This window comes from Cheilinus undulatus, linkage group 11, assembly GCF_018320785.1.
Source record: "Cheilinus undulatus linkage group 11, ASM1832078v1, whole genome shotgun sequence".
Lineage (NCBI taxonomy): Eukaryota > Metazoa > Chordata > Actinopteri > Labriformes > Labridae > Cheilinus > Cheilinus undulatus.
In genome coordinates, this window is record NC_054875.1 from 30,736,000 (window position 1) to 30,960,112 (window position 224,113).

The window sequence follows — 224,113 nt, forward strand, 5'->3', positions numbered from 1 at the left end:
TATAAGATAAAGGCCAATACAGCCTGACCTGATGAGACATGAATTCTGTTAGACTTTTGGGGCTGAGGGCACCAGCTAGGCATAAAGAAAACAGGTCTTATCTCTTACATCTGACTTAGTTACAGCTCACTTCTTGACTTGATTTCACAGAGTGCATCAGGCCTAGATGAGATCAGCCATTGCTGTGCCAGATGTTATCATGTGTGTCCTTGAGAACAGTCACGGTACAGTGAATGCTGCCAAGTCACACATTGTCTTTCTGTGTATTTGCTTAATCAAACTATCAACAGAACACTGATAACACGAACCAAAAGAAAATAAATTAGAACTGTACGGTGGTGAAATAAGGAAACTCTTGGGAGCAGCTTGTTGAACATAACAGCATTCCCACTGCAAAACTGAACAACACAAGTCCCATCAGTGCCTTCAACAAAATTTAAAGAAATCCAGAGTTAAGCAGCCGGCCCTCTTCGTCCTTGCTGCCTGCTCAGTTGTTGTAATGTAAGTGAAGCACTAGCTTTGTATAACTAAGTGTATGTAGAGTGTTTATGACTCCGTCTGACACATCCAACAGGGCCAGCCTCCAAAGCTTTTCAGTTAGTTTGTTTGAATAAAATTTTATCAGCATTTACTGTGTGATCACTGATGACTCCCTCTTGCACTGTTGCCTTTCCATTTGTTATCATGCAAACAATATGCACTGTCATTGTGTTTACTCTAAGGTTTTGTATGCATTTTCAATATTTCCATATTACCTCTGACTTTCTAAATTAATGCCAGCTCCACTCTAGGTGTAGAGGATACACCCAGGTGCAACACAAACAGGGCTCAAGTTCAGCTGGCACACAGGCCTCAACTTTAAGTTGGTCATATTTTTGAGCTTTGAGTCAGATGTAACATTACACCTAGCTCCTGAAGATGTATGTATTACCGTGTCCTACCTTACAGATGTTAGCAGCAGATCGTTAAGCCCTGCAAAGGTGCAAGGATAGCCTGAGATCCAGAATTTTGAGGCTGAGCCAAAACTTTGAACTCCTTGTTGTGTTTTTCCAGGCAACCCTCTGCCATTGCTCAGTGTCTCTGTTTTAAAGCTTTAGTGCCCATTGTAGGTGCTTCTGGCAGTGGACAGGGGTTATCCTGGCAGGTCTGCGGTTTTGCAGTGCCATACAAAACATACCCTAACTGTGTGTTTTCCCAAAGATTATAGAATCAATTGGATGAAGCCTGAGTGATATCAGCCATTTGGTTGCTGAGGGGAACTCTTACAGCTGTATTGCAAACCCAGACTCAAACTAACTTCAGATTAACCAGAAAACAAAGACGTGGAGCTGAGACCGGTCTTAATCCTCCTGACAAACAGCTACACCAGGCTGGCTTGCAGTTATATCAGGTGGCTCTGCAGGCTGCCTCAAGTGGATATTAGAGGAACTGCAGTTTTTTGCTCATCCAATTAGAATGGGCTCTATGCACGGGGCAGGGGGTGGCGTATTTCCGGTGGAAAATAAGGCCGCTTCACAACTTCCGCCTAACGATACGTGCTAAGCCAAAATGGAATCTAAACCCTCCTGTACTGCCTTAATTTGTCTGTTTCTTGTTTTTTTTGTTTTGATTGTTGTTTGTTAGTGTTTACTCTATCATCATCGCTTGGCATCCAAACATGCTAAAATGATGTTTCAAAAAAAGGTTAAAAGCACCTCTGGATATCGTTGCTGCGTGCTGCAATGTACATCTTCAGCTAAATTTAACTCATCATTGACAGTCAGCTCAGGTAACTCATGCACACAGCGAGTAAACCGCAACGAATATGCCATCATACCCCTTTCTCTTCTCCCGACTGGAAGTGTGGGAGCGGTCTAATGCCAAATGCGGAAGCAGTTCATGCATAGAGCCCATTCAAACATTTCAACCATGGAAGTTACTGCTTGATTCTGACACCTTTAAAAAAAAAATCATAGTTCAACTTTATTCATAAAAAAGTTTGGCAGTTATATTTATGAATAACCACATTGCAAACATGATAGACTTGGCAACATTTCATAATTGAGACAAAAAGGTCTAATCTGGGATTAAATAATGCATAGACCCATTTTAGAGGTAGTTACATGAATGGTGGCTCACTTTAGCTTTATTAGTTTTAGCTTAAGCTTACATAGCTGTGCTAGCTATGTAATCGATGTAGCTGAGAGAGCTTGAGAAACATGAGCTTAAGCAAACATAGCTAAAGCTAACGCAGAAAATGTTCCTACCTAGGCAATATGGCTGATTTGTGAGTTTAGCTTTAGCTATGTAGCTCTATTTTCTATAGCAAAGTTAGCTTTAGCAATGTGAGCTTTAGCAAATGTAGCTGAAGCTAACTTTGCAACACAGATAACATAGATATGTAGCTTACATAGCTGCTTTGTGCGCTTTGCTTTAGCTACGTTAGCTATGTAGCTTTGTTATTTGAATTGTTTACACTGCTAACAGAGCTATGTGAGCTAGCTGGCTGTTAGAATGTTTTCATAGAGGGGGAGCTTTTTTCTGTGAACAGACTTTGTATTTGGACTAATTTCATGTTTTGTAATCAGGTTTTGCAGGTCAGGATGTTGACTTTTAACTTTTGGTATCCTAACCTTTAGTTCAGTCTTACCTTACCCCTAAACAGAAGTTATTTCTGATTTTACTTCATGAGTTATAGCATGTGTGAGAGTGTAAATCAGCATGAATGGCTGCAGCCAGACTGTCTTGGATGAAGTACACTTCATTCTCTAACTTCATATGATTCATTGTCACAGTATTCCTTTTACCCTGGGTATATTTTTTAACAATTTTTCTATGTTAGAGCAGAGTAAATTTCAATAAAATCCCAAATAAATCCACATTTGAATGCTTTTTTGTGGAGGGTTATGAACCGAATGTCTGAGTGCATTGTGTAGCTGCAAGAAGTGTGATTGGTTGTGGCTTTGGAATGTGGGGCTTAGTGATGGGTCAATTCCTACAAAACCCAAGTTTCAAAACAATATGATTGCAAATTTAGCTCCAGAGACAGCCATTAGTTGCTTCTTCCTTTATCCAGTGACTGATGTTGCTAAAATAACTAGCTATTGACACCGGAATCATTTTTCTTCTACATGAGATTGGAACTTTCAGAGAGGAGAAAACAAAGTTACTCCTGGAATCTCAACCAATCCCAGTAAATGTTAACCTGACAAGCCAGTTGGATTTGTTTCACAAATCCATCTGGGAAACCATCAATGGGAAACGTTTGAGAAAAGGCAGATGCTTTGAAAAAACTCGGAGTGTGATTGGATGAACGTTCTGTCTGTCACATCTCTACAGGCCAATCAGAGCAACAAAACACGTGACGTAGCAGCTATCGAGCTGCGTGTGCTCAGCTACGGGGAACAACGTGAAACATGGTGACTATAGACGTGTAAGTCCTCGACTCTTGTTGTTTTTAAATAGAAAACAACTTACTGTTGTTCTTTGTTCTTCTTTTAATGAAGAATTGTTGTCAAGTTCTGATTAAACTTACGCTTTAGCAGCATCCACGCAAAGCTCTTCAGAATTGTTCCCCCTCTTGCCGCTGCTTGTTTACGTCACGACTCTTCCGTGCCTGAAAGTACCGCTCCTCGTCGCTGATTGGTCCTTTCACTTTCTAACCGGGCCCAAATGGTTCAGATGAGAGCTTTGCAAGATGGATTTGCCAGTGAAAAACAAGGAAATGGGCGTATCCATCTGCTGTGCAAGGTTAAGTAAATATGTGAATGATCAGTGAGTCCTTTCATTCCAAAGCAGAAACTATCTTTCATCAGATATTAGGAGTATATTTTTTTACTGCCTGAGAAAATGATGTACTGATAATAAATGCATGTTATTCAGCTGGCCTACCACAGAAGCAGTGAATTTAAGGATAGATGGAGTGAACTCGGAGATGCTGCTGCCAGTCACTGATCCATCAGACACACCACGTCATCATGCTGAGAGGATTTCACTGCTAAAAAAGGATTACACCATTTGACATTTTCCCCCAGCAAAACTGCTTAAACACTTTGATTAGAGACCAGAAAAGTTATGACAAAAAATCAGATCAATTCAGAGTATTTTGCTGCTAGCTGTGTGCTCATGTGATTGATGTGGTAAGATCATAGAGAGACTGAAGATTTTTCGAGGATACAGATGTACCACAGCTGCAGAACATCATCAAGTACTGTGTTTTATCTTGTAGATGATTTAAACAGCTAAGTCTATAGAAGTGACAGTTGTATACCACTGAACTGCATTCCACACTAAGTTTGGTGGCAGCTAAATGACTGCTTGGGTTACATTATGGACAGAAATTATTACAGAAAATGAAGCAATACACTCATGTACCACAGTGGAGATGCATGAAGGCCTTGGGTGGGGGGCTGACATCAAATGGGCGTGCTGTCACAAAAGAGTCCACAGTGTTCTGCCTGTAATTAATTTAGTTTGTTTCTGGTTTATGCTTCAAAAGATCATTGTAGTTAGGACAGAGGAAATATTTATACTTTAATTAAGGATCAGTTCCCCTGGTAGGAATGTTCCTGTGATGTGAAGCACAGATCAATCATACTGTTATATTCCAGGTTGTTTATGATGTGGGAATGAGGTTTCTTGTAACATTTTGTGGTTAATAATTGTCTGATGGAAAGGCAACAACAAAATCAATTGATACTGAAATCCTGAGAGAGATTGGGCCACATTTCAAATTAAAAACACATTTTTCATGCATTAGCTACCATCAGATTAATACTACCAATAAAACTGAGCCACTAGTTATCACGTATGTTTGCTGATATGATAGAAAAGCCTTGTATTAATAAAATATATTAATATTCATTTATTTAAGCCTGGGGGAAGAGACTTTGGATGTTTGCTCTCACAATGTAAAGTTACCTGTGTAGCTCTATCTTCAAGCACCACTGCTATTTTCATGTTAATGTGTCATTGATACAGACATTGGTTAAACTTCTACAAAGTAAAGTTAATTGCATAAAAAAGTATGTAATGTAAAATAAATGACAGTGACAAATAAATGAAAGTGACTGACCCAGTTCAGCAAAGATCCAGCCAATTGGTGCTAGTAGTCTCACAATTAGTGAAATAGGGATCACCTGAGTGCAGTGAATGTGTCTCAAGTGACTGTAGTGTAAAGACCAAAGATGCACACAAGTCATTTTTTGCAAGTCAAGTCTCAAGTCTTTGGTCATGAGTCCAAGTCAAGTCTCAAGTCTCTGATGGTTGTAATGAGCATTCGGTGATCATAACCAATTTAAGATGTCCAGTCTGCTTAGACCACTGCATTGTTCTACCTAAGGAATTTAAATCCTGTACTGTATTATCGCTATCAGTAGGGTGGGGGTCTGTGGCTGGCTCACCGTGGTGTGGGCATGTGTACGCTTACATATGAACAGGGCTTGACATTAACTTTTTTCACACCAGCCACTGTGACTAGCAACTCAGTGTTTCCACTAGCCACAGTTCTGTTGCTGGACCAAGGACCAATCAGCAACTAGGGACAGTAATCGGTGGAGTCATGACGTAAGCAAGCAGCAACAAGAAGCCGGTGCAGTCATGGTGGAAGAGATTAGTGTAGATGTTGCGAAAGCACCAGTTTTATCAGAACTTGACATTTCTTAGTTAAAAGAAGAACAAAGAACAGCACTGAGTTGTTTTCTTTTCAAAAATGACATAAGACGTATACTGGCATGTCTATAGTCGCCATGGTTCGCATTATGCTGTTCTATATGGAGTTTATTCCTCAGCAGCGGTGCACACACACCTCGTAGCGGCTACGAAGTTACATGTTTTGTTGCTCTGATTAGCCTGTAAAGATGTGACAGTACATTCATCCAATCACCCTCTGAGTTTTTTTCCAAAGGCTCTGCCCTTTCCCAAACGCTGTCTATCAGTGGTTTTCGTGTCAGGTTAGTTATTAAGTAGTTTATACAAAGTTTTTTGTTTTTTTTTTTTCGTTTTTTTTTATAAGAAAAGCATGCATAGGCCTTTTTTGAGGATTTTGTCAGTGAAACAATCAAAATCTATGTTGATTATTGGCAGCAGTGTGTCACTTTTTCTTCTCTCTTGGGTCCTGGGGGGGCTTCAATTTTCTTAGGTACATGTAGGGGGGGCTCTAAGGAAAAATGTTTGGGAAACACTAACCTAGACAAAGACCTAAAGCATGCAGCAAAAGCTACACAATAATTCATGTTTCTGCAATGGTTAATACACCAATATGTAGAAGCTCTTTAACCAAAATTATATTTTTTAATGCTAAAATATAATAATTATTGTTATCCATGAATTTTCAAATTTACTGATTTACAAAAAAAGCTGAAAAAATAGTAAAGCACATTATTATTTCTGGATTAATGTGTCAAATTATAGTTATTTACTTGCATTCCTGAAGAGAAAAATGAGTTTTAGTGCTTGAATGTTATGCTTGATTAATTTCTGACTTCTCAGAGAAGCCCAGTGAGCCAGTTTAAATTTGGGTTTAAAAAGGTGAATTCAGTTTGAAATTCCTCATTCCTGTTCAAAATGATAAAACGTGGAGAGCTCACTGAAAATGAAAGAGTCCGCATTAAAGCAGGCGCCCACAAACTTTTTTGATTGCTCTTGTTTGCTTTTGAAGCTCAAATTAAGGAATTGATTTTAATTTTGGTACTTTTTTACTATCTTTTTGGCCAAGTTTTAAATTCAGTCTAATAATGAAAAGCTCCTCATAAAGTCAACACAACTTGTTGAACATTGTAGATGTAGATAGTTTGTTGCTCAAGCCCTTTTAATGAGTAAAAACAAATAAAAAGCAAGTCCAGAAAACAATCTAATTATGCACCTATTTTCTTTAAGACAATTAACATATCCTGTTTGTGTAACAAGATCCTTGAATTCATGATGGTGTTATCCTTAAAGACAAGGGGTGTGTGTTGCAGGTCATTTCCAGGAGGATGGATTCACTATCCTTGATACACGGTAAAAAGAAGGCATACTTGATTAATCCCTGAAGGAAAATTCACACTTTACACTCTATTGTTGAACATGCTACACACGCAGAGGCTGAATTACATGTAAACACATGGAAATGCACTTATGAAGAGATGGCCTTGCTACTCTTGTTGAAGCACTTCTGGGGTGCCCTGCTCAAGAGCACCTCAACAGTACCTCTCCAGGACAAAGTCCAGATATGGTCCGACTGAGGACTTTCCGATTCCTAGCCCAGGTCCTTACAGACTGAGCCGCCCCCATAGATGCATTGGTAAGGAAAGGTAAATTAAGACAATATTTTTCCCCCCTTTCATTTACATGTCCTTTTTCATGTGCATTCATTAATAAATCAAACTGAAATGGCATCAAATATTAGCATGTCTTTGCTGTCTTCTGGGATATAAACACTTTTTGTTTTATTTTCACTTGGTTTCAATATGGCTTTGAAAATTCAAGCTCGGACAGAAAGTGTTCCACTTTTTTATTAAGAACATAAAAATCTTCCTTTTTATTGTGATGCACTAAATGCATTCATAAAAAGAAAACTCCTCCTACAATGTGTTTGTACTTTACTTTTATATCTATTTAAATTTTATTTCACTTTGAGATTTAAAGTCTACCATGTGTTTCGCCCTGTTTTCACTTTTCAATTGCCAGTAAAACTTTAACATGGAGCTTATTAAAACATAAAGAATCAGTATTAAAATTTTTATATCCAGGTTCGTTGGTCTAGATTATAAAACAGTTTCCTGATAACAAGGCAGACATCACACATATCCCTGTGCAGTATTCCTGAAAATCTTCAGATAGAATTGTTTAATATAATTGTACCCATGTTCAGCTCTCAGAGTGCGAGTTCATACACTGATTTGCTACAGATGTTGCCAACTTACTGTCTTCCATCAAGTGTCTCTTCCTGTCTAACTCCTACTCTAATAAGCTTAGGAGAATCTCCAATGGATTTCTTATCGCTGACAGAACACCATAATGTTTGCGTTACTAGTGCTGAATGTAGTTTTTGTTTTTTCAACTTCAAGCAACCATATCTGCACATTTTTTGTTATCACATTCCTTCCCAGACAGCTGGGATGAAAGATGATGTACTAAAATGTTGAGAGTCTGATCATACGAACACAAAGCTATCAGTCAAATGTAGCACATGTCGAAGTCAAAGCAGTTCAAACATTGAGCTGGAAGAAGAAACATCTGTTTCAGTGAAGCTATCATCATAATGTGAATTATTTACTTTTTCTAAGAGAGCCTATCCAACGTAACACTAATACTAATGTAATTACTTTCTTGTGACAGTGACAGCAACAAAACACAGCTCTCTTTTTAAAGGGGATTCCAGGGAGGCTTTCTTGGTGCCTACTTTATGCTTTTATGTGTAATCCATACAGTCAATACAGTCATCCCAGACTTTATTGAACCCCTCTAGCAGGTCTTATAAAATCCCATTGGTAGGGATCCCACTGAGGTCAATGAGGGGACAAAACCATTAAAATATAAAGGCTTAAGACAATGACACACAAAAAGGTTGTGAGAGCTTTGCTGTCCATGTAATATGGCATCAATTCAGCTGAATAGATTTGATGGCAAAGGCTCAGACTAAACTGCAGCTGGAAGATTCAAACACAGGATGCGTGACTATGTATGTGTCTGGCCAATATGCAGATTTGAAGTGCTGCAAGATATTTGACCAATAGTTTGTCTTCCTCACATCCATAAATGTTAGAGCTTACATGACAGCAGGAAAAGAAAGAGGCATAAAAATGTCTTTTTTTGTTGTTGCCTTGTAAGTCTTTACTAGGGTCTGGCCATTCTACCAAGACACTTTTAAAAGCTGTCTTCAGATTGAGAAATTTATGTACTATAAAAAACATGTGAGACGATGTCTCACAACATCAGGGCAGCTGCCCGTATTCTGTGTTTTGGAAGGGCAGTAGCTTAAAAGGAATCTGCATGATCATACAGTCTCTTGAGGACTTTGCACACCAGGCGCAACATTTCGTTCAATTCTTATTTTTCGAACCTGCAGCAAGTAAGTGCAAGCTTCCACCGAGCGAAATTAAAAAATTTTTTTTTAAGTTTTGCTCCACACATCTGGCCAATCAAAACCCTTATTGTTGCCAAATTTCAAGGAAGAGGAGGAAAAACGTCCTCCTTTCCTACAGCAAGGGCTTGACATTTACATCCGCCAACTAGCCAAATGCGGGTGGATTTCGGCTATGGCGGGTAGCAGCATGACTCGAACTAGCCAAGATGGCGGGTTGAATTTATCAGTGTCACAACTAATGCTTCACTCTGACCGTGCTTGTCTGTTAGCCGTTATGATTTAGGCTTGTTACGGAGAGGCCATTCAGCACATAAAGGCTCAAATTTCACTCCAAAATAACTGGAAAGTGGCTGGTCTCCTCATCCTTTCGTGTGTTTTTACACAGCACCAAGGGCTTTGATGCTGTATGACACACACAAACGTGACACTCACACACATTTTCTGACACACACACTAACATGCTGGTAATGTACACTGAAGGTTTCTTTCTGTTTAGGAAAAATGTTTCAGAATGTTGAGGATAAACTTAGACCTGAACTTTCTCCTTCTGCTTTAAAGTGCCTCGCTGTCCATGGAGGATCTGTGCTGTTTGTGTGTGCGCTCCAGCTGTGTGTCTCTGTCGCTTGTGCGAGCCAGGGCAGGCAGTGTGTCAGAATATTGTTCGATTAATACTCCATTTATATTCTTTCTTTGTTGAGGGCGAGAATTCAACTTAACAGGGATTTTTTTGCTTCAAATATTAAACACCAGACATCACAGCTGTTGAATGTTCTCCAAATGTGAGCTTCATGCACCAAATACATGTCATCTGTTATTTAAACAGATATTTTGATTAATTTTAGAAACATTTATGAAGACATTTCCACCACACAGTTTAAAGGAGAATAGAGCAGAGGACAGGAGGTTTGACACTTAATATTCTCTGGTGGAGATTTGTCAGAGTGAAAATTAGAAATGTTCTTGTAATCTGCTGTAGTTTTTTCTGCAAAACAGCAATCAACAGTATTTAATTAATAGCATAAACTTAATATCCATTGAAGGAAATAAAAATCTAGACTCTTAGATGACTGTCTTTAACATTGAAGTATGACATATCTCTGTAGTGTGCGGTGTAGGAAGAAGTGCTTTATTAAGAGGAGAGCTGATATTGATCATATTGATGAGGGAAGGTAAAGCATGTGTGTCAATATCATACCCTTTTTACCAAATTTGGCATATAGCTCATAGTTTCCAAACACCAAAACTGTGGCTAGTGGAAATACTGAGTGGCTAGTAAGTTTGCAAAACCACTAGCCACTGTGGCTTGTCAGCAAAAAAGTTAATGTCAAGCTCTTTTCATATCTGTCTGTAGCCAGCGCTTGCTGTTTTTACCTTAAGTAGCAATGTAAGAGAGGGGGACAGACAGCATGCACCCCGACATGTCCATGGCTCACCATAAGTATTTATGAAGCTTTGCGGTTTAAGGCTGTAAAATTAGGGGTGTAACGGTACAGAAAAGTTTCGGTTCAGAACATACCTTGGTTTTGAAGTTACGGTTCAGTACATTTGTCAGTATGGTAATTAAAGAGAATAAGTAACAGAATTTATTATTATTTTTTAAATTGTATTAAATTGTATTAAGGCAAATAGGCTGAATAAATTACATTTAATTATTAAGAATGCTGCAACCTCCTTCCAAAAGTTCTTCAATTCATAAAAATAATAAATACATTTTTGAATTACTAGGTTATTTTAATTGATATATTGACATATTTATACCCATTTTTAAACACTAAAATTTCCCAGCCAACTTGAACATATCATCATACAACAGTAAGTTAGCTTGTCAAGTATGCTAATTAGCATCTATCCTGCTGATTTCAAAACTGGCTTTTCTAACCAATGGGACCTACAACAAAGTTTGGGAGAACTTTTTACAGCCCATCTTGGCAGATAAAGATGTTAGAGCTGTGTGAAATCTGAGGATAGGATTGTGCTGATATTGATATATTGCGATATATTACGATACTATGAGCAGGGTGATATATTGCAGTATTTCTATATATTTGTATGTATATGTGTGTTTTCCAGATTTGGCCTGTCAGGTTATTACACCCCTATGCAAAATAGCAATCTATTTTTATGATATCAGTTCTGACACATGGTTTATTTCACCTGGGATCAGTGCATTAAAGGAGACATATTATGCAAGAATCACTTTTTCAGGCTTTTCTAAAAAAAGAAAAAAAAAAAAGAAAAAAAAAAGATATATGCCCCTGGCCTGTCCACAATCCCCTCAAGTACCAGAAAAATCCCCAGCTTCTGTCTCTTACAGAGCCAGTCAGCTGTGCTCCGATCAGAAATATTTGAGAGGATCATATTTCTTGTGAGTGGGTGTGGCTTTGGTTCATTCAACTGACACGCCCACACCATCCTTGAGCAGATATTACAGCCTCATTTTTCATGATTTGGAAGCTTATTTTATAAACTTAGAGATGTTTTTCCCGATTGAAATTTTGCCAGGTGGTTCATAACACTATAGCCTGTCACACAACAAACCTAAAATAAAGATTTTTATATTACTTTACAGGGGCTTTAAGATTTTTTTGAAAGGTTCAGCCCTTCCCAAACACAGATTATGGGCTGTTTCCCAGATGTGTGTGAAATAGATCCCATACAATGGATGTATGAAATGGTCTACGTGGCATGTCAGTCTACTACACTGAGTAGAGCAGTTATAAAAAATCCATAACAAGAAGGCAGAACCTAGGTAATATAGCTCTCAAAGGATCTTTTCAGCCATAGAAGGTTGCTGTTGTTGGAACTTAGCTGTAGCTCCTCTTACCAGAAACAATGAGTGGACAGGCAAAGTAAGACAGATAGCGTTAGCTGAATGTACAGTACCTAAAAGGAGCATAATCGAGCTGTATGACAGCACATCAATGCTGCTGCCATCATGTGTCTGCAGTATGTGTAAAAATGTTAACAAATTGAAGATATCCACTAAAATGGTGATAATATGTCAGCTTGTTAGTTGAGTGGCCAAATAAAGCTTTTGAAGGATTAAATACACATTTTCCAGAAGCTTTAGGAATGTTAAGCTGTATTAAAGTCTTATGCCATATTAATCATACATGTCCTCAAATAAATCAAAGACTGTGTGGTATGAGTTGTAAGTTATTCTAATATTGTCAGTCTTCTGTAATTTGAGTTCCACAAACCACATGACACACTTTGGTCTCAGAGAAATCTTCAAAGTCACAGACTCCAAACCCTCATCCTGCCTCTCTAACGTTTTCATTATGTCAAGCTCAGCTCATTACAACTGTGAAAAATGACTCCCAGAATCAACCAGAATCAAAAGTGTGCTGTTTCGTGCCTTTCTTCCCCCAACTTTAGCAGGGCTTAATTTGGTTTGCACACGTGACTGACATCACAGTGTATTAATTCCATATGCACAATCTGTCTATATTTTCTACTTGAAAGAGAACACATGATTTTAATATAAAATTATTAAAGGGTATGAAGTGAAACACTTTTAAGTCATGAGCTGATGAAAGGAGAAAATACAACAGAGAAGGTGATATGGTTTCTCCAACACTCCAGAGCGTGAGTGTCCTGCTTTCACCCTGAAATCCTTTGATTGAGACAATATTTATAGCTGTAGATGCTGCCAGTGTATCTTTATTTACTCTGATAAAGCCGATTAAAGTCCCAGCCAGTAATAATACTGCTGTATCACAGTCTTTTTTGCCCTATCTATACACAAGACACTTAGTGAAGTGGCAATGATTATATAAACTGAACTACATTGTGTAACATTTAATGCAACACTTTCACATTTTGGCTGCTCCATTGTTAAAGAATAGTTCCTGAATTGAAGGAATTAAATTCCTGAAATTGCCAGACAGGAAACGACACGTTTAACCCCCCAGAGCCGAGCTTTTGTTTGGAATGCATTTTTATTTTCTCTCACTTATTTGGGATCAGAAGGGCCCGATAAGTTTAAACCTCAGCCTTGTCTTTGATCAGGAATTAGTTCTGACCAAAATGATGTCCACAATCTCTTAAAGGTCCTGTTTCTGCAGAAAATACAGCACCAGATCCGTTTTAGAGCAGATGTTTTGGCTGTGTGCTGGCCAGTTGGTAGGGGACTTCAGTTAGTCAGAAATGGCGTCAGTCATAGAGAGAGGTATGGTCTGAGTTGTTTTTCTTGTTATATTGATAATGGACCATGAGGACTTCTTAAGAACAAAACATTTCCACTCATAGTTCAAAGTTTCTTGGAATATTTCCTTTCCAAAATCCACAGAAATTTTTGTAAAAAGTTCATAAAAAGTAACTTAAGTTTTAGTAAAAATTTTAAGATATTTTAAAAGCAACCCATAAAATAGCACCCTAAAATTTCTTCTAATATCTCAGAAATGTTTTAGTGAAGTTTTATCATAAAGCCTAAACATTCAAATAACAGAAGCCCCCAAAACTCAATTTAACCCTTTAAAGCTTTATACCTCAAATAATAGCCAGAAAGTTCTCATATTTTGGAAATAAGAATTTTTTTTTAACCTCCTACTTAAATCCAAAACCAGGAATACATGCCATCAAATTTCCCTTTTTTGTGTGCATTACACATGTCTTTCAATTGATAATCCACTGGACAGCATTTTATAGTCTATCAGACTGTATTTGAAAGGTTTTTAGGTAATTTATTGATCATGTTGGTTAAAGAGGTCTGTGCGCATCACATATGACACAATGGGCTTTAAAGGGTTAAATACCTGAAAGTTCAGGCAAATTCCCCAAATTTTAAAAGCAAAGCTGCCCAAAAATGTCTTATCAAGTTCCCCAAATTTACAAATTTGCCAAATTTCCATGAGAATATCTTCAAAATTCAATTTGAATACCCAAAAATTTCACAAAAATTTCACAAAATTTTCAAAGCAAATCCACCCAAAAATGTCTTATCAAATTTCCCAAAATTTACAAATACATTCTTAAAAAAGCCATAACAATTTTAGAAAATTTCTCCAAACGTCCAAATAAACTGGCCAAATTTCCATGAAAATATCTTCAAAATTCAATTTAAATACCCCAAAAAAACTTCAAGAAAATTCCCCAAATTTCAAGAAAATTCACCTTAAATTTCTTATTAGATTCCTCAAAATTTACAAAGACATTCTTAAAAAATCCATAACAATTTCAGAAAATTCCTCTAACATCCAATGCCAATCCAATTTCCCAATGCCCCCAAACATTCAAACAAATTACCCAATTTCCTATGAAAATGCCAATACACGTAGTGCATCCATCCATTTTCTACACCGCTTATTCCGTTCCGAGTCGTGGGTTGTCATCGGGCGAGAGGCTGGGTACACCCTGGACTAGTTGCCAGTCAATCGCAGGGCTGACATATAGAGACAGACAATCAGGCATGCTCACATTCACACCTACGGGCAATTTAGAGTCACCAGTTAACCTAATGAGCATGTTTTTGGTGGTGGGAGGAAGCCGGAGTACCCGGAGAGAACCCACGTGTGCACAGGGAGAACATGCAAACTCCACACAGAAGGGCCCTGGGCCTGACCAGGAAGCGAACCATCGACCTTTTTGCTGTGGGGTAACGGCGCTAACCCCTGCGCCGCCGCTGCCATATTGTGGGTTACCCTGTTGCTCCCACCAAAATTATGTTAATTCCTATGTTTAAATTTTGCCTTTGGGTGGATTAAAGAGACAGATTACATGTCTCTCCCATTTCAAGTCTTCATGCTAATCTAAAGCCCAGTTTAGACCAAAGATGAATAACAGAACAAGTTCATATTTGTAATTGCTTACAGGCCGCTCTACAACATTCTGAAAGTCTGTCAGATCACACTATTGCAAATGTAGCCACTGTAGCCTTGAATTTCTCATGTATAAGCTAAAGCACAACATGGAGTGTTTATCAGGCAGACTTTTAAATATGAAAAATGCATTAAGAAAAAGACAGATGAAATATTCAACTTTGAATAAATGTTTGTTAGTGTTGACAGCCTGTCACAGCAAAGTTTCATTTCCCAAGTCATATTTTTCTGCCTGCAGCAGCCAAAAAAACAGCTGTTGGCAAGGAAATAAACTGCATGGCAGGAAACACCATCATCCGGCTTCTTTCAAAGTGTGGTGGATCAGTTCACACTGCTACAACTGTCCCCAGCGACGTTTTAAAATGGTTTTGATTTGTCATAAATCTTTAGTTTGCACTGGGCTTTGGGAAGTCAAAATGACAGAACATCAGTTACACTAACACAGAGCCTGTTTATATAATAAAACTATGTTAAAAAGACAGCTTGGCTTTCCAGTGGACCAAGTTGAACTCCCCTGCCTGTGCTTATAGCTGAAGTGTATATAGATTTTCCCCCAGATGTTCGTGGAATTGCTCGTGTTGACAGACAGATGTTTTGTAGGGCAGGATAACAGATCATTTCTCTCTTTGGACATCTATGGGTGGTCCTGCTTTGGGACACATTCAGAACAGCTCTATCCCCCATCGCTCCTCCCCACTGCTCCCAGAGCGCCATATTAGTTGTAAATCATAAAAAACTCAGTACAGCATTGCCAATAATGACAAATCTGTCCCTGCAGTCGTTAAAGGACTTTTTCCATGTTGTACTCAGTCAACCTCAGTTCTTGTAGGGTTGTGTCATCTTCATTAAAGTAAAACAAAAAATGTGTTAAACAACAGATATAAGGTGTAGATTTACATAAGGTGCAGACTTTTTTCCCATTTAGTGGCTTTCAGTATGAAACAATTGAGGATTTTATTAACCCTACAGAATCAGTCTGTGAGGTCTGATAAGGCAGGCCAAGAAAGTGCTTTGTTCTCATGCTGGTGAGCAAGCATGCTGTTGAAACGTTTAAAATATCATTACTGTGTGCTGTTTCTTTGGGACAGGGTGGCCGTTCAAAGTTAATCTGGGATGCCTTATATTTTAGAAAGGAACTGCTCTAATTTGCTGGTGCAATGTATTTCCAGTTTGAAATTATTTTTTTATTCAACTTTTTTCATTAAAAAAAGTTTAGCAGTTGCATTTATGAAAAAGGTCGGAGGTCTAATCCAGGATTAAATCGTGTATAGACACATTCTAGAAATAGGTGAACTGTGGCTCACTTAAGCTTCGTTAGCTTTAGCTAAAGCTAACATTACTACATAAGCCAATGTTGCTAAGCTAGCTTTAGCAACGTGCAATTTGACAAATGTTGCTACAGCTAACTCAGCTATGTAGATAACAAAGCTACATAGCTGCCTTGTGAGATTAGCTTTAGCTACTTTAGCTATATTAGCTATGTCAGCTATAGAAGCTATGGTTGCTGTGTTACAATGTTTTCTTGAAAGATGAGCTATTTTCCTGTAAGCAGACTGTTTACTCAGCTTTATTTAATGTTTCGTAAGGTTATGTAGGTCAGGTTTTTTCTTTTCTTTTACCTATTGGTATCCTAACCAATACCTTAACCCTTTACTAATCCTGAACAGAAGTTTAATCCGATTTTTCTTTCGCGAGTTTAACCAGGTATACGGCCAGATAAACGATTTGTGAGACTGGCCGTCATTGATGTACAGTCTGCAGCTAGAGCCCTTTCTCAAAAACTTTACAGAGAAAATATTTGTGTAGTGACAATGTACAGTTAACGATCCATTGCTGTTTGTGTATTTTTTGTTGAGGTATTTGCAATATCACCAATATTTTCTTTTCTAATATCCAACTGCAAATTGTGTATAGACCAATTTTAGAAAATAGTTACATGAATGGTGGCTTGCTTTAGCTTCATTAGCTTAAGCTAAAGCTAACATAGCTGCATTGGCTATGTTGTTAACATTACTACATGAGCCAATGTTGCCAAGTTAGCTTTAGCAACAGGGGGCAGCAGCCCAAATGTTGAGAAACACTGATCAAGACGATGAAGGTTAAGTGAAATGTAAGATTTGGTTTTTAACCAAAGAAAGGTAATGTGAACTTTAAAATGCAAGGAGGGATGAAGGTCATCGCCGCAAGCACCGCTAATGTTCGCCGCTCTTGAGCTGAGGATTTTGGCCATTTTTAAGCATTGCCTAACTTTAAACTAGTCAACTATATGCACTTACATTATGCATCAATTAATCGCCTGGTAACACGTCACCATAAATGATTTTTGATTCAGTAGGTGTGACAAATGTCAGATGTCATCTTCTTGCCAAGATGCCAGACGAGCTGAATAAACATCTGTGTGCTACAGAACTGGCCCTATGTTCTTGATCAGGAAGTAGAAAAAGTGGATTTCAATCAAGCACTCCATGGCCTTAATCTGCAGGATTAGGGCAATGGAAAAGTTCCCTCCGGTGTGTATTCTATGTGTGCATGTGTTTTTGTGTGTTTGCATGGCATTATTTGTAGGTAGGTTGCATGCAAGCAAGCTTTTGTACACAAGCATAGGTGTGAATGAGAGTGTTAACAGTAGTACCCAAAGCCACATGTGCAGCAGCAGACGGACAGGCAGAGAGCGAGAGAGAGATAGGGGGAGAGGGAGGGAGGGGGGGAGGAAGGGAGAGAGGGATGGAGGTGCCCATGGTTTAAGAGCTAAAGCCGCTTGGCCCAGATGAAGATGGCTCTCAGGCTCTTTGCCAATCAAAGCCCAGCCAACATTACACTCTCACTGACAGGGCAGGGAAACGGTCAATCAGGCCACACGCACACTTAATGTATGTGCAGATAAATAGTATGAAGTGTAACACTGACACTCTTTGTTTAAAGTTGCATTCACTTTAAGCTCCTCTGAGAAATATAGCTAAATGAGAAACACACTCAGATTAACACTGGCACCTCTTTATGACCTGGAAAGCAAATGCATCGATAAACATAAAGAATGACTGTTTTTGTACTGTTTTTTCAATGTATTTAGCCTGTATTTTCCTATTTTGCACACTATGTATCCAAAGAGATTGATATGTTTCACTGTTAAAAACAAAGCAGAGCAAAACATGACCATAACACTACCAAGAAAGAAATTAGAGGTACTGTGTTGTTCACTGAGGCTGCCAGAATTGACACAAACCAACTACTCTCGTTCATTACAGATCCAACAAAAATGATTCAGCCCACTGGACGTTTCCCCCTTACCCATCATCAATATAACTTGACTTTTCTGACAAAGAAAATATACAGAAAAAATCCTCTTCAATGTCAAAGTCAAAATAGATTTCTACAAAGTAATGTCGGTTAAAAAATATATAAGATAAACTAAATGACTCCATGAATATTCACACCCTTTAAAATTACTAAAATTTAAATTTAGATTAATTACATTAAAACCTAATTCAACAGAGGTTCAGCCATCTGGTGCTAGTAGTCTCACAATTAGTGAAATGAATGTGTCTCTAGTGATTGTAGTATAAAGACACCAGTGTCTGGAAGGTCCAGTCACTTGTAAATCATTTTTCCTGGCTACCATTACACCACTAAGACAAGAGAACATCCCAAGCAACTCGAAGAAAATGTTACTGAAAAGTTTAAGTCAGTGGATGGATACAAAAAAGAAATTTAAGGTACTGAACATACCGAAGGGTTCAGTTAAATCAATCATCAAGAAATGGAAGGAATATGGCACATGTGTAAATCTGCCTAGATCAGGACGTCCTCACAAACTGAGTGACCGTGCAAGAAGGAGACTAGGGAGAGAGGCTACCAAGACACCTATGACAACTGTGAAGGAGTTACAAGCTTCAGCAGCTGAGATGAGAGAGACTCTGAATACAACAACTGTTGCTCAGGTTCTTTTACTATGGGAAAGTGGCAAAGAGAAGAAAATTCATTTTAAATCTCTGCTAGAGTTCACCAAAAGGTATGTGGGAGACTCCATCATCAAATGGGAGAAAGTTCTTTGGTCTGATTGGAACAAAATGATGCTTTTGGGCTATCAGACAAGACGCGATGTTTGGCAGACATCAAACACTACACATCACCACAAACACACCATCCCCACTGTAAAGCACGATAGAGGCAGCATCATGCTGTGGGGATGCTTCCCAGCATGCTCTAGAAGGCTCATAAAGGAAGAGGGCAAAATGAATGGAGTAAAATATAGGAACATCCCAGCTGCTGATTTAAGTTAAGAAATAAAAATGTTTTAATATGTTGCTTAAAAGATCAATATTTCCCCCAATAACTGATGGAGCCCAAAACCGAGTTGAAGTTTGGAGTTGATTTAATTGTTGATAAATTAAGGTGGGTTCTGCACAGGGTTAAAGGAAAAAGTCTGAAATGGTGTGACAAGGATCAGATGCACAGGGGAGGACATGGGTCAAAAATGCAGATAAAACAATGACTGTCCAGGTTAATTGCATCAGATTATATTGAAAATTGCGGTCAAAACTGGAAATCTAAGGCACTCTGATGTAAATTTAAAATATTCAATTAAAAAATTTCTTTGCTTTGCAACTCAAGTAAGTATTCACACAAGGATTTTTAATGTACGTCAGAGTGACACAGCTTTTTTCCTCTGGACTTTCCTAAAAACCTTTACAGTCATTGTTTAATCTGCATGGGGTTGATATATTTTGATATATCAGGCCAGAAATCCCCTTCTTATGAGTGAATATGTCCGTCAGGATCTGCTTGTTGCATGATGAGCATGCAAGTGGCATATGTGAATTCATTTTATCCTGCAGATTTAAGTGCCGGAGGTTGATGGTTTACCACATGACACTGGGTGGAAATTCCTGTGGTTTTGAATTAATATTTGCTGGAAATTTCTGTTTGAATTTTGTAACTGCAATGACAAAGGCCGACTGTTCCAAGATTTTTAAAGCAGAAATGTAATATCCAAAGAATCTGCTAAAGCAGCTTTTAGGCCCACATGATGAATCAGTTTTTTTTCTGTCTTAATTCCAGAACTGTGTCTCTTAATGCATATACTATTATACTTTTTAAAACACAGCCTTCAATCAGTGGTTGTTTCGGGATAATGAATAAAATATCAAAGAGGCCTATGCACCACTGGGTGACACAAGTCAACATGATGCAGTCTGTATCTGGTGCCAGTCAGTGAGGATAAAGTCTCTCTGAACATCTGCCAAAAGTCAGAGATCATCTAACCAGAGATGGGCACCCAGTTCACTGTGACATAATGTCAAGCACACAAATACTAATGGTTTTAAAAAAAAAAAAAAAAAAAAAAAAAAACCCTCCCCCCTCTGTTTTCATCCATTTAATGCCAGTTGTGTTTTTGGCTGAGCTATCTTTGTCTCTAGGCAGGTGGTGAGGATTAGAGATGCTCTCTCTCCCAAAATGATACAGAGCCTGTACAAGAAAGTAAAATAAACAAGCTTCTGTATTCTTTAACAGTCACACATGTTGTTCTTGCCAATCATTTACTACACAATTCATCTCCTTTTTTAACCCCTTTGTCACAGTCAGCTAGCTCTACACCATTATTTTACTATAATTTGTCTTGAGTCAGAATCAACCATTTGCACTCTTTTGGCCACCTGTTCTTGGCTGCAAGGTGCCTCCTCCCTTACATATTGAATTTCCCAGGAATTCAGGGTCCTTTAGGTGACCCTGTTTAATAATTACAGCATATTGACAGAAATATTACTCACTGTCTTAGTAAAGTACCTGTCTGAGAAGATAAGAATAAGAGGTCCATTAAACCCTTAGTAAATACAGAGCTACCTACCCCAGCTGGAGTTGCGCATGCGTCGGCGTTCTGTCATACCGCCTTCCATCTGAGTGTCTTTTAAATAAACTTTTATCTGGTTTTAAGCAACTTTTTTGGTTGTAACTTTTGGATATTGACTCTTTTAATGGTTCCGTTCCTAAACCAGTTGGTAAGAGACATTTCTGTGGGGGAAGAGCGTGTCACATGCAGTGATTTCAGGACTGAGCTGCGCTTTGAGAAAACCACAAGGGCTGGGAGTGTAAATGGCTGCGTGTGTTATTTAGCATTTATGTAAATGAAATCACCACCTCATTGCATAATTGCCATTTCCATCTTTATGCTGATGACACTATTTTATATTCCTTTGCCAACACCATTCAAGATGCTACCCTAAATCTACAGCTTTCTTTTAATATCTTACAAAACCATCTACATAAGGTAAAACTGGTTCTAAATTGCTCCAAAACAAAATCGATGCTGTTTTCAAATGACAAAAATATTGACTGTAATAGTGTTCAAATTCAGTCTGTAGACAACACTATAATAGAAAGAGTTCAATATTATAAATACCTTGGTATCTGGCTTGATGAAAAAGTTACTTTTAAATTCATATTGATGTACTTTTATCCAAGCTTAGACAACAACTAGGATTTCTTTATAGAAATAAATCTTGCTTCCCTATGTTTACAAGAAAAAGAATAATAGAAGCAGTTTTCCTCTCTGTGTTGGATTATGGGGATGTTATTTATAGTCATGCACCAAGTACAACTTTAAAACCTCTGGATGCAGTGTATCATTCAGCTTTGAGATTTATTACTGGAGATAGCTATGGGGGGCATCAGTGTCATCTCTATCAAAAAACTGGCATGCCTGCTTTAACAATAAGAAGAGACCAACATATTTATTTATTTATTTATTTATAAAGCACTTTTAAAAACTCTTCCCCCTTATCTCTCTTATCTGCTCTCATATAACATGGGAAGCCACCATACTCGCTCCAACTCATGGCTTACCCTAAAGGTTCCCAAAATAAACACAAAGTTAGGAAGATCTGCTTTTAGTTATTATGAACCAAATACCTGGAATTTGCTTCAGAAAAATTTTCAACTGACCACATAAATACCACTGAGACACTTCCAGGCTCTAACTTCAGATCTTATTGATTTTACTTGTTTTTGCCTTTAGTATTTTAACTGTTTAACTGTTTTATGCCTTGATCTCTAAATGCTTTCATCTATTTTATGTTCTGTCATTGTTGTTCTTGTATTTGGTTTGATTTCTCTGTATCTGCCCTGTTGTACACCTCAGCACCATTGAAAATGAGGTTTGTCCCTCAATGTGTTTTCCAAGGACTTAAATGAAATAAATGAATGAATGAATGAATGAATGAATGAAAATACAGTGAACGATGGCAGATAAAGCATAAAAACTATAAATTGGCCATTTGTCAAACTATTTAAATAATAGTGAGCTCCCTTTATGTACAGTTCTGTTTCATCCACTCATCTGATTAAGTGTTTGCTTGTATTGGAAAAAGAAGTTGGACCAAGTATTGAGCCCTGTGGAACACTAAATCAAAGTTAATGGAAGGAAAAGTATGTTTGCCAAATATAAGGCATTTTAGACTGAAGATTTTGCTGCTATTTTAAGACCTTTTTAACTTTAACCTACATACTGTGTTTATAGCATCTTGGAATAACAATGGTGGATAACAAAGTAATTTTCCTGCTGTGCTGGCATGTTATATTGACAAGTTCAAGAGCCGCAAACAGCAGTGGGGATAAATGAAGCAATGCAAAAACAATTTGAAAAAATACATTGGATGTATGAGTCAAGGAATCCCAATTATGTCTGAAATTAAAAGCTGTTTTTTTGATGCAGAAATAAATAAAATAGCATCAGTAGCACATTTTTTAAAATGTACATGGTGGTTGATTTTTGTATAACTTAATATCATTTGAAAAATAAAGCCTAATAGTCTTACATAAGCATAATTAGGGCTGTGGAGTTGACTGATGGGGGTGGAAGGCTGAAGACCAGCCTCATATTCACTTCCTCCTGTTTCTAGTTTGAGCACAAGTTAGGCCTAGAATGCATTTTTAGCATACTGACCAATGTTGGAGTTCATATCACCTTACTCTTCCATCATTGAGACGACTGTGGTGAAGTAGAGTTGGTCGGTCTTCTTACAACCAGAAGATCTTGTGTTCGATCCCTAGATCTGATGGAGTCTCATGTCAGCGTGTCCTTGGCCAAGACACTTAACCCCAATGTGCTCCCACTGATGTGTCAGTGGTGTGTAAATGTTTATGGATGGGTATACTGACGGACAATCTTCTTTGACATGAATCAACCCTCTGAGCCGACATTGTCATATATAGAAAACACAAGAGCTACAAAAACTGGAATAACTTTTGAACTATAAATCGTTGCCAGTTACTTTTTCCTCTGAAAGCAGGCCACTGTGCTGTTTCAATGATGCTGTCGACCTTTGTAGCCCTTGCTGAAGCTTTTTTTAGCAAACCTGGAACTTAGGTGACTTTCTGTGGTCTTTAAAGATTAAATACACTCCAGTAAAGCCAACATTGCACCATTTTGTATCCCACAATGCTTTGTGATGGGCTGTGACAACCACTAGCAGTCTGTTCTGTCTTTGCATCATACTTCAAACTGTGCATGCTTTCACTAGGATCCTGACCAAGTTTGTACAAAAAGAATGTTTTAGTCATTATTGCTTACTGTGTCACACATAAAAATCTTTGTGTTTCAACTTATGTTTAGTTTTTTCTTTAGTCTGTGACTGCAGCACACATATTCTTAAAGCTCAGATTTTCCTGAAAAAATATGTGCTCCACAGGGTTGATTTTTTATAAGCTTTTAAAGACAGTAAGTCTAGGCAAGACAAAATGGTTGCAAAACAGCTTAAGGCTTAAAGGTTATACAACAAATAAAACTTGCATTAAAGCACATTTTAAAGATATTACAAACAATTTATATTAATAGGGGAAATGTTGAAAGCAACCACTGAATAAAAATAAAAATATCATAATTACCATCTTCTTATTGTTTAGTTCATTTATTTCAGAGGAAATGAAGGATCTGCATGTATCATCAAAAGTTTCAATTTTGTCTAAATTTAAAAATACTTGAAAATATTTGAATGTTTAATTGGAAGTTTAGCAGTTCTCATTTTGACAATTGCATCTTTTAAAAAACAAAAAAAACAAAAAAAAACATTTTTTGTAGAGCTTGCCTTCATTAGATAGGACAGCCAGAGAGACACAGGTAATATGGGGAGAGAGAGAGGGGGACAACATGCACCAACATGCACCGGGAATTGATCCTACAACCAGTGTACTGAGGACTACAGTCTCTGGATATGGCCACCTGCTCTATCCACTGTGCCAAACCAGCGCCCACCAACTGCATGTTTAACCATTTATCGTATCAAATCCACTTATCGTATCAAATATTTATTTAACAGTTGTTTCAGGTCACTGCCTTAAAATCCAAGGTTTTGCCGTGTTTTGTCTGTACATGAAGCTCAGCATTAGTTCATGCAGGACATGGTAGTCATACGCCCAATTGAAATCAGGCGGCCTGCTGATCTCAATTATCGCCTCCCAGCTCCCACAGCCAATCACAGCTCCTTTTTTCAACACAGCTGTGTATTTAAATATGACATAATTCTCACTAATCTCTGCTTCCATTAATGCTGCAAAGCTTAAACTCCTCCACCCCAGCCGCCTCCTTTATAGCATAAAGCTTGTTGCACCCACATATTCAGATTCATGCTTTGGATTAATTGCTAATGTGGTGTTTAATATATTAATAGGGGGGTTTCCAGCCTTGCACTCTCTTGAAAGTCAAAGCATGCTGCTTGACTAACCTTGGGAGTAACTTGTGAGCAAAGCCTTCCTCGCCAGGTAAAATTGTACTATCTATTTTGTGGTTTAAACAGGGTCAAAAATAAAGAGTTTTCTAAAGTCTCACCAACCCATCAAAATAATGCAAACGCCAGAGCAGCTCATGTGGAGAGCGGTAATGGTTACAGGCTTGCATTTGAAGTTCAAAGAGTTATACAAGTGCCGCCTGCAGCCCTTCCACAGATAATGGGCCATGACCAAGCAGCAAGATATAAAAGAGAGAAACAAGCAGGGCGGGGGGTAAAATAACAAAGAGGGATGAATACAAAGTAATGAAATGGAATCTCTCCTTCCATCTGAAAAGAACAGCAAAGGAGATGTTTAATCTCAGGAGGCAGTACTTTGTTATCTGACGTGCATCCTCTCTGTCTCTCAATCCCTCTCCATCCATCCCGCTCTCATGATGAGATGGATGATGATGAACGTGCGTGAGGGGAGAGAGAGAGAGAGGGAGGAAGGGTAGGAGGGGAGGGGAGGGGAGGGAAAGAAGGGAGGGAGGGATAATACCTTCTGAATACATGATGAATGTAGTCATCAGGCTTAAACTGACTGGGGGGGCGAGTGGCGCATGCCGGGAGCATGCATGTGAGTGACACCGAGCACCATCATCAACTCTGCCCTGCAGTCTCTCTCAGTCTCTCCATCCTCCTGCTGGAGAGAGACACAGGGAAGTTACAGAAAGCTAAGTAAAAGAGGGGATAAATAATTATTCCTCCCCTCTTTTTTCTTTGTTTCTTGTTAACTCAGCGTCCACAGGCAAGATAATAGGAAGCAGGGAGACGAAGAAGCCTAGTTCTTAGGCTCAAGCCCACCCAGAGCTTTTCTCTAAGCAACAGGATCAAGAGACGCTTTCATCGCACATAGCCTGAGGAGGAGAGTGGATGCTGAACAACATGACGGACTGCGAGGAGGCAGAGGGGGGACCCAACAGCCAGGGTGAGTGATGAAACCTGCCATACACAGATGAGAGAGGAGTGTGTGTGGCTGTGGGTCAGCGTGGGTGCTCCCTGGAGTGAGTTAGGAGGAGTTAGAGGGAGTTAACAGGATTATGTAATTTTAAGGGGAACAGAGGATTTTTATACATGAGAAAGTGTCAGTTTTATGCTATACTTTAACTAAATGTGTCCGGCTCCTCCTCATGATAAAAAGAAACATTTGTGTGTATAATGCGCTGCACCTCCTGAGGTTTGACCACTACAGACTCTTCTCTCAGCTGTTTGAGAGAAGAGTTTTTACATGTCATCCATGCACATATTCATCCCATGTTTGTAGGTATGCCAGACAACTACAAGAGTTTGTAAAGAGGCTCCGAGTGGATTGAGTACATCCCCTGCAGAGCAACTGGGGAACATGAGACTTTTATTTTCTACCAATTACAAACAAGCCAGGGGCAATATCTGCCTTTCATAATGTGTGTTTGTGTGTATGCACATAGTCTGAGTGTTCTTGAATGGCATACAGATGTGTCTTTAATGTCTCCCCCCTGTATACTTCACTTTCAAAAAAAAAAGATGCAAAATAACCTTTTTGTCTCAAATCTGTGTCCACTCAGATTTATTACAGTTTGATAAGAACATCGACTATTAACTGGTTTAACTGGTTTCTGTTTATATATTTTCTAGCTTAGCTTTTTGCATGCTTTGGCTCTGACAGGCAAATTAGAGAAGTTAATACTGGCAGATGAATCACTGAAATAATTGCATATTCCTTAAATGTTTAGTTTTTCATTGATCCTGTGCAATCAGACTTAGCATGAGAAAATCTTAACACAGTGGCGTTGTCAGACAGTGTCAGTTATGTTTTGAGAGGAATACACTTTTAAGACAGCAGTTTAAAAACTGTAAGTAAGCTTTATTTAGGAAACAGGAGATTTCACGTCATATGTTTAATTTGCTACTGTAGCTCAGAGTGAGGTGTCTCACAATTGGAAGGTCGTGGCTTCAATCCCCAGCTCCTGTAGTCACATGACGGGATGTGTCCTTGGGCGAGACACTTAACCCCAATTTGCTCCCACTGCTTCATCAGTTGAGTGTAAATGGGTATGGATGCGTTTGAATGGGATTAGTTTATACTGATGGACAATTTTCCATAACATCTGCCATCAGTGTGTGAATATTGAGTGAATAGTTGGGTGTGACCTGCAATGTAAAAGCGCTTTGAGTAGTCAGACAAGTTAAAAGTGTCATCCTGCTCTGGTAGCTAAGGCTGCAAGAAAAACCAGCTACGCTGCTGTGGTATTATTTTAATAAACAAGCATGATGGCCACCACCTGTTTGGAACTTTCTGCTGAATCAGCTGTTTTTTTATTTAAACAGGAGAAAACCTCATTGAGATGAAAAATCTCTTTTACAAGAGTGTGCTGGCTAAGTCAGCAGCAGTGAACAGAGTTCCAGACGGACAGACATACACCGATAACATAATACAAGATATGTAGCCCATATGCACCAAAGGCACGCGATAACAATTTAAGCAGCAACTATTTACCAGCATCAGCCTTATGCATCAGTGTTTAGCAAAATAAAAGACTATTTATGGAAATTCTGTTCTTTTTCATCACTTTTCTCTTGTAGGAATAAAACCAGAGATGACAAGCTCCAGTTTTCCTGATCTGACCCGAGATTATATTTGTTTTGGGGGTTTTCATTAGTTTTTATTTTCATTTCTTTTGAACCTTTTGTTTTACATTTCAGTTTAGTTTTAGTTAGTTTTTTCCTGCAGGGTTGCTAGTTTTGTTTAGTTTTTTGTTTTTGCAAAAATGATTCATTTAGGTTTAGTTTTTATTAGTTACTTTTAGTTTTTTCAGCAATATCAGATACCTGTCTGGGGTGAGACCCAAATCACCACCATGCTGAGTCTTCTCAATTTAAATCAGGGTATTTTACTCTCTCCAGGCTTGGGCATACATGTCAGTATGCTGCTGTCAAAGACTCTAACTAAGGGGATTTTGTCTTTAATTTAGTTTTGTTTTAGTTAGTTTTCAAAATACAGAATTAATTTTAGTAAGTTTTTTCTTTTTTAAAAGCTTAGTTTTTATTTTGTTTCAGTTAACCTAAAGGATTTTTACATTTTAATTTGAGTGATTTAGTTTTAGTTAAAGATAATAACTTTGGTCTGACATGAGATTAAAGATTTTGGATGATAAATATATTTTTTTCTTTTTCTTTTTTTAATCACTCATTGAAGATTACTCTTTAAATTGTCTTTAATGGATTGAGGGTTTTATGATCATAATAAAGCATCCACTGTCTATACATTTTTTATTTTGAAAAATCTTCAAAGTTACATGACTGTGTCTGATTTCAACTAAAAATAATCTCAACACAGTCTGCAACAGTCTTTGCTGCCTGTATTCTTGTTTACTTTTATTTATTTTTTAAAGTATTTATTTTTCTTTACTTTTACTTACTTGTCTTCAAAGTACCGGCTCATTTATGCCCCCAGATTTAGGCATTTTACACCAAGCCTCACACCATTAGTAGCTTCAGCTGATGGCCACTGAATTCCTGTCAGAGCTTCCCAGACGTAAAAATGAAAAGCTTAGCATTTAGCGTGTCATAGGAACTGTGTGGTATGGCAGTTATTTGGACATAAAAAATGGAAATAAAGTTGTATGTGGGCTGCTGAGGGTTATACTCACTTAAAACTACAGAATTGAAATGACCAGCAACCACATCTATTAATCTCCAAAGAGAAACAAAGGCTGATGGCACTAGCTGCTAATGTTGGCCACGCTTTACACAGTGTGGTTAACATTAGCAGCTGAAACAGTGGTCCGTTGATGATTTTGACTGTTTTCTAAGGGTTTTCTCCTCTTTAGACAGGTCAGTTCAACTAAGTTTAAACGGGCCGTGTAGGAAAATACATGCTTTAATACACACACACAGTCATTCTCCCTCTATGCTGATGAACAGAGATGCCCATTTAGACTTTGGAGGTCACTGCTGCTTCATGCAACACTACAAAGACACGAGCCAGGTCACCGTCATCAGCTGTTTTGGAAAAGGCCCTGTTTGGCTTAGTGGAATAACTTTGAAACTGAAATGGTCATTGCAGGGAATATCAAGGAAATTTTGCGTGTCAAGGACATCGCTGCTGTCTCTGAGTGAGTTGCTTCACCCACACACTGAAGGACAGAGGACTGTTGACATGGCACGCTCTTGCACTTCTTAATGTGTTTTTATTCGGACACAGATGTTTTTGAGGATATAGTATGGGTGGATTTGGTTAAAATGGATTTGTACTGGGCCCTAGTTTGGAAAAGACTGGTCTAATTTGCTCGTTATTAAAGTGATGCCAAGCTAAAGCCAGAGTCTAAATCACATCTTTGTAACTACATTGATCAAAATTACGCCATCTGTTGTTGATTTCCTTCAAATGTAAACTCTGGTTATACATGTGCTGTGTATCTACTTTTTGTCACTGTAAGTCTATTGTTAAAGGGGACATATTATGCAAAAATCACTTTTTCAGGCTTTTCTAACAAAAATATGTGCACCTGGCCTTTTCCACAATCCCCTCAAGTACCAGAAAAATCCATTCCCTTCCCTCTCTCTTTCTCCACCTTTCAGAAAATGTGTGCTGAAACAAAGCTGTGCTCAGATTTTCCTCTCATGACCTCATGTGGGGGGTTAGCACCGTCCCCAGGTTCAGTTGGCCCTCCCCGCTTGGAAGAGAGTTCCACCCTCCTCTCCTGATCTTCCTCCTTAGCTGAGATGCTGGATGGCTCAGTGCATGACTCTGCTGACTTTGGTCTGGGAGATTGAGGGGTTCAAATCCCAAACAGGTCCTTAACTTTGGATGAAAGTGTCTGTAACATTGTAACATCAGGAGTGCTACATCTATTTCCTGAAACAGACACAGAAACGGCTTGCTCTGATAAGGGCTGAAACAGAGGAGTTTTTGGCCATGCAAAAATCCTATACTAGAGGGTTTTTTCAGCAACAAACTTCTCAGTCATGTTTTGGGTATCTCTAAGTACAATATAAACTTGTCTTAAAAGGATAAAATATGTCCCCTTTAAAAGTCAATAGAAAAACTGATTAGATTTGTCCACATAAGTGACAAAAAAGGTGGATGGCATTTGTGTTTTTTTTTTTTTTTTTGAGCAGAGTACACATTTTAACATGACGTGCATATTACGTGGTATACTTAAAGCAGTGTTCCTCATCCAAAGAGCCGAATTGTTAAAAAAAAAAAAGAAAGAAAGAAAGAAAAAACATTTGCAAGAAATTTCACAACTGAGGCTGTGAATCAAATAATTACTTAAATTAGTAATCAGAGCATGCAGGAAGCTTGTTTTCACCTTTCATTCTCATTATTTTTCTTTATCTATTGTCAATTAAGAGAATTATTTGGGTTATATAGCTAGTTCAAACCATCACTTTTTATCCCCATTGTCATCTCCATCAGATACTCATCAACTCTGGTAGATCATGGTTTTGTTCATTAAACAAAAAAAAATGCATTATCTTCTGTTCATTTTATTCTGCATATTTGTTAAAATACCAACTTATATGTAGGCAAGAATGGCTAATTTGTTAAAATATTATTTTGATATGGCTATTATTAAACATAAAGTTAGAGAAATCACAAAATTTGGGTACAAAATGTATTGTAATTTCTTAATATTATCACTGAATACCAGTATTGGATAACTGAAAACTTGACATTCATGTTGTATTGATAAAATAGAAATTGGAGTCCACATAAATCAAGATATTATGGTCAAAAAGGTCTGATTTAGGGGGAAAAAATCATGTTAAGTGAAAAATCTATTCCTTTACACAGCTTCTAGTTGAGACCTCAACCTGCACAAATCTCCTCATGAAATTATTGTAGCAAAACAAAAGTACAAAGTGTTCTTTCTTGTCCACATCCTATGAAATACAGACAAAATTAACGTGTGACAATTAATATTTGATGTTAAAGCCCACTGCAGGGAACAAATTGATTGATGTGATTTGCAATGCATCATTTCTAATATCAAGAATTCCCTTTCTTAAGGTTTTCTAAGGGGGTGATTTTTCAAATTAAGACTTCAAAGAGTCACAAGTCATCACAAAAGAGCCACATGTAGCTCAAAGAGCCATGAGTTGAGTATCACTGACTCGGAGTATGACCTTTCAGGGACAGAAATTAACAGAGCAGGCGTGGTGGCTGATTTATGTGATTCCTGGAGCTGACATGTTGTCCACTGGTAATAAAAATGCATGAGATCTAATCAATAAGTTCAACAGGGGGATTGCAAGGTGAAAAGAGGTCATCCTGGGGCAGGTTGGACCTTCAAAACATTTTTGTGCATTTTTTTTTCCTGTAAGAATAAATAGCTGTTAAATTTTAAGTTTTTGAAAGAAACATTTTTGATGTAAGTCTGCATTGAAGTTCTACAATCCTTCAAAGCTTCTATCAAATAAGCTTCCATCCATAAGCATCTAAAGGCTTCTATGGAGAGCTTTTAGATGCTTATAAGCATAGGGAAAATATGATCATTCTTTTTTAACTTAAAGGCAAACAAGACAATCACTATCCTTCATGTTTAATCTCACTTGCATTTATTGAAGGGTAGTCAGAATTTATTCCCACACATTAAAGTGACAAAAAACATTGCATGAGATTATCCACCATCCTTATCTGGACAAAGTGATGCATGTTGAGTGTTTAAAAATGTATCAGAGTAGAGACAGTTGTAGAGCAACAGTGTAGTCAGAAAATACTGCTTGAATGATGTGGAGCAGCTGGTGCAGCAGATAAACAAAAGTCATGTCAATGTCACATTTTTGGCAGCATTAATATGAAAGCATGTCATGGCAGCATGTGTGAGTTTTGCAGGGTCACAGGTGAGGATTTCATGATATTACTGGAACAAATGGATGAAACACAATGATGCAGAAAACATGGCTGCAACCAGGAACACATTTTCAGTTCAGTTTAAATATACTGGAAGGCAGACAAACTTCATATCAAAATCTACATTTTAATGATACATGTGGACGCTTTAAACAACAAAGATGCAATAGCTTTGACATTTCAGATAAGCTTCATGTTTGTGTTAAGATTTTCTGTTTGACATGCTACACTGAAGATGGCAGGTTTGCAGATGCTGCTCACCATCTCAGTGTCCTCATCACTCGGGGGCCAGATGGCCTGGAAATGCCTTCTTAGGGCTGATTAACTGGGAGAGATTCATCCTGGACGGAGATATATACAAACACACAACCAGTATACAGTTTAAACAATAAATTATTATGAATGATTATAGCTTCTTTCAAATCATAAGGTCAGTTTTCTGTGGGGTAGAGGAGTGACCAGAAGCTCTACGAGGTTTTAATTCAATGCTTTAGTATAACGCTGTTAAAGTATGCTTGCCATAAATGTGCTTGTATGCTGATGATTAACAGGTATATTTTACTTTGTTAAACTGCTTAGTTTATTTGTAGAGTAAAACAAAAACTTGTTTAAGAGGCAGATGGGATAGATTTACAGCATTCATTTAAAGTGACAGTGCTCAACATTAACATTTCAGTAAAGAGAGACTTAATACATGTTCAACAATAATTTATTTGAAAAGTTTTATTAGAAAGAGAAATGTGACTTTGGCGAATTAGACTCCAGCTTGATGGCATCATGTGATCAAAAGGGTAGTGAGGCAAACAGCTAGAATAGGATACCCCCTATGGAGTCTAGACACTGATGAGATGAGCAGGAGACCTGTACTTTCTGGACTAGATGCTAATGAACTGAAATTGAGGTGGCTGGGTTGGAGGAGGGTTGTAGCGTCCACCTTGAAACAACGATTTACTGTGCAAGTGAGGATGACAGATTTAAAATATGGCATGCATCATGATTGGTCAAACGAGGTTGTGGCAGAATGTGATTGGCTGAGTACTTAAGAGAGTGAACACCCATAACCAGCCAATCACGGAAAGATATGTGCAAGTTTTACTTGACTGGGTGTTTGATTCAGTTATTATCTGTTTTTTTTATAGCACTTTAACAAAGGATAGTCTATTGATAGGACACATTTAATTGGAGGAACTTTTCAAGTAAATATTGTTAGTGGCATGCAATGATCAAAAATACATATTTTTACCCAAATGTTGTGATAGAACTGAACATACCGTAGCTTTAACTTTTGATATTTTCCCGTCTAGATTAATGTTGTTGGCCAGGTGACACACTGTATAGAGGAGGTCTAAAGAGGAATATTTTTCAGTAAAACCAAAGCAAAAAACAAATCATTAGATACTATTGGTTTTTGTTTGGCACATAAAGGTTTTCCTCATGAATTTATCTTCCTTTAAACATCTAACTGACCCTGCACATTTTTTGTTTCTTTTTGCATTCAGGAGTAAACTACTACTACTAATACTTGTGTTCAGAAAAAGCATATTCCTTGGATAAGCAGACTGATCCTGCAAAAGATCATGAATATGAATTTGGAGGTTAATGTATGTAGTAATGTATGTAATGTAATGTATTGGACTGACTGAATTGGGGCAATTTTTACACTTGTTTTATTTGTATTTAAGCAAAACAGCTTTAAACTTGTGCAGTTCAAGGGCTTTTGGGTCGTTCACCCATTTTCAGTCTTCATGCTGAGCTAATCTAAATTTACATCCCTGCATGCTTTTTACCATGAAATCTAATGCTGGACGTTGTTATTTCCAAAAATGGTAAACTATTCCTTTGTTAATGTGACATGTATGAACGTCCCATCCTCTCTAACCCAACCAAAGCCCACTGGATGGACTTAATCTGCCTGCCAGCTGTCGTTAGCTCAGCCAGTGGTGTTCGAATCTGAACCAATTTGTCTGATTGCCCATACGTTAATGCAGAGTGTGCACTGAGCGCTGAACAGCATAGGTGGATGATTGATGCACGGAGAAACCTTCTGCTCCACTTAATGCAGACAATGATGCAGCATGACCTTTGAAATGCTTCAACATGAAAAATACACAAGTGCTCAACATGAGAGTCTTTTTTTCTGGGTTTGATCGTGGAGACAACTGAAAGTCCACTTCTTGTATTGATCTCTCATTTCCATGACATTAGCTGTCATGTTGTTGTGCAGCAGGTATTATCTGATTGCAGAGGAGTGCTGTGTTATGTAAAGCTACTCTCCTAATACCAGCTAGATTTGAATTTTTCTGCCCGCTTGTAATTTCACTGATGCATCAGCTATCGTTTTCCAACAATGGTGGTTACAAGTTTGATATTCCAGGCCTTTCACCAAGAGAGGGGGGCTTTACAGTAAAAAACTGGAATACGGTCAATATTACTCTGAGCTTCTATAGTTGTATGAAGAGCATGATTGGTATTACTTGAAACTTCAGGCAAGGCAAGTTAGCAAACCACATTAGGTAAATAAATGACAGAGCCCGAACAAAGCATTTCAAACATTATGAACATTAAAAACATGACAGAGTGAAAAATGTGACAAATTAAAAAATGAAAATTAATAAGAAATAATAATAATAAAAAAATGAATTTAAAAAACACAAATTTATACTCCTATCCTATTCTATACTGAACAAGACAATGCTAAACTACACTATACTACATTGTATCGTATCTTAATAGCATACTTTACTGTGATATGCTAAACTGTGATAACCTAATATAGTTGAGGTAACATTACAGTGCTGCTGACTTGGCTGCTAAAACAGTGATGTCTTTAATCACACTGACAATGCTATTATCATCTGACAATTTTATTTGGTTATTTAGGAAGAACGTGCTACAGGCATGCTACCTTTCAATCCATTTGAAGTGTTATCCATTATAGGAATTAAGGGAATCAGGAGCTTGAGAAAGTATGACTTTATAAATTACCCAGTTGGCTGCATTTTCACCCGTGATTTGTGATGTGCTTTTAATTCACTCCCCCAAAATGGCTTTTATAAACCAGCATCAGTATAACTATTTGCTTTTTGAAGGTAGGAAAGTACAAGCTTTCCAAGAAACAGACATCATTAACTTTCAAAGAGGAAGTTTTAATCTTGTTTCCAAAAAATAATTTTCAATTTGATAAAATAACATCATTAAAATTTGTAGCCTGTCTGAACATCTGAAGCATGTTAGTCTTACATTTATTCTCTAATGAGATTATTCTATTTTCTGTGGAGTCCAAAGCCGTATCCTCTGTTTTCTGTCTCAGTGCTAATGTGTGTGTTCTGCTTTCTTGAACGGGTAATGAAAGCAGGTTTTCACTCCTGAAAACAGCTGTTTTCTTCTGACCCACAAAGAAAAAATACACACTAAGTTGAGACTATTCATAATAAGCTGCATGGTTGGTGTTAAGCTATTGACTTATTATGAGTCATTTTTTTTAAATGAAGCAATTTAAAGCAAATTCTTACATCATTACAGTTCAGTAAAGCAGTTAGTTCCAACAGAGTATCCTGATTGGTTAAAAGGCATTAGTGCTGCTAGTGACTGGAACTTTTCACCATACATACTCTATCACCAATTACTCAACCTACGCCCCTAAACCTCTAAACTAATGGGGAAAAAAGATAAAATATTCCCCAACTTTCCACCACTGGTGGGTGATGGATGCACTTGTATTAGAAATCATAAATAATATAATAAATTATATGGTAATAATGATATAAAAGGATATAAACAACAAAAATACGGCAAATACATGAGCTTTACTATGCCCCAGTAACAAATAAGCCCCAGTGAAAGACATTTATTATCTGAAAACCTTTGGGATTATAAAATCGCATGCTGTGGCAGACCTCTTTCATGACTGCAAGTGGTTGAAAAACATCCAGTCCTCTCCTTAATTTCTCACGAACTGTCTCACAGAAGGGTACAGACCTATCATGTTTTGTTTGGGTGTTCTCTGCTTGACACTTTTTTAAGGCGCTTCAGAGTCACATGACTGACGGAGGCTTTGATGGCTTTTCTTAGACTATGACCGCATCACACTTGGAGATTAGCTGCAGAGTGATTGAACTGGAGAAAGACAAGAGAAAATGGTGATATAACCCTGACTAATCCTCTCTGAGCTACAACTTTTCTCCACTCAGTCATCTTAGATTGGTGATTATTAAATACAGCGGGGTCTAATCCTTTCCTCACCATTCCTCTCTCTCTGCAGTGAGAGAGGAGAGCACACATCGTCTGAGTGAAAAAAATACTTCTTAGTCTGACATGATTTTATTTCAGTTAGAGGTAGCTTTTCTAATTTCCTGTTTTCTTTGCAGTCAATAAGCGCTGTGACGAGACAGTGTACTGCTTCCCATTAAGTATTCACCAGATAAAGCTTATTTTTCTCATCCTGTTGTAGCGGGTTGTCTAATGTTAGAGCTTTAGTGATGTAATATACCTCACTAAACTTCAATAATGATTTGAGGTGATCACTAACTGTCCTATGGTTTGTAAACTGGCCAGAACTCTTCCAAGAAATGGCTCAACTTCATCAGTCGAATTCATACTGCAACTCAGCTACACCTGTTGATTATTGAATTCAGGTGTTTTAATCAGACCCCTTGCCACAGGTGTATAAAATTAAGCACCTAGCCATGCAGTCTCCATTTGCAAACATTTGTGATACAAAATGGGTCGTTCTGAGGAGCTCAGTGACTTAAAGCGTGGGACTGTGATGGATGCCACCTTTGCAGTAAGATGGTTCCAGAAATGTCATCCCTGCTGGATATTCTACAGTCAACAGGAACTAAGAACAGAATAAATGGGCGCTAATTCCTGCAGAAACACTCCAAAATCTTGTGGAAAGCCTTCCAAGACAAGTTGCATCTGTTATAGCTGCAGAAGGGGGGCGACACCATATTACAGTTCATGTATATGAATACAATGTCATTACAGTCCATGCTGATGTAATGGCTAAGCAACTGAATACTTCTGTCCATAAAGTGTATCACTTAATCACAGTTCTTGACATATTTCACATACATTTTTGTCACAGCTATCAGTTTTTGTTGTCTCCAGAAAGTACAAAGAGTTCACCATGGAAACTTGAGAGTCGCAAAGGGTTAGGGCATGGGCGGCAGGATCCTTTTCAAAATAAACCATCTTCACTGTCTTTAGAGCAGTGCTGTCCACCCACCTTGGCCTGTTGAAAATTTGAGGGTGCTCTCATCTTCTGGATCATTTGGAGGAGCTTTTCAAAACAGAGGGCTTAACTGTCCTTGGCCATTTCTTTTTTTTTTTTTTTATATGTAAACACAGAAATCGCACTCTAATGTGGGACAAAACAAGTGAACCCAGATTGCTGAGAAGAGGTGGTCAACCCATCAGCTGGAACCAATAAGTAGTCTGGCATTTACAAACTTCCCTGTTCCCTGGTCATGACAAGTAGACACCACTTTAGAGCAAGCATTCAAACTTTGTATTAGCATCAACACATGAGTGTTTATGCTGTCAAACCAATATGGACAACTGTGTCTGAGACCAATTCTGTAGGTCAGTCGTTCTCAAACTGGGGTCCGGGGACCCCTGGGAGTCCGTGAGCCCCAGCTTGGGGGTCTGTGAAATAATTCAAAATAAATTATTAAATTAATGCCATGTAATTAAGTCAAATAAATACATATAGGGACCACAGCGCCAACCATTACTAAACTAATGACTTCCACATAATTCAGCTTTGGGCCAATAAAAACTCAGATATGATTGTGAGATAACATAAATTTATCACTCGTCACACATTAAAAAATGCACAAGAAAAGGCCTTCTTATTTGGCTGCTCAAAGGCTCGCAAAAAGCAAGAAGCCCCACTCAACTGGACAAAAGCTTGTATTTAGGTTAAAGAGTTTGAAATACAGCATCTAGGAGTACAAATGGAGTTAACATATGTTTAATCAGCGCGAGGGTTATGTGGGGGTCCTTGGAAATTTTCTGCCCTGTAAGGGGTCCCTAGCCCCGAAAAGTTTGAGAACCCCCGCTGTAGGTGACCTGAGCCATCAGATCTCAGTCTGTCCTCTGAACAGACTGAGATCCATTGAAGTCCATTGAAAATTAGCTGTAAGGCTACCACTTAGTAGCTGATAACCCTAGACGTATGGGAATGCACAGTGTGAACGGGGTCATAAATGGAGCCAAGAGGCAATTTTCAGAAACCTCAGAATTTCTGAATTTGACTGCAATAAATGTACCTTTTTGTTGCATTATGAAATTCTACTATTTACATTTTGTTTACAGACAGTGGCTACAGGGAGACATTAGAGAGGCTTAACCAAAGTGTATGGAAAGAGACGATAAAGAATTGATTTAAGGGCGTACTCACGCCTGGCCATCCGTACCGTGCTGTATTCTAACTGTGCTGAAGCCCATTTGACCTCCTCCCCTGTCCCCCCTTTGGCCCGCACTCACACTGCTCAACGCATCCAGGCCTGAGTACGGATATGTCACGCGCGGACGTCATCACACTAAGCGTCCCCCGTTGATGAATTTATGTGTTGATGACTCAGTACACATAAGTGTGTGTTGTTTTAGGCTGTAAAAAAGCAACAGATTTATACAATATCTGATCTGACACCGGAGTTATGTCAGCTGACCTGGGATCAGTAGCTATATTAACTATACAGAGCACAGTGAGGAGAGAGAGGGAAAGAAAGCGGTTCATAGTGGAGAAATATCGCTCACGGTATATAATCTGGAGCTTGATCAGAGTTCCAAGCACTTCTGATGAAGGAGACCTGAACTTTTTAACTCGTATGAGCCCCTACAGCCACTCTTCTGCGTGTCAATATACTATCTAAATCCCCGTGGAATTCTTTTACGTGCCATGAACTGAGCCTTTTCTCTGAGTTTGGATGCCATTCAGTGCTGAACCAAACAAGCTCTCATGTCACAGGACAGCCTGTGTCCAGAGCAGGATTAAATGTTCAGATGAAAGTTTTTATTTTACGGTGATGAGAGCAATTTTAACCATCTGATGAGATCTGGAGGTGAATGCACCTCAGGATTAATAAACAATGTTCCGTCCAAACGTCAGCGATCAGGATCCCAATTTCACTTCTTGGTGACATGATATAGAATTAGAGGTAAGAGAATTCAGTGGATGATAGTTTGGCATTATAGTTTTATAATAAGAGAGGTTAAATCAGCTGCGTGATTAACCCCGGCACACACTTGTCCGCGTAATTGGCATTCTCCTTTACGCACGGAGGATGAAAGGTGTTGTTATCCTGTGAGCTGCTGTTTGTGACTCAATTAATGGAAGAAGCTTTATTTCACAAACCAAAAATCCTCTCACAGTGGTTAAAGCTTGACTTTGCTAGAAACTGGTCAGAAATGTGGACTGGACTGTGATTCATTAGAACGAGGTCGTAGTAAAGCTTTGTGAAGTTAAATTCTTCAGCTCTTATAAAGTCCTTGAAACTTGATGAAAATTAATGAGACCAAATATATAGTTCTCTCTATCTTTCTAGAAGAAATCCTGCTGTCTCTAGCATGCAGCTTCTTTACTCTCTGTGCTCTGAAGCGGGTCCCTCTGTTGTTACTTCATTTTACATCACATTTCCGTGCTTGTGCCCCTTCATTTGCATCCGTGCCATGCCTAGGCCCACCTCGTCCTTCCGTGCCGGGGCCGTGAAGCGTGCCGCACCAAAGCACGGAACGATTGCACTCAAACTAGCCAAACGTTCCAGACTTTAGGCTGAAACGGGCCTAGTGTGAGTGCGTCCTAAGATCACTGATGCATTAATTATGGACCTTTACAAATCATGATTAATGCATTATGCTGACAGCCCTTGTCACAACTGATAGTCAGCATAAAATACATTTTCAGTTTATGATACACTCTGAGCTGGCGCTAGCTGTGGCAACATTACAGGGCTCGACAACATCTGCTGGTTCAACAACAGGTTTAGTTTAGAAATGGAACCAGGGGATTTTCCAAGCTATTTTTACACTGTTAACCAGAAGTGGAAGAAATATACAACTATTGTACTCAACTAAAAGTACAGTTCCACTGATGGAATTCTACTTTAGTGAAAGGAAAAGTACTGGTTTACAAATCTACTGAAGTAAAAATAAAAAATTTCTAATTCAAAGTTTGTTTTAAGTTCTGAGGAACCAGGTTGTTCAGGTTAAATTTAACACTTTATAACTGTCTATATTGGTCCACTCTACATTTGGTTAAATTAAACTTTTGAAAGTGTTAAATATTTTACAATATGACAAAGCTGCAGTAACTCCAGGAGCACACGAAGTCACAGAAAAGAACTGTAACTCAGGGCATGATGAGAAACTCGTGCTCTAAAATAACTCCAACACTGAAGGCCATTTTACTCAGAATGGAGTTAAAATGACACTTTGGGAGTTAAAATCAACTCTCAGATGTTAAACCCTGAGACATCATCATTCCAGTGTGTCTAACAGCCGTTTAAGGATAATGTTGAGTAATTTTCTGTGTGTGTGTGTGACTGTGTAGTCAACAGAGGTGGGAAAAGTACAAGAGTATTATACTCAAGAAAAAGTACCATTACTCTGGTTAAAACTTACTTAGGTAGAAGTAAACATACTAATTTCAAAATGTGCTCAAAAAGTACAAGCACCCAGGAAAAACAACTCAATTGCAGTATTTTGAGTAAATGTCATTAGTTACTTTATACCCTTGCTGTTAACATTTTGCTGGTGGAGTTTCTTGGCCTTCATGCTGCTGTGCTTACTGAAAACTGCTCTCATTCATGGGCAGGGATAATTCTATTTGTCTATCAGTTGCATACCGATTAATTAGCCTGGCTTATATTTAAGTTGATGATCTCTCACTCCATTATTTTACAGCAGCTGTAGATCAAAGTCAGGCTATATCACCCAATCATAATGCTTTGACGTATTTTACATTCTTAAATGTTATTGTTAGTAGACTATTGGTAGCTATCAGTGGTTCTTTCAGCTGTTAGATGTTCAGAGACAAACATGAGAGGCAGTAGCAAAAGCTGCATAAGAAAAGCGCTTTGACATCACTTCTGCCACAGCATTTTAGTCAGTTTGGATGTAGAGGCCTATTAGTAAAGATGAACCTTACAGTGACATGGTGCAACCAGATGTTGTCCCCTTTAGATGAATCCTCCAAGACACATTTTGATTCACTTTTTGCAACTTTTATTAAAAAAAACTTGCCCACAATTCAGCACTAGCTACTGCCGTTTTCAGCTCTCTTTCCCAGAATCTCAGAGAATAACGTGTCTCTTTCTGTTTACATCTCTTAAAGGGGTACTGTCCTTCCCCTTAAAGGGAAGGCAGAAACTATTTTTCCTTCACAGACAATATGTAAACATTCTGGTAATTCTATTTTTAGCTGTCTTTAACTTAAATATGATTAAATGTATTTCAAATGTAAATTTACTCTTTTGTAGGCACGATCATTTTAACTTAATACACTGATATAAGGGTAAACAAGAAATGATGTATTAGCTTTTCTAGTGCATTACACAAACTATGACACAAATCAAGTTACAACTAGTTTCAGTGGTGGGTTCAGAATGACTCCACTCCCAACTTTATGACAGAATTTACACAGAGCTGGTGCAACATCCCACAGATTTATTGGCTGATTTAACTGTTTGAAAGTGTCTTGCATAATAAAGAGGCTTACAAAACACTTAATACAAAGTAGGCATAAACCAAAAGCAGACACTTGTCTCAAAGTTGCATGGTGTTTGCAGGTGTTTGTGACCAAAAAAGCCGACTTAAACCCACTGAAAATAAACAGCTATTCCTTCCAGTCATTTTCAGTGCTTTAATAAATTTCTGATGTGTTAGTGCCTTGTCTTTTTTCATAGTTAGTATGATGTTTCTTTCCCACTACGATTTATTGATGCTGTGTTTAACTCATACTTAAGCCTCTGTGTTTTCTCCTTCCAGGGTTTAAAAAATATTTATTCTCTACAAATGATTAAAGTTGTTAGATTTTCTGTTTGTTTCACAAGTACAGGATGGTTATGAGAAAGTTCAGAAGTCTGTAAAGCATTTGGTCTTTGTTTCTCAAACAAGAGATTCAATCCTGACTTTGTATTTGATCCAAACAGAACACTTTGTTCGTTGGCTCTCTGTCATGTGGTTTTACCAAAAATCCTTTTAGTCGTGTTTTGCTAGCGACTGTAAAAACCAAAACCCCCCTCTAGTGTTAAAGTTGGTTCCGTGTTGCTCAACAGCACTGTGTTGTGGTTTTACAGGTTTCATGTGGGGGGTAAGGGGTACCAAACTTCATTCCATTATGGTTTTTAGACACAGACTTGAGAACTTCTCAGACATTTAAAGTAGTTTTTGTTTGTTGTTTGTTTGTTTGTTTACTTCCTAACAAGCATGTAATAAAACACTATGTCACTTAAGTATGCAGACTTTGGCATTAAAGAACAAGGGAATGGTTTTTTATTTCACTTCGATTAAACTGCATTTAGTTTGGAAATCCACCTATTTACTTGCTATTGTGTGGTTAGAAAATTAATTCCACATGCAGACAGCTAACCTAGTGGCACACAAAGACTGAAACCAGGAGAAAACAGCCTACCATGCTGTGTCTGACAGTTACAAAATCTGCCAACCAGCACCTCTAATGATCGTGGATGCATTTCATAACAGAGGCAAAATAATACATGCTTATTTTCTTGCTCACCATTATGCATCGCATATCAAGTCTTTTCTGCTGCTCTTTCAGACTAGTATAGACAAAAATACAGTGCCTTTCCAAATGTATAGGTACGGTAAAAAATCCTTATTTAATAAAAGTTTCATACCAGTGTATAATGCTGAGATGTGTGTTATTACAGCAAGTAAAGCACCTTTATCACACACTACACAGAACCTAATGTGTTGAAAATTCACTGTGGATTGCAGGGGCCCACCACTGCGCAAAACTTGCTATGATACACAGCGATACACACCAGGCTAGCAGGTCAACTTTTTAACAGCTTTTCTCCTTTGTTAGCTTTGACTGAAATGACTGTTCTTTAGTTAGAGATAACATGTGATTAGTAATGATTTGCAGGTCAACTCCTGGTTTGTGGGTCTGTACATCACCACAGGCTAAGAGCTCTACAACCTCCCTGAAAGCTAGCTGGATGGTCTGAACCTTTTTCCTTTTTGTGGACCCCCCAAAATAAACTGTCTTATATACTGGAGTGACAAGCGTTTTGGATTTTAAAGTTTTTATATAATATCTTTAAAAAGCATCTTGATTTTTCAGGCTTTTTTTGCTTCCCTTGAGACCGTGCTAGCATATCTAGAACTTGGACACAATCGAGTCTTTTTCACAAGATTCAAAATTTAAGAATGAACTCAGTCCACTATTTTTAAGAGAGTTATGTGAAGTCAGTGGCACATATAAGTAAAAGTAGAACATCTGTGGCTTCGTCACTCTGACTTTGGGTCAGAGCAAATTTAACTTAAGGCCGGCTCAGACTACGTAAATTCAGCCAGATTTTGGCACGACTGCATCTTCCCAGCTCACTATCAAACACCGGGCCACAACAACCGCTCTCGTAGTGTGGCATAATCAGCCATACATCCAAGATTCCCCAGGACTATGAATCAGCAAGACTAAGAAGTTATCGTGCATCATCTGTCTAGTTTGACACCCTGACCTGACATCAATGGCATGGATCTGGATGCCTACTATTACGTTGCATTTGCTCTCTAACTTTGTACCGTCATTTATCGGAGTTACATTATACTAGTCCCCACATTTTTGCTGAAGAATGAAACCATTTTTCCACAGTTGTGGAACCCACTCCTCCAAAATGAAGCCCTTAATGTCAAAGAAAACAATCAACATGGCCTTGAATTTAGACTTACTTCGTCATGGTTTCTTCATCCTTGGTGAGGATGGTGTTTTTGGCATTGATCACCATTTTGTCTCAAGATTGTATCAGAAGATCCAAGTTTTATCGCCTGTAATCATGCCTAACCCTAACCCTAAAAAATGTGGGTTTCCTTTAGTTTGTTCTGAAATTTCTCCACAAATTTGCTTGTGTTTTTCCTTTGATCAGGAGTCAGAAGTTTTAGGACAACTTTGGCACAGACTTTTGTCGAGTTCAAATTTTCATGCAAAATTTGCCAAACTGTCTCTCTATCAATTGAGACAATTCTGCTCTGATTCTTATACTGAGTCGTTGATCATTTCGAACGATTTTTTCAGTTTGTTGAATGTTTTTGATGTGCATGGGCGCCCATCGTCTTGGGCATCCTCTCTGCCTTCACAAAATCTTTTATGCCATTCAAACACACGTGAAAGTGACATGCAGTGTTCCCTGTTTATCTCATTTAATGTACCAAAAAGACTTGGCTGCTGTTTTGTTCAGTTTCACCAAAAATGTCAAGTTAATGTGTTGCTTGACTTTTAAGCTAATCATATTTCTGACGCTTTTGCAAAAACACGTTCACTTCAGTCTGTAGCTATCAGTGAATGTTAGGCGTCACTTATTTGAAACTTACAGCAGTTTCGCGGCAATACCCTATCTTTAACACTCAGTGTGACTGTGAGCCCCCTGGTTTTATCCTCACAGGCGCAGTCTCATCACTTAATAGCCCTACCTACAGTGAAGCTGTATGTTGTAGCTTGGCTAATCGGGCTCATTTTCTTTACAAATGATCACACTCATACTTGAAGTTCTACCTGAGGATATCCAGTCCATATTGTCCTCCTTTTAATACATCAGGAAAAGTCCATATGTTTTTCTTCTTTCCAGAGCAAAAGACTGCTAACATCACACAAAGTGCTTCTGTTAAAGCTCTGATTAATGCTCTTTAACCTGATGACCTGTGAATGCACACACAGTCACAGTGACAGTAGTAACACAGCACAAGATGAGACGGGATCACACTTATAGTGTGGCCAGACTGTTGGCTAAGACTGGACACAATTTTTGTTGCACAGTCTGACATGGTGCTATTGCAAAAGACAGAAAAAATCATGTAGTCTGAGCTGGCCTTTATTCCACTGCCAGCGGTTGCTATGTGTAAAGACCATAGATATCTCAGCTAACTGTACAAAGTTGGTACATAAACAGACTATACTCCAAAAAAAAAAAAAAAAACTGGACCAGTTTCAAATAATAGCTTCATTCATTTGAATCAAGTTTTTTTTAACCAGAGTTGAATAAACCTAATTCTGTTGCTTCTTACCAAATGCTATTTTGTAGAGTTGTTCTGTGATTTACTTTTAAGGGTGTAGGAAATATTCGATGAAGCCTGCATGTGGTCAGCTATTTGGTTACTGTGGGGCTTTTGAGCTATCTCAGCATACATTTAGATCAACATCTCATCGTGCGAAGAAGTGGAACTGTGGCAGTTCTCCTGACAAACAGCTAAACCATGATGAGTTGCAGTTATGTCAGCCATGCCCCTAATACTACATTAGTCAAAATAAGTTCCCCCATACAGTGTGGGCCCATAGAGGTAAAAAATACTCCTATCAAGGCTCTAACATGTTTGTTTTACATGTAAAATATTCCCTTGCAATATATGTGACTTCTCCAGCAGTTTTTTCTACTTCCCTTTCAATCATGAAGCTTGCCACTCACATGATGAACTAAGCTTCATGAAATCATTTAAGTTTAGCTGACATATTCTCTGTTATATGTGGTTATGTCACTAATGGATTGTGCACAGGGACTTCAGTACACTCACTGTTTGGTCTTCTAAGAAGAATTGGTAAAATCTAAAGGATTTAACAAAGTACTGTTTGGAAATAAAAGGTTTATTGAAATGAAGAGACCCAAGTTAAGCAAGGGGGAAGCAATTGAAAAGCCTGAAGTAAGTCCAAATATGCCTCTCCTTGATGTTTTCTTAATCTTTAGTTTCTATTTTGTAAGGTTTTTTCTCATGGATGCTGCCAACTTACATGTGCATCTCAAAAAAAATATAATATCATGGAAAAGTTCTTTTTTCTCTGTGATTTAGTTCAAGAAGTGAAACGTCCATATATTCTAAATTAATGTCATAGAAATGGAAACATTTCATGGCCTTTTTTTAATGTTGATGATTACAGTTTACATCTCACAAAATAAAAAATACCATCTCAAAATATTAGAATATTACAAAACACCAGTCCAACAAAAGGCTTTATAACCAAAAAGATGAATCTTCTGGAAAACTATGCTCATTTATGCATTCAGTTATTGGTTGGAGCTCCTTTTGCATTAATTACCGTATCTGTGGGACATGGCATGGAGCCGATCGGTTTGTGGCACTGCTGGAGTGCCATGAAGCCCAGGTTGCTCTAATAGCAGCCTTCAGGTCATCTGTATTGTTGAGTCTGATGTGTCTCATCTTCCTCTTAACTCCAGAGATTCTCTACAGGGTTCAGGTCTGGCCAGTTTGCTGGCCAATAAAACACAGTAACATCATGCTCTGCAAACCATTTTCTGGTAGTTTTGGCTTCACTGTGGTTAGGCGCCAAGTCCTGCTGGAAGGGGAAATCTGTATCTCCATAAAGCTTCTCAGCAGATGGAAGCATGAAGTGCTCTAAAATCTCCTGGTAGATGGTTGACAGCACTGGACTTGATGAAACATGGTGGACCATCATCAGCAGATGACATGGCACCCCAAACCATCACTGACTGTGGAAACTGAAAACACTGCTTCTCAGATTGTCTTCCAGACTCTGGGACCTTGATTTCCAGATGAAATTCAAAATTTAGTTTAATCTGAAAACAGGACTTTGGACCACTGAGCAACAGTCCAGTTCTTTTTGTCCTTAGACCAGGTGAGATGTTGAGGACGTCTGTGGTTCAGGAGTGGCTAAGAACACTTGGAGTCATTTTCCTGGAGCCCTCTGTGCATGGCGGTAACTGATACACTGACTCAAGGGTCAGACCTCGTAGAGTGCACTGGGTGATAGATGCCCATTTTGTAGTCCATCATCGGTAGATTGTAGTTCTACACAGTAGACCCACGGCACATAAAATCCATGTGTAAGAGCAGCTGGATTCCTTTACCACCCTGGTTGTCTTTTCCTAACCTCTTACTCTCACCTCACTTTGAACTGTTATCAATTTTCATTGAGGATGGAATAGGAAAGACTTAGGATAAGAAATATTAAAACTTAACCTGGAGATAACATGAGAAATACACACAAGTAAACAGGGACGTGAAGTTGGAAGATGTTGATTCTGCCCTCTGGGTGAAGCAGTGGTTTTATCAACATTTCAGAGAAGTGACTTTATAAATCTGAAAATGTGTTGAAGTAATGTTTCTTTTCAGTATGTCATATCATGTAGGTCTGTATGTGTTTTACTGGCTGCTTATTACACTGTATTCTCGCTCCACTTTCAAGCCTAACCTTGCTAACAGACACGTGAACGAGCACACAAACCGGGTGGTCTCATTAGCTGACGAGTTCTTCACGATGTGCCATTTCTCACCCTGTTAACCCAACGCGGTTCTCTGTTCGGTCAGCTTCACACAGCTCATATCTTCTCGGAGAGACAGACTTTATATTAACTCATAAAATACTTCACATCTGGAAATGTTGAAGCTGGTATGAATTTACAGCAGTTGTTCAGCCCCTTTTTACAAGTTTTTTGTGCATCCCAATGAGATCTGTTGACAAGGTGTTACACCAGTCCAACTTCACGTACGTGTGTTCACATGTCTTGGCATACACTTGGTACTGGGAAAATATGACATATATTTATAGCCATCATGCAAACATCAATGTAGCAGATGTGAAAAATCCTCTGAGATATCATGCTCCATTTAGTTTCCATATGTTGCAGCCCACCGTTAGCTACATTTCTCTGATCCTAAGTTTTGTTTGTAATGGTTCCAAATTTTACAATGCCAAATATTTCAGATTTAGAGATGCAGATATAAATATGCATAATTCACTTGATAAGCATAAAATGTGTCTTTTTTTGCCACAGGGTTTTAATGATTTCAAGTTGTATATTTTTAGTGAAACCTTAGTGGTAAGTTTTCTTGATTTACTATACAATAAATTCTGTAGTTAGAGTATGTCATCCTGGTACCTCAAAACACCATCCTCTGTCCTACATTCATTACTTCAGCCCCCCCCGAAGCCTGTCTTTATATCAGTAAAGTTGGTGTTGCATCTTAGTTGTGGGCAGGGTGTCTAGTGTTTGGTTCCTGTCTGAAAAACCCACAATTTTCCCTGAAATAACTTCAAACTGACAAAAGTAATAATAAATTAAAATTCACTGAAAATTAACTAATGAAACGAAGCCTGCGATTTATTTCTGTCAGTAATCTCGATCACAGTCATTCACACCTGACATGCATCTTAATCAAATCACATGACCCACGTCCTTTTAAACTAGTAGTCTATTTAAGCAGCAAGATTTCCGGTCTCTACCTCTGCTGCATCGCTGCGCCTGGATCAACACTGTGCTCTCGCCTTCAACCCACCTCCACCCCAGCATCCACCTGTTGGTTTAGACTGGGGAGTTTAAGCTGTTATATTATCACTCTTCAAATTCTGTATTTAAAATCTGAGGAGTGATTAAGTCAGAGCCTGACGCCAAACTTATGTTGCATAATAAATGCTTAAACAAACTGCTATGTGAGATTATTGGCTGAAATGAAACTCAGACATTGTTTTTTAATTGTGGTTCAACAGAATCATCTTAAAAAACAAAATAATGAAACTGGCCTGAACAAAATTAATAGTACCCCTAGAAATGAGGTAAAACAATTTTACCATAGGGCCGTGTTAAACTAAGGCTATCCTGTAATTAATATCATATGTGTCTTCAAACTTGTAATCAGTCAGTTTAAAGGGTGAGAAGTAGTCATTGTGCTGGTGTGTAGCACACTGAACGTAGATCACAGAAAGCTGAGAAGACAGTTGTCCCAAGAGATTAGAAAGAACAACACTGACAAGCATGTTAAAGGAAGAGGCCATAAGATCACCTCCAAACAGCTTGATGTTCCTGTGACTACATTTGCACATATTATTGAGAGGTTTAAGCTCCACTATACTGTAGCCAACCTCCCTAGAGGAAAATTGATGGAAATTGAAGAAACAGATAATACAAATGGTAACCAAAGAGCCCAGAACAGCTTCCCAGAGATTAAAGGTGAACTCCAAGGTCAAGGTACATCAGAGTCAGAATGCACCATACATCATTGTCTGAGCCAAAGTGGATTTAATGGAAGACGACTGAGGAAGAGTCCACTGTTGAAAGCAAATCATAAAAAGCCAGACTGGATTTTCCCAAAATGCTTTGGATAGATGAAACAAAACTTGAGCGTTTTGCTTCATGTTCACAGACACAAAAATGACGCCTACAAAGAAAAGACCACTGTACCTACTGTGAAACATGGAGGAGGCTCAGCTATGCTGTCGAGCTGTTTCGCTGCATCTGGTGCAGGGTGTCTTGAATCTGTGCAGGGTAGAGTGAAATCGCAAGACTATCAAGGCATTCTGGAGCCAAATGTGCTGCCCAGAGTCAGAAAGCTTGATCTCAGTTGCATGTCATGGGTCCCTGAAATCTAATAACTAATATCTAATAACAAAACATTGGACTATTCTGAAGTGGCCTTCTATGAGCCCTGATCTAAATCCTGTTTAACATCTGTGAAAGGAGCTGAAACATGCAGTCTGGAGAAGGCACCCTTCAATCCTGAGACAGCTGGAGCAGTTTGGTCATGAGGAGTGGGCCAAAATACCTGTGGACAGGTGCAGAAGTCTCATTTAGGGTTACAGAAATAGCTTGATTGCAGTGATTGCTTCAAAAGATTGTGCAACAAAATATTACAAAAGAAACTATCATTCTTTTGTCCAGGACAGTTTCATTAGTTTGTTTCCAGGATTCAGTGGAACCAAAATTCAAAAGCAATGTCTGATTTTCATTAGTGTATTTTCAGTCAATTTTTATTCCTTATTACTTTTGTCAGTTTGAAGTTATTTCAGTGGCCATTGTGGGCTTTTATTTGTGTAGATCTGTGACATTTTCTTGTAAACCTTGCAACACAGTTATTTTGATCTCACAGCAAATGTCATCATGCTTTATGTTTGTATAGACCAGTGGTTCTCAACTGGTCTAACGTCAAGACTAACCACAAATTCCTTCATGAGAAAACATGACCCAAATTCCTGATATTTATCCATCAAATCTATTTGATGAAAAACAGTGCAGTTTTGGCCCTTAGAAGGTACAAGACATTTGCAAGATCAAAAAGACAGACTAAATCAAACATGTAAAATGGCATGTCGGACCCACTGAAAATAGCTCAGTGACCTACATTTGGATTGCAATCCACCAGTTGAATACCACAGTTATAAACTAAGCAAGCATATTGTTAATTAAGTTAACTGGAGTGAAACTGGATTTAACTTGTTTGCATGCGACCATTAGCTCTGATCATAACGCTGTCCTCAACACGTTTAATCATCTGGTATCAAATAATTATTAATAAAAGCACAAGATGAAAAGTCCATGTAAAACTGAAGCACAGAGGGTCATTCTGGCTGTGATGGGAAAAACATTACCCTCCAAGCTTTTATTTAAATGGAGGAAATCTTTATTATTTTTTTTATAAGGTTGTGTCAGGACTTTCATCTCGTAACAAGATGAGATTCGGGTACACAAGAACAAAACAAGATGAGATTTTAAACGATTTCTTGATTTTTGGACCAAAACACATGAGTGGAAAATTCCTCTTTTATACAACTGAAGTCACAGCTGCAAGTCTGTTCAGAAATGTCTAAAAAATCCTCTTGTACTAAATATGCTGTCAGTGCTTCCATGTATTTTTCTTGTCTGAATCTGACTCAAACATCACCTTTGGTTTTAATAGTCTACCACATGCATGAATGGATCTGCATGCATACATGAACTAAATAAATGCTGTAATCTCCTCACAGAGACTGCAGGTATTGAGCTGCAGCATTTAATTATTTCACACCATCATGATGAACTCATTACCCATTTGCAGATCATGTGCATCCCCAAGTAGCACGCCCGGTTCACCGAGCAGCTTGCTTTCTTTACTAGCGGCCATGCCAATAATTTTAGTGTCAGGAGCATCTTTGTGATCTGTGATATTTCCAGTTTGGCGATTTTTTTAGGTCATGACAGCTGCATCTCCTGGTGTCAATGTGCAATACTGATCTTGCAAGGCTGTTTCCACCTCAATGAGAAAGCTTGCGATTCCATCTCCTCACACCCCTAGTTTATTATATCTATACACAGTCGACCATTCCATTCTTTATATCAACTTCACAAATTAGGTTTTGAAGCAAACAGTTTCAAGTGGTTCCAAAACTACCTCTCTAACAGACGGCAATGTGTAGAAACAAATAACAGTGAGTCATCTTTTGTCCAGGTTACAAAGGGAGTACCCCAAGGTTCAGTACTCGGACCAGTGTTATTTAGCATTTATGTTAATGAAATCACCACCTCATTTCCATCTTTACGCTGATGACACTATTTTATATTCCTTTGCTAAACCATTCAAGATGCTACCCTAAATCTACAGCTTTCTTTTAATGTCTTACAAAACCATCTACATAAGTTAAAACTGGTTCTGAATTGCCCCAAAACTAATAGGATGCTGATTTCAAATGGAAAAAAACATTGACTATAATTGTGTTCAAATTCAGTCTGTGGATAACACTTTGAAAGAAAAAGTACAATTGTATAAATACCTGGCTTGATGAAAAACTTACTTTTAAAATTTATATTGTGTACTTTTATCCAAGCTTAGACAACAACTAGGATTTCTTTATAGAAATAAATCTTGCCTCCCTTTGTTTACAAGAAATAGAATAATAGAAGCACTTCTCTCTGTGTTGGATTATGGGGATGTTATTTATAGTCATGCACCAAGTACAACTTTAAAACCTCTGGATGCAGTGTATCATTCAGCTCTGACATCTATTACTGGGGATAGCTATGGGGAGCATCAGTGTCATCTCTATCAAAAAACTGGCATGCCTGCTTAAACAATAAGAAGAGACCAGCATATTTATTTATTTATTTATAAAGCACTTTTAAAAACTCTTCCTCCATTATCTCTCTAATCTGCTCTCATATAACATGGGAAACCACCATACTCGCTCCAACTCATGGCTTACCCTAAAGGTTCCCAAAATTAACACAGAGTTAGGAAGATCTGCTTTTAGTTATTATGCACTGAATACCTGGAATTTGCTTAAGAAACAATTAAAACTGACCACATTAATACCACTGAGACATTTCCAGGCCTTAACTTTAGATCTTATTGATTTTACTTGTTTTTGCTTTTAGTATTTTAACTGTTTAACTGATCTCTAAATGATTCTACTAGTTTTATTCAGAATTATCAGGCTTCATCTTTTTAATTTTCTTTCGTATTTGTTTGATTTCTCTGTATCTGTTCTGTTGTACACCTCGGCACCATAAAAATGAGGCTTTTCCTTCAATGTGTTTTCCGAGGACTTAAACAAAATAAATGTACTGTGTACATTAATCAGCATTTAAGTTTTCCAAGAGGTTACTTTTCATTGGTAGTCATTTTGCCAGATGTTATAAGGCATCTTACGATAAATTTCTAACATTACAACAGTAAAAAGAAATAGAAAGGATTATATACACATTTAAAACACTGTTGTATTATGTCACAATGGAAATTGTACTGTTAATGCTAGGATGGGTTGCCATGGCATCAGTGTTGACATTGTTGGTTCTCAATCAACCATTTCATGTTTAAATGAATGACAGCATTGTGACTCTCTAATTGTTTGTGTTATTAAATTCCACTGATGTAATGCTGTGAAGGAAAAGACTGCCATGTGTGGTTTTCCGAAGTGGAATCATGTTGTCCCTGGTAGCTGCACCTCGAGTGGTTCTGTTTACATCATTCATAAAATTAGGTGGGCTGTGCTAAGCCTAGAGAATCCTATACTATGCTGTACTACATTGGTTCCCAACCTGGGGTTGGGGGGCATAGATCTTAGGCTGCCAAAATTAGATTTGCGAATATTGACTGAAACCATGATAAAGCAGCTATTAAGTAGTTTATACAAGGGTCTTTTAATAAGAAAAGCATGCAGAGGCCTTTTTGTAGGGTTTCATCAGTGAAACAATTCAAATGTTTGTTTTTAGCGGCAATGTGTCACTTTTTCCTCTCTCTCAGGTGGGGTGGGGTGGGGGGGGGAGTATTGTCTGTTCAGATTTCCCCAACTGAATGGTTTCTTGTCTAAAATTTTGAGTGCTTGTTTGTTGTTGATTCCAGCTGTTTTGGGCCTGTAGTATGAGTATGTGACCAACAGCAGACAAAAGGTGATGTAAGAGAAAATTGTTGAGTATAAGTTCATCTTAGCTGCAGCAGTTGATAGGGAATTTCTAATAAAGAACAAAGTGTTTTTGAAGTCAAGACTAGAGTCAATATGAAGGCCCAAGTGTTGTTCAGACACAATTAGTAAGTTTTGTCCTGAGATAACAGTGCCTTGCTCAGTGTCCAGAATTTGACCTTTATTAAAAAAAAAACATGCAAACTGTTTTTGACACATTTAACTGTGAACAGCTTCAACTGAGCCAGGAGGTGGTTTTACACATTTCATCCTCAGCACTTTTGTCATGAATGAATGAATGAAAACAACTGAGTCATCGGCATACATTGAAATATCACACTGTACACATACAGATGGCGGATCATTGATGTACACGTTAAACAGGATCAGGCCGAGCACCAAGCCCTGATGAACCCAAGTGGATAGGTGTAGGAGCTCTGATTTGTATTTATCAGTTTTTCACAAGTTGTGAGAGGTAAGATTTGATAAGGCTGGTGTATTTTGTAGGAAAACTGAAATTGAGTAGTTTATGCAAAAGTGTGAGATTTTTAGTTCAAGTGGTTTTATTAGGACCTATTAATGCTGGTGGACTATCCCATGCAGCTGGTGCCCTTTATTATTTCCATCCCTGTTCCCAAAAAAAAGTCCTATCTATCTCCGCTCTGGATCAAATTAATAGACCAGCTCACACTGCAGTCATTAAAGTGATTGAGATAAAACACATGATCTAGCCACATTAAGGTGTGAGGGTTTTTAACAAGTCTGTACCTTTGTGCTTGAATCAGTTAAAAGAACCTCTTTGTGATTTCTGGTCATCTTATGACTCCTACAGGATGTTTGAGTGAGCTGAAGCAGTGTCTGTTTAGATAAGGACCTCAGAGAGAGAACAAATGATGGGAAGCATCGTTCATCTGTGTGCCAGGGAAAGCCTTTCTGTAAATTAAAAGCAGCAAGTCAGGATAATAAATGTTTGGGTAAATGTCAGCTAGCATATCTACACTCTTTTTTCATCTACCTATCACTAGCTGCAATCAATATGTCAATAGCTTAGATAAAACTGAGATATTTTGTGTTGGACTGAAAATATTTCCAGCCCTAATTCACCTTGATAGACTGAACAGTTTTCTGGAGACAGCATCAGGTTCATATTTTATTTGAAGTTTAACCTGCTGTTACCTCTGTTTTATCAACTTAGAGAGAAAGATGGTTTCCAGTTTGTTTAAGAGGAGAGTCTTGACAAGCATCAGTCAATCAGTCAATAATTATTAACTGGTTTTGGGCCAATTCATGATAAATGTTACCTCAAGATACTTTATCAGTAGAGTAGATCTAGTCTGTACTGTTTGTTATTTACAGAGACCTGACATTAATTCCCCCTGATAAAACAACCTGGCAACCATCTTTTTTCTTTTTTTCTGAGAGGGTTGGCTGCTTTTGAGTCTTTACTTTGATAAAGAGAGACTGAAGAGTACAGGAAACATGAAGAGAGAGAGTGGGGAAAGACATGCACCAAACACCACAGAGACCAGCAGCCGGTGCATCAAGGACTACAGCCTCCATACATGGATGACCACTCCACCCACCAAGCAAAACCAGCACCCATTTGGCAACCATCTTTTTTGCTAACTTTCCTCCGAATTTGAACTTTTTTGTGGCAAACCAAGTTCTGACATTCAAAATTTTATTGAACCAATAACACTGGATTCCCAGGGGGGAAACTTTCCAAAAACTCCCATCAGCCTAAGCTGAACTTGGTGCAAAGTGTTTGTTAAATCATAAGCATGCTGACAGGCCAAACTGAGATGGTAACCATGCTAATGTACAGTGCTTAACAAATTTATTAGACCACCCTAACCCTAACCAAGGTAAGGTTTATGCCACAGCTGCCCTAAATTAACAGCACTGGCAAATACCAAAATCATCTTTTATGTTTCTGCAATGGTTAATACACCAATATGTAGAAGCTCTTTAACCCAAATGGTATTTTTAATGCTAAAATATTATTATTATTGTTATCCATGAATTTTCTAATTTACTAATTTACAAAAAAACCCTGAAAAAATAGTAAAGTACATTCATATTTCTTGGTTAATATGTCAAATGATTGTTATTTACTCGCATTCCTGAACAGAAGAGTGAGTTTCAGTGGTTGAATGTTATGCTTGAGTAATTTCTGACTTCTCAGAGAAGCCCAGTGAGCCAACTCAAATTTGGGTGAATTCAGTTTGAAATCCCTCATTCCTGTTCAAAATGGTAAAACGTGGAGAGCTCAGTGAAAATGAAAGAGTCCGGATTAAAGCACTTCATGATGCTGGATGGTCTTTGAGACAAATATGACAGGTGGTCTAATAAATTTGTTAAGCACTGTAAGTAATGAAGTATTAAACTTACGTCTGAAAGAATCTAAATGTTCTGTGCTTTTTGAAGAGCATGTTGGCATTCCTAATCAAGATTTTAATTTTAAATCTAATTTATTTTCTAGATTTGAGAAGTTTTGTAGAGTGCTGTGTGCATTCTTCTTTGCAGAATTGTTTAAATTTAGCCACACTGGCGGTCTGTTTAAAGGAGACATATTATGCAAAAATCACTTTTTCAGGCCTTTCTAACAAAAATGTGTGCCCCTGGCTTGTCCACAATCCCCTGAAGTACCAGAAAAATCCATTCCCTTCCCCCCTCTCTTTCTCCACCTTTCAGAAAATGTGTGCTGAAACAAGCCGTTCTCAGATTTTACCCTTGTGTCCTCACATGGGGAGTAAGAACCCGCCCCCAGGTTCGGTTTGCCCTCCCCGCTTGGAGGAAAGTTTCACCCTTGTCTCCTGATCTTCCTCTAATCTGCCGGCTGTGATGCTGGATAGCTCAGTGGGTTACCCTTGTGACTATGGTCTAAGAGGTTGATGGTTAAAATCCTGTCAGGTCCTTAACTTTGGATAAAAGTGTCTGTAACATTGTACCATCAGAAGAGCCACATCTATTTCCTGAGAGGGGTTAGGTCAGGGGCGGAGTCAGACAGCTAATTAACATTTGAAGCTACAGCTTCTCGTTCTGAGAAGGGCTGAAACATGAATACACCCCTAAACTGGAGAGGTTTTTTTCCAGCAACAAATTTCACAGGCATGTTTTGGGGACCTCTGAGTACAATATAAACTTTTCTTAAAAGGGTAAAATATGTCCCCTTTTAGGTTATGCCATGGCATCTCAATCAGATTGAAGTCCAGACTTTACAAGCCATGCCACAACCTTAATTTTTTTTTCAAGCCATTCTGATGTGGACTTGCTTTGGTGTTTCAGACCAAAGGTGCTTGAGCTTGAGGGCACAAGCTGATGGCTGGACATTCCCCTTCAGGATTTTCTAGTACAGAGCAGAATGCATGAGTCCAACAATTATGGCAAGTCAGCCAGGTCCTAAAGCAGCCCCAGACCATCACACTGCCACAGCCATGTTTGACTGATGTTCTTTTTATGAAATGCTGTGTTAGTTTAACACCAGATGTAACGGGACACACACCTTACCAAAAATTCAACTTCTGCCTTGTCAGTCCACAGATCATTTTCCCAACATCTTGGGGATCGTTAAGATGTTTTTTTGTGTTCTTTTGGTCAGAGTAGTCTCCTTCTTATTGCTGAATTATGAACACTGTAACCTTGCAAAGCTGATGGATACGCCCATTTCCTTGTTTTTCACTGGCGAATCCATCTTGTGAAGCTCCCATCTGAACCGTTTGGGCCTGGTTAGAAAGTGACAGGACCAATCAGCTATGAGGGGCCGTACTTTCAGGCGCAGCAGAGTCATGAGGTAAACAAGCAGCAGCAAGAGCTGGTGCAGTTATGGAGGAAGAGATTAGTGTGGATGCTGCTAAAGCGCCAGTTTTATCAGGACTTGACGGCATTTCTTCATTAAAAGAAGAACAAAGACAAGTGGTGAGTTGTTTTCTTTTCAAAAACGACAAAAGTCGAGTACTTACATGTCTATAATCGCCATGTTTCACGTTAGTCCTCAGTAGCTGCGCATGCGCAGGTTGCCAACGGCTACATCACATGTTGTGTTGCACTGATTGGCCCTTAGAGATGTGACAGAGAACGTTCACTTAATCATACTCCAAGGATTTTTCAAAGCCTCTGCCTTTTCTCAAATGTTTCCTACTGAAGCTTTCCCAGATGGATGTGTGAAACAAATCCATCTGGCGTGTCAGGTTATGAACACTGACCTTAACTGAGTCAAGTGAGGCTTGCAAGTCTTCAGGTGGTGTTCTGTTTTTTTGTGACCTCCTGAATGAATGACCTCCTGGTAAGGTTCACCACTGTTCCAGGTTTTCTCAATTTGTGGGTAATGGCTGTCACAATGGTTTGCTGGAGTCCCAAAGCCTTAGTAATGGCTTTGTGGCACTTTCAGACTGATAGATTTCTACAAATTTTTTTCTCATCTGTTATTGAATTTCTTTAGATGGAGGCATGATAAAAACTTAGTATGCTAACTAAACTTTACTACTGATGAAAATGGCAGTCTACCCAACTTTTCTTTAGAGCAGTGGTTCTCAACCTTTTTAGCCCGCGACCCCCTAAATAAAGGTGCCAGAGACCGGGGACCCCCACTGTCCCTGAAGGTTGTTGAACAACCATGCACAATCAAGAACAGTAATGTGAAGACGAGGCGGTCCATAAAGAGGGATAAATGGGAGCACTTTCTGGCACCCTGCCAAACTGGGGGTCCATGGAGGTCAGCTAAACCATGGTCCATTGTAAAGTTAAGCTGTGATACCCATTTATGTATTCAACCTCAATAATAACCACTCTTATCAAATAAACTAATATCTTTATTTATTCATATGTGTAGTAAAAAGCCTTCTTAAAAATGAAAAGAATGAAAATGATTTAAAAATAGCTAAAATGGGTTAATAAAAGCAAAAAAAATGGTGGAAAAGGTGGTGAAGTTGGATTTTAAAAGTAGTGGAAATTGGTTAGAAGATTGCAAAAATGGGCAAAAATAGTAGTAAAAGGAAGTTAAAATATGGCTTACATTGTTAAATTTAGTAAAAATGGGTGGAAATTTGGTGAAATGGGATGGAAAATTGATATAAACTGGCATAAAAGGATTAACTGAGAAAGAAAGACTAGGCATCAGCAGAAATTGGTTAAACTAGCAAAACTGGCAATTCAAATAGTGAAATGTGGTCAAAATGGATGTAAAAAGAGTTTGATAGTGGCATTAATGGGTCAACAAAGGCAGTATTAAGCATAAGTGGCAGGATTTGGTTTAGAAGTTGCAAAAACAGGCTGAAAAAAAGTGGAAAGAGTTTAACACTGACCAAAATAGGTGTTAAATGACACAAATGTGTTAAAATTGGTGGGGAAAAATGATGAAAAGGAGTAAAATTGTGACAAAAGTACTGTAAAGTGGCAAAAGTGTAATTTAAAAAATATTCTTAGTTTTTAGGGCATCTGGAGACCCCCTCTCAGTGTTTCGCAACCCCAAAGGGGGTCCCGACCCCAAGGTTGAGAACCACCGCCGTAGAGGTTATTATGATTCAAATCTTGCTCATTTTAATCTGTTGCTGTAGAGAATGTTCACTAATTAGCAGAAGACTTCAACTCAAAATAAGTCATAGATGAAGATTAAAGTCATAGCTTTTCATGTGTGGTATCAAAAACTAATTATACGACACATTTGTAAGTCCTGATTTCAAAGTATGGATTAATAAAACCAGAGTTTATCCTACAGGATGTATGACGATCTAAACTAACATTGCTAAGGAGCCCTTTTATGACATTTATGACCTTTCAAAGTGGTAGCGCAACAAAACATTACCAGTCAATCTGGCAGTGCAAGTTCTGATTTTACTTGTGAGTCATACATCCACTGTAAAGCCATTGGCAAAAGAGCATCTTCTTCTGACAAAAACAGTGTTGGAGACAGAGTGAAAGAGTGTGTCAGCCAGGAGTTATGTCTAAATCAAACAAATGACTTGATGGAATTAGCTTTAATTTCTTAGTTACAGCAGGTGAGGTGAAAATAAATGAGGTATGCATGTGGTTGATGTAATTGTGAGGATGTTGTGCAGCTGATTGGTGCACATCTCTCACATGCTGAAGTTAATTTCTGCCCTCCCCTGTGGCCTCCAGCTGCTAGATAATCCCCTTGAGCCTGCGTCCTATTAAGCTTTTAAAAGCCGGTATAAACTGTCCATTTTGTAATAGCCATGTCACATCAAGGGTACAAGTCCACAACGCCCGCTGCTTTTCATCTGCATGCTGCGCTCCAGTCTTTATGAGCACATTTTATTTTTGGTAAATCTGCAGATACAGAGCCAATCTTGTGTCGTCAATATGTCATGAATGTTTCCATCTAATAACGTGGAGGAGGCGGAGTTTATGACATATACTGAAGCTTGTCTGCAGGGGGAGCTTTAAATTTATTGGTACCATATACAACTTAACATAGGTGACATACACATCAGTCTGTTGTTCTATTGATCAAGAAGTATAAAAGAAGATATTCTAGAAATCAGTACCAACTGAGCTCAAAGTTGTTGTCCCGTACATAATTTTAGGAGCCAAAATGATTAAGAGGTGAGGTTAAATTTTAAAATTGTAACGTTGCATGTCTTAGTACAGCGGCTGTCTCGACGGAGCCATCGTGAAAAAAACTTGGAGTGTGATTGGGTGAACGTTCTGTCTGTCATATCTCTAAGGGCCAATCAGAGCAACAAAACATGTGACGTAGCTGCTATCAAGCTGCGTGTGCGCAGCTACTGAGGAATAACGCGAAACATGGCGATTATAGACATGTAAGTACTCGACTTTTGTCGTTTTTGAAAAGAAAACCAACTAACTGCTGTTCTTTGTTCTTCTTTTAATGAAGAAATGTCATCAACTTCTGATAAAACTGGCGCTTTAGCAGCATCCACGCTAATCTCTTCCTCCATAACTGCACCAGCTCTTGCTGCTGCTTGTTTACGTCACGACTCTGCTGCGCCTGAAAGTACTGCCCCTCATAGCTGATTGGTCCCCTCACTTTCTAACCGGGCCCAAGCAGTTCAGATGGGAGCTTTGCAAGATGGATTCGCCATTTGCTTTGCAAAGTTAGTGGACTCTGCCTCTGGAAGCTGCAGTTCTGTTGCTGTATCTCATTCATGTTTTGTGTGACTTACTTGTGATGGAAAACAATTATTTCAAGCGCAATCACTCAAGCTCACTGCACTAACACAGAGCTCTATAACACTATGGTGTTGCATTGTGAGTAGTTTGCAGCCTTTACTTGGGCGGTGAATTATAACATTTTTTTTCCCCCCATGATGTGAAGTTCATCCATGAAACCAAAACCTTTGTTTGCTGTTTTGTAAATATACTTTATAGAGTATGTTTTTGTGAACAGAGCTAAACAGCATTTTAAAACTCGAAGTAAACAGCAAAGGTGGGTGGAGCTAAACATTGTGCCTCTTGTGCCATCTTTTGTTAACTTTGATTAAGAGCAGCCTGGCAGCAGAATTTACATACTGTGCATTTACATAATTTATTAAAGTTCATACAAATCCAGCAAAGTGCTGTTTGCAGTCATGATAGATCATGTTTAGCTGTCTTTTATTTCCTTGTTACTGGCAAGGCAGTACTGACCAATTTACTGTATTCATTGTCTTAGGAGTTTTATCCAGCAGGGAGTAAGATAAGGAACATTTACCTTTACTTCATTTATTTTTTAAATTTTAGTTTACTTTTTGGTCGAATTTCCTTTCCTTTTCTGTTTTTTACTTTTCTTCTCTATTCTTAACTGTACTTAATTTTACTGTTCTTTACTTTAGTTACTTTACTTTAGTCTAGGTTAGTAAGTTGTACTTTAATTACTTTGGTTTACTTTGTGTTACTTAAGTTTACTTTAGTTTAGTTTACTTCATGTTAATTTTTACTTAGTTACCTTTAGTTATATAGTTTAGTTAACTTTATTTTACTTTGGCTTACTTTACATTACTAAGTTTACTTTGGTTTACTTTAGTTTGGTTAGGCTTACTATACATTACTAAGTTAACTTTAGTTAACTTTAGTTCAGTTTAATTGAGCTTACTTTACACCACGTTAGTTTACTTAACGTTACTTTAGTTAACTATTCTTTATTTTAATGTACTTAAGTTTACTTTGCTTTACTTTACTTGACTTAAGCTTACTAACTTAATTCTAAAATTACTTTAGTTTACTTGGTTATACAGTTTATTTCATGTTACTTTAGTTTAATTAACTCTACTCTGGTTTACTTTACTAAAGTTTTAGTTTAATTAAGCTTACTTTACATTTATTTAGTTTACCTATACTTTATTTCACTTTGGTTAACTTTAGTTCACTTTATGATATTCCAGTTTAGTTAAATCCAATTTAGTTTAAAATACTTTTGTTTAGTTTACTTTACTTTGTTACCTTAATTTAGTAGTGTACTTTACATTATTCAACATTAGTTAAGCAGTGTATTTTACATTTATTTAATTAACTCTAGTTATGTAGAGTAGTAACTTTTCTTAATGTTAACTGATTTTACATTATTCTAGTTTACTTTAGTTTAGTTTAGCCTACTTTACATTACTCTCTTTAATTTAGTTTAGTTTAGCCTACTTTACATTACTCTAATTTACATTAGTTTACTTAATCAGAGTTGCCAGGTCCACGGTTTTCCCACAGAATTGGGCTATTTTTTACGTACTGCTGCGGGTAGATTTTTTGTCCGTGGGTTGAGCAGACCCATTGTTGATGTCTTTTGTATGTGTATTTAATATCCAAACCAGAGTAAACGACTGTATTTACCCTCAAATACAACTAAAGCAACCAGCAGAGAAGAGGAGAACATAAAACATAGCACACAACCAAAGATCTGCTGTGCCACACTGGCACATAGACATACAGAATCAGCACACCTGCACACACACAAGCAATATATGTGGTGTGGCAGAGGCTTTAATGGCTTTTGTTAAATTTAAGTTTTGGGCTTGGTTTTGGGCTGGTTTTTATCGGCCATTGGGCTAGTGTTGTCCCCCAGACCTGGCAACCCTGATCTTAATTTACTCTTGTTTACCTCAGTTACTTTAGTTTACTTTAGTTTAGTTTTTATGTAACTTTAGTTTACTTTAGCAGGGTCCCGTTGCTGCAGCCAGTTCTCTAGGGTCCCATTGCCATATGTAAAATTGTCACTGAAAAACAAAAAATCTCTTCATACAAATGTCTTAATGCTGATAAACACCTTTGTTTCAACGGCACAACCTTGACTAGATCAGGACCCATTTGCTGACATCCATGTACGTTTCAGTCTTAACTCTAATTTTATTGAGACATCATTTTTTTTTATTCAATACAATACATCCATCCCTTTTAACTCTCAGCTTTTATCATAGAAATTATGTAATCTCACTTTTTTTAAGTCGTTGAGATAAAGTTTGTGTGTGGTTAAGCTCATGCACAGACACGGTGATATAAAGAGGTCGTCCCGGGGCAGTAATTCGCTGTAGACATCATGAATGTTGGGGTCAGATGAGGTGGCCTGCCTTGATCTAACCTGCTGGTCACAGACAAAGATTGTTCATCCTTTACATGTTCTCCTCTGCCCACAGTCACCCGTCACCTCAGATACTCTCTGCTGCTTTAATGAGCTTAAAACTGCAGGGCCTCGTTTCTACAGCCATGTTCTCAATTCAGTTCTCCTGTTTGTTGTTCCAGTTCTGTGCTCATGTTTGGCAGTGTTATGGATATATTCCATACATATAGAAAGCTTCTGAAGACAAATTTAAATGCTTTTACACCAGCTTGAACCTTTTAGTTGTTTTTGGTTGCAGTAATTTACTTTTATTAGTCACTAAAAACTTTCTTTAACCTCCCAGGTTTGTTTGTTGTGTTGTGTCTCTGAAAGGTGAGCTTGTCCATGCTTTGATTTCATCAGAAGTTTCTAGGTATCCTGACCAGAAGTTATGCTTAAGTAAGTTATTCTATCAATCTTCTGTAACCTGTTTTCATCTGTAAGCGTGATGTAACAGAGGTGAAAATAGCTGGGCACAGCTCTTCTGGGTGAATCATGGTCAAAAGAGAAAAGTGAATTTTTTCTTCTTCCTGCTTTAGGTCAAGACCAGGTCAAAACAGTGGAATGTTATAAAATTTTGTAGCTTATTGCGGCAGTTTTTAACTGTACTGCACATGTGTGATGTGTGTACAGCAAGCCCTATTTAACTATTTCAGCCTGTACTTTTCATACTTACAAAGTAGATTGTGGTGATGTGACTTTGCACTGAGGTGAACGGTGAGGCTCAAATTAAAAAGAAAAGCAGAAAGCTCTGTAATGATGTTTTGAATGTCCAAAAGAGCCTAAGGAGCACACTCAGAAACAGATCATGGAAACCAAAAATAGTTTCAGGGCTTGTAATAGGGCAGCAGAACTTCAATAAATCATGGATACCAATGCTGTCAGCAATACCAACAATTTCTCTGTCTGGAAAACGAATGTTTTTTTTAAGGTCAAAAGACCTTGAATGATACAGTTTTTTTCGAGTTTGAGCCAGAGGATTTACACAAAGAGGGTAAAGAGCAGCTTCAATTGGATGGAAGGGATTCTAAGAGTGTTGTATCTGTTCAGGATTACAATGGGGCAAGCAGACAGCAAAAACAAAACAAAAATAACCCGCTTTAATCTGACTCTGTTGTTTGGGTAGCTGCTTTTAGTTTGGACCTGTTCTTTAAATATAAGTGAAAAATTCTGCTATAAAAACTTACTGTAAATAACTTTTATATGGAGCACAAACAGCACATTTATCAAGACTGTATAAACATAATGGATGGATCTTTGCCAAAAATACAAAGAGAAATTTAAAATGAGATATAAAACTCCCTAAATTGTATATTTGACATGATGCTTTGTGTAACATCATGCTTTAACCTTTTCCAGGGACAGCTGGGGGGTCCTCAGTCTCTGTCGCTGTTATTTTGGGGGTCACAGGTGAAAAACTTTGGGAACCTTTGCTCTAGATATAGATCAACATCACCAAAAGAGAGTTTCAGGAAAAGATTTAGCTGTTTTAGTGATTGGAATATTAGTCCATGTGTTGTTAAAGGGTCATACGGGCCCTAAAACTTGCCTTTGATTTCTATCTTTTTTCTGTGGCTCTAATGGGATAACACCTTATTCTGAAGAGCCTCCAGGCCTCAGTGCTAGTCATGTCCCTAAAGGCTTTGAGTTACTAATGAACTTATTCTAATGGTGCTCAGCATTAGAGCTGTTTCTATTGTTCATCAGTCACTACTCGTTCATACTTCTCCCTTCTTCCCATTTTTTTCTCTCTTTCTGCTCTGGTGATCAGCTGATTATGGGCGTCCACTCTCTTAAGTACTAAGCTAATCAGATTGTGCCATAGCCTTGTTTGACCAATTGTTACGAACCTGTCATATTCAAAAGCTGTCAATTTTCTCCTGCAGTCAGCCTTTCATTTCAGTGTGGAAGCTGCAACCCTCCTCCACCCCAGCCACCTCCACTCAGTTCATCAGCATCTAGTCCACATAGGCCTTCTGTTCAATTTAGAATTAATCTAATTGAATCATTTACAATATTTATGTTGATAATAGCTTAATGTTGATCTGTAGCATATATTGAAGTACTCTTAAAAAGCTGCTCCAAAATAACGCAGGAGTGCCAGATCCACACAAAAAAAAAAATGATTGCGCATGCTTTAAACACCGAACCCTGCAAACCAGATGAATTGACCAGATTCCATCAGGCAGATCTATCTTGCAAAGCTCAAGTCCAAAACATATGTGCAAGATCTGAGAACAGACCAGACCTATCAGAGTTATGTGAAAGAAACGAGGTGGTACAGTTGGGGTTTAGTGATACAATAAGCTGATAGCAATGACTGCTCAAATGAAGCTAAAGTATAGCAGCTGTTTTATCACATCCTGACAGCATTTTTTAAATTGAAATAAGAGCAAATAACCACACTAAAAGATTTGTACACTTTGGCATGAGTTTGTAAACCCGACCGGATTTAGTTGAACAAAAGCCGATATATACAGTGACAACTGGTGGAGCAATTAGCTCGAATGTAGTTATAGCGGCAATTTTAACAGAACTAGGCCACATATTATCATGAAAAGAAGAGCAAAGAAGCACTGGAGGCTTTTCTTGGCAGAGAAGATTTTTTCGCTCTTTTCCCAGCTTGCTTTGCCATGAGTTTTTAATAGTTAGGGGCAAGCAGCAGTTAGCTTGGATGTAGCTGTAGCATCATATCTGGATAGCATCTTTTATTCAAAGAGGAACAAAGAACCTCACTAAAATCCTCTCATGGCAGAGAAAATGTTTTTACACTTCTGGCAGAAGTTTGATCTGCCAATTAGCTCCACTGTTTGTCATATCACTTACTGAAGCTGCGTATGCCTGTTACCTCATTTTGTCTTGTTGCTCTGATTGATCTGTAATGAATGCGACTGATTGAACATTTGACCAATCACCTTCTAAGAATTTTTTGCCTGTCCTCATGGCAAATATATATCCCATGTGGTGAATATATGAAACAGTCTTTCTGGTGTGTCAGGTTACACATTTTTACCCCATTTTTGCACTCATTTCCACTAAAGTATTTGTGCCTAAATGCCCACAAATCAACCATGACCAACTTTAACTTCTTTTTCACCTGGGCACTCACAGAGAGAAATATGATGCAGATGTGATTGTGTGTAAAGCCTGTACACTAATGATAATAATGGACATTTTAGAAGTAAAATGTGCATAATCGACTGCTCAGGAAACATAGCATTGGTCAATGCAAACATAACATCCGGTGTTATATTTTAATGACTTTTCTTAATACCACCACAATTCCATTTTTAGATTTTCCTTGTGTAGCAGTGATTCCTAATCCCCCTTAAAGATCGCAGCAATGTTAACAACTTACACTACACAGGAAAGAGAAGGCAAAAACACATGCCTTTACACACACAGAAACACACAAAGACATTTAGAAAAACTGGTTAAATCACAATTTTTTAAAAGCTGATTTCACTCTAAGCCGAGAGCTGAAATGAGCTTTAAATGCAGATTTAAAAATCATGCTGGATTACAGAATACTCAGGTGGTTGGCTTTGCAGTGTCCAAACTAGGAGCAGAAATAAAAGATGTGTGTACAGATGTCACAAAGAGCTGCATGGCAATGTCATCACCACAGGTGATATATAACTCTATATATAACTAGAGGTTAGTCTTGTTTTCATGTTAAATGAAGAAGTCTCCAGGATAAGACCTTGTAGTGTCTACGTTATTAATTTAAAGTGATAAAATCTCTCATTCTTCAAGCATCTTAAAATCAACCTCAAATTAAAAAGCTTTCTAATCCAATTTCAAAGGTGAAGGACGTCTTTGGCAGTGCAGTCAGTCGTTCAGCGGATTATGTGCTGCGTGAGAGCAGTTCAGCTGTTATTTGACTCTCCTCTTTGCTCCAAAGATTAGTGAATAATTCTGCTGCAGCTCAGGGACCTGAGAGAGAAGGAAACTTGATTATGTTGCCTTCACTGATCAGGTGTCGCACAATGTCCGTTAATGTGACTCTTTGTGTCGCTGCTTTTGTTGATTCCCTGAACTTAACGCTATTCACAGTCATTCACGTTATTATATGAAAAAAAGTAGGCTTACCGCAAATCTTTCCCAGAATACATTGTTTTCTTTTGTTTGGTCATTTTAAATGGAAAACCGGATGTCCCACAGGGGTCTGGATTGTGTAAATGCCTCAAAATGTGAACATCAATAGAGAGCCGTTGACCGGGATTAAAGAGAGAGTGCATTGCAGACATAATCCTATAAAAGAGGGTGACATCAAAACGACTGTGTTTGGTTTCAGTGGCTTAAAAAAGCTGTGCTAAAACTCCTTGGTTCAGCTTTGTCAGTCATCATGTCTTCGTAAACATACAGCACATTGATGTTGTCCGACCAGGCCGTTCTTGTGAAGGTGAAATGGAAATAACACTGGACCAGAGTCTGGCAGACTTCTTTTCCAGGGCTGTTTCTGTTTTGAGCGTGAAAGCCTTTCGAAGGTTTGGACCATTTCATGCATTTCCAATTTTACATGTCAGACTTCTGCTCCAGCGTTGTTTCCGTTTCAAGCACATGTCAGACTTTATTCCAGAGTTATAGTGCTTAACAAATTTATTAGACCACCCTAACCCTAACCAAAGTAAAGCTTATGCCACAGCTGCCCTAAATTAACAGCATTGGTAATTACCAAAATCATATTTTATGTTTTTGCAATGGTTAATACACCAATATGTAGAAGCTCTTTAACCCAAATTTTATTTTTAATGCTAAAATATAATTATTATTGTTATCCATGAATTTTCTAATTTACTGATTTACAAAAAACTGAAAAAACAGTAAAGCACATTAATATTTCTTGATTAATATGTCAAATTGTAGTTGTTTACTTGCATTCCTGAACAGAAAAATGAGTTTCAGTGGTTGAATGTTATGCTTGAGTAATTTCTGACTTCTCAGAGAAGCCCAGTGAGCCGGCTCAAATTTGGGTGAATTCAGTTTGAAATCCCTCATTCCTGTTCAAAATGGTAAAACATGGAGAGCTCATTGAAAATGAAAGAGTCCGCATTAAAGCACTTCATGATGCTGGATGGTCTTTGAGACAAATATGACAGGTGGTCTAATAAATTTGTTAAGCACTGTATATTTCGCTTCAAGGGTTTCTAACGTTTCTAGTGTTTCATTTCACGTGTCAGACTTCTTTCTAGTGTTATTTCCACATCACATATTTTCAATTCAGTTCAAAACTTTATTCTTGAAAGGACATTGAGGTTTCTCTCATTTCCAATGTCATCAAGATTACAAGCACATTAGAATAAGCAAGACAAAATCAACAGTCAAATACAATCAGTTAAAACCAGCAGAAATCAATCAAAACAATAACAACTGGAAACAAAGTGACTAGAATTTTGAGTGTTTCAAGTCTTTGCAGCTTTCTGTGCATTTTGAGTGTTTCCATTTCATTTCCATTATTTCCATTTCAAGCATTTCAGACCTGTGTTAGACTTTGTTTTTAGAGTTATTTGTTGAGTGCTCTGAGTGTTTTGTTTCAGACATCATTTATAGTGTTTTTTCTAATTTAAGTGTTTCAAGTATTTTTTAGTTCACGGTGAGCTTTTTGCATTTCACAGTCAGTGACTTGAGTGTCTGTCTTCAGTAACTTGCAGTTTTCTTTTACCTGTTTGCACTGTTGTTGCAGTTCTGGGATTTCGGTCAGAGGTATTTGCATTTGTGTTTTCTGTTGATGCAAAACATTTGGTATATGCATTCATGTGAGACCTCCTGGTCCACCTTGATTCTGACTCTAAAGGATAAACTGATACATGCAAAGTCTTTGGTGAATGGACTCCATTGTGATGACTTCATGTACTGAGGGATAAAAGATGAGATGGGCAGAAGACCCACAAGGATCTGAAGTAGATGACTGAATGGAGGTGGTAGAGGGTGGAGGAGGGTTGCAGCATCCACACTGGCAGCCTGACTGCAGGAGAGAAGGTGACAGATTTTGACTATGACCGGTGCATGATGATTGGTCAAATGAGGCTGACACGGAATTTGATTAGCTTAGAAATTAAGAGAGTGAATGCTCAGAATCAGATGATCACAATTTTTCCAGCTATCTCAATAGATAGATTTTTGCATCGTTGAGCTGAGCAGGTAGTGATCAGGCAGTGATCAGGCATTCTGAGCACAAAAAGGCCTCAGCATGAGCTAGATATTGTTGCTGTGCTCACTCATCTTTTAGATGGTGAAAGTTCCAGATCTACAGCGAATCCCATTCCAGGACGGGACATCTGCACAGTGTTTTCATGTTTTCCTAGTGAAAAAGGAGCACATTAAGCACATAAAGCTATTGTAAAAGGTCAGTACATAAGGAAGGAGTTGTCAGCTTTTCACTGTACAACAATAAGCACCGGTGAAAAGTGTGAAAAGTGTTCTGAATTGAAGTTGTGGGCATTGCCAGTGCTAACAAGTCCTTACTGTTGTGATTTACTGTCTTTTGTGTCATTGTTGTTTTCAACAAAATGCTCTAATTTCATGGTAACTATGTGAGATTATTTATTACAGCTTCTTTTGCTGCCCTTTAACTGTTAAAAACTCTCATGGAGTCTGAAAAAAGTCTTCACTTAGAGAGGCACTTAGAAGTATTCTTTGCCAGAACAGTAACGACATGTAAGTCAGAACAGATCGATTGGGAACGGCAGCATAGACACGGCCGAGCACACAAACTCGGATGATCATAGAAAAGGATACAGAACTGCAGTAAAATGGACTGTAATGTATGTGTGTAAACTTCTACCAAACGAATTGAGCTTGTACTTTTGACATTACTCATTTAACGGTAAAGAAGGAGCGCGTTTGTTGACTTTGGTTTCAGGGGAAGCCAAAGGGAATTTCATAGCAGTTTTCCTTTCTTTAGCCTTGAACACTGGTAATGTATCTTTTACGACTTATTGTCTGCTCTCTCTTTTTCTCTCTTTTCCCCAGCCTTCTCACTGAATGCCCTTCATATTACATAACAATAGAGTCATTTGGAAAAAGAATTGTCCAAAATGATAAACAACTCCAATTCCAAAAATGTTGGGGCACTGTGTAAAATGTAAATGAAAATAGAATGCAGTGATTTGCAAATCTTATAAACCCATATTTTATTCTGAATAGAACACAAACAACTTATCAAATGTTGAAACTGAGACATTCTATCATTTCAGAAAAATTTTTTAGCTTATTTTGAATTTGATGGCAACAGCACATCTCAAAAAAGTAGGGACAGGTCAGTAATAGGCTGCAAAAGTAAGTGATACAAATGAATCAGATGGAGGAGCATTTTGCACCTAATTAGGTTAACTGTCAACAGGTCAGTCACATGACTGGGTATAAAAGGAGCATTTTAAAGAGGTAAAGTCTTCCAGAAGTAAAGATTGGCAGGACAATTTCAGAAAAATGTTCCTCAACATAGAACTGCATCGATTTTAGATATCCAGTATATATATATAATGTAATATAATGTAATATCAGTGCTCTTCAGGACCTCAGACAGCCCTGCCTTAAAAATAAGCATGATTCTGTACTGGAAATCTCTGCATTGGCTCAGACACACTTCAAGAAATCATTGTCTGTCAATACAGTTCACTGTGCCATCCACACATGCAAGTTAAAGCTGTGTTACACAAAGAAGAGGACACATATGAACACCATCCAGAAACGCCACTGTCTTCTCTGGACCAAGGCTCATCTAAAATTGACTGAGGCAAAATGGAAAACAGTTTTGTGGTCAGACTAATCAAAATTTTGGGCAGCTATCAGATTTAAAAGGGCTAATATTTTTTGTGAAGTGTTAAAATGTATAGCATATGTAAAGCATAAAAAATAAGCAACAGTAACTTTAAAGCCTTTCTTTTATTCTTTTTCTCAACAATTGTCTAATTAATTTGAATTTCTGTGGCACCGATTTTCCTCTGTTTTTCAGTAACCCAAATAATGGATGGTTTAAAGATATTGATTCATCTTTAATCATACCAGTATCAGTTTTCTTGTGAACATAATTCCAGCTGTGTGCAGCTGTCAGTGACTCACCTCTTAATCTGCTGTTTTTCAGGTGATGGGAACCCCAAAGAGAGCAGTCCTTTCATCAACAGCAGCGCAGCCAGTGACGCAGAGAAAACCCAGCAGTATGATGGCAAGAACATGGCTTTGTTTGAGGTGAGGACACTACCAACTCCGTTTAACACACCGGGATAACTCAAGCTTCCATACTGCTGTTAAACTCATTAAAATTAATGACATCTAAGTTGAAGCCCACATATTTAATCACCAGATATTTTTTATGACCATCTGTTTCTTTGTTTGTTTCTTGCAGGAGGAAATGGATACCAGTCCAATGGTGTCCTCTCTGCTCAGCAGTCTGGCAAATTACTCCAACCTGCCTACCGGCAGCAAAGAGCATGAAGAGGCCGAGAATAATGACGAGGGGGCACGACCTTCCAAAAAACCTGTCAAGGTAGAGTACCACGTAAAGAGCAATGCAATAGTATGCGTCAGATTGATACAACCCTGGCAATGTAAGCAGCACCAATAAGAGCTTTAAATGATAGTGAAAAGTTTGGGGATTGGTTGACAGTCTAGTACATTTACATTCATTCATTTTCTTCCACCTATCTGGAGCCGGGTCACAGTGGTAGCATTCTGAGCAAGTCAATCCAAACATCCCTCTCCCAAGTGCTACTTTCCTACTCCTTCTGGGGGATCCCGAGTCGTTCCTAGACCAAACAGGATATGTGATCCTACCAGCCAATACTGGGTCTCCCTCAAGGTCTCCTACCAATTGGACGGGCCTGGAAGACCTCAAAAGGAGGAACCCAGGAGGTATCCTGATCAGATGCCCAAACCATGACAATTGGCTCCTTGTGATGTGAAGGAGCAGTGGCTATACTCTTTGTTTTCTCCAGATGGCTGAACTCTTTACCCTATCTCTAAGGTTAAGCCCAGACACCCTCTGGAGAAAAGTCATTATGGCTGCTTGTATCTAAGATCTTGTTCTTTTGGTCATTACCCAGAGTTCATGACCAATGGTGAGGGTTGGGAGGTAGATCGACTGCTAAATTGAAAGTTTTGCCTTTCAGCGTAGCTCCTTCTTCACCACAACGGACCAACACAACGCCCACAGTACTGCTGAAGCGCACTAATCAAGCCCCCGAGATACTTGAACACCTTCACCTGAGGCAGAGGCTCACTCTCCACTGGGAGGGACCAATCTAACATTTTCAGGCAGAGAACCTCAGACTTGGAGGTGCTGACACTCATCCTGACTGCTTCACACTCAGCATGTTCCCTTAAGAAGCCCAGCAAGGGTATAGATCTGGTCCACTGCCCCATGGCCTGGACGTAGTCCGCATTGTTCCTCTTGTATCTAAGGTTTGACAGCTGGCTGGGGGCTTCTTTCCAGCACTTTCGAATATACTTAACCTGTGAGGCTGAGTATTGTTCCTCTGGAACACCCTCTGGTCCCCCTTTTTAAAAATATGCCCCCTAAAATGCATGCATAGTAAAGTCAAACTACAGGTTTAGCTTAATTAGGCATTAACCAGACTACTGTCCTTGTCCCAGTATGCACTATGGGGAGACCGGTTGATTGACAGGAGTATGTCTACCTCTGCCAGGGTGCCAGGGTTTTGCACATTTAGTTCATACTATATATGCTCTACTTTTGTTATAAATGAGATGACACCATACTATTAGTACATGCAAATATCAGAAGAAATGCTATTCTCGCTACATGTAACATTTAATGCTCTTCTGCTTCAGGGTTAAAACTCAACCAGGCAACTAAGGAGCATGTACAGAGCACTAAGCGCAGTCTGGTCCGACTGAGGTGTTATAATGCCATGTAGCAGATGCTTTTGTCCAAAGTGACGGATATTTGGGACAGGAGTCCCCAAGGACCTTGCTCATGGGCAAACATTGGGTACTCACTGTGCCCTGAATAGCTTTTGAACACCCAATCTATTGTTTTAATGCCAGTGAGGTAAACCACTGAGCTAACAAGCAACATACACATCCATCCATCCATTTTCTATACCGCTTATCCCATTGGGGGTCGTGGGGGGGCTGGAGCCTCTCTCAGCTGGCATTGGGTGAGAGGCTGGGTACACCCTGGACAAGTTGTCAGTCAATCGCAGGACTGCCACATATACATGCAAGGGAAAATTGATCTCTGATAGTTTGTTTGTCCAACCTTGAGTTGTAGTCCAATTTCAGTCAGACCAATGTTCAAGTCCAGTTTTAAACAGACTAACCACACAGTTTAAGTTTATCCAGGACACTCTGGCTGCAGACCACAGATTTCAGACAGCCCTTCTCAGAAAAAAATAATAGGTCTAACCTGGGGGTTAATTATGTATAGGCCAGTTTCAGAAGTACATACATAAACAAGAAAAGCACTCGGAGAGCACAAACCTCCATCATTAGCCCTATCTCCCAGTAGTACAGAATCCTTTAAAAAATTCCTGGATCCAGACGGTGAACCAGATCACTCGCAAATCTAATCAGTTCTGCCTTATGCCATTTCTGACATTTCCTGAAAATCAAAATCCGTCCCCAACTTTTTGAGTTATGTTGCTAACAAAGTAACAAACTAAGAAATGAACAAACCCACCTGATCACATAACCTCCTTGGTGGAGGTAACAATGCCTCACTTTAGCTTCATTAGCTTTAGCTCAAGCTTGCACAGCTATACTAGTAGTTAACATTACTATGCAGCTGGTGTAGCTAATTTAGCTCTAGCAACGATAACTTTTAAAAATAATAGCTAAAGGTTGATATAGTAAAGGTAGATAAAGCTATGTAGCTTATGTAGCCAACAGTAGCTTTGTGGCTTCATTAGAATATCCATGAGCATTGTGAGCTTTAGATATAGCTATGCTAGCTATGTATCTACATTATCTATGCAGCATACACAGCTAACGGAGCTACGGAAGATACATTTGCTATGTTATAATGTTTTCTTGGAGGAAGGGCTTTTAGCAGACTGTTTACTCTGCTTTATTAAATGATTTGTAGTTAGGTACCTTTTAGTATCCTAACCCTTACCTTGACCGCTATCCTAATTGAGCCAAAGGTTTAATGCATGTCAGTCAGTATTTTGGAGGTTCTAACATGTATATTTGTTCTGACAGATGGGGTGTCTCACAGTCATGGTTTTAGAGAGGTGCAGTCTGAGAGCTACAGTCTCCAGCCAGACCCCTCTGACTTTTTTAAGTGCAAGTCAACACACCTGGTGTGTGAAAAAGGCTGTATGTTTCTTTAGATTTATTACTAAAGAAACCAACCCGAATATCTCTTTTATCTCTTTTTGCTGAAAATTCATATTTTGTATCTATTGCTCCATTTCCACTCCCGCTCAGATGTTCATCATATCTTCTTTCACGTTAATGACTGGTGAAATTTTACTCTATAAAGTTGGTAAAGATCTGGGTTTTTTATCACAAGACAAATGATGCAACATGCAGAAATTTAGTTTTTATAAACAGTGTATAAAACATGTTGAAGTAAGCAGATATGCCACTTATTTTTAAACTACCACTGCTGCTTCTGATGAGAGAACTATCAAAGGAGGCAGAACAAATCTTTGGGCCGATGACAGATTCAAACCAGAAATAAATCTGTTGTTGATTGAACAGTGAGGACCGCGTTCTCTGACATCACCGCTTTTCCTGTTTGTCTCTCAGGCTCCACAGCTCGGCACTTTGATGGGTGTGTACCTGCCATGCATCCAGAACATTTTTGGAGTGATCCTCTTCCTACGGATGACCTGGATGGTCGGGATCGGAGGCGTCTTAGGCTCCTTCATCATCGTCTTCATGTGTTGTTCCACAGTGAGTGAAACTGCAGACGCCTCTACTGTTGAGCAACACAACTGCTCAGGAAACAGATGTCACATGAAAAAGTGGCTTTTAAATAAGACACAACAGCTGTAAACTTTTGCCCTGGCGTGTTTTGGATCTCGAGGGTTACTTCAGCACACATTTACTCAGTAAACAAATTCTGTGTTCAAACTATAAAACAGGAGGTTTAATCTTTATGTGCATTGCACAGATTCTCATTTGCCACCAGCCTCACCACCTTCACCACAATCACCTACTTTTCTTTTGCACACAGCTGTTTGCTACTTAGTTTTAAAAAGTATGCATAAAAGTTATTAATCTTAAATGGTAACACTTAAAATAACCTCACACTATTAAGCATTAGAAAAACAAGATTTAATTTATAATCTATAAAGCATCTTATCATTTTAGATTTCATCTATAAACACAGCTAAAAAAGCTTTAAGGATAATTCGTAAATTAATTTGTTATGTCTTTCATCGTTCTATTTATACTTTAATGGATTCAGACTCAACTTATTGATCAACCAGTTATTAAAGGGATAGTTCTATATCTTTTGACATGAGATTATATGAGGTACTTGGTGAAAGTAGTGCCATCAGCCTCAAAGGATTTCGGTGAGCATTGTGCCTTCAAACAGGGCACACTTGAGGAAACTAGGCTATGTAGTGCCATGCATGGGTACAGTTGCTCTGTGTAATTATCCCACGCCAATGAAATCGGCAGGGGGTTATGTAAAGGGTTCCGTATCTTTGTTTGTTTCTTGTTTGTATGTGTACAAGATAACTCGAGAAAGGAAAGTCAGATCTTCACCAAACTTTCAGGGAATATTGGGATGGTGACAGGGAAGAATTGATTAGATTTTGGTGATGTTTCGCGCACCCGTTCGTTTTTTCTCAGACTTTGAAATTTTGAACACCATAGTAATCAGTTCCTTGGTGGTGCTGCTTAGGCGTGGGTCTGCTGCCTCAGAAGGCCATTCTAGTTAAGCAAGTTTAGGGTAAAATGAGCCAAAAAAAAAAACAATGCCGGCTCAGTTGGATGCTATATTGAAAAATTTTAGTGCTTTATTTTTCACCCAGAAAGCCTCTGTGTTTGGCACTATTTTGCAATCCGAGCTTTGGCTACTGGCTATGTGCTCTTCTGCCTCAGTGTACCTGAACAGCTGTTTGGGTCTGCTTCAGAGAGAAAAACACCAAATTAAGCTAAACCGAGTTATTTCAGCTTAGGTTTTCACTCTACAGCCAACACAGTGTTTTCACTGTAGCTTGTGTAGTTAGCCATTAGAAGAATAAGCAACAGCTTTGGATGACAAATTTCCATTCAGCTCTTCTTTTTGGAGTCAGTTTTTCCAATGTATCTTTAGATAGCTGAAGAGGGACTGTAAGACACCTGCACTCAGTAACACAGGGAACTCTGTAAGGAGAGTGATGTCGGCTGCAGGTGTCTGTGAGCCGCTATCCTCAATCAGAACTGCCCTGAAGAAGTATTGTAACTAAGCCTTACTCGTGACAGCAGTAGCTCTCTTGGACATGGGCTTACACCTAAACTACAAGGTGACTCAGGGTCTCCCTTTCTAACTAGTCTCCACTAAAGTTTCTCTGCAATGGTGATAAATATATGAAGGTGTCATTTTTAAGCATGCAAGTACACTAAAGTTTACTTTCTCGGGAGTGTCACAGAATCACTGAAGGGTCAGTTTGTGCCTGACCAGGCATGTTGTCGTCCCTGTCCTGAATTATTCAGTGTAAACTGATGAGTCAGACTCTTGTGCTTTCGGATGTTTTCTCCCCTCGTCCCTTCGGTTCATGTGGGCCCGTGTTTTAATTTGACATCCCCACCTGCTGCCTCTCAGGAATTCCCTTTGCCCTACTCTGTTTCAGACCATGCTCACAGCCATCTCCATGAGCGCCATCGCAACAAACGGAGTCGTCCCTGGTGAGTGGGCATGTGTCGAGGTGCTTTAGTAGGTTGTGTGTGTGTGTGTGTGTGTGTGACAGAGCAGTGCTTTGACTTGTGTGTGTTTGTGACTCACAGCTGGAGGTTCATATTACATGATCTCTCGTTCCCTGGGGCCCGAGTTCGGTGGAGCAGTTGGTATCTGCTTCTACTTGGGGACCACATTTGCAGGTGCCATGTACATTCTTGGCTGCATTGAAATCTTGCTTGTAAGTAGCCTTAACTTAACACTACTCACATGATGATTGCTTATAATCTGTCACTAATCCTCCTTTTCCTCCTCACCCAGGCTCTGTTAATACAAGTGACCACACTGATGATAAAACTTGATAATAAAGACAACAAATCATGCACATGACTGTAATAATGATCTGACTAAGTCAGACTTTTAAAATAAAGTTTATCCCGGGTATAAAAAGTAATATTGTGCATGGAAGCAGGAGCTCCTCAGGGCCCACCTGAGAAAAGATGAAATTTTGCTGTGAAAAATGAACATCAATTGTACAGTAATTATTTTCATGAATAAAATCCTAACAAGATAGGCCTAAACATCCTTCTTCTTAACATAAGGCCAACCTATTGAGTATGTCAAATTTGGATTTATGTAACTCCTTTTGTTGGAAAACCAAAGCTGATTTTCTCATGGCAATGTGATCTCAAGATATCTAGAAATAACTGTCATCAGATATGAAGTAAAATGAAATTTTTGCATGCGTGTCCTCACAGGGCTTCTGTAGTGATACATTTTTAAGCCTGGTTTAGTCCTGTGCAATTGTTCAGTCATTTATTGGTAACTTTAGCTCACAATGTCTCATTAGGGATGTGGTTGTGGGTCTTTAGCTTGTAAAAACCACTGGTTACATAATATGACAATTATGAAGAAAACACAAGGAAGAATGTTACAAAACAGAAAATCTAAAACCAACAGAAATCACATAATTAGACTTTTTTCTTTTATTTTAGGCAAATCTACACTTGAAATAAAAATACATACTATGAAGGGATTATTGTATGAATATCAGGACTCTTTTTTTCCAAACTTTATTTATAATCTTTCATATTTTACAGGACAAACACGATGTATAGGAACATACATACAAACTTATAACCCCCACTCCCACTCCGCACCACAACACCCAACAAAAACAAAGAGAGAGAAGATACTTATACATACTTAAAGTAAATCAATAATAATAAATGAATGACAATAGGAATAAGTAAATAAAGTACAAAAAAATGCAGAAAAGGGGGACAAGTTAATATTACTTAGTACATACTTGAAAAATGCATGTAACAGACGGGGTTGGGTTGGGTTCTTTGATTGGGTTTAACTGTTAACTGGCAAATGCTTGAGAAGACATAAAAAATGTTGCTCCAAAATGAGTGTAGAGATGGGTATCCATTAAACATTATGTCCAGTTGTTGCAGGTTTTAGGGGACATCTTAGACATGTACACATGGGCGTAGCAGGGGGGGGAAAGGGTACTGATTACCCGGGCCCACAGTAGGGAGGGCCCCTTGAGAAACCTGCAATGAAAAGTGTGTTTTTGTTTATTTTCTCTTAGTAATTAGTGTCATTGTTGAATCAAAAGAGATTAAATGAATTGGACAACAGAGTGAAATTTGTATCAAATAGAGTAAAATACAGTACTGCCCCCCCCCCTTTGAAAATGTCCAAATGGTGTGGTTCAGTGCTGCAAAGAAATGCAAGTAAATTCAGTTCAACCATAGTAAAAATATTGCACAGAAATGGGGAAATTATGGTTAAAAAATACATTAAAATGTAGAGATATTTGTAAAAATGACACAAAATTTGCTGCTTAAGGGGGGCCCTGTGTAATATTCTTTCTGGAGCCCAAAATCCCTAGCTATGCCCCTGCACATAGGATCCATATTTGCATAAAACTTGCAGTTTAACCATAGTGAGATGCAATCTATGTAGTATCTTCAACTGGATTAGACTATGCCTAAGACTGTATTGAATACGCTGTACGGCATGTCCAAATCTTAGCTGCAGTCTCAATATTAAGATCCTGTTCCCACGCGGATTTAGTTTTGTCCAGGGAGGACACATCATTAGACTGGAATATTTTATTTAATTTGGAGATGTCATCTCTTGCAGCCAGATCCCAGTCCAATATAGAGTCAAGGGTGTTTTTGACTGTAATATATGGAAATGAGTCATGCTTTCTGGCAAAACTTTGGACCTGAAGGTATCTAAAGATTAGGACTCTTTTTATACACATTTAAGCATTTCTGATTGATATTTTTTTGTATATTTTCAGTGCTTAGACCCCACAATTGGTGTCATTGTTAAAGGGATATTTCAGTGTTTTTGAAGTAGGGTCATATGAGGTACCTAGCCATATAAGTGGCATTAGCCTCCAATGATTTCAGTGAGCATTGCTCCTTTAAGAAGGACTCCCTTCTTAAATATATTCTTAAATATTTTCTTATTTTACATTCAGTATTTAAAGACTTTAAATGTAAATTTTAAAGTAAAATTTGTAACTCTCTTGGACTTAACTTTCTATCACCTTATTTAATATATGTTCATATCTAATAAATCTTTATTGTATCTAATTTATTCTTTTTTTTATTATTTACATTGTTCAAAGCTTTGATTGTGATGAAATGAAGTTTTTCCTTGGTTATTATGTTTTTTAAAGGTTGACATTACCATGTTGAGAAAAGAAATCTTAAATCAATTCACTTTTTTAATTCTAGGTGAATTTTGGATGACCAAACTTCTCCACCATATTCCACCACATTCTTCCTCCTCTTCATCCGATCCCTCCATATATCCATCCTGTCAGATTTATATTGTTCCCCAGGCAGCCATCTTTAAGCTTGAAGGCCTGGAGGGGCCCGAGGCAGAAGCGGCTCTCCTTAACAACATGCGGGTGTATGGCACCCTCGTTCTGAGCTTTATGGCGCTGGTGGTGTTCGTCGGGGTCAAGTATGTGAACAAGCTGGCGCTGGTCTTCCTTGCCTGTGTCATCCTCTCCATCCTGGCTGTTTACGCTGGTGTCATTAAGACCGCCCTGGACCCTCCTATATTCCCGTAAGTGATGATTTATGGAGGAAAAGACTCCAGTAATGATGGTGGTTTATGACATTTGTTGACTTCTTTTTTACAGCGTCTGCATTCTAGGAAACCGTACACTTCTTTCGAAAGGATACGACATCTGTGCAAAGGTCATCGAAATAGACAACGACACCGTCACCACCAAACTGTGGAGGACTTTCTGTGACTCTGACAGCCTCAATGCCACATGTGACGACTATTTCACCAACAACAATGTCACAGAGATACAGGGTATCCCTGGGGTCACAAGTGGCATCCTGGCAGGTAAAAGACAATAATTGAAATGCTTTAGGTTCCACCAGTCAGAGTTTTTAGGAAAAAGAAATATCATTTCATAAAATAGATAACAAATTGCTTAAATAAATAACCTCCTTCTCTCAGTGTTTAAAAAACCTTCCAAGGATCAATGAACCCCACACACTCATTTATATCCTTCTCTGTATTTAAAGAGAACCTTTTTGGGAACTACCTGGAAAAAGGGATGTTCCTGGAGAAGCGTGGGCTCCCATCAGAAGCTGATCCAAACAATCCCACAACCGGCTCCAACCGCTACGTCCTAGCTGACATCACCAGCTTCTTCACCCTCCTGGTTGGGATTTACTTTCCATCAGTCACAGGTAGGTACACAGCACGTCTAGTCAAAAGATGTCTGATGGCTTTCTTTATCAAAAGCATCTATTAAAAGCTCTGTGGCCTGCTGCACTAGCTGTGTTAAAGCTCGAACTAAGTGCTTTATCGCTAAGTTGTGATTTATGCAATACCAAAAACTTTGCAGCTGCAAACCAGAAAAGTTACAAAATAAGTTTCTCTATTTGAAGTACATTTATTCACTGTCCCCCAACGTTGTTTTGATATTCCCATTACTTCCTGTCGTCTTCTGACGCGATTTCCTGTGTCCCACCCTCTCTGTTTCATTGGCTGTTGGAAACATGTGTTTGCAACTGGGTCAGTAATCAGTTCACACTACCTGACCATGCAACGCTTTGGCTCAAAAAAATTCAAACATGTTTGATGAGGTCAGATCGGGTCTGTTCCCCTCACACACATGCAGATTTTTGTGCCAACTAGCCATACCGACTGTCCCCAATTAGTGCAGACTGGTGCAGACTTTGCCCAACTGGGGATCATGGGTAAAATCTGGCAAAAAAAAATCTTGTAGTGTGTCCTCAGCTTTAGAAGCATTGGTGCTAGCCTCCTGGCTAACTGTTACTTCTTTTTGGAGCTGAAAAGTGTGTCACGCTATTATTGGGCTCTGAATACATATTCGTGCCACTTTTTAACCCCTTTTCATTGCTGTTTCCACATATTTTGCAACATTTGTTTTATATTGAAGTGATTTTTACTATTTTCTACCCTTTTTACTATTTTAGCCACCCATTGCTTCACCTTATGGCCTTTTTTAACCCCTTTTCACCACCCATTTTTTTCTACTTTTTCCTTTCTTAACTCTATCTAATAATCACCTCACTGAGTAAATGCATAAAAGCAAACTATCTTCTAAAAAATGAAACAAGAACAGTTTTAGATATAAAAAAGTGGCATTTCAAAATGTGAATTAAAGGGAGATGAATTATGAGTGACTACAAAAACTGTTTTGTGAACTTAATTGTGATTAAAATATTTGATTGTGTGACAGTCCTCAAAATTAAAAGTTTATAAATCTGACCTTGCTGATGACCCACCACATTACTACCAAACATGCGATATAGGTGAAGAACAGTAGAGTAAATATACTTACAAAGGTTCAAGGTTCACAGTTCAAAGTCAATGTATTTTCCCCATGAAGGGAAATTTGTTTTAAAGTCAGCAGTTAAACATACATCCAGACCAATCATAAATACAGCATAGGGACACAATAAATAAAAAGCTCAAAGAGACAGTGGATGGTAAAATAAAATACAATTAAAGTACATTATAGAAAATAACACAGATTCAGAATTACTCATTTGAAAAGCCAATTTTTCTTAGCCTGCATGTTGGTAGGCAGAATCTGACGCTAGATGGTAGCAGCTTAAAACAAAGGATGGCTGCGATCAGCCAGGATCAAATGGGCCTTTTAGAGGGTCCTGACTTTACAGATATGTTACGTCATTAAGGGTCTAAAATGAAGTTTTTACACACATTTCCTTAGCTTTCTTGAAAAGTGCAAATGTTGTTGTGCCTTTTTGCAAACTGCTTCCACCTGGGACTCAGAAGTTAGTGTGTCATCAGTGACAATACCCAGATATTTGTAGTTTTGCACAGCCTCAACAGCATAGTTACCTCCGCCAAGGAGGTTATGTGGTCAGGTGGGTTTCGTCGGTTTGTTTGTTAGTTAGTTAGCAACATAATTCAAAAAGTTGTGGACGGATTTTGATGAAATTTTCAGGAAATGTCAGAAATGGCATAAGGAAGAACTGATTAGATTTCGAGACTGATCTGGGTCACCGTCTGGATTCAGGAATTTTTTTAAGGATTTTGTACTATTGGGAGATAGGGCTAATGGGCTGTTACCACTTTACACCAAGAGATGGCGGACGTGAGTAACTTCAATCCCAGCAGCATTTTGGTTGTGTTTCTATTCAAAGTTTTGGAGTTTATAAAGTTTTTAAAAAATGCATGTCTGTTCAAGTAGACGAGTCGGAGCGTAACAGGGAGAAAGACAGCAAATTGTAGCAAGAATACTCACAATGCTGGGAGGAAAAGAGGAATTTTCAACCTCTGTCATGACTTCCAGTGATCCAGTGAGACCATGGGAGAGACTGTCAGTGCATCTGTTGGCACCGGCAGGCAATGCTTCTACCATGACAGCCCACCCATGGCGAAGCCAATACTTTACCTCACCGTGTTTCTACCACACCTTGCAGGGAGTAATCGGTGAATGCCATGGTGGGGAGCACATGGGAATGGATTCAGGAATTTTTTAAAGAATCCTTCAGTATTGGGAGATAGGACTAATGGCGGAGGTCTGCACACTCCGAGGGTTTTCTAGTTACCGATGGCTTTAGGAAAAATTAGCTGGATGCTGAGCATCAGCTGTCATCTGTTTTGTCTTTGACACGTTTATGTTGAGGCAGGAAGACCTGCACCAGTCAATACATTCTGACACAGCAGGGCCGGAGTCAGAACCGTCAGTGCTGAGAGATGACACAATAACAGAATCATCAGAAAACATAACGATCTGACAATCTAAAGGCTGGCTTTGACGCTCATTAGCCCTTGGAGGTCCACTGGCTATTTTTCCATTTTGTTAATTTTCTTTTGACAAAATAAACCACTCAGAAAATGTATACCATGCTCATGTTTGATATAGTTTTTTTTTCGGAACTACCTCAACTTTATAAAATGAAAACTCTATTTTTTATTTTTTAAGTTTAATTTACTGTATTAGATATAGGGCCTCCAAATAGCACAACACCTCACAAAAATGGATTTAAAAAATTGTTATTCAAAACAATAAATTGTCATTTTTAAAAAGAAATTACAATGTGCTGAAATTATGAAAAAATACCATTGCAGTCTTGTACAGCATGGTCCACTGTCCCTTATGTATAATTAATTTTTATAACAAATTAAAATGATCGTATTTCCTGTTTTACTTGGCCTAATGACATCAAACGAAACTGAAAGAAAGCTAAAATTTTCCACACAAAGTGATTGCAATGGAAAATGTAGCTTTGTTTTCATGCTGTCATGTGACAAAAGTAGCGCATGATGAAACCACGCCGGTGTGATCGTGGACCCCTAAGAGCTACTGTCCAGGACAAATAAAAGGGGTAAAAGGACACACCCTTGTGGTGATCTGGTGAAGGACAGAAGAGCATCTGACAAGATGGCATTCAGCCTCACATGCTGGGATCAACAAGTAAAACATCAGTCTCCCAACATATCAGACTGGAGTTTATATGGTGGATGCTCTCCAGAGTTCCTGCCAAAATAAATAAAAGCTAAAGAGAAATCAATTAAAACAAGTCAAACAAATGTTTTCACTCCCTCAAAGTGTGTCAGGATTAAGTTAAACACCCCTACCTGACCTGTAAGCAAACTGTAAGGGGTCCAGATTTTCCACCACAGTTTTTAGAGCAAGCCATTTTCAATGTTTTCAAAAGACTTTATTACAAGAGAAGTAAGAGCTAGAGGTCTGAAGTTACTGAGTGACTTTGGCCCCTTTTATATTTTACATATTAAGTCCTTCCAAACACAAGGGGCCTTGTGAAATCCTGTCAGATCTTTTGCACAGTTCTTAAGAATACAGCCTCCATAATGAAGTCACCAGCATCAACTCTGCAGCCAAACTTTGGAGAGATCATTGACAGATTTTTTTAAGGGTCTCTGTGAGGAAAAAGATGAGAATTTGTTCTTGTAATGTCACGCTTAAGTTCTCAGAACTGCATCTATAAAACAGAGGTATGTTTGAAATATACACCCAGATCAGGCATTTTCTTTCAATTAGTCAAGGCAGTGTCTCCCAGTTACATCCTGGTCTGGCTTTATTTGCCTCCTGGGGTTTCGTGGCAGTTCTACCCCCCTGTGCCCTCTATCAGCCTTTGTGTTTTCCAACTGTTAATGATTAGAAAACTCCTCACCTCTATTCCCATTAAAGCAAGACCTTCCTATAAAACGTCCCTAAGGGATAAGCCATCAATTTGGACTCAGTCCAAACTTTTATCACCTGTCAGGTTTTAATGCGTCCCTGCAGTAGTAAACAGTAAAAGCCTCTTTGATGATATACCTTCCATAAATCATTGATAATATTTGAAGTGAGCAGATTAAGGTTCACGGTTAGAGGTTACCGAGAAAAAACATGTTGCAGTCACATCAAACATTTTATCAGTTATTTGATTATCTCACTGCGCTCTTTCCTCAGGTATCATGGCTGGCTCTAATCGTTCTGGCGACCTGCGTGATGCTCAGAAGTCGATCCCCATTGGAACGATTGCTGCTATCACTACAACCTCCACTGTGTGTATCCTTCAAGAAGCCAAGGGCGATGAAACACAAGCCATGTTGATCTGAAAGAGCTTACTGCTGGTCTTTTTTAAGCTTAGTCAGCAAAGTGATGTTTGGTTCAGATATTATCTTTCTTAACAGCTCTTCCACAGATATGTCCTGTGTTGTGCTGTTTGGTGCCTGTATAGAAGGAGTCGTCCTACGGGACAAGTAGGTCTTAACTGAATTAATTCATGATATGTCGACAGGCAGAGCAACAGTAGCTAGTAGGAACTTAGTCACATCTTTAGATATAGCTTTAAAAAAGTAAATAGATGTATTTTTTTATTATTATTTATATTTCTAAATAATCCATCGAGTGCTTTGTCTTGGCTTTATTTTATAGGTTTGGTGAAGGGGTCAATGGTAACCTGGTGATCGGGACGCTTGCATGGCCGTCCCCTTGGGTCATTGTATTCGGCTCATTCTTCTCAACATGTGGAGCAGGTCTACAGAGTCTGACTGGGGCGCCACGTCTCCTACAGGCCATCTCTCGAGACGGCATCATCCCATTTCTTAGAGTAAGTACTCACTTCCCTTCCCATTCATTTCTGTCATTAAAGTCCCTGTAAAGTGGAATTCAAACTTTGTGTCTTAACACACTAGAAATGTTGGAATAAGGTTGATGTAAACACATGAAAACACTGAGATCTATCTGTGACTGAACATTTTAATCAGACTGTTATAAAGTTGTTCACCTCTTTCCTGGCTTGCTTTAATGAAGGCAGGGCAAATCTGAGCCCATGACATCACCAGTCTCGATGGACGATAACGCTGCAATGACATAAAATCACCAGGGAGTTTATCTTAGTACAGTTGTTAGAGCTGTGCAGAGGATCAAAAGCATTTTCAAAATCTGAAAGGATCGTATTTCTTGTGAGTGGGTGTGGCTTTAGCTCATTCAATGGACACGCCCACACCATCCTAGCGCAGATTTGACTGTCTCCTGATTTTGAAGCTTAATTTTATAAACTTAGAGATGTTTTTCATCACTGAAATTTGGCCTGGTGGTTTAAAACACAGTGGCCTGTCACACAACAAACCTGAAATACAATTTTTTTTTATAACTGTACAGGGACTTTAAAGTGTTCATATTAAAAAGGAGATTTACAAACCTTGAAAAATAACTATTATTCTTTGTGGTAAATTGAAATCCCATGTCTCGTTTGTGTAGCACATTTTTTCCCATAGAGTAGACCAGGGCCTGGTACTGCAGGTGGGCTGTAAGAAGTCCTTTACAATTTCTAGATAGACCGTAGAAATTTTCTTTTTTCAAATTAAATCAAATAAAAGGCTTTATTACATGTCATTTATTAAGTCTCCAAATTAACAAACACAACCAGAAGTTAAATCATGTGACCTTTTTTGTCTGATGTGGAACTGGTGTCACAGTTTAACTCGAGTTGGATTAACTGGTGACACTTCTATGCCACTCCCTTCCCTAATTTAAGAATTTATCAGTGCCTTCAAAGACAATGGTGCTAATAGAAAAGAGTGTGCTGGACCACAAAGTGTGTTTGTCATGGATATAAAAAAATGTACGTGACTTTGCATATGTCTCATTAAAGCAATTGCTCATTAATCACACTTAAATCTGGAGGTATATACTTAAGTCTCATGGTTGTATGAGAGTTTTGGTGGAACCCAGAAGATTTTAGTTGTCAGATGTGCAGTACACTGAAGTTTGAGAAAGGCTTGCATTCACTGTTCAAGATCATGTGATAAGATATACTAAAAAGTGCCCTTCTTGTTGCTGCAGGTGTTTGGGCATGGCAAAGCTAATGGAGAGCCCACCTGGGCCCTCCTGCTCACTGCCAGCATTTGTGAGATTGGGATCATTATTGCCTCGCTTGATGCAGTCGCTCCAATCCTCTCCATGTAAGTGCACTGAAATGTCTCTAAAAACTTTTGTTGAGTAGTTTCTGCGGAGGCATTATGTGTTTACAATCTTTCTTCCTTTTTTTTTGCAGAGTTTATTTCTCTTCTTCACACCCTGCTTCTGTCCCTCTCTCTTTAGGTTTTTCTTGATGTGCTACATGTTTGTGAATCTTGCCTGTGCACTGCAGACGTTGCTGAGGACCCCCAACTGGAGGCCTCGCTTTAAGTTCTACCACTGGTCAGTGTGTTTATTGATTTTTTTTTTTCAGGTAGGGGGTATATTTTTGGGCTTTTTTATGCCTTTTTAAGAGAGGAGGACGGTGAATAGAATCAGAAACAGGGATGTGAGAGTGGGGAAGAACCATGCAGGGAAGTAACACTTGTAGTTTAAAGATTAAGTTGTGCTTTAAGCCAGTGGTTCTCATCTGGTGGGTTGGGACCCAAACTGGGGCTGTTTCCAGTCGGTTGCAGAGGTGTGCCCAGAAAGAAAAGAGGAAAAAGTCTATGAATTACTGATGCCCTAAGTAGACATACAATATATACATTTATTTTTAAGTTTTTTCCTGTGATGACGAGTACATTTTGTTGGTTTTCTCAAGATTTCAACTTATTTATGTCCTTTTCCCTGGATAAGAAAGCTCCCAAGATAATTACGACATCCCTCAAGGGATTACCAAATTTCCATGTTGACTAATGAAATGCATGCAAAAAGACCAATTAAAAAAAGGGGTTTCATATTTTTATAGCTATTAATACATGTTTTCTATTTTTGGCCACTTACACCATTAAAATCAAAGTTGTTGCTCATTACTAATATATTCAAGATGAAATACAATTTGCATGTAGTATATGGAAAATATTTCATTCTTTATCTTTTAACATTATAAAAATCAGGGTTTTTATGCACTTAACGTGGCATCTAAAGGGTTAAATTCCCCCCAAAATAAATCTGTATATAATATTTATGATCAAATCCATTCTTGATATTTAAAAAATAATGCAATAAAGGTTTTTTTTTCTTTCAAAAAATGTATTTTAATTTTATTGTCATTTATGTAGGCTATCACAAACGTCCTGAGTGTAACAATTCATTTTACACTAGAAAAGATTTAACCCTTTCATACATAGAAGTTACAGTGAACAACAGTTCAAAGGGCGTTTTCTACCAAATGCATTGGTTATGATGATCAGCCACTTCACCAGATGTAAGTCATCACATACACTGCCCTCTACTGGCCAGCTGTAGTAAGTGTACCAAAAGTGTTTTTAAAATCAAGAAGGCCATCAGACAGTGACAGGAATCTGCTATAAACCTTTTTAACCCCTGCAGGTCAACATTTTGTAACATCACATCCAACTGAGGAACCATTTCACTGCTAAAATAGATCAAAGAAAGTTAGGACTGATCATCTGTCAACTAAAATGACCATCATGCATTGCTGTAGGAATTTAAGCAACAGTTAAAAGTAAGACTGACTTTGTTGATCAGGAAAACATATGACATTGAGTATGTTTTTTTTTTCTAGTTTTGAGTTCATTTATAGCTGTGACTCACATTTTTTTACAGCAAAAACTTCTGGAGATGTAAGTGAACAAATAAACAAAACTTCATCCTTCATCTTCTCCAGGGCTCTGTCTTTCTTGGGCATGAGCTTGTGTCTGTCCCTCATGTTCATCTGCTCCTGGTATTACGCCATAGTCGCCATGGGTATCGCCTCCTGCATCTACAAATACATCGAATTCTGTGGGTGAGTAATTATCAGGAAAGTAACTTGGATGAACCAGAAGAATTATAATGTGGAAACTGCTGTATAAATAGTTGTCATCACTGCTTAGTTAGATACCACTGAGCTTTTTCTCATCACCTACATCATGTTCTGTGTCACAGAGCTGAGAAGGAGTGGGGTGATGGGATTCGGGGCATCTCTCTCAGCGCTGCACGCTTCGCTCTCATGAGACTGGAGGAGGGGCCTCCTCACACCAAGAACTGGAGGTCTGTTTGTACCACATTAAACTATATCTGATGACTTTTTATCACCTCATGAATCTATGAAAGTCAAGCTTTGGTGTGTTTTGTTTTTTTGCCAGGCCCCAGATCATGGTCCTGGTTGGCATGGATGCTGAGCAGAATGTGGAGCAGCCTCGTCTCCTCTCTCTGACCAATCAGCTGAAAGCGGGGAAGGGTCTGACCATCGTTGGGGCCACAGTTCAAGGAACCTTTCTCGACAACTATGCTGAGTCCCAGAAGGCAGATCAGGTCCATCCTCTTATCTTTAAACATTGACTTGGGATGGAAAACACAGATTAACCCCACACATCTCCTACTTAAATAAAAATAACATCAATACAGTAGATTTGTTCTTTAAAGGTTATAAACCGGCCATCTCTTTCTTGGTATATTTTCAGTCTCTTTGTAAACTGATGGAGACAGAGAAGGTGAAGGGCTTCTCTCAGGTGGTTATCTCCTCCAATCTAAGAGATGGGACGTCCTATCTGGTCCAGGTTGGAGGACTGGGAGGTTTGAAGCACAATACTGTGATGGTCTGCTGGCCCAAAAACTGGAAACAGCCTGAGTATCACATGGAATGCAGGAATTTTATTGGTAAGTCTAAAACTCTTCCTGCTTACACTAGGAAAAAGCGATGAATTGCAAAAATTACAACACTTTAATCTAACTGCTGGGATTGTTTGACCTAGGTTTAACCATTTTGTTTTATATTGTTTTGTAGCATATCGTATCATATCTATCGTCACCATCCCCAGAGGAAATGTGTTCATTTTGACAAAGTCCCCCTCACATACCGAGATCAAATAAATAAATAAAAGAGAGGTGAATTCTTCCCTGGCCCTCTACCATGTTTTATAACAAACCTTTTTTCCTCCATCCCTCTGCAGAGGTGGTCAGAGAGACAACGATAGCCAGCATGGCCTTGTTGGTTCCTAAGAACATCCACAGCTACCCCTCTAACGGAGAGCGCTTCACTGAAGGACACATAGACGTGTGGTGGATCGTCCATGATGGAGGCATGCTGATGCTCCTGCCCTTCCTGCTCCGCCAACACAAGGTGAGAATTAATTATTTTTTTCTCGGAGCAGATTGAATGTGAGGAGAATAACTTTTGAAGATAATAAACCTAACTTATAGATGACAGAGTGTTAAAGAAGAACTCTGACAATGTGTCGTTTGCTCACTGTGAATGTTCCCATTTTCTCTTACAGGTGTGGAGAAAGTGTAAGATGCGCATCTTCACCGTGGCTCAGATGGATGACAACAGCATCCAGATGAAAAAAGACCTCATCACCTTCCTCTATCACCTGCGCATTGATGCTGAGGTGGAAGTGGTGGAGATGGTGAGAGACTTGTCTGACATGTAATCTGAGCTCACACAATATCCAGCAGGGAGAGAGGTTTTCTTTGGGAAACTGTTAAAGAAGTTTCCTGTCCTGTGATGTGAGTTAGATTTTAGACTTGGAATATTTTTTTGCTTTGAGTGGCCTCTGTTCATTACTTTCAGGCACAACATGTAGAATTTTCATGCTTAGGGACTACAGACCAGCCAGTGGCTGTAATGTGGCATATTTGGACTGTCTAGACTGGTACCAGTATTGTCCATTAATATTTACCTTTCAAATGAACATCATCATTCTTGTTATTAGTAGTAATAGTAATAGAAGTAGTACTAATAACTGTAGAAGTTGTCTTTCTTTAAATCTGTTTAACCAGGAACTCCTCACTGAGATAAGGAATCATTTATGAGATTGTCCAGGCCAAAAGATAAAAAACAGAGCAGTACACTGACAAAAAATAACAAATCTTAAATCACAGAGCAGAAAGTCATTAGCTAAAACATCTACAACCTGATGCATCTCCCTCCGATACTTTCAATGTACCCTTTAAAAAGATTTAAACTGACCAGCTCCTAAAGACATAAAGTCTCCTATGCAGATTCCGGGATATGCCAATGGTTAAGCCTAAAAGTGGTCAATGAAGGCCACCCATCTCAATCATACGGAGTACAATGATGATTTAAGGACTTCAGATTCTTCATAAACCTCAGAACCCTGTAGGAAACAGTATCCAAAGATCTAAAGCAGGGGTGTCCAAACTTTTTCCACTGAGGGCAGAATAAAGGAGGTGGGGTGGAGGAGGTTTGCAAGAGCAGTTTGCAGCAAGAGCGGCAGAGCCTGGCCAGGCAAGAGCAGTTTGAAGAAGGCAGCATTAGAGCAACTGGCCAATAGCGTGCTTATGGCAAATCAGCTGGCCATTAGCTGATGAGGGCTTGTATTAGATCAGCTGATGAGGGCAGAGTTTCACTCAGTAGCCTGCCTGAACTCATGCTAAAAGCTCAATTTAATGGCTAACAAGGCAAATAGACAATCAATTCCAGGTTTTTGGGGATGCCATTCAGATTTCAGGGGGCCCTGTTTTGCCCTAGCTGCCACTGGCTCAGCCACCGGGATATTGTTGGTACTGCTGTTTGCTACCAAAACTCATCAGGGACTTAGGAAACAGGATGTTATTATTCTGGTTGCCAATAATTTCACTTTGTGCAGTGTTGTCTTTGTTTAGTCACAAAAAACACATCTATGAATTCTTCTTGTTGAGTTGTTTGTTTACAGATTTTGCATGGTAGCACCGTCTCATGCTAAAACTATGAAGTGCAACACAGCTGAGCACATGCTCCATGTTCAAATGTGAGCATTACTTCATTTTATTCCCAGAATTTGCTGCGGGCTGATCAAAATTGGACCACGGGCCACATTTGGCCCCTGGGCCATAGTTTGATCTAAAGCATTAAGAAGATGCATGCATGTACAGAGCATCACCACCTGATGCTGAGTAGGAGCGGAGCAGTAGATGACAGTGTCATCTGCATATAGGGGAAATTTTCATTGGGAACAGTATGAGTGATACTGTTGATATAAATAACAGCGGTCCTAAGAATGAGTCCTGCAGCACACCATTTAGAGGTATATCAGTCTGCACACACTGCATTGTTTGATGAATAACTTTTAAAAAAACAGACTGACTCCTCTGACAGACCAGTGTTGCACCACCTGTCTTTTAAAATGACATAGTCAACAGAATCAAAGCAGCACAGTGCTCGTTACTGTCCAAGGACTCAATAAAACCACTAGTCCTGTGCCTTTACTGTAAATCTGACTGACAATCAGATAAAATATTGTTTAATGGTAAACATTGTTTGAGTTTGCCACTCCTTATAAAGAGCAGTTTTTTAATTGAAGTCCTCAATTCAAAAAGGAAAGCATGTCAGTGGGTAAAGGTCAGGTAGTTAGAGCCATGCAGCACATCACCACTCTTTAAGTTTTGTTATTGTTTTGATTTTGAGCCCCCTGGTGGTGAAATTTACATGCTGTACATTTCAGAACATGTAAGTGAGTATTTTTGTTTTTTGTTTTTGTTTTGAAGCATGACAGCGACATTTCAGCATACACCTATGAAAAGACACTGGTGATGGAACAACGCTCACAGATCCTCAAACAGATGCATCTGACCAAGAATGAGATGGAGAGAGAGGTAAACCTGAAAATTTTCCACATGTAACTTTAGAAACCTCATATCATATTAGGTCTCATATCATTTTAACTACTTTCACATGATGAATCTCAGATGCTACAGTTCCCCTTTTTGTTTTTTGTTTTTTATTTTGACATTTAAATGATAACTCTGTGAGAAGGAGTGGGTTTGCAAAAAGTTGTTTGTGTTGAGTCCTGTTTTCAAGAATTTAAAACTTGCCCCTTTTCTGTACCTTTGTCTAACTACAGATTCAGAGCATTACAGACTCATCTCGTGGGTCCATTCGGCGTAAAAACACGCCCGGCCTGCGCTCCCAGCAAAGCACTGAAGAGGGCGCCAGTGTGGCAGAAAAACCAGAGGATGAGGTAATGCTGCATGTCTCCTTAGTAAGAAATGACCAGTCTATTGATCTTTTCTCTCTTTGTTCCTCTCTGCACTCTGGCATGGGCAAAATAAATCTCATCATGAGAGCACCACTCACAGCAACACAGTCACACTCTCCCACTGGCCACTCTGGGATTTCCCTCTGGCCTCTAGCCCTCAGAGTTTCACCTTTACTGACAGGTGTCTCTTTTCTCTCTTTTACCCTGTCACACTGTCACGTCACGGTGTCCCTGTCTCAGTCTGTGGCTGTCTCCAACCCTAAACAGGTACAGCTGATCCACAGCAAGAATGCCTCCACGCCCACCAGTCCAACCAGTCCTACATCTCCCACTACACCTGCAGACAAAGGACAGACAGGCAACACAGAGGCAGGCAAAGACCCCTTCAACATGAAGCCGTGAGTGACCACTCAGTTTCACCGCAAACAGAATTGATACAAGTCAAGGACACAGTCAAGGGCTGGGTCAGCGGTCAGTATTTATCTAAGCTGGCCTATTTGTCTAGGCTTAACTGATGCTTTTTGTTCATGTGTGTGACAACAAAACTTTGAACTGAAGTTGCACAATCTGTTTAAATCACAGCTTGTGGACTGAATCTGGCCTTTAAAAGAAACTCTACATATTGAAACTCTAAAAACTAAATTACAAATCAGAAATCAGATCAGTTAAAGTTTTCTATCTGAACTAGTTTACAGGCATTGTTCCATTTCTTTCCTTTATTTTTCCTTTATTCAATTTCCTTCATTGAGAAGTAACATCCTGAACGTAACCGACTGTTATTTCCATCCCAACATGCTGCTGCAGGGAGTGGGAGAACTTGTAAGTATTAACATTTCCTACATTAAGTAAACTCTAAGCAGCAAAGAGACTGATTTGTGACCTAAACTCAAAGTGACTGAATGTTTTTGTAATCAGGAACCAGACAGATGTGAGGCGAATGCACACAGCGATGCGGCTCAATGAGGTCATCACTAAGAAGTCCAAAGAGGCAAAACTTGTCCTGCTCAACATGCCAGGGCCACCCAAGAACCGTGTTGGTGATGAAAACTGTATCCTTAATGTTGAATTCATCAAACATTTGTCTTTGCATGGATTTACAAGTGCACTCCAGAACAGATGCTTTCTCGCTTTAAAAAATCTAAGTGAAAACAAGACAACCAAAGACAAAAAAGTTCAGGCTCTGAAAATGTGACACTGTGAGTGATGAAAGGTTTAGCTGATACAGGCAAAGAAAAGAGGAAAACTTGCATGTATCATGTTAGATCACACTACTTGGCTTAAGGGTATAATGTCTTAAAAAGAAAAGGGCCTGGATTTTCTAAAATGGATTAAGCTTTGTTTGGGATTCACTAGCTAAAAATGTTGACCATATGAGGAAAGCTGTGACTCGCCAGCTGTTTTACTCATCATACCAACACTGCTGATCCAGTGGCTGCAGAAGGCCCAGAAGTCTCGTTGTAAAATGCCATTTTTTGCAGCAGGATTACAGCCAGGCTCAAAAAAACAATATATGTCTGAGTATCCCAAGTCTTAGAAGTCAGTGATGTGTTGCTTATGTATCATATGTGCTGTTACTCCTTCACTTCGATCTTCTCTCAGACATGGAGTTCCTAGAGGTGCTCACTGAGGGTCTCAATCGGGTCCTCCTGGTGCGCGGAGGAGGACGTGAGGTCATCACCATTTACTCCTGAAGGGCTTTTAGCAGCATCTACACGGACTTTACCCTCTCCTACCTCTCTATCATTCCAGGAACAAAAAATATCCAAGTACAGGTTTAACCGTTTAGACATTTTTACAAAGATTTATGCAACACCTCTCTATTCTGGACTTTCAGCTCATAACAACAGGTGTCTCCATAGGTCAAAAACAGCCTCCTTTTCTGATATGTTAAATTTACGTTTTGTCCTTCTTGCTTCGGTCCTTGTCATTTGTAGAAAATTTTTTTCTTCATTGTGTTTTCTTATTTTCTCATATCTATAATTATTGACATATTTATTCACCTCATCACTTCTGTCTTTGTCCTGTTTCTTTGTCTTTTACTGCATGGTTGATTTTACTAGTTAAAAGCTGGTGATTGAAGGCCTTTGCTCAGTCAAAACATTAATGATTAACTTAATCATTAAGTAACTAAATTACATTACACTCCCTACAGACATAGACTGACTGAATCTAATAGATTTACCACATTTTCCTGCTCATTAGTGCCCTAAGTCTAGTTACCATCAGTGTATATGCAGAAATGTGGGATTTACAGTTTAAGCCCCAGAGATAAACAATGTTTACATCCCAGTCTTGTCTGTGATATGAAAGGGATTAGTCTGACTGTGTATTTTATGAACTGTGCTTAACAGAAACACTATAAATCAAAAGATGACTTATTGCAGATTATAATGTTTACTGTATTCTCCTTGCAGATGGATTTGAATCATATAGACACATGGTGTCGGTGCAATACAAAGCCTGTGAGCTCGGCTGCTTTACTGATTTTTCTGCTCTAGAATATCAATATTGATTTGAAAATTGACCATTCCTATGTTTTATAGTTTCAGTCGAGGTCTCACAGTATCTCAAATATATCCTTAAATTTTCATAAACAGAGGAATTCTTGATTTTTACAGTTGTAACGGGACGTGTCATCATGGTGGCTGACATAGGTTGGGAGTTTGAACCCAACTCTATAACATGCACCTGCTTACACTTAGTATTTCCCTTGAGTACAGAAGCCGTCCCATATTGCCCATATGAGCTGGAAGCAGTGCTAGAGCGCATTCACATCAGGTAGTTGCTAGTTTCATTTAACAATGAGAATTTGTATTACTGTAGGAAAAGTGAGTAAAATTTAAGAGTATATATATATATATATATATATATATGTTTATTTATTTATTTTATGTTGGTCGGTGTAGGGGCAAGCATGACTCTAGTACAACTGAAGCCACACATTAGGCTGTATCTTTTTACTAGTGATGCCCAAAACCTTGTATCTCCAAAATCAGCACTTTTCAAGGAATGAAAAACCCCCGTATTTTTCAGCTGATTTTACACTGAATGGTCATAGTCGGCCTCTTTTTGACACCTTAATTGCTTGAAGTCTGTTAAAACTCACAGACAGAAGTATATGGACACTAATAGCACTGATTTATGAGAAAAAAAATTATGGAAAAATGGAGTTGCAAGGTTTTTTGCCCAATGCCAGTGATTCATAGGCTGCGCAAATTTGCAATGCCCATCCTTAGCTAGACCTTAAAAATACATCAAAATAAACAATGAATTCACAAAAGAAGCCCAGTTTGGATCCAGTTTGACCTCTGCTGGTAACAATTTCCACACACTGTGCCCCTGAACAGAAAAGCTTTGTGTCCATCCATCCATCCATTTTCTATGGTGCTTATCCCGTTCGAGGTCGCGGGGGGCTGGAGCCAATCCCAGCTGTCATTGGGCGAGAGGCGGGGTACACCCTGGACTGGAAGCATCTTGTCACTGTGAAGAATTACAAAAGAGTACCCATTTGATGCTCCATGTGTTACACAGCCTGATACTATGAGTGGAAAAACACAGATCCCTGAGCATCTGATGATTCAGACATTTTTGAAAGGTTATGATAGTAGATGTTGATACATTGTTTTAGTTTTACTGTGAAATATGCATTTGAACTATAGAGCTTTTATATAAACTTTAAAAACAACTTAAAGGTAGCAAAACTGCAAACAAAATTGAAGTTGTAAATGTAAAAAAATTAAAGAAATATATATATAAATATAATTTTTAAACCCTATTAATAGCTAAGGACATTTTAAAAATGAAACAGTGTATGATATTTTTGTCAGAAAGTAATTCAGAAGTTTAATGTAGAAGATTAATTTTTCATAATTGTGTCAAAACATTGATATTGGGGCGCGCCGGTAGTCGAGTGGTTAAGGCGCATGCTATATACGCAGGCGACCCGGGTTCGAATCCGGCCCGTGGCACTATTTCCTGCATGTCTTTCCCCGCTCTCTCCCCTGTTTCCGACTCTATCCCCTGTCCTATACTATCAAATAAAGGCAAAAAGGCCAAAAATAAATCTTTAAAACAAAAACATTGATATTGGTCAATTATTTCAATATCTCATATATATTGTACTACATGCACCATAATTAAAGTACCTGTAAAGTGATAAAAAATATATATATTGTATTTTAGGGTTGTTGTATGACATGGCACTGTGCTATGAATCACCAAGCCAAATTTGAGTCATGTAAGAATTTCTAAGTTTAAAAAATTTAGTTTCAAACTTAGGAAAAATTAGGCTGTAAAATCTGTTCTAGTATGGTGTGGGTGTGTTCACTTAATGAGCTGAAGCCACGCCCACTTACTAGAAATACGAACCTCTCAAATTAAACAAATGCTTCTGATCAGATCGTGGCTGGCAGAGAGAGAGAAGTTGGAGATTAAATTTACTGGAGCTTTTTTGTACCAATTGCTCTGTTACAATATTTTTAATGACCTTTAAGCCACTATGGCTGATAGATTTAAAAAAATTTACCCCACGATTAACAAAAACACAGCACGTATCTGACTGTTAATTTTCAATGAAGGCAGTGACCTTAGCTAACTACAGACTGTACTAAGAGGAACTGCTCTGTGCTTTATATCATTGTAGTGTTGGCTGGGGGGGGGGAACTCGCTGTCAAGACCAGTGATGTCACAGACTCCTATATATGCCCTGCTCAAGTAAGCCAGGAAAGAGGTGAAAAACTTTCTAACAGTCTGAATCAAAAATTCAGTTACACATTGATCTCAGTGTTTTAATATGTTTACAGCAAACTTATTCCACCATACCTGGAGTGTTTCCACACAAAGTTTGAATTTCACTTTACAGGGACTTTAGGAGTCAAAATGTTTAGGAACAGATGCTTACTTGATGTTTTATTGGAGAAATCTAACTCTAACTTAACCTTGCAAAGCAGATGGATAGGCCCATTTCCTTGTTTTCAGTTGCCATGGTTCGCATTATTTTTGGTAGCTGCGCACGCGCACCACGGTCGCGGCTACATCACATGTTTTGTTGCTCTGATTGGCCTGTAAAGATGTGACAGGCAGAATGTTCATCCAATCACACTCTGAGTGTTTTTTCAAATCCTCTGCCCTTCCCCAAACGCTTGGTATTAAAGGTTTCCCAATACTAAGCGTTTGGGGAAGGCGTGGGTTAACTCTAACTTGCTTAGAGCAACTCTTAGCCTTGTTAAGTTTAGCTAGCTTAGCTGAGTTTGGTGAAGCTTGGTTTAGCTTAGTTTAGCTTATCTTAGTTTAGCTTAGCTTAGCTTAGTTTAGTTTAGCATTAAGAAAGACAAGAAAATATTGTTGACATTGTCAAATATATTTAGAGATTTCCTAGTACACCTCACAGATTCTGCATAATTTATGAGTATGGAAACAAAGTTTGTAATATGAAAAGTTCATGATGTAAATTTTTGTCCTAGCGCAGATGTTTATAGTTTGTTTGTTTTTACTCACCTTTCCCCTTTAAATTATATCACTTTTAAAAGTCTTTAATTGAGTTCTAGCAAAGAGAAAGTGCATATCATTCAGTATAATCCCTGAGTTATCACAAGACTTGTAAGTATTTCCATATCTGATTTATTATAGTTTATAACTCTATAGTATAAACCTCACCGGTACACGTGTCCCTTTTAAAGTATCTGTTCCTCCTTTATGACTCTGAAGAGTTTAGCTGTTTGTTCCTGACTAATTAAAAGGAAGAGTTGTTCTCCAGTCGATCCTTCAGTCACTGGTCTGCAGAGGTTTAGACTCATTTTAAACTTGCTGGTATGTGTGTGCGTTTTCCTGTCTGTATGCTGTATGTTTGTGTGTGATCCTGATTAAATGCAGACTGTGTTGTACCTGAACAGAAGGAGGGACGTTTGTACATAGATGTGTGATTTTAGGTTTAGAGACAACCAGTGTGATGTGTGTTAATACAAGTTTTATAGATATAAGAATAGACTGTTTGTATTGTCTCTTCAATGATTAACTTTGTTTTATGTTCTTTAAAGTCCTATGCAATTCATAATGGTTCAAATGAACCAGTTCATATGTTGACACTAAATGCAGCAAATAAAAATCATTTTACTAAAACAGCTCTTTTTTTTTTGTTTCTCCCCTGCATACACTATTAGACAGTTTGTATGCTACTGGTGTTATAATCATATTTTTCATATTTTGACCACCCAAAGTCTTGTGTTTGACAATATAAATGATTTATGTGCAGGCTGCATGGTGGAGCAGTGTTTACTATTGCAGCCTAACAGCAAGAAGGTTACTGGTTCAAATCCTGGTTGGATGGGGTCTTTTGTGTTGAGTTTGTATGTTCCCCACTTGCATTTGTAGGTTCTATCCGGGGACTCTGCAGGACCCTGTCTACTCCTCTAAGGTGAAAAAATATTAAAGCACGATTATAAACATGATGTACAATGGCATATTAGGGCCACCTTTAAAGATTTCTTTTTAAATGTTTTTGGTGCAAAAACATGGATTTTTGGGGGAGAACAAAAAAATTTTGGAGATTATGAAATGATATATTAACAAGAAAACAAGAAAAACAAGAATTAAGATGTAAAATGTCCAAAATTTCACAGAACCTCAAAATTTCAGTGTTTGAAGTCTTAAATTCTGAGCTGCATTTCCTGGACCTTTTCTCTTCCTTGTTTTGCAGTCTGAATGTGTGTGTCAAACCCCAATTACACCAATAAACATAAAAATATGGGAGTATAGATAATTCTATTGTGATGAGTTACAATACATTCAAAAAGTATTCAGTCCCCCTTCACTTTTTTACATTTTGTTATGTTGCAGTCTGATGCTACAATTGCAAAAAAAAAGTCTCATTAATAACCTACACTTAGTACCCCATAATGACAAAGCAAAAACAGAATTTTAGATTTTTTTGCAATTGTATGAAAAATTAAAAAACTAAAATATCCCATTGACATAAATATTCTAAATTCTTTTTGAATAGTCAATTCTTGATTTAAGCTGCAGTTTTTATATGCCAAATTTCCACTTCAGGCTCTTTAAGTGCTTCTTTCTGTGTCTGAGAATCAAAACATAAGGCCTGTTTCCAGTAGAGCTATTCACCAATCACAGCATATCAGTGGCAAAACCAGTGATTGACAGCATAACAGAAATATAAAGCCAAAAAAACCTCAATCGCTCCCTTGTGGCAGGCTATGGTATAGTTAATTGGGACTAATCTCACTGTTAAAGGTTAACAATTCCATAAAGTTTGGAAGGAAAACATTTAAAAATTAATACATTTATTAGACTTAAATATGTACTTTGGTATATTTAAAGTCCGGCCCCCATAGAGTCTGTCAAGAATGTGCCAGCCCTTGTACAAATGTATTGATGGTCCCTACACAAATATAATCACTCCTAATGGAAAATTGTCTTTCACATTTTGATTTTACTTTAGATTCATAATCTGAGATGGCTGTTATGTACATAATTATATTGTTCTCCAAACATTTCACATTTGACTAATGGAGCTCAGCAGAAGTTCAAGCAGGAAGACTGTTTCTTAGTCACCACTTGTCCATATTTCTCCCCTCTTACATTCTTTCTCTCTTTCTGCTCTGGTGACCAGCTGATTAAAAGTTTTCACTCTTCCACATCTGACCAATCTTCATACACACATCATATTATAAATCTGTTGTCCTTTTTCCTGAAGTCATCCTGTTGTTTCAGTGTGGATGCTGCAATCCTCCACCCCAGCCACCTCCATTCAGTTCATCAGCATCTCATCTCATTCTGCATACCTCAGCCTCCTCTTCGAATCCATGTCATTTGTCTCATAGTCCATCCTCTCAGACCTCTGCTCCTCATCTTTTCCTGGATATCTCATCAACACCACGAGTGTCTAGACTCCATAGAGGGGCAAGTACATAAAATCCTCATCATGGTGTCTAATCGCCAGAACACATTTCTATTTAATCAGTCTTTCCTGATTGACCCCCCCGCCCCCAACACCCCACCCACTGCCTCTTTGAAGTATTCTATTTGCCCTTTTTTTTAATGAAGTTCCTGCTAAGAAAAACAAAACCATTGTCAGAGGATTGTTTTCCTTGATGATTTACAGCTTAAGGTTTTGTGCTCTATACTGAGAAGACTGTACTGGATTTTAATAAGCCATATTCTCTATCAGATTTAACATTTTATTGGATATAGAGCTGCAAAAACACCAGCTAGAAATGAAGTGACCTGTTGAAATCTCATGAGGAAGCCCCCTAAAACTCAAAAACACACAAATACACATCCAAAAACATACATCGCCAACACTTAACACCATAACCCCCTTACGTAGCCCCTTACATAATCCTCCATACCTATCTTTTCAGAACATGCTTTGTTAGAGCCGGAAACCCCTAAGGCCTGCTCTATCTTGGCGTGCAAGGCCAGCAGTGTTACACACCCATCAACTCACCCCCAGCACCCATGAACATGATTGCTCTCAGATGTACACATGCCTCTACATAAAAATGAACTGTATCTCCTCTTTCATGGGTAATTTTGTGCAAAAAAGACAGAAATCACAAGAAGTGTCTTTTTAAAGATATTCTCTTATCCTCCCGATACTGAGACATTTTTATTTACTCAGTGACTTTCACCACACCTTCTCTTCTATTAAAGTATTGTTCAAGCATCATTTAGGCACCTGTGCCATTCAAAATGTACTAGTTTAGCACCATTATCAGAAAAAACTATACCAAATCCTACTGAAAGTAGAGTGGAAAAACTGTTCTGGTCTTGATGCAATATAGCAGGGCCTCAAAAAGTCCGTATAGAGGGTGAGATGGTTCGGCCACAGTTTTATCTGCACACTTCAGCATCCTGGAGTGTACAGGTTGTGGAGAGATGGAAGATTTCAGCCAGTCACCCTCTCTGCAGAGCAGATGATTTGCTGCAGCCTGTTCTGAACCCTTGCTGTGACTGCAGTGCACCAGACCATGATGGATGAAGTGAGGATGGACTCAGTGATGGAGGTGTAGAAGAGCACCATCATCTTTGGCAAGCTATGTTCCTGGTGATACCATGGAGGTAAAAAGACTCCACAGGGAAAACTGGGGAGTCATAGAGGGTTACGGGGCATAGGTATGGTCAGTAGCATCCTTCCTAAAATCCTCAACCATCTTCTCCACTATCAACAGGTCACTTCCACCTCTGTGCAGACTTGTCATAACCAGAGATCAGCACCATGAAGGTGGTGTCATCCAGAAACTTCAGGAGCTTGACAGACAGGTGACTGGAGGTGCAGCTGTTGGTGTACAGGGGTCAGGTCAGGTCAGGTATGGGAGCATCGGCAACTTCACTGTATCAACCTTGGTCCTGTACTGCTCTGGCCTCCAGATGGCCATAGCCCAGGTCTATGACCCATCTCTCCAGGTATCCTCCCAGCTGCCCATTCCACAAGGCACATGGCCGCCCTTGGCATCCTGACCAGCTCAGCATGGTTCTCGGCACCGAGTACATGTTAAGCGCTGGGTGTCCGTAAAAGCACAGCTGCTGTTCCTGCATCATCCCATCCCTGCTCTCCTGAGTACGTCAGCCTTATGTCTTGCCAACAATTCCCAAAAGAGAAGTTGTCACAAAGGAGTCCAGTCTGATCATCAGTTCAGGCCTCACAAGGACTGAAAGACTTTCCTCCACATGCTCAGATACCAGGAACACCACACTGTCTTGCTCAGTGTACCCATCACCCCGTGTGCAAGTCCAAGCCTGCAGCTGATCTCAGCCTTGCAGTAAGTAGATCGATAGATTATGCTGCCAAAGTATATGTGCTCCTCTACAGCTTTAATACTCTCACTGTTCTCAGACACAGATTCGATGGCAGCATCTTAGGCATCCCCAAATGCCTGGATCTTTGTTTTGGCCCAGGAGATGTGCATCCCCATTTCTCATTTCCACCTTATATGCTACAAACAGATGAAAAGTGGGGAAGGAAAGCTGAATTAAAGGTTGGGGGGGGGGGTTCTTATAGGGGGCAAAATGAGAAAATAGAAAATCAGACATAAAAGGTGAGAAGGGAATAAACATGGAAAGAAAAGAAGAAAGTCAGATCCACCAACTTGTTTGAATGAACAGAGTTCAGTTAAGAGGAGCAGAGCATGTCATTGTTATTTCTTTTCTTGGTTAATGAACTGAAGGGTGTGCAGACTTTATGATATCAGCTACTGTGAATTTGAATTGTGCTCTGAGATAACCACAAAATGCAAAAATGCTGATGTATCACAATCACGGATCTTTTACAATGGCCAAAGTCCTCACAGCAGTGTTTCCCCCTAAGCCAAGTGTTGCTTGGTTTTTCTAAGAGCGAGCAGACTTCAACAAAGCCTCTGACCTGTGACTCTTATCTAAACACTGATAAACCATACTGCAACAGAAATGACTTGCATTTGCTCCAAAGAGTAGTCAGGATGAAGACACAGCCAACCAACCTCCGGGTGAGGTTACCGGTGTTTGTGCTTGTCATAGAGGTGATCATTGTTGCCTTGTATGCTGCTTTTGTCACCTACGATGATCATGCAGATGCCAGATTGCAGAGCAACACGACCAACCCCATGGACAATGCTGTTTATAGGGACTACCCTTTTTTCACAGACATACAGGTCATGATATTCCTTGGCTTTGGCTGTCTGCTGGCTTTTTTCAGACTGTATGGCTTTGGTGGAATGGCTTTTAACTTTCTTACGGCTACTTTTGCAATCCAATGGGCCATTTTGGTGCAGGGATACTTCCAGTTCAGCCATGATGGTAAGATCCACCTTGGAGTGATCAACCTCATAAATGCAGAGTTTGCCTGTGCAGTGGTGTTGATATCTTTTGGGGCAGTGCTGGGGAAGACCAGTCCTCTGCAGCTGCTGGTCATGGCCCTGCTGGAGGTGCCAGTGTTTGCAGTCACAGAATGGGCTGTGCTTAAGTATCTGAAGATCAACGACGCAGGAGGGTCTATACTTATCCACCTTTTTGCCTGTTATTTTGGCTTGGGTGTCACATTTATTCTGTACCGGCCTTGCTTAAATGAAGGCCATGCAAAGGAGAACACCAGCTACCACTCTGACATCCTGGCCTTAATGGGAACCCTGTTCCTCTGGGTGTTCTGGCCTTCTTTTAACTCAGCGTTAACCCTGAAAGGAGATGATCAGCACAGAGCCATCCTGCACACCTTCATTGGCCTCAGTGCCTCCACGCTCACAGCCTTCGCTCTCTCAGCAATGTTGAACAAGAACGGTAAGCTCACCATGGCTGATGTTCAGAACGTGACCCTGGCTGGAGGCGTGACCGTGGGAGCATCTGTGGATATGATGATATCGCCTGCAGCTGCATACGCTCTGGGTATGATGGGCTGTACTGCTTGCATGCTTGGATACAAGTACCTGAGCCCCTTCTTGGCACGGCGTCTCAGAATCCAGGATCAATGTGGGATACATAATCTGCACGGTCTAACAGGACTAATATCCTGTGCTGCTGGGATATGTGCTATACTGATGGCTGCTGAGGATGTTTATGGCCCCAGTTTCTATGAGATCTTTACCCACAGAGCTCCAGTGGAAGGAGACCCGAAGCTGCAGGAGCTCCAGATGTTGATCCCTGGTTTGAAGCCGGGTTTAGGGAGGACTGCCCGGGAACAGGCGTTCTTCCAGGTAGCAGCTGTGGTCTCCACCATCAGCGCATCAGCACTGGGAGGGATCCTCACAGGCTTCATTTTAAAGATGCCATACCTCGCACCCCCATCTGATGACTTGTGTTTTGATGATGAGTTGTTTTTTGAAGTCCCTCCAGACTATGATTCTCCCTTTAGACTGAAAAACACAGTAACAACAGATGATTCAACTGTTTAACTGCAAAAGAGATGTGCAGATGGAAAGACTGTAATGTAGCGGTCATTATTATTAATGATAAAACAATATACATAAGTGGCACTGTCCAGCACTGTGAAGCACAACTAGTAGTGATGTTATGTGTGGTGTTCTTAATAAATGGAAAAAAAAAATCAAATAAAATGAAGTATCAGGGCTCTGACAGCCAAGACTTATGGAGTGCTTGGAGTGACATAATTATTTTTAAAGGGATGGCTTATCAGGCTGTGCCAGCAGTGCTGCTGACTGGATGGGCCCGCCCCAATTGTGATTTATTTATGATGTCAGTGCAGGTGTGTTGGACATGAAGTATTAATGCTAGCATCCTAGCTAACAGCAACCTAAGTTTGGAGCTGGAAAGTGTGTCATGCTGTTATTGGGCCTGATGTTGAAATTGTTTAATCATGTCACTTTTTAACCATTTATCACAACTCTGTCAATCCATTTTTGCCATTTCTAACTTTTTTTTTTACCACTTTTTGCCACTTTTAACACATTTTCACCACTTTGACCTATTTTCAACTATTTTGCCTCCAGTTTCTGTTTTGCCAATTTTAACATATTTTCTTCACTTTTATTTACTTTAAACACATTTTAGCCCCTTTTTTCCACTTTAAAAATATTTGCGCTAGTTTTGCAAGTAAACACATTTTCATGATGTTTTACTACTCGAAAGCAATTTGCACCACTTCAAACACATTTTCGCCACTATTTTCCACTCAAAACAAACTTTTGTTACTTTTTGCCACCTCTGTAGCGCGCACACCTACGACGTCACGTGATTGTTGCTCTGATTGGCGCGTAAATATGTGACAGGCAGAACGTACATCCAATCACCCTCTGAGTTTTTTCAAAGGCTCTGCCCTTTCCTAAACGCTGTTTATGAGTACTTTACCAGACAGATGTCTGAAACAAATCTATCCATCTTTTGCCACTAACACATTTTCTCCACTTTATTTTGCCACTTTTAACACATTTCCTAAACCTTTATTTTGCCACTTTAAAACATTTTCTCAGTTTTTATTTTGCCACTTATAACACATTTCACCACTTTTATTTTGCCACCTTTAGTTTTTTTTTAACATATACTTGATACTTTTGACGTTGTTTACCAATTTTTGCCACTCAAACTGTTTTGCCACATTTAACATACTTTGAGAACTTTTTGCCACTTTTACCAATTTTGACAACTTTTTTTCTTTACTACTCTAGTCCATTTTAGAATGTTTTGCCATTTTTGCATTATTTCACAATTATTTCTTTTTTTTTTTTTTTTACTAAAGGTGTCACAGTTTCTTTTTATTTTCTAGAATCATGGTGTCTGACATTACTTTCTGAATGGTTCTGATAAGAGTGATTAATAACAACAACTTTCACCACAGAATCTGCATGTTTATGCAGCCTGTTGCTGCTCTTGATCATCATTTACATCAAATGATTGCCATAGTGCAGGACAAATGTAGTAGTATCATAGAGCACCTGAGATCTATTTCATTAACATCTCAGTTGTGTTAATGCTAATCTTAGTATGATCATTCACCATCATGGTTATTAACACTAATGCTGCACATACTTGTACCATTATTACAGGAATTTTAGCCATTGAATGAGAAATTGAGATTATGATGCGTTTATGGTCAGAGCAAAAATAAATTCATCTTATTGTTCTGCTTGTTTGTCTCGGTGTCTCTCTATCCCTACACCTTCATCACACTTTAAGCAGATGACTGTTCAACATGAGTCTGGTTCTGCAGGAGGTTTATGCTGCTCAGTGGAAGTTTCTACATGGCAATGTAACTTTTCTAAATGTGTCTTAGCACTGAGATCATGGTAGATTAAAGTGGGTCTTTCTAAATAATAAAGAGTACAAGATGGACCTTCCCTCTTTGTAAAGGGCCTTGAGATAACATTTGTTAATGGCGGTACACAAATAAGGATTGATTGATCAGTTGGTTGATTGATTGATCCTCAAACTGTGTGTAAATTTCATTCCTAGGTAATGTTTAAGTCACTCAAAGTGTAAACTTTTTTAAGTGGTTAAGATCCAAGATCTCGTTTCCTGGTGACGATAAACTGTAGCTAAAAAAAAGAGACAGATTTACTACTAATGAAATAGTTATGTATCCCATATTTTTAGATGGGATTTGTTGGTAGGTTTCTCATGTATCTGTTTTCTATTAATGCTGTTTTGAAGTTGTTGGTGAAACCAACTTCATTGAAATATCAGAGTAAAAGCCTAGCTTACTTTAAGGAAAATTAACCTGACCCTTATCAAAGAACCAAAAAAGGCCCCAGTGGAATTATTGTGGCATATATGTTATTATTGATATAAGTATTTGGACAAATCTGTCTATTTTGATTAACATTTTTCTTTTTCTGGTTTGAAGCTTACAGATTAGGTGATTAACAGTAATTGTTTAAATAATGTATGGGTAATTTTTAGCTTGTTTGTTTGTTTTCAACTTTTTTGCATTGATTTCTAAATCAAGATCAGACCTGATCAAATATTGAATACTGATTAACTTTGAGGAAGTTAACCATATGTCAGTTTAAGTGCAAAACTCTGATGTCTGCAAGGTTTAAAAAAAAAAAAAAAAAAAAACAGAAAGAAAATGAAATGTTTTCCATATACTACATCTAAATTGAAGGGGATTATCACAGCCTTAAATATGTTAATAGTGAGCAACCACTTTGATTGTTATGCATTATAATTTTTCTACGTTTTAATAAATTGTTGCACCCAGAGTTAAAGTCCAAAAACAGACCCCTTTAATAGCAATAAAAATATTACATATCAAAAAATATTTTTTCTGTCAAGATCAGACCCAATCAAAAATGTATATTTTTTTTAAATAGGAATTTAACCCATCCATTGCCAGTTTTGGAGCAAAAACCTGTTTTTTATCTTAATAAATGCCCACACAAAAGGAGGAATAGTTTTATATTCTACATAAAAATTGGATTTCCTTGAAGGGGATTATTTCAAGGGGATTTTATTTTAAGATTTTAATGAATGGTCACATGAGTAACCCTATAGAAAACCAGAAAACAAAGCATGTAATTTCCCCTCATGCCAAAAATTTTGGAAATGGCTGGCAATTGATAACGAACAGGAAAAACTGCAAATTTGAAGCAGTGACTCCAAAATGAAAGCCTAACATAGTATAATTCATATTTGTCAATAGTCAATAGTTGGAGGATCAGAATTAGTGTTTTAATGGGTTTCAAATGGGTATTTTTGGTCATGAACACCCTGAAAGTAAACAAAGTGAACAGAGCTTATTGACCCTACAGGTTCTGATATTGAAATTTCAAAATTAGGTTGGCACAGATACCCTCCAAAATGTATGTTGTTAGCATTCCCATTGTCAAAACAATAATAAAAACAGGAATATAATAATATAATATATTAACCACCGAAGTGGTGTGACAAATGAACTGTTTCGTAAAAAGAGAGTTGTAATACAAAGTACCACCACTAGGTCGCAGTAAGGAAGATCCAAGTGTTGCCATAGCTGTAACTCTTTCAGCACAGGAAGACGACGAAGAAGAACGAAGGCGAGCATTTTGATACCAGGCCACAAGCAGATACCGATAGTTGCTAACAGAAAAAGGTTATATAACATCGAATATTTTGATTGTATCTCTGCTTCTCGTAATCTTCCTATAGGGAAGCGTCGAGTTTTACCTCAAAAGTGGCACATTTTCCGTGATATTTTGACTCTGGTACATCATTTCATCACTTTTAAACGGTAACGTCAATGTTTGCTATCAAGGCTAGCTTGCTACCGGGGAAACGCCGTTAGCTGGCCATATTGGCTGCCCACTGTTGACTTAGCGCTTGTTTTTCAAACGTTGACGTGACTTGGCCTACTGTAGACCGTTTCAAGTGGATTCTCTAAACGTGGGTCGTTTTTAGCTAATTTTTCTACGTCTGTTAGTATTTATAGTAATAGTATCGCCTAACGCATTGACACACTATTAATAACGAGGGCTATTTAAAGAAGCTAACGTAAGCAGACGTTAAAACGTCGAAGACGCTCTCGAGGGGCTAGTCAGTGTTAGCATCGTGTTCACTGCAACGCGTGTTTTATCATACAAGGTTATTTACAACGCCAGTTCCCTTATACATACTTTAATATTCGAGTATTTTGATCATTGGCGTCGTGATTCTTATAATGATTAAGGTCTGTGTTTAAATTATCCGATATGAAGTTGAATCTGAATATTGCGGACATTTCGCGGAAGTTGGTGCGAACTCAGACACTCCGTCTGGTTATGTTGTTGTTGCCTTCTGGCGTATTTTTAGCTCACGGACTTTATATACACTGTATTTATTCTCACAGACTGTAATTTTCGATGTGAATCTCTGCAATGTAGATGTGACGGTTTGTGCAACACATTGAAATTTCTGTGCGTGAAGGCATAATGTTAGAATACAATTCTTGGAAGCTTTTACTTCCGTGGGTTTGTATGTGGAAGATCGGACAATGTTTGAGTGTGGGCTGTGCGCGAAGGGGGTTAACAATCAATGGCAAAGAAACGTAGTTTCCAGCAAAGTATTTACGGAAGCTACAGTTCTAGATTCCCACGTGCACAATATTCACTGTTGTCTCTTTTCCCATAGGATCATCATGGCTGATGATTTTGACGTTGAGGCCATGCTGGAGGCCCCATACAGAAAGGTGGGTTGCAGAATACAGAGATATGAGGCCTGACTTGCTGTTATGATTTACTCTTTTTGAGTCCTATATATTTGCTTATGTGTCAAAGTTTTCTTGAATGTTGTGTGGTGTGATTGAGTATTTAAAACGCAATACAGAATTATAAATAAATCCACATCTATCTCTCTTTATAGACTTCCCTAATGATATCTCACCTCTACTCCCATGAATTCATCTTTGATTCCACTGTGAACTGTGAAAAAAAGGAAGGTAGTTATTGTGCATATACTGATGTACTGTGGTTCACCTTAGGACTAAAAGAGATTCAACCTAGAACATCCAATCCGTATTCGGTTGTAAAAAGGTGAATGCCAGTGGTAAATAAGCCCAAACTTTACCTATTCAGCAAAGGAGGCAGTATTTAGATTTACATTTTGCATGCAAGTACAAATAGAAATGTGCACCCAGATTTAATCTATTGAAAATTATTTGAATGATAAAGTATTTTTTCTGTTTTTGAAGAAAATACATCCAAGTATTCCCAAACATATTAAAACTTTCAGTTTTGTATTATGTGTATTTTGTTTTATGAAGAATCATGCATTAAAATGTAAAGCTGAAGGAAAAAACTTTTTTTTTTTGTTTTTGTTCTTGAAATATCTTGTTTGAAATTGCAGAACATTTAGTTGTCAGACTTCGTAGATTAAATGCATGATCCATGGTGATTTTAATGCAAAACCCAAATAATTTTTCCGATGTAAAAATGAATACTGCCTCTTTGCACTAGTCAGTTGTATTGTCAATAAGCATCTTGATTTTTGCATGCTACAGAATACCACAGATATTTTATTAATTATTAGAACAACTGTAAAACATCTATCTACTTTTGTTTTATAAATTACTTTTCTGTAGCGCATACTTCCTTAAGTCAGACGATTGGAGTTATTACCTTTATTATTGGAAAACTCAAGATAATGGAAGTGTAACACGTAGCTGAATAAACTGATTTATTTAACTTTGATTTTTTTTTATTTATTTTTATGGACCTCAATATTACTAAGAAGTGTGAATCCCTGTTTGCTTCAGGGCAAGATGTGTGACAGAGGTGGCATCGAGCTCTTACAGTCCAAGAACGAAAATGGGTGAAGATCACTGGACTGACACCAACCACACAGGATCTCTTTTAGTGGCCATGGGCCGTGCGTGGTCACATGATTAGGCACAAATAGTGGCATGGGTACGGCCTATTAGGAGGGGAATGGTGGAAATGATGTGACTACTGTGAAAGCCTCCTGAACTCTGCTAATGTTGGACACTCTCCCTTAACTGTGCTTTGTAGCATTAAGTACTAAGCAGCCTTGTAAAAAAAAAAAAAAAAAACAGGAGGGGATTGGCAGCTATTGGGGTGGTAGAAGGACACTGTCCAGACATGAAGTTTGAAGTATTATTATTAATTGAATATATTCTGCATTTTCTCTTGTCCCACCCCACCCCCTTTACCTTGACGACTTGAAATGTCTCATCTACGTCCTCATGATGTTCTTCTATGAACCTTGCTTAGGATGAGAACAAGTCCTCTCATGCAAACGGACATGAAGATTCAAGCAAGAAGTAAGTTTTAAATACAATGTTTTAAATATCTGTTTTTTAGTATCAATATTGATGAAGTATGAAAATATTAATCATTTTATGTAACTGGTATTTGCAAAACTAACCGTTTTGACTTGTTTCAGGAAAAGGAGGAGTCGAAGCAGGAGCCGGAGCCCAGGCTCTAAGAAGAGAAGGAGCAGAAGCAGAGACAAAAAGAAGGGGAAGAAGAGGAGCAGGAGCCGAGAGAGAAAACGAAGCCGCAGCAGAGAGCGCCATCGCAGTCGCTCTCGAAGCAGAGAACGTTCTGGGCGGTACAAAGCACGCAAAAGCCCCATGTAAGTGACTAGTTGAACTTGATGGCATGTTTATTCACTTACACAGTTCTGAAACATCTATTACTATTTGGCTCACACTGTTTAGTTGTTGGATTGCATGTTTAAAAATGAGTTTATAATTAGAGATATTGTTCTGGAAGTTTATCTAAACTTAAATTTACGTCTACTAACAGATAAGGCAGTCTGATCATAAACCAACTCACTAGGACTTAGGCGCCCAGACACAGTTTGAAAGACACTACCAGTTTACAGTAAAAAGTCTGGCTCTATTGAAAAGTTCCTGAAAGCATGTCAGTGAGTCGGGACGAAGTTTGGGCCCTTAAGCTAAAGCAGCCAAGTGGAAGTCAGCCATCATGTCAGTAGTTGTTTACAGTCTTGTGTTCTCTATTTAATGCCAAAGTGTCTCCTGTTTGAAGAGCCTTTTATACAAATAAGAACCAGATTAATTTGTAATTCTTAAACCAGAGCATAAAATCTTCCAATGAAGTAATTGTGAGTACTGCAGACCCACCAGTCCTTTTTGTCCACTTATTTTAAATTGGCAAAGTAATTAGTCTTCCTCTCATTTTAGCCGAAAACGATCCAGAAGTCGGAGCCCTCCATTCAAAAAAGAAAGGAGCCCCGTCAGGTAAGATCAGTCTTTATGGTGTCACATTTTTGTCTTATAAAATTGTCTCTGATTGACTTTTAAATTTGTCATTAGTCTTAAAATTGCACACATTACAAGCTTGTTTCATTGTAGCTGTGAGATTTTGAAACTCATCTGAGTGTTTTTGCTTTTAAAGACAACCCATCGACAATCTAACACCAGAGGAGAGGGACGCCCGCACAGTTTTCTGTATGCAGCTCGCTGCCAGAATCAGAGCTCGAGATCTGGAAGATTTCTTCTCAGCTGTTGGAAAAGTCAGTTTGTTTCCATGACATAATCACGTATTCTGACCTGAGTTTGCATGGAGAAGTGACCTCTAACAATCTGTTTTCTTTGCTAGGTTAGAGATGTGAGGATGATCTCAGACAGAAACTCCAGGAGGTCAAAGGGGATTGCATACATAGAGTTTGTGGAGGCTTCATCTGTACCACTGGCAATTGGATTGACTGGACAGAGGCTTTTAGGAGTGCCCATCATCGTCCAGGCTTCACAGGTCATGGTAACTTCAAGTATAACCTCCTACTGGACTATTTCTACGCGTTGTGACCGAACATAAAAATAGACCGCTGCCAGGCTGTCTTCATGGGGCAGAAGACTGTCAGCACCCAAAACACTGAGCGGCTGAGTCGTGGGCTCATGAATTCTCTGATGAAATGTTTGAAATGGTCAAACAAAACAGTGCTGGATACACAGCGTTAACAATAAGCCCCTGGTTTAAACAGGTCACACTGGGCTGGGACGCATTCAGTATTTCTAAACCAGTACAGTGAATTAATATAACTACATTACTTTTCAAATGTGATTACAGGCAGAGAAAAACCGGGCTGCAGCAGCTGCCAATAATCTACAGAAGGGTAGCTCTGGCCCAATGCGGCTGTACGTGGGCTCACTGCATTTCAACATCACTGAAGAGATGCTTCGAGGGATTTTTGAACCTTTTGGAAAGGTTAGCTACAAGTTTCTCCAATAAATTATCATTCTTGACAGTCTCTGTAGAGAAACTGACTAAAATGCATTTTTTCTCTTCCATAGATCGAGGGGATCCAGCTGATGATGGATAGTGAGACAGGACGATCCAAAGGATACGGCTTCATATCGGTAACTCCAACATATATGTAGCAAGTATTTGATTTGGCAAAGGTGCGGACTGTTAGTGTTAATTTTACTGTTGTGGTGGGTTTTTTAAGTTTGCAGATGCAGAATGTGCAAAGAAGGCTTTGGAGCAGCTGAACGGCTTTGAGCTGGCTGGGCGCCCAATGAAGGTGGGGCACGTCACAGAGCGCTCAGATTCATCAACAGCAAGCTCAATCTTGGACAATGATGAACTGGAGAGAACTGGTATTGACCTGGGAACAACCGGACGTCTGCAGCTCATGGCTCGACTAGCAGAAGGTGAAGACTTTTTTTTTTTTTGGCTTTTTATGCAATAATCAACAAACGGAAAAAAAAATGATTTGCGACTTTTAAATAAAAATGGATTCAGTCTTTTTGTCAAGAAGAAATTAAAAGAAACAAGGAAGCACTTGTTTACTGACTGGGTGGATCTAATCCAAGGCATAACTGATCCCTCCACATGTAATAAAAGCATACACATATAATTTATAGACACTTAACATATGTGATACAAGAGAGAAACTAATCATTCAAATTCAGATGTGGTCTTTTTGGTAAATATTTTAATCTTTCATTTCTCTTCCCTCACAGGAACTGGTCTGAAGATTCCTCCTGCTGCTCAGCAGGCTCTGCAGATGACTGGCTCCATCCCCTTTGGAAACATCGGTGCTCCACCAGGTACATTAGGATGAAAAATTATTTTTTCCTTTTTCTGTGTAAAAACAATCCTCATAATTACTGTTCGTTTCAGCTGTTCCAACTCCAGCTCCAAGCCAAGCCTTGAACCTCCCATCACAGCCACTGGCCACACACTGCCTTCAGCTGTCCAACCTTTTCAACCCACAATCGTGAGTGCCTCATTTCTAAGATCATTTTTTCTTTCTTCTCTAATGAAAGACAACCCAGTCCTTATTGTTCTTATTATTTCCACTTTTTTTTCAGGGAAAATGATCCAACATGGGCCATTGAGATCCAGGATGACGTTATTGAGGAGTGCAACAAACATGGAGGAATTGTTCACATTTATGTTGATAAAAATTCTCCTCAAGTAAGTACAAAAAGCTTTCACCCAAATAGCAAATTTTATTTGAAGCTGTAGGACATGAAGGGTAAAACTGGTGTGACTGGGTACTTTGGTTTTGATGAATTATTGAACCTCCTTTTCTTTTTGTTAAGGGTAATGTGTATGTGAAGTGTCCATCAATACCAGCAGCGATGGCAACAGTAAATGCACTTCATGGGCGCTGGTTTGCAGGTATGTTAATCTGTTATTTGGTTGTAATCTTTGAAATCTATTGTGCTTTCTGAGTTACATTTTCTTCTTCTTTCCCTTCCAGGTAAAATGATAACAGCTGCCTATGTTCCCTTACCGACCTACCACAACCTTTTCCCAGATTCAGTAACAGCTAAGCAGCTTTTGATGCCAACACGTCGATAGTCTGATACAAGCTTATGAAAGTTCATGTAAATACATTTGTTTGCGTTTATGGAAATGTCATTGAAACAGACGCATTGAAATTAGTCGGCTGTGTGTAATAAAAGTTGCCTCACGTTCATGTGTTGACCTATGGAGAATAGGCATTCTCTTTTGAGTTGCTTTTCAGATTTTTTGTGGGTTTTGTGTTGTAAAACTACCACTGAGAAGTAATCTGCAGGTATCTATTGGTCTGTATGTTTTTAAATATTACTGTCTTATCTGCTTGTTTAAAATCAACAGTTTTAGATTTAAGAGAAATTCAGAGAAATTCAGAGCTAAGTTGGGTTAATAGGCCTTAAATGCCAAAAGTATATCAATGTCATGAATAATCCTTTGTAACTTTTTACAGCCATAATTTCATTTTTTTGTATGAAGGCTCCCAATAAACTTTGGCAGATTTGACTTTCGAGTTTTGTCTTCTCAGGCCAGGTACTTTTTAAAAAAAAATAAAAAATTAAATTATTTACTCACTGAAGTCAGAGGATCATATTGTTGAATTGTATATCAAGCAAATTAGGTCTAAATTGTAAATATCAAAGGTAGGTGTACATTTGTATAACTTGAATACTTCCGAAATTACTAGTCTGTAAACAGTTAAAATAAAATAAGCCATAAACCATCACTCCTCAAGGTATTCAATGTACGATTTTACAAAAGTGGCATTTGTTGATTTGACTTTTTCCCATAAAGCAGCAAAAATCAAACTTCAACCTGATACACGTTCATGGAAGAGTGCTGCAATGGATTCCGATTGGTTACTGGGAGTTGCAAACCTCAATGAGTTTATCCTGTGAAGACCAAAACATTCATTATTGTTGGATGCAGCAAAAGGGGAGGAAATCTATTGCGTCTTAAGCCTTATAGTTCAGATGTTTGGGTTTATTGGCCCATTTATAAATAAAACAAACTTAAGATAACATTTTTAGTCCATTGGTCCCTTAAGTATGATCAGTAGCTTACAGATTGTTAAATGGATATTATACACAGACCTAACTTTGTAAATTAAACAATATTGCAGTTTGAAACGCTCGAACAGTCATGGATGGACAAGTGGAAAATGCTAGAACAGGTCCCAGTGCCTGCCAGAGCAGCACAAATGAAGACCTCTCTGACAGAACCTCTCTGTCAGTGTCTATTTCCACTGGTTTGAGCTGCCAGTGCTCTTGTGTGCCAACCAGAGGAAAGGTGTCCCAGATTTTTCCCATTATGCACTGTACTGACTACATTAATAAACCTTTGTAAATGGGTAGAATACATTAGATGTGCAAACAGCTCATTCATAAAGTTGTCAGGTGAGAAAAGGTAAAGGCTGGCAGTGGCTGTTAGTTTTGATAAGGACGAAACCTTACCTTTGTACCACTGTTCCAGGTGTTTCAGTATGGTGGTGGAGAAAACACAAAACATCCAGAGGGGGGCAGTGATGAGCTTGTAATGACCCAGTGTACCACAATGATGAACAATCCATTTTAAACACATTTCCTAATTTTAACAAATGACTCAAGACAGGTTTAATGCATATACTTTAACTTTTATCTAACAAAACATCGCAGAACAACAAAATAGCTTTAACTTCACAAATCTCTTCTTTCATTTTGATCAAACATACAAATTTTTTTCTTTTTGTCCCCAAAATATTTTCCTTTTTTTTTCTTTTTATCCTCCTTCAGATAATTGCTGGCATCTGGGGAAAGAATTATAAAGTTAAAATTTAGTGGCAACACGTCTTCAACTCAGCTCATAGTTTTTTTCTAAACATGTTAGCACTGTGATGGCCACACAAGCCTAGAATAAAGTATTTATCTCAAGAGTCTAATAATCTAATAAATTTATAAAATGCCACACCTGAAATTACGTTTAAAAAGGAGCAGTAGACGCTTACCTGAAAGGGCTCTTCACTTCTTAGGAGAACAATCCTTCACCTGGTGAGCCTGTAGGACGGCAATCGCCTCTTCCACCTGACCAAAGAGAGGAAAAACAACCGTGTTATTGGTGAGGTTGGCTGGGCTCTGATCCAGATTTATTCACCTACCACATGTATGGCAGGAAAGCCTTAGTACACAGCTGTATTTGACTGTTTTAAGATTCAAGAAGCAACACAGTCACAACTTTTGAAGTAGAAATGGGTGTTACTGCAAAAAGATTTCATGGTTGTAGGTTTTCAAGATAAAGATTATTAACAAGTTTCAGCAGTTTTAAGGTGAAAATGAGTGTAGAACTAAATTTTTCTATATTGTGAAATGAAGATGCAACGAGCTTTCCGTTAAGCGAATTGTGGACAATTACACAATACCAAATTTGTAAGATAATTCTTCTACTTGGAGATAAATGAGATTGACTCTCTTCATCTACAAGCAGAGCACAAAACTTGCTTGTAATTTTTGGTCGCTGAGGTCAAGCTTCACAACTCATCAATAAAACAATCCCCATTAAGACATGCAATTAGTGGCAGCCATCTTCAAATCTGCGTGGCCCTTGATAAAATGGTCACAATGACAATCAAAGATGCAGAAATGTGGACTTTATGATACCTTAGCGTGCAGTGACTCTGGTGACTCCAGCATATGCAGCAGCTCAGAGTTGTCGATCTCCAGCAGCATCCCGGTGATTTTTCCAGCCAAGTTTGGATGAAGGGTATGGATAAGTGGGTACAGTCGCTCTCCTGCGGTATCAAACACAAAAGAGAGGGTAAAGCCTGTAGGTTGGGCCTAGGCAATATGGCTTCAAAATTATATCACAGTATTTTTCATACCTTTGATGGTAACCGTGTTACATTGCAGTATTACAAAATTAAAAAGAGATGCTTGTAAATCCAAATTCAAGTGTTATAAACCCTCTTCTCCCCTTAAAACAAGCCTTTGATTGCATACTCAATTTATGTCTAAGCATAGGAGAACAGAAGATTCTTTTCAATGTCTCTCTATGTTTACTTCTTTCTAACTGGTTCCATAATTTACATTTCATCTTTCCTGCTGAGGCATATTAAGCTACAATGACTTGAGCACAGTTCCTGATGAGGGCATTGACAATAAAGGCGTTTAAGAAAAATATCAGCTGTAGATTTTTATTGTGAAGAGCTTGACAGATGTGTTTTGCCTGCTAATCATGCTTAGTTACAGCGTCAAGAGTGGGTGCCGTTTGCTTAGTTACCTGACTACACATAATACTAGACCCAAGTGTGCCAATGACTGGACTCTGCTTGAGCTGTCCATCACAAAATCACTTGCTCTGCAAGTTGTGGGAGCGGATATGCCTTGCGCGTGCATCACAGCACAACGTAGGTGTTTAAACTGGTGATGATGGTGTGGTAAAAATCCATTCCATGGTAGAAAATTTTCTAGTGATGGTATAAATACCAGTTTACCACCCACCTAACCTTGCAAAGCAGATGGATACGCCCGTTTCTGTTTCTCACTGGTGAATCCATCTTGCACAGCTCCCATCTGAACCATCTGGGCCCAGTTAGAAAGTGACAGGACCAATCAGCATCGAGGGGCAGTATTTACGGGCACAGCAGAGTTGTGACGTAAGCAAGCAGCAACAAGAGGCCAGTGCAATTATGGCGAAAGATGTTAGCATGGATGCTGCTAAAGCACCAGTTTCATCAGAACGTGACAACATTTCTGTCTTAAAAGAAGAACAAAGAACAGCAGGGATTTTTTATCCATTCAAAAACGACAAGTCATGTACTGACATGTCTACAGTCGCCATGGTTCATGTTATGCAGTTCTGTATGGAGTTTACTCGGGTATGGGCGCACCTCGGTAGCGGCTACGTCACGTCCTTGTATTGCTCTGATTGGCCCGTAAAGATGTGACAGACAGAAGGTTCATCCAATCACCCTCCGAGTTTTTTTTTTCAAAGGCTCTGCTCTTTCCCAAATGCTGTCTATGAGTGGTTCACCAGATGGATGTGTGAAACAAATCTAACTGGTGTGCCAGGCTACCACCCACCACTACTGCAGATCAACTTGAATCTGCTCCGAAAGACAAAAACAAGAAAAAAACTAGAAAGAGCGCAGACCTCCGCCATTAGCCGTATCTTCCAATAGTAAAGAATCCTTTTAAAATTCCTGGATCCAGACGGTGATCCGGATCACTCCCAAAATCAAATCAGTTCTTCCTCATGCCATTTCCGACATTTCCTGAAAATTCCATCAAAATAAATTCCTTAACTTTTTGAGTTATGTTGTTAACAAACTAACAAACAAACTAAAAAACCCTGCCGATCACATGACCTCCTTGGCGGAAGTAATAAGTGATGCAACACACCAAGAAGCTGTTTCTGATCCATGGGTGGAGCTGCAGCAAGCAGTGAGGCGGTGAGCGGCTCTTGACCTTGAATGTGAACCTTCGGCTCCAGTGCAGGAGTAGGAATGACCTGAAGACAGTGTAGACAAGAGTTTACATTAAAACACATTAAAAAAAAGGCCTTGAAATGTTTCACTTTGTCAGAGATTAATCTAGAGTATGGAAATTTAACTTTCTGAAGTCAATCACATGAAGAAATGGACTTTCACAAGATGTACATAAAATATTTTCAATGCTACAAAATACTAAAGAAATGTACGTAAACTTCAGGCTTTGAATTAATTAAAAAAATCTCTAGTTATTCTGGCATTTAGCAAACAGGAATTATTTTGGTAATCCTAACTGATCTAAAACAGGAAAGGTTTAGTCTGATTTAATGTCAAACAGTGAGAAAAAAATGTTGTCTTTTTATGCCGTGTATATAAATTTCTGGTCTCACCTGTAGATGCAGTAATTTGTGCAAAAGGAGCTCTGACCAAGTACTGAGTGCATAAATGAGCAGCATTTTCCAGTTGGTCAACATTTTGGTATTACAAACCCCTTTTAGGGCTGTTTGTATATATATATATGTTTTATAATATTTTAATATTTTGGATTTTTAATTTGTGCGAGCTGTAAGATGTAATCATCAACATTAAAATAAAAAAGGTCTTGAAATATTTCCATTTGTATGAGATGTATCGAGAATCTATGGAAGTTTCACTTCTTGAATTAAATGAACAGCTGAAACTTAATTTTCCTTGGGATCAATAAAATATCTAATCTAATCATGTAAAACAGAAACATCAAAAAGTAGGTTATGTGAAATTTCTCCCTACATTTTAAAAGTTTTAGAATTTTTTAAAATCAAAACTTACAGACAAATGGTCTCCGTGGCTGAAGCAGAAAAACACTGAGTAACACCAGACCTCTCTTTGTCTCCGTCTGGCTGTTTCACTTCAGCATCAATTGAACTAAAAATGAAACCTAACTGAACTGATGTCGACCACTAGATGGCAGCAGAGAAACACATTTTGAATTTTTTTTTTTTTTTTTTTATAACTCACTACATTAAAGGTGGCACACTATAATTTCTTATTTCCCATATGATGAACCAGTTCCAACATGTAAAACGGGAAGGTTGTTCTCTGCATTTTTAATGCTCAGCCTGGCCAATCAAAGAGGTCGTTTGTGGAGTTCGTCATCAGCAAGGTTAAAATCAATGTGGCACTATTTTTGTGTGAATTATGCATGGACTTACCAAGCACAATGATGTAAATACATATATGAATACACGGAGAGAGCTACGGAACTGTCATCTTTCAGCAACTACACCAAAGGAAAAAAATAAAGAGACACCTCTGTACAGCACATGACAGCTACAGAGAGACAGAAAATGTAGGAGGGACACCATACCTTGGTTAAATACCTGAGACTGTTCCACATAAGGATAAATACTTATTAAAAATTACTTTGGCATGCAGCAGGAAAGCTATCACTCGCAAGTCGATGCAAGTTGATCCTCCAACATCAGCCCAGAGGGTGGGGATAAGAGATTAAATATATTGTATGGAAATACTTACTTTTACTCTAAGGCTTGAGTCAGAAAAATGAATAGCAATTTGGAACAAATGGATTATGTATAAACATTAAGAAAAAATATAACAGCGTACTCTAGAATATATGTTCTCTGTTGAAAAATTTTAAAAAGAAAGTAAAAAAATAAAGAAAACGTAGGATAGACTCATGACATACTCAAATTGCAAAAATCTGTGACTAGAGTGATGAAGAATGCAGCCCCTGTGCTTAGGGTTTCTGATCTACCAACAGAGCTAAATTAGTGAGAAGCCCATAAAGTTATTATATGTTGTGTAGTTTAAAATATTTTGTTTAAAAATCAGAAGCATAACAACAATGAACCAAACACTACTGGAGTACACAGCTAACAAGAATGCTCTATTTTGTAGTTTAGCTGTGTACTAGAAAACAGTAGGGTACGGACTGCAGTACCTGTCTGGGTGCAGGTACAGGAACAACATGCTGGGCATTTCTCACCGCAGACGAGTACTTGTACTGTCCGCTTCTGGTCACAACAGGCACGTCAGTACGTCCTCCTACAGTCTGGGTCCCAATGTTACCTGGATGAAGACGGTGCATGCATAAGATACTACTACCTACAGAAGCTCATTTAACAACAATAGAGCTCATCGTGCTGTCGTACTTGTCTTTTGCGTGGAGCTAATGACGCGAGGAGCCTGAGTGGAAGCTTGTCTGACTGTGGCGATAGGAGTCGACCCGTGACGGGGAGCCTGAGTACCAGGATACTGAGCTGGGTAGGGTCCTGAGAAAAGAGGAGACACATTTAACACAGACCGCATATTAACAGATGCAGTCATCACTTCACACATGATGATCCATTCACCCTGCACTCTGGGAGGCTGTCCTGTCCATCGAGGTACTGGTCTCATATTGCTGACAGCGCTGTGGTTGTAGAAGGAGCGAGTAGGAGGCTGAAGTGTAACACAAGTATGAGAATAGAAACGTTACATTTTGATTATAATTAGAGATGAATAAAAATATGCACATCTAATATCACAAGGCACAACATGTCATTTAAACATCTACAGCCCCTTTCAGAGGGATTCAACTATATAAAACTCTGCATTACCAGCTCTGGTAAGTGATAATCGCTTATTAAGAACAAGCGCAGGTTAGTATCTAACCTCAGTCCAAAGGTGCAGACTGACTAATAAACCACCACAATAAAGTGGTGTAGGCCACCATCACCTAATATACCAGCACCAGCTCTCATCAGTCAGGCATGTGTTTTCATGAAGAACACCATCTTTTAAGGGAAACACTGGATCAATTTATCTCTAACTGCATTACACCATATGTAGTGGCGACATATTTGTTAGTAAAATAGTACAGAGTTGACCTTTGTCAATTACACAATTATCATAATTCATAAAGTTGCCTGTAAAAGTGTTTGGTTGGGCCCGTATATACACTAAGTGGTCCTCATTCAGCAACCAGTCTTAAGAAGAAATTTGTTCGGGGGCGTTAAGATGGCCTAGCGGTTAATTTGCACCCCATAAACGCAGGCAGCCCGGGTTCAAGTCCAGCCTGTGGCTCCTGCATGTCTCTCCTCCACTCTCTCATCCCTGTTTCTGATTCTATCATTCTCTATGAATAAAGGCATAAAAAGCCCAAAATATATGGAAATAAAATGTTCATAAAACCCTCTTACACAGTAAGGAAGATTCTGCTATTTACCCAAGTTTTCTGTCAGTGATTTGTTCTCAGCAAAATCAAGAAATAAATCTAAGAACACTCCAGAGCACTTTTACGAACATCTGAGGGCTAATCAGAGAGGATAAAATGTTTAATTTTATACTCATCCACACTCAAATCTGCTAGATTAAGAAATACGTAATAAAAAAACTAATTCTATTTTACTGCTATTTTACCAATTCAGCCCAACAATATTATTAAAACACATACAAATTATTTAAATATGATAAAGTATTATTGTAAACATGCATTGTTTGATCTTAGCAACAAAATGTTGATTCTGAATATAAAGTTGGCTTGTGAGGAAGTTCTAACATTCGACATTTATTTAAAAGAATAAAAACCTATCTCCAAACAGGAGTATGTGAGCATCTGCAGGTATAAATGTGTTTAAATTTTTTTTTTTTATATTTAAGTCTTTTTAGAATGAATGTACATTTTAATTGAATGACTCATTCAGACTATTTTCAGACATCTGGTATACATCCTTTTTTACTACAGCTTAATGCATATCATTTCTGAAGCAGTGATTTCATCCAATTAATGTGTTTTTAGCATATATTTCATGGTTAAAATAGAGTTAAAGCTTCCTCATTTGATGGCGTTTGGAGTATGACTACATTTGTTTATAACTACAAGTAACTCAAAGTATTGATTGTTTTTTAGTTTATTTTAATGTTGACGTTACAGATATCTTGCTTCTTCTCCTCTCACTCCTATGTTCCTTATTTGTTTGCACATTGCCCTGCAGTTTCATGCCCTTATATGGGTATAAAGGGGCGTTTCTCTATACCATTTGGAGAACCATGTCTGTTTAAGGATATGTCATGAATCCTATGTGGGTTTCTTTTAGAAACTTTAAGAAATTAGTTCAAGCAACATCTTGGGAAGATATTTTTGCATAAAGGTACCATCACCACATTTTAAGTCAGGATAAACCCTGTGGGTTTTGGGAACTCTACCACTTTTTTCTAAAACCCTGAGTGAATCAAAGAGCTGTATTGTAATTAAAATATTTTCCCACTGTCAAAAAGCCAAACCTACCTGTGGTACAGTCATGTAGTATCCACCCTGATGATACGAGTCAATGACGGGACTCGTCATGGTCCTCAAGGTAGCAAGTCTCTGCATGTATTTATTGGTTAGGATGGCTTTACGCTCCTCCCTCCTCTGAGCCAGAGCCACATACAACGGCTTAGTGGCGACAATCCTCCCATTCATTTCAGTGACTGCTTTAGTCGCCTCCTCAGGTGAGGAGAAGCAGACAAAGCCAAAGCCTTTGCTTTGGGGGCCATCAGTCATGACCTACAGGAAAGAAAACTGATCAAAATCACACAAGTCTGAGAGACTGGAGATCGGAGTTGAAGATCAATACTTGGACGTCACAACTGGACATTAAAACTGAGAAGGCTATAAAGGACTGTGGATGCATTTTCAGAAAAGATAAAGACTTAATTTTGTGCACTTTTCTAAAGATTTGTTTTATGGGCAAAACAAAATCTACCACCAAATCCACTGTCCCAACATAAATTTTTTTGTGTTAAAAAAAATGATGATGATGATAATAATACTAAACAATATACAGAAAATGCACATGTATGTACTTAAATTAACATATGCAAGTATAATTATGATCAAATTAACCAGTACACTTGTCAATCTTAGATGGGGACATATATAAAAAAAACATTTCAGTATTCAGTTTTGGGGTATGAGGAGTATGAAAGACCCAAGAAATGTAAAATGCCAACCCAGTCCTTTGTTAGTGGTCCACCTATGTCTGCAAACTGCGATCCTTGTGACATCACAATAAAATGATACCACACCATGTCTGTTATAACTAAGGACTGTGCTGAGAGGTGTAAAGGGATGATGACTTTAACTTTTAAAGGCATTACAAACCTTGGCACTAGTGATGGTACCATAAGGGGCAAACTCCTTCCTGAGTCTCTCATCATCTATGCCATCATCCAGGTTCTTCACATACAGATTCACCCCCTGGAATCACAGGGCAACAATTGACAAGGTTTACTCTATCTAACTGGAAAAATTAAAAGACTTCAGGACATTACAGTGAAATAATCATGTGTACTCAGCAAACAGCTTCTGATGAATCAACACGTCTGGAAAACAACTCCATTGTAAAATGTGTTCAATCTTTCATTTATATCAAAGCATTAGAAATGATGGTAGAGAGTAATTTATGTGAATGAAAACTAGACAGAAACTATAAGAATAAAATGCAGCAGCACCTGATAGCGCTGAATGCGGTCCTGTTTGATCTGGTCAAACTTTCGCTTGAGTTCTCCCTGACGCTCCAAACGCTTCTGAGCCCGACCCACATAAATGACTTTTCCATTGATCTCCTTCCCATTCATTTCCTCAACAGCCTGGGTAGAAAACAGGAAATATGTAAGTTCTGTGTAGATAACTAAATCTGTATAAAGCCAAGTCTGGGCAGTATGTTTGAGATCTGAGGTCTTAACACTGATCTACATTCAGATCTGTAAACAGGAGTCCAGACTTTCATGGTTGTCTGAGCACACAGTGTGGGTAAAACTGGCACATTATGTTTATCCAGGGAAGTGAAGTAAAGCTAACAAAATAATGAACAGCTGTTAAAGTTCCATCTTTAATGCTGACACAGTAAACCATCTCTTCTGGCAGGTTGTCTGCCCAAGTGAACTCAAAGACAGTTTTACCTTCTGAGCATCCTCGTGGCTAGCGTAGTTTACAAAGCCGAATCCTCGTGAACGTCCCCTCTCATCCTTCATCACACGCACGCTCAGAGTCCTTCCTGAGAGATACAGGAGAAAACCAGTCTGTGACTGTCTGACAGAGAAAGTAAAACAACTTAACTATGAAGGATTAACAATTTCAAAATCGTTCCTACATACCGAATGAAGAAAAGACATCCTTGAGTTTCTCATCAGAGTAGTCTTCACCAAAGTTTTTGATGTAGACGTTGGTGAACTTCATAGCTTTGGTGCCAAACTCAACCTCTCTTTCTTTGCGGGACTTGAAGTGGCCAACAAAACTACAGACAAAATCCAACCCACCACCAAGGGAACATCGATGACAAAGTAAGTTAAAACTTCAGAGTGTACAGGGTGAAATGTGTCTTTTACCTTTAGCACATCATTATGAAAATAAGACGACAAAAAAGACAGAGCACAACAGCATCGAACAGCTTTATAGAACTGGCTGATAATTTGATTTGATAGAGTAGTTTCACTTTGTTTCGCATTTAAACCTGGAAATATAATCTCACATTGACTGTACTACTAAGGCATGAATTACCTGCAACGATGCAGGGCCTATGATTATGATAATATCACAGTACAGCTATTCTCAATGGTGGATATCAAGCAACCAACTGCAAGAAATTACAATGTCTGACTCAGGGCTGGGCGATTATGGCAAAAATCAAAATCATGATTAATAGAACTTTTTTGCCTCAATTATGATTAATGAATGATGATTCCACCCCCAACCTCTTACTCTGTTTGGTCTGTAAATATGTGTATAATTTTAAAACAAACAACTGAAAGGAATAGGCATAGATAAACAATTTATGGTTATTTAATGAAATATTTAAAATCAAAACACACATCAGCTGAAATGAAAATGTTTTTTGTAAAAAAGTCACATTTTTTTAAAGAAAAGGGAAAAAAATTGAAATAATTGACAAGGCAGGTTTAAGTCGGTTAGAGGCTCTATATGTCGGTTTCGATCATTTTTCGATTAATTGCCCATCTCTAATCTGACTTACTTACAATCTATCTAAAAATTACAATTGTGCATCAGTTTCTCTTATGCTTTACCCTGTAGCTGCTTTTCATTGCTGTAAAATATTACCCCATGTTCTTTTTAATCCTGCTGTAAACTACTTCTCAAACAAGCATTGATGTTACTTGAATACATGTCATTAGTGCAACTGTGAGGAGTTCAACTGGAAGGGAAATCCATTCAGAGTGCTGTTTATTCTTTTCAAATCAAAATATTAATATTTGATATCAGCTATTGATTTAAAACACAAGTCCACACAATGACATATTTCCAAACAGATATTTTGTCTCAAAAAATAAGAAGGGAACAATTTTCCTGGCACCAGTTCTTTGGCAAGTGGAATCCCGTCTATGTAGACGGCGTTAGGTGGGTTAGGCCGGCCAAACGCTACAGGATTTTAAGGCCGATTTGAAGCAAGATTTTCCTCCCCCAACAATCATGTAGTTGTATCCTGAGTAAAGCCTCCTCGCGAACGATTATTTGTCTGAATAATCGTCATGTGTGTGGTGTCAACATGATTGTTTTACTGCTCCAAATCATGTCATAGCCTCCCAGACCCCGAATCTTTAATTTCAAAGTTTGATATTTGCGATTCTATGTTTTCATGCCTCTGACGGAGTACCCATAACAACCAATGAGAGCGAGCAGGCAGGGCAGCGTCACCAACCAGTTCATATGTGCTTTCACCACTCACAATTGTAGCTTCATTCCAGCCAGGATTTCATCCTGATCCTTTCCCTTGTTTTATGATGTTTTGCTGCACCTGTAACATATGCCAGGGCAGCCTGTTGTGGAGGGACAGAAGAGGGTATCACAGACATCCATGCGTGTTTGTTTGCTTTTGTTTTCTGAAGTCACATAATCACCCAAAGTCGTTGGCAGGTCAGCAGGTGTGTGGTCTCCAGTGATCTGACAAGTCTGGCTGAGTTGTCTAGTGTGAGCGCTCAAAGGATAAAAGATGGAAAATCATATGAAATTGTCCTGATGTCTGTGGTCTCCCACGTCTTTAAAATCGTTTCAGATTTAAAAATCCTGTAGTGTGTGGCCAGCCTTAGGGGTTTTATAAAGCTCAAGAACTGCCTTTAACTAAAAGGTTACCATGGACTTAAACCTAGCTGACTGACCTGCTCCTCAGTGAGCAAGTCAGTCAGCTAGAGAGAGTGACTCATGTTTTGTTGCACTGAGGATTCAGATTCAGCACCACCAGAAAACCCTGGTCAGCCTACCACAAACATTGCAGACACACCAACACTCAGGTTGTTCTTTGTTTTAAGGACAATAAAGGCTAAAACTGTCAATGGAATTCATGCAAGAAAATCTAAGATTTTTAGTTCTCATCACCCAGCCCTATAACACAGTCTGAAGCTCCTGTGAGAAGTTGTTCCCACATTTAGAATAAAGAAGAGCCAGACTTTTTGTCACTACAAATGTCAGGACAATTTGTGCTGAGACCTGCACTGTATCTCTCTGTACACAGGGGGAACCAAAATCAATACATTTTGAAATTCCTCACAGGAGCTTTAAAGACAGTCCTCACACAGATATTGTTACAATGAATATTGATGAACCAGGCTGTTGAACTTAAGAAGAGATCTAGTTCTTGATTCATCCCTAAACATGGATAAAATCAGGATAAACAAACACTGTATGGACAAGACAGCTTTCTGGTGAGCTTTAGTGTCCAGTCTTGCATAAAATTACATACAGAACACAATAAACCTAGACACAGATCCTACCAACTCACTGACCTAAACAGGGACAACTGACATTTTTTCCCCAGGGCACAGGCCTTTGGCTTGACAATGCCAGATTCCAAATGAAAACCTGTCTTTTTACTGGATAAAAAACAAAACACATGAAATAGTCATCTACACAAATATTTTTTGAAGAGTCATCAGTATTCATTAATATTGTAAATATGCAAATGTGCTGCACTACTCTTGGCCTTAACTTATTTGTATAATCATAGTATATTAGCTTTTCAAAGTAATGACTACTCACACTTTCCTATCATTCAGCAGCATCCCATTCATGGTGTCAATGGCACGGTTTGCTGCCTCCTGTGTCTCAAAGTGAACAAAGCCATAGCCTTTGGATCCTTTTTCATCACATACGACCTACAAAGAAAAAAATATGCTGAGAACATTTTCTCTGTAAAATATCAGTGTGTTTGCATCCAATGTATGGATTCTTGTATTGATATGGGTGATAACTCCAACATTGTTTCATAAATCTGACTTCACAGACTCAGTATTCTTGCACGCTCGTTTTAATAAGTAAAACGGTTCATTCCAGAGCTTCAAAAACCATGTATAATACACAGACACTTACCTTGCAGGACAAGATATTTCCAAAGGCTGAGAAGGTGTCATACAGCGCCTTGTTGTCAATAGATTCGTCCATGTTCTTGATAAAGATGTTTCCCACACCAGACTTCCTGAGTCCTGGGTCACGCTGGGACCACATTATCCGGATAGGCCTGCCCTTGATAACATCGTAGTTCATGGTATCGAGGGCACACTCAGCTAGAAATAATAATATTTAAGTCCAAATTTTTATACATTTCAAAGCACACTAAACATGACTTCACATTCCCAGATCCTACACAATAATAGTTGATCACTGTTTCTCATATCACCCCGGGGAGGAAGTGAGGGAGGTGGAGAAAACATTTGTTGATGGAGAGGAAAAAGATAGAAACTTCAATTGATCCTCTGTCCTAATGTTGCTCATTTTTCTTAAATCTAAAAGCAATGCTTCAACTATAAATCACTTCCATCCTGCACATGTCACCCCATAAACATAGTCTTTTTTTTAGACTTGTAGCATTTGTTAAAGGTATGAATGAAGCACCTGTAGAGGTGTGCTCTGCTTGTTCTTATTGCTCATGCACATTTGCAAGCACCTATAGAATGGGGTTTTTAAACACCTGGCAGTTGTACTGTCTACCCTGGTAAAATTTTGATAGTATGACAGTATTAAAAAATTAATACTGCTCAATCCTACAAAGCAAGAAAGTAATAAACAACTTCAGAAACTGTGGATTTGTGCAAAACAGGTACTGTACCATCTGCTGGTTGCTGGAAGTTAATGTAGGCATATCCCAGGGATCTGCGGGTGATGATGTCACGGCACACACGGATTGACATGATGGGTCCAGCGGGAGAAAACTTCTGGTACAGCATGGCCTCCGTCACATCTGGATGCAGATCCCCGACATACAAAGAGGCGAGGGGGTAGGTTGGTCCACTGCTGTTCATCTTGGGTAGTAGAAGTTACAAGGATTTTTGAAAGTTCTTGGTGCAGAAGTCATAAGGCTTGTTTGAGCCACAATTTCATCACACTTTGACTTAATGTGTAATATGATATACAGGGTTCCCCACACACTCTTGACAATCAAATGTAAGATGTTTAAGACCTTCTTTAATGACATGAAATTTATATTTTTTGTGCTGCAAAAGGTCAAAAATGAAAGGCATGGGAGAGACACACCTGAATAATATGGTGCACTGTTAATAAAATGTCAATAGATTTAGAACAATGACATTTTTTGTTCATAAGCACCAACATTTGAGGTTTTCACATTTAATGCCTCTTTATTAGTATAGAGCAGTGGTTCTCAAATGGTATGGCAAGGCACGATGTCTCTGTGTGTCTTGGGAATCTGAACGACCATGCTTGATAACTACAATAATACAGCTAGAGATACTTTTGCATATGTTTTCACAGGTATTTTGATGCTGTAATACTGCTTTAAAACTTGCAATATCACATAATATCAAAATGTTTAAAACTTGAACCTCTTTGAAAACTATACTTTTTCTGCTCAATTTCTGGCTTTTTTTTAACTGTGCTTTTGTATCATAAGAACATATTTTGTTTAATTTAGTGTTAAATTGACAAATAACAGGTACAAAAAGTTCTGATTTGCTACAGCAGATTGCTTTAAATAACAACTATGAATAAGGCTGACATAGCTGAAATGTATGATGAAAAGAAACGTGCATTTTAGCATGTATTGGTTTGAATCAGTTGTTGCCAATGGTGAAGAAATGCATGTCTAGGTGTGCATTGTGAATTTGATCAACCATGCATCATTACTACAACTAAACATCAAGTAAAGATTACATGTTAAAGAGGCAATTTTGGATGGATTTAAGTATGGTGTGGTATGGTTTTGGTTTGTTTTTAGGTGTGCCTTGAGCAAAAAAAAAAAAAGTTTGAAAATTGCTGTTACAGAGTATAGTGATATTTAGCATATCATTCATAGCAAGCAAGTGGAAAACAAAGATTCGATATAGGCATGTCTAAGTAAAGGTGCCTTCCAAGATTTAAGACCACTCACCTGTAAAATCAAAAATTTTTAAGGCTTTGAATTTTTTAAGCACAATTTAAGACTTTCCGAGACATGTTTAGGCTCTGCAAAACCCTGGATTAATCAATATAATCAATACGATAGTTTCGATCAATAAAACAAAAAGTTTGAAGGAGATTTTGCAACATTTTCTACCTTTCAGATGATAACTTAAGTCTGTTTTTGTGAATACGATGTTATTTATAATTAAACCATTGCATTATTACCATTTTTTTCTCTAAAGCCTTTGAGGCCTTTCTAGATGGTACTCCACACCACATTTCTGACTGAGGCAGCCTTTAAATGCTGTCAATTTATATTGATTGTTCATAAAGTAGGTCACATGATAATGCCTGTTAACACAAAATTAGCACTTTCATGTCAAGAAAGGAACCATAAGGCTGAGTGCCTGGCAAAAGAAGTTAACATTTGTGAGACGAACTAACGTTTTGTCGATTATTTTGGCATGGAAAAAAATAGAATTCGACTTCCAAAGCTTGAAGAATAAGACTTTAAAAAATATTAAGCTTTTTACTATAAACATTAGCATAAAAAGCTAGCTAAAGTTGGCGAAATCTGTTCACTTAATGCAGAGCAGCAAGTGAAGCTGTAAAATACTAAACAAAGAGATGAAAGCCCCCCAAAACATCATTTACTTACAGTTATTAGCGTAATTTGTCTCTTTGATGAAATCCTGGTGTGTTTTTCCAGTGTTGCAGGTCGTGAGCGCTGATCGATTTCCACATGGGCGGGGGGTTGTTTTCGTTTAATTAAGACAGTGGAACACCTGCATCTGTCCTCCGCGCAACGCCATCAAGTATTTGGACGGTAGAGTTTAAAGTAACGTGACATTCCGCGATAAAAGCTAGTTCCCGTGAATCGAGGGGTAATCTACTATATTCGCCCTTGTCTGAAAGCAGTTTTATGTATTACTTTACATGCGTGAACCATATTCGGACAATAAACCTCTCAATTCTCTTAATTTTCTTTTCCGTCCTTGAAAAACTTGCCCGGAAACCAGTTCACTGAAGGTCATACATGTCACTGATAAATTCCAATGTGGCTTCCAAAATAAAATAAGCATTGCTTGGTGTCAACAAGTGATATTATCCTGTATGCAGGAAAAAATTTGACTCCCATTCTCACCCTTCAACAACTTAAAATGGGTCCAGTCTAACACTTTTAGGTCTGTACTTGTGTTTTCTCCTCTGCTGTGTGGAGTTCCTCAAGATTCAGTCTTTGAACCAATGCTTTTCTACGCCTACTGCCCTTAGGGAGTCTGTTAACTAGTTTTATGGAATTTCTGCTGTGCTGATGACAGTAAATTTATGTCTTTGCAAAAACAGTAACATTGATCAGCTTTCCTCTCTGTGACTATTTGGCTGTTGTTCAAGGGTGGATAACCCCCATTTTCCTTCACTTTACCCATACAAACCTGAAATACTTCAAACTGGACCAGAAACCTTTTCCACTGCAGTTATTCAGCTTATTTTCCCACTCTAATCATATTTAAATGAACCACATGCTTAGGATCATTTCCCACACAACCTTTGACCACCGTATCTCAAAGCTTGTACTGACCCGTTTCCTGGAACTATATAACACTAAAAAAAAACATTTAAATTTACTCCCTCACTGTTCTTGAGCTTTTATAGTCTCCTCTTTGTTTCAGCAGTTCAGAGTGCATACCTCAGCCAACCATCCCTAACCATCTACATTTAACCCAAGATGCAGCTTTTGTCACAAGTACAGTACTTTCATTAAAGTACAATATAAATTGATCTCTGTCTTACAATAATTCCTTTGAACAAAATTAAGACGTTATTTTCCTGTTATCTTAAACGAAACTTTATTTCACTGAATGGTCTTTGACACTTTCCTATTTCTTACATGTATAGTGAAACTAGAATGGTCTTAAGATACATAAACACAAAGCTAGAATTACACCAACCACTGTTTTATCTCCATTTTCAGTCATTGCTTTTTAAGAGCTATTCTAAAATTTTCACAACCACGTGTGTGCACTGGGTAATAGACTGTTACAGAAGCAAATTTTAGCCATAAGACTTGTCAGTAAAAACAAAGCAAGTAGATACCTGATATACAGACAGGCTTCGTTCCACATTCACTAACTGCATTTTCATCAAGCATAATAATAAACTGACATGATTTTTTTCAACAGAAATTATTTCAATTTATCGGAGCATTGTCAGAGTAAACAGACTGTCAGCTATAATGTGGAATGGTGTCTTCAACTACAATATGTGGAATGTAGTGGTGATACATGGTATTGTGACACTGAGCTTCTTTTCAAAATCTCCAAATTGCACCTTAAAAATAGACCTGATTACGGAGGCAATCATTCACACCAGCTATGTTTGACAGCTGAGATGCACCTGGGTACAAATTAAGATTCAGCAAATTTAAGTTCGTCTGGTCTAACTCGTTTTCTTCCAAATTTCCAGACGAGAAGCAGAGCTTGCCCCTTAAAAACAGGCTGCAAGAGAAGGCCAGGCACAGATTTCTTTTCTTTTTTGGGGGGAGAAAACAACTGCTTTAAGAGGAATATTTTGCAAGCAGGGTTGATACAGTGTGGTAAGACATTTTCAATTAACATCAATAAAAGGTTATTTTAGGTTTTACATAAAGATGATAGTCAATCTTGCAAAATACATGGAACCACATTTACGCACATACATTTTCCATTGTACTGAGATCAAGCAGCACCTGAACAGTGAGTAAAACTACAATGACAATCCATACTTAGTTCAAAATAACGAAAAAGGAGCACTGCCTTTCCAGAGCCTAATAATGTGGAATGTCTGAACAAATCTAACATGACAATTTAAGGGGTCCCTTAAAGTTTGTAACTGTGAAATTTTGTGAGCATGATCAAGGAGCATTACACCAAGATGTCAGTGTCACAATACAGCCTGCCTCCTTTCTGTATGAACACACAGCAGAATTGCAGTTAGTTGATAGTTGACAGGATTGTACGTGCGTCTGAAAATTCAAACACACAAAAAAATAACTGTTTTAGGGGTTGTGAAGCAAATGGAACACCTACCATCACAGTGTTTGGTGGAAATCAACTGCCAGTATAATTACCATACAATAAACCTGTAAATATCATGAGGAATCACAAATAAGAAAGTTACAAAAAAAAAAAAAAAAAAAAGAAAAAAAAGGAAAAAAAAGGGGGATGAAAAATGCACCACAAACTAGCTGGGACAAAGGGATTTGGAAGGACGATTAGAATTCACAACACCCCCTCCCCCCCAGATCATACGCACAGTCTTTCACATCCTTTCACACTTTCTCACTCACAACAAACAGACACGCACATGCTCAAACCAACAAAAAAACAACAGCAACATGGACTCACTAATCAATACAACATGTTTCAACAAAGTGACTGAATCTGCTAACTGAAAAATCACCCTGTCACCTCACAGTAAACTGGAGGGGTAAACTAGTTGGTCAGGAGCAATTCAGGCTGCTTGTCATACAGAAGTGGGAGGAGCTGATGGAGTGGAGGGGGATGTATATAAGCTGTCTGTGTTTAAGATAAGAGTGTAGGTGGATTAACAGTGCAATTCCATTAGTTTTCCCCGTCTCCAGTCTCTCCCTCGTCTGCCTGGTTTTCTGATGTCCACAGCTGGGAACAGAGGGAATAAAATCGTTAATATTTTTGGTAAATCAGTACATCATGAGAAATAAGACAAGCAAAGTGCATGGGGCTCAGGACTCACAGTCAGGTTGTCCCTTAGTAGTTGCATGATCAGGGTGCTGTCTTTGTAAGAATCCTCGTTCAAAGTGTCAAGTTCAGCAATGGCTTCATCAAATGCCTGAAATATTGAAGATTTATCTTATTTTACTTTAGAAAATTAAAAAAGTGACAATGTATACATTATGGTTTAAATTTAAAAAGTGTTTCAGCAATCAAAAGGTTTTAGCAAATGTAGTTCTCATACCGTCTTTGCCAGGCAGCATGCCTTGTCCGGGTTGTTGAGAATTTCATAGTAGAAGACTGAGAAGTTGAGGGCCAGGCCAAGCCTAATCGGGTGTGTTGGCTGCATCTCCCCCTTGCTAATGTCAAAAGCTTGCTGGTACGCCTGCTGGGAGTTGTCCACTGTGTCTTTGAGTAAAAGAGGAAAATATTTTTTTTTAAAAAGTTGTTAAGCAGTTTAATACAATGCAATAAATGGAATTTTCAACTGCAAGTGGCAAAACAAGTGACACAGACTTTAACAGCATATGAATGAAAGTCAAATGTGTTTGCAAATCTTTGCCAATTCCATACTGAGCATCAGGCACAGAATATGGTTGTGTCTGCCTAGCACTTAATTTAATTTTCCTTTTTCCTTTGTGTGGAAGAGGGGGTTACTATGACTTTTTTTTGCTTACAATTTCTGCCTCCTTTTATGGGAACTACAGAAAACAAAAAGGGGGAAAATTATTATAAAAAGAAAAACAGATAGTCCTCACTTACCCTTCTTACAATCCCCAGATGCAACCTCAGACAAGTATCTATAATAATCGCCTTTCATTTTCAGATAGAAGACCTTGCTTTCAGCAGCAGTTGCATTGCAAATGAGAAAGTTGTCTAGCAGCCCCTGGATACAAAAGAAGAGTATAATCACCCCAGAGCAATATTTTACACAAGTGTCTGAATCTGAACTGTTTTAAAGATATCAAAAGAAATTAGAAACCCTTACAAGCACATCCTTGCAGATTTCCTGCAGCTCAGATTCAATCTTCTCCCGATATTCACGTGCCATCTGCTGTTTTTTTTCATTGCCCTCAGTCTTCTGCTCAATGCTGGAGATGACACGCCAGGATGAGCGACGGGCTCCTACAACATTCTTGTAGGCAACAGAGAGAAGGTTGCGCTCCTCATTTGACAGCTCCGAACCTTGCTCTGTCACCGCCTTCATGGCTTTGGCCATGTCATCATAGCGCTCAGCCTGCTCAGCAAGCTTGGCCTTCTGTACCAGGTCGTTCTTATCCATTTTCTAGTCTAAAAGAGAGAGAGGGGGAAAAATACATTTAGAAGATGTTATTCTCAGACAATCATCTAAACAAGAAACAGTTTAACAAAATATAACATCAGTTGCTAAAAATATTAATAAGGTTAGTAATGTAATTCATACATTAAGAAGGTCTTTTAAATAAGGTAACCATTGGATTGCAAAGCAAGGATAAGCACTGCCAAGTGGGCCCCTTGGCAAGTGGGTCAACCATACACATCATTAGCTAAGGTTAGCTGCTAGTTCGTCGAAAGGGCTATCCAATCGTCCTTATCGCTAGTTAACGATTTTTGTCTAATTATTGCCAAAATCGCATCTAAAGCAGCCTTAACACGTATCAAGGTGTAACATTTCATATACATGTCATGTCTAACGGCAAATTTAACGCTGTTAAAACGGACACTTGCTCCATCAGCCTTCCCGGGTCAGGCTGTAATGTCCTCCCCTTATGTTGCTAAAGCGCTAGCGGGAGCATACATTTTGGCAACCCATATTCAACGTTAGCTTAAGTGGATGCGGTCATATATTCCTTTGGGTCCGTTATTGGGCTATCTCGGGCGAGCCGTGGTCACAAACTAATTTGGATAAAGCAAATGCTGCTACTAATCTGTCGTATTAATGACTACACAAAGCGAGCTGCTAGCAATGAGCTAGCTACCGTCCTCTACTATACAGTCACTGCTACATAACGGTAACGTCCGTTAGCTGGCTAGGCCAGCAAAAGCACCGACCGACTATCGTTTAAAATACACGGTTTGGGTGTTGGCCATCGTCATTTGCTTTTTTCTATAATAATTACAAATTAAAACATCATTATCTTTGTTAGAAAATCGGGTATTTAATTCGTTTTCAACAGCTGTACCACGGCCCGCCCAGGCTTACAAGCCTGTCAGAACAAAGTGTCATGGAATCCGACCGTCGGTTAGCTTGTAGCTAATGCTAGTGAGCGAGCTAACGGTCTAGCCTTTCACAAACCCCGCTACCCTGCTAAGTTAGCGTTATATGGCTTCTCAACAGGATTCAACCGGACACGATGAAACAGCCGTTTAAACACTGAGCCTCGAACAAAATTGTATCATTATTGTGCACGCTTCGTTGTCGTGGGCTCGATATACTTACAATAGTGGCGGCTTTTAATCCTGCTTTTTTTATCGCTCTCTGGACGATTCAGCCTCTGTCCTCCGTCTCGCTCAGCGTATCGTTCAGGGCAGTACCACTTCCGCTACACTGGCGCTTCTCTTCCCCCTTTTTTCACCACACATCTGCCTTACGTAATGCAACCACTGTTAAACACGCTAAAGGAGATCATTTTTATAGCAGTACTAATACTGCTTTTTACCCTTAAAGGGTTGTTGCATCACAATTTCATGGGGTTAAAATATACGATGATCCCTTTTTACAATAGGTCGGATTAAGCTGATTATTTCCATCCTGACGTGATCTGAGCTGAGATGTATTTGAAAGTAGCAACTAAGTCGGTCGTGTCTGGCACTGCTACAATCTAGTATAAGTTACTCAAACAAGTGATCATTATTCATACAAAATAAAATATTACTCGACCTTTCATTTTATCTATTAGCTCCGTAGACTACAACATTTAACACCTAATATTAGAAACGACTTTAGACAGAACATTTGGAGGACTATTGTTTTCTGTAGCCTACGGATGGATAACAGCACATGTGACACTTCAGATGTATAATAATGCTTCTTTTGTGGTTAGTCATTCTGCACAGCAAAGGTCAAGGTCAGTGACAGAGCATCACCCCTAGAGCTTGAGGGGCTAGTGTTTTTCTCAAAGACCCTTCATCCGCAGCTTATCAACTGGAGATGGGCCTACTCCAGTTTAGAAAAGGTTACTGATAGCAATCTGTTTCTGCACTTCAGTAATACATCTTTGAATCTTATCGTAGGTTGGTTGTGTCATTTTTTTCTGAGTGCATACAATAATAGCAATACTGAAAATGATTTTCAGCATATTGTTGTTTTTTTCTTTCAATCTTGCATGTAAAAAATGTTGAATTGCAGAGATACAATATTAAGTTGTTTAAAACCATAGATAGGCTATTTGCTTTTTTTCCAACAATGAAATGCTCAAAAGATTAATAGATGCATACAATTTCGTCTAATAAATCAATCAACTAAAAGTTTCTGTACGACTTGAAAATGTCTTTGTATTTAAAGAGATGAAGTCTTTATATTTAAAGAGATGAAGTCTGTATAACTTCCAGAGTTGAAGTCTGGACTTCATAAATGTAATATGGTGGATGCTTTTTTCAATCTGAAAACCAAGCCTACATTTCTTTAAACCCTGTTTGAACCCTAACACAGTTCACCTGTATGAATATCAAAATCTTCATACATCAAAAAGGGAATAAAGGCTTGCATGATTCCACGTCTTAGCTTACAGAACTTATCAATTCTGGCATATTTAAGAAAGAAATAATCATCCTTTTTGTGGAGCTGTTTTTTTTTTTTATAATGTGCACCTTTTGAATGAGGAAATGCCCAATTCCAATAACTGCTTGAATGTTTGTTGGATCTGAATTTGACAAAAAGTTGGTTAGAACATTAGTAACATTTCATTTGATAGCCTATCCTAATTTCAGACCCAGCCCCTTTTTTTCAGCCTTTGGATGCTACTTGTTTTGACAAATTGAAGCAGGTCTCAATCAGACACCTCAATACATTTAGGGTTAAAATTGTTTCTTAATTAAAAGTAAGGAGAAAAAGCAGCAAGACACAAAAACACTTCAACATCTTTCCATGATAGACAGAATAATGCTAGTATTTGTTACATGGATAAAAAGGGGGAAGGACAGCTGGAGATTCATATGTGCGCACACCGAGATAAAAAGCAAGGTCTCTCAGTGTCACCTGCATGATGAGCTGGATAAAGAAATCTAAACCTCAGGGATATGGACCATTGTGTTGCTTGTGCTAGCTTTAGATTTTTTTTTTTTTTTAATGTCTTGTTTTCATAGATGGGCTGCCTTACAAAGCAACATTAAATTACTCATTTGAATATAAATATATTTTAATTTCCTAACAACCCATGCTCAAGTTTTGTTTGAAAATACCTTGATGTCCATCTTTGTGTCAGTCTGTGTGGATAAGTCTAAGTCAGGCTTGCACACCTGAACACTGCAATTTTACTCCTTTCTTCTTTGCAAAACTGCCCAGCCTCTGCCAGGTTGCATAGAGATTGTGCATGAACAGCCCTTTTTAAGTCCAGCCACAAATTCTGAGTTTTATTGGTGTCTAGGCTTAGACTCGGCCACTCCAGAACATTCATCTTGTTGTCTGTTAAGCTTTTGCTGTATGCTTCAGGTCATTGTCTTCCTGGAAAATTAATATTCTCCCTAGATGTAGTTCTCTTATTACAGACTGAATAAGACCCCCCAGGATTTTCCTATATTTTGCTGCATTAATTTGACCCTCTATCTTTACAAGCCTTCTAGGGCCGGCTGCCGAGAAGCATCCCCGCAGCATGACGCTGCCAGCACCATGCTTCTTAGTAGGGACGGTGTGTTTGTGGTGACATGTTTGGTGTCCACCAAACACAGCACCTTGTCTGATAGCCAAAAAGCACCAAGAACTTTCTTCCACTTGACTATGGAGTCACCCATGTGGCAAACTCCAGTTAAGATTTAAAATGAGTTTTTTTCACCAGTGACTTTCTCTTTGCCACTCTCCCATAAAACTTTGACTGGTGAAGAACCCAGGTAATAGTTATTGTATGCAAAATCTCTTCCATCTCAGCTGTTGAAGCTTCAGAGAAGTTATAGGTGTCTTGGTGACCTCCCCTACTAGTCTCCCTCTTGCACGGTCACTCAGTTTGTGAGGACGGCCTGAACCTGGCAGATTTACACGTACCATATTCCTACCACTTCTCAATGAGGTATTTAACTGAACTCTGGGGGATGTTAAGTGCCTTGGAAAAAATTTTCGTATCCATCCCGACTTATACTTTTCAATAACCTTTTCTCAGAGTTGCTGGGGGGGTTCTTTTGTCTTCATGGTGCAATGGTAGCCAGGAATACTGATTATCCAATAACTGGACCTTACAGATGCAGATGTCTTTACACTACAATTACTTGAGACACATTCACTGCACTCAGATGATCCACATTTCACTAATTGTGAGACTACCAATTGGCTGGTTAAATTAGGTCAGTCACTTTAAAGGGGGTGAATAATCATGCAATCAATTTCTTTACCTTACATGTTTTTGTTTGACATGATGTTGTAGAAATCTGTTTTCACTTTGATATCAAAGAGTCTTTTTTGTCAAAAAAGTAAAATTATATTGACCATGATTGACTCATACAATCAGTAAAAGGGTAAAACAAACAAGGAGGTGAGTACTTCCTATAGGCACTGTACATGGCTTCAGTTTCTAAACCAATTTTGTGTATCAGTAACTAAGTCCAATTCCACTTTCCTTTTCCAATAACAACATTCCTGTGTCACTTTAAGCCAACATTAAATGGCATCATCTGTAATGTTTACTCGACCGTTTGTCTGCAACGAATAATTTAGTCATCACTGTGCTCCACAGTTGAGCATTTTTAATCAAATACAGCAGTCTTGACAATAATCCTGAGCTCAGAAGAACAAAAACACAGCATGTATTGAGTTAAAATTTGTTCCCTTTTCTTACTCAGCAGTATATTGGCAGCTTTATAAAAACTGAACGGAAAATTTCCTGCTCACATGTACCTCAGATTCCAGCCCAGCAGGCAGCACTCTCCTCTATCACGACTAAGACACAATGATGCATTTGAGGACTTTAATTTTCACATCTGTCATGCTCCCATGGATACTGTCTTCTGCAGCAAAGAATGAATACGTGGAAGTATGGAAACCTCAGGTAAAAATATCTTTTGGGGGGTTGAATGTGGTGATGATGAGTGAATGAAAGTAATGCATAACAAACTGAGTCAGGTGGAAAAGTGAGAAAATAACAAGGTGTATTTAATTTACAGAATGGTATTGTAAATACCCAGGACTATGAAAGTGACCAAGAAGTAACTCCAAAAGCAAATGGTAAGATTTGTTTTAACAGAAATTGTTTAAATGTCTGTTACGCAACACTTACTGAGGCATTCTTCCACATTTTTGGGAATGTAGTTAAAGCCAATATTATGTAATAATGGGGCCGATCAAGTGTCTTCTAAACTGGGGTGCATTATAAGCTGCGCAGTCATCAATGGGAGCATTGTGACAGGGTATACAAAGGTGAAATGCTTTTTTTGGAACAATGTTGTCATGTTTGCAGAAATGCCGACATGCCTGCTGTGTGTCTGTCTGAGTGGATCTGTTTACTGTGAGGAGGTGTTCCCAGAAATATCCACCGTCCCAGCACTGCCGAAAGAAACTGCATATCTGTATGCACGCTTCAACAAAATCACAAAAATCACCAACGGTGACTTCTCAGACATGGGTAAATAAAAGCTGTGAAAATAATTAACAAACTGTTCCAAAATGTCATCTTTCTTAACAACATCTCCTGTTTTTCTTCAGTCACTTTAAGAAGAATTGACCTGAGTGGAAATCTCATCACTGAAATAGAAGACGGTGCTTTTTCAAAACTCATAAATCTCGAGGAGCTCTCTCTTGCAGAAAACAGACTGACCAAGCTTCCCATGCTGCCCACTAACCTGGTGTCATTCAATGCTAATTCTAACAGGCTCAGACCCCAGGGAGTAAAGGCAACTGCTTTTAAAGTAAGAACACAAGCTCATCAGTGTAGTTTGTACACAAAAAAACATTTACAAAAAAATCCCTCATTGCCCTGCATTAAACACAATATGAAACAGACACTGAGTAATACTTGTTTTTATCTGCCATTTCCAACATTCTCCCCTTTGAATGCCTTTTCAAATGTTTTTAAATGCATTTAATGTAAGTTTCGATTATTGTTTGAGACAAAGGAGAATTTCTGTTATTTCTGGGATAGACATTACAACTAATCTATCTTCTAACCCTGAGTACTTCACATGTTTAAAATCTTAAATAGAACGCTTTAAAGTTACTGTCATTTGTTGCAGAGACTCACAAAACTGGCATATCTGTACCTTGGAAACAATGAGCTGACAGCAGTGCCTCATCTGCCTGAATCTCTACATGTTGTCCATCTGCATGTAAGCTCATCTGAGATTCACTGCATTTAAATAATCAATTAGAGAAGCCAGATTTTTCTTTTTCATCTGCAAAGCCAGATAAGTAATGGCCCAAATGTGTTACCTAGGATTGTTCTCCTGTGTCTGTCCTGCAGAACAACAGGATTGTGACAATAACAGATGTTACATTCTGCAAAGGAAACTCCAGTCACTACATCAGGACCAACATGGACGAGGTGAGACTAGACGGGAACCCCATCAAGCTGTCGAGACACCCTGAGAGCTTCATCTGTCTTCAGTCTCTCCCTATTGGCTGGTACAACTGAAATAAAGATGCATGAATTACCACTGGGTTTAAAATGAACGAGGCAGATATACAAAAGAAGAAATGCCATTTGTTAAATACTACTATGTTACATTTAATATACTCAGTTCTTTCAATGCAACATATTTTTTTTACAATAACAAATATCTAGTTACAGAAAGTACTTGTACTTGTTTTTCTCCAGTGTTACTGCTTTATCAAGGCAGGTGCTTTGCAATACATCAACATAGACTTGACATTGAACATTGTTGATATGATTTCTTATGATTGCACAGCAGTGGTGTCATCACTGCTAATGTTCCTTGAACTGAAGGTAATATGAATAAAGCGTGCATGTTTAAAGAGATCTCTCCATCAGACTCTTGCATCTCAGGACTCTGATGTTTTGGATGTCGGCTTCACTCCAGTAAGGAATTAAGAGTCCAAGAAAGTGTCCTTTGATTAGACATGAAATCCACATTAAACCCGGCCAGTGTTCAAACCATCTGCAGTCTTCTGCTGGTATTCCCGTTCAGACTGTTTTCTTCTGTAGACATCATCTGGAAAGAGAAAAAGAGAATAAAGACCCAGTGAGAAAACATGTGATACAGGCAACATTGCTAAAAGTAAAGATGTGGATCACACAGGGGTTAATAATGACATTTTCATGATTGCTTTCTGAAATCTTCTCCACCAGAAAGGGATATCAATGCAAAAAAAAGGCAATTTCCATTTTTTTCACTGCCACATGTCAAAGTATCTCCTGAAAAATTCCCATCAGATTGTTTTTTTGCAAATCTGGATGAAGCGAAGGGAGTTTTTGGATTGGGAATAAGAGTAGAAATAGAAGAATGCTCTCTGCTAAGGAAAGTATTTTTCCATATCCCTAAATGACCTCAGATTAGCGAGAAGAAATATGCAGGGCAGCCCCCCCAATTTGACACACATTTTAAGACCTCACAGCTCTCCAGAAATGGCACATTTTTGAGAACATTTGAAACAGAGATTTTAGAGGAGTGAGAGTTAAAAAAAAAACAAGGAGGTTCTTCAGATAATTTGATCCAGAAGCATCGCCAATCTGGACACGGTTACACACATAGCAATTCAATATCATATAGTGACGTGACAAAAGGGGCTTAAATTGCTTAAGAGTAATACTGACTTAGTACATATTGATAGGTAATTCTCTTCTAAATCTTTCCAAATAGTTTTCCTAGAAACAAATACAACCGATGTCATTACAGAGAAGTAAGCTGCAGAGTACACAGTCAAATAAGTAGAAGACAGAAAACATTTGGTTTAAAGATATTTGCTGAAGTGTTTTAACTTTCTAAAGAGTCAAATATTTCTAATTTCAGCTTTTCAGCTGTGTAGAATTACCACAACTCCCTCTCTTACAACACTTTAGATAGATCATCTCTGCATGTTTTACTGTTAGCAAAAGAAGCCGATTGGTGTTTTCATTGTGCCCTTTTTCTAAGAAAATTGAAAAAATAAGGTATATTTAGTCATCTAACAACATGGTTAGATGTAGTATGATTTGGGGAGAATATGGTTAAATTATCAAGATGCAGTTTGTTGTCTTTTTCTTGCTGTAATGTCTGCATTATAATTCACTGACAATTCAAATGTTGCACTCTTGTTTGAGGTAATACCCTTAATGTAGTTTATGAGATACCTACTGTTAATCACTGAAATTATGATTAGAGAGTACTTGGTGAAAAATTGGATAGTTGTGCCTTCATTAGACTGTCACATCTTATTGTTGGAAAATGGCTGGTTATCATCCTTTATAATTTTTCTTAAAACTATGGATCACAAGGGAGAGAAAGGATGCAATATAAGACAGCTTCACAGGCATGTTAGGTAGAAAAACGAAGATGTCTGTGACACAAGTTTGTATAAAAGAAAGTTTTGAATTAGGCTTACTGCATTGCCAGTGATTTTGAGACGTAAGAGTCATGACATAAGTCTCTTTTGTATGAAATACATATCAAGAACATAGATTTTTGATGATATGGCGAAAGTTTGCTGGTGGTAAACACACTGTCAAATGGAAAAAAAAGTTGCAATCTATCAGCTGCATTTAAACTTAGATAAGGCAGCTAACCAGGCTGACATAATATAGCAAGTTTCAGTTTAAACATCCCATTTAAAGGAAAAAGACAACTCTAACACTGCATTTTATAACAGACTTAATGGCTGCCAGTAATTGCGTACCTGCCAACACTCCCTTTTTTTACAAGTCTCTCTCATATTTTTAGGCCATCTCCCACCCACCTCCCATTAGGGCTGGACAATTAATCGAAATTCAGATTAAATCACAATATGGCCTGCAGCAATTTTCAAATTTCAGAAGGTCTCACAATTTTTATCTAAGCTCAAATGTGTGTCAAAATACCAGTTTGTTATACCCGTGCTATCACTCACCCCCAACCCCTCAACAGGGGTTTGAGTTTAGCCCCTACGTCCCCAAGCCTCACAAACGCCCCTGCTCCAAACCTCCTATGTTTAAAACCTAAACGCTGGCAGGCATGACAACTTCCTCACTAAAGCTAAAGGGCTAACACGCTAATCGCAATCTTTAAGCTAACGTTGGCATCTAATACCAATTAAAAAGACTTTACTGATTAAGACAACCTCAATTTGTCATGTATACTCACAAAAAGTCTCCCTTCCTATCCTAACGTTGATCATGATCCATTCCATGACACCTCCAATGCAAAAAAAGATTGGGAGGAACCTGTACATCCCAAGACTTTTTTTACCCGGGACAAGGCTCAATACATATCTGAGGTTTTTACTTCTATAAAACATCGTGAATATGCTTCACTGACGGATAAGAACTCGTGGAACTACTGCCAACGCGGTACCAAATGTAGTCAAAGCCTGCGCCTTTACATGTCCTTTACAGACGTTACGAGAGCAAAGAACGTGAGAGAGAGCGCTTTTTTTTAGTGACCCAGCATAGACAATAGGAACGGATTCTTCCGCCAACCGCGACCAGCAGAGAGAAACGACGGTAGCTGCACGCTGGGTAGTAAAAGGAACGCACCCAGGAAGATACGTCACATCCGGGTGAGTCAATGCAGTATCTCCCTACAGTCCAGTGCGGTACACGTTAAAAACACCACTTTATATTGAAGGTGTTTGAGACTGGTGGTTTCATATAATCTTGTGAGTGATTTTAATAAATTAAGAACAACTATACAAATGGTATTAATATATCAGCTGTCCGTTTTTTAAAAGTAGGTCATATGTCCAATTTTAAGGCAAAAAAAAACAACAGGTTGAAAATAATTACGAAAAGTGGCCAGTCATAATTCAGATAGTAAGATGTGAGTGTTGTCTGCAGGACCGCTCAAAGAATTGAAAAGACTCCTGAAAAACCCAGAGAATGGGCTCTCCCCAGTTGTGATTTATTCATTTTTTTCAGTGCCTGTGTGTTGGATCAGTAGCTGTGGTGCTAGCATCCTGGTTAACAGTTTCCCCATTTTGGAGCTGAAAAGTGTGTCAAGCTCCATTTCCTCCATTGTGCCCCATTTTTTACCACACCGAATATTATTTTTGCTCCTTGAAGACGGGGGGAGACAAGGCTCAATACATAGGCACAGGCAGCAGAATTTCGGCAGAAGGGGGTTACTTGAAAGACCTTGCCCAAGGGCACTTTGATGTCTTAATCTGCCCTGCTAATATCATTTTATCTGTAAGCCATAATCATCAAAATTTCAAGAAATAAAGGCTTGAAATATTTTACTCTATTAATGAGTCTATATCATATATATGGGTTTCACTTTCTGAAATGAGTGACAAAGATTTTGCACTTTTTCATGATATTCTAATTTTTTGAGATGTACGTGTAAATAGAGTGGCAAATATAAGGCCAGCATGTCTAAAAAGGGATATGAATGTCATAAATCAAGGATTTTGTGAGTTAGTGGGTTTTAGAGTGTTAAAAAATTGGTTAGGGCTGTAGTGTGAGTAAAAAACAAAGGTAAGCTGAAGCAAAATTAATGAGTGACAAATACACAAATGGGTTTATTTTGGCTGGAGTGATCAAACACATCACTGTTGATATGAGCATTATGACAATACTGCAAAGCACACACAGCATACACACACACATATATATATAGACTGGACACTCAGACACATGCAACAACTTGGGTCTTAAGAAATAGTAGCATAATTAGGAGATAATAGAGAGCTAAGACTACGACTAATTTGAGGATCTACTGTAAACTCACCAGAAAGAAACTGGGCAAAAGATAATCATAATTTACTATTATTAAAAAAGGAACACTCCTGACTACTCAGGATCCAAAAGAGATCTTTGTTCAGGTCCTCTCCTGTCTAGAAAATGACAGGGGCAGCTACTGAATGGGGTCCAAGCTTTCCTTCTTTTCCCTCAAATATTTAAAATTACATAGTTAATTTCTAAGTTTAGGTTTGGCAATATACAACAGGTAGGCACAAAGTCTCAAATCATGGCCACCTTTTTACAATCACTTTTTACTGACTTCAGAATTAACAGATGCAAGTGTTAGATCCACATCAAATCATAATCATATCTGTAAAAACAGGTCTAGAATTATTTAGTTCCCAAAATAAAAGCATTCCACATTACTGGGCCTTTCTGTTTCATAAGGAATGTTATTTTTTTGGTCAACCTCATCAAAAATGTAGAAGTGTTACATTAAGATGAATAAATAAATAATTCAAAAATGTAGTGTCTTTGTGCTTTCTGTCTGGACTAATCTTGAGTTCTAGACATTGTACCACTTTGATTACAGAAAGGACAAAAATCTTGTTTATGATTCATTACAGAAATATAGGTCAATTTGTTCATCTTTAATCATGATTTGTGTAATATGAGGACAAATCAAACATCCACAACTACTCTGCAGTCACTCAGTCCTCCACTTTGTGAGCTGGTCTGCAGAAAGTCCAGTGATGCTCCACTGTGTTCTCATTTGCACGCTCACTCATGTGATGCACACGCGTGTTACGGATGGTGAAGCCTTGTTTCATGATATAGTCCATGAGGTGAACCCTTAGGGACACCTCTTGATGATAGTCACATGGTCCAAAAGTGAACGACACCTGACAGTCTCTGGTGTCCATCATGTGTTTGTTCCACTTGGTGAAGTTGTTGGAAATCCCTTCAAGAAGGCCGTGAACCTTTGTAGTTATGGTTAGCTGTGTGATGATAACAGCAACGGGGTTGGAGTATTTTGACAGTTTTCGTGTGCTGGAGAGCTCAACAACCTGCTCAAATATGTCAGGAGGGTACAGGGGTTTGGGATCATTAAGGCACTGGATCAGAGGTTCAATCTGGTAGAAATCGGCCTCTTTCCTTAGGAGGTCTGTCTCTGTGAAGTCTACGGGGAGAGTGAGCTCAGACGTCCGCAGGAAGTTCAGAATATATCGGAAAAGAGTTCCATCGCGGTCTATAAAATAATTCCCCTGGGAGTCACGGGTTGTGGGGAAATCTCCTCTGAACATAGCACCCAGCATGGAGTCTGGGTAACGCTGAAGGGTGGATAAGCTGGTAGTGTAGAGGTGGCCTCCCACGTTCAAAGTAACAGGAGTAGTCATCTAGGGCAAAACGAAGCAGAGAAAATAAGAACTTTTTTCAGTTAGAATAAGTCAGCATATGCATCCTGCAATTAGAACTGATTTTTGAAGTGGATATACTTTCTTAAATAAAACATCCAAAGCAAGGCCCTACAGTAAATCCTGCAGTTAGACGAACTATTCAAGGAATATTTGTATTAGAGTAATACTATCTCTTTATATTTTAGTTTACCATACCAACCAGGGTAGAGTAGAAAACAGAAATATATTGTAAGGCACATGTTAAAGATTCAAAAGAGCCCCTGATCAAAACTTCAATATTTCAAAAAGTCTAAAATCTAACACTGTTTAACCAAAGAGATTTCTAGCATGACATTAATGGAGGTGGTATTTAACTACCATGGGACTGCTGCATAAGAGTTACAAGATAGTGGCAACAACCTTAAAAAAAGATGATTTAGTATCAGAAAGAAACATTCTGACATAGCTATTTAAAGTCTGACATCTATCCATCTCTTACCCTATGGCCCCAGTCTCCATTATCCATTTGTAGAATAATATCCTCTTGGTCAGAACCAAAATAGAGAGGGAACAGCTACAGTTTGGGATTACTTGAATTTCACCTGCAAAAACAGTCACATTATATTAGCTTTAAAGACATTATGAAGCATGATAGATATTGTCATGTAGACCCTTGGTTCTCAACTGATGGGCCAGGACCCAAAAGTGGGTCACAAAGCCATTTTCAGTGGATGACAGATGTAGAGATGGGAATCAGGAACCAGTTCCAGTTGAGAACCGGTTCCAGTTGGTTCAATCCATTGACATCATTTACATTTAATCTTAATGATTCCCTTATCAATGCCTTACTTTCACGTACCTTTGAAAACTTGGTCTCGTGAAAGGCAACCAGTGAGAGAACAGAGAAGTCAAGGAAGTAAACATAGTGGACAGAACCAAATATAGGCTAAAGCGGACGAAAGTGTGACGTCATTTCTCAAAAAATGATTAACAGCGTGACGTGCAACGTCTGTCCAGCAGTGATTCCATGCAAGGCATGCATCTTTTTCTGTTTATACTGTGCAAGATTTCAATTTATTTCTCTGTGTCCAACGATCTCACTAATACGTATCTGTTAGCGGTGAGGGAAAAAAATCGATACAGCATAGTATTGCGACATTTTGCGTGGCAATACGTATCAAATTTTTTCGAATGAATTGCTTATATGAACTGAAGCCTATGATACTGGACAAATAGCATCGGTTGCTTTCCTGGCCACCTGACGATGCTGTTGCACCCTTTGTCCAGTGAGGTCAGCAGAGGTGACGGTCATACAGCAGGAGAAAGTTAGTACAACCAATATGGCAGCACCAAGGAAAGGACATTAGGAATGTAAGCAGGGCAAAAACAACATGGACATGACACATGAGGTTTGCAAGGAGAGCCGCATGAAAATAAAATGCAGTAATACGATAAAAATAAAGGCAAGGCTAATCTTAAATTAGCTAAACAGTTGAAAAAATAATATAGATAGTAATATATCGCAATGCATGGTATCACAATATTCTGTGTATTGCAAAATGTTTAAATGTTTAATTTTCAATTCCTTATGATTTAATTTTACTTGTTTTAGTTTAACAGGTTTTTGCTCAACTTACTTTTCTTGTCAAAATACCTAATTCTAAAGGACATGAGCATACTTAACTCACTAAGTACTATGCCCTGTTTGTCGTTCATCGCTGTCGTGAGTAGTAGCAATAGCAATAGCTTGCAATCTGTATTTAAAAGAATGCTCATAAACTACAAGCATGTGCACAAGCAGGGTCCTTGATCTATGGTCCTGAATCTGCTGTGATACTGAAACTGCTGCTTGAGAGCCTGCAGATGCACCCCTCTCAGAGATCTAGGATCCAGAGACTAATTTTATCTTTAAAAGAAAATGAAAAGTACTGTGTTCTAAGTCAAGATCAGAGGTTGAAGACTCACGGAGCAGTTTGTTTCTATTGAGACATTTCCAACAAATTTTTGGGGGATATTTTAGTATGTTCTTCTCCCAAACACTTGATTTTTAACATTTTTAGTTATCTAAGCTGTTTATATAGCCAGTAGTTGGAGAGTTCTTGTCACTAACTCTAACTGAAGGTGGCATACATCATCATGTCCAGTGTTCAAGGAGAAAGGGACTCAATAAAATTTGAGTTTTTAACTGTGAAAACATATATAGTCTATTTTTTCTGAAAAGGAAATTCACAGAAAAAAATCGATAAAGAATCAAATGGATAAGCAGAATCGATAATGGCATCAATATCAATAAATTATTAGTTCCCATCCCACACAGTTGTGTGCTTGTGAGCAAAAAAACCTGCAAAAAGTGTATGATGTGCTTGTATTTTTGACAATATGTCTCCCATCTCTTTGATTTGTTACATTTTTTTCTGTTCATAAAAATATTTGGCTGTAATAGAAATTTAGTCACAATAGTTGCTGGGAAGTTGAGAACCACTGATGTAGACTTTGTCAAATCACGTGGTGCCTAGCAATACATCAGCCAAAGTTGTATTTACTTAGAAGGCGGGAGCTCACTCTGGATTTAAGAACATGATGTTTTGAATCACTTGTGTATAATTCTAATGTCATGCATTGCAAATTCACTCATCAATGTAGTCCATTCTGTGACAAAGCAACCTCACAGCAAGCTCCATATGATGTCAAGAAGATCTACAGCATACTTTTTTTCACTCAACTGATCTAAAGGATTGAAGTCTAAAGCCAGGATGACCCTCAAGTACTCATAAGTATGAAGAAATTTGGACATCTGAATTTTTTTCTTTTAATTATAGTCCTAAAAGTCAAAAAGGAACGGAGTCCTGTTTTTCTTCAGCCAGGGACAAGAAGCCACTTTACTAAAAGTTAAACTTGGCAGTGAATATAAATGAATGAATATTAATCAGTCTGTGGGGTAGCATAAACAATCATATCGCGACAGTGCAAATGTGACTAGCCGGTATTAACTGGGTGAATGCTAACGAAGCTAGCTTATGTTTGTTTTGTAGCTAACTAGTATTAAAAAAGTAACCTTTCTGAATTTCACACCGTCTGGTAAAATACAAGAAACAAGCTGGGAAACGAAATGGAGCCATAAGGGTCAAATGCACTTATAAGACTAGGTTATTAGGTTGTAAATCCTGCACGGATGCACTGAGGTATTAATACAATGCGATTAGCACCTTGGAAATGTAGCCTGTTAGCCAACTGCTAGCTAGCAAGCTAACGTAGTTAACAGTCCACGATATGTTGTCGTTAGCTGCTGTTACCACCACGGCTTACGTCGAAATCTTACAAATATTGCACAGAAATTAGATACACGTTAAAACAAAGTCTTACCAGTTCAATTTCGTGCTTATTTTAGTCTTTTTTTGTGCAAAATTAGCGGCCTAGAGTTCGCATTTCACACTGCAGCCAGACAGTCAGTGATGTTTGCCGCTGGTCTCACCAGACAGCTGCTGCAGCAAAACTGCGCACACAGGCAGGGTGAAGGAAGGAGGAGGTGCTGCTGTAAGCAGACACCTCTGCATGCATTTATTCACACATTTCAACATCAGCACACCAAATGAATAAAATTAGCTTTTATTACCACGAAACAGTTTGCATTACAAATTCAAACGGTTTAATTCATTATTTTAGAGATGCTGGAGGAAGAATTATTGTCTGATTTGATCTTGCAAGCCTGCATTCATATTCATGTCATGTACAAGGAGGCTGTGAGGCTTTACAGTGAAAAGCAATAAAAAATAAAAAAGGTATTTGATTTATGAAGATTTCTTTGCGCCACCCCGGGCATCTTGCTGCAAAATAATGAACTCCAGGATGAGTTTTGCAGTCCGACAAGGTCTCTCCATCGCCACAGAGTGCCCACAGTTCTCCAGCAGGTCCACCCTGCACCCTTGCAACACTTCAGCAATGACTGCAGCTCCAGAAACATCCACCACCTGGGCAGAAAGGCAAATACAGGACAGTTATCATACCATTACAAACGTTTGTCTTAAAGCTCTGTAATAAGAGCTGAACTTACAGAAGACTGAGCCAGCGCCTCTAGGTTACAAGTCTGTACACAGCAACAGGATGTTAAAGATTACTTTAACAGACTCAGGCACCAGGTAATCCCTTCTATATTTGCTTTTGGTGAGTCTTTGTATACATCATACTTGACCTGATCTTGCTTTCCCCATATCACTTGTAAAGGTGCAGAGATGAGATGTAAATGGTCCTGTAAGGCATATCTTGATTTCTCACTGACGATCTCCATAAATACTAATAAAAATAAACAAAAATAGGCCCCATGGACTGTAAAAATCAGGGAGTTGAATGGGAAATCTTAATTTCTGCTTTACACAGCGCCTATAAAAAGTATTCACCCCTTGGATTTTTTACCCTTTTACTGATTTTATAAGTTAATCATGGTCAATAGCATTTGGCTTTTTTTGAGACAAAAATGTACAAAAATCTTTCATGTTAAAGTGAAAACAGATTTCATATAAATATGTAATGCAAAATAAGTGACTGCATAAATATTCAACCCCTTTTAGTCAATATTGAGCATGAAAGATTTATGAAGTAAATAAAAAAGTAAAACATCCAAGGAGGTGAATACGTGTATAGACACTGTACAAATTTGCACAAACCTTCCTGGTAGAATGTGTTGTGAGGCTGCCGGACATCTACCAATCCTTGAAGAATCTAAAAAGTCAAAACAAATTTAAACATGGCACTGAAATGATTCTTTCATCATATCTTGAGGCATGATTTTCAGCTGTGCACTGAAAGTGAAATCCCCTGATGCTTTCATTTTCAAATGTGGGCCTGACCTGCTGGGGTATTTTGAAGCGAACGTGAGAGCAAAGTCTGAACATGTCCTCCATCTCTTCAGGTGTTGTTGGTATCAGCGGGATATTTAATGTGTAATTGCTGTGCTCCAGGTCCTGCAGATGATTGTCAAATTTGGTCTCACATGGGTGCCTTATACCTGCAGGATAGAATTAACGACTAATTAGAAAGCGGTGATGCACGTGATCATGTTTGCTTGTACAGTCCCTGTAAAAGGAGTGAGGTTTTCAAACTTTACAATACCACAGGATTTAATACAGTCTAATAGCATCAAAAAGTACCATGACTTTAAAATCCTACAGTCATATTCATCAAAAAGCTGCAGTGATTGACAAAGATTGGTTCAGCTGGATTATGTGTGATGATTGAGATAGATTATTAAACAAAGGGGCGGTGCTGTATTTTTGTGGACAGCTGACAATACTTTATAATTCATCTGTGAAATGTAGACTGTGTATTTCTGCAATTTAGTCAGTGTTCAGAAGTTTGCTCACAGTTTTTGGTGATTGAAGAGCAGAACTTGACACGTTTTGGGTACCTAAGACTTTAATTTCTGTTTCCACAGTATCAAGACAAGTATTAATTCTATCTGACTTAACTAGTATCATATCTTAACTTAAGAGTCTCATATTGGGACAGGACAACCCTGAATATGGGGTAGGACAAGGTTCCCCATTTAAGAGCCAAATTATGTGAGAATTTTTCCTCCCATAGTACCAATTACAGTTATTTTAGGTGTTGCTTTGAACATTAGTTTATGATTATAGGCAGTAAAAGTTATATGGTATTTCAACATTCTCAAATCCTGTATTAAAGTTTCATAACAATAGGTAGAGGGTTGTCATAATCATATCATTTTACTCCTTCTATTATATTTAAAACTATGACAAGAGCCGATGCAGACCAGATAACTGGCACTGTCAGGGCAGACCTGGCCCACAGGCCACAATTTGGCGATCACTGGAGTAGTTAGTTCTGTGTTTCTAACTGGTACGTTCCATATCTGTGGACCCTGAAAGCAAAATGAGAAGAAGAAAGTCCTTAAACATGAAACGTATCTTTTTCTTTTCAGCACAAAATTAAGACTTCAAGCCAAGTTTGAAATTGGATAGGTGACATCATTATGACATCAGCAGGGTTACTTTCTGAAAAGCCAAACAGCCCTCTCTGTGGCAACAGAAGAAATGAGAGTGATACTTCACAGTGAGAAAAGCAAACACTCAGTTGTCTGTGATGACATAATATAGCGTGTATTTGTGCCCTTTCATGCGTCCTTTAACTCACACGCACAGAGTTACTGACCGTCTGGACAAATGAGAGTCATGCTACAGATCTCTGAGGGGTAGCAAGCTGCATACACTCCAGCTACATTTCCACCCATGGAGGTTCCAACTAGATGAAAAGGTTTTGTGTTGAGTCGAATGATTTCCACAAACTACAGGGCATGAAGGAAAAAAACAGATTTTCATGGAATCGTTTAGGATCCAAACACGAACATTCAGTTTTTAGTTGCTCTGTCTTTAGTTATACCTGATGGATCCTTGTGACTTGCCCCTGTATGGAGTAATCGTCTGAGTTTATGCGTGTTGTTCCCTCATGGCCGGGCATGTCCACACACACAATGTGTAGATGTTTGGGTAGATACTAGAGAAGTGGCGGAGAGAAGTTTAGTTTATCCATCACTTATCACTTATCCATTCAACTCATCATTTATTTTATAGCAGGTCTTACAATCCTGCAAAGCTCACTTTACTTCCATATACACCAGTTGTATCTTATCTCAATATCACATTTCTAAAGTTAGTGATGAGTGTTTATCCATTTTATTCATAGTAAGAAAAAGTGTTCACTTCCCCCTGACCTTAACAACAGTGAGCCATGTGTCTTTGTGTGCAGAGAACCCATGCAGCATCAAGATGGACGGTCTTATCCCAGGCTTTCCTCTGTAGGAGAAACAGAAGCGATAACCTCCACAGTCTGCATAGCGTACCTGTAAGCCCAGGGTCCTCCTCCAGTACCTGAAGGGGAGCAGAGATATGTGTTTAGAGACAGGACATGTCCTGACAGGAAGTCAAGGCTTGGCAAAGAGATAACAGGCCTTGATCCAAAGCTGTCCAGAGTAATGTTTTTTTTTTTTTCACTTCATGAAGAATAACTCTGTTATGTCAACAGGTAAAAATAGACATGACCTGAGCTTTTTTACATAAAGTATGTATTCATAACATAATGCTGCACTTATTTTAAGGGTGACTTTTTTTTAAGTCAGTGGAACACTCTCAGGTCATTATCACAATAAATAGTGGTAGATCAATTCTATTCTTCCAATCCAGGTATACAACCCTTATTAAAATGTTAGCATTAAAGGACAAAGGAATTTACAGCTGAAGGTTTTACTGCCCTATCCAAACCCTTCGAGACTGTAGACCACAGTTTGTTGTTGTCTAAGCTAAAGGCTTATGGGGTGTTTGGTGTTGAGCTCCACAGGGCTTCATACTGAGCCTACTTCTATTCCTTATATACATCAGTGATTTGCCTTTAATATCAAAGGATGCGTTTTTGTTTTATATGCCGATGACACTTATATTTGCAACACAGATAAAGATGACCATACATGTGTTTTGATATGGATTGACCACTGGTTCAACTGAAATAAATTATCTCCTAATGTTAAAAAGAGTGCCTACATGATCTTCAAGCCCAAATGCAAAAAAAATCTCAGATGTTATCAACGAGAAGCTCAATTGGAAAAAGCCCCTATATGTCTAATAAATCAGCAACAAATACCATGATTTTACAATGTGTAAGACACATCTTGTGAATGTCTATTATAGTGTAATTTATCCTCTCATTTCTTATGGTAACATAGTTTGGTCCACCACATATAAGACTAATCTCTATTCAATTTTTCTGGTACAAAAATGTTTGTTAGTATCATCACTAGAATGGTATTGATAAAGCTTGTGAGTATTAATCATGTCTGACATAAATATACTACAGGAAGTTCCTTTGACTTCATGGTTTTTGCTCTGATATGCAATGTTAGCTGCAAGGCTTTCTATACAGAGGTGTGTCTTTCCAAATCATGTCCAATCAATTTAATTTAGCACATGTGGACTCCAATCAAGGTGTAGAAACTTCTCTGCAAAGATCAAGAGAAATGGGAGGCACCTGAGACAAATTGTATGTGTTATTGCAGGGTCTTAATACCTAGGTCAATAGGATATTTTAGTTTTTTTCTTTTTCAGAAAGCTGTACAAAAATAATCTTAAACTCAGTTTTCACTTTGTCATTATGGTGTGCTGAGTCTAGATTGATGAGGATAAAAAAATCAATTCAAATGTCTGTAGCATCAGGCTGCAACAAAGTGAAAAAGTGAAGGGGCTCTGAATGCATTGTACATCATTCATCAAGGGTCTCTACTACGAAAAATGTCTGTGTCAGTTAAACAGTTAATCACTTTGACACCTCCCACCAGTCTCAGTCTTAAGATCTGCTGTAAACTCCCAATAGCAGCTGTAATGATGTAAATAAAGAAAACTGGGAAATAAGCAGTTAAGATGATGTTTGAAATGAAATATTTGTACTTTACTGTAAGAATCTAAGGTAGAATTGTCATCAGCTGCATCTGTGGTACCCTAAACGGATTTCACATGTTGTATTAATTATATAAAGTGAAAATCAGGGCAGCAGTTATTGAGCTCACCAGTAATAGACTTTAATGAGAGCTGAAGGCCAGAGCAGGAAAGAGGCAACAAAGGCCAGGATGGGAATAGCCAAAGTTCCTCCTGCGATAATGAACAGGTTCACCACGTCTAGATCAGCTGCCATGGCTCGCCTGAAACACACAACACACCGGTGGCACACATGCATTGTCTCATGTCAGGGAGGGGCAAAAAGAGCATCAACATCCATACAATCAATGATTGTTGAAGTAATTCACCTAAATAACACAATATTTGTCCATGCATAACACACACTTTCAAAAGAACTTACTTTCAGATGATTTCGTTTTCCCCCTTGTTTCTTCCTAGAGAGAAACATGAAAACGATGGGTCACCTCTGACTCTGTTTGTTTGAGAGCCAGAAGTTACTTTAATTAGTAGAAGTTTCAATGATGCATTAAAGCAGAAACCAAGTCTGCTCTCTAAAATTCAAGTATAAAATAGCAAAAGTGTCCCGGTAGACTGCAGTTAGTCCCATGAGATTATGTTTGCTCTGGATATCCTCATTGATTATTACTCATCATTAGAGAAACCGGGACACTGAGACTGTTCGGTCGATCTTTTAAAGTGAACGCACAGGCTAGAGTTTGCTCCTGGGATTTACACATTTAAAATCAAAAGGTGCAGAAAAGAAAACAGTGAAAAGCTTACATGAGGAAAAGCTTTACACAAAGCATCAGCACCAGCTTTACTCGATTGTGAAATGCATAACTGGTCAAGCTGCAGCTGAAACAAGGTATACAAATATATATCCATCTAATCACTTGCGCAGCATTCAAGCAGCACACACCAGGGCAGAGAAACATGTCGTTTTAATTTAAATAGGTTTCATTTTCTTTGTTCTGTTTTCCATCTTGATAATGGGGAAATGACACATAGATAAAAAATAGACAGACTCCAAACCATATTTTTAGCCCTTTATTGTGGAAATGCATCAATATTCTTGCACAATCAAATGCATTACCAGTGGTTTTCAAACATTTTTTGCCCAAGGCACACTGTAAATCAAGCCGAAAATCTCAAGGCACACCATTTTCATTGTAAAATAGCCTCTTTAACACATGTCCCAGTGGCAAATCAATTTGGTTACAGAGATTCCTTTAATGGTATCCTGACAGCCTGTTAGCGCTTGAGTGCAATGCAGCTCAATGGCACAAGTTTTCCCCCACCGCCCTGTTCTTATTTTCCTCCCTGTTGCTCCGATTGAGATGGACAAGTAACAGAGAGGTACCCCAGAGGATGACAAGGTACCAGGAGTGTCCTACCATAAGATATTCTGAGTTTTCTTCCACTTTCCTCACTCACTGACCTTGTTAGCTTGTTTTACAAAGTGGAGAGTGCAATGCACGAATATTATCTATATTCCTTTATGAAATGTTGTAGTCTGACTTGTGCTAACATGGAGACAAAATTATGTGGCTCACAGCCATTGGAGACTAGTCAATAAATACTTTTACATGTGGAAAAAATGTCAATATACAGGGCAGAGAATTGCATAGTCAAGAGATAACAGATGGACAGTGAGCATACAATGCTGCATGATCACATGCAGTTAGGACATGGGTTCTAGTATCCTTAGTTGTTGTACAGTTTTAGTAATAATGTATACAAATTCCTACGGCACACCTTGACTTGTCTCAAGGCACACCAGTGTGGCCTGGTCTGGCACAAACACTGGCAGCTGAGTCCAACACGAAGAAGAAACTTCTGCTTGGGACTTCCGGCATGAATTGGATGTATAGCGACGCCCATGTCAGCGATCTTGACTGCAATTGGGTCCCTCTCCTTTGAGTTGTAACTGCTACAATAAAGGTAAAATTAATCAGATCAATTGCATGATACAAAGCACTTCCTTAACTCTTATAATAGTCCAAAATAAAATATTACTGATGAAAAAAACTGTTGTAATAACCTTTCAGATTGAAAAATGATTAAAATGTCAAAAAATGCTGTGCATTGCTGTTGTTTAATTCAAATTGTCATAGTGTATTTGAGCACAAAATTACAATTATATAAAACAGTCATGATATCAGACTTCTAAATTTAATAAAAGAGCATTGATCCCTGTTTTGATACTGAGTTTACAAATATATAGAAGTTCTAGGCATCCAGTATTGGGTAATTTCTTGTTTCATTTGTTTTCAGCACCAAAATGTATGCTGATAGACTTGTGCAGTTTAGAAAGTGCACAGGGGTGCCAGTTTAGATCAGTTGATAGAGCAGGCACCCACAAACAGAGACTACGATCCTGGTCATTCTTTCTTCAGCTACCCCATAGTGTAAGGCAAAAAGCTGAAAAAATAATTCAAAAAAGAAAAGTGCAGAAATTGCTTCCATTTTTAGAGGTTTTTCTGTTGCACTTTTTTAATGGAACATATATTATTCCTCAGTTATTTTCAATATTGCTGAAGAATGCCATAAAATGATGGTATCTTTATGATTTGTAACGAAAAATACTGGAGGAAAATTTGTGATATCCCTCAAGTGTTTATTTGTGTAATGAAGGTTTGGTGTAAGTATTGTCTCGGGCTTGCTTGAAGCTGTTGTGTAAGGGTCCATTGTGTTTTTTCATGAGGCACAGAAATCCCATCCACACGCCGGTCTTTGCCTGACAGAATAAACATTTTCAATACTTTATTTTGATTACATATTTTGTCACAGAAATGTTACCAAGTAAACTTGATTTGCAGGTTTCTCAGACAAAAGCAGTTCCCTCATAAATCGACATTGATACTATCATGAAGTCCTGATTTAAAGCCTGTTATCTGAAGAGCCCTTCAGACTCACTTGGTGGTCTCCCTCTGTGAAAGGTGACTGATTTGATCGCCTGTTTAGGGTCCAAGACTCACCACTGGGTGTCATGATAGAGGCAGAGTGGGGAGAGTCTTATGTCTTTCGTAAACGTCTCACACCTTATTGCACAGTTTACTGAGCGTCACAGCATTCAGGGCGAGGTGTCATCAGCTCTGTGATCCTTTGAGAGGGTTTTCCTTCACTGAAGCACAGAAACAGACCTGATGAATCAACCAAGTCGTGCTATAATCACACTATCCTCATTGGGGTCACCCTGACAGGATAAACACCAGAACATTCTCTACATAAAATGACTAAAATATGGTCCCTACCTTTTGTTTTGTGCATTTGATGCATAAAGAAACACACTAAAACATGTTTATCATAACCATGATATAATATGTTGAAATTGCATAAGAGGGTTGGTGGTTTTATAAAAAATGAAACTACATGCTGTTATGTAACCCTGGAGATATGAATGTTGTGGACTGGTGAAGTAGTTTTCTTCATATTTCTCAACTCAAGTGTAAAATACATGACAGGAAAGATGTGATTCGGCCTTAGATTTGGAGGATTTAGCTGATACATGCATACATTCTGTATTGTGCCTGAGCAGCTCAGTATGTTGAGTAAATTAGGTCTATATGCAGCCAATAATTACTCTGTAAAAAAATACCATCTAATTCAGCTGCCATTGTGCTGCCTCCCCGGTCCACTACAGACGACCTACATGCAAAGTAGAGCAGAACAAATGGACAGGACAACTCTGCAGAGGGGCCAGCATTGCATGGGAATGATTCTCTTATTTGGGTTTATATAGAGTGAGGAGGCTGTCGTCAGTCATCTTGCATGTTACATACACCCTCTGTTTCCTCCAGGTTGTCTAAGCCACATCAGTCATGCCACATTGTATCCTAAGAGGACTCCATGACGCAGCAAAGACTGGTAAACAGAAATGATAGATCCAGTGTGGCACCAACAAAATGAGGACGATGGACAGTGCTTTGACCTCATGGGCTAAGAAAATCCTTAAAATTAAGTATGCGGCTTCTCTTCCTGGTGAGAAATATTCTGCGTCCTCCTCCACAGACCTTACATCAGTGTGGTCAGTCTGCTCAAAAGGGCGTAGCTGCACTGCGTGCTTAGCCCTATAATCTTCCAGCAGATGTCGAGGCCCCCCACAGTCAGTTGTCACATTAATTCAGGTCATCAAACAGAGTTTCATGATCTCCGAGTATAGCTGTACAGAGATTTAGCATATCCATTTTACAAAATCAGTCTCACAAGAAGCAGATTAAAAACATACAGTACATGCAGTCAAAACCAAAACGACACAGAGATACTCTATATCCTTCATAAAAATTCAGCTAAGCTGTCCATTTAATTGTTTCACTAATCCCCAATAAATGACAAATGGCACAAATCCCAGTTTTTCTTTATAGTTTCTTGTTGCAACAATGCCTTGTTTTGGGTTTGAAGAACCAAGAAGACAATTAAATACATGGTCAAGTTAAAGTGACAGAATAATGAGTCCAAAAAACAAGCAGAAATGTTTTAACCCAAATAACTCAGATGACATCACTAAAAGAGGTGCATGTCAAAACAATTAGAATATCATTAAAATGTTCATTTTATTCTTTTGTTTTAATCTTGATCACATCTTACAGCTCACAAAAACAAAAAAAGCCTCTGAGAACAGCCTGCCGTTTCAGCAATGACCTTCTGTGGCTTACCCTTCCTTGTTGAGAATGACAATGATTGTCTTCAGGACATTTGTAAAGTCATCAGTCTCCCCCATGTTTGTGGTTGTGTACACTAAACCAGAAGAATGAAGAGAATGAAGGCTTAGGAAACCTTTGACTTTTCCACAATATTCTAATATCTTGAGCTATAAGTAATCATAATCATCAAGATTTAAATAAGATAAGTCTTAAAATGTTTCACTTTGTATGAGATGAATCTAGAATAAATGTAAATTTAACAGTTTAAAGAAAATCACTGGTGAAAAACAAACTTTTACATGATATTCTTATTTTTTGAGATGCGATTGTAAGTCTTAGGGTCATTTTTCTTGACAAATTTATGGATCCTTAAAGCTTCTGTGATGAGATTTGAATAACTGTGGATTATTTCTTTCCTCCTATTTTTAAGAGCTGGTGTTGTATTGAGTGTTTAACTATACCCTGCATATTTCACAACAACTACTAATGAGCGATATATTTATTAGAGATGCATCTATTGCAAAGATCCTGGTCAAAATAATATAGATGTTAAAAATGACAATTTAGCTGATTGCCAATCCATTTCTTTAATTTTTCTGTGGGTGTAAGACCCCTTTTCATGTTTGTCTATAAAAACAGACCAGATTTGATCCCAAAGGTGACTTATTCTGCCCTATAAAAACATCCTTTCTGAATCAGAAATAATGTGTACTAGCTTGCCAGCATTAAATTAATGCTTAACAGTGAATAAAACATTAGCTACTGACATCAGTGGATGTCACATTACTTGCCAGTCTGTCAATAGGGCCATTATCAATTGATACCAAGTTAAACAGATGTTTTAAGAAAACAGAAAACATATAAGGTCTGTAAAACCTTTGTCACGTTATATTCCAGCTCTGTATTGCTGTAATCTCTGACAACGCACAGTTGAAGAAGCAGAAGCAGATGACTGAGATTCTTCTATTTCCATGAGTGCGTGTAAATACAGAGCTGTGTTTTTGTGTCTCTCTCCCTCCGAGAGTCCGAATCAGTCACCCTGTGTCATTTACGTGAGGAATAATGTCGCTCTATGCTGGGTTCATTGTTCATTCTCATACTATGTGGCATGCACTCCTCCACACATGCTCACTCATTTCGACGTAGCCATCAGCTGTTTACATCACCGGGTCACAGCTGTCCAATAGCACGGCTCCACTCCCTCGCTGTTAGCCTATCATGTTGAGCATCCTCTTAAAATATGGCTTCCCCCCTCCACTGGTTTATTCGTGCTATTTCTGACCATCCGCCTCCCCATCACCACCAGGTCTTTACCATTCAGACAACATAATCAGTCATCTTCTGATCTATCCCAGCCTATGACTAAAATGCTTTTTTCCATGCGAAAGACAAGACTAAGACTAACCAGAAATAAATAGATCTTTGATGACTGAAACTGGCAAAAAGTAAGTTTAGTTTTAGTTAAGATGACTAAAACAAGACTAAAATGTAATTAAGTTTTTGTCAGACATTCAAAATCCATGATATTTCTCCACTGTGGGTAAATCTGTGGAAATAGGATGCATCTGTAGCTCTTCTGCCTCTCGGGTGTAGAAAGCAGGGACCCCAGGTTTGGAAGGGAGCACACTACCATGACTTGGTACCAGATTTAGGCTAGAGAATATATGCTTAGACTAAAATGTGAGGACTTAAACTATAAAGGGTAGAAATGGCAAATCTGAAAGGCATCTAATCTTAAGACTAAGACTTAGACTAAAATTAAAACAGCTGTCAAAATTAACACTCAGGGTGTCACCCTTCAATCCTCGTCTCCCTGCAGAGATGTAGTGCCAAAGAGTTCCTGACAGTAACTGTCAATTGAGTATCATGTCTATGTAAAATAAATTATCATCTTTGATTCATTTACTTGTTTCTCCCTGTTGAATTCTGCCAGTGTAGCTTTTTATGGCTCATAACCTATGGGTGTCAAGAATTGTCATACTGGTCAAACTTCCACAGGCCAACATGTCAGCGCACTCCTGTAGTCTGTGGCCACACTCAGCTTTTTCTATTGTGTATTGTATGGCCAGAGTAAATACTGTGCTCACCTGAGAAAACCTCACTCTCTCTGCATCCTGCTGTCAGCTGCTATCAGTCTTTCTAAATGTCATCTGCAAAAAAAGGCACTATTAGACAGCAGTGTAACAGGCAGTATGAGATGTGGGAACCCTTAATTTTTGAAAGCTATTGCATTCAGCCTAATACTAAAATAGATCAACTTACCATACATGGAAAATAAGTAACTGAAGTTACTTTTCAGTGTCACAATGACCTCTGGGAGTCAGGGAATTGGAGAAAAAATATTTTACAGCAGCACGATGTCTGACATCATCTCCACCAAGCTTTGTGGCTTCTGTGATCACATGCTTATGTAATCACTAAAGAGGTGTAATTACAAGGTTAAGATCTGTATTTGAGTTCACTATTTACATACAAGAACAGTTATTCATAAATTATAAAACCAATCAACTTGACAAACTTTTCCATGCCATTCAAAAATACAGGGAAAAAATACAGGGATTTAGTACTTAATACAGCAAAATTGCTGTATTAAATTATGTACCTTGTACATAATTTAATATAACCATTAGACAACTCTGAAAGGATACCGAGCAAGTGTATGAACTTAAATGGGATTTATGCTTGTGTCCAGGCTGCCCAGAGTAGAAAAGGACCAGAAAATATGCCCCCCCCCCCGATGTCATGAAAAAAGAATAGTGCTAATTATATTAATGCATACACATTTGATCAGTAGCATTAGCACCAGCCTCCTGGCTAACATTTGCCTCCTGTCTCTGATCTGCTTTAGAGCAGGTAAAAAAAAAATTTGCTGCAGGTCCTAGCATGGCTGTACAGCCAGGCATTACTCTCTTAGCACTTCAAGTGTGTAATATCTAGCCTTGTAGCATTTAGAAAAAACTTGGTAAAATATGTTATCAGTAAGTTGGCCTATCCAAATTAGTGTTTCATCACCTGGATATTTAAATTTACTTTATTTTTATTAACTTAGAATAAGCGTTTTATTCATAGGTAGGGAGGGTCCCCTCTACTGACTCTGCCATCTGAATTTTTGCACCACAGTAAGGACAGAATAGAAACAGATACACATTTTTTAAATTCTACTACTAGCCATGGCTACCACCAGAAGTGAGCATCTCAATCCAGAATCTGACTGTTAATCCCAGAACACACCGGCGCCAGACTATTGCAACCTGTCATGTGACATGCCTCAATTGCCATCCCTAGTAGCACGTCAGTGGTCGAACTCCCTTGAGCCACTGCTGGGCCAGGTGCTTGATAGCAGAGCCGAGAGCCCCTCTTCCCACCTCACTAGGTAAGCAAAAAAAAAAAAAAAACGATAGTAGTGGGACTTTACCAGCCGCAAATGCCTCCCACTTATTTTACACCTCAAACAAAAGATTGTGCTAAATTTCTGTTTACTGTGCTCTCAAATAGGGCTGCTACTACAGCACCCATGATGGACAAAACAACTGTTCTCTCAGAAAAACACTCCACCAGCTGCGTTTGGAATAGAGCAGTGGCGTAGAGTGCGGGGGCACAGCATGTCCAAGCACTGGTGTGGGTCTGTTCATAAAAAAATCATGGGGCAATCGTTTGGACACGCCTCCAATGGCACCAACGTGTTTGGGCATTAGATTTTGCTAATTTTCCCAATTACGGACTATACCTTTAAGTTCAACAGGAACCTCTTTGGAAACATTTTCAAACAGAAAACAATAAATCTATTTTTGTTGCTTCCATGTAATGGTAGGTATTTAGGTTTAAGATAAAATGTTATCATTGCTCAAATTGCGGACTTCTTTGCTTATCTATATGGGCACTCCCATGATGCTAGACCCCGCAAAGCTCCGCCTTTGGGCAGCCTTGCCTCTGAATACTGATGTGATGTGATACAAATTCACCATGTAGAATTTCCTTAAATTGCTCTGCTGTTATGTAACATAAATTATGTAATGTGCAGTCTGGTTTATTCACATTATTAAATTCATATGCACCATCTTGTTGGTTGCTAATTAACAGCTAACGGGTGATACTAGAAGCTCTTACATGAGAGGGCATTAGATTTAATAAAAAAGTTAATAAAGAGATATTTCATCATCATACATTTAACTATACATGAGAGGAACTGTTCATTTTACAGATCCACCAGTAAAAAGACAAGGTGATGTCACTTTAAAAGTGACTATATTACTTCAGTCTTCATTAATGGTGTATGAATTTCTAGACCTGGATGTGACTTTTTCTTAAATACCATTCCTCAGCCAGTCTACAAGATTCATTTAAACACCCATTTTCAAATTGATGTTGCTTATAATAAAAAGATAATATCACCCACTGATAAGTAGAACAAGTATCCAGGGCGTTCAGCATACAATTCATCAGGGTCTGCAGTATTGTGACAGTATTTATTATTCTGACAGTTACAGAGATGTGTTACATTAGGGGAGTTTTAAGCTCCAGGTGATCAATCTAACTTCTCATCATAGATATTCAGAATTAATGAAGCATGTAGAAGATCTTTACATTCATTAAAAGATAACTGTTTAAGTCAATACCAAACCAACCCAACTCTCAGCTAAGAGACACACAAAGAAAGTTGTTCATTTACACACAAAACCAACATTCTTTTATTAACCTCTCTTTCATCTAAAATAGAGCATCTTAGAAATTAAACAGTGTTAAGGACGAGCCCTCTGAATTAAATGTGCAGATATGATAAGAGGGCAAGTTTTTCAGTTTCAGTGCAGAGAATTCTGATGACAAATATGGGTTCTCCTGTGTGTGTGCGTATGTGTGAGTGTTTGAGAGTGTGTACGTTGCCCTCAGGTCCTGAAGAGCATGGCAGCAGTCACAGCTGTTAGAGCTGCAGCAACCACAGGCCCCCAGATCATCCACTGCTTCTGGAAAATTAGAGGAGACAGAGGAATAAAAACATGAGCATTCACACATTAATTCATCTGTCCAAGGATCACCAAAGCTTTGACAGAGGCAGCTTGCCAATGAGGGCCGATGCAGAGCACAGAGAATGCGAGTTAGCTCTCTCAGGTAAAGATTAAGCCCATCCAAGCTAACTGAGAGAAACAGTTGTTAAGCATTAGCCACCCAGACAGGACAAACAGATGTCAGATGTTGGAGCTGTATGATTAGAGAGGTTAGAGTTTCTTAGACGTCAATTTAGGAGTTTCCCCCGAGGAAGGCATTCTGGGTAACGAGGAAAACTTGATTATGTCATGCAATGATCTAAAAGACAATTATGAGCATGAAAGATGTAGGCCGACTTGACAGGAGTAATGTGTACCTTCCTACCACAATGCGCCGAAGCACCAATACAGCAAAGCCAGGATAAGGCCGATGACTATGGCTTGAACAGGCGGCAATAAGGATCTCTACAGAAGGGAAGGGATATTATAGTAATCAACTGCAATGGGACATACTTTAGTTGGGTGTAGCTTTTATTAATAAATCCTTCAGTCAGTAGTCTGTGTGTGTAAATGGTGTTTATGTGAGTTTCAAAGTTATATATGGCTGCAAATGTGTGAAAGCAACAGTCAAAAAACAGAGAATGAGAAGAGAAGAGCAGGTGTGCTGAGAAAAAAAAATAGTGTGAATCTTCAAAAAGATTCACCTTTTATGGCTGCACACATTTTGAAATTAAAGACAGTTTCTATGTGCTGTTGCTCTACAACTTGAAGCAAAGCTCATGCTACTTAAGCTAGGAGATGTGAAGTTGTTTGCTTCTTATGCAAAAATGCACTACACTCTATTTTACTGAATTGCAAATTGTAATTCCTACATCTACTGCAGTCATTAATTATACGAAGAAGAATGAATTCCAATGAGTGTCTGATGGAGCAGCGCTTACCTTTGTTCCTTTCTCCTGTACTTCCTTCATACTGGCTTTGCACCCTTCCAGCTCATCTGTAAGCGACTGCTTTTCCTGCTCAGACTTTTCATATTTTTCCTTTAAGTCAGATAGTGCTGTCTTTGCCTCCTCATACTGCAGAAATAGAAACACATATTTTTAATTTTTATGTGATTACACAACACAGTTATTCCAATTTGCATCCATTCCTGGAGCCACAGGTTGTTGCTGCAGCCGCCTGCTGAGCTTGAATAAAGGTTTTACTTGTTTCTCATGTTGTTTGTCTTCCGACAGCTTTACAGGACAAGCCTGTCCATCCTCTTATGAAAGGCAGCGTGAGAGCACTTAGGTCCCACTTTCATTCATCATCAAAGAAACATAATGCACTGGGACAATGACTTCACTCCTTCCTTCACTCCTGTTGTCTGCTATTCAACAGTGCCCCTCCTGTGTTAGTATCACAGCAGCTGCTGATCCCCATCCAGCCTGCTTAACCTGACTGGGAACAGACAGTCGTTTGCTGCTGACACTAACACCAATCCTGTGAACTGCTTTGAGCTGGATGCTTTAGAGCACTGGTCCATAAAAGTCCAACAAACTCTTTACAAACATGCCTGTTTTTTCTCTCTTTCATTTGTTACATGTTTTGTACTGTCTGCTGTCCAAACTGTGCTATTTTTAATTAAATAACCGTAAGTGGCTGAAAAATATCAAACATTTGGGCCACAATTTCTCCCTGAGGAGTTCATTGTGGGTCCTGAGGCTTGACCAGTTGAAAACAACTGCTTTAGAGTTGAAGATTTAACTTAATAAAACTGAATCTAAAAAGCCATCAAGACAGTTTTAAATCTGTAAGTTAGATGTGGTGGCAGTCCCAGTAGCAGGTAACTCCATCCAAACGAAATCACTGTCGCTGATTTAGTTAGTCATTTCAAAATAGAAAAACAGTTTAAACTGAACAAAAGTCCTCAGTGACTAATACTTCAGACTAGTAAGAAGTGATTCCTACATAGAGAAACGCTTCCAAAGAGGCCATGTTTTGGGCCGTTTTCGACTACACCAAGCATTCAAAGTGCGAAAATATAAGCATTTATAATTCTTAAGCTACTTTGGTGTCCCGAAAGTAGTGAAATAATCAGACCAAATAAATAGCTTAAAGAGAGAAAATACACAAAAAAATGGCAGCAGGCAGGAATCATAAAAGGCCTCCATCTAAAGCCTGGATAAGGTCCGTTTCCGTGGGGTGTTCCGTTTTGGTCCAGTACAGTTTTGCCATGGTTTAGCACATTAAACCCTGATCCTACCTGGGCTTCCTCAGCTAATGTATATTTCACTAACATCCAGCCTTTCATTTTAGCGCTCCAGATCATTTGGCTTAGTTCAGTTGAGCTGGTTGTTTGGCTCCAAAGGGCTTTTCATTTGGAACTCTTTTAGCTTTTTAAACAAGGATTAAATAATGACAAAGGATGGATGGCAGGAAACTGGCACTCAAACAGGAACTAGCTCCGTGAATGGCACATCATCACCTGGTTGCTTACCCCACAAGGTTTATTCAGTTGATAGCACATCACTGTTTAATTAAAAGGTTTATGTTAAAATGAGGATCTTTATATGTTAAAGGGGCTGAGTACAGGACTCCACAGTACTCTTGTTTTCCTCCATCTGACAAGTCAATGCTAGATGCTAGGAGGTTTGCATGACTTAGTAATTTGAAGATGGAGGTAAATCAGTTTAAGTGTGGTAAAAATTCCCTTTTTGGTGAAGTGCAAGAATTGTACTCAATGTATGTGGTAATTCTCTTGTGATAACTGCAGCATAGAGGCCCGTTTAGAGCTGTTAATTACAAACTTTACTTTCATATTCATTTCTAATGGCTGTCCCCCGCATCCTAACCCCCAATGGACTTAAGGGATCCTGTGATTGCAACAAACTATTGTGTTAGACTGGACTTTTAAACTGTGAATTCCCTGAAATCAAACTACAGGTCTAGATAATGCAGTTGGAGACTGTACAGTATGTCTACATGTCAATCAGACCAGACTCAACAACATAGGTGTTCTATGCATGCTCTACAATCTCTGCCCCTCACTTTGACCCAAAAGTTGAAAAGCATAAACGCTAAGTGTAGCAGAAGTTATATTGTTAACTGCCCTCAGATATCACCATAAGCTAGAGGGACAGTGGTAGAGTTAGTAAGAAATGTCATGTTTTTACTGACATACATAGCAGTAGCTGCTTGCTACCTTGTTAGCAACATCAACAGGAAGACAGTCCGTAGTACCTAGCTAAAAGGAGGTATGTTGCCACCTACTATAAAGGAGGCGGATATGCTCATGTCCTGTCAAATTTACTAATCAAGCTAAAAACTTGAGCTTGACTTTATTTTGCATGCAAACATACTGATGGTGAAAGCTGTTAGGCAAAGGGGAGCAGCATCTATCTGCAGCCCTGCTATGCTTACTTAACTACTATGCATCTAAAACAACATTTTTGTTTGTTTGGTAAAGAACAAACCTCTCTCTCCAGAGTCTTGCTGCGGCTGTCAGCTTCATCTAGTTGGGTTTGCAGTTTGGTGCTATCTTGCTGGTGCTGGAGCTGCAGGGCTGAAAGCCTCTTCTCCAACTCCTGCTGGGATTTCTCCAGGGCTTTGAGGCTGCTGCTCAGCTCAGCATTCTGGGCACGCGAACTACGACAAACAAAACAAAACAGATTTCAATAGGTGAAAGATCATGCTAAGAGAGGTTTTTTTGTAGCAAAAGGTGATGGAGCAGAGAGGAGACAGAAGGAGCACAAAGGTGGGGGTAGAGTGGAGATCTCAGTGCACTGACCTGGCAAGGTCCTTCTCTAGTTGCTTCTGCTTCTGCAGCACGGCCTCTTTCTCAGAGCGCAGTGCTGCACAGTCACTCTGCAGGCTGGCCTTCTCTTTCTGGTGAGCCTTGAGGAGTTCCTCCTTTTCAGCCCTGAGGGACACACACTCGCTCTGCAGAACGCTCTTTTCCTTCTGATGCTTATTCACAATGTCCTGTTTTTCAGATCGCAGGGTCGAACACTCCTTCTGAAGGCCATTACACTCCACCTGCATGGACTGCAGCTCACTGGCTATGGAGGCAGAAGGTATTATGTAACGTATAGCAGCTGCTCTGCTCTTAATTGGCTTAAAAGAATGATCAAAGCATGTATAACACATATGACATTTTTTGCATGAATGGGCTTGCAACAGGCTTGCATTTTAATAATGCAGACAAATCTGTTAATGCTACAACCAAGGGAGCTGTGTGTCAAATCATAATGCATTAAGCAACACCTTCAGAGCAAACAGGAAGTCTCAATAATGTAGCTTACAGATTGTTGAGGATGTATGACTAAATTCAATACTACTTTGTGTACAACATATCTAAATCAGACACACATGTCCTTTTTACCAGCTGCTTTCCTATTTTTTCTGTTTTATGTGTTACCTTGTATTTCTGCAGTTTTCTGCCACTGTTTGCCTTGCTGTTGGAGGTCCTGCTGTAGGTTATCAATCTCATGCTCGTATTTGTTTGCAGTCTGACGCCATTTGTCTAGATCCTTGGAAACGGTTGACAGGTTAGTTTGGATAACAGCAACATCCCGGTCCCGCTCAGCAGTGGCTGCCTCCAGGGCACGTTTCAGCGCTTTCACCTCATCACGTGCTCTTTGTAGCTCATCACGTGAACTAGTGGAGGCACTGATCTGCTCTCTGAGAGAGTCTGTCTCATCTTGTAACTGTCGCAGCTGGCCTGTCAAAACCAAAGGCGGTGTTTTGATTAGAAGTGTCGATATTTTTATCAGGGTGTGTAAACACAAAAAACTACAAACTACAGACATCGTACCTTGGAGAAGTTTTATTTGTTTAGCAGATTCGTCAGCTTGTTGTTTATTTTCTTTCCTCTCATCCTCCAGGATACCTGCAAAATATGATTCCTTTTATTTCCCGCACATATGGTTGTTTGTGAGTAAACAGTCGAGAGACTGGTGAGCATTGAACATCCAAGATATTGTTTTTACCTTGAAGCTCCATGTATTTGTGTTTCTCAGCATTAGCTTGCTCCTGGGCCTCTTGTAGTTCATCATTCAAGCGCTGGATAATCTTTTCTGACTCGCCCGATGATCCCATGTTTGACCTGGACAGATCATCTTAAGAAATACAAAAGAGAAATAATCAAATTAGAACACCCTTTGTCCTAACATGAAAAGTATGTAGCAGTGATTTCTTACTGTTGGATCTGAGGTGTTTACAGAGACATTTGAAAGTACCAGTTAAACCATAATAACACACCAGGCAGTAATGATGGCAATTTAATACTTGAATGGCAATTTAATCCTTTAAAAATAGAAAGACAGCTAAGAAGGTCCACCACATTAACTCTGCCTCAGCCCCAAATATTTAACCAGGGCTGACATACAGTACACGATGATTTCCCAAGACATTCAAATGGGACTATTACATAAAATAATTACTAACCCAGAAATAGGCACAACTGAGTTATCTGCATTTTCTATCTGAAGTTCTTTCCAAATGGGTGATAACTCACGACATAGAAGCCTTTGGCACATGCACACTCCATGTTAACTATTAGTCTCTTCAAACAATGAACAAAAGAAACAGCCAGCCAAGGTTGTCAAGAGTCTGTTGTGTTTCCTAGAGGTGGAAACAAACTGTCCAAATACTTGGGCCGTGCAATGCACAGGGAATATTTTGATCCCCTAATCTAACATGACTAGGAAAAGAGATGACCTCATCTGAGGCCGAGCATTTGGCAGAGGGGAAAACAAGAGCCAGGCCAGGTCAAGCATGTGTGCCATAAATGGCGACATGAGTGGACAGAGACTGCTATGAAAAGCTGCATTTGTCATGAAAACTGTGATTTCATGGCGTCTGGCACACACTGCTACATAAAAACAAACACATAGTCACACATACTTGTGGCACTGATAAATACTGCTAAAAATTAAAGGGTATGAAGCGAGCGCTGGATGCAGGAGGCTGGTGGCACCCTCCGACTTGAGCACATGATCATCCTGCCTGCTGCGTGCCAGACAAAGGCTGGGCTCACCGTGCTGCATGTTTGTGTGAGGGTTGTGTGATCCATCATGCATGCATATGTATGAGTGAGCGTCAGAATGTGAGTGGGCTTTCTGTATGTGGGGATGTCTGTGCTCAGTTTGTGTGGAAAATGAATGTCCCCTTGAGAGGGCAGAATAACAAGAGTATTTCAGACAAGTGCGTCCAAGTGTTATCTTTAGCAACATTAGATATTGCTGCCATTATGCTAAGTCTTAGTGTCACTGAGTGTGAAACCCCACAAAGTAATGACGGGATTAGAACGTGGGTATAAATACCTCTCTGACAAGTCAGGGATATTGGGCATCACACTGCCTCAAGTGACGGGAAGTAAAAAAAATGTAAGAGAATGTTCTTTTTTTAGCTCAAGTGCTTAAGGCTAGCGAGCCATCATGCTCTTTCTTTTCCTGCTGTTGGTTTCCTTTCCGATGAATGTGACAGCGTTCCCTAACAGAAACGGGGGTTAGTGATGCTCACACTGAATGTCGACAGTATTTAGTGAGTCTCTGCTTCTTTAACTGTCGTGAGTGTCTCAGTTTACAGCTACTGAATCTAGGAAATGTCCACATCATCCTAAAATGACTAAGATACCTTTGTTGTGAGGACACTGTTTGCTTTGTGTGACCTATACACAGTGCAGAGTAGCATCACAAATGAATTCATCTCGCAAAATGGATTCACTCACTCATTTTCTTTCACATTTGACATGACTGCCCCTGTTGATTTTTAAGTTTACATAAAACCACTGAACAATCCACTGCTTTCTGCTCAAAAGAGGGCCACTATATGTCACATCAGTCAGCTGATGTGCCTTCTGTGCAAAGGGACTCCATCTTCTAATAAGCTGTTGACACTGGAGACATCAGCCTCTAAAAAAAGGCCATCTGTGAGCTCTAAAGCCGACCAACTGTCCCAAATAGCAACAAAAACTGTCTTCTGGTGTGACTTGTGCTTTTTTGGTCTTTCCCCATTGTCAAATTTGTTGTGTCAGGTAAGAGCCTTAAAGCAGCAAAACAATGCAGAGTCATTCACTAGAGTTAAGTCTGTGTTAAGAGAAAACAGCTGCATTACCTTGAATGAGTGACAGGTTATTTAAGGGGCCACTCAGCTCTTTCTCATCCATTTGCTTATCTGTAAAAGAAAAAAGTATAAAACCTCTTTTTATAGAAGAAAGGCAGAAGTTCAGGGGAAAAAAACCTAAATACAATCAAAAAACACCAAAATCTAATTGCAAAGACTGTGGTTGCATTTGTAGTGAGACAGGATTTGAGGATTTTCTAGAGGTAAACACAAAAATGCATGCTCATCTATAAATACAACAAGTGCTTTAGGAAGAGGCAGCTGCGTAGCTCTGAGTAAATGTCCTTAGAGGATTAGGTCACAGAAAATAGAGTAATAAAATCAGTTAAAAATAAAGAATAAAACAAGAAATGTTACCTTGGGTAATCCAGGAGCTACAGTACTCTGTGTGCTGAGGCTACAGCAGTCCCTGACATGAAGAACTCTTCTCCAACTATGAGATTTTTTCACATGCGAAATGGAACAGTCCAAGCAAGTGAGGAGGGGGATGCCGAGGGGATGACAGATGCTGCTTTACGGATCTGCATGTTAATGTAGCAAAAAAGCAAGCAAAAAGAGGGAACAGGGTGAGCTAAGATGACAAATACCACAAGTGAGGTTAAAATGCTACACCAGAGGTAGGTAAGAAGACTGTAGCCAAACACACGACTCCCCCCCTCTTCTGTGGCTGAAGTCCCCTGCCCCTGCACTCTAGGTCATGCATCCGAGTAGGGCATCTCGGAAGCTGCAGCTGCATGCTGACACAGAGAGGTTTTGTTAAGGGAGCTGAGCTGTTCCCTGGTCAGTTGGTACTGATGTGAAAATCTGCATCATGACAGATCATTAGGGGGGGGGCAGTCTGACAGTGTGTTCCATGTATGTTTGGCATTCAACTCCTCCTCTTTTTTGTTCTTTACAACATTTTTGTCACATGTTAACTCCTATACAAATAAGCTTAAAGGTGCCATATTTATCTTAAAGGGTGGGGTTAAGCTTTACCTATAACAGGCAAAACCAGAATGTATTGTTTATTTAATTTCTTTTGTACGTGACTGTCAAACACAGCTCAGTTGGAAATGTTTGTAAGGCAGAGGTAAAAGATAAAAAAGCAACTGTATCATTTAAAAAGCTTGTCACATTGCTATTTGAATACCTACATAAGTAAAGAAATACGCTGCTCTGGTCACAAGGTTTCAAAACTTTGAGAGTTGCATCAGAAAATCCTTGAATAATGTATGAAGAAGTCCATACACGAGCATGCAGGTACTGATTTATGTTTAATAAACTGGGATTCAGGGTCAGAGTTGGAGAAATAAAGACGTAACTCTGGGTTTTAAGTAATAAAATTTCATGTGAGCCTCAAACTAGCATGAGCCTCTAAGAGATTTTTTATGAAGAAAAAATAAAAAATAAAATAGCAGTTTGTGTGTCACTTCTGTTTATTCTCAGAATTTCATTTCCTGTTTTAAACTTTGCATTTTTGTTTATGGTTTGCTATTGTTCCTGTAGTCTTCCACAATACTCACTTACAAAAAATGTAATGATGCAGTAATCCTGTACTAACATTTATCTGCTCACTCCCTGGTTTAAAAGCTTTACAAGAACAGATAACTGATGGTAGTATTCTGCATAAGATAAGATATTCCTTTTTTAGTCCCACAAGGGGAAGTTCCAATGAAGAATGCTACGGCCATGGTTAAAAATGTTCACAAATGAATGGCTCTAATGATACTAGAATGCTCCACACTACTCAGGCATATCAGAGATTTTTCAGAGGAGTTGGTCAACCAAACACGCTGTAATAACACCTGAAAACATAATGTCAAGCTTGGTGTGGAAACTAAGTTTTTCAATCAGCTATTTGCATGCTGCTATCCATCAATTAAGGCATTCATTTTAAAGGCAATGCATTTTCAACCTTTAAAAAAAAAAGGCACAGGAGGTGAAATGAAACATGTTTTTTTTTGTTTAATCTTGAATTTGTTTCTTAATTTTGCTGCATGGCCCTAATCCATGTGAGGCCTTAACCTTGGCTGGCGGTAAGTTAAGGCTGGTAATGAGCCGGAGGTTTATACATGAAAGCGGCAAATCATTGACACACTGTCAGTCAATGTTAAACCTTTAAGCCATCTTTTCTATTCTCAGTAAAAATTTACTACCTTCACAGACCTGGTGCTTGCATCCCTGGAGGATGTGATTCCACTATGGAAAACAGTAAATAGCCTATCTTCAGTTAAGGGGATTAAGGCTCTTAAAGAGCACGCAATAAGTACTCTCTACACAGGCAAGTGTAGGGCAAGCCCATGATAACAGGTTTGAGCTTTAACTGCTTGTACTAACATAAAGGTCTGCAGGAAAAATCCTAACTACTTCATAACTAACATTTACGGCAGTGACCCAGATGATACAAATGAAATACAACTGATTCAAATACTTCCTTCTTTCCTAAGACTTTGAGATCTGCTGTTGTAGCTTTGTTTAATTTAGTAAAACATCTTTTTTTTTACCTTTGCTAATGCTTAATAAGATTTTTTCTGTTTTAAAGCTTAGCTATAGACATGTGAAGATTGTCAAACCAGCAATCTATCCTGATGTCTTTGAAAGTATCATTTTAAAAGGCAAATAATATCCCCTTTTGAATCACAGTAAAGCAAGATTCATTACAAACTCATGAGGACAAAATTATTTGCCCCCCATTTCATTTTTTTAACATTCCCAAGTGCTGCTCAACAGAGCAGGGACTTTTAAACACAGCTTTTCCAAACATCCTAGTTTTATTTTGGAGGATTTCATTATTCTACTTTGCATACAGAAACAAAATTATTAAACAAAAACCAAAAACTAGGGTCAAAATGATTATCTCCCCTGATGCTAACAGTCAGTTATGTCTCATTTTTGTTTGATAACGGCCTGCAGTCGCATGTTGTTGTTTTAAACGAGTCTCAGACACATCTCCTGGGGAATCCCAGCCCATTCTTCTTTAAACCAATCTCTCAAACTCCTACACATTTGATGGTCTCCTGGCATGGACCTTGGTTTTCAGGAGTTTGTGCAGGCCAGTCAATAACACTGGTCTTCAGGATGTTGTTCATTGCCAGGAGCAACGCATGTTTTGTCGTTGTTTGGTCGTTGTTGTGTTGGAAGACCCAGTGATGACTCAGACCTAGTTTTGCTTCTGACTGCTTGAGGTTTTCTCTTAAAATCTTCTCATATCCTTTTTTTCTTTATGATTCACTCCACCATTATGAGATTCCCAGTTTCAGACACACTAAAGCAACCTCACAGCATAGTACCCCTACCGCAATGCTTCACTGTGGGTTCGGTTCTCCTTGGCTAGACACCTCTCCCTTCTTTCTTCAAACCTTAGCAAAGTCTCTGTAGTCAAAGAGTTCTAGTTTGGTCTCATCTGACCAAAGGACATCCTTCCAGTACACATAATCTTTCTCCAGAATGCATCCTTACCATACTTCAGTCTGAAGTAAAACATTACTGAATGTGTCAGTGAACACTACTTGGTCTATCTTTGTAATGTTAAATTAATTCATACTACTTGTATTAGTAAATGCTGTAGTTTAAATAGAACATGACTTAAAATACATCAGCTGCCAGATGCAAAGACCCCAGAACAACTGTCTTGGCAGTTGTTTTGGGGTCTTTAGACACATCTCTCACTAGTTTTCTTTCCTGAAGTCTTTCTCCTCCTACCTCTGCCAGGCTTGTTCTGTACCATGCCTCTCTAATAATTTGGATCCTGGTAGTTTTTGTGAAATAAATTTTTTTCTGTAAGCAAAGTTAAATAATGTCTAAACATATCTAATAAAATATTCACTGGGTAATTACTTTGAGAAAAACTTAAATTTTCCTAAGGGGCTAATAATTTTGTCTTGTCCTGTTTTGCATGTCTAAACAAACCTTCTCTATTCTAGCTTCAATTGGTAAGGGAATAGATAAAAACATACTTTTACTTACTTAATTGCATAAATAAAATTTACTAAATCTGATAACTTACATGGAACTTTCTGAAATATTACCAATTAGAACAAGCTAGCAAAAGCTAGGCTAGAAAGGAAGGTTTAAAATCGTTACTGGATGATGTAATGAACACTGCTTGGTCTATCTTTGTACTGTTAAAGTAATTTGTAACACTTAAAATAGTAAATACTGTAGTTTAAATAGAACATGACTTCAATATACATTCAACTGCCAACAAAAAGAAAAAATGCTAGCGTTATTTAGCTAACTTGGCTACAGCTAATCAAATAACGTTTAGCATTAGTTAGCTTTAATGCGCCAGTTGACTGGAGCTTACGCTAGCTCCATTAAACTCCTCAATTAAACCTTACTTTCTCAGCTAAATGTAGTCCAGGAGAGGCAGTCACAGGCTCTGCTGCAGCAACAAGCTCATCCCTCTTGTGAACTACCTCATTGGAAGTTGCCTAATAAACAGAGTGCTGTGGGCGTTGCACTTCTGCCTTACGTGTCAACCTAGCGGTCCGTGCAGTTTACTCAAAGCAGTGGACCACAAGTGATACTCAGTCAGGTTTAGCTTTTAGGGAGGAGGTGACGGTATCGCTGTTGACGGGCCTCAGTGAGTTGACTGAGTCACAGCCAGATGTGTGAAAAGTGAGTTACCGGTTTACCTTCTTCGCTTCTACTACTGGGCTTGAGTTTCAGCTCCCCGATGACTTCTTCCGTCTCAGCCTGGCTTTGGAGTGAGAGATTTTGGCTTCCCGAAAATGTCTCATGGGCGGACCTGGAGAGTCCACCACCTGGTGTGGAGTATCCCCGACTGAAACACATATTCATCGCCTTGCCTTTGGCCGTCGGAGTTTTTCTCCTAAGACAACTTTTTGAAAGGTAAAATAGACTCTTGTTTTTTTAATGTTCCACAACCTACGTCCTTTACAGTTTGTAACATCTGTCTTGTGTGGCACGACGAGGAAAAAAGGCGGATGAAAAAGTGCATAACACAGCAATCCTAGCATATGACTCATGCATGATGAGCACAAACTGCATGGAAGCTATTGAGAGCCTGCTTTCTGTTTGTAGTCCCATCCTGTGCTCCCAACACAAAATGCAGAGCTAGCACAGTAACAAAGTTAGTTTTAATGAAATCATGCAGATCTACTTAAGTGAATGCCCTTTGGCTGTAGGTTTTTTATTGATGTAGTGGCACTTACAGTGTTGTTTTTGCTTCATTCTCTTGGTATTCCTTTGGTATTCTTTTGTGGTGGTGATGCATAAACAACTTCAGACACAGGTTCACCTTGCTGAGCAGTGACACTTTGCAGGCATATTTGGTGCTGGAGTTATAATGGAACTGTTGTGTAATGATCACACAACAAGTCATTGGAAACCAAACATTTGTGTCTGGTTTTGGGACTTTAGAAACTTTTCTGTGCAGTGTATCATATACACAAAGCCATCTTTTACAGCTTATGCACACAAGTCCCTAACTTTCTCAGCAGTTCTTCCTTTTAGAGTAAAATAACCAATGAGAGGGCAGGCCAAAGTCCAGTCTGTACTTCTGTTCATTCAGTCTTTTTTCTAATGTTGGGAAAACTCCCCCAGATTACTAGGTATATAAGATCCAGCCAGAATAAATGACTCTAAGTTTGAGCCTTAACATTGGTCAACTCAACCAGATTAACCAGATGATCTTGTGACACACATCAGTATTTTGTTTATAGGCGCCCCTTCTGATTTTCTCTGTCTCCCACCCACTCACATGATAGGTCATCATGCTGTGTTTAGACTAGGTGCTACATTCCCCAGGATGCCTTCTCTGTCTCCCTATAGGCTCTATTGTACTCTCTATTTCTCACACACATGCATGTCAAACAATACTTTGTGTAAAAACTGCTGAAGCTAGCAGTTCATGTCAATAGGGCCAGTTCAGCTAATATTTATCCCATATAGCCCGTGCAAAATGCTAATCTTTTTCATATGTCTCTCCTTTTCTGAATGTCTCTCTTAATACCACACCATCTATGTGTCCCCTCCCTGCCCTCTCTCTTTTCTGCCTCCGTCTGTGTGTATACAGGCTAGTGGCCAAGCCCTGTGCCCACATACTTCAGATTCAGGCGGGAGTGCCTCGGCGAGCCCAGTCCAGTGATGTCCTGGAGAGGGTGTATCAGTCCAAAGCGGTACATAAGGCCCATGTTTGTGCTGTAGTCCAGTAAATTTTTCTCTGCATGCTGAAATACACTGCCACAAGCATAATGTTACGTTTAGTAAATATTTATTGTGGTGTGTCATACCTGGTATTGTGGTTTTTCAAGGGAAGACTATGAAAAGCAAATGGATTCTTTTCTTTCTTTCTCTGTAGTGTCCAGACACCAGGCAACTGGAGGGACTCTCCAAGCAGCTGGATTGGGATGTACGAAAAATACAGAGATGGTTTCGTGTTCGCCGGAACCAAGACAGGCCCAGTACGCAGAAAAAGTTCTGCGAGAGCATGTAGGTTCCCGTGTTCATGTGTACCATGTATGAGTGGACATGGATCTGCACTGCAGTGCCTAGAAAGACCTATTCTTCAATAAGCAAGAGTAGTCTTTAGCACAGGCCGTCTACTGGATTCCGCCCCAAAAAAATTTATAGTATACCCACTCCTGTAGGCACCACTACACCACTGCTTATGATAATCCATTGCCTTATTCTTCAAGTGCCATTATGAGGTTAAAGTTGTAGATCCAGACAACAATATTTATTTTCTATTATATTTAGTCTACAGCCCACCAAGTTACATAATAAAACCAAACAAGAAGACAAGTACAGTCAATATCAGCATTCAAACAAACTTGTCCATGACAACAAGTCTACTGTAAGGAGCCAGGTCATAGAAGAATTGAAGAATTCTGTTGTTTTTGAATGTTGATAAAATTTATTACAATTAAATTTGTGTTACTGAAAACATTCTGGGACACATCTCTTAGCATGCTAACATGCATGTGTTTCACACAGCCATCTGGGAAACCTTCAATACTAAGTGTTTGGGAAAGGGCAAAGGCTTTGTAAAAAACTTGTGAGTGTGATTGGATGAATGTTCTGTCTGTCACATCTTTACAGGCCAATCAGAGCAACAAAACACGTGACGTGGCCGCGACCAAGAAAAAAACTCACTGCTGTTCTTTGTTCTTCTTGTAACGAAGAAATGTCATCAATGTGAAAACCTGCACTTTAGCAGCATCCACGCTAATCTCTTATGCCATAATTGCGCTGGCCTCTTGTTGCTGCTTGCTTAAGTCACGACTCCGCCGCTCCTGAAAGTACTGCCCCTCATCACTGATAGGTCCTGTCACTTTCTAACCGGGCCCAAACAGTTCAGAGGGGAGCTTTGCAAGATGGATTTGCCAGTGGGAAACAAGGAAACGGGCAAATCCATCTGCTTTGCAAGGTTAACTAGTATATTGATTAGCATAAATCTCAAACAATTGTTGTGTACAGAAACCGCCTATTGAAATCAAAGCAGACTTAATTTAGCTTTACATAAAGAAAATGTTTTATTTTCCTAATTCAGCTAACATAGTGCCATACCAAAACAGCGCATTAGAGTAGAAGCGGATTCTTAATTTGGTTTCCAAGAAAAGAACATTAATTTCTTTCCTTCCTCCTTCATTTGCTTACAGTTTAAAGCACTGCTCTACCCAAGAACAGCCAAAATGAACTCTCAGCATCAGAGCAGACTTGGTATGGTATTTCCAGGTGAAGAATAGGATTCCTGTTGTCTCACTTCTGCTAGCATAATGATTAGCATACAGCTCAAAGCATTGCTGCGTATAGAAACAGCATGTCAGAATAAAAGCAGATTCTTAGTTTTGTTTCTGAAAATAACACTTTTCTCCTAATTCTGCTAGCATTTTGTTGTTAGCATGCAATTGAAAGCATCACTGCAACCAAGAACAGCCTAAATTAGCTGGTTGTTTGCCGGGCAGACTCTTAATCTCAATTTTAGGAAAAAAACTATTTTTTTGTTTTCTAAATTCTGCTAGCATGTTGATTAGCATACAGTTCAAAGAATTACTGAGCCACGGATTAGCCTAAATCTTATGTTTACTGTAGACTCTTGATCTTGTTTGTGAAATGCTAAGAAGTGTTTTTTCCTGTTTTCTTTTTTGACTTTCCCTCAGGTGGCGGTTTACATTTTACCTGGGGATTTTCATGTATGCAATTCGCCATTTATGGGTGGTGAGTTGAATTAGCATACTTTTTTCTCTTTATGAAATATACTGTTGTTGAATTTAAGTTTTCATGTCTTTAGCTTTCATTGAAAATGAATGAGGCTTCTATATTTTTGTTGATCTAATCAGGGACATGATCATATACACATTTTATCTTTTACTGATAGTCACCTTGGATGTGGGATACCCGACATTGTTGGTACAACTATCCATTTCAGGTTAATATTTTCTTTTACTCATTGTATAATCTCATTAAATTCCATGTATTTCAGCTATACTGCTCAATGATCTAGTATTAGTAAGCCAAAGGAAATGCATTTAAGTTAAACGTGTTATTCTTGTCTCCCTCCCAAAGTCTCTGAGCCCTGGACAGTACAACTACTATGTAGCTGAGCTGGCCTTTTATTGGTCTCTGATGTTTTCCCAGTTCACAGACATTAGGCGTAAGGTGAGTGAGCAACACCAAGACTATTGTGCAGCTTCTCTGTGGCCCGTTTGAACACTCCATACCCTTTAATATCACAATCGTTTTGCCAGTTTTGAGTGTTCATGGTATGCCATTTTCTTTTTTTTTTTGTCTTTCTTATTTACGGATGGTTGTTTGGCAGCTAAACCTAAGCACCTCTGTACATTTGAGGTGTATTTACGTTAGCTTTTTATTGCTTTGTGCTTCAGTAAAACAGGTCAGACAATTAAATGCTGCTCTACAACTTCTTTATAGTTTCATGTAAAGTTGTTATTCAGGTACAAGCCTTTCATATGGTGTTGTAGCTGAATGACTTGATGAATGTACAAAGACCAGCAATGATTTTTTCTCCATTACTCACTCCATAAGCTACAGGTGTTTTCTTTAAATACCAAGCTTGTAATTTTAACCCCATTTTAACCTACTCTCTCCTTCTGTCATCTCTCTTCATTTCACTGATGACAGGATTTCTTCATCATGCTTGTCCACCACCTGGCCACCATCATGCTCATCACATTCTCCTACGCTAACAACATGTTAAGAGCTGGCACTCTGGTTATGTGTGTGCATGATTTATCTGACATCTTTCTTGAGGTAAAGACTTTTATGACACATGTTGCAAAACAAAAACTTGTGCAGGTTTATATTTGCTAAGCTACATATAGTTGTGCAAAATGTCAGGTAGGCAAACACAGCTGGGAGCATATAAGAATGGAAATATTCTGTGCTGTTAGCTCCTTGTATTACCTGTCTGACAGAGCACACGTCTCTCATTAGCATCTCTCTGACACAGTGTCATTGACATGTACTGGAAGCAGCTTCAATTACTTGAACTACCTGTCTGACAGAAAAAACTATGCCATTCTTATTAGCATTGCTGTGACTAGATGACATTGAAATGTAGTAGTACAAGTTTAGGCTAATAAAAGTTCTTGTGCACTCATTTTAATACATTGCAGCCTCATTTAAGTAGAAATATGTCATGACTAAGACAGAGATTGTGATGTAATATTTTAGCACTGTGAATGATTAATTTCTTATTTGTTCCCAAAGGCTGCAAAGCTGGCCAACTATGCCAAGTACCAGAGGCTATGTGATGGCCTGTTTGTGGTGTTCAGCATAAGTTTTTTCCTCACCCGGCTGGTCATCTACCCTTTCTGGTGAGACATATTAGAGCTTATTTATATGCAGTATGTTCTATTACACACTGTGCAAGTGTGCCCATTTTTGATTAACAAAAGATGACATTTTAAAGCGATTGAGTGACACATTAAGCTTAGTGTGTGTGTATTTCTTGCAGGATTGTTCACAGTGTTCTGTTTGAGAGTTGGGAAATCATTGGGCCATACCAAGCCTGGTGGCTCCTCAATGGTCTGCTGCTAGTGCTGCAGGTTCTTCACATAATCTGGTTCTACCTCGTCGCTCGCATCGCCATCAAAGCCATATTCAAGGGAAAGGTCAGTATAGAAGCATTTGGGAAAGCCAGACTTTCACAAGTTCTTGATGATTGGACAAAGGTTCTGTCTGTCACTTTCATTACGGGTCATCAGAACAACAAGACAAAATGAGGTTGTACACATGCACAACTCCAGTACAAACACTGCCGTAGTATATGAACAGTGGAACATGGTGTGGATAAAACTTACAGCAAGGCCAGTTGGAAGTAGAGCTAAAAAAATCCACTCTGCCAAGAGAAGCGTTCAGTGAAGCTCTTTGCTCTTGTTTTGGTAAAGAAATGTGGCATTATTCCGATAACAATGCCAGTTTTTCCACAGCTACATCAGAGTTAATCACTTACATACACCAGCTTACAGTACAACTTAATCTCACCTAAAACAATTTCAAAACCATGTTGAAGCAGGTATGGAGAAGAGCAAAAACATCTTTTCCATCATGCAAGCTTTCATTGCAGTTTTTGGCTCTTTATTTTACAAAGAAGTGTGTAATATTTCTGGTGAAACTGCTGCTGTATTAAAGCTACAGCCAATCTAACTGCTAGTCCGCTGGCCCATTACTGCCAGCTTTGAGCACAACTTAACTCTGCTTATAGCTACAGCCTCATTCTTCTCAAACAACATTGATTGGCTGGGAGCAGTTGGCCTAATGGTTTAAGGCACGCCCCATGTACGCGGGTTTGAATCCGGCCTGTGGCCCTTTCCTGCATGCCTCTGCCCACTCTCTCATTCCTGTTTCTGACTCTATCCACTGTCGTCCTCTATCAGTAAAGGCACAAAAAGTCCAAAATAAATCTTAAAAAAAATAAAACATTGATTGGATAGACCCCTTTTTGGGTCTGGCACAACCATTACGGATTGGTGTTTCATAAGATGTATTTGCCCTCTTGACAGACATGGATTCTGGCAAATCATTCTGCTTTGGAAGGTTATTTCTTGAGACAAGAGCAAAGAAATGCACTGAAAGCTTTTCTTTCCATAAAAAGATGTTTTAGCTCTTCTTCCCAGTGTTAAATTTGCCATCTAAAACTGGGACTAATAATGCTCATTGACTACCATTTTTCAAGAGGAAGATGACTAAGAATAGAAAAAAATAGATTTTGATAATAAAAAGTCTGACAAATAGTATGTTCAATTTTCGTCAAGGAAGCCAAAAAGGGTAACCTTGCAAAGGATGGATACGCCCGTTTTCTTGTTTTTCACAGGTGAATCCATCTTGCAAAGCTCCCATCTGAACTGTTTGGGCCTGGTTAGAAAGTGACAGGACCAATCAGCGACAAGGGGCAGCACTTTCAGGTGCAGCAGAGTTGTGACGTAAACAAGCAGCAAGAGCTGGTGCAGTTATGGAGGAAGAGATTAGCGTGGATGCTGCTAAAGCATCAGTTTTATCAGGACTTGACAAAATTCATTCGTTAAAAGAAGAACAAATAACAGCAGTGAGTTGTTTTCTTTTCAACAACGACAAAAGTCGAGTACTTACATGTCTATAGTCGCCATGTTTCACGTTAGTCCTCAGTAGATGCGCAGGCGCAGTTCAATAGCGGCTACGTCACATTTTGTTCCCCTGATTGGCCCGTAGAGATGTGACAGACAGAGCGTTCATCCAATCACACTCCGAGTTTTTTTCAAAGCCCTGCCTTTTCTCAAACGTTCCCTATTGAAGCTTTCCCAGATGGATGTGTGAAACACATCCATCTGGCGTGTCAGGTTACAAAAAGGGAGTAAAATGTTAGCACTTAGCTTGGATATAGCTATAGCAGAAGTTTTATCAGAAGGAAACTACATTTCCTTATTTAAAGAAAGGCAAAGAACTATACTGAAAGCTTGTTATGACGGCAAAGATGTTTTTGATGTTCTCCTGACCAACTTCATCATGCTGAGCATTAACAATAATAGCAGCTGCCTTGTAAGCTCACATTAGTTTAATGACCGCTACATCATATGTTTGATCACTCTGATTTGCCTGTAATGAGTGAGAATGACAAAACAATCACCCATTAACCCACTGAGATTTTTTTCAAAGGTTCTGTCTTTCCCAAACATAGACCGGAGGTGGTTGCTCAGATGGATGTGATATATATCCCATGCAATATGATATGAATTTTGGTCTATCTGGTGCGTGAGGATAATCTTACACAACCTGCAGGTTAAACGTCACTTCATCATCCAGTGTATAATCTCCTCCTCCCTGTAAGATTTTGTAAAGATGTGTGTTGTTACCATTCCATGAATCCCATGGCACAACTTCAGGTTAAAATTTGTGGTTTGGGGGGGTCTTAGATGGATTCATGTTCCTATTTTTGATCAATTTTACCGTATTTGGTGACCCCTTTTCCATCCAGTGCCATCTGCAGGTCAAAATTGAACACCTTAATGGATGTTACCATCATTATTGTTACCACATCAGCATGTCTGTTCCTTCTTGGGCTTGTTTTTTCTTTACCCATTATTCCAGTTAATGGTAAAACTTTTCTTTTTTTTTGTAATTCCTTTATCAGGTGTCCAAAGATGACCGTAGTGACATCGAGAGCAGCTCAGATGATGAGACAAGGACTAAACCTCCCTCTCAGACCCTCATTCCAAAAGACAACAATCACACTGCTAACCTAAATGGAAATACTCATGACCATTGAGTACCATGGGTAGATATTTCCTCCTGTGTAGTTTCAATCATTCACGTGTGCCTGTGTGACCCACCTGATGGAAAGACTTGAATTTTTTTTACTTTAAAAAGATATGCTGAGTCATTCAAACAGAGAGGTAACTTAAATAATGACAAGCTCCATGTGTTGAAGACAGACTTAGCTTTGTCTTACTGAGTCAGGTTTACGCTGTGTGGGGTTTACACCTGCTTTTTGCTTACAGGAATAGACAAAGAAGCGTGTGCACGGCTCCTTGTCGGCTCCTTTTTGTACGTGTGTGTGCTCATATGTTTGAAACTGCTTTGAGTGCATAACTGTCAGAAGTCTTTTGTATGTGTAAATAGATTTTATAAGTGAAACTGGTAATATATTCTAAAGCTGTAAAAGAAATCACTGCAACTGCCTTTCAGAATATACTACAAAATCTCTTTTGATGCCAAAGATATCTTAATTAAACATTATTGTAATAAATAAAATGTGATAACTGTATTTTATTATGTATTAAGACTGTACGTTACGGTAAGGCACATTTATTTTGTTTACAAAAGGCAAATAAAAGTCATTTGCTTGAGATATGAAGGGTAGAAACACAAAAAACAGACAGGAAATAGACTTTTAATGGGATTTACAATATGATTAAAAAGTTTACAGAAGTGCAAAAGTATAAAAAAGCATCCTCTTTAACTACAAAATGAGCCACAATGTAAGCACTGAGTAAGAATAAGAATATGACAGAAAAAGTTACATTAGTACTAAAGTATAAAATGCATCCTCTTTAACAACAAAATTAAAGCCTTAATTTAAAAGAGTCCCGCTCAGTGGAAAAGTAAAAAGTTGTGTGCACCTTGTGTTTACAAACATTTGCCTTTCTACTGTTCCCTTACTTTACTTTTCAATCAATAAGTTATTTTTTTCTTAATCTACCCTGAGTTCTTTTTTTTTCTTTTTAAACAAAAGTGGGTCTGTATCCATAAAAGAAGTGAATTACCCTTCATTCAAGATGGTGCAAAAATCCAAACAAACCAAAAAAACAATTTAAATTCAAAATAGTGCAATTAACAACAGAAATTCTGAGATCAATCGTGATTAAAAATTTTGATCATTGGACAGCCCTAAAAGAAACTGCATATTTGGTTTTGGCTCATATTGGGGAGACCTGCAGCAAAGGGTCTCAGAGTGTTTGATGATTTGTGGCAGAACTGCATACTGGAAGTTTATTCATCACCTCATTCTGTTTTTTGTTAACAAAACATTTTAGGAAAGCCAGTGCAAATGTCTAATGTAAAAGCTGGTGATGTGCTCTGTTTTTCAACTTTGAGTACCAGTGCAAATCTGTCCTGATTAACCTGTGCGAAACCGGCAAACCAAACTAAAACTGTAAACTTCAATTATTACGTCATCTCAAGATAAACGCATGAACAAGTTCCTCTAAGTCATAATTATACACTTGTTCTATATTTTGAAGCTAGTGCTGAAGAGGACCTATTTTTAAAATGTACGTTAATGTTGCTTTTGACATTTAAAGCTGAGTTCATTATCACATAGTAGACATAGTATGTTTTAAAACATGTTTGTTACATGAAGTATGCCAAAAATATCAGCATGTCCTCCTTCATCAGGTCACATTTTGCTGTGTGTGAGCAGGTATGCTTTTTTTGGCTATTCTGACCCAAAATCCACTGCACGATGAAAAAAAAAAACATCTACTGAGCTCGTAGTGAGAGTAATGACAAAAAACAGTAAAACTATAGAAGCAAATGCTTTTTAAAGTGAACGCTAATAAATACATTCATGACAACATAGTTATAAAGCTATGAAAACGAGTGACAAAGCAATGATTGTGCTGTTTTGAAAATACTGCAAAATTGAATACACAATTTGTTTTAATCAACCCAAGAAGCAAGCTCATATAATGCCTTCCAAAGAAAGGTCTCAAAAGAATCATTTCTATGAAATATTCATTCTTTTTACAGAAACTAAGACAAAGATATGAGTAACAGTGGCATAAAAGTTCAAGGTGTCCTGTAAGACCACACCTTGTACCTACACTGCATAAAACATGCAGATTCTGCAAAGGTAGCTGCATAAACTATAAAAGAAAAAGGTGCATTTTGGCATACTTCTCACTTCATTACTCTTCAGATTTCAAGAATAACACCAAGATATCTTTCACATTTTCAAGTCTTAACTAGGGTGCCTGTATAAAGTATTCACCCCCTTGGATGTCTTATCCTTATACTGATTTTAATAATCATGCTCAACATAATTTTGCTTTTTTGACAAAAAAAAACTTCTTAAATGCCAAACTGAAAACATATTTCTACTAATTCATGTCAATTAAATAAAAATATGTAAGGTAAGTGACTGCATTAATATTCACCCCCTTTAAAGTGACTGACCTAATTTAACAGAGGTCTAGCCAATTGACGGGACTAGTCTCACAATCAGTGAAATTGGGACCACCTGAGAGCACTGAATGTGTCTCTTTTGAGTGTAGTATAAATCAGTGGTTCTCAAATGGCGTGGCAAGGCACATGATAAGCTTTTAAAGCAAGTTTAGGTTTGCTGTGGAAATTCGTACAATTACCTTATTATTACAACTATAAAAAAATACTTAAAATACTTAAACACAAGTTAAAGAGGCTATTTTGCATAGATATGAACATGGTGTGCCTCCAAATTTTGGCTTGATCTTAGGTGGGCGTTGGAAAAATAAAGCGTGAAAACCACTGGTATAAAGACACCTGTGTCTGGAAGGTCGAGTCACTGGTTTATCAGTATTCCTGGCTACCATTCCACCAAGAAGAAAAAAGAACACTCCAAGCAACTTAGAAAAAGGTTATTGTAAAGTATATCTCAGGAGATGGATACATAAATAATTCCAAGGCACTGACCATCTCTCAGAGTTCAGTTAGACTAGTGAGAGAGGCTAGCAAGACACCCATGAGTACTCTGAAGGAGTGAAAAGCTTCAGCAGCTGAGATGGGAGAGACTGCATACAACAACTGTTGCTCAGATTCTTTACCTGTCAAAGTTTATGAGAGAGTGGCAAAGAGAAAGCCATTGTTGAAGAAAAGCTTTTAAGCACAGAAATAATCAGCCATAATATCAAACCATCATTTCTTGAGCAAGTTGGAGAGAATCAAGTCAAGCAAAAGGCATGCAAATACCTAGGTCTTTGTTACATGAACTATTTGCTTAGTTTAGAATCATAGATTTAAAGCAAATATGCTACATTCCCAATTTCTTAAAGTGAAATTTGTCAAATGGCTTTTTAATTATGCAGAAAGTGTTACCTTTTATAGCACGAAGAAAAGTATTACACTTTATTGCTTGAGAACCTGAAATCAGGTTCATTTTGGCTTGGAAAGTGCTATTTTTGTTAGTCGAAATGTGATACTTGGCTTACTATCTGTAGCCCTACAGTACCGTTTGTGATCATTGTCGGGTTTCTTCAGTATCTTATTCTATTACACTCCTCTAACATGTCGAAAACATCTTCACTGAAGTCATTGTATTTCAAGCTGAAAGCAAAAAAAGCAGTAGTTAGATGTGAGGTTGAAAATGTTCACTTGTGATTGTAAACTCTACTTAAAGAACACAGGTTCTATATAGTTTGTGATTAACTGATGTGAACATGGGCTTACTTCATCTCCAGCATGTTTGGGCAGTCCTGCATGACTTCGACGAGGGCTGGCACAGATGCATCAGTCAGTAAGTTGTTTCTCAGCTCCAGGCTCTTTAAAGTCCGACTGGTTCTCACAGCAGCACACAAGTCGTCTACACAGGCATCTGTTAGACCTGTCATTTCAACACTACCATAAAAGAGGGGAGAACAGTTGAATGGAGAGAACATTGTGGGAAAAGAAGTTAAAAAAAAGATTTTGTGTTATGCTCCACTCACTCAAGATCCTCCAACAGACAATTTGGATGTGCAACAGCAACCCAAAGATGTTTAACTCCTTGGTCTCCTACATTATGTAGACCCACAGACAGTGACTTAAGTTTAGAAGTCCCACTCTTCAGCACTGATGCCAGTTCTATGAAGACTGCCTCAGTTAACTCGCACCGTGTCAAGCTGTAGGATGGAGCAGAGCATGCGTGCATAAGGTAATCTGAATGTCAACAAATGTTTGTCAAAGGTGGTCCTTTAACGCAATGTTAAAACATGTGACTCTACCCCAGTTTTTCCAGAGGACACCCAGGTTTACTCAGGGCTTTGCAGAGCAGCAGCGCCCCCTCCTGGCCCAATTCATTCACTGACAGGTCCAGCTCAGACAGAGAGCAGTGCTCTGACATCAACGCCTCCATCAGATGAGAGCAGCATGCACCAGTGAGCTCGCTGTCAAAGAAGCTAGATTAGGAGATGCAGAGAAACATGGGTGTGAAGGTCTGATTTATCACTCACACTTGTTTTCAGTGATTTTTCCAGATGGAATCGCATTCCTTCACTGCCAACTTACTTGAGGCTCTGAAGTTTACAAAGTGGATGTTTCAGGGATTTACACAAAGCCTCTACCCCGCCGTCACCGACTGTGTTGTGTGTCAAGTTCACCTTTCTCAGCGCTGATTGGCCAGAACACAAAGCTGCTGATAAAGCTTCCATGGATGCAGCAGTTATCTTGTTGCGCTGTAATCTTTAAACAGACTAAATAAGTTAATTTTGAACCTGGAAAAAAATATTAATAGATAGCTGTGACAATAAAAGACTTGAAAGTTAATTTTAATACATACTGGAGCTCCTGCAGTTTGCAGTGAGGACTCTGCAGGGCTTTGCACAGTTTCATTAAGCCCTGATCCTCAATCTCATTACTCCTGAGGTCTAGCACACACAGCTGAGAGGTACCTGAGGTCAGTGCCGACACCAGAGCTTCACAGCTTGACTTTGTCAGTTCGCATATTGAAAGACTAAGCAAATTAAAACCAAAAACAAACAAACAGACAACAAGAACTTAGTGGCTGAAGAGGGTGCCTTGGATAAATATCTGTAAAAATAAAGTATTCAGATTATCTCACTCTAAACTGCGCAGCTTGCAGTCTTTGAGACCAGCACAGAGGATTTTCATCTTTTCATCCCCAAGGCGGCTGTGATTGAGATTTAGCACTGTGGCGCGTCCTGTGCTGAGAGCTGAAGCCACATGACGCGCAGCTCCAGGGCTCAAGGTGCAGTCTGAAAGGCTGGTGGACACAGAAGGATCATTATACAGTAGTAAGTATACACTCTAAACACATGAAATAGAGATGCTCTTACGCCAGTGTTTCCCTGAGCCTGTAGGCAAGTCTAGGCATACCAAGGTAAACTGTTGTATTAGACGTTATTACAACTCTTACAAATGTAAAGAGACTATTTTGAATGGACATAAATATGGTGTCCCTTGAGGTTTTAGCTTGGTTTTACTTGTGCCCAGTGTAAACAATTGTCAGAAAACCACTTACTTAGGTTTTTTTCTCTTTCACAATGCCAAATCTGATACTGGACATCATCTCTCGATGTCAAACAGGCCGTTCTCTGGGTACTTTAGGAGTAACCAAAAAAAACCAAACCATGAATTATGAGATTAGAATTTTTGGTCTCATTAAACTATTGACTGATTCTTATTTATTTAATTCAATTAAAGAATTAGGTAATTATTACTGTATTGTTTTTGTACGTGTTTATTTACCTTTAAAAAGATATGTATTCCCTTCTTCTTTCTTATTTTTGTCTTTATAAAATTCTTTTCTTATTTAATCTATTTGTCCTTTTGCAAATCACTCCAAGCTTCTGCCTTTTATGTATGAAAGGTGCAGTATAATGAAAGTTTAGTGGAGTACACTTGAGCATTGTCTGACACTGAGTTCAAAACCTGTGAAGTGAAAAAAAATCCCCTCATTTCTAGTTTAATCTCCCATTGTTATGCATTTGGACTGAACAATTTGGGAAAATAATCTAATTGTGACTTCCGCCCACAATATTACAATTGCAATTTAATGTGATTATTTTTTAAAGAGGACATATTTTACCCTTTCAAGACAAGTTTATATTGTTCTCAGAGGTCCCCAAAACATGCCTGTGAAGTTTGTTTCTGCAAAAACACTCCAGTACAGGATTTTTGCATGTCTAAAGAGCCCTCTGTTTCAGCTCTTCTCAGAATGAGCTGTTTCTGTGTCTGTAGCTTTAAATGTTAATGAGCTGTCTGACTCCGCCCCTGACCACACCCCTCTCCGGAAGTGGTTGTAGTACTCCTGATGTTACAATGTTACAGACACTTTTATCCAAAGTTAAGGATCTGACTGGGATTTAAATCATCAATCTCCCAAATCAAAGTCACCACTGAGCTATCCAGTATATAAGCTGGAATTTGAAAGGAGGATCAGTAGAGGAGGGGAGGACCAACCAAACTGGGGGGCAGATGCTTACTCCCCACATGAGTCATGAGGGGAAAATCTGAGAATCGCTTGTTTCAGCACACATTTTCTGAAAGGTGAAGAAAGAGAGGGGAGAATGGAATGCATTTTTCTATTATTTGAGGGGATTGTGGACAGGCCAGGGGCACATATTTTTGTTAGAAAAACCTGAAAAAGTGATTTTTGCGTAATATTTCCCCTGAAGTTCCCTGTCTTTGTATTTCTCAACGAACAAGCAATTAATCATTCTATATTATAATGAGCACAAAAACACAATTAGCACAAAAGCCTGGTCGATTGAACTAAGGCTGAACAATTTTGAAAAAAAAAAAAAAATCTTATTGTGATTATTTTGAGTTATAGCAAAATTAGTGTGAATTGTTGTCTTGAAGGGAATGATCATTTTAAGTCTTTCTCATTTTTAATGACAAAGATATATATAAAACCAATGAAAGTAGGATTTTTGCAAAGAATTCTTGGAAAAAATTGTAGTTGAATGTTTGCATGATGTGTAGAGCATCAACATCTCTGCCTCAAAAAATGTACAAAACTGGTATTTTGAAACACATTTCAGGTCAAAGAAATATTTCACCATCTGTGATTTAAAAAATTTAAATGTTTTTAGTTGTGTTTTGATGATGCATGCTGTTCAGGATTCCTAGTGAAGTTTTTTGCTCATGTTTCTGATGGGTGGTTGTTGTTGATGTTAGACACATTCGCACCACAGGTGAAGTTATCTACCAAGTTAGGGTTCTTATCTGTGACTTTAGGTGCTCCATCAGTATGAATTACCTTGCTATGAGGTTGACTCTCTTGTTTTGTTCTTGCCAGAGGAGACCAGCCTTACCACAGATTTTCAAAAGTTATTGCAGCTGTCATATTGTGAAATATCTAACACTTGCAAAAGTGTTTTTATGTAGTGTGAACTGATAAAGACACTTTCAACAGGTTAAATATAACTCTATATGAGTTTAATTAACATTGAATGTTTTTCTGTGTTTTTAAATGTATAGTGGTGTGACTTTACTTGAGCAACCTGGTTGGAGATCTATTCTCTTGTTTTTGCCACTAAGAAAAGATCATACGTAACTGTACAGCTCCTTAGTAGCTACCTAGTTACTACCAGAGTTCTGCACTTTTACTTGAGTACAATAGTTGCACACTTTTTCCACCTCTGCCTCTGGGTTAGCCAATCAGATTTAGGGGTGATCACTGACATGTCTTCAACTTGTATTGATATAAGGTATTGGTGTCACAACAACTCCACAAGAACCAAAGTATCTGTACACTTAGATTTCTATCATGACTTACACTAGCTCCCGTGACAGCCTCATAGTTGGAACAAGCCTCTCTGCTTTCTCCTCCGTCAAATTTTTTGTTCTATATAGATTGAGCCCCTCCATCTCACCAAGGCTTGTAATGACATAGTTCAGTGCCACACAGTCCTGAAGGCTTAGGTCTCCATAGCTGATACCAATGCGTGCTGAGGGACTGATGATATCTTTCACCAAACTGTCACTTTGAGCCTGATGCAGCAGATGGAAGCAACGGTAGTGCTCGTCTGTGTGCCATCCCTGAAATGTCACCTCTGAGCTGCTTTTGAACCAGTTTTTGAAACTCAGGATCTGATCTGAGTTAAATTTGCCGAGCAGGGACTCCAGAGATCTGCGCTGAGTTGGCTCTGACAGCGCTGACAAGAACATACCTAGAAAGTTAGAGCCTTTGTGCTTTTCTAACATCTCTTCCACACCCTCAGATGTTGACTTGTCCAAAAAGAAAGACATGGCCAAGAAGAACTGTTGCATCAGCTGGGAGCGGAACGAGAAGACAGGTCTGCTTGAAGACTCGCTGTCTACTTGCAAAAAAACACCAACTGCGGTAAGAAACTGCTGTAAACCAAAGGTATTCATTTCCTCTTTGTTGCATCTCATATGTTGGTTGAGGGAGCAGTGTGATGCCATCTTGCCGAGGGCCAAAACAAGTTCTCTGTTGCGTTCCTCACTCAGAGACAGGATCTGAATCAGATGAACTAGGATGTCTGCATACAGCTGAGATATGGTGTCTGGAAGTTTTGTGGCAGCATCCATCAGAGATTTGTACATGGAACAAACCATCCAACAAAATTTTGGAGTGGTAGCAATATCATAAAAGCCTAGTGTTGTCTCCATGTGCTGCAGAGCTTTGTTGGCAGCACCCGAGTCAGGGAAGAACCCTTTAATGTAGGCCTCTCGTTGTGGCTTCAGAAACCCCAACACATCCACTCGAGTACCACCCAAAAACTCAAGATGTTCTGTTGCTCTTGTAGCCACCACAAAGGCAGCTCCTTTCAACAAGGATCCATGAAGCAAGCTAGCCACCAAGCAGGACAGTGAGACCTCCTGGGAAGGGTTAGAGCATAAGGTTTGGGTGGAGGGGTCCAGGCTCTGTTTGAAATAATCCAGATCATCAAAAACAAACAACACATCCTGAGGATTCTGCAGGACTGTGGAAAATGACTCATGCTTGATGAGACCATGATGGTGCAACAAAAATGTCTCCAAGGACAGCAGTTGGTCAGTGTCATTCAACTCTCTGAATCGGAAGTGGAAAACAGCAGAATAGTGTTGGAGATGTTGTCCTTTCGCCCAGTCTAATACAAGCTTCTGCATAGTGGTGGTTTTACCTGATCCTTCAGGACCTACCACTAGCACAGTTTTGATTTCACCAGACAGAGCAGTCAGGATGGCACTGTTAAGAGGGCATGAGTTGTCTTCCTCACTTTCTTCCTCTGCCTGAGCACCAGAGGTCCGTGGGGATATATATCTATCGTGACTTATAACACTTAATGGCACTTCTCCACCAAGGAGTGTAGACATACCCTTTGGCTTCAGGATATGAGTCAACACCACGTTTTTGTCCATAGTGCAAATCTCTGTTGTAGAGAAAACATACAACATAATGCAATTAGAAGTCTTCAGACTACTTTTTATTCATACCTGCAAGTAAATAACGGTGTAACAAACTCTTAACTTGCAAGCAGACTTCCCTGCACAACTTATCACCCTGAAGTAACAGTAGAGCAGAATTTCGTTAAAACACGGAAGAGGAAAGTGTAGTTACCTTCAACGTAGTGTTGCTTGAAAACAAACAGGAGCAGACACGGTGTAGCAGACGGTTATTTTTTCTAGGACAAATATTTTTTAATGGTAGGGTTTACGCCTTCAAAGGGAACGCAGCCGCAGTCGCAACCTACCAATTAAACCAAGCGCAGCTATAAACAGGAAGTAACGTCCTTGGTGTTTCATCCCTCGGCGTTGCCTTGCAGGCAGTAAAGTCGAACAACAATTCAACAATTATGAATGAGAGACCAAACCATTTAATGACCAGTTACTTAAGTATATTTTTAGGGGAGTTTTGTGCTTCATCACATTTAAAAGCATCAAAAACTAAATAAATTAACAAAGGCAAAACTAGGAGGTTCCAGCTCTCTGTCAACAACATGACACTGGCCGGTGGGTTTGGCTTTGACCAAACATGACGGTAGTAGTTCTTGGAAGAGAATGATTTACATCCCAAAACAGCTGTTGCATTCAATTTTAAAATTTAGGTGTGGCTTTACCTAAATGATCACTTCAGAAATTCATGTTGATATTACCAGACACCTTTCACCTTTTTTCAATGTTCCTATATTGAAGCCTAATGTGTTTTGCAGTGAGGAAAAGCTTCTATCTAGCCAGTCTGCCATAAAGCCCAAAACAACGGAGGGCTACAGTGATGTTTGTTCTTCTGGAATTTTGTCCCATCCACAAAGGATCTCTGAGGCTCAGAGTGACCATCATGTTCTTGGTCACCTCTAAACAGTACAATACTAGAGAGACGCATGAAGCCTATGAGAGCCATACCTGTTTTTATGCATTTAAACTTAGTCATCAACCCAGTTAATTTGATCGCTTTAACTAAATAGCAGATCCAAGATACTTCCACGAGAAACAATAAATTTGTCAAATTTTAAAAAATAATATGTTAGTTAAAAAGATGAAACGACACACTGTATTTTATTTAGAGCCTACTTATATGTAACCCAATAACACAACACAATGTTGCTGTTTTTCTTTATTTTAAACACAGAAAGAGGTAAATAGTGTGACATTAAACACAAGGAAACAGGAAATACATACATGACAGTCATATTTGGCTCAGGTGTGGTTGACCTTTTGTGGTTACAAAGTGATTGTTGTTTGTGTTGGCGAGAACAAAATGTCCACTGTGATCCAACAGCTTACAGAATGGCAGACTGCAGTGTTGTTATTTTATTTTTTCATGATTTAGTATATTCTGTCAGTTGTCTCCGTTGTCTTGATGAGAATTGCACTTGACCTTCGTTTAAGTTCGCTGTTAACTGGGGCCGCTGTTGGAAAAGGGACAGTAGAAAAATCACATACAAGCGCACAGTAGGGATGATGGATATGCTCACTGGTAGAGCAAGGACCCCTTGCACAGAGGCTACAGTCCTTGTTATATTCGTCACAGGCTTGACCTCTGATCCAGGTGCTGTTTGGTGCATGTCACCCTGCACTCTCTCTCTTTCCCCATATTTCCTGTCACTTTATAGCTTATTCATATAAAGGCAAAAGCCAGAAATAATCTTTAATAGGCACACTTAGTGTAGGTCATGCAGTCATACAAATTCGAAGGGTAGTAGTAAGAATGGTTTGATCTATAGTTGATAATAATTGTTCTTACCTTTTGTGGGAACTGTTGAGATGTTGAGAACAGAATCCTGTCCTAGTCTGTTAGTGAGAAAGCAAGAAATGCACTGTTAAACATGGACTTTACTGACAAGGTAAACAGATGTTGTAAAGGGAGCTCCACTGTATTCAAGAAATTTAAATTGTACAGAGATCTTAGGGTGATGCATAAGTCATAGTCTATTGAGCTTTGAACCAGCTGATTGTTGTTTCTGGCTGTTTTAGGGGCATCAGCCTAGAGCTGTTCTCAACAACTTAAAGGGGCCAACACCTGTGTACCTTAATCAACCACCAGGGGGCAGTGACGAGTACACTACAGTTTGACCAGTTAGCAAGACAAAGAAGATAGAGCATTGGAATATCCAGCTGTACAGGAGCGATAAAATAAGAGTCTTTTCTTTCGTTTAAGATTGACTTTTTATTTCTTAGTTTGTCTAACCCAAAACTTCTCGGATAAGATCTTTGTGTATGGTTGACTAAAAGTTTATTAATATTTCCCGACTACAGTAAATGAATGCAACCTTATAGCTAGCTTTACATGAAATACCTTTGATAGGTTTTCACAAGAATTTGGAGCAGCATGCGTAAAAGAAAAGATAGAAAATTCACTCTAAGTTCCCTTTAGGCTATATATACTACATAAGACTATATGTAAGACTTTACATTTTGGTGGCTTGTTTTAGTGATGCAACTGTTTAACATACGTGATAACTTTTTTCGCTCACATTGTATTTTAAAAAAGGCATTTGTAAGGACGCCTTCTGGTCAATGCCAGGCACATTCTGCAGAAATGACACCATAGCAATAGATGCTAGCCTAGCAGCATTAGCAAATTAAAGCACAACCCTCAATGAAGTAATTTGTACAACACATACTTGAGCCTACTGTTTTTGTCCATGTGCCTTTTGGGTAGTGGCTAGTTTTGACCAGAAAAAAAATTAAGACTGGTTGTTCTCCAAAATTTAACCCATTTAAAAACTAACTGGCAGTGACCAAGTCTGGCAATGCTATATGGACATGGATAGCTAATTCAAGTTCAAATTTACTGCTAACATGATATATAATGAACTTTAAGTTTCAGCCTAACCTTGTATCTTTAAAGATCTGATTAACTCCTTAACAGTGAGGCATCTCAGAGAAACTGACTGCTCAGATCTCCCACTACAACTCACCTTTCTTCTTCTCCTTCCAGCAGCTTCCTGTAAGTGGAGATCTCTATGTCCAGAGCCAATTTGACGTTCATGAGCTCCTGGTACTCTCTGAGCTGCCTTGCCATGTCCTGCTTGGCCCTCTGCAAAGCCAGCTCCAGGTCTCTGATGCGAACCTTTGCATCCAGCACAGCCTCTTCCCCGCGACGCTCTGCATCGGCTACCTGTTCCTCAAGGTTTGCACGCTGCATAAAAAGGGCATGGATGGATTGTACTACAAGCATTCTGTAAGCTTTGTGCATGTCAGTCACCTTTTTCATATGGATAAGTGGAGATCTCAAATGTCTTGCTATTTGTGAAATAGCATTAAATCTAAAAAATGCTGCTTTCCTTGTATAAAATTTTGCCTAATCAATTGTTTTGTAATCTTTTGCAACAGAAACGTCACTTCTATGTAAAACCTACAAACAAATCATACACAGTGAAGGATACAATTAACAACATTTAGTATTGTATTACTTTAATCATTTCAAGCCCTATAAATGAGACCATTAACATCTAACTCTTACTCTGCCGCACGTAAACTATACGGTCAGTGATGATTTTAGGATTTTAAAAATAGAAGGCAGCTTTGCAGTGAAGCTTTTCCCAAGTGTAATACTAGCACAGAGTATTTTAATGTTAATCCTTGCAGCATCTCAACGAATGCTTTATTTGCATACCACAATAACAAATACTATCTGCATTTTCTTGACTATGCTGTTGCATTTTAATCCTACAATCTGCACAAAAAAATGCAAAAAAACTGTGTCACCAATGTGACTAGTTAGAAATTGAAGATGCTGTGGGGTCTTAAAATGTCTTAACAGGGTCTTGAAAAGGGTCTATTAAAGTATTAAATTCACTGTCAGTTTTTCTGTGTACCCTTCCTACCTGTGCCTTTGCAGCATGGATCTCATTCTGTAGCCGGTTGATCATCCTGGTGAGCTCAGCTATTTCCCCCCTGGTGCTACGCAGCTCATTGCTACACTGGTCGGCCTCGGCTGTCTTCTGGTTAAACTGGTGCAGTCAGAAAACAAACAGGAGGAGGAAGCATATGCAATCAGTTATCATCAGGTTCGTGAAGGGTGGTGTCACTCAAAAAGGACAGCAATTCAAGCAAGTTTTATGAGCTTTTCTGAACGTTTGACCCTTTTCTGTTTTCTAGTTTGAATAAGAAACCTATTCAACTACAGAGTTACAGCACATACAGAGGCATATTTTAGGGCCGTACCTTGCTCTGGTGCCAGGATTCTGCTTCTTCCCGACTGCGGGCAGCAATGTCCTCATACTGAGCCTTAACCTCAGCCACGATCTGATCCATGTTCAGGCAGCGGGAGTTGTCCATTTGCACCACCACAGAGGTCTCCTTTAGGCTTTCCTGCAGCTCACGCAGCTCCTTTTAATTAACAACACATAAAGCATCAGCAATAAGACATCCATATTTTGCCATATAAATATGTATCAGAAGTTTTAAGTAGATGTTGATGGAAATGGTTAATTTTTACCGCATTATATATAGCCTGGAGGAATTTAAACTCATCACTGATGGAAGACACTTTATCCTCTAGATCCACTTTGGAAAGGTAGCCGGCATCTACGTCCTGCAGACAGAAAAGTGGAAAACAATGTGTGTAACCTTTGTAATTATCAACACATTTATTTCTTATTCATCTCTTTTAAATGGGCACCCAGTATAATTTACTTTCTAATCTGTAGTTTACAAAAGATACCTTTCAATGTAGCAGAAAACACCAATGAATACAAATGAATTCAGTACAGATAGTTTAGAGCTTAATTTGTGTGCTGAACATACCCTTTAGAGACTTTTAGAAAATAACATGCATCATAGCCAGCTTAAGTTCATACTGTACCTTTTTGAGCAAAACAAACTCATTCTCTACATCAGTCCTCTTGTTGATCTCATGCTCATACCTGAAACAGCCCAAAACATCACATTACTCCTGTAGGTTGTTATCATTTCCCACTTTATCAACACATATCTGAATCTCTGCCCTACTTTTCTCTAGCGATTCTCTTACTTGGTCTTGTAGTCATCCACATTTTTGTGCATCACACTGTTCTCCATGTCCAGTCTCTGTTTGTCATTGTTAAGGAGCTCTAGCTGCCTCTGCAGGCTGGCGATGTAGGACTTGAGCATGGGCTCGACATTCGAGGAGGCTTCAGTCTGTCCCTGCAGCAGCTTCCATTTGGTGTCAAGCATTCTGTTTTGCTGTTCCAGGTGTCTTACCTGTGGTGCACAAAGGAGGTCCCAAATTATATTAACATGTTTGACCTTTACATTTAAGTATTTAATGTATGCTTGTGGATTTAAATCTTATGACTTTCCTCTTACCTTATCAATGAATGAGGCAAAGCGGTTGTTGAGACTTTTGATCTGCTCTTTCTCTTGATTGCGAACAGCATGTACAGTAGGGTCGATGTCTATGTTCAGAGGCGTGAGCAGGCTCCTGTTGACAGTCACGGCTGTAATCGGGGCCATCTGGCCGGGTCCATTGCTGATCTTGGGGAAGGCGTAGGATCCCATGGACATGCTGCTGAGGCCACCTGAAGACCTGTGCAGTCCTGGGCGGCTGCTGTGTTTGCTCCTGAGACTCATGACAGGTGTGGCTGATGTGTGGAGGTGTAGCTGCTGGAGAGGATGGCGAACAGTCCGAGCCACGTTCTAGCTCTAATGTGCATCTCTTATCTTTTGGGTGCTTCTTTATAGTTGGCCCTGGGTGTGGCTTGATAGTGAAGATATGTGACTTCTCAATGTGGGTTAACCAGTCTAACACCTGCCTCCTGTTCTCCCACCTACCCTCACTGTGAAAGTTGCATTGTTTCTGTTGTTAAGCAAGAATTTGCCCAGCTTTCTGGTTTCAGGTATTTGAGTAATGCATCACAAGTGTTTACTCTAGAAAAGCATTGTTCTTTCAAGGACATAAAAGTTGGTAACTGATCCAAGTCATTGGGAGCCACAATGTTAATTGATAATTATTTAAAGAATAAGTAGAATCAGATAGATACCTTAATTGCATTCTTGCCCTAATAAGATTTTACTTTGGCAATGAAAGTGCCGATCTCAAAAGCAGTAAAAGACAAATAAGTGTTAATTATAACAGCAAGGCCTCACTCAATTCATGCAAAACAGGGAGAGCTTCTGCAACCTTTAACCTGTTAAATATATCTTGGATTTTTAAAAGATTTACTCAAGGACTCATATCAAGACAAATTCTCCTAGGTCAGTATCTTAAATGTTATTATTTGTGTTTTATTTTTTTAAGAAAATAATGAAAAAACATTGATCACTCCAAATAAAACAGTGTAACAACAGTGTTATAAAATCAATCATATAGTTTGTGTAAACCCCAGTTTCTAAGTGTTCCTAAGACGTTAAGTGTAATGTAAAACAAAACAAATTAAAAAAACAATATTTGATTGAAAATAAGTCAAAGATCATGAACATACAGTAATGGTTTCTTTTTCCTCTTGTATACAGAGATTTCTCCAGATTATTTTAATCTTTCAAACATATTAAGTACTGCAGAGCAGCCTGTGACCCCCAGATTAACAGTGCTAGATGCTGAGGACCCCCCCCACTGTTCCAGGATGTAATATAATGAACACAGCGGTGAACAGTCAGGCCTAATCCAACACTGACTTCAGAGTAACACAAAGAACACAGTAGCCTAAAATCATAGTATTATTTTTCTATAGTAATTTATTGTAAAAAGGCTAGAAGCAGAATGCAAGTAATCTCCATGTAAAGACTGAATAACTGAATAAAATAACACAGGAGATGTCTGTGCGTGTCTTTGTAGAGCAGCAGACCCCTACATTAGTGCTGTCAAGTGCAAACTTATTTTCCATAACTTTCATTTCTGCAAAAATCTGAATTGACTATGTTTTTATTAACTATTTTCATGTAAACTTAGCACAAAAAGTAAGGAAATTTGTGGTTGGTAGATTATTTCTTTGTTGTAACCATACTTCTTGGTAATAAATCTTATACCATTGGAAAGCCTGTTTATTACCCTTTTAAATGATGATGCATTTGTAAGGATCATGCATTTGTGGGATGAGCAGGAGAGCTGAGTATGTGGGTTGGGCCCATTAAAAATTTGCCAAATCTTCCCTGCCAATGCCAAACAGCTGATTCTGCCATTGACTTGTGTGGTGAATTGGATGATTGAAGTTTGAAGAAACAAGACATTTTGGCAATTTAACAATTTATTCATTTAACAAACAGGAGCCTCAGTAGCGTGTAGAAGAACAATACACAGCCACAACAGCCTGGCACCTCCTCATGCTGGCCACCAGCCTGGTCACACACTGCTGTGGGATGGCATCCCATTCTTCAACCAGCATTTGTTCCAAGTCAGCCAACGCGGTTGTGTTGGTCACTCTGGCACCAACAGCACGCCCAAGCTGATCCCACAATTGTTCAATGGGGTTGAGGTCAGGACTGCTGGCAGGCCATTCCACCCTCTCCACTCCCAGACTCTGGAAGTAGTCTCTGATAAACCATGCTCTGTGGGGGCGAGTGTTGTCATCTTGGAGGATAGTTTGGTCCCAGACTGTGGAGATATGGGATTGCCACTGGTTGCAGAATCTCATCTAGATATCTCTCAGATTGCCTCCAGTGATGGCAAGCCTCGTTTTTCCAGTGAGGGAGATGCCACCCCACACCAACACATTGCCTTCACCAAAAGATGTTACTCTATCGGTGCAGCAATCAGCATAGCCTTCTCCACATCTTCTCCACGCTTTGACCCTATGATGCAACTGCCATAGGCAGAATCTGGACTCATCGCTGAACATAATGTTCCTCTACATGTTCAGGTTCCAGTGCACGTGTTGCCGACACCAGCGCAAACAGGCCTGATGGTGAAGGGCAGTCATGGCAGGCCTCCTGGCAGCCCTATGAGACCAGAGATTGGCAGCGTGCAGTCTGTTCTGGGCTGTCTGGGCAAAAAGCCATCGGCCATATCGTCCTGCAAACCTTGACTGCAAATCTGTAGAAGACAGCCTACGGTACCGAAGTGCTGACGGTCTTCTTGGGACGCCCCCGTTATATGGAACTTGACCAGTTTGGAGATGGTATTAGAGTTCACTCCAAACAATGCCGCAACTTGGTTTTGCGGACCACCAGCTTGAAGTTGCCCTATCGCAAGGACCCTGTCCAGATCAGTCAAACGTGGCATGCCGATTCTTGGAGCAGACACCTACTGACCACTGTAGCCCATGGTCACCTGGGTGTACCAGAAGCTCAAAACAAGATTTAATAGCAACAGCAAAATAAGCTGTTTGGCAGTGGAGAGAAGATTTGGCAAATTTTTCATGGGCGCAGCCCACATACTCAGCTCTGCTGCTCATCTCACAAATGCATGTTCCTTACAAATGCATCATCATTTAAAAGGGAAATAAACAGGCTTTCTAGCGGTATAGGATTTATTGCCAAGAAGCATTGCTACAACAAAAAAAGATCTACCAACCACAAATTTCCGTACTTTTTTTGCTAAGTTAATAATTGGTGCAGTAATAGGTTAAATATACTCTATTTTTCTATGGAGGGCGTGATTATGATTTGGTAATCCTAATCTACCAGAACTTCTTTATCACCTCAAAGAAAATACTTTTTAATGCTACTGTAGCAATTTTTTCTGCAACAGCGTCAGTCCTGCCCACAGAATTGATCGGGCCCCTGAAAAAACAAGTGAATGGGCCCTCCCTCCAACCTCAAGTTGTAATTTATTGATATCAATGCCTGTGTGCTGGATCAGTCATCCTGGCTGACAGCTGCTTCATTTTGGAGCTGAAAAGTGTGACAAGCTGACTTTTAACCATTTTTGCTTGCTTTTTAACTGCATTTCACAATTTTTTTATGCCCACTTTTGTCACTACTTACAAGTTTTTGCCTCTTTAACCGTTATTTTGCCACTGTTGACCAATTTCTTTCACTCTTTAACCACTTTTCATGACTAATTCCTGCCAAATTTGCCACTTCTTACCCATTTTTTTCAAGTTTGTGCCTTTATTTTGTAATTATTTTTTCCTTGAAGTTGTGCACATCATGGCGTAGCTATGAAGCCAGACATCAGTAATTTCAAAATGGTTTAGTCAGTGTGCCCATACACACTGTTAACATTACCAACAAAAGGTAATTCTGTTTTTGGAAAATAGGTTTTTATTTTGAAAAGGCTATATCAGGGGTGTCCAAACTAGGGGGGCCAAATGTGGCCCTTGGCCCATATTTAATTGGCCTGCAGCAAATTCTAAAACATAAATGAAAAATGACCCACATTAGAGTTTGAAAATTGTGTTCTACTGTAATGTATAGTTTATCTGTGTTTTCTTACTTATAGACAAGTATAGTTTCATGTTACCTTGGGGGATCATCCCAGAAGGTAACACAAAACTAAACTCATCTGTCAATTAGAAAATAGAAAAAAAATATTGTTTTTGTGAAGACAGTATGAATTTATTTGGATTGGTGTATTTTATACTTTCAGCATGAGGCAAGGCTACTGTACTAATTCTATAAACAAACATTTTGACACAACAGTTTATTAGTGTACTTTGATCGTGACTGAACTTTAAAGCATATCAAATCACTTAGTGTATCTTTACCTAAATTGGACTGGATTGAAAGACTGTGATATCATAAAGAGGAGGTATATGAAAATGGCCCCACCATCCTTGAAATTTTCTGTTATGTGGACACCCCAGGCTATAATGTACTACATCATAAATAAAAATCCTTTTTGTAGGTTTGATATAAGTGGTTATTATTCAGGTTAAATATAAAATATGGTTGTCACCGATTAACTGGTAGTATGTTTTATGTTGGGGCTTCATATAAAATGTTCAGGACCCACGCAGCTCTGCACCCCTCTCAGTGTCTCCTGATCCAAGTTAGGGAACCACTGCTATATGATATTCCCACATTCTTTTCAATAATAGAAGCATTTTCCTCGAATTGCTCCACTGTTGTTCAGCATGCTCTTACAGGTTGGTGAACCCCTCCTCATCCTTACACCAGATAGAATCACACTCTTTGGGGTGCTCTTTTTATACTCATGTGTGTAGCTAACTTGTAGCCAGATAGTTCTGACATGTAAAGTTGTTTTCTTTAAAGATTTCATTACTTTTTCATTCTTTTTTTCCACTGTTCTCAACTTTTTTTTAAAGTCATTGCAGGTGCAGCATTTGAAATGGGAATAATATTTTCCTAAAAACAACCTTATTTCCTAGTTTTAGCATATAATGATGCCTTTGTGCTATTAAATAGGTTTCAATGTGTCGTAAATCATCACATTTTGATTTTATCAACATTTTCATTTGTCCCAACTTTTAGGAAATTGTGTATAAATCATTCAGAAAGTTTGCTACATTTTTAAAATTTGAGATAAAATTGCTCGTGAATTACCAAGGTTGAAAAGAAAACTAATTTTTTAAATATGTTCTGATTAGCACCCTTTGACTAAAGTCCCTGAAGGGTTTTTATCTTTTGTTGATAATTATGTCATTAATCATTCAAAGCAACAGCCGGTTAGCATAAATCACTGAGCTGTCGTCTCAATGTCAAACAGTGGCTGCTTTTTTCTCTCCATCTCTCCCTTGAAAGAACAATTGTGCAATCATCACCTTTAAGAAAAGAATCTCATTGAAGTTAGTTTCTTGTACAACCTGTTGTAGGTTTGTTCTTCAGATTCATTAAGACTGTGAGCCAGTGGAGCAGTACCACATCAACTCTTCTTTAAGGTACGTAAAGCTGTAATCGTGTGTGCATGTGTAATGTTCTAAAGCAAATTAAAACACTTTTTCCATATCTTTTAAGTGGCTCCTCTCTTGTCAGACATGAAGATTGCTTCGTTTAATGTTCAGAGGTTTGGACTGACAAAACTCTCTGATCCAGATGTCCTTTCAGCACTGGTTAAGGTAAACAACATCTTAGTAGCACTGTTTGGAAGACTTAACATGGTAAATGATGAATTACTATTAAATGATAAGTTTTGTTTGTGCATAGTTTGTGTTGTTGATGTGATTTTTGGGACTAAGCCAAGTGGGAACATGTAAGTGCCACTGCGAGCTGCAAAAACAGCCCCTCCTTCTCCTCCTCTGTAATTTTTGCTGTCAACAAAATGTCCTTTATTTCCTGAACTTTATTCTTTAGATTGTGTCTCGATATGACATCATAGTGATCCTGGAGGTTGTGGATGTGAGCGGAGATTCTGTTAAACTTTTCCTAAAAGAGCTTAACAGGTGAGTGTATTTTTAATTTCTTGACAAAGTAAACATGAATGATTTCACCTCCCTTTTATATGTGTTTTTATGTTATCACGGTTTAAGTGTGAACACAGGCCATCACTATGCTCTGCAGCTCAGCGCCCGCCTGGGCAGAAACAGATACAAGGAACAGTTTTTGTTTCTGTACAGGTGAGATCAAATCTTATCGCTAGACTTTGATCCTTTTATCTGAAAATAGTTTGACCTTAAAGCTTTTCTTCCCACTGAAAGAGATGATGTGGTGGATCTGGTTGACTGCTACCAGTATGAAGACAATCGGGAGAACAGCATGGATGCTTTTGCAAGGGAGCCATACATTCTCCACTTCAAACCACGAAACACAGGTCGGTCTCTGAAAGGAACATACAGAGAGTTTATGGGTATCAATTGGTCGTTGATTTCTAGTTGCTGTAGACATTAAGACGACGTGATCGCTGTGATGTCTGTGGTATGTCTAAGTCATGTCTGTGTATAGACCTGTTTGTCTTCTTAAGCCGAATGAGTCTGACTTAGAGTGACAATTGATACAAAGGAGCCAGGGGCTGGTTTGTCAAGTTTAGTCAGTCTGTATCTGCTTTGTGTACCTGCAAATGTTTTTCTTTACGTACCCTGATGGGGCCTGTTATCAGAGTTCAGATTTGTACGACTGTTTTGATTGCAGTGCTGAAGGACATAGTGCTAATCCCCGTCCACACCACACCATGGGGCACTGAGAAGGAGCTGGATGAGCTGTACGAGGTCTTCCTGGTGGTCAAAGACAAGTGGAAAACTGATGTGAGTTGAGAAAAATATGTAGCGACAACTAAGTAATTGCTTAAATATACACCAGGTCCAGTCACTGATTAATCAGTATTCCTGCCTACCATTACACCATGAAGACACAAAAACCCTCCAAGCAGCTCAAAGAAAAGGTTGTTGAAAAAGTATAAGTCATGGGATGGTTACAAGGCACTGAACAACCCCAGGAGTTCAGTTAAATCCATCATAAAGAGATGGAAGGGGTTCGGCCCATGTGTATATCTGGATAGATAAGACTAATGAGAGAGGCCACAAAGATACCTTTGACTACTCTGAAGCAGTTAGAAGGAGCTGAAGGAGCTTCAACAGCTCAGATGGGAGCAACTCTGCATAGGCTTTATAGAAGAGTGGCAAAGAGAATGGCAATGTTGAAGAAAACTCATTCAATCTACCCAAAAGGCATGTGGGAGTCTCCATGGCCAGGTGGAAGAAAGTTCTTTGGTCTGATGAGCCCAAAATGGTGCTTTTTGGCCATCAGACAAGACTCTATGTTTGGTGGAAACCATAAACACACCATCCCCACTGTGAAGCACTGATGTGACAGCATCATGCTGTGGGGATGCTTCTCGGTGGCTGGCCCTGGAAGGCTTGTTAAGGTAGAGGTTAAAATGAATAAGGCAAAATATAGGAAAATCCTGGAATGAATTAAAAAACTGCCAAATTGTATTGACCATGACTGAATGGTCATGGTCAATAGTCAACTTTTTGAGTTATGTTGCTAACTAACAAACAAACTAACAAACAAACTAACTAACTAACAAATGAACAAACCCCCCTAATCACATAACCTCCTTTGGTGGAGGTAATAATTGAGGTTTGATCAGATAATAGTATGTAAAATTGCTTCAGTTCACAAGACCTGGCTAGCTTGTTTTTGCTCAAAATGTAATTTAATAACAACCCACACACCAAGATTTTTACAGCAGATTTCACATTAGCCAGTGAGGAACAACAGATGGCCATATGTGGTCCAGTGAAAATAATCTGCTGTTAGAACATAATTCACAAAGTTCATCAGACTGGGGTCTGTAGATTTAATGGGCAAGTACAATTACGCATCATCGGCATAAAATGAAATAACACTATTTTTATGCACAAGGGGAGCATGTATAGGGAATCCAATATTGGCCCTAAGACTGATCCCTGAGGCAACCATACTGTATATCAGAGAAAGCAGAGACAAAGAGGAATCACATCGATGAAACCAATTTTTGCTAAAAGACTGTTTCTAATTCCCTGTAGCACATTATGATCCTGGGAGATTTCAGAGCTGATGGTGCATATGTCACACGAGAAGAGATGAAGCATATCCGTATCCGCAGTGACAAGAATTTCCATTGGCTGATAAGCGATGACATGGACACAACAGCAAAACCATCAAATGAACACACCTACGACCGGCATGTGCTCATTATTTATCTACACTCATATTAGTATAATATCTAAAATCTCTGGCAGTAATGTTTGCTCATGGAATTATAACATAATTGTTCAAATAATTTGTCTGTCACAGAATTGTTGTGTATGGAGACGATATGCTGGCAGCCATTGTGCCAAGCTCAGCCAAACCATTCAATTTTCACAAAGAGTTTGGGATGACTGAGGAAATGGTTAGTTGTCCCTCATGATAACTTAAATGTTTGCATGTTACACCTTTTCAGCTTTTCCCTTGTCTTGTTTTGAAATAACCCTCATTTAGCGTTTGTATCCTCCCTCCCCTTAGGCCCTGAGAGTGAGTGACCACTACCCTGTTGAGGTTGAGTTATGCAGCACTCCTCCTTTCTGGATGACAGAGAGTGAGGAAATATGCGACAGCCCGCTGGCTTCAGTTAACAATGCTGTCACAGGTAAAGCGCTTAACTCTAATTTACTTTCCCCTGCCACTGATAGACATCGATGGAAGAATTTGAGACTACAGCTGACCTACTTGAGCTTGATGTGTTGTACTTCTGACATTTTTCAGGGCAGTGTTGCCTCTTTGAATGACAAAGGTGAAAACAGAGGAATGTTTGGTATTTGGGAGTGTTTCCCTCTTTCAAACCAAAATCACAGCTAGTTTTAACATTTAAAATGCTCCAAATATTGATCTTTCTCCTTTTGTACTTCATAGATACCTTTAATTGACTATAAATTTGTAATTATTGTGACTAAAAACTACCTTTGAGAGTTCCTATTCCTAGGAGACCACAGCCAGAAATAAAATGATTCCACTGACTTTCATTCTGTCCTTAATACAAATATTGCAAATAGCTTAGTGTGAATATCTGAGAAGTTTTTTTTATTTCACTAAATATTTTAATTTAACTACACTGCAAAATGTGAAAATGGATGTATAGTTGGAAAAAAACTAACTCTGAAGTTAGAATTAAAACTGAAACTTTGCTTCATCTAGTAAATGCTAGCTCATGCCACCTGAGCCTTAGCTGAAGCTTATTTATAAAAATAATTTTCAAAAATTATTTCAATCTTCCCATATCTTTTAAATTGACTTTATTAGGGGCGAGCAGATGGCCTAGCAGTCTAAGGCGCGACCCATGTACGTGGGCTGTCGGGTTCAAATCCGCCCTGTGGCTCTTTGCCGCATGTCTCACCCCACCCTCGTCCCATTTCCGACTCTATCCACTGTCCTCCTCTGTCACATAAAGGCACTAAATGCCCCCCAAAAATCTTAAAGAACACTGACTTAATTAATCCATAGAATACATTAAAACTGTGTTGTTAAATACATTAAAATAGGAAGCTAACAAAAGGTTATCAATATTTCCAAATCAAAAAACGTAGAGCACAGCACTCCAACCTTAGTACAGATGTTCCTCAAGGCTCCTCGGCCCACACATATTCATTGTTGAGCATACTTCTTTCCTCTTGGTCACCGTCAGCTCTCTGCATTTGTTAAAAGAAACAAAAAACACCACTGTTGATAGTGTAGGCCACAATTGTGTCCTTTACACAAGAGAACCAAACTTTCCAACAGCTTGCTGTACCCACCTACTGTGCATTAGGTCAATAAAGTCAGTAAACATGTTTTTAATATCCTGTGTGACTGAACACAATGTGATTACTTGTTCAAACTTGTTTGATTGTCTTGAGTGTACTATGAGATAAATACTTGGAAAACCAGATGAGAAAATGACCTTACAGGCCCTCATGGGCTCTGTGCAGAGCTGACAAACATCCTTACCAAAACTCTGTTATAGAAAACTATGCCTTTTAATGAAGGTATTAATGCCATAATATTTTTTCACATGTCAGACATCTGTGATATTTAATGCATCCTGTTATAGATTTTTCCCTTGTGTTGTTATTAAAAGAGAACATATTTAGGTTGAGAATTTTGTTGCACTTAAACTATGTTTGTGTGTTTTTCGATTTGCAGATGGTTTGCAGTCTGATGTGTTGACACTGCAGAAAGAAAACCTTCTGTTGGAGCAAGAAAAACTTCAACTTCAGATCTCTTTATTAAAACACAGGGTTGCCGCACTGCATCCAGAGAAATAACTTGAGGATGTCAAACATTTGTTCTTTTGCTTGGAAGATAAACTTCTGTCAACATTTGTCTTTTTTTGAAAATAGATAAATGCCGCTTTACTACACATGAAGTCTTAAGCTGTTTGATTAGGTATAAGAGGTAAAAATAGTTTGTAAGTTAATGTATTACCTGTATATTCATAAGGTGAGTACTGTATAACCAGTGTGGTGGTTTGACTGAAATGAACAAGTTTTTATTTCTGAAATCTGCAGAAATGTGACAAAATAGCTAAAAAAAAATATATATATATAGAAATTGTTGATATTTTTCTACCATTTAGCCAACATATAAATGCTATAAACTGGTGATAGAACTTTTTATTTTAACACAATTGTACAAACAATGTATGAGTTGAGTAAGGCTGAATGCAGTTTACAATATGAACATGCATTTGGTAAGACAATAGAGGAAAACAAAAAATAATGAATGACTAAAAGGACAACAAAACAAATAAGATGATAAAAGTCAGGGGGATGATATAACATTAAAAAATTAGCTCAAATGAAAACTTTAAATTGGGAACAAGTTTATTGTTCTTATTTTGTTTTTGGCTGAAATAAATAGTTGTTTGTGTACAACTCGTATAACTCAACTGGTGCCAGCAACGTAGAGTATAAACGTAATGACGTATGTTGCGTTCATGTCAGCTCCGAGAACATCGCAGCAGCTTACCATGGCTGCCTGCTGCGCATTTAGATTACCTCTGCTTTGCCAAAGACCCTTTGGCAATAAAGAAAATACTTGAATTTTCCTTAAATGTGATTTTAAAGTACATGTTGCTGTTTACTTGTACAGCTGCGTAGTTTTAAAAATTTAGAAAAAATTGTGGACAGAAACATCTGCGTCGCTGTTGAGTTGACTGTGTGGCCTTATTTCCTCTGACAAGCGAACTATACACTCGTCACGTGATAAGGGGACCCCCTTCGACCAAAACACTGAGCAGTCTATCAGCTTGTAAACAACTGCAGGCAGGTGTGTCAGCAGCCAACTTTCTAAACCGTCGATTTTGCAATTTAAGTAGGACGCTCAACCAAATCATCCCTCACCTGTCCGCCAGACAGGCCGTCTCAATGCATCACAGAGGAGCGACAACACCGCAGAGATCATGGATGTGCACGATCTGTTTATTAGCTGCAGAAAGGGCGACATTTGCAGAGTCAGGTAAGGACGAAGAGGGTTACGCTGTGTTTTCTCTCTCGTCTGTCTGGTAGTGTTGAATCTAATGTCATTCACTGTCCTTACTACATGTTATGCAGTTTTAAAATAGCAACCCTCACTTGTTTTGACTGCTCAACGCTGGTTGCGGTATTGTGAAGTAAACACGGAAGGTGGGGATTGCTAACTTTAGCTTCGATGCCCCATAAGGTTACTATAGCTAACAAAAAATGTTTGCAAGTCCATTACTTAGCTTCGAGAGTTAATGTACAAGATAGTTAACATATTAGCTGTCAAAGTCATACATTTTAAATGATTTAGGCCGATCTAAACGTGTTGATAGCCAGTTTGCCATCTGCTTTCAGCTACAGCCAGAAATGTCTTACTGACAGGTCTGAACAAGTTAACAGTTAGTGTGGCCCTGCAGAGGAAATCATGTGTCCGATCGGTTGAAACATTCAAAGTGGTTCACTATTTAGAAGTCTAAATTTTAACATGGAAACATGCAATGTGTACAGCTCTACTTCTTTTTGACAACATAAGATGGCGCTACACTGTCTTTAGCTTACAGAAATATTGGCAACATTCCAGTACCAAAAGATGCAAATTTCCAAAACCATTGGCAACATGTGAATAATGAAATATTGCCATAGTTTGTTTTTTAGCAAATTGATAGTGTGCATAAGTGAGTCTGTAATTTTGAACGGATTCATTTTTCTCCCTCTCAATTTTCTGTTATTTTTGGAGTTTGTCAAATTTTTGTACAAGATTGTATTGTTTAGAAACATGCATTTAAAAGTTAAAGATATGAATGTATTGAAAATGTTTACAACCCAAAACGGTCTAAGAAATCCTATTGCACTTAAGATAGTCAATACTTGAATATGGTAGTATATTGTATGCACAGCAGTACTTTGATTACAACGTGCAAGTGTATTTTTAAAAGTCTTTGCAGTTTGTGTGGGATTCACTGTGAAGCATCCATGTCTGAGATTTAGTATTGGTTGTAACTTGTTTGACTGGGAGATAATGTAGTCTGGATCAGAGGTGTCAAAAGTATTCACATTCATTACTCAGGTAGAAGTATAGATTCTAGGGTTTAAAAAGACTTTTATTTATAGAAGTTGAAGTATCAACTCAAGCTTTTTACTCAAGTAAAGTATAAAAGTACTGGTTTCAAAACTACTTAAAGTAAAAGTAAAAGTAATGTAAAGGGAAAAAAATTCCATTAAGGACAGAAGCTTAGGCTGCGCCACAGGGGCTAATTCCATTCTACCATTCCATTCTATTCTACCGTTCCATTCCATTATACTTTCCATTCCATTCTATTCTACCGTTCCATTCCATTCCATTCTACCATTCCATTCTATTCTACCATTCCATTCTATTCAATTATACATTCCATTCCATTCTACAATTCCATTCCATTCCTTTGCATTCTACCATTCCATTCTACCATTCCATTGTATTCTACCATTCCGTTCTACCATTCCATTCCATTCTACCATTCCATTCTACCATTCCATTCCATTATAAATCCCATTCCATTGCTTTCCATTCTACCATTCCATTGTATTTCACCATTCCATCCTACCATTCCATTCCATTCTACATTCCATTCCATTGCATTCTACCATTCCATTGTATTCTACCATTCCGTTCTACCATTCCATTCCATTCTACCATTCCATTGTATTCCACCATTCCATTCTACCATTCCATTCCATTATACATTCCATTCCATTGCATTCCATTCTACCATAGTGCACTACCCCACCTCTCCAAAAAACATTTTTCTAAAGGCCATAATGACTATAATGTTATATTAAAATGTTAATGTTGAAAAATTTGGGATGCACCTGTTTCAGCTGTATTTATGCCGATTGAAAATGAACGCATTTTAGCACAATGCAAATACATTCAAGAACCATATACAGTATGTGTACTACCAAAGCCTCACTGGTGCTTGGTTGGGACATTTTGCTCGAGTTCTCTTGAGTCTCTGCCATGGACATCTCCATATTAGGCTACATACATCTGCTATTTCCAGTGTGACATATTTGTGTCATGTCCAAACGAGCAATGGATCGCGTACAAACCAATAGGGTGTCAGAATGGTATTATGTTTATACTTCTCATCCAACCACAATTAAATTCACTATATCCGAATGGCGCGATTCATCTGGATAGTTTTTTGGGTTATTTTATTTGTGTTTTTTTGAACGATGCCAAGCCGGAATGAAAACAACCTGAAATGAAATAGGAGTAATGAGGCTATTTTTAAAATGTAAGGAGTAGAAAGTACAGATAATTGCGTGAAAATGTAAGGAATAGAAGTAAAAAGTCGGCTGAAAAATAATTACTCCAGTAAAGTATAGATACCCAAAATTTCTACTTAAGTAAGGTAACAAAGTATTTGTAGTTTGTTACTTGACACCTCTGGTCTGGATTACTGTAACCTCGTATTTGTTTATGTTCTTTCCAAGATACCTTGTTGAACAGAGGGATGTGGACCTCAATGTAAGAGATAAATGGGACAGCACGCCTTTGTAAGTACGATTTAGTGAAGTGTTCCCAATCCTAAGGCTAACACAACATTATAATGCTAACAACCTAAAATATGTCTGTACCTGTTGAGCAGGTATTACGCCTGTCTCTGCGGCCATGAGGAGCTGGTCCAGTACCTGTTGGCTAGTGGTAAGGCTGCACGTTAAATACAGTGATAATGCTGCTTTTCTGCAAAAAATCTAGTATTTTGGCATTACATTCAGCATAACAATCATAGTGAAGTGCTCTTTAGTTAAACCACAGTCTTTATTCTTTCTTCAAGGTGCCAAGTGTGAAGCCAACACATTTGATGGCGAGCGCTGCATGTACGGCTCTCTGAATGACTCTGTCAGACGTCTGATCAAAGACTATAAATGTGTCAGCGTCCGTGCCATGCAGAGGGGGGATTTCAACTACTTTCTGCACACGTAAGGGCCAGTTGGCTGTGCATTTCACTTTTGCTGTTTTAGGAGTATGCAAGGGAGGGGGAGCAAATTAAAGCCCACAGTTTGGACGTAAAACACCATACACATGTAATCTGAACCTGAATGTGTTTTAGGTTACTGGAGCAGGGTCAACACAGCGATGTCAAGTTTCTGGTACATGGACAGATATTTACGGCCCACCGATGTGTCCTCAGCGCCCGCTCAGAGTACTTCACTGATATGTTTGAGACCAAGTGGAAAGAGAAGAACTTGATCACCCTAAAACACCCTCTGGTAGATGAATACAGTCTGGAAGATTAGTTATGCTCTGTTGTGTGTGTCTAACTTTAAAGGTATTTTATTGTATAAAAATTCAGCCATATTTGGATTTTATGTATCAGCACTGATAAATGTTTTGATTTCAGATCAACCCTGCAGCCTTTGGAGCCATCCTGCAGTATTTCTATACAGGTGAGTGTAATAGAGCTTTAAATGTGTTCTTGCTTTAATGCTGGGTACAATGACAAGATTTTTCTTATAGCCAGTCTTTAATGTAGCAATAACACACACACAAATAGGATTCATTGGAAACCTTAAGAATAAGTAATGTGTTTTCCTGGGAAGTACATATCGTGGGACTTTTTCCAATTAATTCATAAAGAACTGGATTGTAGGTTATCAACCAGAAAGCTTGGGGGAAAATATGATATTTCATTTGATTATATTTACCTTGTGTTTTCATTTTAATACCATTTTCTAAGGATGACATGATGAATGATATAAAACAGTTTAAATGCAGCTCTTCTCTCTAAGCTCTAACTTCAATTTGCAACAAAGAAGTTATTTTTAGTTCAATCAGCTCTGTCTGAACAGTTCTTAGATAACCTGATTCTTCACTACCTGCCACGCCAACAATTTGAAAATGTCAGGATCATCTTTATGATCTTTGTAATTTCCAGTTTGGTATTGTATTCTGTCATGGCAGCAGCTGCTCTTTGAATCTGTGGAATATTAATTTGGCGAGACAGTTTTCACCTTGACAGGAAATCTCATGGCCTTTCAGTCTCGTGAGATCTCGTGGCAAAAGATCTCATTTTACCCTTACTGGCTGCAGACCGCTGCTCTTAGATCCCCTCTGCTGCAGAGCAATACCTTGAGACATCACTTCCATCAGGACGGGAATGATGTCATTTGGTGGTATAATGTATTTGCTGTTTTAGAAGTAGTTGCATAATTGTTTTTTGCAGGTTACTTTAGTTACATTTGGTGTAACATCTGAGGTGCGACTGTCGCTCAGTAGGTAGAATCGGTTGTCTTGCAATCGGAAGGCCGTGAGTGCAATCCCCAGCTTCTGTAGTCACATGTGGTTGTGTCCTTGGGCAAGACGCTTAACCCCAATATGCTCCAAATGTGGTGATCAGATTTTATTTTTTAAGTTTTGGCATGTGTTTTCTTCCCAACATTGGTGGTGTCTGACAGCGATGGTTTGCAGAGGCAGGTGTCTGAGAGCAACAGTCTTGATTTAAATCACTTATTACAGACTGTTTCACATTTAGTGAAACATAGAGTAGCACCCAAACCCAACAGCTCCACTAAAACATGCAGTACCACTAAATAGGCCCAGTTTTATACACCATGCATACTGACACTGCAGTGTCTTCTTCAGTTTACTTCTGTAGGTGTCATGCCAGGCCCCCTTAATTTACTAATCATTTGGGCTAAATCCATTCAGGCCTGGGCCACCGACTTTTATCTGATCTGTAGAATTACAGCTTATACAAGGGCTATGAAACTAACATACATCTTAGGAATAAACCTATTATAGCTGACATTATTACATAAAAAGATTGCTTCTGCAGCCCTGATGCTAATGCTAAAAATATCAGGCTGTTCATCGCAACTTCCTTTAGGTGTCAGCATCCAGCCAACGTACCATGATACAGCCCTGTCCATCTGTGAGACGATGTCTTCCCTCTTAACTTAAAACCCTAACTAACAAGGCTTTAGTAATTTTAACTTAAAATCAGCTGTGGAGGACATTTTTTTCTGTATTCTGTAGCTTTTCCAGTGTTCTGCAGGAAGCGGGGTGTGGAGCCTGTTTTTATGTCAGTCTTAGATTATGGGGACATTTTCTATAGGCATGCACCATCAACATCCCTAAAAAGACGACTCCATTTACCACTGCACTAAAACTTATCACTGGTGATCCATAGTGTGTCCATAGGACACACGCCATTGTATCTTATATGGAAAAGTTGACGTTTTCACTTCAGATGAGGCGTGATTTTCACTGGCATCTGTTTTATTTTGTCTTCTTCTTCTTTTTTTTCTTTTTCTTTTTTAGAAATATCACCATTTTATCTCACAGATCTTCTCCAATTCTCAGTTAGCAGTTACACACTCATCAAAACAGATGCATTTACAGGTTCAACAAGTGAGATGAGAAGTAGGAAAGATCACTTTTTCATTTTAGACATTTTAGAAATTTGACTTTGAACCTCCAACCTTGTATTTGTAATTGTTGTATGTAATTGTTGTATGTAATTGTTTTATGTAATTGCGCCTTTTTTCATTCATTTTAATCTTTGCCCTCTTTAATATTCCAGTCAATTTTTGCTCTTTTTTTTCCTAACTGCATTTTGCTCTGTCTTAATTATTCAGACCTTTTGCTCTTGCTCAATATATGTTGAGGTTGGTTGTTTTAATTCCCCTTTATCAATCTCTCTTCTGTTTATAACTACTTTGTATTCTTTGAGTCTCTTTTATAATTGATTCGACATTGTTGTGAATGAGGGATGCCCTCTCAAGGAATTTTCGATGATTAAAAGAGGTTGACTGATTGCTTACACCAAGCAAATACTGAGGGAAAGCACTGATGCTAAATTTTGTGGTATGTGAAACCAAGTGTGCAGAAAAGTCTGATTAAAATCAATAATATGTCAAATTTCATATGCAGGGATTATACGAACATCTGTGCTGCATAAATGCTAGTAAACAGTAAAAAAATGTTTAAAGCTGTGACTGAAGAGGTCCCTTTATTCAGCATATAAATATGAATTGTTACAGGTCGAGCGGATATTGACATAAGCCTTGTGGAGGACTGTAGACGACTTGCTAAACAATGCAAAATGACAGATCTCATTGAGGAGCTGGAGAATAAATGCAAACAAGTGTATGAATTTGGTAAGTTTACAGTAACATTGCACATGAACAAATGTCAGCAGAGTAATGCACAACTTTTCAAAAAGAATCAATATCACATTTTGTCTGTTATGTCTCATTAAACTACTGATTTTCTGAGTCGGCTCTAGTTAAAAAGTATCACATATGTCGTGAAATATGTTGCTATTTTGTATATTTTCTTTTTTGTTCCTACACTAAAGTGTCAAACAAACCAGGAGTCTGTGTAAAGGTTCTCAGTCTGGACCCTCAAAGCTGCCAGCTTCAAGAGGAGATGGCTCAATTAGCAGACTGTGCAATTCCCACTGAACTGAGGGTAAAGATGTAAAACATTTAAATGCTTCTGCCTCAGATTTAAAGACACTTTTATAATATTGACTCTTTCTGTTCATTCTCCACAGGTTGGATTTGGTGAACTTCCTTTTAACAGAGTTGACAACTTCCCAACTTATCCCGACATCTGCTTCAAAGTGGAGACTTTCAATTTTCTGTGTCATAAGGTACAGGTCACACAGCATTCCAGCACAGACCCCCCTGAGTCTGCACAAATCATCTCACTCAAACAAAGATTGCAATTTCATTCATTTTTTCCCCTACTGTGTGTCTTCAGGCGTTTTTCTGTGGACGTAGTGATTACTTTAAAGCCTTACTGGAGGACCACTTCAGTGAGGGGGAACAGCTGCAGTCCCAGCCCAGCACCCCAGTGATTACTCTACACGATATTTCCCATGAGATTTTCATCCATGTCATGTATTACATCTACACAGATGACACAGAGGTTAGTGAACAATATCTGTGTTAATGTTGTTTGTGTAAATTTCTAAACTAGGTTGCATAGTTGACATTCAGGTAAAATAAGTACTGCTTTCTAGTCAGACTGCCACCCATTAAAAGAATTTACAGTCTAGTTTATGACTGACAAACTGGTTTCTTACTTGTAGCCGTAAGAAAGATGAAAACATGTGAAGTAGTGGAGGTTTTTTTTATGCTGTTTAACATTTTTTCTTAAACAGATTTCAAAATTATTTAAAAGTAACGCTCACACTCTAAACTATTTCTGAAGCAGTTTTCACATATTCACTTTTGAAAATGTAAGGCAGGCTACTACTGAAATGATTTTATATTAGTGGTTCACATATGCACCTCAAATTAGACTTTAGGGGCGGGAAGACATGACGTAAAAAGTACGACAAAGAAATGACAGACAAAGCAATGGGGCCACTTTAATGGCAGGCTTTGTCTTAATATCAATGCAGCATGTGGTTCAGCCAAAGAGTGGAGAACATATTTGCAAACATGAAACACTACAAGGGGTTTAATTATATGCACATAAATCGCAGCAGCCACCCCCAGTAGCGAGACATAAACGTCATCACACCTTTCCAGTTACCTGTGGCTACATTTTTTGAATAATTCCTGCTGTGTTCACAGCTCACCCCAACTTCTCACAGAAAATTTTACAATAGGGCTGGCAGTAAAAATTCCAGGTAAAGCTGGGGTTAAAAGTTTGTTTTTTTTGCATTTACATAAACCCTTAACAGCTGAAAATTAACAATATTTTGGAAAAGCAAACTGGAAAAAACAGCTTTTTTTACATAGAAGTTTCCAATCATCTTAAAAAAAAAAAGATTTCTAGTTACTTTCGGCTCCTTTTTTCTAGGCAGCTCAACTGGCGTGATGCAGTTCTGAACTCACATTAATTTTGCATCAGTGATGATGATATATAGAACATTTAAACCATACATTCAGATGGGACCTTTTTAGGATGTTTTGAGTTCAACACAAGATTTTGAATGCAAACAAACAAATGTACTGAAGCAAGAGAGAAAGAAAAGATGCATTTGTACCAGAAATGTGTGCATGCCTGTTCCATTGACAGCACTATCGAACATCCTTAACAAAGCAAATGTTGCTTGAAAGTTTATTTGAATATGTTTTTTTGTGCAGCTGACAGCAGAGAATGTGTTTGACGTGCTGTGCGTGGCTGACATGTACCTGCTGCCTGGGCTGAAGCGTCTTTGTGGGAAGACTCTCGCTAAGACTATATGTGAGGACAACGTTTTATACATGTGGAAGATGGCGAAGCTTTTCCGTCTTTCTCGGCTAGAGGATCAGTGCACTGAGTTCATGGCCAAGATCATTGATAGGGTGGGTTTCTTTACACTGGATTTACACTGCTTTGATGATGCGGGAGTGTGCTATAGCACAGCTGAGGGCTTAAAGTCCCTGTAAAGTGATGAAAAATATGTGTTTTAGGTTTGTTGTATGACAGACCACTGTGTTATGAACCACCAGATAGAATTTCAGTGATGGAAAACATGTCTAAGTTTATAAAACTATGACTTCCAAGTCATGAAAAAATTCCCCATCACAACTGGTAATGTGATATTTGCCATGCTCAAATAAAACCAAGCCAGGAAAGAGGTGAAAAACTCTCTTATGGTCTAAATAAAAAATTCAGTCACACGTAGATCTCAGTCTTTTCACATGTCCAGAGCATCCTTATTCCAACATATCAAGTGTATTTAGACAAAAAGTTTGGATTTCACTTTACAGGGACTTTAAGTCCACTCAACATTTTCAGTTCATGCTTCGTTATTGTATATGATCAATTATTGATGTTAAAACTGTTGACCGTTTTGTTTCATCTTGTGTCTGCACCCAGTCTAGGTGGCTTTGTGGGATGTTTTGGTCAGCTGTAGTTAATTCTAATTGACTCCTGTGTACCTGTCTCTCCATCTATCACAGCTGGTGGAGCAGCCTGAGTTTGCAGAGATGGTCAAAGAGGATGCAGCGTCACTGGAGGAGCGCCACGAGACCGACTCTGTCCCCCTGGTAGATGAGATTCGCTACCACATTGCCAGCAATGTGCAGACGTACAGCGCGATTGAGGAGGCCAATCAGAAACTGGATGCCTTGGAGGAGCTGCTTTGCAGCATTAATATTGACTGCTGAAGAGTCAGCAGGTTTTGGTTTGTTACTGCCTCAGAGTTTGAGGTTATTAAAATGGATGCTTAACATATTGTGAGATTGGGGTAAACAATTGTCTATATGTTTGTTGGTTTTATTTTTGTTGCAGTTAATTGTACTGAATATGTATTTTCAGTTTATGTTGAGGTGTTAATGGAGGTGGTTGAGAAAAACTTTTTATGCTGGCTGGTAAAAGCGAGACATATGTGATTTTTTTTTGTGTGTGTGTGTAAATTATATACGTTAAGTGGTTTTCAACAGCATACCTTAGAACTTCACATGCATGAATTTATTTTAGGCATTATTTTATTGTAATTCTACAATAGATTATAATTGTATATTTAGCTCTTTTAAAAGGTAGCTACCCCAACCAAGTTAAATGATGAGCACTCACAGGAAACTGAATTGAATTTTAATGTAATGCTTAATAATGGCAAACGATCACATTTAGCACTCACACCTACTCCTTAATGATTTACAAAGTATATGTACAAGTGCAAAGTATATGTTGACCTCAAAAGTACTTTGTGACCTAACTCCTTATTTAAAGTGACATAAATATACACAAATGACAGAAAGTGTGTAGCTTCTGATTTAGGTTTTTGATGGGATATACTTTATTTCTGTGTCTGACATTTAACATTCCTTCATAGCTCATCCTATGATCCAGTACACCCTGAAACAAGTATGAGCAAATCTGTCTTGTCCATTGTGTGCAAAAGAAAATAAAACTGTTGAAAAAATATTCACATGAACTGTCCAAACTGCACAAGAAAATTAGTTAAATTTGCCCATAATAATTAATGTTCTTACAATTGAATATTTTATTGCAGAGTAGTCATGTATTTCCCAACATATTTCTGGAATGCCTAAAGTCTTTTTCATCTACTGTGTAGTAAACGGAAAACATTTCTGACATTCCAGACATACTTGTACATTTCCTCAGAGGATGAGCCCCTGAAAACTTTAAGTTGACTTTTCATTTGCCGCCATCGTGTGGTCAACATTTACCCCATATTTTTTTTTCCTGTACTCACCTTTAATATGAAGAAGCCTAGTAAAAAATGCATTGAGAAGTTTCACAAAAGGCAAGATATCACAGATGTCCAATTTGCAGAGGACCAAAAACTAACATTCAGTTTATTTGGCTCACATCGCAATATACATTATTATTGTGATGTGAGCCAAATAAAATGAACTTTGTGTACTTTTCCCAAATCTGTTGACTACACAGTAGCATGTAGAGAGAAAATTAGTCCACATCGCATCCCAAAAACAGCAGTTTCACACAGCAAAAACTGAAGTGTTGATATCTCAAGGTTAAACATTTCAGAGATGATTTTAACCTCCCAATTGTCATTTTAATTCCATTCTCTGTGAAAATGGTCCTCAGTGTTGGGAGTTATTTGACAGTATTAATCCTCCTGTGTTAGTTCAAGAGTCCATTGATCGGAGCTTTGCAAACTGCCATTTCAAATCTGGGGGGGGATATAAGTGTTTTGATGTGTTTAGTTGTACTTGGGTGTTGCCTGTTGTAGTGATCCATGCTGGGGTTCTTTTTGTCATGTTTTTGGTGAGAAGTGTTTTTAGGTGAGACCCATGCACCATGAGTGAGGTTTATGGACTTTAGGCGCTCCTAAAGGATGCATAAATGCATATTCTTCATTAGTATGAATTGCTTTGCTATGAGAGGGACACTGCTTTGTTCTTTTTTCTTATTTTCAAGAGTTATTGTGGCTCTGTCATACTGCAAGATATTTAACACTTTTGAAAGAGTAGTTTAACTATTGTGTGGACCAATATAGACACTTTTAAAGTGTTACATTTAACTCTATATGTTTAAGTAGCACGGTTAATTTTGCCATGTATTTTCCTTTATTATGGAGGTGTGCCTTTACTTGAACATCCTGGTTAGAGATTTATTCTCTTGTTGTTCTTGCCACTGAGGAAAGATAAATTTTAATGTAGGCTACAACTCCTCAGTAGCTACTCAGTACCTAAAGTAAACTTTAAATTAAATACTTTTTACTTGAGCAGAGCTGCCCTAACCTTCAAAATGGTTCAGTATAACATTTCACACGTCTAATGTCATACCACTATTAGCATGTTCTTTAAACAATGTCAGCTGAGCACAGCTTGGTCTAACTACAGCCTCACGAAGCAGCCACTAATAACACGGCTGCAGACTCCTCTTTTCCTGTCTTTTTAGCCTTATTTTTTGATCTCCAGGTAAAGGTAAAGAGTATATCCATTGTGTACACCATACTTTCACAAGAGACCGTTACAGCTAGCGCTCTAAAGATGGCGCAATTTCTTAGGTTATTGTCCCTATGGTGGAGTGCGTTTCCCTTCATTAGCTTACATTTTTGTATTTAATTTAATGTTTTTGACAGCACCACACCTCTTAGAGCTTTTGGGAGAAGATAAATCCTTAATAGGGCTCTCTGAAGGTATGAGTACCAGTGTTGCCAACTCTTCAGTAAAGAAAGTAGCTGTTAAAAGTCGCCAATGATGTCAACGCCTAATTTGCATAATTGTCCGTATGTACTTAATTGTAATGGACGCTGTAGGAGAGAGGAAAAATTTCATGAGAGAGACAAAGTGAGTAAAAAGGCCCTTTAGATGTGTAGAACGACAAATGAACTTGCTTCTGTTGATTCTTGTTTTTATAATGTCACAACTCCAACCCCCCTCCTTTATCTGGGCTTGAGACTGGCAAAAATGACTCGACAGATACTCTGGCAGACTTACTTTAATTTTTTACTTTTAGTTTATTATTTTGTTTTTCTTAGAAGTTTAGTTTTCTTACGTTTGGTTTCGTTTTAGACCTTGTGGGCCACTTAAAAGCCAACAACAAATCCCAGTGAAACCTTAACATTTTGAACCATAACATTTAGGCAATACATTTTTTTTTGTATACAGTCTTCATTAACAATCTAAATGGACCAAAAAGAGACACTAGAAAAAACTGTCAAGGCACCTTCTGCCGTCTGGACATGGAGGGGTGAACATCTCCTGCTCCGACTGCAGCTGAGGGGGACTGCTGCGCGAGGACTGGGAAACTGGGGTGCCTGTGAGTGCTTTGGGATGGGGAGGGGCCCATGGCAGCAGTTTACTGAGGTTCAGAAACTCAAATGCCATCAGGGAGTAGTCTTTGTTGACGAGCTGCTGTTAGCACACATTAAGGTTTGGTTCAACAAAACCACTGGAGTTATCCTTTAGACAACCACCAAAAAAGAAAAACTTTGGCTTCAGGTCCAGCACCCTGAAGACTACAAGAATAAACAGCACTATTATTTATTACCAAGGCAAGCTTAATTTACAAGTGTTTTGTGTTGGTTGCTAAGGAAAATAGTTTGGTTTTAGTCTTGTGTGGGAATGTCCACTTTAATGGACTTCAGAGTGACATCAAACTGTGTGGCCAGAGAAAATGGTCATTTATGCTCTGTACAGGAGGAACTTATTTCTCTCATCACTTCAGTCAAATTTCCATGGAGACGGTGTTTACAAGTGAAACCAGCCACTGTATGATAGCAGCCTGGGGCCTCTTTCAATTTCAAGGTTTCCACTCCTCTTGACTGGCCCTCATTCAGAAAGAGGACTGAAGCCTGAAAACTGTGAATGTTGGATTAGTTGACAACACAGCCAGTTTAATTTGACTTTAAAGGTCACATAGAGTTTAGCAGCATGGCTAAAGGGAGTGTCTACCACAGTGTACCAGACTGAAATATCTCAACTATTACTGGACAAAGTTAGATAAAATGCTGTACACATATGCTTAAAGCCTAAAATTTGCTCATCCCCAATGATATTTAATTTCTAGCTCTGTTAAATTGAAAGCAGAAGCATTTCCATTACTTCTCTTTGGAAAGATGAACCTTTGTGACTCTGAAAATATCTTTCTTGTACAACCAGCCAACCAAAGCTGTCACCTATCATTTGAAATATATGAACATCAGCTAACTGCATGATTTTAGTATGGACTTGGGTTGCAAATGTATGGCCTAAGTAAGATTACGTAAGACATTTTGGATAAATTTTCATAACATTTACACAAAGTCAAATCCATTCAAATATTTCTGCTCTTTTACTTTACCTCCCTTTTCTCTCCCTCCGGTCTCCCTTTTGTCTATTTCAGCATCTTCCTCTTCTGTCTTTCTGCACATCTCTTCCTCTGCAACCCCATTCTCATGTTCTGCATCTTCCTCTTCTCTCTATCTTCATATCACTTCAACTCTACCTGCATTTGCCTCTCTTTTTTCCTCAATCCCCTCTTATTTCTTTCTGTATATTCCTCTCCCTTTCTGCTTTTTTTTTTCTTTCTCTATCTCCCTCTTTTTATCCATGAGGCTCAAGGTTTTTGCCCAGTCAAGGGGAGTTTTTTCTTGTCATTGAAACTATGCTTATGTGTTCATGATGGATTTATGTCCAGCTTTATAAGTAAATATAT

General features: G+C 38.7%; 14 protein-coding genes across 27 annotated transcripts; 6 read left to right on the plus strand and 8 right to left on the minus strand.

Moving 5' to 3' along the window:
* Positions 1-25,475: 25,475 nt before the first annotated feature.
* Positions 25,476-103,931, plus strand: slc12a5b (solute carrier family 12 member 5b). The gene is made up of 26 exons (XM_041799210.1): positions 25,476-25,554; positions 70,456-70,559; positions 70,717-70,857; positions 74,085-74,231; positions 76,124-76,178; positions 76,278-76,408; positions 79,016-79,263; positions 79,340-79,551; positions 79,737-79,904; positions 84,134-84,232; positions 84,369-84,426; positions 84,602-84,776; positions 86,015-86,133; positions 86,273-86,371; positions 87,762-87,881; positions 88,022-88,126; positions 88,222-88,390; positions 88,540-88,735; positions 89,029-89,198; positions 89,353-89,484; positions 91,565-91,672; positions 91,921-92,037; positions 92,323-92,453; positions 92,860-92,874; positions 92,971-93,088; positions 102,633-103,931. The coding sequence occupies exons 1-26, from the start codon at positions 25,500-25,502 to the stop codon at positions 103,929-103,931; spliced, it is 4,491 nt and encodes a 1,496-aa protein (XP_041655144.1). The 5' UTR covers positions 25,476-25,499.
* A 3,549-nt stretch (positions 103,932-107,480) lies between these two features.
* rbm39b (RNA binding motif protein 39b) lies at positions 107,481-114,179 on the plus strand. 5 transcript variants are annotated; one of them, XM_041799228.1, is made up of 15 exons: positions 107,481-107,563; positions 108,577-108,634; positions 110,175-110,224; positions 110,347-110,538; positions 111,110-111,166; positions 111,324-111,441; positions 111,528-111,686; positions 111,996-112,133; positions 112,220-112,285; positions 112,375-112,579; positions 112,892-112,978; positions 113,052-113,148; positions 113,243-113,348; positions 113,477-113,555; positions 113,638-114,179. In XM_041799228.1, the coding sequence occupies exons 2-15, from the start codon at positions 108,584-108,586 to the stop codon at positions 113,736-113,738; spliced, it is 1,506 nt and encodes a 501-aa protein (XP_041655162.1). In that variant the 5' UTR covers positions 107,481-107,563; positions 108,577-108,583; the 3' UTR covers positions 113,739-114,179. The 5 variants fall into 5 exon arrangements, with proteins under 5 accessions (XP_041655162.1, XP_041655160.1, XP_041655165.1 ...); XM_041799226.1 differs by having other exon boundaries at positions 107,503-107,701; XM_041799231.1 differs by having other exon boundaries at positions 107,503-107,701; positions 111,528-111,680.
* A 1,105-nt stretch (positions 114,180-115,284) lies between these two features.
* On the minus strand, positions 115,285-130,318 carry LOC121517268 (embryonic polyadenylate-binding protein-like). 3 transcript variants are annotated; one of them, XM_041798916.1, is made up of 17 exons: positions 130,161-130,318; positions 128,214-128,406; positions 127,478-127,671; positions 127,148-127,263; positions 126,895-126,981; positions 124,255-124,394; positions 124,060-124,154; positions 123,610-123,747; positions 123,260-123,355; positions 122,402-122,662; positions 120,486-120,573; positions 120,285-120,404; positions 120,119-120,201; positions 118,046-118,154; positions 116,306-116,436; positions 115,657-115,732; positions 115,285-115,458 (listed from the first exon to the last, which is right to left on the minus strand). In XM_041798916.1, exons 2-16 carry the CDS (start codon positions 128,404-128,406, stop codon positions 115,670-115,672), a joined length of 1,914 nt encoding a protein of 637 aa, XP_041654850.1. In that variant the 5' UTR covers positions 130,161-130,318; the 3' UTR covers positions 115,285-115,458; positions 115,657-115,669. The 3 variants fall into 3 exon arrangements, with proteins under 3 accessions (XP_041654850.1, XP_041654849.1, XP_041654851.1); XM_041798915.1 differs by having other exon boundaries at positions 120,074-120,201; XM_041798917.1 differs by lacking the exon at positions 126,895-126,981 and having other exon boundaries at positions 120,074-120,201.
* Positions 130,319-131,324: 1,006 nt separating this feature from the next.
* Positions 131,325-135,769, minus strand: LOC121517270 (14-3-3 protein beta/alpha-1-like). The gene is made up of 6 exons (XM_041798918.1): positions 135,650-135,769; positions 134,219-134,520; positions 133,993-134,116; positions 133,475-133,638; positions 133,253-133,348; positions 131,325-133,158 (listed from the first exon to the last, which is right to left on the minus strand). The coding sequence occupies exons 2-6, from the start codon at positions 134,510-134,512 to the stop codon at positions 133,102-133,104; spliced, it is 735 nt and encodes a 244-aa protein (XP_041654852.1). The 5' UTR covers positions 134,513-134,520; positions 135,650-135,769; the 3' UTR covers positions 131,325-133,101.
* A 3,401-nt stretch (positions 135,770-139,170) lies between these two features.
* Positions 139,171-141,519, plus strand: ognb (osteoglycin, paralog b). 3 transcript variants are annotated; one of them, XM_041799546.1, is made up of 6 exons: positions 139,171-139,403; positions 139,519-139,579; positions 139,812-139,976; positions 140,057-140,259; positions 140,584-140,676; positions 140,784-141,519. In XM_041799546.1, the coding sequence occupies exons 1-6, from the start codon at positions 139,305-139,307 to the stop codon at positions 140,979-140,981; spliced, it is 819 nt and encodes a 272-aa protein (XP_041655480.1). In that variant the 5' UTR covers positions 139,171-139,304; the 3' UTR covers positions 140,982-141,519. The 3 variants fall into 3 exon arrangements, with proteins under 3 accessions (XP_041655480.1, XP_041655481.1, XP_041655482.1); XM_041799547.1 differs by having other exon boundaries at positions 140,811-141,519; XM_041799548.1 differs by having other exon boundaries at positions 140,854-140,991.
* On the minus strand, positions 141,054-143,957 carry LOC121517621 (small integral membrane protein 4). The gene is made up of 2 exons (XM_041799549.1): positions 143,623-143,957; positions 141,054-141,519 (listed from the first exon to the last, which is right to left on the minus strand). The coding sequence occupies exons 1-2, from the start codon at positions 143,774-143,776 to the stop codon at positions 141,440-141,442; spliced, it is 234 nt and encodes a 77-aa protein (XP_041655483.1). The 5' UTR covers positions 143,777-143,957; the 3' UTR covers positions 141,054-141,439.
* Positions 143,958-144,970: 1,013 nt separating this feature from the next.
* kctd6b (potassium channel tetramerization domain containing 6b) lies at positions 144,971-150,055 on the minus strand. Of its 2 annotated transcripts, XM_041798444.1 has the most exons (3): positions 149,921-150,055; positions 147,057-147,159; positions 144,972-146,557 (listed from the first exon to the last, which is right to left on the minus strand). In XM_041798444.1, exons 2-3 carry the CDS (start codon positions 147,081-147,083, stop codon positions 145,871-145,873), a joined length of 714 nt encoding a protein of 237 aa, XP_041654378.1. In that variant the 5' UTR covers positions 147,084-147,159; positions 149,921-150,055; the 3' UTR covers positions 144,972-145,870. The 2 variants fall into 2 exon arrangements, with proteins under 2 accessions (XP_041654379.1, XP_041654378.1); XM_041798445.1 differs by lacking the exon at positions 147,057-147,159 and having other exon boundaries at positions 144,971-146,557; positions 149,921-150,034.
* A 290-nt stretch (positions 150,056-150,345) lies between these two features.
* On the minus strand, positions 150,346-159,733 carry abhd6b (abhydrolase domain containing 6, acylglycerol lipase b). The gene is made up of 9 exons (XM_041798752.1): positions 159,669-159,733; positions 155,124-155,255; positions 153,282-153,438; positions 152,951-153,064; positions 152,723-152,855; positions 151,402-151,559; positions 151,219-151,273; positions 150,747-150,847; positions 150,346-150,525 (listed from the first exon to the last, which is right to left on the minus strand). Exons 1-9 carry the CDS (start codon positions 159,731-159,733, stop codon positions 150,346-150,348), a joined length of 1,095 nt encoding a protein of 364 aa, XP_041654686.1.
* A 4,375-nt stretch (positions 159,734-164,108) lies between these two features.
* slmapb (sarcolemma associated protein b) lies at positions 164,109-176,503 on the minus strand. Of its 4 annotated transcripts, none has more exons than XM_041799322.1 (11): positions 176,365-176,503; positions 172,103-172,266; positions 171,737-171,796; positions 169,609-169,737; positions 169,434-169,508; positions 169,038-169,340; positions 168,408-168,678; positions 168,094-168,265; positions 165,580-165,714; positions 165,016-165,103; positions 164,109-164,617 (listed from the first exon to the last, which is right to left on the minus strand). In XM_041799322.1, the coding sequence occupies exons 3-10, from the start codon at positions 171,786-171,788 to the stop codon at positions 165,020-165,022; spliced, it is 1,221 nt and encodes a 406-aa protein (XP_041655256.1). In that variant the 5' UTR covers positions 171,789-171,796; positions 172,103-172,266; positions 176,365-176,503; the 3' UTR covers positions 164,109-164,617; positions 165,016-165,019. The 4 variants fall into 4 exon arrangements, with proteins under 4 accessions (XP_041655256.1, XP_041655257.1, XP_041655255.1 ...); XM_041799323.1 differs by lacking the exon at positions 176,365-176,503 and adding an exon at positions 176,068-176,195 and having other exon boundaries at positions 165,024-165,103; XM_041799321.1 differs by lacking the exon at positions 176,365-176,503 and adding an exon at positions 176,068-176,195.
* Positions 176,406-184,927, plus strand: LOC121517503 (ceramide synthase 5-like). 2 transcript variants are annotated; one of them, XM_041799325.1, is made up of 10 exons: positions 176,406-176,581; positions 177,768-177,870; positions 178,053-178,183; positions 179,854-179,911; positions 180,072-180,122; positions 180,260-180,352; positions 180,836-180,964; positions 181,424-181,530; positions 181,671-181,827; positions 184,323-184,927. In XM_041799325.1, the coding sequence occupies exons 1-10, from the start codon at positions 176,406-176,408 to the stop codon at positions 184,455-184,457; spliced, it is 1,140 nt and encodes a 379-aa protein (XP_041655259.1). In that variant the 3' UTR covers positions 184,458-184,927. The 2 variants fall into 2 exon arrangements, with proteins under 2 accessions (XP_041655259.1, XP_041655260.1); XM_041799326.1 differs by lacking the exon at positions 180,836-180,964.
* A 144-nt stretch (positions 184,928-185,071) lies between these two features.
* Positions 185,072-194,094, minus strand: si:ch73-233m11.2 (NACHT, LRR and PYD domains-containing protein 12). The gene is made up of 9 exons (XM_041800468.1): positions 193,953-194,094; positions 192,165-193,764; positions 189,483-189,644; positions 189,201-189,374; positions 188,930-189,103; positions 188,647-188,820; positions 188,371-188,544; positions 188,114-188,281; positions 185,072-187,990 (listed from the first exon to the last, which is right to left on the minus strand). The coding sequence occupies exons 2-9, from the start codon at positions 193,751-193,753 to the stop codon at positions 187,921-187,923; spliced, it is 2,685 nt and encodes an 894-aa protein (XP_041656402.1). The 5' UTR covers positions 193,754-193,764; positions 193,953-194,094; the 3' UTR covers positions 185,072-187,920.
* Positions 194,095-195,157: 1,063 nt separating this feature from the next.
* On the minus strand, positions 195,158-199,387 carry LOC121517580 (keratin, type II cytoskeletal 8-like). Its single transcript, XM_041799461.1, has 9 exons — positions 199,124-199,387; positions 198,810-199,018; positions 198,642-198,702; positions 198,276-198,371; positions 198,002-198,166; positions 197,662-197,787; positions 196,753-196,973; positions 195,576-195,622; positions 195,158-195,240 (listed from the first exon to the last, which is right to left on the minus strand). Exons 1-9 carry the CDS (start codon positions 199,385-199,387, stop codon positions 195,158-195,160), a joined length of 1,272 nt encoding a protein of 423 aa, XP_041655395.1.
* A 5,243-nt stretch (positions 199,388-204,630) lies between these two features.
* On the plus strand, positions 204,631-209,355 carry LOC121517967 (deoxyribonuclease-1-like). The gene is made up of 9 exons (XM_041800096.1): positions 204,631-204,711; positions 204,947-205,035; positions 205,123-205,209; positions 205,291-205,403; positions 205,721-205,833; positions 207,100-207,257; positions 207,371-207,467; positions 207,581-207,697; positions 209,245-209,355. The coding sequence occupies exons 1-9, from the start codon at positions 204,631-204,633 to the stop codon at positions 209,353-209,355; spliced, it is 966 nt and encodes a 321-aa protein (XP_041656030.1).
* Positions 209,356-210,291: 936 nt separating this feature from the next.
* abtb1 (ankyrin repeat and BTB (POZ) domain containing 1) lies at positions 210,292-220,408 on the plus strand. The gene is made up of 12 exons (XM_041800131.1): positions 210,292-210,547; positions 213,028-213,090; positions 213,183-213,238; positions 213,372-213,516; positions 213,648-213,807; positions 213,939-213,984; positions 216,580-216,696; positions 216,897-217,009; positions 217,095-217,193; positions 217,304-217,471; positions 218,641-218,841; positions 219,442-220,408. The coding sequence occupies exons 1-12, from the start codon at positions 210,492-210,494 to the stop codon at positions 219,646-219,648; spliced, it is 1,431 nt and encodes a 476-aa protein (XP_041656065.1). The 5' UTR covers positions 210,292-210,491; the 3' UTR covers positions 219,649-220,408.
* Positions 220,409-224,113: the final 3,705 nt, after the last annotated feature.

What these genes read in the sequence shown, in the direction of transcription:
- slc12a5b (XM_041799210.1), top strand. Translation starts at nt 25,500, where the DNA reads ATGCTGAACAACATGACGGACTGCGAGGAGGCAGAGGGGGGACCCAAC. An exon ending in TTACTTTCCATCAGTCACAG is followed by an intron (nt 79,905 to 84,133) that starts GTAGGTACACAG and finishes CTCTTTCCTCAG; the next exon opens with GTATCATGGCTGGCTCTAAT. An exon ending in CAGGGCCACCCAAGAACCGT is followed by an intron (nt 93,089 to 102,632) that starts GTTGGTGATGAA and finishes GCCAGATTGCAG; the next exon opens with AGCAACACGACCAACCCCAT.
- rbm39b (XM_041799228.1), top strand. Translation starts at nt 108,584, where the DNA reads ATGGCTGATGATTTTGACGTTGAGGCCATGCTGGAGGCCCCATACAGA. An exon ending in AACCTTTTCAACCCACAATC is followed by an intron (nt 113,149 to 113,242) that starts GTGAGTGCCTCA and finishes CTTTTTTTTCAG; the next exon opens with GGAAAATGATCCAACATGGG. An exon ending in TTGATAAAAATTCTCCTCAA is followed by an intron (nt 113,349 to 113,476) that starts GTAAGTACAAAA and finishes CTTTTTGTTAAG; the next exon opens with GGTAATGTGTATGTGAAGTG.
- LOC121517268 (XM_041798915.1), bottom strand. Translation starts at nt 128,406, where the DNA reads ATGAACAGCAGTGGACCAACCTACCCCCTCGCCTCTTTGTATGTCGGG. An exon ending in GAAATATCTTGTCCTGCAAG is followed by an intron (nt 127,264 to 127,477) that starts GTAAGTGTCTGT and finishes TTTTCTTTGTAG; the next exon opens with GTCGTATGTGATGAAAAAGG. An exon ending in CTGCTGAATGATAGGAAAGT is followed by an intron (nt 126,982 to 127,147) that starts GTGAGTAGTCAT and finishes TTTTTTATCCAG; the next exon opens with TAAAAAGACAGGTTTTCATT.
- LOC121517270 (XM_041798918.1), bottom strand. Translation starts at nt 134,512, where the DNA reads ATGGATAAGAACGACCTGGTACAGAAGGCCAAGCTTGCTGAGCAGGCT. An exon ending in AAATCTGCAAGGATGTGCTT is followed by an intron (nt 134,117 to 134,218) that starts GTAAGGGTTTCT and finishes TTTTGTATCCAG; the next exon opens with GGGCTGCTAGACAACTTTCT. An exon ending in ATCTGGGGATTGTAAGAAGG is followed by an intron (nt 133,639 to 133,992) that starts GTAAGTGAGGAC and finishes TTTTACTCAAAG; the next exon opens with ACACAGTGGACAACTCCCAG.
- ognb (XM_041799546.1), top strand. Translation starts at nt 139,305, where the DNA reads ATGATGCATTTGAGGACTTTAATTTTCACATCTGTCATGCTCCCATGG. An exon ending in TGGAAGTATGGAAACCTCAG is followed by an intron (nt 139,404 to 139,518) that starts GTAAAAATATCT and finishes TTTAATTTACAG; the next exon opens with AATGGTATTGTAAATACCCA. An exon ending in TACATGTTGTCCATCTGCAT is followed by an intron (nt 140,677 to 140,783) that starts GTAAGCTCATCT and finishes TGTGTTACCTAG; the next exon opens with GATTGTTCTCCTGTGTCTGT.
- LOC121517621 (XM_041799549.1), bottom strand. Translation starts at nt 143,776, where the DNA reads ATGTTTTATAGAAGTAAAAACCTCAGATATGTATTGAGCCTTGTCCCG. An exon ending in GATAGGAAGGGAGACTTTTT is followed by an intron (nt 141,520 to 143,622) that starts GTGAGTATACAT and finishes TTCTCTTTCCAG; the next exon opens with ATGATGTCTACAGAAGAAAA.
- kctd6b (XM_041798444.1), bottom strand. Translation starts at nt 147,083, where the DNA reads ATGGATAATGGAGACTGGGGCCATAGG. An exon ending in ATGGAGACTGGGGCCATAGG is followed by an intron (nt 146,558 to 147,056) that starts GTAAGAGATGGA and finishes GTTTTGCCCTAG; the next exon opens with ATGACTACTCCTGTTACTTT.
- abhd6b (XM_041798752.1), bottom strand. Translation starts at nt 159,733, where the DNA reads ATGGGGGAGACTGATGACTTTACAAATGTCCTGAAGACAATCATTGTC. An exon ending in CTCATTAAAGTCTATTACTG is followed by an intron (nt 153,439 to 155,123) that starts GTGAGCTCAATA and finishes GCTCCCCTTCAG; the next exon opens with GTACTGGAGGAGGACCCTGG. An exon ending in CAACACATTCTACCAGGAAG is followed by an intron (nt 150,848 to 151,218) that starts GTTTGTGCAAAT and finishes TATTTTTATTAG; the next exon opens with TATTTATGGAGATCGTCAGT.
- slmapb (XM_041799322.1), bottom strand. Translation starts at nt 171,788, where the DNA reads ATGGATGAGAAAGAGCTGAGTGGCCCCTTAAATAACCTGTCACTCATT. An exon ending in CAAATACATGGAGCTTCAAG is followed by an intron (nt 169,509 to 169,608) that starts GTAAAAACAATA and finishes CATATTTTGCAG; the next exon opens with GTATCCTGGAGGATGAGAGG. An exon ending in GCAAGACTCTGGAGAGAGAG is followed by an intron (nt 165,715 to 168,093) that starts GTTTGTTCTTTA and finishes CTATTTCTGCAG; the next exon opens with TATGAGGAGGCAAAGACAGC.
- LOC121517503 (XM_041799325.1), top strand. Translation starts at nt 176,406, where the DNA reads ATGACTTCTTCCGTCTCAGCCTGGCTTTGGAGTGAGAGATTTTGGCTT. An exon ending in AAAAAGTTCTGCGAGAGCAT is followed by an intron (nt 178,184 to 179,853) that starts GTAGGTTCCCGT and finishes ACTTTCCCTCAG; the next exon opens with GTGGCGGTTTACATTTTACC. An exon ending in AAGCCATATTCAAGGGAAAG is followed by an intron (nt 181,828 to 184,322) that starts GTCAGTATAGAA and finishes TTCCTTTATCAG; the next exon opens with GTGTCCAAAGATGACCGTAG.
- si:ch73-233m11.2 (XM_041800468.1), bottom strand. Translation starts at nt 193,753, where the DNA reads ATGGACAAAAACGTGGTGTTGACTCATATCCTGAAGCCAAAGGGTATG. An exon ending in TGTCTGTTGGAGGATCTTGA is followed by an intron (nt 188,282 to 188,370) that starts GTGAGTGGAGCA and finishes CTTTTATGGTAG; the next exon opens with TGTTGAAATGACAGGTCTAA. An exon ending in CCAAACATGCTGGAGATGAA is followed by an intron (nt 187,991 to 188,113) that starts GTAAGCCCATGT and finishes TTTTGCTTTCAG; the next exon opens with CTTGAAATACAATGACTTCA.
- LOC121517580 (XM_041799461.1), bottom strand. Translation starts at nt 199,387, where the DNA reads ATGAGTCTCAGGAGCAAACACAGCAGCCGCCCAGGACTGCACAGGTCT. An exon ending in AGTTTGTTTTGCTCAAAAAG is followed by an intron (nt 198,372 to 198,641) that starts GTACAGTATGAA and finishes TTCTGTCTGCAG; the next exon opens with GACGTAGATGCCGGCTACCT. An exon ending in CTGGAAGGAGAAGAAGAAAG is followed by an intron (nt 195,623 to 196,752) that starts GTGAGTTGTAGT and finishes TCTCACTAACAG; the next exon opens with ACTAGGACAGGATTCTGTTC.
- LOC121517967 (XM_041800096.1), top strand. Translation starts at nt 204,631, where the DNA reads ATGAAGATTGCTTCGTTTAATGTTCAGAGGTTTGGACTGACAAAACTC. An exon ending in TTGGGATGACTGAGGAAATG is followed by an intron (nt 207,468 to 207,580) that starts GTTAGTTGTCCC and finishes CCCTCCCCTTAG; the next exon opens with GCCCTGAGAGTGAGTGACCA. An exon ending in TGGCTTCAGTTAACAATGCT is followed by an intron (nt 207,698 to 209,244) that starts GTCACAGGTAAA and finishes GATGGTTTGCAG; the next exon opens with TCTGATGTGTTGACACTGCA.
- abtb1 (XM_041800131.1), top strand. Translation starts at nt 210,492, where the DNA reads ATGGATGTGCACGATCTGTTTATTAGCTGCAGAAAGGGCGACATTTGC. An exon ending in GGCGACATTTGCAGAGTCAG is followed by an intron (nt 210,548 to 213,027) that starts GTAAGGACGAAG and finishes GTTCTTTCCAAG; the next exon opens with ATACCTTGTTGAACAGAGGG. An exon ending in AAATGGGACAGCACGCCTTT is followed by an intron (nt 213,091 to 213,182) that starts GTAAGTACGATT and finishes CCTGTTGAGCAG; the next exon opens with GTATTACGCCTGTCTCTGCG.